General features: G+C 42.5%; 6 protein-coding genes across 15 annotated transcripts; 3 read left to right on the forward strand and 3 right to left on the reverse strand.

Moving 5' to 3' along the window:
• Positions 1–2,975: 2,975 nt before the first annotated feature.
• On the forward strand, positions 2,976–27,677 carry LOC132901717 (phosducin-like). The gene is made up of 5 exons (XM_060944285.1): positions 2,976–3,177; positions 11,910–12,177; positions 16,091–16,163; positions 24,025–24,173; positions 26,461–27,677. Exons 3-5 carry the CDS (start codon positions 16,118–16,120, stop codon positions 26,980–26,982), a joined length of 717 nt encoding a protein of 238 aa, XP_060800268.1. The 5' UTR covers positions 2,976–3,177; positions 11,910–12,177; positions 16,091–16,117; the 3' UTR covers positions 26,983–27,677.
• An 11,367-nt stretch (positions 27,678–39,044) lies between these two features.
• On the forward strand, positions 39,045–39,581 carry LOC132901162 (phosducin-like). Its single transcript, XM_060943511.1, has one exon. The coding sequence runs from the start codon at positions 39,045–39,047 to the stop codon at positions 39,579–39,581; it is 537 nt and encodes a 178-aa protein (XP_060799494.1).
• A 12,038-nt stretch (positions 39,582–51,619) lies between these two features.
• On the reverse strand, positions 51,620–80,840 carry odr4 (odr-4 GPCR localization factor homolog). Of its 5 annotated transcripts, none has more exons than XM_060944287.1 (14): positions 80,755–80,840; positions 78,642–78,741; positions 77,013–77,150; positions 76,682–76,777; positions 76,435–76,541; positions 75,606–75,642; positions 75,388–75,516; positions 71,537–71,632; positions 69,493–69,552; positions 69,295–69,426; positions 64,347–64,425; positions 62,996–63,178; positions 62,082–62,198; positions 51,620–51,737 (listed from the first exon to the last, which is right to left on the reverse strand). In XM_060944287.1, exons 2-14 carry the CDS (start codon positions 78,738–78,740, stop codon positions 51,667–51,669), a joined length of 1,344 nt encoding a protein of 447 aa, XP_060800270.1. In that variant the 5' UTR covers position 78,741; positions 80,755–80,840; the 3' UTR covers positions 51,620–51,666. The 5 variants fall into 5 exon arrangements, with proteins under 5 accessions (XP_060800270.1, XP_060800273.1, XP_060800272.1 ...); XM_060944290.1 differs by having other exon boundaries at positions 69,295–69,423; positions 80,743–80,830; XM_060944289.1 differs by having other exon boundaries at positions 51,620–51,734; positions 80,743–80,830.
• Positions 80,841–81,117: 277 nt separating this feature from the next.
• tpra (translocated promoter region a, nuclear basket protein) lies at positions 81,118–191,975 on the forward strand. 4 transcript variants are annotated; one of them, XM_060944291.1, is made up of 51 exons: positions 81,118–81,353; positions 86,257–86,361; positions 89,033–89,088; positions 90,483–90,579; positions 90,687–90,790; positions 94,958–95,122; positions 98,049–98,141; positions 100,889–100,969; positions 105,358–105,445; positions 105,551–105,691; positions 107,079–107,173; positions 108,458–108,655; positions 114,037–114,144; positions 114,248–114,468; positions 119,945–120,105; positions 121,822–121,949; positions 122,843–122,991; positions 125,406–125,568; positions 127,413–127,547; positions 129,015–129,155; positions 134,226–134,391; positions 136,250–136,422; positions 138,741–138,893; positions 139,085–139,201; positions 141,085–141,288; positions 142,139–142,329; positions 147,353–147,500; positions 147,603–147,740; positions 151,490–151,621; positions 153,816–153,946; positions 162,042–162,252; positions 163,103–163,261; positions 165,423–165,621; positions 166,086–166,282; positions 166,600–166,673; positions 177,580–177,776; positions 178,037–178,279; positions 181,881–182,029; positions 182,302–182,382; positions 184,170–184,334; positions 184,556–184,666; positions 187,341–187,431; positions 187,641–187,855; positions 188,226–188,297; positions 188,408–188,502; positions 189,689–189,798; positions 189,942–190,040; positions 190,161–190,320; positions 190,487–190,599; positions 190,999–191,088; positions 191,704–191,975. In XM_060944291.1, exons 1-51 carry the CDS (start codon positions 81,203–81,205, stop codon positions 191,760–191,762), a joined length of 7,023 nt encoding a protein of 2,340 aa, XP_060800274.1. In that variant the 5' UTR covers positions 81,118–81,202; the 3' UTR covers positions 191,763–191,975. The 4 variants fall into 4 exon arrangements, with proteins under 4 accessions (XP_060800274.1, XP_060800276.1, XP_060800275.1 ...); XM_060944293.1 differs by having other exon boundaries at positions 187,653–187,855; XM_060944292.1 differs by having other exon boundaries at positions 184,559–184,666.
• Positions 191,500–201,359, reverse strand: prg4a (proteoglycan 4a). 2 transcript variants are annotated; one of them, XM_060944295.1, is made up of 14 exons: positions 201,301–201,359; positions 199,667–199,807; positions 198,735–198,851; positions 198,378–198,491; positions 198,146–198,193; positions 197,173–197,253; positions 196,645–196,758; positions 194,948–195,139; positions 194,608–194,694; positions 193,700–193,839; positions 193,045–193,201; positions 192,807–192,902; positions 192,331–192,456; positions 191,500–192,134 (listed from the first exon to the last, which is right to left on the reverse strand). In XM_060944295.1, the coding sequence occupies exons 2-14, from the start codon at positions 199,740–199,742 to the stop codon at positions 192,028–192,030; spliced, it is 1,455 nt and encodes a 484-aa protein (XP_060800278.1). In that variant the 5' UTR covers positions 199,743–199,807; positions 201,301–201,359; the 3' UTR covers positions 191,500–192,027. The 2 variants fall into 2 exon arrangements, with proteins under 2 accessions (XP_060800278.1, XP_060800279.1); XM_060944296.1 differs by lacking the exon at positions 197,173–197,253.
• A 9,253-nt stretch (positions 201,360–210,612) lies between these two features.
• On the reverse strand, positions 210,613–242,198 carry rxrga (retinoid x receptor, gamma a). Of its 2 annotated transcripts, XM_060898161.1 has the most exons (10): positions 242,091–242,198; positions 228,537–228,733; positions 223,065–223,188; positions 222,670–222,849; positions 221,226–221,386; positions 218,702–218,831; positions 214,941–215,073; positions 214,119–214,210; positions 213,647–213,752; positions 210,613–210,947 (listed from the first exon to the last, which is right to left on the reverse strand). In XM_060898161.1, exons 1-10 carry the CDS (start codon positions 242,116–242,118, stop codon positions 210,800–210,802), a joined length of 1,299 nt encoding a protein of 432 aa, XP_060754144.1. In that variant the 5' UTR covers positions 242,119–242,198; the 3' UTR covers positions 210,613–210,799. The 2 variants fall into 2 exon arrangements, with proteins under 2 accessions (XP_060754144.1, XP_060754145.1); XM_060898162.1 differs by lacking the exon at positions 222,670–222,849.
• Positions 242,199–255,852: the final 13,654 nt, after the last annotated feature.

Raw genomic sequence — 255,852 nt, forward strand, 5'->3', positions numbered from 1 at the left:
ACCATTCTTCATTTTTTTTCTTTCAGAGGATTAATGCAGAAAATGTTTCTTTATGCTGTGCATAGTTGTTCACAAATTTGTTACTGTAGTTTTTTGTTTCCAGTAATAAACCATGAGATCCCAGTCTTGTGAAGAGATCCTGGCCAACAATGACCTCACAAGAAAGAAAAGCGTCATTTCCTTACTGTTTTAGGACCAACCTCATACATACTCACGCCGGCATGTCTCATGCACACACACACGCACTACTACACTCAGAGGGTTTCATCAAGCGCTTCCAGATGAGTAAACTAAACCTTCACTTCCTCAAATATTCTTGTCTTTCACAATCAAGATGACCTGCATTCCTGAGCTGTGGCGTGCTAGGCACCGAACAAAACTCAATCCACCATTAAAAGACCTCACAATAACAGACCAAGTGTGATTCAAACCATGATTCCACAACACTTTCAGGGAATTACACAGACTTTTTACATTAACAGATCATAAAACATTAGCCTAAAGGGTCCTGACTGTATCATAGATATTTTCATCTTGTACTAATTTTCTATATTTCAGGTATAATTGATAAGTATAGCTAAATATGTCATTGTTTTGCTTAATGTACACTGCAGTCAGTGCAGGCTCATTTTACTCTCACTACATCCTCAGTGCTCAGTTTTGCTTTTTCATGATGCTTAACAGATAAAAGAGAAATACCAATCCAATTAGATGGGAATTAAATTGAAATGAAACTGATTTATTATTAGACAGTAAATTCACACTTTTACAAAGTCTGAGAAAGAGAAAGGGTGGTCAGCATGCAGAATTTTCCTTGAATATTTGTTATGAACGACATGCATTACAGAACATCTCATCTCATCTTATCTCATTATCTCTAGCTGCTTTATCCTGTTCTACAGGGTCGCAGGCAAGCTGGAGCCTATCCCAGCTGACTACGGGCGAAAGGCGGGGTACACCCTGGACAAGTCGCCAGGTCATCACAGGGCTGATACATAGACAACCATTCACACTCACATTCACACCTACGGTCAATTTAGAGTCACCAGTTAACCTAACCTGCATGTCTTTGGACTGTGGGGGAAACCGGAGCACCCGGAGGAAACCCACACGGACACGGGGAGAACATGCAAACTCTGCACAGAAAGGCCCTCGCCGGCCACGGGGCTCGAACCCGGACCTTCTTGCTGTGAGGCGACAGCGCTAACCACTACACCACCGTGCCACCCATTACAGAACATAATATTAAAAATTTTTACAGAATAAATTTCTGTATATCACAGTGTTTTTGAATTCTCCAATCTTAATCACTTCTTCCAGCTTGTCCCACTTATGTGTGTGGGGTCACTGCCACGTGGACCCTATTGATCCATATTAATCAGAGCAAAGTTCTATGCTGGATGCACTTCCTGCTACAACCCTCCCATTTCGAGGCTTGGGAAGCAACCATTCACATCTATGGACAATTTAGAGTAGCCAGTTAACTTAACTGTATGTCTTTGGACTGTGGGGGAAACCGGAGCACCCTGAGGAAACCCATGCAGAAAGGCTCCTGCCGGCCGCTGGGCTCAAACCCAGAACCTTCTTGCTGTGAGGCAACAGTGCTAACCACTGCACCAATCCACTGAAATCTCCAGTCTGATTGGCCAAAAGACGTTATAATAATAATAATAATAATAATTTCAACGGCGGCACGGTGGTGTAGTGGTTAGCGCTGTCGCCTCACAGCAAGAAGGTCCGGGTTCGAACCCTGTGGCCGGCAAGGGCCTTTCTGTGTGGAGTGTGCATGTTCTCCCCGTGTCCATGTGGGTTTGCTCCGGTTTCCCCCACAGTCCAAAGACATGCAGGTTAGGTTAACTGGTGGCTCTAAATTGACCGTAGGTGTGAGTGTGAGTGTGAATGGTTGTCTGTGTCTATGTGTCAGCCCTGTGATGACCTGGTAACTTGTCCAGGGTGTACCCCGCCTTTCGCCCGTAGTCAGCTGGGATAGGTTCCAGCTTGACTGCGACCCTGTAGAACAGGATAAAGCGGCTAGAGATAATGAGATGAGATAATTTCAACTTATATTGCACTTTTCTCACACCCAAGGTCGCTTTACAATTACAAAAAAAAAACTCCACCAAAAGAGGGTCATGATGTAATTCCAATGGTGTAGCTACCCACAGTCCCATCAAAAGGTGCACAAAGGTATGTCCTAAACCACCTGCACAGCCGCCACAATGCCACCGGGCAACACCACCCTGAACACCGTGCCATGGATCCACAAAGTGAGCACTTAAGCACTGCTGCACAGAGCGCTGGTATATCCTAAACTGCCTGCACAGCCAGTGTAATGCCACCGGACAACATCGCTCGGAACACCGCACCAAGCATAGAAGCACCGCTGCACAGAGTGCTGGACAACCCCGATGTTAAAAAGAGCAACAAGCTCACTGTAGTCCATAGCGAGGAGCACAGGCATTGCCCATGGTGGACCAAGGCCTGAAGGGAACTGACGCCCAAAACCGGGTCTGGAGCTATGCCACAATTGGTGGACAAAACATTCAAACAAAGAACATTCAAACAAAGAACAAGTATCAAACTATACAAACACAAAAAGAAAACAAAGAGGGGAAAAAAGAAAAAGAAAAACCTCCGGTGAGAAGCGGCAGCCAAAATGCACACAGCGTACTCTCAACTGGAAACGGAAAATGGTTGATAACAGTGTTGATAACTGTTATAATGTAACTCACTAAATTTCACAGACCTACCACAATGAATGTAACTATAAATGGATAAAAATTGTGATATATCTTTAACAGTATAAAGAGTAGCCTATGTTTAAACTGATTAAACTGACATGATGCTTATTGAAACCATGTATGTAAATCCAAATGAAAATATTGAGATCCATGAATCCATTGCAGATGTAGTCCATTTATCAAAACCAGATAGATGCATGACATAATCCAGAAACCTAAAACAAATTTAGACAAATGCAGGCACTCTCACGCAGTGGTTTCTGAGGAGAAACCACTGGAGGGTATTTGTGGTTGAGCAAGCCTGTAAGTGTCATAACATCTCATTAGGAGCGATAAAACTACATGGAGTAGTCATTCTCCAGGTTTCTGCAGAATGGTGTAACAAAACATCATTCACTTCTGAGTCAAACAAGTGAAGGCAAGTCCATCAATTCAGGTATTTTCGAGAGATATTGATTGTTTTTATAAAAAAGCATGTCAATTTGAAACTAACCTGTAACACGCCAGATATTTTGCAACCTCTCTAGGAAGCTCTACTGCTTTGAATATGTTTTGTTTTGTAAATTTAATGTTAATTTAATGTTAATTTCCCCCATGTCCACGTGGGTTTCCTCCGGGTGCTCCGGTTTCCCCCACAGTCCAAAGACATGCAGGTTAGGTTAACTGGTGACTCTAAATTGACCGTAGGTGTGAATGTGAGTGTGAATGGTTGTCTGTGTCTATGTGTCAGCCCTGTGATGACCTGGCGACTTGTCCAGGGTGTACCCCGCCTTTCGCCCGTAGTCAGCTGGGATAGGCTCCAGCTTGCCTGCAACCCTGTAGAACAGGATAAAGCAGCTAGAGATAATGAGATGAGATGAGATGTTAATTTAATGTTAATTTCCCCCGTGTCCGCGTGGGTTTCCTCCGGGTGCTCCGGTTTCCCCCACAGTCCAAAGACGAGGTTAGGTTAACTGGTGACTCTAAATTGACCGTAGGTGTGAATGTGAGTGTGAATGGTTGTCTGTGTCTATGTGTCAGCCCTGTGATGACCTGCCGACTTGTCCAGGGTGTACCCCGCCTTTTGCCCGTAGTCAGCTGGGATAGGCTCCAGCTTGCCTGCGACCCTGTAGAACAGGTTAAAGCAGCTAGAGATAATGAGATGAGATGAGACGAGATGAGATGAGACGAGATGAGATGTTAATTTCAGGACCCAAACTGGGGGTGGGCTGAAAACATATTTTGGATTTGTGCCTGTGTACTCATTTGTACTCATTCCCAATCCAATATCTTTTGACTGATCTTGGCTTAAAGCCTAATGCCGCCATGGTACCAATCCAAGGTCTGCTGGTTGGAAAGTACTGCTCCCTGACTTTCTGTTTCAGAAAGAAATATTCAAACTAATGGAATAAAAGAAAAACTCTCAATCCATTGCATTGCATTGGCAATTTATTCAACATGCACAGTAGTTGGACAATATCAAAATACTATTCCTTTCAGGAGAAGGACAAGTATATAGACAGCATTTCTGTGCAGAAGTTGTGCCAGAGATAGTCACAGTTGACAGATGTGTAATTTCTTTTCACCTTAATAACCTATTAGTTAAGGAGTCCACAAGTATCTTAAGAGAATTCATGTCTATTTTAACTTCCCCTGTTTGGTTGGATGATTCAGATAAAGCTCATGTATGGTGCACATTTCAGCATTTCACCTGCTGTTTGATATAATCGTACAAGTTTATTTCATTGTTCATAGACTTGTTGAACTGTCTGTTGTAGTTTCAGATGTAAGATAAATGGTTTATATTAACGCACGAGACTATTACTTTATGATCTCTATAGTAACTTCTCATAACTTCTCATTATGTGAATTGTCTACTTATATGGCAGACAATCCACATAATTCAAGGCAATACACAGATTTCTAAAAATGTGTTGTTTTACAAAGAAAATGCATAATTGTTGATACAGTGACATTTTCTTGGAGGAGATGTTCATGTTACATTTATGGAAAAAGTCTCAGTGGTCAGTGTCCATGGCTTGTAATAGTCAGTAAGGTCCCTGACATGGGAGAAGATTCAAAATAGAGGAATCTGCACTTCCTGGTTTTCCAGTCACACTCATTTTACAATATGTGTGTGTGTGTGTGTGTGTGTGTGTGTGTGAGTGTTTTAAACTTCAAGAGAGATAATACAAGAGATGCTGCTGAAGGAATGACTATTTATAAGTTTTGGGACCAAAAGATCATTGGTTCGATTCCCTGGACGAGCAGGAATGGGGGACAGAAAAACAACCCAAAGCAGCAGTTCAAATGTAGCTTAAAAATATTAAATGTGGCAACCCTATCCAATTCACTTAAAAGAGTCATTCAAAAATAACAAACGGTTTTTACTAGTCAGTTTATTTGTATAGTGCTTTTAACAATAGACATTGTCCCAAAGCCACTTTACAGAAAAATGAGGATTTTAAACATATAAACTAATAAAGTTCTCCCACATAAATTTATCCCTAATGAGCAAGCTTGAGGCAACAACGGCAAGGAAAAACTCCCTGAGATGGCATGAAGAAGAATCCTTGAGAGGAACCAGACTCAAAAGGGAACCCATCCTCATTTGGGTAATAACAGATCACCCAAACTGTGCAACTGTGTAACCGGGTAATTCATTATAGTTTTAACATGAAGTCTATTTTGTTGAAGTTGTTCACTGCTGTTGACTGTTGAACTGAATTTGTTCATCAGCTGTTCATTGATGGTGACTTGAGTGCAAAACTGTTCATGACCACTGCAGTCCTAAAGTTATCATGGCAACTGTAGTCCTAAGCCACTGTAGCAAAACTATAAGTGTCCAGAGCCATCTTCTCAGTGTATACTGCTTGCCTGTCACTATATGGGGAAGCCATGGCCAAAAGGTTAGAGAAGCAGCTTTGGGACCAAAAGGTTGCTGGTTCGACTTCCTGGACCAGCAGGAATGGCTGAAGTGCCCTTGACCAAGGCACCTAACCCCCAACTGCTCTCCAGGCTACACTGGGTATGTTGTATGTCGCTCTGGATAAGAGCATCTGCTAAATGCCTGTAATGCAATGTATAACTCTGATAATGTGAGTGATAACAGGAACTAACTTGTCTTGTGGATATTTCATAACATTAAATGTGTGCTATGTGGAGTATTTCCTCTTCCTGGGCACTATTGTCACTGGCAAATCTCTGTGATATAAACTTATAGTCATGCCACATGTTGCGCCATCCCGGAGTGAATTTTTTTTGCACAACAGCTTGATTCTTCTTGTGTTATTCCTTACCTTTACTACTCTGACATCCTTCTTCCAACCCATTTTGATGACACTGTCTCTGTCTGTGCTGATCATTATGTGTTCTTACATAATTAAAATAAATTAACTTAATTAAATAAACTGGGGCGGCACGGTGGTGTAGTGGTTAGCGCTGTCGCCTCACAGCAAGAAGGTCCGGGTTCGAGCCCCGTGGCCGGCGAGGGCCTTTCTGTGTGGAGTTTGCATGTTCTCCCCATGTCCGCGTGGGTTTCCTCCGGGTGCTCCGGTTTCCCCCACAGTCCAAAGACATGCAGGTTAGGTTAACTGGTGACTCTAAATTGACCGTAGGTGTGAATGTGAGTGTGAATGGTTGTCTGTGTCTATGTGTCAGCCCTGTGATGACCTGGCGACTTGTCCAGGGTGTACCCCGCCTTTCGCCCGTAGTCAGCTGGGATAGGCGCCAGCTTGCCTGCGACCCTGTAGAAGGATAAAGTGGCTAGAGATAAATTAATGTCAATATATGTTAAATATGTCACTATACTTGTGAATAACAATCAAACAGTTATTCTTGTTAGGCAATTGCAAGACTGTCCGGTCGAAGAAATGTGAATCAAAAGTGTGTCATTTCCTTGTAAAATAAATAAATTAAATTAAAAAAACATTATAGCCTAAAATACAATACAATGGCATGTTCATACCAGAATGGAAAAGTTCACTGGCAGTCAAAAAGCTTTACATGTGAAGTAAACTGAAGTGGAAAAAACCAGAATTCCCACTGCAAGAGATCCTCTGTGATATAATTTCCGCCTCCTTGAAATGAAAGCATGCTGTATTGTGCAATTTTTTGTGTGGGTGTAGCACGCAACACAAACCTGTTTCATTAATGAATTTTCACTTGGAAAGCCAGACTCAGAGGTTTCTGGAAGGTCAGTGTGATTCATGCTGGACGTATTTTTATCAGAAGGAACCCTCTGACGGCCACATAAACATGTCTGAGAATAAAGAGGACATGAAAGAGGGATGCTTCTCTGTCCCCTTCTCCTCTTCCCCTTATTAGACCTCAAGAAGATCCTACCCATCCTGGAATAAAAAACACAATTTTACCTCCATCTAGCGATCACTGTGAGGAAGTTTATTTTCAGATAAAAACATCAAGGACCAGAACTCATATAGAATATATAAATTGAAAAATAACAGCCAAAAAGGCACTTTGAAGCTGCTCTTACGTTTAATAAAGGTGTGTGTAAGAAGTGTGTTAGAAGTGATTAATTTTTCTCAGAAAGAACAAAACAATATATAACTCAAGTATATACCTGCTATACCTCAAGCGCCCTTGACTGTTTGGTTATTTGAACCAATTTGTGTGTGTGTATATATATATGAGTGTTTAGTCTACGTCTAGTTCATATCTAGAGTGTTTATACTGTTTATATTGTCTGTTTGAGTGTTTAGTCTGTGTGTAGTTCTTATCTAGTGTTTACACTGTTTATATTGTTTGAATGTTTAGTTTGTCTTGTTCTTATCTAGTGTTTATACTGTTTATTTATACTGTTTATATTGTCTGAGTGTTTAGTCTATGTCTAGTTCCTATTCTAGAGTGTTTATACTGTTTATATTGTTTGGTGGGCGGCACAGTGGTGTAGTGGTTAGCGCTGTCACCTCACAGCAAGAAGATCCTGGGTTCGAGCCCCGTGGCCGGCGAGGGCCTTTCTGTGCGGAGTTTGCATGTTCTCCCCGTGTCCACGTGGGTTTCCTCCGGGTGCTCCGGTTTCCCCCACAGTCCAAAGACATGCAGGTTAGGTTAACTGGTGACTCTAAATTGACCGTAGGTGTGAATGAGAGTGTGAATGGTTGTCTGTGTCTATGTGTCAGCCCTGTGATGACCTGGCGACTTGTCCAGGGTGTACCCCGCCTTTCGCCCGTAGTCAGCTGGGATAGGCTCCAGCTTGCCTGCGACCCTGTAGAAGGATAAAGCGGCTAGGGATAATGAGATGAGATGAGATATTGTTTGTTTTTTTTCAATTATTCTATTTTTATTTATTGCATTGCCTGTTTGCACCGTGGGTCAGAGAGGACTGATATTTCATCTGTGCTGTATGTCGAGCATGTTTAGCATATTTGACAATAAAGTTGACTTGACTTGACAATGTTTTTCGAACTTTATTGGCCTTTCAGTAGAACAGAAAATGTGAGATATGAATGCATTTTAATTGCGATTAGATTGGAATAAAAGATATGACCTGAATACATTTTGCATTTTTTTGTCTTATTTTTAGCAAATCCTAATTTTCTCTAACTCTTAGAGGTATGAAACATCTCATCTCATCTCATTATCTCTAGCCGCTTTATCCTTCTGCAGGGTCGCAGGCAAGCTGGAGGCTATCCCAGCTGACTACGGGCGAAAGGCGGGGTACACCCTGGACAAGTCGCCAGGTCATCACAGGGCTGACACATAGACACAGACAACCATTCACACTCACATTCACACCTACGGCCAATTTAGAGTCACCAGTTAACCTAACCTGCATGTCTTTGGACTGTGGGGGAAACCGGAGCACCCGGAGGAAACCCACGTGGACACGGGGAGAACATGCAAACTCCACACAGAAAGGCCCTCGCCGGCCACGGGGCTTGAACCCAGGACCTTCTTGCTGTGAGGCGACAGCGCTAACCACTACACCACCGTGCTGCACGGTATGAAACATCAGAAGAGAAAATTGTAAGATGTCAAGTGTAGGCAATAACTCATTTTTTAAGAAAAGAAAAATGATTAAGTGTACATTTTTGCTTGCGGACTTTTTAAAATCATGCGGCAAAAATGGCTTTACAATAAAAACCCTTTCTTTTTTTTCTTTGCAAATGTAGAAAAAATTGAAGTAGAAAGATGAAATACTGAGTTACAAGAAAATGAAGGGTTTTTTTTCCCCACAGAATATTTAATATCATTGCCTGCTTTTGAACAGTTAATAATAATAATAATAATAATAATAACAATAATAATAATAATTTAAATTTATATAGCGCCTTTCTCAAAACCCAAGGTCAATGTAAGCATCAAATGAAAGCTGTCGTAAGTTGATAACTGAAAGAAGTATTAGACATCTTCATTTCCTTATAGAAGAGCAGTGAGTCAAAGTGCAACATTTTCAAAGTTTTTCTTTCTCATTCAAACCAGACAAAGTTTGGAGACAGGAATGTCCTCTACAGTAAAAAAATAAAATTAAATTAAATTTAAAAAAAAAAGAAGCTCACACTAAAAATCATAGTTTTATGTTTTCATGTTTTCCATGTTTAATGAAACATGTCTGTGCATTTCCACAAGAAAATAAAGAGAAAAAGGAGAGTGGTGTCAGGAAAAGACAAGACGTAACATGTCCATGCTGCTTTAGAACATACTCACGCAGTGTTATAATCTTCTTTAATCTTCTTTATTTTAGCCTTGAGCAGAAAGAAACTGTCATTAACTGCATAACGTCATCAGATTTCAAGCAGGCCAAGTAAACAGCAGCTACCTCTGTCACCCTAAATGAATGTGTGAATGTCCAATCTTTCCATATTCCAGTGAATCTGATCACATCATGTACTCACACTCTGGTATCACACAGCGCTAAGCATAAGAACATCTCATCTCATCTCATTATCTCTAGCCGCTTTATCCTGTTCTACAGGGTCGCAGGCAAGCTGGAGCCTATCCCAGCTGACTACGGGCGAAAGGCGGGGTACACCCTGGACAAGTCGCCAGGTCATCACAGGGCTGACACATAGACACAGACAACCATTCACACTCACATTCACACCTACGGTCAATTTAGAGTCGCCAGTTAACCTAACCTGCATGTCTTTGGACTGTGGGGGAAACCGGAGCACCCGGAGGAAACCCACGCGGACACGGGGAGAATATGCAAACTCCGCACAGAAAGGCCCTCGCCGGCCACGGGGCTCGAACCCGGACCTTCTTGCTGTGAGGCGACAGCGCTAACCACTACACCACCGTGCCGCCCGCATAAGAACATGAAGAGTATATTTATTTCCTAACAGGAATTTTATGAAATTACCTCGACTAGTGGTGGCAAGGAACTGCAATGGGTTAAATGAACAGCTGAAAAGCCACATTTGGTAACATCAAATGTTAGTGAACATGTGCTCAATGAGTTGCCTCATACAGTCTTTGTTAAGCTGCTGAATAAATGGATTCCTAATGAGTACATCAGTCTTGCACATGGTACAGTGCATGGGAGAAACCACGGCCTCAAGGTTAGAGAAGCAGCTTTGGGACTGAAAGGTTGCTGGTTTGATTCCCTGGACCAGCAGGAATGGCTGAAGTACTCTTGAGCAAGGCACCTAACCCCCAACTGCTCCCCAGGCTGCTCTGGGTATGTTGTATGTCGCTCTGGATAAGAGCGTCTACTAAATGCCTGTAATTACAAAAATGTAATTGATTTGCTAATGTAGCTGATGTTTTCTTCTTCTTTCGGCTGTTCCCATTGGGGGTTGCCACAGCGGACAATGTCCCTCCATCTCCTCCTGTCCTCTGTATCTTTTTCTATTACACCAACCGTCCTCATGTCTTCCTTCACCACATACACTACCGTTCAAAAGTTTGGGGTCACCCAGACAATTTTGTGTTTTCTATGAAAAGTCACACTTTTATTTACCACCATAAGTTGTAAAATGAATAGAAAATATAGTCAAGACATTTTTTCTGGCCATTTTGAGCATTTAATCGACCCCACAAATGTGACGCTCCAGAAACTCAATCTGCTCAAAGGAAGGTCAGTTTTATAGCTTCTCTAAAGAGCTCAACTGTTTTCAGCTGTGCTAACATGATTGTACAAGGGTTTTCTAATCATCCATTAGCCTTCTGAGGCAATGAGCAAACACATTGTACCATTAGAACACTGGAGTGAGAGTTGCTGGAAATGGGCCTCTATACACCTATGGAGATATTGCACCAAAAACCAGACATTTGCAGCTAGAATAGTCATTTACCACATTAGCAATGTATAGAGTGGATTTCTGATTAGTTTAAAGTGATCTTCATTGAAAAGAACAGTGCTTTTCTTTCAAAAATAAGGACATTTCAAAGTGTCCCCAAACTTTTGAATGGTAGTGTGTGTAATATATATATATATATATATATATATATATATATATATATATATATATATACACACACACACACACACACACACACACACACACACACACAATATATATATATATATATATATATATATATATATATATATATATATATATATATATATATACAAAATGGAATCATTTGCTGACAGCTCAGTCCCCCCCAGTTCAAAAATCCTATCTGCGCCCCTGCATAAATCTCATTTTTGGTCTTCCTCATTTCCTTCTATCTGGCAACTCCATCTCCAGCACTCTTTTCCTGACTGTGTAGTTGATGGAGTGTCTGATGTAATGTATGGTAATGGATTCACCCAGTCATACATCATTTTATTGCAACAGCACACACAGTTTTTTAAGAAAAGAAAAATAATTCAGTGTACATTTTTGCTTGTGGACTTTTAAAAATCATGCGTCAAAAATGGCTTTACAATAAAAACCCTTTAATTTTTTTTTTTACAAATGTGGAAAAAATTGAAGTAGAAAGATGAAGTACTGAGTTACAAGAAAGTTCGTTTTTCCCCCCCACAGAATAGTAGACTTAAGCAGGTCCCAGAAGCTCAAGAAACAGATTGCCTTGTCATTTTTACTCAAATTCATTATTAATCTTACACTTTTCAGTTTGAACCTTATTAATGACTTATTATTAAATCCTCTGTTTGCATATTTAAACCATGTAACAAATAGACAACTTCTTCTCTTCTTCACCCACTTTTTTTCCAAATAATCACTTCACCATTGTAATCAATCTATAATCTAATAACTATTTAAATGTTTACAGCAATCTATATCATCATCTCACTGTCTTTCATCTGCCTTCATGGAGAGATTGGATAATGAAGGAAGTTTAATTCTCCTGCTGTAATCTGATTACACGCCACCAATTTAGGTCTGCGATGTCATCATGACACCCATGTCTAATTCTAATAAGTACCTTAGACCACAACCACCATCTCCAATGTAGAGGGATCACAGGGGTCTGAGAACTTCAAAAGAAAATCCATAAATCCATAGGAAAAGCATCTGTTCCAGACGTACTATACTATCAGGTAAGCCCGACAGTTCTCTGTCCAAACCTTTTTGTCTCTTTATAATTAGATAGCATTTTGTTTACCCGAGATATGAGAGAAATCCTGTTCGTTGCTTACCATTAACAAGCATCTACAATCAGATCATTTAACTAATAATGATTCGCCAAATAAGATCTGCACAGAGAGTGCTTCTTTGCAATGATGAGTGTTATTAGCTTCCAAAAAAGCTTTCACTTTGAACGGTTTCTGATAATGATGCTACACAGAGTTCAATTCAGTATTGTTTACAATAGGCATTGTCACAAATCAAATTTACAGAAATCTGGACGTAGAACCCAGACTTAAATAGTCTAATAAGGACGTAAACATTGTACTTCCTCTGCAATGTGTACAAAATCTAATATACAAAATCTCTTTAGGGCTCTTTGGTTTGTCTATAGGGGGAATTAGTCAATCCTCTGTACAAATGGACTGATTTGATCATCGATATATGAGAATTTACTGAAAATAAAATGTTTGAATATATTACAGAGACTTTCATGTAAGAAATAAATTACATTACAAAATTAAAATAAAAAAAAATTAAACAAGTACTGCAAAAGCAATCTGTGAATTAACAGATTTCATATAACTACAAAAAAAACTATAACACCGACTGATTTTAAACAAATAAAAAAAAAAACATTTATTACAGATTGTGCAATATTTGGAAAGACACACAAACAAAATCCAACCAAAAGAGCAACGACACAGTAAAAATAGCTAGAGACAGCACAAGTAATCTATATGTTATGCCCTTCAGAAGTATGCAAATTCTCAAGGCACCCCCATATAAAATATACGCAGTCACGCTGACCATACGCTGACCCCGGCAGTGACGTTGTGACATGGGAAAGGGGGCCGTGAGACAAATTTTGATGATGCATGAGGCGGCGATGATCTGCATTCGTGTAACTATTGTTTTTTTGGAATTTTAATTCATTTTATTTATTTCAATGTTAGAATATATAATTTTGACGACACCCCTAACAAAGCCAGACGGCACCCTGGTTGAGAGAGGCTGGCCTATACTGTAGCTACATGTAGTGCAATATACAGAGCCTCTACCTGAGGATACTGTATATAAATATATAAATAATCCTGAATAATAAGCAACAACTAAACTTATTAGATATTACTGTGTGCAAATGTAGCTCAAGGCCTGATTTGTCCATGTATATGTAACAGTTTACAGTCTGAAATTGAAAAGAGCTGTAAGATAAGAAGAACAGTCTAGAAGAACACACTCTCAGGCCTCATGTGATAACTTACAGCAGGCGTTCTCAAACTATCTCAGCCACAAAGCCCTTTTAGTGCAAAAAACCCCACAAAACAGCAGAGCAGATTAATTTTATGACTGCAGTTGTAGCTGTTCACAAATTAAGCACATGCTAATATCTACCATCATGTAATCTGAACTATTATAGCTTTATATTCCTGAATGACAAACCAGTTACAATGTGTTTAGATTTTTGTTTGCAGAGGAAGAAGCCTTTATTTGTCACATATACATTACAGCACATGGAAATTATTTTCTTCGCACTTCCCAGCTTGTTAGGAAGTTGGGGACAGAGTGCAGGGTCAACAACAACAACAGGTTTAATTTATATAGCACCTTTCACCAACCCATAGGATGCTTTACAAAGTAATGGCACTACAGAAAGAGAAGCAAATCATCCAAAAGAAAACAAAGCAGATAGGAGACAAAGAAAACAAAAACGACAGTTTATATGAGCATAAAGATAGCAGGCTAGCTCAAAGCATCGACAAAGATAGAACAGTCAACGATCAGGTGAGGCAGTATCAGCAGGAGGGATAGCAGAGAGAAAAGAGATAAGATTTGAGCCATGATACTGCACCCATGGAGCAAAGCAGGTTAAGGGCCTTGTTCAAGGGCCCAACAGTGGCAGCTTAGCAGCGCTGGGGCTTGAACCCCTGACCTTCATGTTGTGTTAGCAGCTTTAGTCAAATTTAGCTTTAATAAAATATGCCATTAGATTTACAGTGATTATTTGACATTTATTTTTAATTTATTTTTATTTTATTTTTTAGTTATAAAGCATCAGATAATGACCTGCTTCTTAATCAAAACAATAGCGAGCCACATTATTGAAACACACAATAATATCAACCCATAATTGAAAATGTGACCAGTCATTTAGGCTTATAATAATAATAATAAACTCAGCCGGCGGCACGGTGGTGTAGTGGTTAGCGCTGTCGCCTCACAGCAAGAAGGTCCTGGGTTCGAGCCCCGTGGCCGGCGAGGGCCTTTCTGTGTGGAGTTTGCATGTTCTCCCCGTGTCCGCGTGGGTTTCCTCCGGGTGCTCCGGTTTCCCCCAAAGACATGCAGGTTAGGTTAACTGGTGACTCTAAATTGAGCGTAGGTGTGAATGTGAGTGTGAATGGTTGTCTGTGTCTATGTGTCAGCCCTGTGATGACCTGGCGACTTGTCCAGGGTGTACCCCACCTTTTGCCCGTAGTCAGCTGGGATAGGCTCCAGCTTGCCTGCGACCCTGTAGAAGGATAAAGCGGCTAGAGATAATGAGATGAGATGAGATAAACTCAGCCAACCACACTTTAAAAACAACCTGTTACTCTAAAAAAAAATCTTATATACTATTGTAAATATGTAAAAGTATTGCTATTTACTATTGTTCAATGAACTATACTTAGACATAGAAGTAGCCTACATACCTATCTTCATCAAACTGATTAAAAATATTACTGATATATACAGTGAGCTTGATTTTATTATATAACATCTGTTTGTTAGCTTTGAGTCTAGTTGCATCATTTATTACTGAAATAACATACTCGAAAAACATGAACTGAAAGTTTCTCGTAGTTTATATGAAAATGTACTAATTAAATGTTGTGAAGACACTTGTTTGTCTGCGCATAGCAGCATGCATATGGACTTTGCTTTTCAACATTTTTTCAAATCTTGATCAATGATGTTCTTGAGATCCGAGCGTCATTTCGCCACAAGGGTCATAGATCATTAAAAATCATCCTACCTGGTTTACCGTCCAAAGATTTCCAAAGAATATCCAGCTGAGATAATTGATACATACACCTAAAAGTACCTACACGCAATACAGGTGTCTGCAGAAATGTCTCATCTCATCTCATTATCTCTAGCCGCTTTATCCTGTTCTACAGGGTCGCAGGCAAGCTGGAGCCTATCCCAACTGACTACGGGCGAAAGGCGGGGTACACCCTGGACAAGTCGCCAGGTCATCACAGGGCTGACACATAGACACAGACAACCATTCACACTCACATTCACACCTACGGTCAATTTAGAGTCACCAGTTAACCTAACCTGCATGTCTTTGGACTGTGGGGGAAACCGGAGCACCCGGAGGAAACCCACGTGGACACGGGGAGAACATGCAAACTCCACACAGAAAGGCCCTCGCCGGCCACGGGGCTCGAACCCGGAACCTTCTTGCTGTGAGGCGACAGCACTAACCACTACACCACCGTGCCGCCCCCTGCAGAAATGTAAAACCAGTATATAATTATGTGTATTAATCTTATAATCCAACTTCAACCTTGATCAGTGTAGGTGACACTGACACCTATAATCCATTTTCCTGTAGTTACATCATCATAATCAGGGTGGTTTAATCCACCACACCTGCTGACATCCTTCTCTTTCTAACGATCAGTTTATTCATGCTCTTGATCATTTATTCATTCATCCTTCTGTGTAGTTACATGCTGAACTGTGGCTTAAAAAAATTATTTCTCATTATTCCAAGGAAGTTCTCTCTATTTCTCCACTGTTGATTACACAAGAGGAAGTTGCACAAAGCAGGACAATTTGGTAATTACTTTTTCCCATTTTTCCAAATCCTGGAAGTTCTGTTTTATCTGTTCTCAGAAGTCTTGCTGTAGAGTCATTGTAAAGATGTCAGACGTGGCCCAGGAAGAGGAACTACCAGCAGCACACACTGGTAACACAATGACACTGATAACTGCATAAATCATTGGTCTACTATTCTATATCATTCTTATATCATAGACCTTTACATCTAGTTATTCAAGCATCATCATCCATCCATCCATCCATTATCTGTAGCCGCTTATCCTGTTCTACAGGGTCGCAGGCAAGCTGGAGCCTATCCCAGCTGACTATGGGCGAGAGATGGGATACACCCTGGACAAGTCACCAGGTCATCACAGGGCCGACATCAAGCATCATCAAACATTACATAATAATTCCACGTTTGTCATGTGTAACCATCACTGATGCTTTCATTCAGTTCATTTCATTTATAGAACAATATAGACATTACTGCAAAACAGTTTTACAGAAATCTGGATGAAGATTTAGATCGCTACACAGCAAATTCCCCAGTCTTGAATTAACACCCATAGTGTTTATATTGGTCCAATTGGTCCAATTGGACCAATATAAACACTCTGGGTGTTAATTCAACACTGAGGAATTTGCTGTGTAATAAGCAAATCAGATACCACAGTAACAAGGAAAAACTCCCTGAGATGACATGAAGATGAAACCCTGAAAGGAATCAGACTCAAAACAGAACGCATCCACTTCTGGGTGACATCGGATAGTCAATATACTGTTTATAAAGACAAACAGTACTGTGTGGAAAGGATTGTCAATCTGCACAGTTCCCAGATGAGCACAGGACAGTTTTTAATACAGCAGGTATTCCATCCATCCATCCATCCATCCATCATCTGTAGCTGCTTATCCTGTCCTACAGGGTCACAGGCAAGCTGGAGTCTATCCCAGCTGACTATGGGCGAGAGGCGGGTTACACCCTGGACAAGTCACCAGGTCATCACAGGGCTGACACAGAGACAAACAACCATTCACACTCACACCTACGGTCAATTTAGAGCCACCGATTAGCCTAACCTGCATGTCTTTGGACTGTGGGGGAAACCGGAGCACCCGGAGGAAACCCACGCAGACACGGGGAGAACATGCAAACTCCACACAGAAAGGCCCTCGCCAGCCGCTGGACTCGAACCCAGGACCTTCTTGCTGTGAGGCGACAGTGCTAACCACTACACCACCCAGCAGGTATTCTTATATACAAATTTACATCATCCAGGTTAGATTATCCACTGAAGCAAGGGTGTGTCCTGGGGCATAAACCATTTTTTGGGACACATGCACACACTCATTCATACACTTCTTCACACCTAGGCAAAATTTACAGTAGCCAATCCACCTACCAGAATGTTTTCTGGATGTAATTAAAAAATATTAAAAAGAATGTCATAATTAACCTAAAAATATTATAATGCTATTATAAAACTTTTATAATAAAAGTATTATAAATGTATAAAAATTTGAATAATTAATTGTTATATTACATTAATGGTATTTAGCAGGCACTCTTATCTAGAGCAATGTACAACATACCCAGAGCAGCTAGGGGTCTTGCTCAAGGGCACTTCTTACTGGTCTAGCGACTCAAACCAGCAGCCTTTTGGTCTCAAAGCTACTTCTTTAACCATTAGGCCATGGCTTCTGTCCTGCATAGCCTATGAGTAAATTGAATTGATCCACTAATTATCAGGCCTTTGGTTACCATAGGTGTGTTGAATGGAGTGAAAACATCCATCCAAAATTGTGGGTCTACAGGCGAGAACTTGAGAACCCTACCATGTAACAATAAAACATGTTTTTATTAAGCCCTATCTATAGTGCGGGTCATCAATTCAGAATCCAAGTTTATTAATTTCCCTGCTATCCTTGACTTCCAAGTGATGTCAAAGCAAACTAGAAACCCGGATGTTGGCCATGTTGGTGGATATACAAATGCGGGGTCAAGCGACTTTATATACAAAACAGTCATGTGTGTGCAACTCTTTGTTTTTCCAGTGCTTTAAGTGTTCTTTTAGCTATGCCATATATTTGTGCTGTATATGGTTGTGGTCACAACAGTACTCGTGACTGCGGCACATTCTGATTTTTTAGAATTCCATCCGTGATTCAGAAAGAGGGCGAGGAAACTCTGAGGTTTAGTACGGAGAGGAGACGAGGGGATCAGGACACTTTCGTCCAATGACCATTTCGTCCAGTAGTTAAGACATTTCGTCCAAAGCCTTTTTCATACACACTATCAATTATTTTATATTTCAGGTATTAAGGTATTTGCGAACGAAAGCCCCACAAGAGTGCTGCTCTGCACCTAAAGATTTAACATGATCCAGCCGGCTTTAAAAATTAATAACTCGGCCAACGGAGCTCGCAGTGAAGCCAAATTTTACAGGCACCTCCCTCTAAGCCTCCCCCTTCGAAAGAGCATGATCTCATGTCAGTAGGACCGTGCCTCGGCCCGGGATTCGTGAACAAAGCCGCTGCAAGAGCACTGCTTCGCACCTGAAGATTTAATATGATCCAGCCGGCAACATAGACATGCAAGCGAGCAGCCTGCAATGACAAGGGACTCATCCCAGGGTCAGCAAATGGCATGGGCCTACGTGGTTACCCCACTTAGTACGTTCTTTAGTGTCGAAGCTGCTTCAGTCAAATTCCATTGAGAATTCCTCCTTTTTTCGAACAAACAAATACCTGAAATATAAAATAATTGATAGTGTGTATGAAAAAGGCTTTGGACGAAATGTCTTAACGATTGAACAAAAAGGATTTGGACGAAATGTCTTAACTATTGGACAAAAAGGCATTGGACAAAATGACCTGTATTCGTACTCGATGGTCGGTAGAAGCATCTTATCTTCAGAAAAGTCTGACTTTTTGAAATAGGTCAAAACCACACGTATCTATCTTCTCTTTGTATCGAATCTTCGCTTGACTGTTCAAATTGTGGTAATAGTGAGAAAATTCAGCATTGTTTACAGACACGCTTTCAGCGGCTGCCATCCTAGTTGCTTTGTATATCCACCATCATGGCGGACGCTCATGACGTAGCACATTTTGATCACGTGATTGCAAGTCATCCAGGGATGATTTACTTCACCTCAAGTAAATCACCAAACTCTTAGGGACTATTGGCCTCTAGTACTGGGTAGGGTTGGGAATTGATAAGAATTTAGCAATCCTGATTCCATTATCGATATCACTTATCAATTCGATTCCTTATCAATTCTCTTATCAATTCTCATTGGGTTAGGAAATAAAATGTAGGATAAATGGGTTTATTTTCATTAAGTCTATCCACAGTGGCTGCCACAACCTTCTCTTTTACTCCAAACTCCTCCAGGACCCCTTCGATCTCCTCTGCCACAGCTGTCCCTGTCTGTGATTCATACACTGCTTTGGTTTTGAGGACTTTTTCCTTATTTTGACCTTCCCTGATATAGTGCAATGTTACAGTGAGGTAATGGTCTTGAGTAAAACTTGTCCAACCATCAGCTGTGATGGCTGCCTTTGTGACTTGTTTCAGGTCTGAGACCAGCCTCTGAGCCAGTCAGACTCTGGCAGTCCTCGTCAACTAAATGTTGATAGGAGATAGAGGTAACACAATCTACAGGACCAGGAGAGTTTAACGTTACCCGCAACATTTAAGATGGAGGACGCTGTGTTGAAAGCTCCGCTTTGAGAATCACCACTAAGAAGTGTATCAAACACATTGCAAGATTCATGCAAATTAATTGCATGCTGCGTATTCAAATGTTTGAGCATGTTGGAGGTATTTCCCCCTTTTATTGTAATTGAAGCTTTGCACGTGTTGCAAGTGGCCCGACTATCATCTTTCCTAGTGAAATATAACCATGCTTTAGAGTGCTTCTGCCTTGATGCCATGTTGGATACTTCTGAACCAAATACTGTGGTGCTTGAAAGTTTGTGAACCCTTTAAAATGTTCTATATTTCTGCATAAATATGAGCTAAAACATCGTCAGAATTTCACACAAGTCCTAAAAGTAGATAAAGAGAATCTAGCTAAACAAATGAGACAAAAATATTACACTTGGTCATTTATTTATTGAGGAAAATGATCCAATATTACATATCTGTGAGTGGCAAAAGTATGTGAGCCTTTGCTTTCAGTATCTGGTGTGACCCCCTTGTGCAGCAATAACTGCAACTAAACGTTTCCGGTAACTGTTGATCAGTCCTGCACACCGGCTTGGAGGAATTTTAGCCCATTCCTCCGTACAGAACAGCTTCAACTCTGGGATGTTGGTGGGTTTCCTCACATGAACTGCTCACTTCAGGTCCTTCCACAACATTTCGATTGGATTAAGGTCAGGACTTTGACTTGGCCATTCCAAAACATTAACTTTATTTTTCTTTAACCATTCTTTGGTAGAATGACTTGCGTGCTTAGGGTTGTTGTCTTGCTGCATGACCCACCTTCTCTTGAGATTCAGTTCATGGACAGATATCCTGACATTTTCCTTTAGAATTCGCTGGTATAATTCAGAAATCATTGTTCCATCAATGATGGCAAGCTGTCCTGGCCCAGATGCAGCAAAACGGGCCCAAGCCATGATACTACCACCACCATGTTTCACAGATGGGATAAGGTTCTTATGCTGGAATGCAGTGTTTTCCTTTCTCCAAACATAATGCTTCTCGTTTAAACCAAAAAGTTCTATTTTGGTCTCATCCATCTAGAAAACATTTTTCCAATAGCCTTCTGGCTTGTCCATGTGATCTTTAGCAAACTGCAGATGAGCAGCAGTGTTCTTTTTGGAGAGCAGTGGCTTTTTCCATGCAGCCCTGCCATGCACACCATTGTTGTTCAGTGTTCTCCTGATGGTGGACTCATGAACATTAGCATTAGCCAATGTAAGAGAGGCCTTCAGTTGCTTAGAAGTTACCCTGGGGTCCTTTGTGACCTCTCTGACTATTACACGCCTTGCTCTTGGAGTGATCTTTGTTGGTTGACCACTCCTGGGGAGGGTAACAATGGTCTTGAATTTCCTCCATTTGTACACAATCTGTCTGACTGTGGCTTGGTGGAGTCCAAACTCTTTAGAGATGGTTTTGTAACCTTTTCCAGCCTGATGAGCATCAACAACGCTTTTTCTGAGGTCCTGAGAAATCTCCTTTGTTCGTGCCATGATACATTTCCACAAACATGTGTTGTGAAGATCAGACTTTGATAGATCCCTGTTCTTTAAATAAAACAGGGTGCCCACTCACACCTGATAGTCATTCCATTAATTGAAAACACCTGACTCTAATTTCACTTTCAAATTAACTGCTAATCCTAGAGGTTCACATACTTTTGCCACTCACAGATATGTAATATTGGATCATTTTCCTCAATAAATAAATGACCAAGTATAATATTTTGTCTTATTTGTTTAACTGGGTTCTCTTTATCTACTTTTAGGACTTGTGTGAAAATCTGATGATGCTTTAGGTCATATTTATGCAGAAAGATAGAAAATTCTAAAGGGTTCACAAACTTTCAAGCACCATTGTACGGCGTGTGTGTATGACATCATCATAATGCGTCCTCACGTCAATGGAACCGATAAGGGAATCGTTAGGCAAGCAGACTAACAATTCCAAGGAATTGAACTGCTGTTCTGAACTACTCTACAAGAACCAGTTCTCGATTCCCATCCCTAGTACTGGGGTTGTTGACTTCATGACCTACAGGCAGAGCACTGATGCAATGCATCTCATCTCATTATCTCTAGCCGTTTTATCCTGTTCTACATAGTCACAGGCAAGCTGGAGCCTATCCCAGCTGACTACGGGCGAAAGGCAGGGTACACCCTGGACAAGTCGCCAGCTCATCACAGGGCTGACACATAGACACAGACATCTTAATATACAGCATCATGTGTCACCCAAAACAAACGTCGTGCTCAAACTTGAAGTTGATGTCATACTACATTGTATTTTGGTGCAATATTGTTATCTGTACAGTCACACTGTGACAATAACACTGTTGTACCCTTTATGCTGGAACAAAAACATACATTAGTAATGACAACAGTGTATGACAAGAACAGTGATTTCAACACAAATTAAGTGCAATTTACAATGGACAAGGAAAGTTTTAGCACTTCAGTACCCATGTTCATGGAGATTTGACATAGTGACCTCTTAAGGCATGATTCCTGAAACTTAGGAGGGTCTGGACCCCTGGTTTCTACCAGATCTAGAGGAGAGGTGGAGCAACACCCTCAGGGGGAAAGGGAGAGAGGGATAACATCCTGAGTAGAGCAGGGTAGTGGAGCAACATCCCCAACTGAACACAGAAGTACAGTGATATCCTCAGCTGAGAAAGCAAGTGAAGCAACATCCCTAGTGGAGCAAGGAGATGAAAGTGAAATCCCCCATGGAGCAGCAATGCTCAGTGTCATTCCTCGCAGAGCAGAGAGGCAGACACAGGACAAATGGGCTGAATTCAGCTGGCAGAGCAACAACAATGCTCTCATAGGATTCAGCAGTCAGATCAGCAATGACACCCGCAAAATAGTCAGGAGGTGGAGAGAAGATGACGTCAATGAAGTCAAGAGGTGGTGTGACAGCATCTTTCGCAAAGTCAGGATGAGGAGTGATGATGTAAACCCTAAAGTCAAGAGACAGAGCCATGATGTCACCCCCAAAGTCAGGAGGAGGAGAGAGAATGTCATGTCTCAACTCAGGAGTAGGAATGTTGGGGTCATTGGATTCAAAGATTCTTTATTGTCAGTTTCACTATATATCCAGGACATATAGGAGAATCAAAATGCCATTTCTTTCTCACCTTACTTGTAAAAAACAGTGGAGTCAGAGTGATTATATTCTTGGTGGAGTCAGGAGATGAAGTGATAGTGTCTTTGGCAGAATAGAGAGACGAGCGATGTCTTAAGTGGGGCAGGAGGAGGGTGGGTGACGTCCTCAGTGGGACAGATAGACCAACCAAAGTTCATAGGAGGTGGAAGGAACCAGAGAACCTGGAGAAAACTCATAGATATCCAGAAAGAACTCCAGGCAGACATTAATTCAAGTTCAGGATCGACTGATGACCCTGGATCTGTGAGCCAGCAGCACTACCATGTTGCCACTCATCACATATTTTACAAATGGCAAATCCACACATCTGTGTTAACAGCAGTAAGAGTCAAACAGTTGGTCAATCAACCAGCTAGCCATGTTGGCATGGTTTGTTTTGTTTTGTTTTGTTTTTGCCATAGAAAGAACTGATGGATTTGGCAAGTGGAGAAGTCATGACTACAGTATTTGTGGTTGGTGGTTAAAAGACAATATCCAATATTTCTTATTTAAATGTACTGAAAGTTCAAAATGATATGACTCCTCACTTACAGTACTTACTTACTAAATACCTGGTTTTCATGGCTGTGTGCGGTATGATGCCTTATCAGAATACAAAATGGTGTGACAATTTTGTAATCTTTATAAATAACAAAAAGAATAGTTTCACTGTGTCTTTAGCTTATGCTTTATCTTTTCACAGTTATGCATCCTATTTTCCACTATGATATGTTTCTGATTCTTATCTTAGCAGGTTTCATTTGAACAATGCAGTAGGTCACATGTGAGAGTGGAAACAAACATTTCATTCATTCTCATCAGTGGTTGAAGTTTTGGTGAATTGACATAATACTAACAAACAGCAGCACCTAAATGGGAACCTACACCCTGATCCATGACTAAACCTGATTGTGTTCTAATCAAATTAGAAACAACAACAAAATTCTAGCTAGTATAATGCTAATAACAAATTGAACCTAATGCTGAACAGTTCATCATAAATCTATCAAAAATCCACATTAAACACTATTTCATTTATCTTTCGCAGTACTGACATTTAGGGAAATGTATTCCTTCTCAATTCTGGCAAGGTGTGATTATAGATTATAGTAAGTGTTGTTAAGCTTGATGCCTGTGGTTTCTGCAGGTCCCAAAGGAGTGATCAACGACTGGAGGAAATTTAAGTTAGAAAGTGAGGACCATGAGAGCATGCCACAGAAGCGGAAAGAGCTCCTCAGACAGATGTCCAACCCCAAGGCTAACAACGATGATAACCATGAGAAAATTAACCGCAAGGTCATTAACCAATACCACAAAAGCATAAAAGGCTTTACCCTGAATACCATAATCATTTTTAACCTGCCATTGCCACCTTGCTTCATGACTCAATGGTCTATATTAGCTACATCACAGAACTGGATAATCAAGCTGAAGCAATTTGGTGCATCATATTTCCATTGAGCTACATAATGATGGACTAGACCTAAAATGGTTGCTACTGTCAGTAACTACCTTATTAGTCATATACCGTATTATATCAGTTATATCTGAGCAGCTGGGCAGCATGGTGGTGTAGTGGTTAGCGCTGTCGCCTCACAGCAAGAAGGTCCGGGTTCGAGCCCCGTGGCCGGCGAGGGCCTTTCTGTGTGGAGTTTGCATGTTCTCTCCGTGTCCGCGTGAGTTTCCTCCGGGTGCTCTGGTTTCCCCCACAGTCCAAAGACATGCAGGTTAGGTTAACTGGTGACTCTAAATTGACCGTAGGTGTGAATGTGAGTATGAATGGTTGTCTGTGTGTCAGCCCGGTGATGACCTGGCGACTTGTCCGGGGTGTACCCCGCCTTTCGCCCGTAGTCAGCTGGGATAGGCTCCAGCTTGCCTGCGACCCTGTAGAACAGGATAAAGCGGCTAGAGATAATGAGATGAGATATCTGAGCAGCTACATAACTAGCTAGCACACTGACTAGGGTTGCGTGAATTAAATAGCTTATTAGATAAGATCTCATCTCATCTCATTATCTCTGCTTTATCTGTTCTACAGGGTCGCAGGCAAGCTGGAGCCTATCCCAGCTGACTATGAGTGAAAGGCGGGGTACACCCTGGACAAGTCGCCAGGTCATCACAGGGCTGACACATAGACACAGACAACCACTCACATTCACACCTACGGTCAATTTAGAGTCACCAGTTAACCTAACCTGCATGTCTTTGGACTGCGGGGGAAACCGGAGCACCCGGAGGAAACCCACACGGACACGGGGAGAACATGCAAACTCCACACAGAAAGGCCCTCGCCAGCCACGGGGCTCGAACCCGGACCTTCTTGCTATAAGGCAACAGCGGTAACCACTACACCACAGTGCCGCCATAAATAGAAATAATAAAACATAAATATATAATAATAATAAAAATAATTTTAAAAAAGAATGTAATAAAAGCTTCCAGCCACACCAGCCCTTTGAGGATAAGATTGAAGACCCTTGCTGTAGATTAATATATATATATATATATATATATATATATATATATATATATATAAAATTTTTTGTGCAACAATAATTGGCTCAAAACATACATTTTATGGTGGCACGGTGGTGTAGTGGTTAGCACTGTCGCCTCACAGCAAGAAGGTCCTGGGTTCGAGCCCAGCAGCAAACGAGGGCCTTTCTGTGTGGAGTTTGCATGTTCTCCCCGTGTCTGCGTGGGTTTCCTCCGGGTGCTCCGGTTCCCCCACAGTCCAAAGATATACAGGTTAGGCTAATTGGTGGCTCTAAATTGACTGTAGGTGTGAGTGTGAATGGTTGTGTGTCTCTATGTGTCAGCCCTGAGATGACCTGGCAACTTGCCCAGGGTGTATCCCGCCTCTTGCTCATAGTCCAGCTTGCCTGCGACCCTGTAGAACAGGATAAGTGGCTACAGATAATGGATGGATGGATGAAAGTGTAGAACTTTAGGGTGAGAGTTTTGCAGTGTATTATGATGGCATCATACAAATTTTTTTTTGTAATTAAAGGATGATTCTGGCTCAGGTATTGCATAGCTTATAATATAATTGAACTCATCAGCTAATTATCATGCGTTTTGTTAGGTGTTTTGAATGGAATGAAACATCCATCCAGCACTATGGGTCTACAGGAGAGGACTTGAAAAGCCCTATCATGTAACTGTAAACCATGTTTTTTATTAACCCTATCTATAGCAGGGGTTATCAATTCAGAGACAAAGATTGGTGATTTCCCTGCTCTAAAGGCAGATAATGTACCTCAGGGAAATCGCCAAATTTTTCATTAGTCTGGGCCTCTTGAACTGGAGTTGTTGATTTTTTTTATCTACAAACAGAGCATTGGTCTGTATATTGGTAGAATATGTCACGTGAAACCAGACTGTCAGCTGTCATCATAACCAGAAACCAGACTGTCAGCTGTCATCATAACCAGAAACCAGACTGTCAGCTGTCATCATAACCAGAAACCAGACTGTCATCAGCATACTATGCCTAGTGACATGTATGACGATGCCTGTTGACATGTATACCTGATGACAAATATGCAGCATTTCTAACAGCATAATGTGTCACCCAAACCAGATGAGTGTTCAGGAGTATGAGATGATCCAGGAGGAAGATGAACGATGTCTGAGAAAATACCGCAGGCAGTACATGCAGGAAATGCATGATCGTTTGAGCTTTGGGCCCAAGTTCGACAGTGTCTTTGAGCTGGAAAGCAGTGAAGCCTTCCTCAAGACCATTGAGAAGGAGCACCGGCTCACGCTGATCATCGTGCACATCTATGATGATGCTATCAAAGGCTGTGAAGCTCTCAACAACTGCCTGAACAGCTTGGCGGTTGAGTACTCCAGTGTGAAGTTTTGTCGAATCCGGGCATCCGCCACGGGTGCAGGAGAACGGTTCTCCGATGATGTCCTACCCACTGTGCTGGTGTATAAGGCTGGAGAAATGCTGGGAAACTTCATTTGTGTTACCAAGCATCTCAGTGAGGAGTTCTTCGCTTCTGATGTGGAGAACTTTCTCAATGAGTACGGCTTGTTGCCAGAGAAGGAATTCACTGCTTGCCCTGATGATGATGATGAAGAGCTTGGGGTGGAATAATCTAGAAAGAGCATACTAGTGGAGAAGAACCAGAGTAGAAGATCCATGGCAAATGTTTGGGACCAAGCAAACTTTTGTCCGATAATTTTATGTATAGAAGCTCATTAACTCACATGCTGTATTAGGAACTTGCATGTTGGATAAAGTGATGCTAAAACACATTTATATGAACCAAAGCAAGATGTTTCTTATCAGTAACTGACTCTCCTAGCACATTTCCACAGAGTAAATAAATACAAATGAGTGAAACCTAAATTGTATCATAAAATGATGATTTTACCTTTTAAGTTGGCTAGATAAAGGATAGACAGTCTAAGTCGTGGGGATTTCTGAAATTTATGAAGGTCCTTCAATAATCAGTGACAGTTACCTTTGAATGTGTAACCATTAGTAAATAGTTTGGTGTAAATAAAACATAAATTTGAAGTGGTTATGTTTTGGTCCATAGTGGCACTTCATTTGCCACTTCACTTTTGATTAGTACCATGTACATGGTCTGGTGTCAATGTCAACGTTTCTTTCTTTTTTTGAACAAGCGATGTTGTCAGTTCATTAACCAGACCAGAAAAGGTAAATAAACTAAACTATGAAACTCTTGTGAAAATGCCCCTTTCTGACCTGTCTGTGAATGAGTGTGAGTGTAAATGAGTGTACATAGTGCCCTGTGATTGACTGGCATTCATTTTGGGATGGATTCCTGCCTCATGACCAGTGTTCCCACAATAGACTCTGGATCCACAGCAACCCCAACCGGCAGTAAATGAATATTCATGAATGAATGAATGTCAATGTCATGGTTCTCAGTAATAAATGTGCATAAACTCATATTGCAGAGACTTTTATTTTGCCTATTATTTACACCCCACATTGTAGCTGCAGGAAATCTGTAGAGAGGAGAAGAAGGAAAAGTTAGACAGCATGGTTATAAGCAGCATGGAAGTTTGTTGTTGTGCTCCCCCTTCTGTGTAGTTGTTGAAAGGCATTCTCTTTTCACAATTTTCCATATAAAGAGTCAACTTCACCCTCGGTGTCCCGGACTTATTGTGTGGAGTTGTTTAGCTTGCTGGATAGCTGAATTAGGACATTCTGTGAAGCCAGTACAGTGAAAAGAGAGACTTGTGAAGAGCTACTGATGACCAAACTGCAGTATTGTGCCGGCAGCCCGAACCAGTACGACAACTGCAACGTCACTAGGAAGGATTGAGGTAAAACACATCCATAGTAGCCATGGACAGAGCAAATGCATCAGTCAGATCATCAGATTCCCATATGAGTAGTGCTTCATGTAAAGTTGCATTGGCAGCAGCCACAGCATGTGCCAGAGCCCAAGCTGCGCATGCAAGAGCTGCTTATTCACGTAAAGAGATTGAATTAAAGATGGAAAAAGCCCGTCTTGATGCAACACTCATCGCCTTAGAAAGGGAGAGAGAGGCAGAAGCCGCCATGGCTGAAGCAGCAGTAATGGAGGCTGCAGCCGTAGACTTTGAAGTTGAGTGCCGCAGTCGTGGACCAGAGTTACCGCCCAGGCAAAGTGCAGAACAGCGTACTGAGGAATATGTAGAAAGACACAGCCATCTCAGTGGCAGCTCACATTCACTCGAAGATTTACACTCATGTGAGGAGCAAATACCCCTCAATCCCAGTGCTTATGTATCTGTATGTGGAGATAAGGAAGGTGAACTCCCAACTCCTGATCACCATCAGCAATGTGACCATTTCGCAGATGGTAACCCCCATGTGGGTGATGTTCGTGCGAATACACAAATGTGTACTGAGCCGATGAGTACCCAGCCGCATGCAGGCTTACCTGCTCACACACCCCGGCGTGCTGAACAAAGCGCGCTCAGGTCAGGCTTACCTGCTCACACATCCAGGTGCGCTGACCACAGTCCACTTAGGTCAGGCTTACCTGCTCACACCTCCAGGCGTGCTGACCACAGCACACTCAGGTCAGGCTTACCTGCTCACACATCCAGGAACGCTGACCACAGTCCACTCAGGTCAGGCTTACCTGCTCACACGTCTGGGCATGCTCACCACAGCCCACTCAGGTCGGGCTTACCTGCTCATACATGCAGACACGCTGACTACAGCCATTTCAGGCCAGGCATACCAGTTTACACACACAGGCACAACGACCACAGCCCCACCACATCCAGGGCTGCACACTGTCCCAGCGACACAGCCACATCTGACTTAGCGAGGTACCTACCACGAAGTCAGCTAGTGTCATCAGGACTAACCAGGTTTGATGATAAGCCAGGAAATTACTTATCCTGGAAGAGCTCATTCCTGAACACCATTGACAGCCTAGATCTTACAGCAGGAGAAGAGATGGATTTATTAATAAGATGGCTAGGCCCAGAATCTGCAGCACATGCAAGGCGTATTAGATCAGTGAATGTGAGAGATCAAGCAGCAGGCTTATGGCTTGTATGGGAGAGACTAGAGGAGATGTATGGCTCACCTGAAGCTATAGAGGGCGCTCTCTTCACTAAACTCGATCAATTCCCCAAAATATCAAACAAGGACGACCTCCTGTGGGCTCACCACCCACAGAGGTAGCAGTAGGGGTTTGGTGCAGTGTGGATTGGGTGGCAGTCGAAGGCAGGGGCCTCGACGACCTGATCCCCGGACACAGCGGCTGGCTGTTGGGACATGGAATGTCACTTCGCTGGGGGGGAAGGAGCCTGAGCTTGTGCGGGAGGTTGAGAGGTACCGGCTAGAGATAGTCGGGCTCACCTCCATGCACAGCTTGGGCTCTGGAACCCAGCTCCTCGAGAGGGGCTGGACTTTCCACTTCTCTGGAGTCACCCGTGGTGAGCGGCGGCGGGCTGGTGTGGGCTTCCTTATAGCTCCCCAGCTCAGCCGCCATGTGTTGGAGTTTACCCCAGTGAACGAGAGGGTCGCCTCTCTGCGCCTTCGGATTGGGGAGAGGGCTCTTGCTGTTGTTTGTGCCTACGGGCCAAATAGCAGTATAGAGTATCCGGCCTTCTTGGAGTCCCTGGGAGAGGTACTGAGGGGTGCTCAGACTGGGGACTCCATTGTGCTACTGGGGGACTTCAATACTCACGTGGGCGATGACAGTGACACCTGGAGGGGCGTGGTTGGGAGGAACGGCCTCCCCGATCTGAACCCGAGTGGTGTTTTGTTATTGGACTTCTGTGCTAGTCACAGTTTGTCCATAACGAACACCATGTTCGAGCATAGGGGTGTCCATAAGTGCACGTGGCACCAGGACACCTTAGGTCGGCGGTCGATGATCGACTTTGTAGTCGTGTTATCTGATCTTCGACCCTATGTCTTGGACACTCGGGTGAAGAGAGGGGCTGAGTTGTCAACTGATCACCACCTGGTGGTGAGTTGGATCCGCTGGCGGAGGAGGAAGCTGGACAGACCTGGCAGGCCCAAACGTATGGTGAGGGTCTGCTGGGAACGTCTGGCCGAGCACTCTGTTGGGGAGGTCTTTAACTCCCACCTCCGGGAGAGCTTTTCCCAGCTTCCGAGGGAGGCGGGGGACATTGAGTCTGAGTGGACCATGTTCTCTACCTCCATTGTGGACGCAGCTGTTCGGAGCTGTGGCCGCAAGGTCTCCGGTGCCTGTCGTGGCGGCAATCCCCGAACCCGGTGGTGGACACCGGAAGTAAGGGATGCCGTCAAGCTGAAGAAGGAGTCCTATCGGGCCATGTTGACCTCCGGGACTCCTGAGGCAGCCGACGGGTATCGGCAGGCCAGGCGTGCTGCAGCTCGGGCAGTTGCGGAGGCAAAAACTCGGAACTGGGAGGAGTTCGGGGAGGCCATGGAGAAGGACTATCGGTCGGCCTCGAAGAAATTCTGGCAAACCGTCCGGCGCCTCAGGAGGGGGAAGCAGTACTCTGCCAACACTGTTTACAGTGCGGGTGGGGAGCTGTTGACCTCGACTGGGGACATTGTCGGGCGGTGGAAGGAATACTTTGAGGATCTCCTCAATCCCACCGTCATGTCTTCCACTGAGGAGACTGAGGCTGATGACTCAGAGGTGGACTCGTCCATTACCCAAGCCGAAGTCACTGAGGTGGTTTGCAAGCTCCTCGGTGGCAAGGCACCGGGGGTGGATGAGATCCGCCCTGAGTATCTCAAGTCTCTGGATGTTGTGGGGCTGTCTTGGTTGACACGCCTCTGCAACATCGCGTGGCGGTCGGGGACAGTGCCTCTGGAGTGGCAGACTGGGGTGGTGGTCCCTCTTTTTAAGAAAGGGGACCGGAGAGTGTGCTCCAATTATAGGGGAATCACACTTCTCAGCCTCCCAGGGAAAGTTTACTCCAGGGTACTGGAGAGGAGAATTCGACCAATAGTCGAACCTCGGATCCAGGAGGAACAATGCGGTTTTCGTCCTGGTCGCGGAACACTGGACCAGCTCTATACCCTTCATAGGGTGCTCGAGGGTTCATGGGAGTTTGCCCAACCAGTCCACATGTGCTTTGTGGATCTGAAGAAGGCATTCGACCGTGTCCCCCGTGGTATTCTGTGGGGGGTGCTTCGGGAATATGGGGTTCGGGGCTCTTTGCTAAGGGCTGTCCGGTCCCTGTACAAATGGAGCAGGAGTCTGGTTCACATTGCCGGCAGTAAGTCAGACCTGTTCCCAGTGCATGTGGGACTCCGTCAGGGCTGCCCTTTGTCACCGGTTCTGTTCATAATTTTTATGGACAGAATTTCTAGGCGCAGCCAGGGGCCGGAAGGAATCCTGTTTGGGAACCACAGGATTTCATCTCTGCTTTTTGCGGATGATGTTGTCCTGTTGGCTTCTTCAAACCAGGACCTTCAGCATGCACTGGGGCAGTTTGCAGTCAAGTGTGAAGCGGCTGGGATGAGAATCAGCACCTCCAAGTCCGAGGCCATGGTTCTCGACCGGAAAAGGGTGGCTTGCCCTCTCCAGGTTGGTGGAGAAGTCCTGCCTCAAGTGGAGGAGTTTAAGTATCTCGGGATCTTGTTCACGAGTGAGGGAAGGATGGAGCGTGAGATCGACAGGCGGATCGGTGCAGCCTCCGCAGTGATGCGGTCGCTTTACCGGTCCGTCGTGGTGAAGAAGGAGCTGAGCCAAAAGGCGAAGCTCTCAATTTACCGGTCGATCTACGTTCCGACTCTCACCTATGGTCATGAGCTTTGGGTAATGACAGAAAGAACAATATCGCGGATACAAGCGGCTGAAATGAGTTTCCTTCGCAGGGTGGCTGGGCGCTCCCTTAGAGATAGGGTGAGAAGCACAGTCACTCGGGAGGAGCTCGGAGTAGAGCCGCTGCTCCTCCACATCGAGAGGAACCAGCTGAGGTGGCTCGGGCATCTTTTTCGGATGCCTCCTGGACGCCTCCCTGGGGAGGTGTTCCAGGCATGTCCCCCCGGGAGGAGGCCCCGGGGAAGACCCAGGACACGCTGGAGGGACTATGTCTCTCGGCTGGCCTGGGAACGCCTCGGTGTTCTTCCCAAGGAGCTGGCCGAGGTGTCTGAGGAAAGGGAAGTTTGGGCTTCCATGCTTAGACTGCTGCCTCCGCGACCCGGTCCTGGATAAGCAGAAGAAGACGAGACGAGACGAGACGATCAAACAAGGAGCATCATAAACTTAGGGAGCTGTCTGATTTGCTGTTAGAGATTCATTCTGCAAAACGTGAAGGATACTTACCTGGCCTATCCTATCTCGACACAGCAAGGGGCATAAACCCAATAGTGGAGAAACTGCCATACACGCTCCAGGACAAGTGGGTAATGGAAGGCTCCCGATACAAACAAGAATTCAGGGTCCCTTATCCTCCATTTGAATTCTTTTTATAGTTTGTACACAGGCAAGCAAAGGCACACAACGACCCAAGCTTTAGTCTTCCTCTCTTAAGTACAGCAGTCAGGAAAGATAAGTTCAGTGAAAGCAGCCGAAGGACAGTTTCTGTGCATAAAACTGACGTTGCACACTCCGACTCCGCATCCACTGCCGAAGACCCAGAGAAGCCATGCCCTGTGCATCAAAAACCACACTCCCTGCAAGTGTGCCGCGGCTTCAGGGAAAAGCTAATGGATGAACGAAAGAGAATACTAAAGGAGAATAACATATGTTTTAAATGCTGCGCGTCAAATAAGCATGTAGTCCAAGACTGTGAGGCAGCCATCAAATGTGCTGAGTGTGACAGCTATAGACACCCAACAGCGCTGCACCCAGGCCCAGCTCCATGGGTCTCCAAGACCTCTCCACCCCCATCAGAGAATGGCGGGGAGAGCGATGAAGCATCAGAAACTGCTGTGGTTTCCAAATGCACGGAGGTATGTGGGGAAGGCTTCAATGGCAAATCATGCTCCAAGATATCCCATACGAAAAAGAACAGTAAAGAACTTATAAGAATTTACCACTGTCTTAGTAGTAAATCCTTATAAATATAAGGATAAATCCTTATAAGGATTTATAAATAAATATATATGCCATGTATGATTTACTCCTGAAAGTGGCCCATTTTGCGTTTTCCTCATACAAATTTTTTATGAAAATCTAGTATGTATGAAGTGAACATTGTGCATGGTTTTTACAGATAATGTGTATGATGAATTACACCGTCTTCATGTAATGTTTGTAGTTTTAAATTATATTTTACAGTTTAAAATGTGGGCGGCACGGTGGTGTAGTGGTTAGCGCTGTCGCCTCACAGCAAGAAGGTCCTGGGTTCGAGCCCTGGGGCCGGCGAGGGCCTTTCTGTGTGGAGTTTGCATGTTCTCCCCGTGTCCGCGTGGGTTTCCTCCGGGTGCTCCGGTTTCCCCCACAGTCCAAAGACATGCAGGTTAGGTTAACTGGTGACTCTAAATTGACCGTAGGTGTGAATGTGAGTGTGAATGGTTGTCTGTGTCTATGTGTCAGCCCTGTGATGACCTGGCGACTTGTCCAGGGTGTACCCCGCCTTTCGCCCGTAGTCAGCTGGGATAGGCTCCAGCTTGCCTGCGACCCTGTAGAAGGATAAAGCGGCTAGAGATAATGAGATGAGATGAGTTTAAAATGTACATGCCTTTTATATGTAAATCCAACACAAACATATGTGGATTTACATATAAAAGGCATATACATTTTAAACTGTAAAATATAATTTAAAACTACAAACATTACATGAAGCATACAAAGACGGTGTAATTCATCATACACATTATCTGTAAAAACCATGCACAATGTTCACTTCATACATACTAGATTTTCATAAAAAATTTGTATGAGGAAAATGCAAAATGGGCCACTTTCAGGAGTAAATCATACATGGCATATATATTTATTTATAAATCCTTATAAGGATTTATCCTTATATTTATAAGGATTTACTACTAAGACAGTGGTAAACTCTTATAAGTTCTTTACTGTTCTTTTTCGTATGGGTATGTCTTGTGACAGTCTACCTGGCAGACCGCCGCAACCAGGGCAAAAGGATGTACGCCATGCTGGATGACCAAAGCAATAGGTCGCTGGCACGCTCAGAGTTTTTTGATATCTTCCATGTAGGCGGGCCCACATACTCTTACACTCTAAAAACCTGCTCTGGTGTTGGTGACACGTCCGGCCGCCGAGCTACAGGCTTCGTCATCGAACCTGCAGATGGTGACATCAGCCTAACGCTGCCCACACTCCTGGAGTGTAACATGATTCCCAACAACAGAGACGAAATCCCCACTCAAGCCGCCGCGCACAGCCACCCTCACCTCAGAGCTATAGCCAATGAAATACCAGAAGTGGACATGAATGCTGAGATCCTGCTGCTTCTGGGCAGGGACATGCTGAGAGCGCACAAGGTGCGTAAACAGATCAACGGACCACATGACGCACCCTACGCACAGAGGCTGGACTTAGGATGGGTCATAGTTGGCGATGTGTGCCTGGGCAGCACACATCGGCCTCCCGAAGTCACCAGCATGAAAACATACATCCTTGAAAATGGCAGGCCAAGCCACTTTCCCCCATGTGAGAACCACTTGAAGGTAAAGGAGAAAATCTGTTCCCCTAATCAGCCCCAGCCTGTCAGCCGTGTGACATACAGTGACAACCTGGGCCTATCGGTTTTCCAGCAAACCAAGGATGATCACAAGCTTGCGCCATCAATGGAAGATCTCCTATTCCTTGAAACAATGGAAAATGAATTCTTCCAGGATTCGGCTAACAGTTGGGTGGCCCTGCTACCATTCCGCCAGCCCAGGATGTGTCTGCCTAATAACCGCCGATATGCCATGGGTCGGCTGAAGTCTCTGCACCGAACACTCAACAAAAATCCAGAGATGAAATCTCATTTTATGGACTTTATGCAAAAAATGCTGGACAGCCACCACGCAGAGCTTGCTCCTCCAACGCAAGACGGGAAGGAGTATTGGTACCTGCCCTTTTTTGGTGTCTACCACCCACAAAAACCCTCACAGATCCGTGTGGTGTTTGATTCGAGTGCACAGTTTGAAGGCAAGTCACTCAACGTGCTGCTCTCTGGGCCGAACATGAACAATAGCCTGCTAGGGGTTCTTATAAGGTTCAGGAAGAACTCAGTTGCATTCACAGCTGACATACAAGAAATGTTTCATTGTTTTCTCGTCCGAGAAGACTGCAGGGATGTTCTACGCTTTCTCTGGCACAGAGATAATGACCTGAGTAAAGAGGTGGTGGACTACAGAATGAGGGTGCATGTCTTCGGAAACAGTCCCTCTCCTGCTGTGGCCATCTATGGATTACGAAGAGCTGCCCGCCAGGGAGAAGAACTGTATGGCAGTGATGTGCGGCACCTCACTGATCGAGATTTCTATGTGAATGATGTCCTCAAGTCCATCTCCACCGTGGAGCAAGCAGTCGATCTACTCAAAAGAACACAGAAGATGCTGGCAGCCTCCAACCTCCGGCTCCACAAGGTAGCCTCCAACAAAGCCGATGTGATGGATGCATTTCCAGTCGAAGATTGCGCCAAAGACATCCAGGATCTTGACCTGTTTGTAGATGACTTACCAGATCAGCGAAGCCTCGGGGTGAAATGGAGCCTCATGTCAGACCACCTTACCTTTCATGTTCCTCAGGACGAAAGCCCTTACACACGCAGGGGCGTACTTTAAATGGTGAACAGCCTCTTCAACCCACTGGGGTTCTTGGCACCAGTGACTATCCAGGGCTGGCTATTGTTAAGAGAGCTGTCAGCACAGGCCTCGGACTGGGACTCACCCCTCCCTGAGGAAATGCGTGAGAAATGGACAGAGTGGCGAAACTCACTGAGCCATCTCAGCAGCATTCATGTGCCCCGCACATACTTTTCCATTCCCCCCTCTGAGATACAAAGCATCAAACTACGCGTCTTTTCCGATGCATCTGTCAAAGCCATATCTGCCGTTGCTTACCTGAGAGTCACCAGCACCAAAGGGACAGTAGAACTGGGATTCGTCATGGGTAAAGCGTGGCTCGCCCCTCAGCCCGAACTTACAATCCCCAGGCTTGAACTGTGCGCAGCGGTCATGGCTGTTGAAATCGCAGAGGCAATAAGTGAAGAAATAGACCTCCCACTCAACTCCGTCATCTTTTACACAGACAGCAAGGTTGCCCTGGGCTACATATTCAACCAGTCAAGGCGCTTCTACGTCTACGTAAACAACAGAGTTCAGCGTATAAGACAATCTACCACGCCTGAACAATGGCATTATGTGCCAACGGATCAGAATCCTGCAGACCATGGCTCACGCTCTGTTCCAGCCTCAAGACTCAGCAACACCTCATGGCTCACAGGCCCCTCGTTTCTCCTCAACTCTAAGCTTCCACCTGAGCAGCACACAGAGTTTGACCTTATCGACCCCGATAAGGACGCAGAAATCCGCCCTGAAGTCAAAACCCTATCCACACACGTCACTGAGAGCTTCCTTGACTCCAAACGCTGGGAGCGCTTCTCCACATGGAGATCACTGATCCATGCTGTGGCCAAACTCAGACACATAGCCCTATGTTTCGCTCACTCACAGAACAATGGAGACTGTGCTGGGTGGCACATCTGTAAGAAGGCCATCTCCAGTGGTACTCTCGAAGAGGCAGAGAACCTTGTCATCTGGAGTGTGCAGCATGAAGTCTATGGAGAGGAGTTCCGTTGCATCACTGCGAAATGTGACCTCTCCAAGCAAAGCCCACTCATCAAGTTGAATCCCACCATCGACAGCAGCGGCCTACTGAGAGTAGGTGGTCGCATCAGTCAGTCAGGCCTTGAAGTAAAGGAAACAAACCCCATCATCTTACCTGGCAGTCATCACGTCACCACTCTTATTGTACGACACCATCACGAGAGAGTGCAGCACCAGGGCAGGCACTTTACAGAGGGCACTGTCAGAGAGAGCGGCCTGTGGATAATGGGAGCAAAGAGGTGTATTGGGAAGATATTAAACAAATGTGTGATTTGCAGATGACTCAGAGGCAAGATTGAGGTGCAGCAAATGAGTGAACTACCTGCAGATCGTCTTCAGCCAGGCCCCCCTTTCTCACACGTGGGCATGGACATGTTCGGGCCATGGGAAGTGTCCACAAGGAGAACACGCGGGGGTCAGGCTAATAGTAAGAGATGGGCAATCCTGTTCACCTGTTTATGCACAAGGGCTGTCCACATCGAAGTGGTTGAAGAGATGAGCGCTTCTAGTTTCATCAATGCTCTGAGGCGTTTCTTTGCGCTGCGCGGCCCAGCCAAACAGTTGCGCTCAGACTGTGGGACCAACTTTGTTGGTGCATGCCGAGAAATGGGCATCAGCATTGCAGAGCAGAGTGAAGTCCAGAATTATCTGCAAGAAGAAAAATGTTCTTGGATCTTTAACCCACCCCATTCATCCCACATGGGTGGAGTGTGGGAACGCATGATTGACGTTGCACGACGCATACTGGACAGTGTGCTGCTGCGTGCTGGACAAGCACATCTTACGCATGAATCACTCACCACCTTCCTTGCCGAGGTCACAGCCATAATTAACGCTCGTCCTTTGATACCAGTCTCATCTGACCCTGAGCATCCCCACATTCTGTCACCCTCCATCCTGTTGACCCAGAAATCAGGTGCATCAGTTCCACCTTTGGGAAGCTGCAGTCCAAGGGAGATCTTAAAGAATCAGTGGAAACGTGTACAGCTGCTGGCTGACGAGTTCTGGAATAGGTGGCGCAAGGAGTATCTTGGCACTCTGCAGTCGCGGCACAAGTGGCAACACAAGAGACCAGATCTCAAGCCAGGAGACGTTGTTCTTCTCAAGGAGAAACAGGCCAGGAGGAATGAGTGGCCTATGGGGGTTGTCGTTAAGACAGTCCCAAGCCAGGATGGACTAATAAGGAAGGCTGAAGTCAAGATTGTTCAGCAAGGAACAACAAAGAACTATTACAGACCTATTTCAGAACTAGTGTTCCTTCTATCCTCAGAGTAAGGTATCATTCTAATGTGTTATGGTATCTCTAAGATACCAGACGGGGAGTGTTCTGGCCCTACCAGCAGTTCTTATGTTAAAGAATGCAGAGACTTTTATTTTGCCTATTGTTTACACCCAACATTGTAGCTGCAGGAAATCTGTAGAGAGGAGAAGGAAAAGTTAGACAGCATGGTTATAAGCAGCATGGAAGTTTGTTGTTGTGCTCCCCCTTCTGTGTAGTTGTTGAAAGGCATTCTCTTTTCACAATTTTCCATATAAAGAGTCAACTTCACCCTCGGTGTCCTGGACTTATTGTGTGGAGTTGTTTAGCTTGCTGGATAGCTGAATTAGGACATTCTGTGAAGCCAGTACAGCAGGGGTTATCAATTCAGAGACAAAAATTGGTGATTTCCCTGCTCTAAAGGCAGATAATGTACCTCAGGGAAATCGCCAAATTTTTCATTAGTCTGGGCCTCTTGAACTGGAGTTGTTGATTTTTTTTTTATCTACAAACAGAGCATTGGTCTGTATATTGGTAGAATATGTCACATGAAACCAGACTGTCAGCTGTCATCATAACCAGAAACCAGACTGTCATCAACATACTATGCCTAGTGACATGTATGATGATGCCTATTGACATGTATACCTGATGACAAATATGCAGCATTTCTAACAGCATAATGTGTCACCCAAACCAGATGAGTGTTCAGGAGTATGAGATGATCCAGGAGGAAGATGAACGATGTCTGAGAAAATACCGCAGGCAGTACATGCAGGAAATGCATGATCGTTTGAGCTTTGGGCCCAAGTTCGACAGTGTCTTTGAGCTGGAAAGCAGTGAAGCCTTCCTCAAGACCATTGAGAAGGAGCACCGGCTCACGCTGATCATCGTGCACATCTATGATGATGCTATCAAAGGCTGTGAAGCTCTCAACAACTGCCTGAACAGCTTGGCGGTTGAGTACTCCAGTGTGAAGTTTTGTCGAATCCGGGCATCTGCCACGGGTGCAGGAGAACGGTTCTCCGATGATGTCCTACCCACTGTGCTGGTGTATAAGGCTGGAGAAATGCTGGGAAACTTCATTTGTGTTACCAAGCATCTCAGTGAGGAGTTCTTCGCTTCTGATGTGGAGAACTTTCTCAATGAGTACGGCTTGTTGCCAGAGAAGGAATTCACTGCTTGCCCTGATGATGATGAAGAGCTTGGGGTGGAATAATCTAGAAAGAGCATACTAGTGGAGAAGAACCAGAGTAGAAGATCCATGGCAAATGTTTGGGACCAAGCAAGCTTTTGTCCGATAATTTTATGTATAGAAGCTCATTAACTCACATGCTCTATTAGGAACTTGCATGTTGGATAAAGTGATGCTAAAACACATTTATATGAACCAAAGCAAGATGTTTCTTATCAGTAACTGACTCTCCTAGCACATTTCCACAGAGTAAATAAATACAAATGAGTGAAACCTAAATTGCATCATAAAATGATGATTTTACCTTTTAAGTTGGCTAGATAAAGGATAGACAGTCTAAGTCATGGGGATTTCTGAAATTTATGAAGGTCCTTCAATAATCAGTGACAGTTACCTTTGAATGTGTAACCATTAGTAAATAGTTTGGTGTAAATAAAACATAAATTTGAAGTGGTTATGTTTTGGTCCATAGTGGCACTTCATTTGCCACTTCACTTTTGATTAGTACCATGTACATGGTCTGGTGTCAATGTCAACGTTTCTTTCTTTTTTTGAACAAGCGATGTTGTCAGTTCATTAACCAGACCAGAAAAGGTAAATAAACTAAACTATGAAACTCTTGTGAAAATGCCCCTTTCTGACCTGTCTGTGAATGAGTGTGAGTGTAAATGAGTGTACATAGTGCCCTGTGATTGACTGGCATTCATTTTGGGGTGGATTCCTGCCTCATGACCAGTGTTCCCACAATAGACTTTGGATCCACAGCAACCCCAACCGGCAGTAAATGAATATTCATGAATGAATGAATGTCAATGTCATGGTTCTCAGTAATAAATGTGCATAAATTCATATTAAAAAAAGAAGATGCTAAACATCATATAATGCTGCAACAGGGTGAGGGTTCAATCAATTAACCATATAAACTGCTAGAATATGTACACTACCGTTCAAAAGTTTGGGGTCACCCAGACAATTTTGTGTTTTCCATGAAAAGTCACACTTTTATTTACCACCATAAGTTGTAAAATGAATAAGTCAAGACATTTTTCTGGCCATTTTGAGCATTTAATCAACCCCACAAATGTGATGCTCCAGAAACTCAATCTGCTCAAAGGAAGGTCAGTTTTATAGCTTCTCTAAAGAGCTCAACTGTTTTCAGCTGTGCTAACATGATTGTACAAGGGTTTTCTAATCATCCATTAGCCTTCTGAGGCAATGAGCAAACACATTGTACCATTAGAACACTGGAGTGAGAGTTGCTGGAAATGGGCCTCTATACACCTATGGAGATATCGCACCAAAAACCAGACATTTAGTAGAATTTAGCTAGAATAGTCCTTTACCACATTAGCAATGTATAGAGTGTATTTCTGATTAGTTTAAAGTGATCTTCATTGAAAAGAACAGTGCTTTTCTTTCAAAAATAAGGAAATTTCAAAGTGACCCCAAACTTTTGAACGGTATTGTATTTTTTAAAGGAATACTCCGGAGTGAAATGCTTTCTAGGTCTATTTTTGCATTATTGGGAGTGCATACGTTGAGTTGCTACCACAATCACGTCAATCGGATGTGTTTTGAGAAAATTCGTTTTTTGCGATTTCAACCGGAAAGCGCTAACACGGCAGTGCACGGGGCATGTCTTTTTGCCGATACAAAACGCTAGTTTTAAAACCATTGCAAAGCTCAAAACAACATGACAGTTCTGTGGAAGTGAGTAGAGGGTTCCTACAAACAAAACGAAGTGTCCCTAGCTCTGCAAGTGCACGGACAGAGTACGTAGAAGAGTAAATACAAGGCCAGTGACCTTACCTGAAGTTGTTCTTCTCCAGACGCCATCTTCAGGGGACAGTCCGTAAAAGTTGAGTGCCGAGTGCAGAGCACAACGATGTGCATTTCCAGCGGGATGGGCTCTGCACTCGGTGTGCATTTCCACTCTGTCCGTGCACTTGCAGAGGCAGGGACACTTCGTTTTGTTTGTAGGAACCCTCTACTCACTTCCACAGAACTGTCATGTTGTTTTGAGCTTTGCAATGGTTTTAAAACTAACGTTTTGTATCGGCAAAAAGACATGCCCCGCACACTGCCGTGTTAGCGCTTTCCGGTTGAAATCGCAAAAAACAAATTTTCTCAAAACACGTCCGATTGACGTGATTGTGGTAGCAACTCGACGTATGCACTCCCAATAATGTGAAAATAGACCTAGAAAGCATTTCACTCCGGAGTATTCCTTTAAGTTAAAATGTTAAGGGGCTCACTCATAGTGTTCAGGAGTTTATTAAATTGCATTAATGGTATTTAGCAGATGCTCTATCCAGAGCAGCGTACAATATACCCAGAGCCTGGGGAACAGTTGGGGGTTAGGTGCTTTGCTCAAGGGCACTTCAGCCATTCTTGCTGGTCCAGGGAATTGGACTGGCAACCTTTTGGTCTCAAAGCTGCTTCTCTAACCATTAGGCCATGGCGTCCCATAATAGCTTCCCATAATAACAATTGCTGATTTTTCAATAATTATCTGTTTCAGACAAAAATTCTAAAGAGATTTCTATTGAAATCATTCTATGTCAAACGCTTGCATGTATATATCAGACAGAAGACAGATACAAAAGTGTGATCAAACCAACAGGACACTAAACACTGTGTTTTGACTGACATACTGACTACCAGTGACCATTTCTAGGACCTAGAATATTGTCTAAAGTTGATTTTCCACAAACCATTCCCTGAACCTCAAACCATTCTGTTCAGCATTAGAGATTTTGAAAAACAAAGTCATAGACAAGAAGATTTCTTCTGTGCATATTACAGTAAATAGAAAATAAACATGCACAACTGGTTTATCAGGGATGTCATGCAGATTACAGATAAAGTATCACTCTCTAAATGTTCGGTGGAAATTAGTTGAAAGTTTGAGAAATAAATATCTGATCTCATCTCATTATCTCTAGCCGCTTTATCCTGTTCTACAGGGTTGCAGGCAAGCTGGAGCCTATCCCAGCTGACTACGGGCGAAAGGCGGGGTACACCCTGGACAAGTCGCCAGGTCATCACAGGGCTGACACATAGAGACACACAACCATTCACACTCACATTCACACCTACGGTCAATTTAGAGTCACCAGTTAACCTAACCTGCATGTCTTTGGACGAAACCGGAGCACCCGGAGGAAACCCACACGGACATGGGGAGAACATGCAAACTCCACACAGAAAGGCCCTCGCCGGCCACGGAGCTCGAACCCGGACCTTCTTGCTGTGAGGCGACAGCACTAACCACTAGAGCCCTGCACTCTCGTGGGAGTCCCGCAGGACTCGGGGGACCCGCCGCAAAGCAGTGCGGCGCGGGACAAATTTTGAAAGCTCATTGCGGGCGGGACCGGAAGTGCACATATGCGCGCGCGGGCGGGAGCGGGAGTGCACATATGCGGCGCGGGTGGGAGCGGTGATAAGCTGCAGTCCCGCTAACTGAAAACGTGCTTGAAATAAAATTTATAAAATTATTAATTTATGTCTATCGTATATAATTTGTGCTGGATATTTTATTTGGCATTAATAAAAACATTTTAAGACGCCTAAATTTGCAGAGAGAGCCAGATTGAGTGAGAAATTGTATCTTAAACTTGCCACTGGTCACCCTAAGGGGAAATTCTTTGATCACTTTTATGACTCGCAGTTCACACCCAGCTAGCAAGAAAACCATGAGTGAATTGATTTACTTGTTGCGTTAGTCTACAACTTTAATCAGAGAGACACGTTACACAGTGACGGTAGGCTTGACTCAATGTTATCCTAGAAATTCTTCCTGTAATATGCAAATTTGGCTGTCCAATCAGAGGCGGCCAAATTTGCATATTACAGGAAGGATTTCTGGGATAGCATTGAGTCAAGCCTACCGTCACTGTGTAACGTGTCTCTCTGATTAAAGTTGTAGACTAATGCAAGCAGTAAATCAATTCACTTCTTTTACTAGCTTTGCTTTACAATAAAAAAAAAAAAAAAGATACAAAGCAAGCCCATTAACGTTTTTATGCTAATCAGAGAATTACAATGGTTTTTCATGTGATAAAAATTTGCGATTAAATATTTTAATTGTTTGATGCCTTATTACTATTAGAGATATTACATGCTGAATTCAGAAACAAGGTAAACAATAAGAAACGTGAGCTGTAGATATTTATGCTCAAATCCACTCAAAGTAGGGGGTGGGGCACCATCACGCTGTGTCAAAACAAGAACTTTCCTGAGAAATAAGGCGAACGTCTGCATCATGCAGGATTTTCGGGCGGGAGCGGGACAAAATATGGCAGGCAAGGGCGGGAGCGGGACTGAAAATCATAATTCTTTGCGGGCGGGAGTGGGACTGCACAATGCGGGCGCGGGCAGGAGCGGGACTGAAAAATCCGATCCGCGCAGACCTCTACTAACCACTACACCACCGTGCCGCAGAAATAAATATAAATAATAGATTTCACTTCTGGGGGCGGCACGGTGGTGTAGTGGTTAGCGCTGTCGCCTCACAGCAAGAAGGTCCGGGTTCGAGCCCCGTGGCCGGCGAGGGCCTTTCTGTGCGGAGTTTGCATGTTCTCCCCGTGTCCGCGTGGGTTTCCTCCGGGTGCTCCGGTTTCCCCCACAGTCCAAAGACATGCAGGTTAGGTTAACTGGTGATTCTAAATTGACCGTAGGTGTGAATGTGAGTGTGAATGGTTGTCTGTGTCTATGTGTCAGCCCTGTGATGACCTGGCGACTTGTCCAGGGTGTACCCCGCCTTTCGCCCGTAGTCAGCTGGGATAGGCTCCAGCTTGCCCGTGACCCTGTAGAAGGATAAAGCGGCTAGAGATAATGAAATGAGATGAGATTTCACTTCTAGATTGATTCGTAACCTTAACTGTGACAAACCCAAGGGGTACACCCTGGACAAGTCGCCAGGTCATTCCAGGGCTTACACATAGAGACAAACAACCATTCACACTCACATTCACACCTACGGTCAATTTAGAGCCACCAATTAACCTAACCTGCATGTCTTTAGACTGCGGAGGAAACCCATGCAGACATGGGGAGAACATACAAACTCCACACAGAAAGGCCCTCACCAGCCGCTGGGCTCGAACCCAGGACCTTCTTGCTGTGCGGCGACAGTGCTAACCACTACACCACTGTGCCACCCCAATGGGGAAATCATGACTCAGAATTTTGCTTCTTCATGAAATGATTTTGCAAAACACTGGGACGAAATTATTGTAATAAATAGTCTCAGTTGAGGGGCGGCACGGTGGTGTAGTGGTTAGCGCTGTCGCCTCACTGCAAGAAGGTCCTGGGTTCGAGCCCCGGGGCCGGCGAGGGCCTTTCTGTGTGGAGTTTGCATGTTCTCCCCGTGTCCGCATGGGTTTCCTCCGGGTGCTCCGGTTTCCCCCACAGTCCAAAGACATGCAGGTTAGGTTAACTGGTGACTCTAAATTGACCGTAGGTGTGAATGTGAGTGTAAATGGTTGTCTGTGTCTATGTGTCAGCCCTGTGATGACCTGGCGACTTGTCCAGGGTGTACCCCGCCTTTTGCCTGTAGTCAGCTGGGATAGGCTCCAGCTTGCCTGCGACCCTGTAGAAGGATAAAGCGGCTAGAGATAATGAGATGAGATGAGATGAGTCTCAGTTGATTAAAACTAATAATATTCATGCTCACAAACATTTAAGAGGGATATTTAATGACTGATGAAGCCATTTTAAGAGCATACAGTATGTAGTAATATTATGACTTGAAGACGTCAAAAATGGTCTTTTTTTTCAGGACTGCCCACATTCAAAATGTAATCTGTGCAATTTTGATATAACTCAATAATAAAATAACACAAACTAAAAACACACACTCTCCCTAAAATCTCAGGGTGTGTGAAATTTAAAATCACTTATTTGTTTGTCTGTGAAGATTCTCAGTCATCCAGGTCATGGTGAACTGTGGGTGGTAAAAGAGAGCAACTGGACTTGCTTGAAGATTCTTGAAGACGTTTCACCTCTCATCTGAAAGGCTTCTTCAGTTCTGTCTGACTGGTAGGGAGCATCAGGTGTTTATCCTCTCATGGATGAAAAGCTCATCTAAGGTGTCATTCAGTGCGTTTACATGCACATAGAGAAAATCGAATTTCTGCCGTAGCTCGACTGAAATCGAAGTTCTAAATGCCATGGAAACACCTTAGCTCGGCTGAAATTGAACCGAACTGGATTTCTCGTAATCGAGCTACGCGACCTAGATTATGCGATTGTAGCCGAGCTACTTAGTGCATGTAAACCCTATCGAGCTATGTAGTCGAGCTACTTACTTCAGCACTGCCCCTTCCGGAAGTGACGAGTGACGAGACCACAAGCGGGAAACACAACAGCCTCGGTCGGCATGACAACAGTAGTAGAAACGTGCACTTCTGGAGCAATGAAGAGATAGAGTTCATGCTCATTCAGCTTAAGGAGTTGAATATATATATATATATATATATCGATGTTGCTGTCCTCGTCATCGTTCTTCTTGTGAACACAGAACTGATAACTTTGTTTATACTCTTGAATAGCTCTTCTTCATGACGACAACCGGAAGTGTACCAACACGATGGGGCGTGTAGCGCCACCTGTGGCTCGGGTGCACAATGTACCTCACACAATAGCTCGATTTCCTTGTGTGCATGTAGGATTGAATTTCTCTGGCACCCCTGCTGGGACCCTTAGTTCGATTACCGACAGTAGCTCGATTTGGATGTGCATGTAAACACACTGATTGAGTCGTCCTGTTGCTGGGAGCTGGTTGTGAACGGCCTCGAGAGTCATTAGGACAGACCTGGGCATTTTCCAGCCCACGGGCCGCATCCGGCCCTTTGGTTCATTCTGACCGGCCCGCGTAAGGTTAATTAGAAATTACAAAATAAACATATTTTCTAATTTTACCTCATGCATGGACTGAATGTGCATTGCTTTTATTTTGAAGTTGTGTTCAACAAAAACGCAATGCGCGCGACATGAAAATGACATGAAATCCCACAAAACCTAATCCCGCGATAACTACTTCCGTAATTTGTCCAGACCAACCACAAACTTGCACGTCATCCTTCAAACGGTCCAGCCAATCACATAGTGTGACGTCACCAGCAGGCGCCGGAGCCCGAGCCGATCTGTAGATCTGATACCTACACCGAATGGACTGATGATCATGTGTCAGCTGTGCTTCGCATCTCCACCTCAGACATTCAACCTGACTTTGATGCACTCGTTAAAGACCAACAGAGACTAGATTTCTCTCACTGAACAAATAAAAAACACCAAATGAGGTGATTAGACTACAAATGTGGGCATCGTTATTATAATATGATGTATCTTGTTTGATATTTGGAGTAGAAAGACAATATTGTGATGTCTTTATTGTGTTTTGGGGTGAATGTGACTGAAAAAAAAATGGTACAAACGTTCACATTTTGTTAACCATTGTTTTGTGAAATTTGATTGAATAAATGACATTTTTTGTAAGGCAACCTCGTTTTTTCCATACTCTTACCAGTCTTAGCAGCTTGTAAAAACAATGATATTTATTGCTTTATATAAAAAAATACAATTAATATTATGCAGAATTTAGTTCAGCCTTATGGTCCGGCCCTCCACAAAATTTTCTGTTTCTCATGTGGCCCTATGGAAAAAATAATTGCCCACCCCTGCATTAGGATGATCAATGGATTGCCCGTTAGGGTGAGCAATGGAATGCTGATTCTCTCTGTCCTCCTGTGAGTCACTACTGAAAACAGCTGGGTTTTGGTGTGCATTCAGTTGTCTGGGAAGTGTGCCAAGGACTGCATTGTAGGTGGCTCATAAATGATGTCTTAGGCTACATCCACACGACAACGGCAATGAGATTTTTTTTTAGCGGGTAAAAAAAATATCACGTCCACATGGGCAATGGATCAGTAAAATATCAGGTACATATGGCAACGCAACGCTTGCTGAAAACGATGCAATACACATGCCACACCTCTACGTGCACTGTAAGACGGTCCCATCGGAGACACCAGAACAATAGAAGAAGTAGGACGCATGCACATAAACCCCTTCTTCCACCCAGCGTGATGACTTGTTCTAGTCATGTGGTTGTGACGTCATCGTAAACAAATCCGTTCTACTCATCCAGACGACTTCGCAACGGCGCCGTTGCCAGATTTTTCCACTCTGGAACCCGTTCTCAAAAGATTTCATTTTGGGGCACCCAAAACGCCAGTACCATGTGGACGCCAGGCCGAAACAATAAACAATTTTATCAGACTCACCTGAATCCGTTGCCGTGTGGACAGGGCCTTTAACTCCTCGCTCATACCAACGATCCTCTCTGGCAAAGGACACTCATTTCAGGATTGCAATGTACGCATTTTAGCCAGAGAGGATCATTAGTATGAGCGACGAGTTAAAGAAGCCATTTTTGTCAACCTGGAACGGCCATCACTGAACAGAGGTGGGGGTCTAAGACATCATTTATCAGCCATCTACAATGCAGTCCTTGGCACACTTCCCAGACAACTGAATGCACACCAAAACCCAGCTGTTTTCAGTGACTCACAGGAGGACAGAGAGAATCAGCATTCCATTGATCACCCTAACGGGCAATCCATTGATCATCCTAATGACTCTCGAGGCTGTTCACAACCAGCCCCCAGTGACCCACACCAACAGGATGACTCAATGACACCTCAGATGAGCTTTTCATCCATGAGAGGATAAACACCTGATGCTCCCTACCAGTCAGACAGAACTGAAGAAGCCTTTCGGATGAGAGGTGAAACGTCTTCAAGAATCTTCAAGCAAGTCCAGTTGCTCTCTTTTACCACCCACAGTTCACTTATTTGTTCACGAGGCAGAAATACATGTGTAGACCAGAGTTTTATACAGGATACATGCTAGGTACAGGTTACTTGTGTTCATTTGCATGCCCATTTTTAAGCCTGTTTTACAGTATGATTTCAGCTGTCGTTTAAGAGTATTAATTGCCACACTGTGTGAGATGATCCCAATTAAATCTTGGCTGAATTCTACAACAGACTGTGTGGGAAGCCTAATGGTTAGAGAAGCAGCTTTGGGAACACAATGTTGCCGGTTCGATTCCATGGACCAGAAGGAATGACTGAAGTGCCCTTGAGCAAGGCACCCCAACTGTTCCTCAGGCTGCATTGGGTACGTTGTACGTCACTCTAGATAAGAGCATCTGCTAAACGCCATTAATGTAATGTGTGTTTCATGTGGACCCTCTAACAGTAGATCTGTGATTAAAGAAAATTACCAATCAGCATGATCCTGGGCTCATGCAGGGACATGAGGTCACATAACATAAGCCTAAAAAGTGAAATTCAAGTAATAAGGATATTTTTACCGTACATGCTTTCTTTATGTTTCACCAATGAACAGTTGATAACTTCAACAAAATAGACTTCATGTCAAAACTATAATGAATTTCTTGGTTACACAGTTATTTGACAACTGTGTAACCTATTTGACTATAGGACACACTTATAGAAGCGAGTTATTTATAATCACACCATCTGTTGTGACTCAAATGAGGATGGGTTCCCTTTTGAGTCTGGTTCCTCACAAGGTTTCTTCCTTATATCATCTCAGGGAGTTTTTCCTTGCCACCATCGCCTCAGGATTGCTCATGAGGGACAAATTCTTATGTTTAAAATATATATTTTCTGTAAAGCTACTTCGTGATGTTAAAAGCACTCTACAAATAAAATTGACTTGACTTGCCACTACTTACTGTCCTGGGAGTTTTGCATACTCCTATGCTGTCCTCCTGACCGACTAGTGGCCTAGTGGTAGCGTGTCCGCCTCTCGATCGGGAGATCGGGAGTTCTATTCACGGTCAGGTCATACCAAAGACCATCATAAAAATGGTACCTACCGCCATCTGGCAAGGCACGCTGCAATACAGATGTGCATGGGGAGTTAAACTCTCGTGGTTACCAGAGGACTAGCCCCCCACTGTAACCCTAGCTATGTAATAGGCGAGAGGCTGAGGGCTATGGAAACGGAGATCGGCGCCGCCCGATGCGCCACATACAGGTTGGGCCTGGTTAGTACTTGAGTGGGAGACTGCCTAGGAATACCAGGTACTGTAAGGCGTGGGAAGGAAGGAGGATGCTGTCCTCCTATTAAGAGATTTTAGGTGAGTGTCATAGGAATGATCAGACTCAGATTTTAATAAAATATTTTTCACACTGCCCAGAACTTTGCCATCAGCCGTCTTTGGTTGCAATGGGACTAAATCTCCAGCCGGTGTGCACGTCACATTATTCATCCTAAGTCCACTGATGTCATCTCAAAAAGAATTGATGTGTGAATTGAATAAATATAACTTCAAATAACGAATAAATGTCTGCAGGACTATGTGACATGTATCTGATGTTCTGTGTGAGTGTGTGCACATCTACTATGTGAAACACTAAGGAAAAAACAAGAAGTTACAATTCATAGTTTATGAGTGAATGAAATGTTGAGTGATAAAGCCCATGATGTGAGGATAATGACACGGTTCACTCCTTGGAAATCGATCCAGTTTTACCACATGTATTATTCTAGAGTAACCAGTGTGTTTACTGTGCAATTATGATCAGTCATCACTGCCTTATTTCTTTTATGAGTCAATGCCACATCTTTAATAGGGCAGGAAAAAAAAGTCAAATTGATTTAAATGCCTTTTCATATCATTAATCTTCTCATTAATGGAACATTGGTTCCGTCCTTGGTTAAATAAATGCAATATACTGATAATGGTTTCTGTTAGGATTTAAAGCCATGATTTAAGTTAGTTTTGTAGTTTTAGAATGCAGAATGTGATTTGGGATTGTTAAGACTTTATGAATTTAACATTTTAGCCTCTTAGATCCTCATCTCATCTCATTATCTCTAGCCGCTTTATCCTTCTACAGGGTCGCAGGCAAGCTGGAGCCTATCCCAGCTGACTATGGGCGAAAGGCGGGGTACACCCTGGACAAGTCGCCAGGTCATCACAGGGCTGACACATAGACACAGACAACCATTCACACTCACATTCACACCTACGGTCAATTTGGAGTCACCAGTTAACCTAACCTGCATGTCTTTGGACTGTGGGGGAAACCGGAGCACCCGGAGGGGACCCACGTGGACACGGGGAGAACATGCAAACTCCGCACAGAAAGGCCCTCGCCGGCCCCGGGGCTCGAACCCGGACCTTCTTGCTGTGAGGCGACAGCGCTAACCACTGCACCACCGTGCCGCCCCCCTCTTAGATCCTATTCCTGTATAATTTCCTGTAAAGTTACTGTGTGACCTTCCTCCGGTGGAGAAGACACACACTTCTTTGCTAGACTAGACATAAACATGTCTTTGTTTAAAACTGTCGTAAAAACATCTCACGCGCTTTGACGTGCGTAAATGCTGAAATTCCTGAAACATCCGTTGATATGAAATATTATTTTGCTTATGATTGAAGGTTTCATTTACACACACACACACACACACACACATTAATGGAATTAAGGAACTCCATTGGAATTAAGATGTGATTTGCTGACTTAGCACAAGATATCCACACATTCACATACGCACACACATAACGCACACACATCCTACACCCACCCCTCTACACGCACGTACATAGCCAAGGTCACACACACACACACATTTACACATCGCACACACACATATTCGACAGACACAACACACAAAAACAGCTTTTGGGATGTTATAAAAGGATGTGTGGAATATTTTAACTTTGGCGAGAAAACTGTGAATAAACAGCAGTGAAACCGATCTCTGGTTCTCTGGGTTTTTTTCGCGGTGTTTTCGCTCCAGAATTCTGTAGGTGGCACGAAGGCATTAGTCTCGAGAAGAAGCCATTCCAGCTGGGGGAACCTTTACAGTTTCATATTTGTTTAATAACAGTTTTATTTTTGCCTTTTTTAGGTTTATCTTGTGGACAGGTTTTGACAGTTATAACTTAACCTCCCCCCCAAATATCTCTATACAATTGTAATTCAGAAAATATACCATTTGAAGAGACAGAAAAATTATTTTCTATAGTTTATTAATTTTTTTGACAAATGCCATATCACTGTTATTCAGTAAGATAGAGTAGAGACGTCGCTGTGGCCAAGAGGGTGACCGCAGCTGCCACTGCCATGCCTGCTGGGAAGAGAGACAGAGAGACAAAACGAGAATGATGAATGAAGGAATTTTGAATTTGAACACTTTCTTGTCAGTGGAAAAACGCTGGCATTAACAAGGTCCACTGAAAGTAACTTTTATGATTGGGGTCATTTACATACAATTAGAGGAACAGCTGAGTAAAAAGTAAAATTGACAGTTTTCTCTCTTACAGGACTGCTTTAAACAGACAGTTTGGGACTTATTTGAACACCAGGAGCTGGAGACATTCACAGGAACGGTGCTGGACTATATCAAGTTCTACATCGGGAATGTGACGGTGGAAAAAAACATCCGGGTCTTCCCAAACCAGAAACCCTGGATGACCAGCCAGGTCCGCTCACTCCTCAGGGCTCGCAATGCTGCCTTCAGGTCAGGTGATAGAGCTCTGTACAGAGCTGCTCGAGCTGATCTGAAAAGAGGAATAAATAAAGCCAAGGCGGACCACAGGCTGCGCATAGAATCCCACCTGTCCAGCAACAACACACGGGAGGTGTGGCAGGGCATTCAGGACATCACAAACTTCAGAGACTGTGATGCGCCAACAGGAGACTGGAGTGCGCCGCTAGCAGAGGAGCTAAATCGCTTCTTTGCTCGCTTTGAAACATCTCAGCAGCACTCATCTGCTCCTGCCCTGCCCCCACCACCACACAGTTCCTACACCACTCCTTTCACTGTACAGGAGCACGATGTCAGACGGGTGCTCCTGGCAGTGAACCCCAAGAAAGCTGCCGGCCCAGATGGTGTACCTGGTAAGGTGCTCAGAGCGTGCGCCCACCAGCTCGCCCCTACCTTCACCAGGATCTTTAACCTCTCCCTGGCTCAGGCAGTCATCCCGCCCTGCCTAAAATCTGCAACAATAATCCCAGTGCCGAAGAAGTCTCCCGTCACCAGCCTGAATGATTACTGTCCTGTGGCCCTCACCCCGGTAATCATGAAGTGCTTCGAGAGACTAGTTCTTCAGCACATCAAAGACCACCTCCCCCCAGACTTCGACCCCTACCAGTTCACATATCGCACAAACAGATCCACAGAGGACACCATCGCCGTAGCTCTCCACTCTGCGCTAAATCACCTGGAGCAGCAGCAGAGCTACGTCCGCATACTCTTTGTGGATTACAGTTCAGCTTTTAATACAATAATCCCGGACATCCTTATTAGAAAACTGGACACTCTCGGCCTCCCCCCTCTCACATGTGCCTGGTTAAAGGACTTTCTTACTAACCGGCCCCAGACTGTGAGACTTGGCCCCCACTTCTCCTCCACCCGCACGTTGAGCACCGGCTCTCCACAGGGCTGTGTGCTGAGCCCCCTCCTGTACTGCCTCTACACCCATGACTGTAGTTCGACCCACAACAACAACCTCATCGTCAAGTTTGCTGACGACACCACAGTGGTTGGACTCATCTCAAAGGGAGACGAGGCAGCCTACAGAGAGGAGGTCCTGAAGTTGGCAGCCTGGTGTTCAGAAAATAACCTCACTCTAAACATCAAGAAAACCAAAGAGCTCATTGTTGACTTCAGGAACCACAGCACCAACCTAGCCCCCCTCTACATCAACAACGTGTATGTGGAGAGGGTCCACACCTTCCGGTTTCTCAGCGTCCTCATCTCTGCCGACATTTCCTGGTCAGTAAACATCACAGCAATCATTAAGAAGGAAGGCTCAGCAGCGGCTACACTTCCTGAGAGTCCTCAGGAAGTACAACCTAAACTCCAACCTGCTGCTGACCTTCTACCGCTCATCCATCGAGAGCCTGCTGACGTACTGTATTACAGTATGGTACGGCAGCTGCACTGCTGTAGACAGGGAGAGGCTCCAGAGGGTAGTTAAGGCAGCACAGAAGATCATTGGCTGCCCTCTCCCCTCCCTGACGGACATTTACACCTCCCGCTGCCTTAGCAGAGCTAAAAACATTATCAAGGACGGCTCCCACCCTGGCTTTGATCTGTTCGACCTGTTGCCCTCAGGGAGGCGCTACAGGTCCATCAGGACAAAGACACACCGATTCAAAAACAGCTTCTTTCCAAAAGCCATAACCGCCCTGAACTCGGATATGCTCTGACTTTATAGTCTATTTATTTTACTATGTGACTCTCCTCGTGCAATAATTTATAATGTGCAGTACTTTATAAGGGACTCTCTCTGTGCAATACTTTTATAATGTACAATACCTCACTCCATAATGTGAAACACAACACATTCACCTCACCTCACCTCAGGACTGTGCACCTTACACACAACACATACACCTCAGGACTGTGCACCTTACACACAGCACACACACCTCAAGTCTGTGCACCTACCTTACCTTGCAGTACTTCATAAATGTGTAATATTTTATTTTATAATGTGAATCTCTCGTGCAATAATTTATAATGTGACTCTCTCTGTGCAATAATTTATATGTGCAATGAGCAATACCTCACTCCATAATGTGTAACACAACACATACACCTCAGGACTGTGCACCTTATCCCCCTTACACACTCCCCCCCCCTTTTTTTCCCCCTTCCTCTCTCTCTCTCTCTCTCTCACTCTACATGCTGTTTTGCACTGTTATTGGAGATGCTTTAATCTCATTGTACATGTGTATAGTGACAATAAAGGCATTCTCTTCTATTACTCAAAATGTAGTCAGTCATCGGAGACGTGTTTGCTGTCTCTTTAGGTTTGCACTGGAGTTATAAGACTAATGTACTGGGTTTGTACAAGACAGTGCATACTTAGTGTCGGTCCCAAGCCCAGATAGATTTGAAGGCCCAGTGTGAGATTCGCGTAAACTAAACTGGTTTAATAACCTTCTGAAAATAAAGTCTATTATTTTTTTCGCGGCCCGGTTGCCATCAAATCCTGCACTCTGATTGGCTGGCGAGCGGGTCTGTATCCTACGATACGGATCCCAGTTACAGACCCTGGTTATGGACCTCTGGCGACTCGCTCGTTCACAACAACAACAAACATAGTAGCATTTTTTTTCAACATTTATTTTTTTAATAAGATTTATTTATAAGATTATCAAAAATCTTATAAATTTTTGCCAGCATTTCTCAGGAGAATAGCATTAATTTTACAGCATGGATAGCGATAACGACAGTGTTCACAGCAAAAGCGAGTTTTACTACCCTGAGGAAGAAGAAATAAAAGAAACCATTTCAGGAGAAAGCTAAAAACCTCTAACTGTTGCTAACGCCGAGCAAAAACATGGCTGAATCCTGAATGACTCAATTTTGTATAAATAGGGGACTACATAGGCAGCAAAATGTAGTTTTTTTCCTGCCATGGAAGTGCACTTGTATACCGAGGAGGAAGCCATTTGCATTACAGCCGTGAATGAGGATTCAAAATGGCGGCTTGGCTTGCCTCGGCTCGGTTTTCCCTTTCGGGCGCGCTCGTTTTCTGTTAGAATTTGGTAAAGAAAATAATAAATATATTATTTACCAGCTTAAGGTCGGTCTGTATGGTGAAATACCGTGACCTCGGCCGAGAGGGCCTCGGTCAGTACTTTCAAGACCTCGGTCACGGTATTTCACGATACGGACCTCCCAGCTGGTAAATAACATATATTTATTATTAATGTAAATGGCATGGTGGTCTAGTGGCCAGGATTCGGCGCTCTCACCGCCGCGGCCCAAGTCCGATTCCCGGTCAGGGAAAAGTCAAGTCTATTGGGAGGCACGGTGGTGTAAGTGGTTAGTACGGTCGGCTCACAGCAAGAAGGTTCTGGGTTTGAGCCCAGCGGCCAGTGGGGGCCTTTCTGTGTGGAGTTTGCATGTTCTCTCCGTGTCTGCGTGGGTTTCCTCCAGGTGCCCCGGTTTCCCCCAAAGACATGAGGTTAGGTTAATATGGGACAGCCTTGGGCTGAGGTGCCCTTGAGCGAGGCACCTAACTCCCAACTGCTCCCCGGGTGCTGTTAGCATGGCTGCCCCCTGCTCTGGGTATGTGTGTGTACATGTGTGTTCACTGCTTCAGATGGGTTAAATGCAGAGAGGAATTTCACAAGTGTACGTGTGATGAATAAAGTTGTGCTTTCTTTCTTTCTTTGATGGTGCCAAATCAGCTGGATTGAGTATTTTAGAAACTGCTGATCCCCTGTGATTTTCATACACAACAGCTTATAGAGTTTTCACAGATTGGTGCAAAAAACAAAAAACATTCAGTACGTAGCAACTCTGCCAGAAGAGACGCTTTGTTGTAGAGGAGAAGAGACTGGCCAGGGGTGGGTTTCCCAAAAGCCTTTTAACACTAAGAGCATCTTAACTAGGAAAGAGAGTGTTCATTGTGCTGCTCGCTCTACAATTTAACGATGATCTTTGTGTTACGATGCTTTTGGGAAACTCAGCACAGACTGGTTTGAGCTGACAGTCATGTCAACCAAGAATAGGAATCTGAGGCTACAGTGGGTAAAGTCTCAATAGAACTAGACAGTTGAAGACTTGAAAAAGACCAGGTGATGGAACCCCATGAGGTCTTCTGCTGTTGTAGCTCATCCACCTCAAAGTTCAATGTATTGTGCATTCTGAGATGCTTTTCTGCTCACCATGGTTGTAAAGAGTGGTTATTTGAGTTACCATAGCCTTCCTGTCAGCTTGAACAAGTCTGGCCATTCTCCTCTGACCTGCCTCACCAACACACTATTTCCACCCACAAACTGCTGCTTACTGATTATTTTTTTTGTGGCTACTGCCTCATAGAGGCTGTAGCTACTATGTCATCATGTTGTAAGCATGTAAGAATGGGTGTAACAATAGCACACTGCGCATCTGCACACAGGTGTTCCTATTAAAATGACCGGGGAGTATATACAATTCGGTTCACCGTTCGAAATAAATGGAATAGACTAAAGAAATCGCTTTCAGACATGTTTATGCTTATTACTGAGGGAAAGTGTGTTCCTATTTTAAAATATACTCCAGGTTGCCCCCGGCGGCACGGTGGTGTAGTGGTTAGCGCTGTCGCCTCACAGCAAGAAGGTCCTGGGTTCGAGCCCCGGGGCCGGCGAGGGCCTTTCTGTGTGGAGTTTGCATGTTCTCCCCGTGTCCGCGTGGGTTTCCTCCGGGTGTTCCGGTTTCCCCCACAGTCCAAAGACATGCAGGTTAGGTTAACTGGTGACTCTAAATTGAGCGTAGGTGTGAATGTGAGTGTGAATGGTTGTCTGTGTCTATGTGTCAGCCCTGTGATGACCTGGCGACTTGTCCAGGGTGTACCCCGCCTTTCGCCCGTAGTCAGCTGGGATAGGCTCCAGCTTGCTTGCGACCCTGTAGAAGGATAAAGCGGCTAGAGATAATGAGATGAGATGAGATGAGGTTGCCCCCCTTTCCTCGCCTTCTTCAGCCAGTGGTTCCATGTGTGATGTAGACGTGACGCACTTCCAAGTTGTTACGGGAAGTTGTTGAAAAGCGTATTAAGACCACTGAGCTCTAGCACCGGGCCTTTTCCGGGAAATAAAAGTTTAGGTCATGGCGACAGCGTGTGTATGTCAGCCTCGGTTTGGAGGTTTCAGTTTCGAAAATTGTAAGAGGTAAGAGTAGAATGATATAATTGTTGTCTGTGTCTATGCGTCAGCCCTGTGATGACCTGGCGACTTGTCCAGGGTGTACCCCGCCTCCTGTAGGACAGGATAAGCAGCTACAGATGATGGATGGATGGATTCATTTTTGTGGCTACTGCTTCATAGAGTAAATATATATTATATTTACTGTATGGACATGGTATCAGAAAATTGTATTTATAAGCAGCAGCCACATAGGGCACTTTTTTTTTTGCTCCATTCTGTGTAAACTCTACAAACTGTCATAAGTGAAACTCCCAGGACAGCAGACGTTTCTGAAACACTCAAATCAGCTCATCTGGCACCAACAACCACGCCACGCTTAAACTCACTTAGATCACATTTTCCCCATTTAATGTGGACATCAGTGAAGTTCTTATACCTGTATCTACATGATTTTATGCATTCCACTGTATTGTGGCACACAACAGTCTGATGGGATAATTGCATGCATGTCTGAGTGTGCAGGAATTTCTAATAAATTGTTTGGGCATGTGGAATGTCTAAGCAAGTTTGTTGAGTGCTAAACAACTCAATATGACTTGACTGTGTAATGATTTTGCACAAAGACAAACTGGTGGTTGTATGCTTTCCTTATACAGACACCAAATATGCTTTGACTACTTCTGGACAGTAGGCGGCATGGTGGTGTAGTGGTTAGCACTGTCACCTCACAGCAAGAAGGTTCTGGGTTCGAGCCCAACGGCCGATGGGGGCCTTTCTGTGTAGAGTTTGCATGTTCTCCCCGTGTCTGTGTGGGTTTCCTCCACAGTTCAAAGACATGCGGTTAAGTTAACATGGGGTGGCCTTAAGGCCAATTTATGCTGACAACGCAGTCCTCGCAGATGGCGTCACAGATGGCATCTGCGTAGCCCCCCCACCTTCGCAGACGCTCTGCGCGCACCTCCCAAAAATTGTGACCACCGCAGAAGCCTCGCAGACAGCGTCACAGACAAGCGGGCTCTGACTGGTCCACTCTACATCCGCTGTACACGCACTTCCGCTTCCCTACTTTCCCGGTTTGGTTTGTTTTCACAACCGCCATTTTTAAAAACACGAGCAAAGATGGAGCAGCACGAAGAGCGGTTGATCGAGGAAGTGAGGAAGTACGTACATCTATACGACTCCAGTTCTAGTCATTATAAGTAACCGGAGGATAAACACTCCACTAACCACACCCACCAACTACTCCTAGCGATTTCGCAACTTCGCGCCCCCTTGTGTTGTGGCGGTGAATAACATCACGCACGCCTATTACTCCCCGCTCAACGATAAATTACAACTGTCTGCGAAAAGCTATCTGCGAAAGCCTTGTCGCAAGAGCATGCAGAGGCCCTTAGGCTGAGGTGCTCTTGAGCGAGGCACCTAACCCCCAACTGCTGCCCGGGCGCTGTAGCATAGCTGTCCACTGCTCTGGGTATGTGTGTGTGTGTGTGTGTGCTCCTTGCTCACTTGTATGTGTGCATATGTGTGTTCACTGCTTCAGATGGGTTAAATGCAGAGAGGAATTTCACAAGTGTACGTGTGATGTATAAAGTTCTTCTTCTTCTTCTGAAAGCTCATTTATTGTGAAACATGGACTAAACACGTCTATGAAGGTTCTCAGGCATCCAGGTCATCGTAAACCAGAGATGCTAAAGAAGGCAACTGGACTTGCTTGAAAATCCTTGAAGACGTTTCACCTCTCATCCGAAAGGCTTCTTCAGTTCTGTCTGACTAGTGGGGAGTTTCAGGTATTTATCCTCTTGTGGACCAAAAGCAACCCTAAGGAGAGTCGTTGAGGTCACATTGGTTGTTAACCCTCTCAGTCTTTCTCAGGCCAAGTTTACATTAGACCGTATCTGTCTCTTTTTCTTCGCGGATGCACTGTCCGTTTACATTAAAACGCCTGGAAACGCCGGGAAACGGGAATCCGCCAGGGTCCACGTATTCAATCCAAATCGTGTCTGGTCCGGTGCTGTGTAAACATTGAGAATACGCGGATACGCTGTGCTGAGCTCTAGCTGGCGTCGTCATTGGACAACGTCACTGTGACATCCACCTTCCTGATTCGCTGGTGCTGGTCATGTGACGCGACTGCTGAAAAACGGCGCGGACTTCCGCCTTGTATCACCTTTCATTAAAGAGTATAAAAGTATGAAAATACTGCAAATACTGATGCAAATACTGCCCATTGTGTAGTTATGATTGTCTTTAGGCTTGCCATCCTTCCACTTGCAACTGGTAAGTGACGCGCATGCCCGACATGCACTGAGATCACACACACAGCGGCTCAGTCCCAAATCACTGCTCGTGCGCTATACTCGCGCGCTCTGTGAGCTGCACAGGGCCGGAGTGCGCACCCTCCAGAGGGCACTCGCTGTTCAGGGCGGAGTGATTTGGAGCGCAGGATGCCTGCGGAGCCGAGCGTATCCGTGTATTGGCGTTGCTGTGTGCACGCGAATCGTGTATTGGCGTTGCTGTGTGCACACTAATCGTTTTAAAAACGTTAATCTGATGATCCGCTGATACGGTCTAATGTAAACCCCACCTGAGGCTACATCCACACGACAACGGCAACGAGATTTAAAAAAAAAAAAAATCGCGTCCACATGGGCAACGGATCAGTAAAATATCAGGTACATATGGCAACGCAACGCTTGCTGAAAACGATGCAATACACATGCCACACCTCTAGGTGCGCTGTAAGACGGTCCCATCGGAGACACCAGAACAATAGAAGAAGTAAGGACGCATGCGCATAAACTATTATGCGCGAGACTTCATATTAGCCACAAAGTCAGAAAAATCTGTTCGTAAAATTACGTTATAATGACCAAATACAATGAAAAGTATTTTTCCAGTCTCACCTGTGAAAGGTAATCCCATGTGATCTCGTTTGGACGGCAAACCTGTTGGTACAGTTAAACGCAGCACATGAATGAGGCATCTTTATTCTCCGCTTTGACCCATCCAATATGGCGGCGAGGATGACGTATGATTCTACGTGGAAGGCGGCGTCTTTAATGTTCCGGAATAAATTGAATGCTACATGTTGATGGATTAATTTGTTCTTCTACGCCCTTTTTGAGGAATGTATTGTAGGACTTAAACCAACATCTGAAGAGGTGAGATCGCTCCTTTTTTTCCCTATTTTTGCTGGCGGGATTGACTCTGCCGTAAGGGCTATTCTCTCTCTCTCTCTCTCTCTCTCACTGTGAATAAATATTCACAGTGAAAATATTTTGTAAGCACGTTTCATGAACCAAGTTATAGGATTTGTTGACAACTCGCATCGAGTTCGTTACACTTCTACCCGGCGTGAAGCACATGTGGTTGTGACGTCATCGTAAACAAATCCGTTCTACTCATCCAGACGACTTCGCAACGGCGCCGTTGCCAGATTTTTCCACTCTGGAACCCGTTCTCAAAAGATTTCATTTTGGGACACCCAAAACGCCGGTGCCGTGTGGACGCCAGGCCGAAACGATAAACAATTTTATCAGATTCACCTGAATCCGTTGCCGTGTGGACAGGGCCTGAGAGGGTCAATGACCCATGTGACCTCAACGACTCTCCTTAGGGTTGCTTTTGGTCCACTAGAGGATAAATACCTGGAACTCCCCACTAGTCAAGACAGAAGGGTTGTTTTACAATCAGGTTGCGCAAGCTAAAAATCACATTTAACACTTATTATCTTCAATATCAAAAGGCTTGACTAAATAAACTTGGTTGTTTATTGTAGCCCTGTGATAGCTCTATTTACCATGCAAAAAAAAATTTGGTGATAACGTTATTTTTGGTGAATGTATGGCAATATATGTCATATTTAGCAAAATTACTCGTGTCATTTAGAAAAAGTACTTTTTTGACCACAGGTAGCTCCAAAAGGGATGCACTTCAATCATTCTTTATACCATAAAACACATATTTGGTTCCATATCATTGGAAACATAGTTAAGTTTTAATGTTGAATGCCAGTAAGTTTTCAGACTATTTTGATCAAATTAGTATGTAATTGTGTCAAAAAAAAAAGTCCTCTCCGAGACAGCTAATTTTTCAATATAAAATAACATAGCTAAAATGATTATTTTCATCCTAAAATGTGGTCAAGATATTGGGACATAAATATTAGAGACAACTAACACAAAGCTTACAGCCTTATATTTAAAAGCACTATGGAAGTAGTGGATTCTGAATTGTCAAAAAAAAAAGTCCTCTCCGAGAACCACTTCATTTGTTTCTCCCATCTTATAGCAGATTACACAAAACTACCACACACACATGTCAAAAAATAGGGGGCGTCGTGGCTCGGGTGGTTGGGGCGCCGTGCCGTGGATGCGGGCGGCCCAGGTTCGGTTCCGGCCCGGGGTCGTTTCCCGGTCCCTTCCCGTCTCTCTCTCCCGCTCGTTTCCTGTCTCTACACTGTCCTATCCAATAAAGGTGCAAAAAGCCCAAAAAAATATCTTTAAAAAAAAAAAATAATTACCTGAAATCTGTTCTTTAACTTGTCCTTCACTTAAAAACTGGTACAAGAACCAGTTTGAATCAATTTGAATTTTGGACCCCTGTGACACAAACTTTGTACCCTGATTGTAAAACAACCCAGAACTGAAGAAGCCTTTCGGATGAGAGGTGAAACATCTTTAAGGATTTTCAAGCAAGTCCAGTTGCCTTCTTTAGCACCTATGGACTAAATATGTACAGCAGTCAATACTACTACTTCTAAATGTACTTACGCACGTATACAGAACTTACTTTGAAATTGTTTAGAACCTTTTTTTCTGTAACACACCTGCATATTGTATTGTTGCATTCTTTTTTGGCACTGTTTCAGCGTTGGATTGTACAGGCTCATTGTGAGCGGCTTCTTCGTCACATCCATCTGCCACTCCCAAAACAGAGCAACGTACTGAAACACACACACACACCCACATTAACAAAGAAATCCCCAAATGGCCACCCTTTCCACAGTGTAGTGACTTGTTTAATCATAGCCTGGGGCCTTTGAATCAGTATCATTTTGACATTTTCACTCAGTTATTCATAGGAAATCAAATGCTTGCTCAAACTGGTCTATGCAAGAGGAAGCAATGTTCACAGAGCTTTTATAATGCTTTCAAAGAACCTGACACATGCTCAATTAGCAAAACCTTCAAGCATCTCCATTTTTTTAAACATTTAACCTTTTTTTTAACCATTTAACATTTTTTTTTCTTTTTCTCCTTTTTTCTTTTTGGCATTTTATTATTTTAGTTCTACTGCTGTTTAATTCTTATTATTTTCTTTTAATTAATTGTTTTAGATTAAAAATAAAATTATTTTATGTAATTTTATTTCTCTATTGTTTACTGTTTTTGTTTTTGCTTCTGTAAAGCACATTGAACTGCCATTGTGTATGAAATGTGCTATATAAATAAACTTGCCTTGCCTTAACCTGAAGATACAGATTAACTAGTAATGGGGAAAGATAAACTTTTTATCAGTTCGAAACACTGGAATTCTGTTTCTACACCATTGTTCTGTGGAGTTATTGTAAACATATTTCCAAATTTACCCCACTGGTGGAACTAGAGGGCTTGAGTATTGTAGACCAAAATTTCTGTGAAGGTAGCAGAGGCTGTGCCAAATTTCATAAAAAGGGCTTTTTTTTTAATCATCACTGCTTGGCCCCTAATAAGCAAAACACTTCATGTAATATGACGTTACTCTGAGCCTCCATGCTGGCATCCACGTCCCCCTCTGCTAAGTCACAACCGAGCATTTCTTTAAACCTCTCAGCCACATCCGCAGTATTCTCATCTGGGAAAATGTAGTCACACACACTCAGGCCAGAGCTGGATAGGGGGGCAAACACACGCCGTGGGAGATCCTGCTGCCCAGAGGCCAGATCTGCTGAGACAGACATGACATTTGGATTGGGCTTAACTTTGTAAATTCAACACTATATTTGTTTAAATACACGTGCAAGAAGTAAAAAATCTGTTTCTCTAACTTCTAAACACTCTATTCTTATTTTTTCCCTTGAATGACCCTTGTGGAAAGCCACAATTACGAAAGTCGTTGTTTTTCTGCTTTAACCCTTAAACACAAAACATGCAACACAACTGACGAGAGCAAGAATAAGAATTTTACAACACTGCACATATCTATATTTTGTTTTTCAGGGTTCATACAGATTTTATAAAGTGAAATTTAAGTACATTCCACCATTTTCAAGCTAGACAATCAGACCTCAGGGTAATCAGGATTAGTAGTTACAATACTAGGTTTAACACCGACTGAGTTCTAGCTTTCTACACTCTCAGAAAACAAAGTACAGTATTGTACCTTTAGGGGTACAATGGCTCGTCACTGGGGCAGTACCCTCTAAGGTACTTATTTGTACCATTTATACACTGCTTAGGAACATATATGTACCTTTTTGACCCTAAAAAGGTACACATAGTTACCTTGAAGTCCAATAATGAGCCTTAGGGGTTACATTAGTGTAGACTGTACCTTGAGGTACAGAAATGGATTCCTACTGACAGTGTATGGACATCAAACATGACACTATACTTATACTTTATACCCACCTTGTCCAAATATTGAGAGATTTTGTACAGCTCATTTCAGTTGAAGCCATCATTTACAACTTCCAGTCCACTTCCAATGTGTTGTGCCCTAATATATTTTAAACCCATCTCTTTTTATTTCCAAGAAATCTCAGTCAAACTGACAGCCAGGAACAATGGTGTAATCAGAACAATATCAGATACTCATAGGCATCACCTGCTGATATGCTTTAGATTTAGTGCTCAGATTCCAACTGTTAACATTACAGTATTCCACTGAGAGAATTTCTTGGCACTCTACGAGTTAAAACACACAATACCAGACACATGAGAATGATGAAGTCATTCTTACAAATTTTTACAAATTATTATATTGCACCATCTAGTGTCCACTTTCCCATACTTCTAGATCGTTAAACACATTATTGGCTCCATTTATTCTGGAGCTTTAAAAGACTAACTTTCTTTGGCACTTTGATTAGTATCATGCATTATTTTTTCACCCTTTTCGCTCATGAGCAGATCCTCCAGAAGCATCTCCACGCGGCTGAAAACCGTATTCACTACGTCCCTCTTGAGTGCCTGTGAAAGTTGGTGCAAAAAACAAAACCTGTAATAATAAACTTATTAAGGAACTTAAACTAAAAAAAACCGAGGGCATTCATTTATTGGAAAAATCACAGATTGATGATGCATACATACAAAAGTCAATTACAGTGGTGCTTGAAAGTTTGTGAACCCTTTAGAATTTTCTATATTTCTGCATAAATATGACCTAAAACATCACCAGATTTTCACACAAATCCTAAAAGTAGATAAAGAGAACCCAGTTAAACTAATGAGACAAAAATATTATACTTGGTCATTTATTTATTGAGGAAAATGATCCAATATTACATATCTGTGAGTGGCAAAAGTATGTGAACCTTTGCTTTCAGTATCTGGTGTGACCTCCTTGTGCAGCAATAACTGCAACTAAACGTTTCCGGTAACTGTTGATCAGTCCTGCACACCGGCTTGGAGGAATTTTAGCTCATTCCTCTGTACAGAACAGCTTCAACTCTGGGATGTTGGTGGGTTTCCTCACATGAACGGCTCGCTTCAGGTCTTTCCACAACATTTCGGCTGGATTAAGGTCAGGACTTTGACTTGGCCATTCCAAAACATTCACTTTATTCTTCTTTAACCATTCTTTGGTAGAACGACTTGTGTGCTTAGGGTCGTTGGCTTGCTGCATGACCCACCTTCTCTTGAGATTCAGTTCATGGACAGATGTCCTGACATTTTCCTTTAGAATTCGCTGGTATAATTCAGAATTCATTGTTCCATCAATGATGGCAAGCCGTCCTGGCCCAGATGCAGCAAAACAGGCCCAAACCATGATACTACCACCACCATGTTTCACAGATGGGATAAGGTTCTTATGCTGGAATGCAGTGTTTTCCTTTCTCCAAACATAACGCTTCTCGTTTAAACCAGAAAGTTCTAGTTTGGTCTCATCCATCCACAAAACATTTTTCCAAGAGCCTTCTGGCTTATCCACATTTTCTTTAGCAAAGTGCAGACGAGCAGCAATGTTCTTTTTGGAGAGCAGTGGCTTTCTCCTTGCAACCCTGCCATGCACACCATTGTTGTTCAGTGTTCTCCTGATGGTGGACTCATGAACATTAACATTAGCCAATGTGAGAGAGGCCTTCAGTTGCTTAGAAGTTACCCTGGGGTCCTTTGTGACCTCGCCGACTATTACACGCCTTGCTCTTGGAGTGATCTTTGTTGGTCGACCACTCCTGGGGAGGGTAACAATGGTCTTGAATTTCCTCCATTTGTACACAATCTGTCTGACTGTGGATTGGTGGAGTCCAAACTCTTTAGAGATGGTTCTGTAACCTTTTCCAGCCTGATGAGCATCAACAACGCTTTTTCTGAGGTCCTCAGAAATCTCCTTTGTTCGTGCCATGATACACTTCCACAAACATGTGTTGTGAAGATCAGACTTTGATAGATCCCTGTTCTTTAAATAAAACAGGGTGCCCACTCACACCTGATTGTCATCCCATTGATTGAAAACACCTGACTCTAATTTCACCTTCAAATTAACTGCTAATCCTAGAGGTTCACATACTTTAGCCACTCACAGACATGTAATATTGGATCATTTTCCTCAATAAATAAATGACCAAGTATAATATTTTTGTCTCATTTGTTTAAAGGTCCCATGGCATGAAATTTTCACTTTCTAAGTTTTTTTGTTAAAATGAGTTCCTCTGACCTTCTTAAGTCACCCCAGTGGCTAGAAATTTCATAATGTGTAAACCAAACTATGCCCAATATTTGAGAATGGCGTGTCAAAACGGCGCGTTGAGAAGCTCTTCCCTTGCCAAAGTCAGCAAGGGAGATGATCCCCACGCCCCCCCTCTGGATTCCCACCCACTGTATGGATTGCCCGCCCAGTTGTAGTGAGGAGACCATAGAGGACACAACAACATGGCATCACCTAAGTGAGCGAAACATGGAAATTGCACTGTACATGGATGTGACAACACAGAAAGGAGTCTGTTTTTACTGCCGACGGGAGAGCCCCTGAAGACGCAGTGGCTTAATTTTATTTACTTCAATAATACGCCGTCGAGTCTACCTAAGACGGTGTATGTTTGTCGGAAGCATTTTGCTGAGGAATGTTTCCACAACTTGGGACAGTACAGGGCAGGTTTTGCACATCAACTGTCACTGAAGCCTGGGTCCGTACCAAGCATCCCTGCCGCATCAGCCACAAACACCGAACAAGTAAGTGTATAACTGTTAAGTCGTTTTGCCGTGTTTTAAAATCGGTGCCACGTTAGCCTTGCAATGGCTACATTAGCTGTGCAGCTAACCGCTTCCTGCAGTTAGCCAGGTACTCTGCGCTACAAAACCAAAAAGCATGCAGCATGCTCTGTTATAATAGCCAATCAAAACAGTTTTTACAAAGACACCCGCATTCTTTTTTTTAAGTCACTCGTTCATTTTATTTGTTTGTTTGTTCAGTAAAAACCCAAACATTTGTTGAATTTATTTTATTTCCTCGCGTCGCACCTTAATGACGTCAGCGCGCGGTATTTTTCCCTTCGCGGTTTGTTCCTTCTCTCTCGCCATAGTAAGACACCCACATCCGCTTGTTCTGACCCACTGGAGGTAGCGTCACAGTGCTGTTAGCCAATCAGAGGTAACACGTTTACATGTCATGAATATTAATGATAAGACCCGCCCCCACCCTCTACCCTTCCCCGCCTCCTGCTTCTCATTAGCAAAACGACGCACTCGGAAAAGCGCTGAAATGGGGCTTTCTCCCAGGAGGCTATATCTATGTGCCGAGGGTTCATTTCGAGAAAGGCTGTGGATATAACATCCGGAAACCTCCACGAGCCCATTTAAAGCATCAACAAACCACCATGCCATGGGACCTTTAACTGGGTTCTCTTTTGCCGCTTTTCCACTACAAACGCGGCTGAGCCGTGCCGTGCTGAGTCGAGCTGAGTCGAGCTGAGCGGGGCTGTTGGAGTTGCATTTCGACTACAACTGCGCTGAACCGTGCTGGCTGGAAGTGGGTGGACACATTGGGTGGAGTTAGCGAAAGTGGGTGGACGTCACGTGATGTCGTTAAGCAGCGCAAACAGTGACATCAGTGACAGTGGCGGAACAAGTCAGAGCCGGGCCGGGGGCGGGGCAAATGACCGGGCCCTTTATTAAAGCTTATCATAACATCATTTTAGGCTACAAAATGTCCGCAACTGCGGTGTTTACCAATTTCAACACTACCGGGTGCAACTATGTTATTTAGTACATCAAATCCTTCAAACGAACATGTAACTCAGAAACAAAAAACATTAGGATACTGTACATGGCTCATAATAAAACATCAATAGCCTATACTGCGCACATTATTTGAAGGGCATACGAATGAGCGCTCAGAGGTTGCAACGGTGACAGGAAGAGTCAGAAATAAAAGGAGGGCGGTGCAAACCTCACTGAATGCACTGTGTTTACCAATTTCAACACTACGGGGTGCAACTATGTTATTTTGTACATTAAGTCCTTCAAACGAACATGTAACTCAGAAACAAAAAAACAGGTGACATACTGTACATGGCTCATAATAAAACATCAATAGCCTACTGCGCGCATTATTTGAAGGGCATACGGCGAGCCTTGTGCTCCGCGAACTCGTCCACGATGCTCTGTAAGTCACTGATTCAGTGATCTTTTAAGCGGTAGTCTCACGACCCGAATAGTAAACAATAAACATGGAGGACATGGAGTCGTTAGTGTTGCTGGTCTTGGTGCTGTGGCTTGTTGTCACCGACAACGCCAACAGATACTGGCAAGAGCGTATAGATGAGGCGAGGCGCATAAGGCTTCAGAAATTCTCGTAATTCGTAATTATTATTCTTCCGGGTTTGCGGTGTTTACAGATCCCAGCGTGCTCGCGGGGCGTGTGTGGGCATGTGAGGACACTCCTCCTCACCAATCAGTGCACAGGGGAGTGTCTGCTCACGCCCCCAACCTCACTCGGCACGGCTTGGCTCGCTTCAGCCCCACTCCAAAACGGTGCGAGTTTTAGGGGCTAAGCAGGGCTGAAACGAGCTGAGTCGTGCTGGTTTTTGGTAGTCGAAACGCGAGCCATGTCGGGCTGAAGTGAGCTGAAGCGAGCTGAAGTGAGCTGAAAAAGGGTAGTGGAAAAGGGCCATTTATCTACTTTTAGGACTTGTGTGAAAATCTGATGATGTTTTCGGTCATCTTTATGCAGAAATATAGAAAATTCTAAAGGGTTCACAAACTTTCCAGCACCACTATATACTGTATTTAACCGTATTTAATGTTTAACAAATAGAATATAATTTAAATGGTTGAAATAGAATGATAAGCAAAAATATTTTTTGGATATACTGTGATATAAAATTATTTGGTTAGAGAATGCACTACTATATTTTATATACAGTATTAATTGTGCCTCCTCTCTTTCTTACCTTATAAAATTATGCCAGCTGAAATTATAAATTAAATCAGTATTAGTGGCTACACAACTGCACAGCTACTCTATGTTCAGTTCTTCTCAGCCATGCCATATCATCCATTCAGTATTGTTCTAGTTAGCATGCACTGTCCTGTAGATTTTATTGTCCAACGTATTTATTGTATTTTTTGGATATATTGTCCTGTCGATTTATTGTATCATTTGCACTCGTCTCAGACTGTTGTGGATTTGCATGTTATGCATTTCTGTTTATTGCTCTACTATACTGTAGGTCACACCATAGTCCTGAAGCACTACAGCACTTTGTTCCAATGTATACAAGGTATATGGAGAAATGACAAAACCCACATGACTTTTTGGTCAGGGACTAAGCTTAACGTGGCTGAATAACTTAAAAAACAAAACCAAACACTGAATGAAACACACATGGTTGTGCTCACCTGTGCGGCGTGTTTGGTTTTAGGTTTGTTGGTGTGAATGTAAGCTCTGCAGTGAACTGCTCCTCTCACACACACCGAGCCGCTGCACTCCTGCACCACAGCGCTGGACATCTGGTCTGCATCCGTGTCCTCCTGATTCACACATTTTATTAAACTGAGCAGCATCTCACACGGTTCATTTATTAAAGTTATACTCACTGCTGAGACGAGGATCTGTGCTCGAATTGCCTGCTGTTGGCTCGCCTTCGTGCTCTTTTTCTGCATCAGACAATGAACAGAGATGATATTTTAAGAACTAGCAGCAAAAATCAAAATGACAGATTTCTACTTTTACCCCATATGTAGTCGATTGGCCAGAACACATTTAGTGTCAGAGGTCTGCACGAGAGATTTGCTACATAACAAATAGGAAGTTTAATCTGAATCAGTGTCTTCCTGAACACATAGTGTAGTGTCACTCCATGTAAGCATCAGACTCCGGTAGAACTAACAGCAGTAATGTGCAAGTAATTTAGAATGTGTGAAAATGGGCAGGCCTGCAATACACACTAACTTTAGCATTTTATGAAATAATTAACATAATTGTTGGCTATAAATGTTACTTACATGTGAACTAACTGGTAGATATAGGCTTCTGTTACATAGTGTTAAACTGGTAGCTAAAAAGATTGCGCTCTAAACATGCCTTGACTAATTTTTGGCTAAACTGCCACTTTGATGGGGGAAAAAGCCTGGTATCATCAAAAGTAGCCTTAAGGAACTAAAAAACAAAAAACAAGAGTGCTCTGAGAGCACAATATCCCCCGCTGGCAACTCTGCCATAACTCTGGTAAAATGCGACTGAATTGAACGAAATTGCATTAGCGTATTACCGACATATAACAAAGAATCCTGCCAAGTTTCGTGAAATTCCTCCAAAAATTGTGAGAGGAGTTGATTTCAGAAGGTGAGTACCCTTCCCGGGATGGACGGACGGATGGACATCGCCATGACATAATCCCCCTTCGGGCCTTTCAGCCAGTGGGGGATAAAAATTGTGAGGGAAGTTGATTTCAGAAAGCAAGCAAGCCTTGATGAAATTGCCAAAGTACAAGTTTGTTAATAATCAAGGGCATAACTCTGGGAAAATTTGCCCAAATTAAACAAAATTTCGATATGCTTATAACTGTCATATAACAAAGCCTTTTGCCAAGTTTGGTGAAATTCCTCCACAAATTGTGAGAGGAGTTGATTTCAGAAGAACATACACCCTCATGGCGGCACGGTGGTGTAGTGGTTAGCGCTGTTGCCTCACAGCAAGAAGGTCCGGGTTCGAGCCCTGTGGCCGGCGAGGGCCTTTCTGTGCGGAGTTTGCATGTTCTCCCCGTGTCCGCGTGGGTTTCCTCCGGGTGCTCCGGTTTCCCCCACAGTCCAAAGACATGCAGGTTAGGTTAACTGGTGACTCTAAATTGACCGTAGGTGTGAATGTGAGTGTGAATGGTTGTCTGTGTCTATGTGTCAGCCCTGTGATGACCTGGAGACTTGTCCAGGGTGTACCCCGCCTTTCGCCCGTAGTCAGCTGGGATAGGCTCCAGCTTGCCTGCGACCCTGTAGAACAGGATAAAGCGGCTAGAGATAATGAGATGAGATGAGATGAGATGAGATGAGATGAGATGAGATGAGATACACCCTCATGAAATTGTCAAAGTAAAAGTTATTTAATCAAGGGTCAAAACTCTGGGAAATTTTTTACAAACGAACTCAAATTGCAAGATGTGTATTACTGTCATATAACAAGGAAGCACTACTTCATGAAATTGTGAAAGTACAAGGTTGTAATCAAGGGCCACAACTCTGGTAAAATGGGACCGAATTGAACAAAATTACAATCTGCGTACTACTGACATATAACAAAGCCTCTTGCCAAGTTTGGTGAAATTCCTCCAAAAATTGTGAGAGGAGTTGATTTCAGAAGGAAAACACACTCTTATGAAACTGTCAAAGTATAATTTTGTTAATCAAGGACTGTAACTCTGCTAAAACGTAACCCAATTTAACGAAATTACAATATGCGTACTACCGACGCATAAAGAATTCTGCCAAGTTTCATGAAATTCCTCCAAAAACTGTGAGAGGAGTTGATTTCAGAAGGTGAGTACCCTTCCTAGGACGGACGGACGGACATCGTCACAACATAATCCTCCTTCGGGCCTTTCAGCCAGCGGGGGATAAAAAAACAACAACAACAACAAAAACACCTCACCAGCCCTGAAAGGAGCTCAGAGTCATCTGTTACAGCTTTGCCATTTATGAGACAAAGAGCAGCATCAATCTGTTTAGCCCACATCCTCAGTCCATCCTGTAACACACCACACAAGAATTAATCTCATTTAGTAATTTAGCCATCAACCAGCTGCAGGTTAACATATAACTAAAAGATAAATAACACACAACCAATCGTTTGTTTCTTAAAGTCTCAGAGAACATAAATCTGCGATCACATTCTGATTAATTACATTCACCTTGGGAGCCACACTGTTAGAAATAGGGATACAATAGGAGTCCATTTCTGTCCCCCAAGGTACAGTCTACACTAATATACCCCCTAGGGCTCATTATTAGACCTCAAGGTAACTATGTGTACCTTTTTAGGGCCAAAAAGGTACATATATGGTCCCAATCAGTATATAAAGGGTACAAATAAGTACCTTCGAGGGTACTGCCCCAGTGACAAGTCGTTGTACCCTTAAAGGTACAATAATGTACTTTATTTTCTAAGAGTGCATAATATACAATACAGTGGCTATGTGCTACAGGAAAAAGTGGCTCAGGTCTTTTTCACCATATCATACATGGATACAGTTAGGTCCATAAATATTTGGACAGAGGCAACATTTTTCTAATTTTGGTTCTGTACATTACCACAATGAATTTTGAACAAAACAATTCAGATGCAGCTGAAGTTCAGACTTTCAGCTTTAATTCAGTGGGTTGAACAAAATGATTGCATAAAAATGTGAGGAACTAAAGCATTTTTTAAACACAATTCCTTCATTTCAGGGGCTCAAAAGTAATTGGACAAATTAAATAATTGTAAATAAAATGTTCATTTCTAATACTTGGTTGAAAACCCTTTGTTGGCAATGACTGCCTGAAGTCTTGAACTCATGGACATCACCAGACGCTGTGTTTCCTCCTTTTTAATGCTTTGCCAGGCCTTTACTGCAGCGGTTTTCAGTTGCTGTTTGTTTGTGGGCCTTTCTGTCTGAAGTTTAGTCTTTAACAAGTGAAATGCATGCTCAATTGGGTTGAGATCAGGTGACTGACTTGGCCATTCAAGAATATCCCACTTCTTTGCTTTAATAAACTCCTGGGTTGCTTTGGCTTTATGTTTTGGGTCATTGTCCATCTGTATTATGAAACGCCGACCAATCAGTTTGGCTGGATTTGAGCACACAGTTTGTCTCTGAATACCTCAGAATTCATCCGGCTGCTTCTGTCCTATGTCACATCATCAATAAACACTAGTGACCCAGTGCCACTGGCAGCCATGCATGCCCAAGCCATCACACTGCCTCCGCCGTGTTTTACAGATGATGTGGTATGCTTTGCATCATGAGCTGTACCACGCCTTCGCCATACTTTTTTCTTTCCATCATTCTGGTAGAGGTTGATCTTGGTTTCATCTGTCCAAAGAATGTTCTTCCAGAACTGTGCTGGCTTTTTTAGATGTTTTTTTAGAAAAGTCCAATCTAGCCTTTTTATTCTTGAGGCTTATGAGTGGCTTGCACCGTGCAGTGAACCCTCTGTATTTACTTTCATGCAGTCTTCTCTTTATGGTAGATTTGGATATTGATATGCCTACCTCCTGGAGAGTGTTGTTCACTTGGTTGGCTGTTGTGAAGGGGTTTCTCTTCACCATGGAAATTATTCTGCGATTATCCACTACTGTTGTCTTCTGTGAGTGTCCAGGTCTTTTTGCATTGATGAGTTCACCAGTGCTTTCTTTCTTTCTTTCTTTCTTTCTTTCTTTCTTTCTTTCTTTCTTTCTTTCTTTCTTTCTCAGGATGTACCAAACTGTAGATTTTGCCACTCCTAATATTGTAGCAATTTCTTGGATGCTTTTTTTCTGTTTTCGCAGCTTAAGGATGGCTTGTTTCACCTGCATGGAGAGCTCCTTTGACCGCATGTTTTCTTCACAGCAAAATCTTCCAAATGCAAGCACCACACCTCAAATCAACTCCAGGCCTTTTATCTGCTTAATTGAGAATGACATAACAAAGGAATTTCCCACACCTGCCCATGAAATAGCCTTTGAGTCAATTGTCCAATTACTTTTGGTCCCTTTAAAAACAGGGTGGCACATGTTAAGGAGCTGAAACTCTTAAACCCTTCATCCAATTTTAATGTGGATACCCTCAAATGAAAGCTGAAAGTCTGGACTTTATGTCCATGCCCATTATATAACTATAACTTGAATGTGTTTCAGTAAACAGGTAAAAAAACAAAATTTGTGTCAGTGTCCAAATATATATGGACCTAACTGTATTTGTTCAGGATGGTATGAATTCAGGAGTGGACAAATGATTAAACTATGAGCTAGTCCACTGGACAAGTGAAAACTCCAGTGTGCTGCCCAGTTCCATCTTTTGCTTGCGTAGATATCCAATTGCCCTGGGTACAAAAAGTAGTAGCTAACATTATATAACTTTAAAACTATAATATAGCTTGATGAAATAGTTATTGTAAACGAGATTTTTGCTCCCAATGGAACTTCCTGGTCAAATAAATAACTTTTAAAAAAACTTTGCTCGGTGCAGTCAGTGTTTCCACATACCTGTGTGCTCCTGATGTGGAAAAGAGCATCTGCTGTGTGTGTATGCTAATTAATCTGCCTAGTATAAATTGTTCTACCAACAGCCAGTGTGTTCGCTGGTGTGTATTCAGAAGGAGCAGCAAGCACTATAGCTGCAGCATCGAACTGCACTGCACTATCATGCAGCACCAAACATTCAAACCAAATGAAACTTCTTACTTTTCTATCATGAAACTACACTCACCTGCCACTTTAATAGGAACCTGTTCTTGGTTCTAAGGTCCCTGTTCTTGGCTGCAGGAGTGGAACGCAATGTGTTCTTCTGCTGTTGCATGCTGAGATGCTTTTCTGCTCACTTTTCTGGTTGTAAAGAGTGATGAGTTGCTATATCCTTCCTGGCAGCTCGAACCAATCTGGTCATTTTCCTCTGATCTCTCTTATCAACGAGATGTTTCCACCCACAGAACTGTCGCTCACTCAATGTTTTTTGTTTTTCGCACCATTCTGTGTAAACTCTAGAGACTGTTGTGTGTGAAAACCCCAGGAGATCAGCAGTTTCTGAAATACTCAAACCAACACCCATGCCACAGTGAAAGTCACACTTTGAGATCACAATTTTTCCCATTCTGATGTTTGAAGTGAACATTACGGTAACTGAAGCTCTTAATTTGTATCTGTACGATTTTATTCATTGTGCTGCTGTCAAGGGACTGGCTGATTAGAGAACTGCATAAAACAGCAGGCGTGTGGATGTTCCTAATAAATAAAGTGGCTGCTGAGTGTATTAAAAAAAAAAAAACACCTGATAGCCCAGACACAAATTTGCTTGCCGTGGGTGCCCAGGCCACTGATTTTGTCCCCTACTGACATTGAATCTAACAATTTCCGTTGTGATTTGACTGACTTCCAGATGTGGTACTGACATGCAGTTCAAAGACATGCGGTTAGGTTAACATGGGGCGGCCTTGGGCTGAAGTGCCCTCGAGCAAGGCACCTAACCCCCAATTGCTCCCTGGACGCTGTAGCATAGCTGCTCACTGCTCTGGGTATGTGTGTGTGCTCATTGCTCACGTGTGTATTCACCGCTTTAGATAGGTTCAATGCAGAGGAGGAATTTCACTGTGCTCAAGTGTATGTGTGATTAATAAAGTTGTTCTGAAACCTGATATCTTGCCGTGTGACCTTCACCTGAACGTTCAGACTGGAATTTAAGCAACTTTTAATTCAATTCAATTTCATGATTTTATTACAGCTGAAGTTATTCGTTTGAGCTGGAGTGTTTTTGAACCGCACTTCACCTTTATGGACTTGTCAACATTTTCTGATGTGACAGGGATCTGCAAGTCGAGCCGTACATTACAGGTGATCAGAGGCCACAAGGATGAGATGCCACTCTGATACCTCCAATCTGCAGGCTTCGCTGAACACTGAAGAAAAGTCAGATGTACTGCACATGAATGACAGTGTAGTAAAAATCACAGCAATATGTCTTTATAAGCAGACTAGAGTGGCATACCTTTGGATCTTTAACATCAAATGTTTTGCAGACGGCTCTATTGGCAGAAAATTAAGGAAGATTTACAACATTATGTTCATAGAGCACACTGAGGCTACGTTTACATTAGACCGTATCTGTCTCGTTTTCTTCGCGGATGCACTGTCCGTTTACATTAAAACGCCTGGAAACGCCGGGAAACGGGAATCCGCCAGCGTCCACGTATTCAATCCAGATTGTGTCAGCTCCGGTGCTGTGTAAACATTCAGAATACGCGGATACGCTGTGCTGAGCTCTAGCTGGCGTCTCATTGGACAACGTCACTGTGACATCCACCTTCCTGATTCGCTGGCGTTGGTCATGTGACGCGACTGCTGAAAAACGGCGCGGACTTCCGCCTTGTATCACCTTTCATTAAAGAGTATAAAAGTATGAAAATACTGCAAATACTGATGCTAATACTGCCCATTGTGTAGTTATGATTGTCTTTAGGCTTGCCATCCTTCCACTTGCAAGTGGTAAGTGATATGCGCTGGGATCACACACACAGCGGCTCAGTCCCGAATCACTGCTTGTTCACTTCACTCGCGTGCTCTGTGAGCTGCGCAAGGCCGGAGTGCGCACCCTCCAGAGGGCACTCGCTGTTCAGGACGGAGTGATTTGGAGCGCAGGATGCCTGCGGAGCCGAGCGTATCCGTGTATTGGTATTGCTGTGTGCACACTAATCATTTTAAAAACGTTAATCTGATGATCCGCTGATACGGTCTAATGTAAACATGGGCTGAGTCACGCTGTGTTCTAAAACCATCTCAGACTCACAGTGTTTGTTCTCCCACATGAGAAAGGATACTTCCTTGTTTTGGAACAGATGTGCAGGGTGATGCGGTCAGTCACATCATCCTCTGATGGCTCCCACAGCCTGCTTTTGGATATGGATTTATCCACAGCAAAGACAAGCTAAAGAAACACATGTACTCTTGAAGAGCGCTACAGTAGTAATGCAGCACAAGAAACTTTGCATGATCATATCTGCATTTTGATGAATTTTGGTGTAATGTTATTGGAAGTAGTTCCTCTTCTTTTCAGTGAACAATCACCTTTTTCAGTGTGTTCTGGGCTTCTTTTGACACCTCTGGTGGGGCGACGAGAAACAAACCGAGAACGCTCATACCTCCAGGGAGCATCCGGGAAACCTAAAAGTTGTAGAGTACACAGCTATAAACATTGACGATGTATATTAAGTCATCCAAGTCATTTTGAAATCTTATACATATGGTGTACTGTGTATGTGAATCCATTTTGAATCATTGTGTATTTTCCTGAGAAAGATTTTCAGATCAGACCACAAACCCATTCTCTTTGACTTACTGTTACTATGTGTACACATACACACAATGGCAGTAGTTTTAGCCTGCACATGTTCCCCACCTGTCTGGCATGCTCGGCAACCCACTCCACATCAATGCTGTCCAGTGAGCTTGGCGCTGTCTGGCTCTCTGTGGCTCCCTCAGTGTTTCTGTGAGGCGTCAGCACAGCCAGAACCACAAAGTCCCTCTGTGCTGAACACTAAATGGAAATGGAGAGTAATACTAAGAGTAGAAGTTATGGCACACGTATACGTTACTGGGAACCCTGGAGCTACTACTGTATATGGCCAAAAGCTTGTGAACACCTGACCATAACACCCATATTTAAGCCGTCCCCAAACTGTTGCCACAAAGTTGGAAGCATCTCAATTGTATCATCATCATCATTCGGCCTCAAGAGGTCGGGACACCCGCAACCACCTTGTACCACACTTTTCGGTTGTTCATTGCACTCCCCAAGTCCGACCTTTGTATCCCTGAGTCCCTCGCGATGACGTCGAGGAAGGTCATTCTCCTTGAGTGGACGCAGCCGCTCGGTTTCCAGAGCAGAATTGACTGGCAAATTGGAGGCGTCGCTTTGTGAGTGTCTGGGAAACAGGTGAAATGTTTCCGTAGATGCGCTCACGTGTGAAGTGCTCTGACCAGTGAATGTTTTGGACACGTTGAAGCAAGTTGGTATATGCTCTGTTTAGCCGTTGTTGTTGACACATGGTTAGCGTCCATGTCTCAGATCCGCAGAGGAGGACTGGCTCGATCAACGTGTGAAACAAGCTGAGTTTCTGGTCGTTAGCCAGGCTGGAGTTCTATACGTGGTTAAGCTTATTACAAGCTACCCACGCTAGTGCCTTACAGGTCTTCATGTCCCTTTCCAAGTCCACGATATAAGACCCAGGGTATCTGAAGTCTTCGACTTGCTTGATGGTTGCGCCTGCCAGCAATTGTAGGTGACAGTTCATGGTTGTAGAGATGTACTCAGTTTTACTCTCGTTACAGTGTAGCCCCACTAGTTTTGCCGCCTTTTCAAGGGACTGTAGAAGGGATTCTGCATTCTCAACAAGATCTGACAACAAGGTGAGATCATCTGCAAAGTCAAGATCCATGAGATACTATGCAGGGTGCCTCCGACTACGCCTAGGATGGATTTGTAGGCCCTTGTCGTTGATAGTATCTACTGAGGGGCGAAGAATATAGTCCAGCACAATGATGAAAAGAAATGGCACCAGGGTATCACCCTAAAGGATTCCTGCATCAATATCAATTGTATAGGATGTCTTTGTGTGCTGTAGCATTAAGATTTCCTTTCACTGGAACTAAGAGGCTCCAACCTATTATAGTATGACAATCCTCCTGGGCAAAAAGCAAGGTCTACGTACATAGCCATAGTTTGCCAAGATTGGTGTAAAAGTAGGGGAAACCAGAGCACCAAGAGGAAACCCACACAGACGTGGGGAGAACATACAAACTCAACACAGAAAGGCTCCCGTCAGCCGTGGGGTTCGTACCCAGAACCTTCTTGCTTTGAAACGACAGTGCTAACCACTACACGACCGTGCTACCCAATGTGACAATGTCAGTACTGGATCAAAATTATGTATCAGTCCATAAATAGACTCCTGATATTGAATCAGAAATGAAAAGAAGGAATTGGTGCATTATCATATAGCTGTAAATGTGACTTTAATATCCTCACCTGGCCAATGAAAAGTCCAATCTCACATGACCCAGCAGCTACTGACAGGTTGGTCAGGTACTTCTCCACACACTCCTCAACAATGTAGCCTCTGCCCATCCTACAGACCATCATAACAAATCAGTATACACTAATATGGACATGATAGGCTACCTAATGTGAGACAATCTCACCAAGTGTGCTGTATTTTACATGTACAACCTACAGTGGTGCTTGAAAGTTTGTGAACCCTTTAGAATGTTCTATATGTCTACATAAATATGACCTAAAACAACATCAGATTTTCACACAAGTCCTAAAAGTAGATAAAGAGAACCCAGTTAAACAATGAAACAAAAATATTATACAGTACTTGGTCATTTATTTATTGAGGAAAATGATCCAATATTACATATCTGTGAGTGGCAAAAGTATGTGAACCTCTAGGATTAGCAGTTAATTTGAAGGTGAAATTACAGTCAGGTGTTTTCAATCAATGGGATGACAATCAGGTGTGAGTGGGCACCCTGTTTTATTTAAAGAACAGGGATCTATCAAAGTCTGATCTTCACAACACATGTTTGTGGAAGTGTATCATGGCATGAACAAAGGAGATTTCTGAGGACCTCAGAAAAAGCGTTGTTGATGCTCATCAGGCTGGAAAAGGTTACAAAGCCATCTCTAAAGAGTTTGGACTCCACCAATCCACGGTCAGACAGACTGTGTACAAATGGAGAAAATTCAAGACCATTGTTACCCTCCCCAGGAGTGGTCGACCAACAAAGATCACTCCAAGAGCAAGGCGTGTAATAGTCGGTGAGGTCACAAAGAACCCCAGGGTAACTTCTAAGCAACTGAAGGCCTCTCTCACATTGGCTAATGTTAATGTTCATGAGTCCACCATCAGGAGAATACTGAACAACAATGGTGTGCATGGCAGGGTTGCAAGGAGAAAGCCACTGCTCTCCAAAAAGAACATTGCTGCTTGTCTGCACTTTGCTAAAGATCATGTGGACAAGCCAGAAGGCTATAGGAAAAAAGTTTTGTGGATGGATGAGACCAAAATAGAACTTTTTGGTTTAAATGAGAAGCGTTATGTTTAGAGAAAGGAAAACACTGTATTCCAGCATAAGAACCTTATCCCACTGTGAAACATGGTGGTGGTAGTATCATGGTTTGGGCCTGTTTTGCTGCATCTGGGCCAGCACAGCTTGCCATCATTGATGGAACAATGAATTCTGAATTATACCAGCGAATTCTAAAGGAAAATGTCAGGACATCTGTCCATGAACTGAATCTCAAGAGAAGGTGGGTCATGCAGCAAGACAACGACCCTAAGCACACAAGTCGTTCTACCAAAGAATGGTTAAAGAAGAATAAAGTTAATGTTTTGGAATGGCCAAGTCAAAGTCCTGACCTTAATCCAATCGAAATGTTGTGGAAGGACCTGAAGCGAGCAGTTCATGTGAGGAAACCCACCAACATCCCAGAGTTGAAGCTGTTCTGTATGGAGGAATGGGCTAAAATTCCTCCAAGCCGGTGTGCAGGACTGATCAACAGTTACCGGAAACGTTTAGTTGCAGTTATTGCTGCACAAGGGGGTCACACCAGATACTGAAAGCAAAGGTTCACATACTTTTGCCACTCACAGATATGTAATATTGGATCATTTTCCTCAATAAATAAATGACCAAGTATAATATTTTTGTCTCATTTGTTTAACTAGGTTCTCTTTATTTACTTTTAGGACCTGTGTGAAAATCTGATGATGTTTTAGGTCATTTATGCAGAAATATAGAAAATTCTAAAGGGTTCACAAACTTTCAAGCACCACTAAAACATAATCAGATTTTTTTAATCTGATGATCATCAGAAATTGCTCATGCATATTAACACATAATTACCAGCGTCTAAGCAACAACCAACATCATGATCATGTTCCTGTACTGAAATCATTTACACACATGAATGATTCCATCTTGCACCTTTTTATAACATTATGTAGCGACTTATCAGGCTACAAACTCTTTAACAGTGGAGAACATGCTTCTAACCCGTGAATTAAAGTAATAACTTCACTCGCATTGGAATATTTAATCCGTAGGAAAAGAAATAAACAAACCTTTAAACTGACCTGATTATAATTCATATGTTTCTTTATTTTCTTGGCAACATTAACCAAGAATTCGAGTGAAACCCGTAAGACTACGTGGTTCAATCCCAAATACGACTATTTTTAAAAAAATGTGCACTACCTAGGGTGTAAAATGACACTATTTTACACCATACATCAAGGGAGTAAGGACGCATTTGGAATACGACATATACCTGACGTGTCGCAGCATAAAATACACGTCATTGGGGGGTGGGTGTTGTGTGTTGAGATCAGAGGTTTGACGTTTATAATTGGTCCGAAAGTCTTCACGCGAGAGTTCGTCTGGGGAGACGGACCAATCAGGGATGCCAAACGAGGCGCACGTGACCTTTCTGGTTCTAAGCTGCGTTGTTTGACGTCGCGGAGGAGCCGCTAGGCTTCGGTTAAGTTTGGCTAAGCAGTTCGTTAGCATTTCTTCTGGGCAGACATGGCGACGGCTTTGCAGCAAGTGCTGGAGAGGAATGAGATAAACAGACTGACCAAAGCCGCTCAGAACAAACTCGAGAGGTTTCTGGCGGGGAAGCAGACGGAACTGGAGGCGCTCAGGGCAAGCCATGAGAGCTATAAAGCGGACTGCGGTGAGCAGCGGGCTAAGCTAAGCTAGGCTAAGCTAAGCTAGGCTAACTGCCTGAAAGTCGGTGTTAGTTGAGGTTGTTCAGAGTGGAGCAGTGAGAGGCTTCACAGCTCAGTTTAACGTGAAAGTGAAAGTGTAGCGAGTGCAGAAGTCACAGCAAAACTTGTAAATAATTGAAGAAGGGGAGCTTGTTTTCATTATATCAATATATGGGAGCTGCCTGGCGCCTCATTGGACACACAGGCTGTTTTGACAGCAGTGAACTCAGACTTAAACCACAAGAACCATTTTTGATGGATGGATAGAGAGAGAGAATGAATCAGAACCAGAACTGGACTACTTTATTGTCCATTAAACTTACATAAAATGGAAAATTGTCTTTGGTACTAGCATGGAAGACAAAAATATATCAAATACATCATACAGACACCAAGAACAATACAATAACGTAAAATAAACAAATGGCTTGGTCAGTTCTAGTTTAGTCCAAAGAAAGATTTAAAAAGACTTATGGCGTGTTCACACCTACGTTGTTTGGTCCGGACCAAACGAACCAAATTTCCCTTGGTCCGGACCTTTTGGGTTGGTCTGAATACAAACCACCGAACTCTGGTCCGGACCAAACAAGCGGACCGAGACCGAGCTGCAAGGTCGGACTCGGTCCGGACCAAAGGAACCCTGGTGCGGATCTTTTGGAGGTGTGAAAGCAGACCGGACCTAATCCGACACTAGGGCTGTGCGATATGGGAAAAAATGGATATCCCGATACATTTTCTCCATTTCACGATATACATTTCGATATATTGAAATCTCCTCTAAAGGACCCAATGAAATCTAACTTGTACTCTTTACTGTTTTCACTACAATCCCTGCAGATTAAATAACATTCTTGGTTAACTTTACAGGTGGTTTTCAACAACACATTTTAAATCGTCATGTTGGTGATTAATCACAATTGAGTTGAAATAAGACTATATTTTTATTCAACAAAGATGTGGCACAAACTGCAAAAACAACCTTGAAAATTGCAACAAAGGGGCAACATAATACAGAGCTGCTCAGAGCTCAAATCAATAAAGTGCAGCTCAACACGGAGAAAGACATTTAGCCTAAATAAGAAAAGTGCTCATTCATTAAATTATTAAAAAAATAGATCTCCAAGCTATTAACCTGACTACTGAGAACCACTGGAACATTCACAATAGAGAGAGAGATTGAGGGAGAGAAGAGAGAGATCTGCAAAACATAATTTTTCTCTTTGCACACTTTTGAACTGAATGTTTTCTGGCTCTGCCTCTCAGATGTGTATAATTCCGGTATTGTCTTCTCTGTAAAATGTCTGCGACCAGGCAACTCATGTTTGGGATCGTGTGTGTTTTAGTAATTTTTGGAAGCCTGGTTTTTCCACTATACTAATTGGGATCATGTCTTCGGCAATGACGTTAGTGATTGCATCCGTTATAGCTCTCCATCTCTGATTCGTTTTCTCATATGGGGGGCTTTGGAGAGCGAGGCCGCTATGGTCATTTGTTTAGCTTGTGGGAGGGGTTTAGCTCGTGGGCAAGTAGTTCGGAGTTTAAGAGACTCTTCATACTGTACCGGGTGAGTTTCAGGTGATGGAACATATTTGTAGTGCTGTTGCCTTTCATGATGACAGGGTTTTTTTTTTTGCACACTTTACACTTTACAAACTGGTATTTGCTGTTCCACGTCCTCCTCGCAATATCCAAAAAATGCCAGTTGACTGACCCCTTACTAGTTCTTTTAGGAAGTAATTTGTGGCTGAAATTGCCAGAGCTTACACGGTAGCCTATGCAACACCAGCGATTGCACGAACTGAGTCAGCGCTGTAAACCGGAACCAGGAAATCTTCCGGCCGGCAGTGTTGCCAGATACTCCTAAATTTTTCCAGCTCAAAATATGTTCAAAACCCGCCAAAATGCACTTAAAACCGCCCAATCTGGCAACACAACCAAAACTAGAAAATCTTCCTGGAAGTTCCTTTCAGCACCGAGATGTTGCCTGGGATTGGTTGGCGAGTGCGTGACGTTATTGTTTTCTTTACCCTTAGGCAGCCTCTCACATTACTGCCTGAGGGACAGGGAGAAAACCACCGGGAAAGGTTTTAAACACAAGTCAGAAGATGACCATAAAATACTTGATAGTTACGATATAATAATTTTATGTATCGCACACAGAATTTTCGCGATATATCGAGTATATTCGATATATCGCACAGCCCTATCCGACAGTTTTGCTTTTTTGTACCTCTGGAGTTTCCGTTGTTTGTCGAGCATTATGGGAAACAGAGTCTTGACACCACCGCAAAGTGCAAACACTGTTTCGGTTGTCAAGGGAACCTTACAACAGTCGTTCAGTCATTCAGACCAGTGGTAGGCTAGACTACAGAGTACAAAAAATGAGTAGGGGGCAAACGTGGGCCGAGGAAGAAACGCGTACCCTTGTGGATATATGGGCAGATGTCCACATATCTGAGCTTTTGGAGAGAAAACACAAAAATGCCGACGTGTTTGCTGTATTCAGTGAGAAAATGAAGGAGAAGGGGTTCACGCGCTCCCCAGAACAATGTCGGCTAAAAGTGAAGAAACTCCGTCAGACCTACATTAAAATCAGGGACATTCTTTCAAAAAGTGGCGGTACTAGCGACGCAAAAAAGAAATTCATCTATTGCGTGAAGAGCCAGAACTGTCACAACATGATGTGCGCTCATCAGCGCTATCCTCCGTAGCCGCCTTGCCTTTTGTCGTCGTCGTTGATAAATTATTTATACAACAGCATAGTAATCGCACAATTGTGAAAACAGTAAAAACTGGAAAAAACATATAGCTTTGATGACATTAAAAAGAATAACAGCACGGAAAGCCTCCATGACTACTTTTGAACTTAACGCTTTGTGCGCGTGTCGTCTCTGACCAATAGCTGAACGACCTCAGGGCGCGTGGCTTTGTTGACAGATTTTGGTCCGCTTACTAAAATGTACAGTGTGAAAGCGAACCGCACCAAAATGAAAAAATAAAAAAAACATTTGGTTCGGACCAAAGCAAGTGAACTATCGAACTATCCTGGTCTGAATACACCCTTAGACAACCTTTATTGTCATTCAGTATGCAACAAGCGTACACCGAATGGTCTCATCTCATTATCTCTAGCTGCTTTATCCTTCTACAGGGTCGCAGGCAAGCTGGAGCCTATCCCAGCTGACTACGGGCGAAAGGCGGGGTACACCCTGGACAAGTCGCCAGGTCATCACAGGGCTGACACATAGACACAGACAACCATTCACACTCACATTCACACCTACGCTCAATTTAGAGTCACCAGTTAACCTAACCTGCATGTCTTTGGACTGTGGGGGAAACCGGAGCACCCGGAGGAAACCCACGCGGACACGGGGAGAACATGCAAACTCCACACAGAAAGGCCCTCGCCGGCCACGGGGCTCGAACCCGGACCTTCTTTCTGTGAGGCGACAGCGCTAACCACTACACCACCGTGCCGGCCAACGTGAAGTGTATTAAATTAAATTATGCAGCAGCAAAAATGTTATAAAGTGACCTGTGGAATTAGGAAATGTTCAAGTTATAAATAGAAGTTTGGGTTTGGAGTTCAGCAGTCTGGTGACCTGGGGGAAAAAGCTGTTACAGAACCTGGTGGTCCTGCACCGAATGCTGCAGAACCTCTTTCCAGAGGGGAGAAAAGGCCATAGTGAGGGTCACTGATGATGTTTCTGGCTCGAGACCTGCAGCGCCTTGGTGCAATGTCCTGAATGGAAGGAAGAGAAGAAAAATCCTGATGTTTTTTCTCGGCTGTCCTCACCACTCTCCTCACAATCTTCCAGTCAGAGGCACTGCAGCCTCCACACCATACAGAGATGCCGCTGGTTAGAACGCTTTCTATGGTGTATGGAAGACAAAAATACATCAAATACATCATACAAAACAGGTGGCACGGTGGTGTAGTGGTTAGTGCTGTCGCCTCACAGCAAGAAGGTCCGGGTTCGAGCCCAGTGGCCGGCGAGGGCCTTTCTGTGTGGAGTTTGCATGTTCTCCCCGTGTCCGCGTGGGTTTCCTCCGGGTGCTCCGGTTTCCCCCACAGTCCAAAGACATGCAGGTTAGGTTAACTGGTGACTCTAAATTGACCGTAGGTGTGAATGTGAGTGTGAATGGTTGTCTGTGTCTCTGTGTCAGCCCTGTGATGACCTGGCGACTTGTCCAGGGTGTACCCCGCCTTTCGCCCGTAGTCAGCTGGGATAGGCTCCAGCTTGCCTGCGACCCTGTAGAACAGGATAAAGCGGCTAGAGATAATGAGATGAGATGTCCAAGAAGAGCATTTAAAAATGTAGAACAAAGTTCATGGGTTGGGATGAACAGCTGGGATCAATGATTGCTCAATCGGAGCATCGGCTATACAAATTCAGGCTTTACACGCTGAGGGAGAGTCGGGTTAACCTGCTGTCCAAACTCGTGTGACGAGCAACAGCGATGTGAGCTGGAGGGTCATATAGAGTACAGGACAATCTCTTAACGTCTGTCCAGAAAGTCACTAGATTTGTCGCTCGGCTCTCTTTTTTTTTTTAATTATGGTAAAGGAGTCTATAAAGTGACAGTCTCTTAAGTAGGCTGCACTGCACTCGGTCAGTTTCCGTAACTTATCCTGGTAGTGGATGCTGGATTAATTCCCATACTGATCTGTGCATTTAATCATAAGGATGTGTGATACGGCTTTACTATTCTATCTACATCCCTAAAGCTGTAAGGTTGGACTGCACATCCTGATGATTTATTATACAGCATAGAAATATAAATTGTTGCATGAATTCATCACACATTACATTATCAGTGCTTGCTGGTTGTCCTGATCGTAACATACTGTCTGTGTTTGCGCAGAGCAACAGTCGGCCAGCAGTGAAAAGAAAACGATGGAGCTGCAGGAACAGCTCGTGTCCAATAGTAAAGAATGTGAGACCCTTAAGCAGGAGAACGGCCGACTTGGTGAGCGAGTGCAGCTTCACAGCAGTTTACGTTTCATCGTTTCCATGTTTGCTGCGTCAGAACTAAAGAAGAGCCACCTCATGTTGTGGGCTTGGGAGTTTAGTGATGAACAGCCTAAAAATAATAACAACCCTGAGGTGTTTTTTGTTGTCTGTGAGCATATTTTACTGCCCAAAGTCAAATCCTTAACGCAGATACGCAGAACCTTTATTTTTAAATATATTTCTGAGTGGATAGTGTCTCCCATCCTTGACTCTTGTATGCTGCATAAATGGGAATAAAAAAAATATATTTTTGAGAGTTAAAATTGACCACAAAGTTGGCATTGGAGCTGCCCCGCTGAGCCAGCCAGCCCTGAGTGCGTGACGTCACAGTGGTAACCGGTTTTAAGGCCGAGGCCTTTTACAGCTATAGACCAAAGTCAGATAAATAAAAATTTATGGTGAAAGTAAGAAATACCGTTACCGACTTGCTCAACTAAAACTGATTTGACTTCACTGATTGTGGGCTGACTCTCATTAAAACAGGATGGGTGCTATAACTTATGCAACATACATGTACATGCGTGCATTTTCACTGATAAAATGTAAAAGGCGAATTAAATAATCAGATGAACTGAGACAATCACATTCTGAAGCAAATTAAATAATCTTATACCGGTAACTTAAACACACAATACAAGTTACATGTGTTAATCTAAATGCAGGTAAACAACGTGTTTGTTATTTTATATCCAAATGAGAGTCGGAGCTTACCCGTCTGTGTTCTCGCTTCTTGAAGGCCGACCTTGTGGCCGATTGTTCTGAAACAGTCTGACTTTCAGTTGTTCATTCAGTTCTCCGTTCATTCACTTCTTCCACGTAAGGGCGAGATGGCAGCAATATCCAGTTTAGAAATCAGACAGCTGCACCACTCATTCTCCATTTTGTCCATACGGAGTACTCCGCCATTACTGCTCGGCTCAGGCAATTACTAAAACCCAGGATGGAAGGGGACGTCACCGGTTTTAGCAACAACCGCAGGGAGGTCACTGCCCGAGCGATATGTCCCGTTCCGTCCCGGGTTTTAGCAACAACCCTCTGCTCACACTCTGGGAAGACTGGTGCAATTGAACTTTCCTTTTTTTTTAAAAATAAATAAAATAAATACTTTTCTTGTAGTTTTCTTTTTCTTTAATTGTTGGTACTGCACCCTCTTTCAGTACGGGCTTATAGCCAACGCTCCTCAACAGATCAGAGGTCTCGTACGAGTCTTCAGTAAAATGAGCAGAGGAGAGACCACTTCGTAGGCGCCCAATGTGCCCGTGAACTTCTCGCAAAACGCGTCCAAATCTTTGCAGTTTGAACATTCTTGGGCCACGAATGCAACGTAAATCCACCTTCTGTCGTGTTGCTGGTGGGTGCAGCAACACATCTACGTGGCACGGCGATAAATTAGCTCAAAATGGAGGATCGGAGTTGCAGTCAGCTCTGTGTTTTAGTATAGCGGAAATGGCAATGAGACCGATAGACTTCCTGCTGTGACGTTACGGCCGTCAAGGTCATTCACTCAGGCTGCTACCTATATAAGTCACTTTAATAATAAAAATCACTATATTAGATTTATTGTTAAAGGAACAGTCCACCGTACTTCCATAATGAAATATGTTCTTATCTGAATTGAGACGAGCTGCTCCGTACCTCTCCGAGCTTTGCGCGACCTCCCAGTCAGTCAGACGCGCTGTCACTCCTGTTAGCAATGTAGCTAGGCTCAGCATGGCCAATGGTATTTTTTGGGGCTGTAGTTAGATGCGACCAAACTCTTCCACGTTTTTCCTGTTTACATAGGTTTATATGACCAGTGATATGAAACAAGTTCAGTTACACAAATTGAAACGTGGAGATTTTCTATGCTATGGAAAGTCCGCACTATAATGACAGGCGTACGAACACCTGCGCGCTTCGGCAGCGCATTGATACCTTCACTCGAAGGTATACTCGGACAACCAGTAAGCATTGATAACTCAATGCGCTGTCGAAGCGCACAGAAGGTGTTAGTACGCTTGTCATTATAGTGCGGACTTTCCATAGCACAGAAAATCGCTACGTTTCAATTTGTGTAACTGAACTTGTTTCATATCACTGGTCATATAAACCTATGTAAACAGGAAAAACGTGGAAGAGTTTGGTCGCATCTAACTACAGCCCCAAAAAATACCATTGGCCATACTGAGCCTAGCTACATTGCTAACAGGAGTGACAGCGCGTCTGACTGACTGGGAGGTCGCGCAAAGCTCGGAGAGGTACGGAGCAGCTCGTCTCAATTCAGAGAAGAACATATTTCATTATGGAAGTACGGTGGACTGTTCCTTTAACGCTTAAAACTATTCCTGTGCCATTCTTGAGGTCTCAAGGCATTTATAAACGAAAGTGAGGCCATGGTTCTGCGTATCTCCTTTAAGCTATACAGTGTTGTAATAAATCACCCAGCAAGACAAAATATTATGAGCTGTCATATGACCTCATTAGGTTTTTGAACATCTGTTATCTACAGTCACTCTGTTAACCTGATTAAACCTTTTTGCGTAACTGGAGAGATGAAGTCAGTATTCTAGCACACGTGCAGTCAATTTTTGATGTAATGCTACTAGATAATTGCGTTAATTCAGTAATGATACCATCATTCTGTTTAGCCGACGAACTCAAGAAACTTAAATCAGCTGATGACAATGAAGAAACATTACAGAAGGTAAGACTTGATTTTTGTTGATGGACAGGTATTTGCTTACCAAAGAGTATATTTAGTTAAGGGTTTCAACTGAGGGGGGGGGGATTTTGATCCATGTGGCAGTTATTCGCAGTCTTAAAGGATGCCTTCACATATGCAGCGTGTAGTTTGTTTGACTCGAGCCCTGATGTGTGGTTCACGACCAACTAAATCAACCCAACTACAAGATGTGAATGATAATATACCATATATTTTAGGTTGCAGTATAACACTACGTTCACACTGCAAGGCTTAATGCTCAATTCCGATTTTTTTGTGAAATCCGATTTTTTTTTTGTGAGGTCGTTCACATTAACAAATATATGCGACTTGTATGTGATCCTCAGTATGAACGAAAAGCGACCTAAAAGTGTTCCGCATGCGCATTGCAGGATACGACGACGTCACACGCAGTGAGCATGGCCAGTGTTTACGGAAGTAACCTAAAGTTTCCTGTGTATGACAGTAGCCAGCATGGAGTACCTGGCGGTGATGCAGTTGTTGTTGCGACGGAGCCAGAACATGCACAATAGCCTGATATTAAGGAGGAGGTTGAGAAGGAAGAGGGCAAGGGTTTTGTTGTTGTAACTTTTTTTGAGAGACCCGCCGCCTACTTCAGCGCAGAATAGTGACGTTTGTGGCTTGTTGATGACGTGTAAGTCGGATGAATGCGACCTGGTGGTTCAGACTGAAGTCGCATATGAAAAGATCGGATAGGAATCGGAATTAGGACCACATATCCAAACGGCCTGGGTCGGATTTGAAAAAATCGGATCCGTGTCGTTCATATTGTCAATAAAAGATCGGATACAGGTCACATACGGGCGAAAAAATCGGATTTGAGTCACTTCAGCCTGCAGTGTGAACGTAGTGTAAGTTTTGTCGATGTAAGCTGCTGAATTAAACCTCAAGCTACAGCGCAGTAAAAATGCAGTGTGTTATGGAGATTTGGATTAATGAACACCAGGAGGAAATAAATGGTTTATGCATACACAAAATAGATATTTATATAATTTATCTAGAAATTCATTTAGCTCTGAGTCATGTTTCTCCACAAGCACTTTATTTTTGTGATTTCTGCATGCACTTGAAGGTTTATTACCATACTTCTGACTAATGACATTTTAAGCCCTACGTTTTTTTGCTTTTCAGTTTATGTGCTATGTGAAAATGAAAAAAAGAAATTGAACCAGAAGCATCAATTTCACTCTGATTGCTTATAACGTAATGCTGTTTCTGTTGAGTGTATGAGAGAAACAAATGTAGATATAGGAAGTAACGAGATATTATAGTTGTGTAAAATTAGACTTTCAGAGTCATTCCTATTGAAGATACAAATATCTGCAAAACTCTTAATGAAAATCTGCCCGTTTCAGGGTAAACCTCCAAAAGCCAAATATGAGATCGAGGCAGAAAACCGAGAGCTGTCCCGCTTGCTCGAGAAGAAATCACAAGAGATGGAAAATCTCACTGGTAGTCTAGCTGTTTACTCTGCTACGTGTGATCATTTTCTACTGATATAGTCAGGATTATTTTGACATGAATTAATTCTGTGAGCATATAAATTGGTTTATCTGCAGAGGACCTTAAGCATCTCCGTGAGAAACTGGAGGAAACCAGCACAGTGAAGATGGAGCTTCAGCTGAAACTGGATGAGCTCCAGTCATCTGAACACTCGATTCAGGTAAACACGATCACTCTGCTCATGTACAATATACTGTTCATTAAAGGGATGATTCACCATGCCTGTAACTCATGCTTTTACCCAGCATTCTGTGTAGTTGAGCAGGTTGAAAAATGATGTCTACCAGGCAAAAGTTTGTACACCCCTACTCGTTCAGAGGGTTTTCTGCATTGTAGAACAATACAGACGACATCAAAACTATGAAATAACATCTGGAACATATGTACGTGTTATTTACCAGCTGGGAGGTCCGTATCGTGAAATACCGTGACCGAGGTCTTGAAAGTACTGAACGAGGCCCTCTGGGCTGAGGTCAGTATTCAAGGCCGAGGTCACGGTATTTCACCATACGGACCGACCTTAAGTTGGTAAATAATTATATTTATTTTTTTCTTTACCAAATTCTAACAGAAAACGAGAGCGCCTGAAAGGGAAAACCGAGCCGAGCCACCATTTTGAATCCTCATTCACGGCTGTAATGCAAATGGCTTCCTCCTCGGTATACAAGTGCACTTCCATGGCAGGATAAAAACTATGTTTTGCCGCCTATGTAGTCCCCTATTTATACAAAATTGAGTCATTCAGGATTCAGCCATGTTTTTGCTCGACCAAAGTTATACAGTATTATGACCTTTTATATTGCATAAATGAAGCCATTTGGTGAAACTTTGAAGAAGAGATTGTACTGGTTTAAAGTTTTTACCTAACATAATAATATGTATTAGGATAACGTGGTCCAAAATGGGCCTCATTAACTAATGAGATCAAACTGTTAGCAAGTTAGAGTTTTTTAGCTTTCTCCTGAAATGTTTTCTTTTATTTCTTCTTTCTCAGGGTAGTAAAACTCGCTTTCGCTGTGAGCACTGTGGTTATCACTATCCATGATGTAAAATTAATGCTATTTTGAGTCCTCATTCACGGCTGTAATGCAAATGGCTTCCTCCTCGGTATACAAGTGCACTTCCATGGCAGGAAAAAAAACTACATTTTGCTGCCTATGTAGTCCCCTATTTATACAAAACTGAGTCATTCAGGATTCAGCCATGTTTTTGCTCGACGTTAGCAAGTTAGAGGTTTTTAGCTTTCTCCTGAAATGTTTTCTTTTATTTCTTCTTCATCAGGGTAGTAAAACTCGCTTTCGCTGTGAACTGTTATCACTATCCATGCTGAAAAATTAATGCTATTCTCCTGAGAAATGCTGGCAAAAATTTATAAGATTTTTGATAATCTTATAAATAAATCTTATAAAAAAAAAAAGACAAATGTTGACGAAAAATGCTACTATGTTTGTTGTTGTGAACGAGCGAGTCGCCAGAGGTCTGTAACTGGGGTCCGTACCGTAGGATACAGACCCACTCGCCAGCCAATCAGAGCACAGGATTTGGACCGCGAAAAAAATAAATGGAATTATGTTGTAAACAAGAAAGCGTTTGTTTCACACTTTGGATTCTTCAAAGTAGCCAGTGTTTACCTTGATGACTCTTTGCACATTATTGACATTATCTTAACCAGCTTCATGGGTAGGGTTGCAAAATTCCTGGGAATTTTCAGAGTTGAAAATTTCCATGGAAATTTTGGGGAACTTTCGGGAATTTTCAAAACCAACTTTACTTAAAAATTGATACAAAAAAATAAGGTCCTTTTTTATTCAGATTAGGATATTTCTCTGGGTCTCTGTTCTGTTCAGAAGAACATGCAAGCAAAAACAAGCATGTAACTAATTGAACAACTGAAAATTAATAACCACCAAATGTTTTACAGAAACAATACGGGTTTTCCCTGGTACATGTATAATGAATTAAACAGTAACCTTAGACTTTGTGAGAACTTCTCTTCAAAAGCAACTTTAACTCTGCTAATGATTTTGAAGACTGCTTCCTGTAACTTTTTTGTTTACTAATTATACTTCAACAATTTGAATTCCTTTTTCATTTTGCAACTGGTTTGTAAACCGTATCCTGTCAAGTAATTTGCTTGCAAATTATCAGGTTAGAAGTAATGATTAGGGTATACAATGACATTAAACAGCCTTGCTCCAGATTCAAAGAAAAAAAAGTGGCACTAATATATTTTACAAGCAGCAAAACTTTATTTCAAGACTACTAGTAATTAGAAATTTTAAATTTTACATTTTTTAAATATTCCTTGTTATTTTATGATGTGGCGGCACGGTGGTGTAGTGGTTAGCGCTGTCGCCTCACAGCAAGAAGGTCCGGGTTCGAGCCCCGTGGCTGGCGAGGGCCTTTCTGTGCGGAGTTTGCATGTTCTCCCCGTGTCCGCGTGGGTTTCCTCCGGGTGCTCCGGTTTCCCCCACAGTCCAAAGACATGCAGGTTAGGTTAACTAGTGACTCTAAATTGAGCGTAGGTGTGAATGTGAGTGTGAATGGTTGTCTGTGTCTATGTGTCAGCCCTGTGATGACCTGGCGACTTGTCCAGGGTGTACCCCGCCTTTCGCCCATAGTCAGCTGGGATAGGCTCCAGCTTGCCTGCGACCCTGTAGAACAGGATAAAGTGGCTAGAGATGATGAGAAAACTGAATATAATACTAATATTGAAAAACTAAAAGCCTTTTATTAATTGGCCTTTAGCAATATGTCCTATTCTTAATTAGCACAAAACAGTACATAATTGAAAGAAAGGCTTAACATGGGTTTTAATTTGTTTTTCTGGGTGATAATGTTTTAAAATGTTTAAAACTTAATAAATGCCAAAATTGAAAATTCCCGGGCCCTTCAAAATTCCCGGAAACTTTCCAGCCGTTTGCAACCCTATTCATGAGGTAGTCCCCTGGAATGCTTTTGAATTAACAGGTGCCTCGTCAAAAGTTAAATAGTGCTGTTTTTTGCCGCCTTAATGCGTTTTGAGATCAAATAATAAATAATTAAAATGCAGTAAATAGCCCTATTCCACAACTGTAGTAATTCATATTATGAGGAAATCATGCACTAAAGTTTAGAGAAGCAGCTTTGGGACCAAAAGGTCGCTGGTTGGATTCCCAGAACCAGCAGGAATGGCTGAAGTGCCCTTGAGCAAGGCACCTAACCCCCAACTGTTCTTCAGTATCTGGGTATGTTGTACATTGCTCTGGATAAGTGTCTGCTAAATACCGTTCATGTAATGTCAAGAACTGCTCGACTAAGTAAAGAGAAGCGACAGTCCATTACTTTAAGACCTGGTGTCTCTTAATTAATAAAAATAAACATTGTGTTCAAACTTTTGACTGTACTATAAATAGAATATTTATGGCTGAAAGTTGGCATACATGAATAAAATACTTTTAATCAATATCTTCAAACATGATGTGTCCACTTCAGATGTTTTGCTTTTCCATTTTTCTGTGTTGTATATACAGTTTGTAAAGTCAGGTTGTGTTGGTTGTCTTTAAACACAACAGCCTGGTTTTGGTTTGAGCTTAAAGGAACAGTCCACCGTACTTCCATAATGAAATATGCTCTTATCTGAATTGAGACGAGCTGCTCCGTACCTCTCCGAGCTTTGCGTGACCTCCCAGTCAGTCAGACGCGCTGTCACTCCTGTTAGCAATGTAGCTAGGCTCAGCATGGCCAATGGTATTTTTTGGGGCTGTAGTTAGATGCGACCAAACTCTTCCGCGTTTTTCCTGTTTACATAGGTTTATATGACCAGTGATATGAAACAAGTTCAGTTACACAAATTGAAACGTAGCGATTTTCTATGCTATGGAAAGTCCGCACTATAATGACAGGCGTACTAACACCTTCTGCGCGCTTCGGCAGCGCATTGATATCTGAGCTCCGTATCAATGCGCTGTCGAAGCGCGCAGAAGGTGTTAGTACGCCTGTCATTATAGTGCGGACTTTCCATAGCATAGAAAATCTCCACGTTTCAATTTGTGTAACTGAACTTGTTTCATATCACTGGTCATATAAACCTGTGTAAACAGGAAAAACGCGGAAGAGTTTGGTCGCATCTAACTACAGCCCCAAAAAATACCATTGGCCATGCTGAGCCTAGCTACATTGCTAACAGGAGTGACAGCGCGTCTGACGGACTGGGAGGTCGCGCAAAGCTCGGAGAGGTACGGAGCAGCTCGTCTCAATTCAGACGAGCATTTTTCGTTACGGAAGTACGGTGGACTGTTCCTTTTAAGGTTTGAGCTGAATGAGCTCTGTGTTTGTCACGTTGCAGCATCGGGAGAAGCGGATGGAGCAAGAGAAAGAGCTTCTTCAGAACCAGAACACATGGTTGACCTCTGAGGTGAAATGCAAAACGGATGAGCTTGTCACAGTGACTAAAAAGAAGGGCATAGAGATCTTACAGCTTAAGTGCTCTTTGGAGAGCAAAAACGATGAGGTACGTTACCTTTGCCGTACCTTTTCCACATCACATTTTAGCTTGCCAGAGACCATCTGGGCTTAAAGTGCATATCACGAGTAAATTCAGGAGCTAGATCAGTGTAATTCTCCTATTTTATATTAAACTTTGGTCAAATATCTGTCACATTTTGTGCAATTTTTTTTTACCTTGTGCAATACCAAAAAAATTCAGTTGAAATCAAGCCATTTGAGGCGAATTGGTCCGCCTCGGAAAAAACTTGGCATTTGGATTTCCCGGCAAACATTGATTTTCGTGACGTCATGTGCAGGACGCCTCCCTCTGAATCCTACGTCAGCGCTGGTTTGTTTATGAGAAAACGACCATATTATTTCAGGGCTCGAAATTAACTTTTTTTCTTTGTGGTCCCGAATTCTGTGTTGTATTGTCCCGAATGGAAGCAATAGTGTCCCCATTTTTTTCCTCTCTGAAATAACCAGTGGTTAATATTATCATATGAAGTTACTATTATATTTGTAACTATGCGATTTTGAACCCTTTATATCATTTTTACAATAAGTCACAAGACATAAGCGACACATGTCCTATACATCATCTACTTCAAAATTACAGTTATTGCATTTTCAGTTTATTAAACTTTGGCGATCTCACTGTATGAATAGATATCCGTTTATTTAAAGGGGCCAACTAGCTCATTCAGAAAATGTTTCAACTCCCTACATCTGCAGTACACTTTAGTTGAAAATAAGACCCCTTTTATGTTCATTTCATCTACTTATACCTTGAATATCTGTTGGCACTTATAAGGCCAACTTATAATTTTCACCATTACCGTTATCCATTTTTATGAACTTTCCGTTATCCATTTTATGAACTTTCCGTTATCCATTTTATAAACTTTCCGTTATCCATTTTTATGAACTTTCCGCTATCCATTTTATAAACTTTCCGTTATCCATTTTATAAACTTTCCGTTATCCATTTTTATGAACTTTCCGTTATCCATTTTTATGAACTTTCCGTTATCCATTTTTATGAACTTTCCGTTATCCATTTTTATGAACTTTCCGTTATCCATTTTTATAAACTTTCCGTTATCCATTTTTATGAACTTTCCGTTATCCATTTTTATGAACTTTCCGTTATCCATTTTTATGAACTTTCCGTTATCCATTTTATAAACTTTCCGTTATCCATTTTTATGAACTTTCCGTTATCCATTTTTATAAACTTTCCGTTATCCATTTTATAAACTTTCCGTTATCCATTTTTATAAACTTTCCGTTATCCATTTTTATGAACTTTCCGTTATCCATTTTTATGAACTTTCCGTTATCCATTTTTATAAACTTTCCGTTATCCATTTTATAAACTTTCCGTTATCCATTTTTATGAACTTTCCGTTATCCATTTTTATAAACTTTCCGTTATCCATTTTTATAAACTTTCCGTTATCCATTTTTATAAACTTTCCGTTATCCATTTTTATAAACTTTCCGTTATCCATTTTTATAAACTTTCCGTTATCCATTTTATGAACTTTCCGTTATCCATTTTTATAAACTTTCCGTTATCCATTTTATGAACTTTCCGTTATCCATTTTTATGAACTTTCCGTTATCCATTTTTATGAACTTTCCGTTATCCATTTTATAAACTTTCCGTTATCCATTTTATGAACTTTCCGTTATCCATTTTTATGAACTTTCCGTTATCCATTTTAATGAACTTTCCGTTATCCATTTTATAAACTTTCCGTTATCCATTTTATAAACTTTCCGTTATCCATTTTATAAACTTTCCGTTATCCATTTTTATGAACTTTCGCTGCCGGGTGCGAATGTTAGCAACATCAGCATAGTGCCAGCAGGTCCGAGCCTAGTTGTGCTGCTGACTGACTAAACTTTCTGAACTAGAAAGACACCAAGAAAACTCACTTATTCTGTTGAACGGTATCTTCCGTCAGTATCATCCACATCATTCCTGTTGTATTTTATAACGTGTCTAACAGTGTTCATTAAGTTCATTCAGTTGCTAGCGTTGCCTGCAGACCAGGCGATGACACTTTGGATCCTGAAGGTCCCGGAGACGTTATGTCTGGGCTTTCAGTTTCTTCCCCGCGGTCGGTCCGCTTCAACCACTTCAGCATTTTTGTTCTGGCAAGAGTCGGCGCAGCGTGTGCGCTAGCAATTCCATTCCATAATGCGGACTCCGGCCGAAGATTCTAAAACAGAATGCGCTGCTCTGTAGCCTACGGATGCAGGTGCATCGAAAGTGTAGCTACTATGTATTTTTCGCTGTTAACGTTTTAAAATTAAAATTGACAAATTAGGTGAATGTCTACGCATGTGTTACGGCTTTATAAATAATATTAATGTAGAACTTTTTTTCTAGATCTATTTTTTCCATTGTCCCGGGATTGTCCCAGATATGATAATTTTGTGTCCCGATGACATTTTTTATGGTCCCCGGGACATCGGGACACCGTTAGTTTCGAGCGCTGTTATTTACATCCCCGGTGTTGTCTCCGTTGTCTTCACTACTTGAATCATCATCAGATTCAAACAGATGAAGCCCCAATTCTGACATCTCATTATATTCTTCATCCAAAGGTGAAGTAACATTGCGCTCAGGTGACAATTCCATATTTCAATGCAAAATCGCTAGCTGCTAAACTTGGTCTACACAGGCTGTGCACTGAAACTGTGCAAGCTCACGCAGCCTGCTGGCGCTTCCGCAGGTGACGTCACGAATCTGGCTCCAGACTCCCTTGGGATTTTTCCAGATGCGTTTTGTTTTATTTTTTTCTGCTGTAGACAGATGGCCTTGTGCAAAATTACCCTTCTGGATGAGTGTGTAAAGGGACATTCTTTCATATTAAAAAAAAAAAAACGAAATTGGTCCAGGATACACACTTTAACTCCTGCAACTGCGTTTCTTCTAGGTGGCCAGGCTTCAGGAGGAAGTCAACTCGCTCAATAGAACAAATGTGAACCTGCAGAAGACGACAGAGGACTTGATGACCAAACTGAAGGAGGTCGGTCACCGTAGCTGTAAATAGTTTGAGTCACATCGGGTTTTATTCATCAAAGTGTACAATAAGATTTAATTGTACCACAAGTATATCTCAGATCTGATCAGACGGTTTTCTATAACAGCAGCTCTGACAGTGCTGACAGCTGCAAGACAAAACACAGGTTTATATTAATGTACTCATTTTGTTACACTATCATTTCTGTTTTGTTAAACCTTGCGCAGGAATTGCAAAGATCATATGGACATTCCACATAAATGGAATAAAAAATGTGTGTAATTCTTCATATGGTGCAGTTTTCTGGGAGGAATTATTAAGTTCTGGGTTGTTTTACAATCAGGGTACAAAGTTTGTGTCACAGGGGTTCAAAATTCAAATTGATTCAAACTGGTTCTTGTACCAGTTTTTAAGTGAAGGACAAGTTAAAGAACAGATTTCAGGTAATTTTTTTTGACGTGTGTATGGTAGTTTTGTGTAATCTGCTATAAGATAAAGAAGATTAAATGTAGCTTTAAGCAGGGCTGGGAGAAACAAATGAAGTGATTCTCGGAGAGGACATTTTTTTGACAATTCAGAATCCACTACTGGGCGGCATGGTGGTGTAGTGGTTAGCGCTGTCGCCTCACAGCAAGAAGGTCCGGGTTCAAGCCCTGTGGCTGGCGAGGGCCTTTCTGTGTGGAGTTTGCATGTTCTCCCCGTGTCCGCGTGGGTTTCCTCCGGGTGATCCGGTTTCCCCCACAGTCCAAAGACATGCAGGTTAGGTTAACTGGTGACTCTAAATTGAGCGTAGGTGTGAATGTGAGTGTGAATGGTTGTCTGTGTGTCAGCCCTGTGATGACCTGGCGACTTGTCCAGGGTGTACCCCACCTTTCGCCCGTAGTCAGCTGGGATAGGCTCCAGCTTGCCTGCAACCCTGTAGAACAGGATAAAGCGGCTAGAGATAATGAGATGAGAATCCACTACTTCCGTAGTGCTTTTAAATATAAGGCTGTAAGCTTTGTGTTAAGGCCAATTTATGCTGACAACCCAGTCCTCGCAGATAGCGTCGCAGACAGTGTCTGCGTAGCCCCCCCACCTTCGCAGACGCTCTGTGCGCACCTCCCAAAAATTGTGACCACCGCAGAAGCCTTGCAGACAAGAGGGCTCTGATTGGTCCACTCTACATCCGCTGTACACGCACTTCCGCTTCCCTACTTTCCCGGTTTGGTTTGTTTTCACGACCGCCATTTTTAAAAACACGAGCGAAGATGGAGCAGCACGAAGAGCGGTTGATCGAGGAAGTGAGGAAGTACGGACATCTATACGACTCCAGTTCTAGTCATTATAAGTAACCGGAGGATAAACACTCCACTAACCACACCCACCAACTACTCCTAGCGATTTCGCGACTTCGCGCCCCCTTGCGTTGTGGCGGTGAATAACATCGCGCACGCCTATTACTCCCCGCTCAACGATAAATTACAACTGTCTGCGAAAAGCTATCTGCGAAAGCCTTGTCGCAAGAGCATGCAGAGGCCTTTAGTTGTCTCTAATATTTATGTCCCAATGTCTTGACCACATTTTAGGATGAAAATAATCATTTTAGATATGTTATTTTATATTGAAAAATTAGCTGTCTCGGAGAGGACTTTTTTTGACACAATTACATACTCATTTGATCAAAATAGTCTGAAAACTTACTGGCATTCAACATTAAAACTTAACTATGTTTCCAATGATATGGAACCAAATATGTGTTTTATGGTATAAAGAATGATTTAAGTGCATCCCTTTTGGAGCTACCTGTGGTCAAAAAAGCACTTTTTCTAAATGACACGAGTAATTTTGCTAAATATGACACATATTGCCATACATTCACCAAAAATAACGTTATCACCAAATTTTTTTTGCATGGTAAATAGAGCTATCACAGGGCTACAATAAACAACCAAGTTTATTTAGTCAAGCCTTTTGATATTCAAGATAATAAGTGTTAAATGTGATTTTTAGCTTGCGTACTCTGATTGTAAAACAACCCTTATTGGTTATGCAGGAATCTCAGCTGCTTTAATAATCTGCGTTAAAACTGCAACTTGAAGTTTTTTGACATGGGAAAGTCTTCAGGAATTTGCTTTTTTCTTTCTCTGTAATGACGAGATGCGTTTCTTATTAACTGGGGGGAGAATAAAGGCCGGTGAGGGAGCGACTGTTTATAGCTGCTATAACAAGTGCTAGCAGGATCTGACTTGTTTTGCATACATTCCACAACACAAAATGGAACTATAAATGGATAAAAAGTATGATTTCGTATTTCTTTAATAAATGTAACATTGGAATCGGTGGCAAGTTGGCGTGTTATAAGAAGAATAAAACGCGTCATGGCGTGCTGTTATCAGAAACTAAGTATTGTTTTATTCCTTATTTGGATAGTATGCATAAGCAGATTTCTCAGTAGGTGTTAATATAATGTTAATGGTCTTAGTATTTATTAGCATCTGTATGATCCGATCTCACTTCTGGTTATACAATGTAAATTTGAACATGTCGTGCTATTTTAACAACCTTATTCTGTAAGCAAATTTGCATGCAGACCATCTAGTAATAAGCTAATTGTTATTGCTGCTATTCTTCTCCGCTCTAAACCAGGTCTGCTTCCCTCTGCATGTCTTGACGTTTCAGTACTGTGTTACTGCCATTTCCCTGTGAAGTCAGGGTGCTTGGAGAGAAAAAAAGTTAACTTGATCATCTCCCTCTTCTTCCTCTCACCTTAGGAGAAAGATCAGCGCATTGCCATGGAGGAAAAATATCGCAATGAACTGAACGCCAACATGAGACTCTGCACTTTATATAAGGTCAGATCATCTGAAAATAGCCATGTGTTGATAGAAATGTTTTCTATCAAACGGAAAATGCTTTCTGTGTTATTACATGCAAATGAACATTAAATTTAATCACAAACTTGCACCATTTAACCAGTCCATAGTTCAGGTCATAGTCTGATTCAACGTGTACTGAATTTCTAACCTATAATTCGCTGAAGGCAAAGTGAATATCGGTGAATTATAACCAAAACAGCCTCAACTTCGTCATTCACTGAGCCTGAGGCATATCATTTTTAGTATAAATACTAGTGCTGTCAAAAATGTCGCGTTATTAACGCGTTAACTTGACTCAATTTTAACGGCGTTAATTTTTTTTATCGCGAGATTAACGCTCTGTGACATGATGTAGGTTTTCATAAGCTTTTGAAACTGCCAGGAACTTGGAACAGAGACTTTGCTTAGAAAAACGATAGCAGCGAGACTGTAATGCCACGCCCCGCACAGCCAGAGTCCTCTGCCCCCCCCCCAAGAACCAGCGCGGGCAGGGCGCGCTAGTAGAGATGGGATTTATGGCTCTTTGATGGGATCCACATCTTTGTGATCCGTTCTTTGAAAAGAGCCGTTCAAAAGACTGGCTCATTTGGCTCTTTTTAAATATTTATTCAGTTTTAAGAAGACAGCGTCTAAAGAAGCCAGATCCCTCTGAACTGTAAACTCAATGCTATCCCAGAAATCCTTCCTGTAATATGCAAATTTGGCTGCCTCTGATTGGATAGCGCGACGCATCAACAGGCAGATAGTGTAAAAGTACAAAATGTGTTAAGTGAGCTGAAACAGTAAAGATCAGATTCAATGCAATATTTATCAACGAACAACTTAAAGTTAATATAATAGTGTACTTTATATTATAATCAAGCATGTCAAGCCTACCGTCACTGTGTAACCTGTCTCTCTGATTAGAGTTGTAGACTAACTCAAGCAGTAGATCTCTTAACTCATGGTTCTTTTGCTAGCCCCGGTGCTCGGCTTAGGTTTCACTTTGCAGTGGCTGTGTCAAGATGTGTTATGCTTTGCAATAAAAAAAACACTGGTACAAAGCAAGCCCATTCACATTTTTATGCTGATAAGAGAATTACAATGGTTTCTCATGTGACAAAAATGTGCGATTAATCGCGAGTTAACTATGACAGTCGCGACATTAATCGCGATTAAATATTTTAATCGCTTGACAGCACTAATAAATACACGGGTGATTTTATTAAAAAAAAAACTTCAGAAGCAGCATGAAAATGTAATAAAGGCGCAGCACAGACTTGTCACTTATGCTGACTCTCATAAAATAATTTATTTTTGAAATGGATAAATCAGTCCACCTTACCTTTGAATAGTTTTAGACCAAACTTCGTAGCACCTTTAGTGCTTTTAGGAACTTTTTTTTTTTTTTATTAATTTCTAATTCTTCCTCACTTACGGTGATGAAGCGGTCGGAAGCCATTTTGCCAAGTTGCTCGAGGTGATTATCAAGAAATAGACCGAGTCTCTCGACCAATCAGCACGCTGGAGTTTCTTTAATCACCTGCGTATTTATACTAATAGTGTTTAGTCCTTTATTATAGCATTTCATCATAACCATACTGTTATCAAGCCGACCTCGTAATCTGCGTCTTTAAGGTATTTTTATCTTTAAAGAAAAAGGCTTAATGCTTTCTTTTTAATTATATGTTAAAATAAATCTGCGTAATAGAGATCATGTGAAAGCCTCTGAGCTTGAATTGCTTTTGCTGTTTGATGTTAGGGATAACGAGTGAATCAAGATAAGGAACAAAATATTACAACTTCAGATTTGATAATCTGTTCACTTCCATATCCGTAGAAATAAATGCAACTGAGCAAATTTTAACATGAGTGCTTACCATTAGGCCAAACAACAAAAAAAAAGTTTCCTATTACATGCCTTGAAAAATTAGGGTAGGTCGGTAGGGATTTTTATTTATTTTATTTTGGAAGAAATGTTTCCATGGCTATCACCACTCTTTTTCCCTCTATATTCACAATAAAATATCCACCCACCCAGCACTCTGTTTGAATGCATGTTTGCAGGTATTCTGTTTTCAGAAATAAACACTAAAGAACACTTCAAAGATTTATTTCGAACCATACACAAACTTTTCTCACACTGAACATGCGCGTCGAACTGTAAAGATCAGCCGTTCAATGTCTGCTTCCCATACGGCCTGTAGCAAATGTCTTATGCCTTTTTGAAGGCACTCGTCACATACTTCAATAACTGTGTGGCAGCGGGGGCGTGGCCAAGCAGCAGTCTGTGAATGGAGGGCGGGGTTGGGGAAGGTAAGTGGCTAAGTCATTCCACCTGCTGTCGGACTGTAACAGTTCCTGATGTGGGTGGAGCACAGAAGCACGGCAGGCGAGAGTTGATGTTTACACAAATGCTTTATTGAGCTTTTCGGCTTTCTTTCTTTCACTCACTCACACATGCGTTGTGGTCGGGGAGAGAGCTCCTTTTCTCTGCTCTCTCTCTCTCCTTTTATGCTCCATCCCTGTAACAAACACACACACATTAATTGACAGCAGGCGGAATGACTTAGCCACTTACCTTCACCGACCCCGCCCTCCATTCACAGACTGCTGCTTGGCCACGCCCCCGCTGCCACACACACTTTTAAATCTTTTTCTCAGATTTGGTTTAACACAGAGTCTTTAAGACAATATGGACAAATGTCTGTTCTTCCAAATCCAGTGCTATAGTAGTAGTAGTAGTAGTAGTAATAATAATAATAAGTTAAATTTATATAGCGCCTTTCAAGAAACCCAAGGACGCTTTACAATAGTAGACAAAGGAAGAAAAAAAAATATATAAAAAAAAAGTAAAAAGTCCACCAAGTAGGGGTCAGGATGTAATTCCCGTGGTGTAGCAGCCACAGTCCCACCAAAAGGCACACGAAAACAAGTCCCACATCTCCAGCACCGCCGCCGCGACGCCGTCAGCAACATCGCTCGAACACCACGCCATGGATCCACAAAGCGAGCAGAGAAGCTCCGCCACGCAAAGCGCTGGTGTGTCCCAAACCGCCTGCACAGCCGCCGCGACACCACCGAGCAACATCGCTCGGAACATCACGCCAAGCGTTAAAGCGCAGAGCGCTGGACAACCACGATGTAAAATGAGCAACGAGCATTGGCGCCCTGCAAGAGTACTCGAACTCTGACAGCAACACAGTGAGTGCTGTTTGTTGTCGGTGTGTCAACTGATGCTTCGCGTAGGTTATTTCTGTATTTACTCTAGAACTACTGGTACAAGCTAACAAATCTTCAATGTCTTTAAATGTCTCTTTTTCTAGCGACATAATTTGTCTAAGACTGGGCTTGCGATGTGCAAGACGCGCATCTTTCAGCACACAGACCACCGCCATTTTCGTTGCTTCCTGTTAGAGGTGGTCACTCGCATGCGTACAATCGACCGTTTATGATGCGAGAGACACTCGCGCTATGCATAACGTACAGACGTTGGTCTACGACCAGGGACAACCACGCCGTGTGCATCGCATGAACGTTTTGTAGACTGAGAGGGGGTCAGAGTCACAGGGGGGTGTCGGAAACAAAGTATTATTTTTGTTTGGCCTTAATTCCAGCTGGCCACCAGTCTGTAGCTGGAGGAAACTTGTTCAGTTTGTGTTCGCTGTTAAGACTGATGGGATCTCTACATATTAGTGCTCTGAAACCCCTTTTTTTTCCTTTTTTTTCTTATTTAAAAAAAGAACTCCTACTTCTGAGTTCACCGGCTAGTAGCCTAGTGGTAGCATGTCCACCTCTCGATCGTGAGATCGTGAGTTCTATTCACGGTCGGGTCATACCGAAGACCATCATAAAAATGGTACCTACTACCATCTGGCAAGGCACGCTGCAATACAGATGTGAGTGGGGAGTCAAACTCTCGTGGTTACCAGAGGACTAGCCCCCCACTGTAACCCTAGCTATGTAATAGGCGAGAGGCCGAGGGCTACGGAAACAGAGATCGGCGCCGCCCAATGCGCCATATCAGTGTTGAGCCTGGTTAGTACTTGAGTGGGAGACTGCCTAGGAATACCAGGTACTGGGCGTGGGAAGGACTTTGATTTGATTTTGACTTCTGAGTTCATTGTGGCTGGTAGCTAGTTTTCTGAGAACACTGAGATAAAAGTGCTGATTTAAAAAAAAAAAAAATTTTTAGGCAGTCTTTTCACAAAAAGAGTACTGGCTAGTGATATCACGAACACTTCAGAAAAGTAACATTGTCCATCTTGAAGGTTGTTTTAATATCTGGTTGACGTGTGTTCGTTCCTTAATTATTTCATCCTGCCGGCTATTGTGTGTTGGAGTGCACAGTGTCTCTCTTGTTCTGAGATTCTTGTCTTCTACAGACTGCAGCGGCTGACTCCGATGCCAAGAACGCAGAACTCAATAGAGGTGTGGAGGAGCTGAACAAACTGCTAAAGAAAACAGTGGAAAGTATGCAAATTTTTTTTTCTACGCTAGCAAACAGGAATGCTTTTCATGTTTTATAACATGGTTGCAAGCAGTATGTGTATATGGAAATGTTTCTTTTGCCAACAGCTAACAAAAGTTCTGAGAAGAAACTCGCTGAGCTGGAAGGCTCCCAGGGTAAAATAGAAGCCGAGCTGCAGGAGAAGCTTAGAAATTTGGAGAAAGAGGTGGAGAATGCCAACACACAGCTTGCAGATTTCAAGCGGAGAGGTGCAGTGTTTCATTATTCTCATGCAGGCCTAAAACTAAGACAGGCGAACAAGATTTACAGTGGATACTGTTTAAAACAGGGGTGGGCAATTATTTTTTCCATAGGGCCACATGAGAAACAGAAAATTTTGTGGAGGGCCGGACCATAAGGCTGAACTAAATTCTGCATAATGTTAATTGTATTTCTTTATATAAAGCAATAAATATCATTTGTTTTTACAAGCTGCTAAGACTGGTAAGAGTATGGAAAAAACGAGGTTGCCTTACAAAAAATGCCATTTATTCAATCAAATTTCCCAAAACAATGGTTAACAAAATGTCAACGTTTGTACTTTTTTTTTTTTTCAGTCACATTCACCCCAAAACACAATAAAGACATCACAATATTGTCTTTCTACTCCAAATATCAAGCAAGATACATCATATTATAATAACGATGCCCACATTTGTAGTCTAATCACCTCATTTGGTGTTTTTTATTTGTTCAGTGAGAGAAATCTAGTCTCTGTTGGTCTTTAACGAGTGCATCAGAGTCAGGTTGAATGTCTGAGGTGGAGATGCGAAGCACAGCTGACACATGATCATCAGTCCATTCGGTGTAGGTATCAGATCTACAGATCGGCTCGGGCTCCGGCGCCTGCTGGTGACGTCACACGATGTGATTGGCTGGACCGTTTGAAGGATGACGTACAAGTTTGTGGTTGGTCTGGACAAATTACGGAAGTAGTTATCTCGGGATTAGGTTTCGTGGGATTTCATGTCATGTTCATGTTGCGCATTTTTGTTGAACACAACTTCAAAATAAAAGCAATGCACATTCAGTCCATGCATGACGTAAAATTAGAAAATACGTTTATTTTGTAATTTCTAATTAACCTTATGCGGGCCGGTCAGAGTGAACCAAAGGGCCGGATGCGGCCCACGGGCCGGAAAATGCCCAGGTCTGGTTTAAAGCTTGGCAGTGCTTGTTAAAAGAAATGGTTCAAGACATGTTTGGTGTCAATTTTTTTTTTTTTTTTAAGATTTGCTCTGGGGCTAGGTCTAAATAGCACCATTTGTATTACATATTGCAGAATAGGTCTGTATAAAACGATGAACGTGGAAATCGTATTGAAATCAAAATATGAACTGTGTCCCATCTCCTAAACGAGTCTGTTGATTGCACCAGTATACAAGCTGAGGAAAGAAAAAGGACTCCTGCTAAAAAGATGGCTGCTATTTCTGTTTTTACTTGTATGTGTGCGTGTCCTACAGTGTCGGAAACTTTTAAGCATGCACTGATATTAAATAAAAACGTGGCTTTAGGGAATCCTGCAAAACAGTTCATGAAGTGAGTGTGTTTTTGTATTGCACAGAAAGCAGTGAAGTATGTTGTGTTTCTGGATAGGCGTTCCTGCTCTCACTGAAGAGGACCTGACCAAGTTGTCTCCGACTGCAGCTATAGTGGCCAAGATCGTGAAACCTGGCATGAAGCTTATGGAGGTATGAGACAAACCTTTTTCAGGACCTGCTCTTAAAATTCTCAACAATGTTGCCATTGAAACAATCAAAAACTAACACACTTTCAGTACTAATTAAATTTTACAGTTTATAATTTCCTAGAAATGATTCGTGTGCACCTGGCGACTTGTCCAGGGTGTACCCCGCCTCTCGCCCGTAGTCAGCTGGGATAGGCTCCAGCTTGCCTGCGACCCTGTAGAACAGGATAAAGCGGCTAGAGATGATGAGATGATATGATTCGTGTGCTTGGGTGTATACTACCTTTACATGATGATCAATAGCTTTGTGACCTGTTCTGCGGGCCGCAATGTTTTTCTGCTATTTTGAAAATAGTTTTGCGACTTCTTTTGATATGTCCCACCCTGACTTCTGAAATAAAAGCGAACCTAAATAAAATTTAACCAAACACGATCACAGTGGGACCGTGTTCCCATTCTGTTGGCACTTTAAAATGACCACTGTTCTGGTCAGAGAACTAACACCATCAGGGCTAAAAGTTAGCTTCAGTACTTGGTTGCCACTCGGGCCAGTATTCCTGAATTCTTAGTGGCCCAGGCCAAAATAAAGTGGCCCTTAAATTTCCTCTAGTTGAACACGTGCGTGCACAAAAAGAAAAAAATAATTTTTACTTGAATTATAATACATGGGGGCAGATTCTACCATAACAGAGGCCAGTTAAGTCCCATCTCCTTAAATTGCTGAATTGATTATTTTGATCATTCTATTAAGTTTTTCTAGTAGCATTTGGGGTCTTGGACATTCACAGTAAATTTTAGGACAGTAGTCCTGGTAACTAATTAATAAAAGCCTGACATGACAGACATGATAAACGACAATAGAAACACATCAGTTGTTTTTATTAATGCCAAATAAAATATCCAGCACAAATTATATATGATAGACATAAATTAATAATTAATACATTTTATTTTAAACACGTTTTTAGTTAGCAGGACTGCAGCTTATCACCGCTCCTGCCCGCGCCCGCATTGTGCACTCCCGCTCCCGCCTGCGCCCGCAATGAGCTTTCAAAATTTGTCCCGCGCCGCACTGCTTTGCGGCGGGTCCCGCGGGACTCCCGCGGGAATGCAGGGCTCTAAGTTACCCCTTTAATTTCCACTGCCTCAGTGGATCTCTTGTTTCTTCTAAAGTCAATCAGCAGTAATGAATCATGGGAAAGGTCTGAGTTTGGGAAAGTTGTGTGCTGTGTCTGAAATCATTCACTACTCACTGATGATTGACTGACTGGTGTCTGCTGCTTTCTAGCTGTATAACGCGTTTGTGGAGGCTCAGGACCACCTACAGCTGGAGAAGCTGGAGAACCGGCGCATTAACAAGGTGCTGAATGAGGTCAGGTCAGATGTGGAGCGCAAGACGTCTATAATGAAGAGGCAGAGGGAGGAGTATGAGAACACGCAGAAGTCCATGAACAGCCTCAGCGTAAAACTAGAGCAAGCCATGAAGGTATGTCAGTGGGTGTGTGTGGAAGTAGCTCCAAAAGGTCTCGAGTCTACCACCAGAGCTGTTCTTATTAAATTGTGTATGAAAAGAAAATACTCCTTTTTTTTTTCCCTTCCACCAATCATGAGTCCGTCATCCTTCATTAAGGAAAACAAACATGGAGTAAAAGTAAGTAGTGACAGTAATGCAGAATGCATCAGGGAGTGTACTGACGGAGTTAATATTAATAGTTGAGTCAGTAGTTGACCCAGACTTTGACAGGTGCGAAAGGAGGGATCTAAATCTACTGTTTTTCTTCACGTTGGACCGTATATAACGAGCAGGGTTTCCGCGGAGTCTTAAAAAGTCTAAAATTTGATAATCCTAATTCAAAGTCTCTAAAATACGAGCATATTTTGCACTGTAGGTCTTAAATGTAATTTTGTGAAGTCTTAAATCCTTACATCCATTTACAGGGTCTCCGCGGATCCTTAAAAAGTCTTAAATCTTATTTTTAATATGTGTTTTTTAAGGTCTTAAAAAGCATTATATTTCACTATTTTTTGAGCTATGATATTAAATTTCACATGGGAGGTATTAAATTTCATCCGGGTAGCCTACGGTAAATGAAAAAAAAAAAACGTGTCTGGATTTTTTTTCCGCGCTAACGTTATTTATTCAACCAGCGTCGTTTGTTATCAAGATGCTGAACAAGTAGCACAAGAGCCGTTGTGTGTCTAGCACTAGTTCTAATAGCGCAGGAACCACGCCACAGGGGGCAGTGTGTTCTTTTATCCATGTAGTAGAACCATTGAGAGTAGAGCAGACGAGGAAGAAGTGGTTGAACTTGAACATGAGCGGAGATGGGGAAGTGTAAGTTTAGTAACAAGTGGCTTGAGGAGCCAAAATACAAAAGTTGGCTAACAACAGCAACTTCAGAATATGAAGCGAGATGTAAGGTATGTCGGAAAGACATCAAGTTAACAACAATGGGCTGTAAAGCCCTTGACGCTCACTCGAAAGGGGAAAAGCATATGCGCTATGCTGCTAGTCGGGCAACAACAGTCCCCATGCCAATGTTCGCCTCTACGGTCACAAAAAGTGCAACGCCAGCTTTAGCGTCTCCGGCAGCGCTCGAAACTAACGGTGTCCCGACGTCCCGGGGACCATAAAAAATGTCATCGGGACACAAAATTATTATATCTGGGACAATCCCGGGACAATGGAAAAAAATAGATCTAGAAAAAAAGTTCTACATTAATATTATTTACAAAGCCGTAACACATACGTAGACATTCACCTAATTTGTCAATTTTAATTTTAAAACGTTAACAGCGAAAAATACATAGTAGCTACACTTTCGATGCACCTGCATCCGTAGGCTACAGAGCAGCGCATTCTGTTCTAGAATCTTCGGCCGGAGTCCGCATTATATGGACTTGGAATGGAATTGCTACCGCACACGCTGCGCCCACTCTTGCCAGAACAAAAATGCTGAAGTGGTTGAAGCGGACCGACCGCGGGGAAGAAACTGAAAGCCCAGACATAACGTCTCCGGGACCTTCAGGATCCAAAGTGTCATCGCCTGGTCTGCAGGCAACGCTAGCAACTGAATGAACTTAATGAACACTGTTAGACACGTTATAAAATACAACAGGAATGATGTGGCTGGATAATGGAAAAAATGGATAAAATGAATAACGGAAAAAATGGATAACGGAAAGTTCATAAAATGGATAACGGAAAGTTCATAAAATGGATAACGGTAATGGTGAAAATGATAAGTTGGCCTTATATATGCCAACAGATATTCAAGGTATAAGTAGATGAAATGAACATAAAAGGGGTCTTATTTTCAACTAAAGTGTACTGCAGATGTAGGGAGTTGAAACATTTTCTGAATGAGCTAGTTGGCCCCTTTAAATAAACGGGTATCTATTCATACAGTGAGATCGCCAAAGTTTAATAAACTGAAAATGCAATAACTGTAATCTTGAAGTAGATGATGTATAGGACATGTGTCGCTTGTGTCTTGTGACTTATTGTAAAAATGATATAAAGGGTTCAAAATCGCATAGTTACAAATATAATAGTAACTTCATATGATAATATTAACCACTGGTTATTTCAGAGAGGAAAAAAATGGGGACACTATTGCTTCCATTCGGGACAATACAACACAGAATTCGGGACCACTGGGGGACACAAAGAAAAAAAGTTAATTTCGAGCCCTGGTCTCCGGGTCCCAGCACAAGTGCTTTCGCGGCATTCGCCCCAACCGCTACACTGAAGGCAGAAATACTGTGGGTTCTGCAGAAGATGCACTTATTTATTTTAAAAAAATGCTTTGAACTTAACCTAGAGTGTGCTTTTTTTTTTTTTACTGTACGTATTTGTTCCGCGGTAGTGGTCTTATTTTTTATACTCAGTGGTCTTAAAATGGTCTTAAAAAGTATTATTTTTGCTGGTCAGAAATGTGCAGAGACCCTGATTTACCCCATTCGCTTTTTTTTGTTAAATGCGTTGGTGATATTCATAATTAGTCATATAGGCTAGGCCTACTTAGTATCAGTAGGCTACGCTGCAAACTACAAATGAGACACAGTGGAATCCGGCGTCTAGCCCGGTTGGCATGGTGATGCACAGGGCATGGCACGCGCGCATTTGGACAGTAGAGCCTAAAAGAAGCGAGGGAGATTATCATGGTTTGTAGCAAAATGGGCAAATGCAAGTTTAACGACTGCTGGCTTGAACGCAATGATTTCGTAGACTGGTTAAAACGTGTACCAAACGATCCGTTTGAGGCGTACTGCACATTGTGCAAAAGAACACTCAAACTCAGCACCCTGGGTGTAAAGGCACTGGAATCGCACGTGAAAGCGGAGAAGCACCAGGCTGCCCATAAAAGTCTGCAACAATCGCATGCCATCACTCAATTTTGTTCACCATTGTCAGGTCCAAGTACATCTCGAGACGGTGTATCAGCTAACTCCGTGTGAACTGTAACATTACAACACACAAACCGTACGGAATCGAATGCCTCATCCTCAAGTGATTTGTGGGATGTTTTTGGCTCCACTGCAACTTAGTTCCTCATTAATGCAAGAGCGCACCCTAGGGATGTAATGAGTTCATTGGTGAATGATAATAAATTTTGTTATTTTGAAAGTAATTCAGGCTCTCCCAATTTTCTTTTTTTGTGCGGCATAAGTCTTAAATTTAACCTGTTATGGTCTTAAAAAGGTGTTAAAAAGTCTTAAATTAAACTTGTTCAAGCCTGCAGACACCCTGAGCGAGGTGCTGAAATTTAGCTTTTTGAAATGTTTAGACTGGAATCTCTGTAAAATCTATGTTAACAAGTGCTTAAAAGATCTTCAGTTGAAATGAGAGGAAAAAAAGTACATAGCTGCCAACTACTACAAATAAATCATATTTATTACGATTTGTCGTTTTGATTATGAAAATACGAATTTACTACAATAAAATATGATTTTGCCAATTTTCATGGGTCATTTTCAAAGTCCATCACCGGTGGGATTCGTATTTGATAAAGCACCGCTTCGTTCCAAGCGGCAGATACTACGCCAAATTTCACTGGCTATTGCTTGTTCTCTCAGCCAATCAATGATGCTATTAGATCATCCACGGCACGCTATCGTCTGGCCTTTGTTCTCGAAGTTTCTGAACAAAGCATGGCGTTTCAAGCTTTTGTTATGAAGATGTAGCGTAGTACTAATCTCTAAAGAAAGCATGGCTAAGGGGAAGGGCCAGCGCTTCAAGGACTCGTACCGAGAGGAGTTTCCCTTCATTTCTAAGGCTACATCCACACGACAACGGCAACGAGATGTTATTTAAAAATATATCGCGTCCAAATGGGCAACGATCAGTAAAATATCAGGTCCATATGGCAACGCAACGCTTGCTGAAAACGATGCAATACACATGCCACACCTCTAGGGGCGCTGTAAGACGGTCCCTTCGGAGACACCAGAACAATAGAAGAAGTAAGGACGCATGCGCATAAACTATTATGCGCGAGACTTCATATTAGCCACAAAGTCAGGAAAATCTGTTCGTAAAATTACGTTATAATGACCAAATACAATGAAAAGTATTTTTCCAGTCTCACCTGTGAAAGGTAATCCCATGTGATCTCGTTTGGACGGCAAACCTGTTGGTACAGTTAAACGCAGCTAATCTTTATTCTCCGCTTTGACCTCTCCAATATGGCGGCGAGGATGACGTATGATTCTACGCGGAAGGCGGCGTCTTTAATGGTCCGGAATAAATTGAATGCTACACGTTGATGGATTAATTTGTTGTTCTACGCCCTTTTTGAGGAATGTATTGTAGGACTTAAACCAACATCTGAAGAGGTGAGATCGCTCCTTTTTTTTCCCTATTTTTGCTGGCGGGATTGACTCTGCGCAGAGTCTCTCTCTCACTTTGCACCATTGCACAATAAATATTCACAGTGAAAATATTTTGTAAGCGCGTTTCATGAACCAAGTTATAGGATTTGTTGACAACTCGCATCAAGTTCGTTACACTTCTACCCGGCGTGAAGCACTCACAGTCATGTGGTTGTGACGTCATCGTAAACAAATCCGTTCTACTCATCCAGATGACTTCACAACAGCAACGTTGCCAGATCTTTCCACTCTGGAACCCGTTCTCAAAAAGATTGCGTTTTGGGCACCCAAAACGCCGGTGCCGTGTGGACGCCAGGCCTAAACGATAAGCAATTGTATCGGAGTCACCTGAATCCGTTGCCATGTGGACAGGGCCTAAGTCAAGTAAGGGCGATCACTACGTGTTTTGTGCTCCATGTCGGTGAGACATTTATGTGGTGCAATAACATCAACTGTTGACTGAGTAAGCTGTAGTCTATTTCTCTAATGTGTACTTTGTCAAAAGTTATATGTACCAATTGCATTGTTGGAAATTTTTGCCCGATTCACTGACTATTTTCATACATTGTTGAAAAGAACTTTGCAAATTAATGTAAGATGATAGTTTAGTTTGTAGAATAAATTTTGTCAAACTATTTTGTTTGTGTGATTTTTCAGGGTAGTTTTGCTAGAAAGCTTTGGCGGCGGGGGGGCGCCCCCCGACCCCCCACCAAGACTCAGTACCCAACCTTGTATTACTATTTACAATTTCGGAATGTTGGCAGCTATGAAAGTATGACAGGATGTTTAAATGTATTAATCTGTTATTAAAGGTTTATATGATTTTGGAACAATATGCCATCATTTGCTGTAAAGACATCACTGAAACCTCTTTTTATTTTCTAATTATGGATGAAAAAGGTGTATAAGACCTTAGTAAAAGTATTAAATTATTGATGATTCACACTTTTATATAAAACTGAGTGAAAGTTCATTTGCTGACATTTTTGACAGGAGATGAGTAAACTACAGGAAGAATCTAATGAAGTGAATAAGCGAGCTTCGTTACTGGAGAAGGAGAATCAGAGAGCAAGGAAACAGATAGCAGACTTGTCTCAGCAGGTACGCTTGTTTTCATTACTGCTTTTCTTCATTCTTGCCACCCATAGAAAATCGACATAGAAAACGTTTTTCTTATGCACAAACATATGGTAACCTGGTACAGGTGCGTGTATTACTGGTGGAGCTGGAGGAGGCGCGAGGGACAAAAGTTGTGCGGGATGAGGTGAGCTCTGCTGTAAGTAGCAGCTCTGAGGTTCAAGGTCCACGCCAGGTAGCCTTCCGCAGTGTGGAGGAGCTCCAGCAGCAAAACCAGAACCTCCTGATCCAGATACGAGAGCTGGAGGAACAGCATGAGAAGAATACAGCTGAGGCAAAGATGGCTAGGTACTCTTCATAACTGAACTACCAAGACTGTATATGTTGCTATACACGTGAGCTTAAAACCACATTTTTATACCACTCTGATCACCAAACTCCGGTCTCTCTGTTTGAACAGATTTTTTTTTTTTTTTTTTTTTTTTTTAACATTTCTCTCAGACTTTGCAGGATGTTTAATGACACTCCAGTTTAAGATCCAAACCCATATTTAAAAAACAAACAAAGTTTTTTATATATATATATATATATATATATATATATATATATACACTGCTCACAAAAATTAAAGGAACACTTTTTTTATTGGGCCTGGCATGAAATCAGTTAAACCTGTCTGATAATTTTCTGGTTGGTTAAGCAGCTGAGGGCATCGTTAATCACTTTCAGCTGTATTGGTGTTCATGGAATTAACAACAGGTGCACCACAGTGGCAACAATCAGAAAACCCTCAAAACAGGACTGGTTTTACATGTGGAGGTCATTTCAAGTTTCTCCCTCTTGATCTTTTTTGGCTGATTTTTCACTCGTGCTGGTTTTGGCTTGAGTAATTATCTCTACTGGCAGTATGAGGCGATTCCTTAACCCTACAGAAGTTGCACAGGTTGTCCAACTTCTCCAGGATGGCACATCCACACGTGCTGCAGCAAGAAGGTTTAATGTGTCTCCCAGCACAATCTCCAGAACATGGAGGAGATTTCAGGAGACTGGTGGTTATTCTCGGAGAGCTGGACAGGGCCGTAGAAGGTCCTCAAGCCATCAGCAAGACCGATACCTGCTCCTTTGTGCAAGGCGGAACAGGCTGAGCACTGCTCGTGCCCTACAGAATGACCTCCAGAGGGCCACTGGTGTGAATGTCTCTACCCAAACAATCAGGAACAGACTTCATGAAGGTGGCCTGAGGGCCCAACGTCCTGTAGTGGGCCCTGTGCTCACTGCCCAGCACCGTGGAGCTCGACTGGCATTTGCTGAAGAACACCAGAATTGGCAAGTCCGCCACTGGCGCCCTGTACTTTTCACAGACGAGAGCAGGTTCACCCTGGGCACCTGTGATAGACGTGAAAGAGTCTGGAGAAGACAAGGAGAACGTTATGCTGCCTGCAACGTCGTTCAACATGACAGGTTTGGTGGTGGGTCAGTGATAGTCTGGGGGGGCATATCCATGGAGGGACGCACAGACCTCTACTGCCTAGGAAATGGTTCTCTGACTGCCATAAGGTATCTAGATGAAATCCTTCAACCCATTGTCAGACCCTACGCTGGTGCAGTAGGTCCTGGTTTCCTCCTAATGCACAACAATGCACGGCCTCATGTGGCAAGAGTATGCAGGCAGTACCTGGAGGATGAAGGAATTGAAACAATTGAATGGCCTTCACGATCCCCTGACTTAAACCCAATAGAACATGTGTGGGACATTATGTTTCGGTCCATTAGGCGCCGCCAAGTTGCTCCTCAGACTGTAGAACAGCTCAGGGATGCCCTCACACAGATCTGGGAGGAAATGCCACAAGACACCATCCGTCGTCTCATTAGGAGCATGCCGCGACGTTGTCAAGCATGCATACAAGCTCGTGGGGGCCACACAAGATACTGAAAAGCATTTTGAGTTGCAGAAATTAAGTTTTTGAAAAAATGGACTAGCCTGCCACATCTTCATTTCACTCTGATTTTAGGGTGTCTACACAATTGAGCCCTCTGTAGGCTGAAAACTTTTATTTCCATTAAAAGACTTTGCATCCTTTTGTTCCTAAGACATTGCCCTGTCGATATTTGTATAGATATCCAACTTCATATTGAGATCTGATGTATCTAATGTGTTTCTTTAAAGTGCTCCTTTAATTTTTGTGAGCAGTGTATATATACATACACACACACACACACACACACACACAGTGTGTGTGTGTATATATATATATATATATAAAAATAAAATTAAATGAATGAATAAATATATAAAGCACACACATACACACGTGTGTGTATATATGTGTGTGTGTAGATGGATAGATATATACACGTGTGTGTGTGTGTATCTATCTATCTATCTATCTATCTATCTATCTATCTATCTATCTATCTATCTATCTATCTATCTATCTATCTATCTATCTATCTATCTATCTATCTATCTATCTATCTATCTATCTATCTATCTATCTATCTATCTATCTATAAAAAATATACACACACACAGTCTCGTATTACCAAAAAAAAGAGTAACTTTCAGGGAGGCCAGGTAATGCACTAGAACAGGGGTTTTCAAAGTGTGGGAGAGTCAGCCCCCCCCTCAGAGAGCAAATAAACAGCGCCCCCCCCCTTACAATTTTTGTTGTTGCTGTACTTAATGTTCCATTCGTATTTTAAAAAAATGGGTGTTGTACACACTATTTTTTTTTTCTTTTACACATTTTAAACATCTGTGCTTTTTTAAAACATCTTGTTTTACACATTTTAAACATCTCATGGCATCGTTAGCTAGCACCTCTTGGCAGACAACACACTGTGGCAGTGGCGCATCTTCAGATCCAGTCCATGAAAATCCAAACTTTAAATAATCGTGGTCATACTTCCTTCTTTTTTTGCTTGGCCCAGACTCTGTCTCCTCACTCACTGGAGCTTTAGGTACTAAATATCGATCCATTTTGTCTCTGGCAAAGGCTAGCTGAAGTTCGCTAAATGTCCGCAATCGTATTTATTCTGGTTTATTTTTCCTCACGTTGCCCCCCCCCCCGAAAAACTCTGGTGCCCCCTAGGGGAGGCACGCCCCACACTTTGAAAAGCCCTGCACTAGAATGCATCTCCGAGCATGTAGAACCTGTGAGCTTTCAACCGTTATGACTGGTGCCACTACGCTGATATTTTGGTCTGATTACAACCCTGGATGGGTGGGTGGGTGTGTGTGGGTGGGGGTGTGTGTAAAACATTACATAGCTGCACAAAGATGTGAAGTTTATCTTTGAGTGGGGAATATATTCACAAGCGAAATATATTTTCAACACGGGAAGTTAAACTTCATATTTTTGTGCCACTGTGTAACATTTATATTATACGGACACATCTCTTAAAAAAAAAAAAATATATATATATATATATATATATATATATATATATATATATATGAGAGAGAGAGACACACACACACACACACACACACACACAATGTATGCATATATATATATACATACACACACAATGTATGTATTTTATATATATATACATGCATACATTGTGTGTGTACATGCATACATACAGTGGGGCAAAAAAGTATTTAGTCAGCCACCAATTGTGCAAGTTCTCCCACTTAAAAAGATGAGAGGCCTGTAATTTTCATCACAGGTACACTTCAACTATGAGAGACAGAATGGGGGGAAAGAATCCAGAAAATCACATTTGTAGGATTTTTAATGAATTAATTGGTAAATTCCTCGGTAAAATAAGTATTTAGTCACCTACAAACAAGCAAGATTTCTGGCTCTCACAGACCTGTAACTTCTTCTTTAAGAGGCTCCTCTGTCCTCCACTCGTTACCTGTATTAATGGCACCTGTTTGAACTCGTTATCAGTATAAAAGACACCTGTCCACAACCTCAAACAGTCACACTCCAAACTCCACTATGGCCAAGACCAAAGAGCTGTCAAAGGACACCAGAAACAAAATTGTAGACCTGCACCAGGCTGGGAAGACTGAATCTGCAATAGGTAAGCAGCTTGGTGTGAAGAAATCAACTGTGGGAGCAATTATTAGAAAATGGAAGACATACAAGACCACTGATAATCTCCCTCGATCTGGGGCTCCATGCAAGATCTCACCCCGTGGGGTCAAAATGATCACAAGAACAATGAACAAAAATCCCAGAACCACACGGAGGGACCTAGTGAATGACCTGCAGAGAGCTGGGACCAAAGAAACAAAGGCTACCATCAGTAACGCACTACGCCGCCAGGGACTCAAATCCTGCAGTGCCAGACGTGTCCCCCTGCTTAAGCCAGTACATGTCCAGGCCCGTCTGAAGTTTGCTAGAGAGCATTTGGATGATCCAGAAGAGGATTGGGAGAATGTCATATGGTCAGATGAAACCAAAATAGAACTTTTTGGTAAAAACTCAACTTGTCGTGTTTGGAGGAGAAAGAATGCTGAGTTGCATCCAAAGAACACCATACCTACTGTGAAGCATGGGGGTGGAAACATCATGCTTTGGGACCAGGACGACTGATCCGTGTAAAGGAAAGAATGAATGGGGCCATGTATCGTGAGATTTTGAGTGAAACCTCCTTCCATCAGCAAGGGCATTGAAAATGAAACGTGGCTGGGTCTTTCAGCATGACAACGATCCCAAGCACACCGCCCGGGCAACGAAGGAGTGGCTTCGTAAGAAGCATTTCAAGGTCCTGGAGTGGCCTAGCCAGTCTCCAGATCTCAACCCCATAGAAAATCTTTGGAGGGAGTTGAAAGTCCGTGTTGCCCAGTGACAGCCCCAAAACATCACTGCTCTAGAGGAGATCTGCATGGAGGAATGGGCCAAAATACCAGCAACAGTGTGTGAAAACCTTGTGAAGACTTACAGAAAACATTTGACCTCTGTCATTGCCAACAAAGGGTATATAACAAAGTATTGAGATGAACTTTCGTTATTGACCAAATACTTATTTTCCACCATAATTTGCAAATAAATTCTTTAAAAATCAGACAGTGTGATTTTTCTGGATTTTTTTTCCCCTCATTCTGTCTCTCATAGTTGAAGTGTACCTATGATGAAAATTACAGGCCTCTCATCTTTTTAAGTGGGAGAACATGCACAATTGGTGACTGACTGACTAAATACTTTTTTTTGCCCCACTGTATAAAATATGCAAATTAATCAATTTTAATTTTGAACCAGTTCATCATTTTGACAATGTGCATCTGGTCAGTGGGAAAACACTGGGAGTGACGTCATCAGAGTGAAATGTCACTCAGATCTGCAATGTGTTTTCTATGAAAAACATGAGGTTTTTCTACACAAGATGATAAACTTCATATCTTTCCATCAACGTGTGATTTATTTTTTATTATTTAGACACTTTTCACAAACAAAAAGGATCAAAACAGTGCATCAGTTTTCTCACAAGTGACATGTAGAGATTTATGTCACCGGTTTTGATTCTCCATGTCCCGGATATAGCTCATATGAAGTACGAGTGATGCATTTCCCAATAAAACACTTGTCCATAAAATATAAAATAAATAAACACGCACATTTTTTGTAGGACTTTTATGATGTTTTTTAGATAGAGGCTCTATTTGCATGTTCTAATGAATATTGATAATTCCATGTAGCAATTTTTAATTGGTTCTTTAAATTGTTTTAATTTCTGAATGGCACTACCACAATCAGGCTTCATTTGAAAAAAAAAAATAACCATAACCTCTTTTTGTATTATATTCCTCTGTTCAATTATCACAATAGCTGAAGTTTAATTATACCTCATTCTAACACACTTGCAGGCAGGCAGAGTTCGAGCAGAGACTGGAGAAGGCACAGAAAGAGTTGGAGCTCTTGAAGGAGCAGAGGAACCAGCAGAAACAGGTGGCGGACTCAACCATGAGGCAGAGAGACATGTACCGCATCCTGTTGCAGACGGCCGGGGTGGACCTTCCTCCACAGGGTGAGCTGTCTGGAGTGTGGGATGAGTTACAAAGCTACAATGTCCTGTTTATTGATTAGCGAGCAAACTGGTTGAGTTTAGCTTGGTCCTGGAAAACTACAATGTCTTTTACCGGACCTAGAAATGTTAGAACTGGTATTATCACCATGTTTTTAAGTAGCTTTGCTGTTTAACGTGATGATAATGTGCAGGAGTTTGACAGATTTGTAATGTAAAACTACCTCTGCTCTCAATTATCCAAATGTTTTGCATTTACATTATTGTGCCATGTTTATTCACGAAATGAACTTGTGGCGCAAAAATGTGGTCATAGACCTTTTAAGTGTGGAAATTATGTAAAAGTTGCGTTTTTTCTGGTCAGAATCTGTGGGAATCCTTTCATCTTTGGTTTGTATTAGTTCTTCTGCCACAGCCTCGTATGTTGTCGAAGCAGAAAACAAAATGTTTGGAAAGTATCATAATTAGTCTCTGAGCCATCGAGTCTACTTTTGTAGCCCTTCACCTTACTGATTAACCTTGTTGAGTGTTACAGCACATTCAGCAGTGTTTTGTGTTGAAATGTTTGTTATATGTAAAGTAAATGGTGGGTTTTCATCTCATCTCATTCTCTGTAGCCGCTTTATCCTGTTCTACAGGGTCGCAGGCAAGCTGGAGCCTATCCCAGCTGACTACGGGCGAAAGGCGGGGTACACCCTGGACAAGTCGCCAGGTCATCACAGGGCTGACACATAGGCTACGTTTACATTAGACCGTATCTGTCTCGTTTTCTTCGCGGATGCACTGTCCGTTTACATTAAACCGCCTGGAAACGCCGGGAAACGGGAATCCGCCAGCGTCCACGTATTCAATCCAGATCGTGTCAGCTCCGGTGCTGTGTAAACATTCAGAATACGCGGATACGCTGTGCTGAGCTCTAGCTGACGTCGTCATTGGACAACGTCACTGTGACATCCACCTTCCTGATTCGCTGGCGTTGGTCATGTGACGCGACTGCTGAAAAACGGCGCGGACTTCCGCCTTGTATCACCTTTCATTAAAGAGTATAAAAGTATGAAAATACTGCAAATACTGATGCAAATACTGCCCATTGTGTAGTTATGATTGTCTTTAGGCTTGCCATCCTTCCACTTGCAAGTGGTAAGTGATATGCGCTGGGATCTCACACACAGCGGCTCAGTCCCGAATCACTGCTCGTGCACTTCACTCGCGTGCTCTGTGAGCTGCGCAGGGCCGGAGTGCGCACCCTCCAGAGGGCACTCGCTGTTCAGGGCGGAGTGATTTGGAGCGCAGGATGCCTGCGGAGCCGAGCGTATCCGTGTATTGGCGTTGCTGTGTGCACGCAAATCGTGTATTGCTGTTGCTGTGTGCACACTAATCGTTTTAAAAATGTTAATCTGATGATCCACTGATACGGTCTAATGTAAACATGGGCATAGACACAGACAACCATTCACACTCTCATTCACACCTACGGTCAATTTAGAGTCACCAGTTAACCTAACCTGCATGTCTTTGGACTGTGGGGGAAACCGGAGCACCCGGAGGAAACCCACGCGGACACGGGGAGAACATGCAAACTCCACACAGAAAGGCCCTCGCTGGCCAAGGGGCTCGAACCCGGACCTTCTTGCTGTGAGGCGACAGCGCTAACCACTACACCACCATGCCGCCTATGGTGGGTTTTATTTTTTTTGTGTGTGTGTGTTTTTGTTTCAGGCTCAGAGGGTGGGTCTGAGTCCTCTGCTCCCAGTAAACCTGTGGTCACGGCCACTCGATCGACTTCAAACCAGTCTGTAGCTTCAGAGGTGGCTCAGGCCATACAGACTAAAGTGGCTTTCAAACAGGTCAGTCCCATAGTTCGACACACAGGCTTTGCACAGCCTTTGTTTAAAATTTTCAATGCATAATCTTGCTCATAATGACTCATCCACACTGGCTATATTGATTAGATCAGTGTTAATTGGAGTACTATGTATATTTTAAGTATTAATGTACAGAAATAACAAACTTGTACCCTGTCCGCACTAGGGATTTTGTACCGATACGATACTACTTTCGTACCGCAACACCTGTCCACACTAGCAACTATACCGGTACTGTAGCGGTATAACTGTATCGGTACGAAACCCACAAATGTATGGGTTTCGTACCGGTACCGTATCGGTACTGTAGCGCTTCACTGTAGTGTGGACAGATGAAGTGGTTCTGTATCAATACAAATATAATGCGCATGCGCAAAGTCACACACCTCAATTGATGTCTTTGCTGAATAAAATAGTGAAGAACGGAGATTCGTTTTCTTTGTTTCTTTCTCAACTGCCTCACGCGTTTTATATGATTCGACTGAATAAATGACCACCAGAAATAGACTGTACACTGACAACAAAAAGCACACACACGTTGTTTCATCCGCCATATTCTCGGAAGGAAGTTACTCGGTAACCACGGAAACATTTCGCGCACGAGCATTTCAACTACCATGAAAGAAAACCGCAAACATTTCTCGCTAGTGTGGACAGATGCACTATACTCTACCGGTATACTTTGTATCGATACAGTTATACCACTTTCGTACCGGTATATATGTGAACACAGCATTGGTGTCATGAGGTGAAAAGAATTTAAATTGACTTGGAGCCAGATGTTCACATTGTGAAGTTCAGTGGTTTTTTGTTTTTTTTAAATCTTAGTTTTGATCACCTTCATATAACTAAACTCTACGCCTCCTTTCCCGTAGCTCAATGAAGCGTTTGCGACCTATAAGAAGGAGAAGGCGGAGAATGACAAGCTTCTCAATGAACAGAATGAACGCCTGCAGGGTCAGGTGTCTGAGCTGATCTCTCAGAAAGCCAAACTGTCCTCTCAGCTCGAATTTGCCTCCAAGAGGTGAGTGGTGGTGCTGCTCTTCCTGTGACCAGGAAGCCACAGAATGTCTGGGTTTTTCTTTCATGTCTCGGGCCTCGTCCACCCTAACACAGTCAAATTTGAAAATAAATCTTTTTCTTAACTGTTTTTAGCCTGGGAAATCCCATGCTGCTTTGCACAATCGTTCCGATCTGAAAAGACAGCATGGAAACTATGGTCTAAAGGCTCGCCTGAGTTAGGGAGCCAATCAGAGAGTGGGGAGGGGTGGAAAGACGGTGACGTGTACTACTCGACAAACGGAAGCTTGTAGTTTATTTGGGACTGTTTACGGATCACATTTAACATGGCGGCGAGCGATACGAACCAAACTTTCGATCAAGCTTTAGACACTGTTCTGAATAGTTTAGAGCGAAAGTTTGTTTTAAAAAAAGAACAGCGTTTGGCGTTAGTCTTTCTTCGTCACTCTAACTACGTCACCGGGTACAACTGCCATGATTGGCCATGGGCTACGTATACGCCAAATGATAGACATTCGCAATGTCCAATAAACGGCCATTGACAATCGTAAACCACACCTCCCCTACGAGAAATTCAGTAGGCGGATTCCAGACCATATTTCACTTGTGATATGGTCTGGTGTTAACCAGACTACACTGTTTTGTCTTAAAACAGCAATTTTGACAGCCAGCATGAAAATGCTGTTTTGTGTTGTCCTGTACTCGAGGAAAAGTAACTGTTTCCAAAAGCATGATTATTGTGAATTCTGAAATGGAGGAACGTATTGTGATGTATTATTATCTCATCTCATCTCATTATCTCTAGCCGCTTTATCCTGTTCTACAGGGTCGCAGGCAAGCTGGAGCCTATCCCAGCTGACTACGGGCGAAAGGCGGGGTACACCCTGGACAAGTCGCCAGGTCATCACAGGGCTGATACATAGACACAGACAACCATTCACACTCACATTCACACCTACGGTCAATTTAGAGTCACCAGTTAACCTAACCTGCATGTCTTTGGACTGTGGGGGAAACCGGAGCACCCGGAGGAAACCCACGCAGACACGGGGAGAACATGCAAACTCCGCACAGAAAGGCCCTCGCCGGCCACGGGGCTCGAACCCAGGACCTTCTTGCTGTGAGGTGACAGCGCTAGCCACTACACCACCATGCTGCCCATGTATTATTATGTGTTGGGTATTTTAGTTTCATGTTTGACTGCTTTACATTATATAGAAATGTCACTGAGGCATGCGAGAAAGCATTTTTGTCAAAAGAAATTAAAATGGTGGAAATGACACAAAGTTAATGGGTCAGGTACCAGGTGTGTATGCCAGACATGCTATTAATTTTATTGCTGTCCTTTAGGAAATGGTCTGAAAATGCTACTGCAGTCAAAACATAACAAAAAAAGGAGCGTTTTTAAAATGACTTGCGTTGGGGTGGACTAGGTCTTGGTGAACCCTTCAGTAACAACTTCACTTAACTGTAGCTTGCTAATAAGGTCCGGGCAGCTGTAATAATCTTTCGGGAATTCACACTACACTTCATGATACAGTTACCCGTGTGTCATACAAGTGATATCCCAAAGGTTTCATGTATTTTTTATTATTTTTTTTTTTTTCAACTTAAGAACCATTATATTACAATACATATAGCTTTAAAGTGCATATCACGGGTAAATTCAGGAGCAAGATCAATGTAATTCTCCTATTTTATATTAAACTTTGGTCAAATATCTGTCACATTTTGTGCAATTTTTTTTACTTTGCGCAATACCAGAAAAATTCAGTTGAAATCAAGCCATTTGAGGCGAATTGGTCCGCCTCTGAAAAAACTTGGCATTTGGATTTCCCGGAAAACTTTGATTTTTGTGACGTCGCGTATGGGACGCCTCCCTCTGAATCCTACGCCAGCGCTGGTTTGTTTATGAGAAAATGACCTGGTGGTTTTCTGCAAATTTCTTCAACGTTATCGCGTAATTATTAAAATGGTTAACACGTGTATCGTAGGAGGGTGTAGCATCACCAATCTTGATGGGATTAGTACTCATCGTTTTCCAAAAGACCGGACAATGAGAGAGAAATGGGGGCGCTTGGTCTACACAGGCTGTGCACTGAAACCGTGCAAAGCTCGCGCAGCCTGCTGGCGCTTCCGCAGGTGACGTCACGAATCTGGCTCCAGACTCCCTTGGGATTTTTCCAGACGCGTTTTATTTTATTTTTTTCTGCTGTAGACAGATGGCCTTGTGCAAAATTACCCTTCTGGATGAGTGTGTAAAGGGACATATTAAAAAAAACTAAATTGGTCTAGAATATGCGCTTTAAGTGGCTCTATTTTTTTTTTTTTTTCCTCCCGCTCCTATTTTCAGTTTTTTTCAGGGTTAATATGACACATTAGCTGCCATTACTAATTGTTCAGTGTGCTGACCGGCAGGTATGACATGCTTCAGGAAAACCTTAACAGCTACAGGAGAGAGATCAGCTCCCAGCGGGAAAAGATTCAGAAGCTCTCCGCCACTTCTCAGAAATATGAGCAGATCATCCACACCATGACGCAGGATCTGAGGGAAGCCACTGAGAAACTCGCAGTAGCTGAGGTGTGTTGGAGAGCCATGTTCAGTTTAATGTTTTCATGTTTGGTGCTGCTATTTTACTTGCAGTTAAAGAAGCCGGTCAGCTAGCAAGTAAGGAAGCTTGTGCATGTACAAATACTTTGCAAAAAAGACATGGTTTCTCTCTGTAATTTAATTTGTACATTAACAGCTTCATAAATGCCTCAGTGTGGCATCCCACCTTTACCTCATGCGTTTCCATTTCCGGTTGAGAGTACGTCATGTGCATTCTGGCTGCCACTTCTCACTGGAGCTGCTTATTTTATTTTTTCTCCTTTTTTTTTTTTTAATATGAGTGATTCCACGCTTATGGGTACTGAAATGGGGACATGAATTTATTCACCTAAAACCATTTTCTTTTTTTACCATCAGGTCACAAAACATGTAATCTTTAATGAATGATATGTTAAAAGATAACTTTAATTTTCTGAGATGTAATAAAAACATATTTATATGCCAAAGTCAAGCCTACGAGTTCCAAAATGATGTCTGTTACATTACTTCTGTTACGATTGTCCATCTCGCGTCTGTTACAAATTAATTACAATCTAGCTATATACCATGTTAATCTTATTGAAAGAATGTGTATGTTTATTCTACTACACATGTTTATTAATTATATTTGCTAAACCATCACCTTCCTATGTTTCAAAAAGTAATTCTACATTGTTAAAATTGAGAATATATATGTCCACAACACTTCTGTTACGTTCTGACTTTGGCATATAAATGTTTTTATTACATCTCAGAAAATTAAAGTTATCTTTTAACATATCATTCATTAAAGATTACATGTTTTGTGACCTGATGGTAAAAAAAGAAATGGTTTTAGGTGAATTTTTAAAAATAAGTTCATGTCCCCATTTCAGTACTCATAAGCGTGGAATCACTCATATTTTTTTTGTGTTTGTGTAGTTTAATGATTTGAGTGTTTTGGTCTGCCGGTTGTGGTGTAGCTCCGGACCCAGTTTTGGGCGTCGGTTCCCTCCAGGCCTTGGTTTGTCGTGGGTGATGTCTGTGCTCCTAGCTATGGACTGCAGTGAGCTCGTTGCTCATTTTAACATCGTGGCTGTCCAGTGCTCTGTGCTTGGCGTGATGTTCCGAGCGATGTTGCTCGGTGGCGGCTGTGCAGGCGGTTTGGGACATACCAGCGCAGCAGTGCGTCTGTGCTCGCTTTGTGGATCCATGGCGTGGTGTTCCGAGCGATGTTGCCCGGCGGCGGACGTGCTGGCGGTGCGGTACTTGTTTTTGTACGCCTTTTGGTGGGACTGTGGCTGCTACACCTTTGGAATGACATCCTGACCTCTATTTGGTGGACTTCTTTTTATTTTATTTTTTTTCTCCCTATAGTTATAAAGTGACCTTGGGATTTGAGAGAGGTGCTATATAAATTGAACTGATTTATTATAAAGTAGAAATATGTTTGTAATTTAAAAGCAACTACTGCTGGTTTTAACTTTGGTGATGTACTTGTCAGTTTTTATATCTACCAGCTTGTTTAAATAGTAACAAACCACACAAACAAATTTGAGAGATTGAGCAAGTCTCCTACTTTTGAGGTTTCTGTCTGACTTGGATTTGCATGATGCAGAACTAGCAGCTACGAGTTTTTCTTGTTATTGAAATTGGCAGCGTACCTCCAGTGTAAACCTAAAGCGTTTGGACACCAAACATGTCTTGGCTGATGAAATACATTTTGAAGAAGGTGTAGTTTTTTAAGACACTGTTGTTCCCATACAGAATTAAGAGAGAATCTTAAATCATCTAGCAAAGTCAGAAAAAAGTTCTCTTGCTTTGTAGATAAACATTGGCTTTCTTTCGCTCTTTAGGCGCGATGTGAGAACCTGCGTAAGGAGCGTGACATTTTGAAGCAGGTGGAGAGTCGACTTAACAAGGAGAAGGAGTCCATCTTGGCTGAGCAGCGTGGACAGAACCTGTTGCTCACCAACCTAAAGTCCATCCAGGTACGACTCTAATCACAAGTATGCATTCTAGGGTGCATCAATTGCCCTCACTTTCGTAAAATCTGATGCATTTTTGTTTGGGTGTTCCTTTTCACCAATAAAGACATCCTGTAAAATTTTTTGACCATATTCAAAAGTCTAATGGTGGCACCATGAGGGTCATTTTTTTTTTTGCCAAAAACGCTTATTTTATGTTTTCGCGTAAGGTCTGAATTAGGGGTGGGCGGTATGGCCAAAAATATATATCACGGTATAATTTGAGCCACTGACGGTATACGGTATACATCACGGTATTGTAGTTTTGTATATAAATTACAACAGAACAGTTTCTTGGTGGTTACCATAGCAAAAAGTAAAAGCTTTCAATCAGGATGTTTTCAGCAATATTGAAATTTATTGTGCAAAACAGAAAACACAGGACATATAAAAAAGAATGATATTTATATTTTAAAAAACTAAGAATAGGTAAAGTTCCTCAAATAAACTCCTCGAATTCCTCATAGACACAAAATTGTAAAGTACTTTTCTAAGTGCAAAAATAATCAACGGAGATGTAGAACCAAGCTTTTAAACAGCTTTAGTGCCAATTAGTAGCACACTTCAAGGCAAGTATAAAGTGAACCATAGTGGTTAGTCTTGAGGTGGTTGAATAGATTACTTGTGTTACCGTGTCTTGCGATCACTGTCGCCCGGCATATCTTGCAGATAACATTTTCTTGTTTAATATCCGTCACTTTAAATCCAAACCATGTCCAGATTACTGATGTTGCGCCGACTTTTTTCACGAGCTCTTCCTCTGCTGCCGTCTCTTCACTACTCGCTGCCGTTGTTGTTGTTGTTGTTCTTCGAAGCAGCCAGGCGGGCGTTCAAACTATGCATTACTGCCAACTAGAGGAGGCAATGAGCTATCGCGGTACACGCTATGACACAAACTCTCTACCGTTGGTCAAAAAATACCGCATACGGTATCATACCATGCAAACCGCCCACCCCTAGTCTGAATCACAATGTTGGACTCCATTTATTGATTTCTTGTGGCCCAGAGATCATGTTAAGAACCTTTGCAAGGGATTGAGAAGCATTAATGTGATTCATAATACATCTGTATTGTTTAAAAGTAGTTGAACAATGATTCAGATATTTGGTATACTCTATAAGGTGCCATAATGTTTCATGAAAAGTGATCGAAATTTTGTCATAAAAGTCATAAACTAGCAGCTTTTTCCATAACTTTGAGCTCCTGGTGCCACCATTAAACTTTTGAATTTTGTCAAAATATTTCACCCAGTGTGTTTTTTCTTACCAAAAGGAACATAAAAACAAAAATGCATCATGATCGGAGGAGCTTTTCATTTTTATGGGGCAACTGATGCACCCTAATGCACTCGGTATTAGGGTTTTTTTTTTTTGGTAAAGCCCTGATCTGTTACCCCGAAAGTGCTTACTCGATGCTCTCTGATGTTCTAGCTAACGATGGAGCGCTCAGAGGCAGATACCAGGCAGCGCTATGCTAACCAGATTATGAAGTTGGAGAAGGAGATCGCACAGCTAAAGAAGAGGATTGAACAGGAGGTAGAACGGAGGCACACTGTGGAACGGAACCAAGATGTAAGCTCCATTCTGATTTTATTTGAAAATAAATCTTCTTTTAAAACATTTGACTGAGTTCGATTATATAGAGCAGTATCTGGGTCGAATGTGTTACCAGAGCAGTAAAATCAGGTTTGTCCCACTAAAAATGGAGGAGTCTTTTGACTCAGATTTTTTTTTTTTTTGTTTAAAAAAGTGAAGGGCCATATGATTGCTTTGGATTGATTACTGGAGGATGACAGTTTAGTATCTGGAGGTTTTTTTTAAAGACGCAGAGCCTGTGTGCTAGCTAACAAATGTAGATATTCTTAGTGTAGAACAAAATTATGATTATGGCATATTTATAAATAAACTGCTGAACGTGACTGTGAACTAATAGTACTATCCATGTGCAAAATTACCAGTAGTAAGGATGCTTTCTAGTTTGCATGTTCATGCATGTTGTTTAATCTTTATTATGCCTCTGCCACTGTAAGGTGCAGGAGGCATTGTTTTCGGGTTGTCCGTGCATGCGTGCGTGCTTCCCGAAACCTTGTGAACACGATATCTCAAAGGCTAATGAAAGGAATTTCACCAAACTTTCACCATTTGTGCACTTTGGGACAAACATGAACTGATTAGATTTTGAGATCAAAAGGTCTAAGGTCAAGGTCACTGTGAGGTCAAATGTCTGTCCAAAAACCTTGTGAACACTATCTCCAAGGCGAATGAAAGGAATTTCACCAAACTTTCACCATTTGTGCATTTGGCGACAAAGATAAACTGATTTTAGATTTTGAGATCAAAAGGTCTCAGGTCAAGGTCACTGTGAGGTCAAGTGTCTGTCTGAAAACCTTGTGAACACAATATCTCCAAGGCTGATGCAAGTAATTTCACCAGGTCACGATTACTGTGAGGTCAAATGTCCATCCCCAAATCACAACTTAAGGCGTGTAGTCTACCGGGCGGACGCATCCCCATCGACACCGTTGGCGTTGAGTTCTATCTAGTTTTCTGTATGAATGTGTGTGGGGAGAGGTTTTAGTCCATTATCATTATGCTCCTAAGAATCATTGTAATGTCTGGACCTTGAATCCTGGTGTCTTTTTTCTTTTTAAATGTAATTCAAACAGCTGTGGTGAACACCTTTCTTTAGTTTTAGTTTCTTTGCTTTAAATCAGGGGTCGGCAACCCTAGGCACGCATGCCACAACTGGCACGCCGAGGAATTTCCAGTGGCACACTGACGATGATACACAAACCTAATTATTCAACACATTAAAAATGTTCAAACGTCATCTTGAATGGTCATTGGCTGTTGCATGGCGAGCCTGCTCTTTTAGTATGACTACACAACAATATAGCGCCCCCCTCCCAGTGTTGCCAGAGACTGCTAACGTTTTCCAGCTCAAAATATGTTCAAAACCCGCCAAAATGCACTTAAAACCGCCCAATCTGGCAACACTGCCCCCTCCCCATATTTCTCATGAGACGGGCCCACTTGATGCAGCAGTTGCGCTAAGATGGCAAAGAAGCCGACAGTTCGGGCTTTCCTCTCCTCGTGGACCAAAGAATATGGGTTCGTTTCTCAGAGGGACCGTGCTGTGTGCACATTGTGTTTTGAAAGTGTTGTGTCTCGAACATCCAGTGTTGAACGTCATTTCGAGGCAAAGCACGAAAAGACTTTCAAAGATCAGGCAGATAGGGACGAATCAATCTCACGCGCAGTGTGCGGATATGGGAAGCAAGCCCACACTTTAAATGTCTTTGCCTCAGCTAAAAACAATGCCACTGAAGCTAGCTATATAATTTCTCACTGCATAGCTAAACATGGAAAGCCATTCACAGATAGTGAATACATTAAAGGTGGCCTTCCACCAAAAACGTTTAATACTGGCTCTTTGAAATACCATAGTTCACTCCGAGTTGCGTATGCATGCTGCATGTGAGAATGTAATTCTACCCCCATTCCCTGTATTAGCTTATGAAAGAAAATAGTCGGAAAAACGAGCAAATCTGAAAAAGCCCTACGAACTTGCGTCACTTCAAAAATTAGTATTCATGGCCTCGCCCACCTCGGCTTGCAACCGCCCACGGGAAGAAAGTTCGGATTTCAGTGTGAGGAGAAATAGCAGAGCCCATCTTGTCAGTAGCTAACGAAGAGGACCTAACAGCAAGTTGAAAACATGGCTGAACAAGTTCGTGCCGGTGTTATTTGTGGCAATAACACATCAACGTTGCATGTTTGGGGAGGCTGGGACCTCCCCTGCGCGAGTTACGAGCGTTCAAAGTCGGGCTGGAGCCGCCGACAGAAACGAAACCTGAGCGGAGCGGCTCACCTCGGGGCGAATCACGTCCCGAGGCGCGGGGCTAGCCCACCCTGGCAGCACTGGTTTGTTGGGGAGAGGGCAGAGGTCGCTGGCTGCCAAGTTTGGGGAGGCTGGGACCTCCCCTGCGCGAGTTACGAGCATTCAAAGTCGGGCTGGAGTCGCCGACAGAAACGAAACCTAAGCGGAGCAACGTTGCAAGATAGAAGAGCTGAAGAATAAATGGTTGGAATTTATCTTTGGAACACCACCAGCGAAGTATAATGCAGTGTTAGTACTGTGTTCTGATCATTTCAACCACAGTGACTTTTCAAACTTCGGTGCCTTCAGTAGTGGTTTTGCATCGAGGTTGCATTTAATCCCTGGATCTGTGCCGTCAAGACGATCGACCACCAGCTCACAAGCTGTCAGTAAAACATGAACTTTTCGTTCGAAGGTTTTTGTTACAAAATAGCATGTTCATATTCTCCACGTTAGCATGCATGACATGGTCACAAGCTAGGCAGGGATGAGAGTTTTCCGCTTTTCGGCGGATTTCTGCTTTTTCTGAGTAAAAAACCGACCTTTTTATATTATGCCAAATCCGTTGAGAAATTTTTTTAATTAATTTGGGGGGGGTTGGGGTATGTTCCTTCATGCTGTTCAAACTTTATTAACTCCAACGATGTTTACACATTATTTGTAAGTCGCCATCTTTAGTCTCGTTTAAATCTCGTTGAATGTGATGTAAAATTCGTGTTATCTACATTGTTTTTGGTCAAAACATCGACGTCGAGACCATAATAGCCAGTCAAAACAGTTTTTACCAAGACACCCACATCCGCTTGTTCTGACCCACTGGAGGGAGCGTCACAGTGCTGTTAGCCAATCAGAGGTAATACGTTTACATGTCATGAATATTAATGAGTAAGAGCTGAAATCCTGTCGTTCTCCCGCCACCCGCTCCTCCAGCAAACTAGAACAGCCTGAAACAGGAGAACCACAGCATTTTTTTCACCAAAACCGGCTCACAGGGCATTCATTCATACTAGCGACCACCGCACAATTAATGAAAAAACGATGCAAGGAGACCTTTAAGGAGGCCTCTCTCTCCAGCTCGTTTAGTCTTTTTGAGGGGCTGCCAAATAAAGAGACAGTAAAATCAAGAATAAAAGACATGCCCGTATCAGCCAGAACTGTTGAGCGACGAATTGGTGAAATGGCAGAAAACGTAAGGGTGCAGCAAACAACTGGCATAAAGTGGGTTAAAGTGTGTGAGGTTAATGGCATAAAACAAGTGCAATGGTGTTTTACATGTGCTCAATGCATTAAAGGAACAGTCCACCGTACTTCCATAATGAAATATGTTCTTATCTGAATTGAGACGAGCTGCTCCGTACCTCTCCGAGCTTTGCGCGACCTCCCAGTCAGTCAGACGCGCTGTCACTCCTGTTAGCAATGTAGCTAGGCTCAGCATGGCCAATGGTATTTTTTGGGGCCGTAGTTAGATGCGACCAAACTCTTCCGCGTTTTTCCTGTTTACATAGGTTTATATGAGCAGTGATATGAAACAAAGTTCAGTTACACAAATTGAAACGTAGCGATTTTCTATGCTATGGAAAGTGCACACTATAATGACAGGCGTACTAACACCTTCTGCGCGCTTCGACAGCGCATTGATGCGGAGCTCAGATATCAATGCGCTGTCGAAGCGCGCAGAAGGTGTTAGTACGCCTGTCATTATAGTGCGGACTTTCCATAGCATAGAAAATCGCTACGTTTCAATTTGTGTAACTGAACTTGTTTCATGTCACTGGTCATATAAACCTATGTAAACAGGAAAAACGCGGAAGAGTTTGGTCGCATCTAACTACAGCCCCAAAATATACCATTGGCCATGCTGAGCCTAGCTACATTGCTAACAGGAGTGACAGAGCGTCTGACGGACTGGGAGGTCGCGCAAAGCTCGGAGAGGTACGGAGCAGCTCGTCTCAATTCAGATAAGAGCATATTTCATTATGGAAGTACGGTGGACTGTTCCTTTAAATATCCATATCCATCTAAAATGTGTGGTGTCTAATTACCGTATTTTCCGGACTATACGTCACTCCGGAGTTTAAGTCGCATCAGCCAAAAAATGCATTATGAAGACGAAAAAAACATATATACGACGCACCGGACTACAAGTCGCACTTTTTTGAAGGGTTATTCTATCCATAGAATCTGTGATTCTATCTGATAAGCAGCGTGTGGTTACTGCGCAACTGCATTGTTTATTTAATAAACGAACAGCTGAGCAGTGATAACGCGCCCTTTGCCCTGTAAGTAGCCTAGTCTGATTATTTTAAATATCTACTACTATCTTTAATACTATCACTATCGTTATTACTAATAGCCGATGATATTATTATTATTATTATTATTATTATTATAACTAATATTAGTAGCCTATTACTGATGCATTAATCAGTTTGCTTTTAGAATATTTTTACCGGTAGGGCTTATTATCGCCCCATGGCTCTTTCATCTTTGTTATTAAAGCTGTAGTCATCATCGAGGAGTGTCATTCTTCATTTTTGTCGAATTTTATTTCATCAAATCAGAAAAAAGTGCGACTTATAGTCTGAAAAATACGGTACACACAGTTGTGACACAGTGAATGGCACACTAACAAGAAAATTTCTAATTGGCACTACATGGCAAAAAGGTTGCCGACCCCTGCTTTAAATTCTACTTGTTTACATCTCGAAGTACGTATTTCCAGTGTGCTTCTTTTAATTAATTTCTGGACTTGTTGTGGTTAGGTTCAGCTGGTCGAGGCTAAGAAGCAGCTGGCAGCTCAGAACGCTCTGCACCAGAAGACCAAGGAACTGCTGAAGAGCACTGAACAGCAGGTTTCCACTCTGAGACAGCAGCTGAACAGCTCCGAGGATCAGAATGGCAAACAGCCTGTTAAAACCTCATCCAGTGGTGGGTGCTGTTGCTGTTTTGCCATTTATTTGCCATGTTAACAGTATTGAGGATTTTCAGTATTATCGTTTAGACATGAAGAGCGAAATATGAGCAGCACAGTTTATGGTAATAAGAGAACGTGCATCTGTCCTCTTGCATTTCATTCTGGTGAGAATGTTTCTGTATGATGTATAGATGAGTTTGTCTTTGGGTAGTGCATGTTGTCCAAGCCAGAAGTACAGCTTGTTCAGAGCTGTGATTTATTTTTAAGCTATTCATAGCAAACGGACATTGAAACCTGTTGCTTTGAGTATTTAACGGAGATGCGTAGAGCCTTTATTTTTAAATAAATTTCTGAGTGGATAGTATCTCCATCCTTGACTCTTGTATGCTGCATAAATGGGAATAAAAATATATATTTTTTTGAGAGTTAAAATCGACCGCAAAGTTGGCATTGGAGCTGCCCCGCTGAGCCAGCCAGCCCTGAGTGCGTGACGTCACAGCGGTAACCGGTTTTAAGGCCGAGGCCTTTTACAGCTGTAGACCAAAGTCAGATAAATAAAAATTTATGGTGAAAGTAAGAAATGCCGTTACTGACTTGCTCAACTAAGACTGATTTGACTTCACTGATTGTGGGTTGACTCTCATTAAAACAGGATAGGTGCTATAACTTATGCAACATACATGTACATGCATGCATTTTCACTGATAAAACATAAAAGGCTAATTAAATAATCAGATGAACTGAGACAATCACATTCTGAAGCAAATTAAATAATCTTATACCGGTAACTTAAACACACAATACAAGTTACATGTATTAATCTAAATGCAGGTAAACAACGAGTTTTTGTTGTTTTATATCCAAATGAGAGTCGGAGCTTACCCGTCTGTGTTCTCGCTTCTTGAAGGCTGACCTTGTGGCCGATTGTTTTTGAAACAGTCTGACTTTCAGTTGTTCATTCAGTTCTCCGTTCATTCACTTCTTCCACGTAAGGGCGAGATGGCAGCAATATCCAGTTTAGAAATCAGATGGCTGCTCCACTCATTCACTTTTCTTCATACTGTGTGTTCCGCCATTACTGCTCGGCTCAGGCAATTACTAAAACCTGGGACGGAACGGGAGGTCACTGGTTTTAGCAACAACCGTGGGGAGGTCACTGCCCAAGCGATAGGTCCCGTTCCATCCCGGGTTTTAGCAACAACCCTCGGCTCAGTCCGGGAGAACTAGTGCAACTGAACTTTCCTTTTTAAAATAAATAAATGAATAAATACTTTCCTTTTCTTGTAGTTTTCTTTTCCTTTAATTGTTGGTACTGCACCCTCTTTCAATATGGGCTTATAGCCAACGCTCCTCAACAGATCAGAGGTCTCATACGAGTCTTCAGTAAACTGTGCAGAGTAGAGGAGAGACCACTTCATAGGCACCCAGTGTGCCCGTGAACTTCTCGCAAAACGCGTCCAAATCTTTGCAGTTTGAACATTCTTGGGCCACGAATGCAACGTAAATCCACCTTCTGTCGTGTTGCTGCACCAGCCAGCAACACGTCTACGTGGCACGGCGATAAATTAGCTCAAAATGGAGGATCGGAGTTGCAGTCAGCTCTGTGTTTTAGTATAGCGGAAATGGCGATGAGACCGATAGACTTCCTGCTGTGACGTTACGGACGTCAAGGTCATTCACTCAGACCACTACTTATATGAATCACTTTAATCGTAAAAATTATATTATATTTATTGTTAACGCTTAAAACTATTCCTGTGCCATTCTTGAGGTCTCAAGGCATTTATAAACGAAAGTGAGGCCATGGCTCTGCGTATATGCTTTAACAATGACTGTATTGCTTAGAAAAACATGTTTCGGTTCTTTCTCCAGCTGAAGCTCCTGGTGTTCCTGAGCAGGAGGTGGAGGAGTTGCGTGCACGTCTGCAGCAAACAGAGGACCAGAACTCGGATCTGCAGGAGCGTCTGAAGAGCGCACAGAACAACCTAGAAGAATACAGGACCATGGTGCTCAGCCTGGAAGACTACATCAGCAAGGACAAGCAGGTGGGACTGGTTGCATTTTAGGCATCTCATCAAAGGCTGCGTTCACACTGCAGGCTGAAGTGACTCAAATCCGATTTTTTCGCCCGTATGTGACCTGTATCCGATCTTTTATTGACAATATGAACGACACAGATCCGATTTTTTCAAATCCGACCCAGGCCATTTGGATATGTGGTGCTAATTCCGATTCCTATCCGCTCTTTTCATATGCGACTTCAGTCTGAACCGCCAGGTCGCATTCATCCGACTTACACGTCATCACCAAGCCACAAACGTCACTATTCTGCGCTGAAGTAGGCGGCGGGTCTCTCAAAAAAGTTACAACAACATGGCGCATAATCACGGGCGCAGATAGAGGGTGGGACGAGTCATATTTAAATTCACCTCGTTCGGTCCCCCCCACTTATAGGGAGGAAAAAACGTCTATGCTGTCTTTCTTTGCATAAGGCAAACCTCACGGAAAAATCAAAAGACTAATTACCATTCGGTTTATTGAGGTGCACAGCAGTGTATACATATAGTTGCAACAACTCACATAAAACAAAACAAAGACTGATTCGGTTGGTTGAGCTGCGCAGACTGCACAGGTTGCGAGCTCGAGCTTGGTTGCTATGGTTACTAACAACAAGTTTGACAGGCATATCGGGGTTGGGGTTGGTTTGCTGGCAGCTTTGTCCCCCCCCCCCCAGTTTTTTGTCCCCCCCAGTTCAAAAAACGTATCTGCGCCCCTGCGCATGACATCAATGCGAGGAACGCTTCGGGCTGTGAAGGTTCTGAATCTTCTCAATGGAAGGACGCAGAGGTTAGGGAGCTGATTTCCATTTGGGGGGATGCAGCTATTCAAGCTAGATTGGATGAGTCATACCGCAACCGGGCGGTTTTACTTCCGTAAACACTGGCCATGCTCACTGCGTGTGACGTCGTCATATCCTGCAATGCGCATGCGGAACACTTTTAGGTCGCTTTTCGTTCATACTGAGGATCACATACAAGTCGCATATATTTGTTAATGTGAACGACCTCACAAAAAAATCGGATTTCACAAAAAAATCGGAATTGAGCATTAAGCCTTGCAGTGTGAACGTAGCGTAACACTGGCATCTTTTGCAGGCCAGGTCTGTAAATCTGAGTATCTGCGAAGGGTTTTTTCTAGTGTTGTCAAGCAATTAAAATATTTAATCGCGATTAATGTCGCGACTGTCATAGTTAACTCGCGATTAATCCCAATTTAATCGCACATTTTTGTCACATGAAAAACCATTGTAATTCTCTTATCAGCATAAAGTGAATGGGCTTGCTTTGTACCAATTTTTTTTTTTTTTAAATTGCAGAGCATAACACGTCTTGTCGCAGCCACTGACATCCATAACTTCCATATTAGATGAGAAAACCAAGGGATGAAAAATAGTGCATATCACTGTGAAAATAAAAAAATGTTTTATTTTACTCTTCATTAGTTTCTTTTGAAGAGAAGTATTTGCCATAAAAGAAGATAAAAACAGATAACAAAAATAAAAAACATTCATCATACGTTCAAAAACGTTCATCATAGTGTGGCACTGTATTCTCTAATTCTCACCGCTTATAACTCTACACCCCCCCGGTGGAGCTGAGCTGGGAAACTGAAGACTGAAGGAACAGTATTGAAAAGTATTTTTCCAGTCTCACCTGTGAAAGGTAATCCCATGTGATCTCGTTTGGACGGTAAACCTGTTGGTACAGTTAAACGCAGCACATGAATGAGGCATCTTTATTCTCGGCTACTGTCTAGACGCTATACCAGAGACGGTTGAAGAATCTCCACTTTGCCACATCTAATATGGCGGCGAGGATGTTTATATGTCTATGCCTTTCTCCATCACTCACACGTACTCTTATTGAAGCAGCACGCGACAAGCCTCAACAGGAACTACGGGTGACTCGCAGGGCCAAATTAGAATTTGCGTTAAAGGCACTATTTTTTTTTTTAAATCGCGTTAAATTGAGATCGCGTTAATGCGTTATCACGTTAATTTTGACAGCACTATTTTTTTTTCTTTTTTCTCTGTCTCTGTCTGTGTGGCAATTCAGTCACAAGGGATAACAAGAGCTGAAGTGCTGCAGCTAGTAAAAGAGGCATACATTTTAGAAAGTATATTTGTAATATGGGGTGTAAATGACATGACTTTGGAAAAAAATTTGAAAATTAAGCTAAACTAACCACTATTAAACCATTAAATCTAACTTTATTGAGACAAACCCAAAGTAGTTGTTGTTTTTAAATGTGTACTGTTAAAACACTGTTAGTTCATTCCACCTGTGCCTTATGTCCCGTGCAGGCACTTGAGGAGGCTCGCTTATCCATAGAGAACCAGCTAAAGGAGGCCCAGGAGCTTAACAAGCAGCTGGAAGCCCGTATGGCTGAGACAGAAAGAGAGAAGCAGGAGCTGCACGAGGAGAAGCTCAAGGCTGTGGAGAATGTGGAGAAACACGTAAGAAAGCAGATTCTCACCTACCATGGTTGTAACTTTTCAACATCCGGGCCGTTTTCAGAGTTTGAGTTTCACGTTGTACAGGCAGCTCATGAGTCTCGGAGTAAGAGGAGCAGTGCAAAATATTGACACTATATATATATTATAACTTGTCTGTATAATACAAACAGTTGTCTCCTGCTGTGTTGTAGGTAAAAGAGCTGAAACATAGTCTGACAGAAATGCAGACAGAGCTGCAAGATGCATTACAGAGAGCAACATCTGCTGCAGCCAAGCAGCAACAAGCCATACAGGACAGCCAGCAGCAGGTGGGTCGACCAATACTCTCACGATTTAATTTTATTTACTAATATTGTATTTGGAAAACCAATAAAAGTTTATCAATTTTTTTTTTTTTTATCGCAAATTTTTATTTTTATTTTTTAACCTCCATGGATGCAAACGGCATGCCTTTTGGCGGATGCCGCCTTTTTCACGGCTGTCTGGGGGATTTGTGTGAATCGTGCAGATCCGATGAGGTTTTTTTTGGGGGGGGTGGGGCGTTGGAGTGTCTGATTATGATTTCATCAAAGTAAATTCTGTATTAAAATTACTAAATAAGCAAATGCCGTTACAGTCCATGAAACATAGGAAGTATAAGTATGAGAAGAAAACAGTAAAATCAGAAAGCTGCGCACGTAAAGCCAATTGGCTGTGCGCCATTATCTGCTGCTGGCTGCACTTCACTGCACGCGCAAGGATTTCCATCAGTCCTACGCAAGTTACGTAATTGGCTTTACGTGCGCAGCTTTCTGATTTACTGTTTTCTTCTCATACTTATACTTCCTGTGTTTCATGGACTGTAACGGCATTTGCTTATTTAGTAATTTTAATACAGAATTTACTTTGATGAAATCATAATCAGACACTCCAACGCCCCCCCCCCCCCCCCCCCCAAAAAAAAAAAAAACCTCATCGGATCTGCACAATTCACACAAGTCCCTCAGACAGCCGTGAAAAAGGCGGCATCCGCCAAAAGGCGCACCGTTTGCATCCATGAACCTCAGATGACCAATTGGATGTAATTTCAATGAGATCTAAAAATCATAATGGTTAATTTTACTGTAATATTCACATCTGTCACTGACCAAAATATCATCGAGAGAGGGCTGAGGTTGATGGTATGATGTGTGTTTTGTAATAAATTGGGTCATTATCCAGTTTTTGAGAAACTGAATCCAGGTGCCATTGACTTTTTCTAGAATATCGAACTGCAGCATCACAGTAACACTTATGCCGCTTTTCCACTACCAACGCGGCTGAGTCGGGCTGAGCCGTGCCGTGCTGAGTTGGGCTGAGTCGAGCTGAGCGGGGCTGTTGGAGTTGCATTTCGACTACAACTGCGCTGAACCATGCTGGCTGGAAGTGGGTGGACACATTGGGTGGAGTTAGCGAAAGTGGGTGGACGTCACGTGATGTCGTTAGGCGGCGCAAACAGTGACATCAGTGACCTTTTAAGCGGTAGTCTCACGACCCGGATAGTAAACAATAAACATGGAGGACATGGAGTCGTTAGTGTTGCTGGTCTTGGTGCTGTGGCTTGTTGTCACCGGCAACAGATACTGGCAAGAGCGTATAGATGAGGCGAGGCGCATAAGGCTTCAGAAATTCTCGTAATTCTTCTTCTTCCGGGTTTACGGTGTTTACAGATCCCAGCGTGCTCGCATGTGGGCGTGTGAGGGCACTCCTCCTCACCAATCAGTGCACAGGGGAGTGTCTGCTCACGCCCCTAGCCCCACTCGGCTCGGTTTGGCTCGCTTCAGCCCCACTCCAAAACCGTGCGAGTTTTGGGTGCTGAGTAGGGCTGAAGCGAGCTGAGTCGTGCTGCTCCGAGGTAGTCGAAACGCGAGCCGTGTCGGGCTGAAGTGAGCTGAAAAAGGGTAGTGGAAAAGGGCCATTAGTCGTTAAATTTTACCAGTAATTTCATTTTTCCTTCTTGTCTATATTTGGTAGTTTTTATTTTTGTGAACATTGGCTTTTATAGATCTTTGATCTGATTGTTGGCATGTAGGGGGGAAAAAACCTTCCGCCATCCTTTTTGGTATGGTACAATTATCAACAGACTGCAAAAATGCAATGAAGAAACTTCAGCTTGTGATTGTACAACAGTTAGCACTAGTATTTCTAACCTTCTTGTCATCTTTTCCCCCAGGCTAAGCTGGGCATGGAGGCACAGAATAAGTATGAACGGGAGCTCATGCTACATGCTGCTGATGTGGAGGCTTTACGGACTGCTAAGAAACAGGCCCAAGAGGCAGCGAAGAGCCGTAAGGAGATGGAGGAGAAGGTCCAAAAGGCCACTGCAGAGCTTCAGCAGGGTTGTGCGGGCTGGGCGCAGCAAGAGAAAAGCCTAAAGGTAATGAATGGAGATGTTAAAAGTAAAGAAAGTTGTTAAACTTCATTAGTGTGTTTACGTTTCTTTAAAGTGCATATCACGGGTAAATTCAGGAGCAAGATCAATGTAATTCTCCTATTTTATATTAAACTTTGGTCAAATATCTGTCACATTTTGCATTTTGTGCAATTTTTTTTTACCTTGCGCAATCCCAGAAAAATTCAGTTGAAATCAAGCCATTTGAGGCGAATTGGTCCGCCTCTGAAAAAACTTGGCATTTGGATTTCCCGGGAAACATTGATTTTTCGTGACGTCGCGTACGGGACGCCTCCTTCTGAATCCTACGTCAGCGCTGGTTTGTTTATGAGAAAACGACCTGGTGGTTTTCTGCAAATTTCTACGTTATCACGTAATTATTAAAATGGTTAACAGATGTATCGTATTGTAGGAGGGTGTAGCAACACCAATCTTGATGGGATTAGTACTCATCGTTTTCCAAAAGACCGGACAATGAGAGAGAAATGGGAGCGCTTGGTCTACACAGGCTGTGCACTGAAACCGTGCAAAGCTCTCGCAGCCTGCTGGCGCTTCCGCAGGTGATGTCACAATTCTGGCTCCAGACTCCCTTGGGATTTTTCCAGACGCGTTTTGTTATTTTATTTTATTTTTTTCTGCTGTAGACAGATGGCCTTGTGCAAAATTACCCTTCTGGATGAGTGTGTAAAGGGACATACTTTCATATAAAAAAAAAAACGAATTTGCTCCAGGATATGCACTTTAAGTGGTTTTATTGACTCCTAGCCTTATTTGTGTGATGTCATCCTAATCTCAGTCCCCTATTTCACACACTGACTGTTAATGTTGTGTTTAGGAGGAGCTGGTGAAACAGGAGCAGCGCGTTGAAGACTTTCAGAAACAGAACAAGATGCTCCATGAACAGATGGAACAGCTGAGCGCTAAAATGGCTTCCACTGTTCAGGAACAGGCAGCCAGAGAGGGCATTCTAAACATTTCTTTTAATGAGGAGGGCAAAACTCAGGAGCAGATCCTTGAGATCCTCAGGTAAATGTCTTAACTTGTCCTACAGGGCCTCATGACTTGTTCTGATTCTGTGTGGAGTATACTGTGGGTACGGGAAGTATTCAGACCCCTTTACATTTTTCACTCTTTGTTTCATTGCAGCCATTTGCTAAAATCAAAAAAGTTCATTTTATTTCTCATTAAGGTACACTCAGCACCCCATCTTGACAGAAAAAAACCCAGAAATGTAGAAATCTTTGCAAATTTATTAAAAAAGAAAGACTGAAATATCACATGGTCATAAGTATTCAGACCCTTTGCTCAGTATTGAGTAGAAGCACCCTTTTGAGCTAGTACAGCCAGGGGTTAAATTGGGCCGGGGCTGAGCCCCGGCACATAAGCTCGGAGCGGATGGCATATGATCACGCACACATCAAAAGCAACAAACCCTTTTCACGATTTTCAGTTCTGAATAATTAAATATCGTTTTATTAATCAATAAACCCATGACTTTTATGAGATAGATCATAGTTTTCCTGATAAGACGACCTGTCAAAGCTATTTAGAACAGAACTTGCGATCAGAGATTCTGGTTTCTGGAACACTGCGTGGGTTGCCAATTCCGCTTTTTATAAGCGACTTTGGGGTTTCTTTTTTTGTGAGCTCGCTTTAAAAAAAAATCAGAAGTCGTGGTTTGCGGGTTTTTGGGCTTGTGTTTCAGCGTTGTGACTTGTTTATAATTTTCTCTGTACACCGTCTCCTCTTTTACCTGCATATCAGAATTTTTTCTGGAAGTGATAGTGTGCTACAAAATAGTCACATACTTCTACTGCTGTTACAACTACTACTACTAATATTAACAATACAGTGAACATAATCATTATCATATTTTTTATTATTAAAAACAAAATATCAAATAATACTGAAGAGGGGAAAAAATAATACTGATCTAAATATGGTGTGTTTTTATTTTTAGACAGTATGTGTTCATACTGTCTAAAAATAAAAAAAACAACATATTTAGATCAGTATTATTTTTCCCCTCTTCAGTATTATTTGATATTTTGTTTTTAATAATAAAAAATATGATGATTATGTTCACTGTATTGTTAATATTATTAGTGTATTATTAGTGTAATTATTATGTATTCAATTATTTATTTGGCATGTGGTGCTTTTTGTATTGTCTAGAACATACATAAGATGAGCATATTATAGCAGCAAAATAGAAGCACAATCATTTGAATGCAGCAAAACTTTTGCTGCATTCAAATGATTGTGCTTCTATTTTGCTGCTATAATATGCTCATCTTATGTATGTTCTAGACAATACAAAAAGCACCACATGCCAAATAAATAATTGAATACATAATAATAACAATAATAATAAATGCTTCCAATGTTAGTGTTGTTTGTATTTGGTTGCATTCACTGCATGAATATATTTGATTGACAATTTGGCTGACAGTGTTTTGGCATATTTAACATTTATCCTCCAAAATAAATCAACTGTTTTGGTTTAAGATTGTGCAAGCCTTCAAATTTTCTCACTGAACATTTCTCCTTCACATTTTTCACCTGTAGGCATGTGACAAGATTTAACATGATATTGCTCAACCTACCTCTGTAAAGTCAGCTAACAACTTATTAAAATGCACCAGAATTCAGCAAATAACATGTATGATAATAAAAAACTTCTGGGGGAGGACCCCCAGACCCCCCACTAATCATTTCCTTCAAACCAATGTACAACAACCTGTACAATCTGTTACATTGGCCAACCAATCTACATTCAAACTGCCATAATGTGTAGGGGGGCACTACAAGACACACATAGGCCTACAACACACAGATAAGGTGTATATCTCTGTGCAATATGATATGGTTATCAAATTAGAGGGTTATTTTCCAAAAAGTATATTGGGGCAGGGCGGCGGGGGCAGGGGCGGGTACGAGGCAGAGCCCCTCCACATAACCAATCCCAATTTAACCCCTGAGTACAGCCATGAGTCTTCTTGGGAATGATGCAACAAGTTTTTCACACCTGGATTTGGGGATCCTCTGCCATTCTTCCTTGCAGATCCTTTCCAGTTCCGTCAGGTTGGATGGTGAACATTGGTGGACAGCCATTTTCAGGTCTCTCCAGAGATGCTCAATTGGGTTTAGGTCAGGGCTCTGGCTGGGCCAGTCAAGAATGGCCACAGAGTTGTTCCGAAGCCACTCCTTTGTTATTTTAGCTGTGTGCTTAGGGTCATTGTCTTGTTGGAAGGTGAACCTTCGGCCCAGTCTGAGGTCATAAGCACTCTGGAAGAGGTTTTCTTCCAGGATATCTCTGTACTTGGCCGCATTCAATTGCAACCAGTCGTCCTGTCCCTGCAGCTGAAAAACACCCCCATAGCATGATGCTGCCACCACCATGTTTCACTGTTGGGATTGTATTGGGCAGGTGATGAGCAGTGCCTGGTTTTCTCCACACATACCGCTTAGAATTAACGCCAAAAAGTTCAATCTTCGTCTCATCAGACCAGAGAATCTTATTTCTCGTAGTCTGGGAGTCCTTCGTGTGTTTTTTGGCAAACTCTATGCGGGCTTTCATGTGTCTTGCGCTGAGGAGAGGCTTCCGTCGGGCCACTCTGCCATAAAGCCCTGACTGGTGGAGGGCTGCAGTGATAGTTGACTTTCTGGAACTTTCTCCCATCTCCCTACTGCATCTCTGGAGCTCAGCCACAGTGATCTTTGGGTTCTTCTTTACCTCTCTCACCAAGGCTCTTCTCCCACGATTGCTCAGTTTGGCTGGACGGCCAGGTCTAGGAAGAGTTCTGGTCGTCCCAAACTTCTTCCATTTAAGGATTATGGAGGCCACTGTGCTCTTAGGAACCTTGAGTGCTGCAGAAATTCTTTTGTAACCTTGGCCAGATCTGTGCCTTGCCACAATTCTGTCTCTGAGCTCCTTGGGCAGTTCCTTCGACCTCATGATTCTCATTTGCTCTGACGTGCACTGTGAGCTGTAAGGTCTTATATAGGCAGGTGTGTGCCTTTCCTAATCAAGTCCAATCAGTTTAATTAAACACAGCTGGACTCCAATGAAGGAGTAGAACCATCTCAAGGAGGATCAGAAGAAATGGACAGCATGTGAGTTAAATGAGTGTCACAGCAAAGGGTCTGAATACTTATGACCATGTGATATTTCAGTTTTTCTTTTTTAATACATTTGCAAAAATTTCTACATTTCTGGGGGTTTTTTTCTGTCAAGATGGGGTGCTGAGTGTACATTAATGAGAAATAAAATGAACTTTTTTGATTTTAGCAAATGGCTGCAATGAAGGGGCGGCACGGTGGTGTAGTGGTTAGCGCTGTCGCCTCACAGCAAAAAGGTCCGGGTTCGAGCCCCATGGCCGGTGAGGGCCTTTCTGTGCGGAGTTTGCATGTTCTCCCCGTGTCTGCGTGGGTTTCCTCCGGGTGCTCCGGTTTCCCCCACAGTCCAAAGCATACCTGCCAACCTGTACGTATCTTGCGTAGCCACTACGAATTTTTACCTCATTGTACGACTGTACGTTTTCACATTAAAAAGTACGCATGTCGTCCGAACTCGCATTTCAGTCAAGTTCTCGCTGAAGTTGATACCGCTGATCTGTGAGAAAACTCAAAGCCAGAATGGAACGCTTTGCCCAATCCCCCCGCCCCTCTTCCAGAGCGTGTGGCTCCGCCCTCTTCACCCCCTCCCCTTCCTCCTTCGCGTCTCTGACTTGAGTGCAGCGGTGCAGCCAGGTGGCTAGAGCGAGTCGGGGATTGAAACGTCGGTTAGAGACGTTTTTTATTTGTAACAGAAACGGTTGTGTTTCACGTGTACTCGAGCTTCCTAGCCGTTATTTTGTGCATTTACAACACCAACAGTACAGGCTAGTTCTTCATTTAACTTCGAAGCCGTCACTCGAGGTTGCATATTCGATGCAGTAACCAACGAAACCTGATTACAATTCCGCTCGCACTCTCATTGAATCACTATGATAAGTACCACTTTACTGATGTGCTCAACAAAACGTAGCATGTTGTATATCTTAAGGGCAGTCGGTAACTTCTGTCAATGGTAGCCGAGAGTGTTTGCAGATGATGTGTAGTCGAAAATTGGTCATCCCTCTTATGAAAAAACCTGCGTGGTACTGCAGTATCAAATGCTTTTTTTATACAGTATTACTGCAGTAAATGCAATATTTCGAATGCAAATGCAATAGTTTGCACATGAAAAAGGCATACTACAAAATACTGCAGTGTACTGTATAATGCAGTATTTTTACTGTATAATGCAATATACTTCCAACATGTTAAAAAATGCAAAAGTCTAAACCTATTGCATGGGAAATTTGTGCATACCATGTTTTGTGTTGAAAGTGCCTTTTTTACGTACTGTATTAATTTAATGTGTTATTTATTTTGAAAGAGTGGCTCTGGTTTAATTTCATTTCATTTGCGCATGTATTTAATGTTTGTTGCGCTTTTCAAAACGGAAGGAAATTCCCAAGAGCCATCAATAACAGTTTCCCAAAGTCGATCAATAGGAATGTTTTACAAAACTGGACTATGTTCCCAAGGTCAATCAATAAAACTGGATTGAAAGTGTGTTTTTGGTCTGCTGGTGGTGGTCTGTGGGGACGCATGCGCGCCGGGTTGGGGTGAGGTTGACGCGAGGGGGGGGTACTCATGAAATTGTAAAATTGTACTTATAAAATTTTTTCAAGGTTGGCAGGTATACCAAAGACATGCAGGTTAGGTTAACTGGTGACTCTAAATTGACCGTAGGTGTGAATGGTTGTCTATGTGTCAGCCCTGTGATGACCTGGCGACTTGTCCAGGGTGTACCCCGCCTTTCGCCCGTAGTCAGCTGGGATAGGCTCCAGCTCGCCTGCGACCCTGTAGAACAGGATAAAGCGGCTAGAGATAATGAGATGAGATGATGAGGCTGCAATGAAACAAAGAGTTCAAAATTTAAAGGGGTCTGAATACTTTCCGTACCCACTGTATCTTGACCTTAATTATTTATTCCACACGTGGTTCACATCATGTGTAGGTTTGTGCGTCGGGAGAAAGAGATAGCCGAGGCTCGGTTTGAGGTTGCTCAGGTAGAAACGCAGCGCTACCAGCAGCGCATGGAGCACTTGGAGAAAGAGCTGAAGGAGGTCCAGGACAGTCTGACAGCTGAGCGAGACAAACTGCAGGTTAGGGGCCACAAAATATATAGATCATACAGTAATACCTGGTGAACAAATCATTGTTTCATGGTACAAGTTGCATTATACTGCTTATTTTGATCTTTACAGATGACTGCAAAAGCCATGGCTCAGCAGGAGGATAAACTAAAAAGGCTGGAGAGCTTGAACGCTTTGACTGAGACCAACAAGATACTGAAGGAGGAGAAGACCCAGTTGGAGCAGGAGCTGCAGCAGAACCGGGCCAAGGCAAGGACGCGCATCACATAAACTTTTGTATCTGGTGAACATTTATTCCAGAACATTGTTGTGCTCCTGTAAGCCTCTATGTTGCCTACACTACAGTCTAAAAGTTCAGAAGAAATGCTTTAAAAAAAAAAAAAGCATTAAATAATTGTGCTGGTGATGTTTATTAACATGGACCAAAAGGCTGATTCATGGCTGCCCACGATGTCGTCTGTCTGAGGTCGTTTTGTTCATTTTGAATCTGCATTGTATTATAAGATTTTAATGCGTCTCCAGTTAGCCAGATGCAGTGTCTTATATTGACGCACATTTTAGAACAATCTACACAATCAGACAATTATGCTGAAAATTACTAGGGGAGTGCAGGGAGGCTTGGGACAAGTTTTCAGCTTTTGTAGATTGTGTGAAATTCTTTGCAGGTAGCATCACATTCATACTGCATTAGAAATTATTTACTACCGTATTTTCTGGACTATAAGCCGCTACTTTTTTCCTAGGTTTTGAACCATGCGGCTTATACAAAGGTGCGGCTATTCTGTGGATTTTTCTTCCACCGCTAGGGGCGCTCTAACCAGAAGTAGAATCAAAAATAAGATAGACGAAAAATCAATGCAAAGAAGAATTAGCAGATCTTTAGCAGATAGAACACGCACGACAAATTACTAACTGGTAATTATTTTCAAATCCAGCGAAGATGATTAAAGTGACTTGTGGTTTCAAACACAGGAGAAATGAAGGTAAATAAATACCGGTTATTTTCTCTTGGTTCTGTTCCGTTTTAATCAGCAAAGTTGCTGCCGTGTTAAAAGGCACTGTTCGGAAAGAATCTGTTCAGGTACATACATGTACATTTACAGTACAAAATCGTTCTGTACATGCAGTAAATATCTAATTTTTCAACATGGATATCTGCGGCTTATAGCCCGGTGCGGCTTGTATATCTTTTTTTTTTTTTTTAAATAGAGCGGATGCGGCTTATATACAGGTACGCTCTGTAGTCCAGAAAATACAGTATACCCTCTTACCACAACATTAGCTTCTCAGCTTGTCACTTATACTGGCCTTCAGGCTTCACTTTTTCCGTCATTAATTTTCGCAGGGCTATACGAGACGTTATGTTAGGAGACATGGAACAAAAATAAAATACCGAGGCCTATGTGGTTTTAATTTTCATCTCATCTCATTATCTCTAGCCGCTTTATCCTGTTCTACAGGGTCGCAGGCAAGCTGGAGCCTATCCCAGCTGACTACAGGCGAAAGGCGGGGTACACCCTGGACAAGTCGCCGGGTCATCACAGGGCTGACACATAGACACAGACATCCATTCACACTCACATTCACACCTACGGCCAATTTAGAGTCACCAGTTAACCTAACCTGCAAGTCTTTGGACTGTGGGGGAAACCGGAGCACCCGGAGGAAACCCACGCGGACACGGGGAGAACATGCAAACTCCGCACAGAAAGGCCCTCGCCGGCCACGGGGCTCAAACCCGGACCTTCTTGCTGTGAGGCGACAGCGCTAACCACTACACCACCGTGCCATCCGGTTTTAATTTTTATTTATCAAAACTTGTACCATATGAACTGTATGAGAACAGTGCTGGTACAGTGATTAGAAAAATGTCACTTTACCCAAAACCTGACGAGACAAAAGAATTCCATTCTCAAGAAGGAATGAAATAAGATTAATCCTCATGCAGGGACACGCCCACATTCTGAACAAAACATTTTTTAAGCAATTTTGTTTGTAAACCACAAGAAAAAAAACCTGTAACATGATGAACTGTCCCAACTACACATCTGGCCATTTTGAAAAAAAAATTCTTTAAAGGTCCCATGGCATGAAATTTTCACTTTCTGAGGTTTTTTAATGTTAAAATGAGTTCCTCTGACCTCCTTAAGTCACCCCAGTGCCTAGAAATTTCATAATGTGTAAACCAAACTATGCCCAACATTTGAGAATGGTGCGTCAAAACGGCGCGTTGATAAGCTCTTCCTTTTACTACGTCAGCAAGGGAGATGATCCCCACGCCCCCCCCCCCCCCCCCCCCGGATTCCCACCCACTGTATGGATTGCCCGCCCAGCTCAAAAGTTGCCACCAAACATGAAAGTTGCACTGTACATGGATGTGACAACACAGAAAGGAGTCTGTTTTTACTGCCGACGGGAGAGCCCCTGAAGACGCAGTGGCTTAATTTTATTTACTCCAATAATACGCCGTCGAGTCTACCTAAGACGGTGTATGTTTGTCGGAAGCATTTTCCTGATGAATGTTTCCACAACTTGGGACAGTACAGGGCAGGTTTTGCACATCAACTGTCACTGAAGCCTGGGTCCGTACCAAGCATCCCTGCTGCATCAGCCACAAACACCGAACAAGTAAGTGTATAACTGTTAAGTCGTTTTGCCGTGTTTTAAAATCGGTGCCACGTTAGCCTTGCAATGGCTACATTAGCTGTGCAGCTAACCGCTTCCTGCAGTTAGCCAGGTACTCTGCGCTACAAAACCAAAAAGCATGCAGCATGCTCTGTTATAATAGCCAATCAAAACAGTTTTTACAAAGACGCCCACATTCTTTAAGTCTCTCGTTCATTTTATTTGTTTGTTTGTTCAGTAAAAACCCAAACATTTGTTGAATTTATTTTATTTCCTCGCGTCGCACCTTAATGACGTCAGCACGCGGTATTTTTCCCTTCGCGGTTTGTTCCTTCTCTCTCGCCATAGTAAGACACCCACATCCGCTTGTTCTGACCCACTGGAGGTAGCGTCACAGTGCTGTTAGCCAATCAGAGGTAACACGTTTACATGTCATGAATATTAATGATAAGACCCGCCCCCACCCTCTACCCTTCCCCGCCTCCTGCTTCTCATTAGCAAAACGACGCACTGGGAAAAGCGCTGAAATGGGGCTTTCTCCCAGGAGGCTATATCTACGTGCCGAGGGTTCATTTCGAGAAAGACTGCGGATATAACATCCGGAAACCTCCACGAGCCCGTTTAAAGCATCAACAAACCACCATGCCATGGGACCTTTAAATTTTTTTTCACCAGAATTTAAGTTTAATAAATACTACATATGGTAACTCTCGGCTACAGACTTTAATTCCTAACAAATCCTGAATTCACCAGCGTACATTGCACCATAGAATGGAGGTGGAGACGAAATAGAAAATACAAGTTTTGGTTGACAATCTTTAACTGCCCAAACCTTACTGCATTGTCCAGCTTCATGGCTCCAAAGGAAGCAGGTTACGGATTTCCCATGAACTGATTAATTTATGGGAATTTAAACTGTCCCAAGTCTCCCCACTCTCCCCTACAGTTTCTGAAAGGCTTATTTAGTGAACCCAGGAACTGTAAATATTTTGTACATGGTAAAATTGGACTAAAATAAAAACTATAATACAGCTCCTAATGTTTTCAGGAAAACTTTCATGTTCTCACCTGTCTTCCTGGTGTTGGAGTCAGAAGATGTATGCGGCGTCACCAAATCTTTTCAGCATGTTCAGTTCTCATGAAAGTCTACACCTGAATTACGGTTTAAATAGTTTTTAATTACAGGTTAAAAAGTGAAGAGGGTTTGAGGATGGCACATTTTTACTATCGGTTGAAATAACTGGTAGAAATTGTCCATCTTTGTGTTCAGAAAATAATAATAATAATAATTTCACTTTAATATCATTTGCTAATTATTTCATAAAAACTACTCAATATTGAGTCTTAAACCATGCTTTAAATTTCTCTTTCAGATGCATAAGCTGGAGGCAGACATGAAGCCTATGCAGGAGAAAAATGCAACGCTGTGTGAGCAGAATGGCATGCTGCAAGTCGAGAAGCGACTCCTCGAGGAAGATGTTAAACGGTGGAAGAATCGCACTCAGGTTTGCTGCTCTTTGGTTTTAGGGGTGTTCACACGGCAACTTTTACTGCGGTGTAGCACCGGGGCTGCCCCGGTAGAGCGTTCACACGGTACAAAGTTATACCAGTGTAGCCCCTGAAAGCTGCTTAAACCGGTGCAAATCTAACCCTGCTCGGGAGGCGGTTTAAGAAATTTACTCCAGAGTAAATGCTAGTTTGCAGGGCAGCACCGATATAAAATGGGACATCTGAACGCTACAGGGGTAGCATTGATTAAAGTTTTCCGTCGTGTGACGGATTTCCATCAGCTGAACTCTCCCAAGGCCAAATGTGAGGTCGGTGCTGATCCGAGGAGAATTAAAATGACAGGTGGTTGGGTAGAGATTGGGTTGCAACATCAACTATCAGCAGGGTTTATTTAACTTTTTTGTTTTTGAGCCGTGCTTTGTGTCGTTCATTTCCTATGTTTGATCATGTTTAAACGTTCGCTGTCTACGGTGCGGCATTAAAAAACATGCGCTGTCAAAATTGGCAAAATACATTCCCATGTGCTTGGCGTGCTTGTGTTTGACCATTTCTGTTTTGTATTAAATTAAATCTTGCCAAAATGACTTGGTTCAAACTTGGACATATAGAAATAGAGCATGTTAAAAATAAACCCCGGAAAGCCCGCTCCTCTGCTTCAGCCAGACTTGAAGACCCGACGGTGCAATGCTTGCAGACTGTCAGAAGTAATTAGACCTAAATTTATAGCTAACAAATCAGCAGACGCCCCAACAATTATTATTTTCGTTAGGCCAGTGTGTAAGGTATGTTAGAACCGTGCCTTATAGCCTACGTTATATCACAATTTAAAGGACGTTGGAGGCTGCAAGCGCAATGATGTTCCGACATGCGCTAAACTTTATTCCCTGAAAATCATACACCAGCGTTCAATGCCCCAAACAGTCAAAATGTCTAGAAGACTACGGTTAAATAATAATCATAGCCTACGAAGTTAAATTACGTCAAAACATCTGTTTCTGGCCTATGAAATGATGGAGGAAAATGAGAACGAACGCAAAGTAGATAGCAGCCAACTTCACGCGATCTTTTAGGGAACTTAACACTCGTGTTGGCCACAATATTTCTCTTAATAAAATCTTGATTTGGTTTTGAAGTCATATTCAACACAAAGTAAGGTCAAACCCCAATTTTAATTTAAGCGAAGATCCAAACTTTTTTTCTATATTGACGTCGAGCACAGAGGAGCATGTCATTCTGCTTTCGGTTTCGGCAGCATGGATGCGCTTTACATGAAAGAAGGCACTGATGTTTCTGCCATCGATAAAGGTGTAAAACAAGTGGAGGTGGGCTTGGCTGTACGAAATAGGTGAAAACGGAAAGCCATTTAGTTCATGGTGCAAAAAACTAAACATTCCAGGCGCTTGCATTTGTGTGGTTTGCCACAAAAAAATAATATACGGAAGCGATGGAAAGAAAGTGCAATAAATTGAATATATTAATCCATTAATTAATTGATAATAAAGTTATCAGTTCTAAGTTAACCATTCTCAGAATTTCATCGAAATCCACCCATAACCCCCCCCGGTAAATTTTTATTCAAATAATTTTTTTTTGCTTTAATCCATGGGGTAGACTCGCTACGCGTGAGGAGAGTTGATTACATACGGGCATTGCGTAATTTGCATCCTGGTATTTTGCGCTTCCAAAATGGTGAAGATCAACAACAACAGAACTGCGTGTCTTCCAGTGTTGCCAGATTGGGCGGTTTTAAGTGCATTTTGGTGGATTTGAACATATTTTGGGCTGGAAAACATCAGCAGTATCTGGCAACACTGGTGCCTTCATCCACGTTGTTTTCCTGGCGCTTGGTGATGCCATGACAACCGGGAAAAGGAAGTAAATTTTCACGCATGCACACATTTCATTTCCGCATTATTACTATCGTATAGCACGGTCGCAAAAACTGCCGTGTGACCGCAAGTGGGGCTGCACCGTTGCTAACACGCTTCTCTCTAGTAAGCAGGTTTGTGACGTGTGAACGCTCCACAAAATTTACACCGGTGTAAGATATATCGCAACAAAATACATCGGTGCAGCATCGATGCAAATATGTGCCGTGTGAACACCCCTTTTGATTGTACTTTTTAAGAGAATATCAGAAACCATTGTCATGGTAATTCAAGCGCAAGTGATGTGTGTATGTGTGTGCAGCAACTGGTGAGCCAGCAGAAAGATAGCAATCAGGAGGAAAGTAAGAAGCTCCAAACAGAGAAGGAGGCCCAAGTCAAACGCATCCAGCAGCTCACTGAGGAGATTGCCAAACTGAAGAGTGAGCTGGCCAGGTCAGTAATGACCCCACTGCTAGACAATGTCTGGGTTGCTTATTTATTATAATAATAAAATACATCAGCCAAAACCATGAATGAGATCCAGTCTGACAGATTTAGCAGTATTTACCCCCCCAAAAAAAGAAGCTAATTAGCATTTAGTTGCTTTGCTTAGCATTCGTCGCTTTCAGACCAAACAGTCCTAGGGACTCATTGAGAGGGGCCCTGCCCACTGGGGAGCTCCCTGAAAAATTACCTACCACAGGCTTTTTTTTTTTTTTCTGTTTGCATTTGCACCACAGTCAGAATACAAAAGTGATGTAAGCCAGCCAAAGTTTGGTATACAGTAGTGACGTCAGTAGTTTGTTATACGTTTTCATATGAATGTGGGTTTTGTCCATCGGTGTCCTTGTGTTGCTGTGAAAACATTAGGATTTAAACTTGTCCACTTTCAAGCGTTGTGTTTCGGTCACACTTTTCTGTAGAAACGGAACATTCTACTGCACCATAGAATAGGGGAGACCAGGAAGTGTTATGTCCTGACAGTAACTACATTATTTTAGCTGAATAAAGCTCCATACTTAAAAGAATACGGTAATGCATCGACCGGATTTTTGATGGCTTTTGTGTCCGTACATCTGAACGACGTACGTTTACCACCACAAGGAAACCCGATTGTAAGTGTACGGCAACATTTCTCGACCACTGGGCAATGAAATTTGTATCTTCATTTACATAAGAGCCGGGGCGGCACGGTGGTGTAGTGGTTAGCGCTGTCGCCTCACAGCAAGAAGGTCCGGGTTCGAGCCCCGTGGCCGGCGAGGGCCTTTCTGTGTGGAGTTTGCATGTTCTCCCTGTGTCCGCGTGGGTTTCGTCCAGGTGCTCCGGTTTCCCCCACAGTCCAAAGACATGCAGGTTAGGTTAACTGGTGACTCTAAATTGACCGTAGGTGTGAGTGTGAATGGTTGTCTGTGTCTATTGCCGCTTTTCCACTACCAACGCGGCTGAGTTGGGCCGAGCCGTGCCGTGCTGAGTTGGGCTGAGTCGAGCTGAGTGGGGCTGTTGGAGTTGCATTTCGATTACAACCGCGCTGAACCGTGCTGGCTGGAAGTGGGTGGACACATTGGGTGGAGTTAGCGAAAGTGGGTGGACGTCACGTGATGTCGTTAGGCGGCGCAAACAGTGACATCGGTGACCTTTTAAGCGGTAGTCAACATAAACATGGAGGACATGGAGTCGTTAGTGTTGCTGGTCTTGGTGCTGTGGCTTGTTGTCACCGACAACGCCAACAGATACTGGCAAGAGCGTATAGATGAGGCGAGGCGCATAAGGCTTCAGAAATTCTCGTAATTCGTAATTATTCTTCTTCCGGGTTTACGGTGTTTACAGATCCCAGCGTGCTCGCGGGGCGTGTGTGGGCATGTGAGGACACTCCTCCTCACCAATCAGTGCACAGGGGAGTGTCTCCTCATGCCCCTAGCCCCACTCGGCTCGGTTTGGCTCGCTTCAGCCCCACTCCAAAACCGTGCGAGTTTTGGGTGCTGAGTAGGGCTGAAGCGAGCTGAGTCGTGCTGCTCCGAGGTAGTTGAAACGCGAGCCGTGTCGGGCTGAAGTGAGCTGAAAAAGGGTAGTGGAAAAGGGCCATATGTGTCAGCCCTGTGATGACCTGGCGACTTGTCCAGGGTGTACCCCGCCTTTCGCCCGTAGTCAGCTGGGATAGGTTCCAGCTTGCCTGCGACCCTGTAGAACAGGATAAAGCGGCTAGAGATAATGAGATGAGATTTACATAAGATAGATGGGGTTTTATCCAGCCCTTTTTTTTTTTTTTTAATAACATGGGATTATTTACTAACACATTTTACAGTCATTAGGAGCTCTGCTTTTACACAGTGTCTAAATATATATTGCATAATAAAGAACAAATTTGTATTGGAAAATAATTGGTGATTGCTTAAAATATGCTTGCTTAACATGTTCGTGTGTGTTGTGCTATAATAGGTTTTCTTACATGATGGGTTAAAAAAACACCCATGGACGAGCATATAGACAAAAACATTTAGTTTAATTAAAGCTAAATGGTCTGTTGATTTCATAAAATCGGTAAAATTTAGTTCCCTCTGAAATTTGGTCATTATGATGCATGCTTATTTCTGTAATGTCTTTAAAAAAAAAAAAAAAGGTGGGGCCATTCTGCGGCTGGGAAGTTATTTAATTTGAGGGGATTCAAGCAGGATGCGCAGTCAAGCAGACTGAGGAAGTCCGTGTGCGCATGCGCAGGTTTACCTTTTGGATTTTACGGCAGCCGGAATCCACAGTGTTGCATTACTGCCATCTACAGGTTTACCTTGACCGTGCACTGACAGTTGCATCATTCTTGGCCCTTTTCCACTACCCTTTTTCAGCTCACTTCAGCCTGACACGGCTCGCGTTTCGACTACCTTAGAGCAGCACGACTCAGCTCGCTTCAGCCCTACTCAGCACCCAAAACTCGCACGGTTTTGGAGTGGGGCTGAAGCGAGCCAAACCGAGCCGAGTGGGGCTAGGGGCGTGAGCAGACACTCCCCTGCGCACTGATTGGTGAGGAGGAGTGTCCTCACATGCCCACACACGCCCTGCGAGCATGCTGGGATCTGTAAACACCGTAAACCCGGAAGAAGAATAATTATGAATTACGAGAATTTCTGAAGCCTTATGCGCCTCGCCTCATCTATACGCTCTTGCCAGTATCTGTTGGCGTTGTCGGTGACAACCAGCCACAGCACCAAGACCAGCAACACTAACGACTCCATGTCCTCCATGTTTATGTTGACTACCGCTTAAAAGGTCACCGATGTCACTGTTTGCGCCGCCTAACGACATCACGTGACGTCCACCCACTTTCGCTAACTCCACCCAATGTGTCCACCCACTTCCAGCCAACAGGGTTCAGCGCGGTTGTAGTCGAAATGCAACCCCAACAGCCCCACTCAGCTCGACTCAGCCCAACTCAGCACGGCACAGCTCAGCCCAACTCAGCCGCGTTGGTAGTGGAAAAGCGGCATCTGTCGCTAAACGAACAGCTGATGACACCGAGGTGCTCACTGACCATTGATATTAGTTTGGTCCTGCGTTTCCTTTCCTTCGCAACATATCTTTTCTTCTCGCTTTCCATTACTGTAGTCGGTCTTTCATGTTTCATTCGCACACTCGCGTCCTCCATTGTTCTCTCGTTTCAAATTTGTATCCCACAATGCCTTGTACGAACGGGGAAAGCCCACCACGTCATGCATGATGTAGTATCTTGAATTGGGTCATGGTGAAGCAAGAAAAAGTAGGAGAGAGTTTAGGGCCACATGACCCTAAATTCATTAATCGTTCTATTACCAAAAAAAAAAAAAACTAATAAAATTGGAAGTCTGTGATTCGAATTCAGCAGCTTTCGGTCCACTAAACAAAAATAATTGGGTGTCGGGGAAAATTCTTTTTACATCTCTGACATTTCCGGTCGCTGCTCTTGTGGCAGACCTCGCTGCTACCTCTGTGTTTATTATGCTCACAATTTGCTATTTTTAGACGCTACAATGGACATCGATAAGTGCTTATTGTTGCTGCTCTGCATATACATACTGCAGTCTTTGGATAAACGCTAGTGCTCGGCTTCCAGAGTTTGTTACTCAACTGCGGAGCTAAGAGAGATTGGAGCTTCCCTGGAGCAACAACAAAAGAGTGCGGCGACGGGCGATTTGGCAAAGTTCAGAAAGATCCCGAAAGGGACAAGAAGGCGCAGAAGAGGTAAATGTGGGGGGATTTTAAAGAGACTCAAATCGCGAAAATGTCGGCCATATATTCCATCCCTGATCATGGGCAATGTGCAGTCGATCGGGAATAAAATGGATGAATTGAGAGCAAATGTCTTGTTTTTACATGAATTCAGATCCATAAGTTTGATGGCATTTAGAGACGTGGCTTACAAGACGTCACACTGATGGACTAGTTGAGATCGATGGATTTAAAGTTTTCCGGGGGGACGGAACAGTGGATTCGGGGAAGCAAGGAGGGGGTGGACTTATGGTTTACGTTAATGAGGATTACTGTCATCCAAACAACATGTCTATCAAGTCACATACATGCACCCCAAACGTGGAAATACTGATTGTCAGCATACATCCATATTACATCCCTCGTGAATTCTCACATGTGATCCTGGTGGCAGTGTATGTGCCGCACAAGAATATGTCGCTAAGGAAGCGGCCGAGGAGATACAGGAGGCTGCGGCCGAGGAGATACAGGAGGCTGTGCACAGGATCGAATCAGCGTCGCCGGATGCGTTTGTTATGATAACTGGGGACTCCAACCATTGTGTAGTAAAGCCCAGTGGGTCACACTATTAACACGTCAAATGCAACACTGGGGGGGGGTATGATCATTGACCACTGTTACACCAAAGTCAAGGAGGCGTATGTGTCCCGAAAGTTGCCAAATCTAGGGAAAGCCGACCATAACTTGGTGTTGCTTTGCCCCAAATACATCCCGCTGGTACAGAGACAGAAAACGAGAAAGGTTATAGTGAGAAAGATGGCTAGTGACGTGATTGAGAGACTGCAGGATGTATTTGAAGAAATGGACTGGGCGGTTTTTGAGAACACTGCAAAGGACATTAATGAATTTACTGAGTCTATTTGTGGATACATTTAATTTCTGTACTGATGTGGTTGTCCCGGAGAAACGGGTCAAGGTGTACGCAAATTGCAAGCCCTGGATGAATGATGAGATTAGAAGGTTAATAAGGGAAAAGAAAAAAGCCTTTGCCAAGGGGGATAAAGAGTTACTGAAAATGGTCTATAAAGAACTTAGAAAGGAAATTAATAAGGAAAAATATAGGTATAAATGTGAAGTGGAAAACCATTTGAAAGAGAATGACATGAAGGTGTGGGAAGGTATGAAGCTAATGAGTGGGTATGTAGGCAAGGGGAAGCCTGAAAGGCACCAACTAAATGGCACCATGGAATATGCAGATAATTTAAATAACTTTTATCATAGATTTGATAAAACTGACTTTTCTAATGAAAGAACTAGTCTTGGAGAGCAGTTAGCACCATAGAAGGGGATTATACCCTACAAACCAGTGGCGGCTGGTAGTCTTTCAAACGGGAGGCTGGTCGGTTACGATATTTCCAGATTTTAAAAGAAAAAAGAATAAACACATCAATTTTGCCCATACTCTTGCCTCTGATCTGGCTGATTGTTGGCAGGGTCACAAACTGTGAAATAACAGGTTCTTTTGGCCCATTAGCCTACTGTCCAATATACATGATGGTGGTGTTGGGGGGGAGGGGTATATTTTAACATTTTATATTTTAAAATTGTGGCATGTTGTTTAAAAATTGATCATTATTGAAAGCAGCTCTTTGTCAGGAACCTCAGCAGTAACAGCAGAGTGTTCTGGAATAGGCACAAGCACTGACCTTGGGGAGCCAAACATAGAGCTGGGTGCCACACATGTCATTCAATGACACTTTCCCTATATTTTACTTATTTTGACTGAGAAATGTTTTATTGACAATTTTGATAACCCTTCACTTTTAATCCAGGTCTGTAGTGTGAAATGTTCTCGGCTGTGTTTTTGTTTAAAAATGTTTTCCAAATTGTAGCTGTGTTTAATTCATATCCAGAAAAATATATATTCCAATATAATATACTCAGCATAAACATTTTAAATAGATTCTATATTTTTGGTCCATCCATGACGTATTACTAAAGTAGCCTACCGTATTTACTGTTGTTGATGTGGGTCACTTGCTGTTAGCCAATTCACTTTCTCGTACCAGGAGAGCTGAAAGGAGCGAGTATTATTCCCTACCTTTTTCACCAAGTCAATTTGAGGCGTTGGTCTACCCTGCTCTTTAATTTTAATTTTTTCCTCGAAAGGAAGACTGGCAAATGGCTTCGCCAAAATTAAATCAGCAATGCTTGGCATCCGTGCGCAGCTTTCTTGCTAGCTGACTAGCCCCCTCAAGTTCAGTCCCTCAAATAAACGAAATTTCTGGAACTAAGATAGCAAACTTGACAACACCATATTTACACTTTATTTACAATGAAAATATGTACAAACTATAAAAGCTGGTAGAAACCGTATGTAATGAATGAAATCGAAATGTAAGCCGATCTCTTACAATACACCACAGCACTTGCGAATCCGCATGGGACTGAACTGAAATTCGCTGCTGCTTGTCTAGATTTGAAACGATGTCAGTCAGGTGGCCCTAATTTAAGGATGAAGCCAGCACATGTTGTACATCCATTTCTCTCTGAAAACATGAGAAACATGGGTCGTTCCAGACATTGTTCAGAAGAACAGCGTGCTTTGATTAAAACGTTGATTGGAGAGGTAAAACGTATACTGTAAAGAAGTGCAGAAAATGATGGGCTGCTCAGCTAAAATGATCTCCAGTGCTTTAAAATGGACAGCAAAGCCAGAGAGACGTGGAAGAAAACAGAAGACTACCATTCGAATGGATCGAAGAATAGCCAGAATGGCAAAGACTCAGCCAATGATCAGCTCCAGGGTGATCAAAGACGGTCTGAAGTTACCTGTGAGTACTGTGACAATTAGAAGATGCCTGTGTGAAGCTAATCTATCGGCAAGAAGCCCCCGCAAAGTTCCACTGTTAAAAAAAGACGTGCTGAAGAGGATACAATTTGCCAAAGAACACATCGACTGGCCTAAAGAGAAATGGAAAAACATTTTGTGGACTGATGAAAGTAAAATTGTTCTTTTTGGGTCCAAGAGCCGCAGACAGTTTTTCAGACGACCCCCAAACACTGAATTCAAGCCACAGTACACTCTGAAGACAGTGAAGCATGGTGGTGCAAGCATCATGATATGGGGATGTTTCTCTTACTATGGTGTTGGGCCCATTTATCGCATACCAGGGATCATGGATCAGTTTGCATATATCAAAATACTTGAAGAGGTCATGTTGCCTTATGCTGAAGAGGACATGCCCTTGAAATGGGTGTTTCAACAAGACAACGACCCCAAACACACCAGTAAGCGAGCAGCATCAGGGTTCAAGACCAACAAAATGAAAGTTATGGAGTGGCCAGCCCAATCCCCGGACCTTAATCCGATAGAAAACTTGTGGGGTGACATCAAAAATGCTGTTTCTGAGGCAAAACCAAGAAATGCAGAGGAATTGTGGAATGTTGTCAAATCATCCTGGGCTGGAATACCTGTTCACAGGTGCCAGAAGTTCTCAGAAACCGTGGTTATACAACTAAATATTAGTTTAGTGATTCACAGGAATACTAAATCCTAAAGATTTTTTCAGTTTATACAGTAAATATTTGGAGTTTGTAATGAAAAATACAGACACTGCTATTTTTTTGAACAGCCCAATGTTCATTTTTCTTTATTTTCTGTAAAGTAATTAAAATATTCATACATTTTTCTTCATGTTTTGATGTAGAATATAATGTGCAGTGTTCCCAATGCATGGAAATAAAAACTATTATAAGGATTTTGAGCTTTACTCACGTTTTTAAAGGAACAGTCCACCGTATTTCCATAATGAAATATGCTCTTATCTGAATTGAGACGAGCTGCTCCGTACCTATCCAAGCTTTGCGCGACCTCCCAGTCAGTCAGACGCAGTCCGACGCGCTATCACTCCATATCACTACATATCTGAGCTCCGTATCAATGCGCTGCCGAAGCGCGCAGAAGGTGTTAGTACGCCTGTCATTATAGTGCGGACTTTCCATAGCATAGAAAATCGCTACGTTTCAATTTGTGTAACTGAACTTGTTTCATATTACTGGTCATATAAACCTATGTAAACAGGAAAAACGCGGAAGAGTTTGGTCACATCTAACTACAGCCCCAAAAAATACCGTTGGCCATGCTGAGCCTAGCTACATTGCTAACAGGAGTGACAGCGCGTCTGACTGCGTCTGACTAACTGGGAGGTTGCGCAAAGCTCGGATAGGTACGGAGCAGCTCGTCTCAATTCAGGTAAGAGCATATTTCATTATGGAAATACGGTGGACTGTTCCTTTAAACACACTGCTATTATTTTGAACACAACTGTATGCTGTACAGCCCTAATGATAAATCGCTGTGTGTGAACAGGGCGAACGCATCCGTGTCCACATCGCAGAGTCAGGGTCAGAACCTGCGAGAGAATGTGGGGAAACTCACCACAGAGAGAGACAGTCTGAAGAAGGAGCTAGAGGCTAAGAATCAGGACATCCAGGAGAAGCTCAAAACCATCACACAGGTCAAGAAGATCGGCCGCCGCTACAAAAGCCAGTATGAGGAGCTTAAGGCCCAGCATGACAAGGTACATGGTCTTGTAAAAAAAAAAAAAATTTTTTTTTTGAGCTGACCAGTTCAATTATTTAACAGAAGAAATTAGTGAGTAATATTCAGACTATACTTCTAACACTCAGAAAAGAAGTGAGAGGACTCTGTTTTGCTTGTTGTAAGTTTACATGTAATAGTCAGCTGTACTACAGTAAGTCAAACTAGAAATGAAAACTTTGTACAGCGTAATTTTTTTTAAATTAATACTTTAGTCCATAGTTGTGGGTTTTTTTTTTTTTTAAATAAACTACAATGCCATTGATGGTGGTGTAGTGGTTAGCGCTGTGGCCTCACAGCAAGAAGGTCCGGGTTCGAGCCCCGTGGCCGGCGAGGGCCTTTCTGTGTGGAGTTTGCATGTTCTCCCCGTGTCCGCGTGGGTTTCCTCCGGGTGCTCCGGTTTCCCCCACAGTCCAAAGACATGCAGGTTAGGTTAACTGGTGACTCTAAATTGACCGTAGGTGTGAATGTGAGTGTGAATGGTTGTCTGTGTCTGTGTCAGCCCTGTGATGACCTGGCGACTTGTCCAGGGTGTACCCCGCCTTTCACCCGTAGTCAGCTGGGATAGGCTCCAGCTTGCCTGCGACCCTGTAGAACAGGATAAAGCGGCTAGAGATAATGAGATGAGATGAGACAATGCCATTGATTTGCCACAGTCTTTTAGGACACGGAGACCTGAATCTCACTGGAAAGCAGAACTGGTTGTAGTTGCTAAGACTGTGTGTCTTTTATAGTTGTATAGTTGTAAATGATGTACATAGGTGTGTATTATCTTAAATTTATTTTACTTGTTACTTCTCTTATCGCTTTGTGCTGCTTTTCTCTCTCAGATGGTTGCAGAATCGGCTGGTAAACCTGCACAAGTGGAGGAAGTGCAGACGGAAGCGCAGCAGGCTTCAGCACAGGAGATCCAGAACCTGAGAACATCCCTCAACCAGGCCCAGACTAGAACCACGGAGCTGGAGGCACAGGTGGACAGCATACAAAAGGTACCGTATTTTATCATAGTACCTTCAGCTTTACCAAAAAAAAAAATTTAACTAATTGGAGTGTTCCAGAAATCCTGTGTTCATTAGCTAGTTCATGAATGAATTCTAAACTGTGTGTCCCCAGTCCTGTGTTTCGGTTGCATGGAAATTTCATGTATTTCAAAGCCTCATTGTTTCTGAAGGTGGAACTGTAGAAAGCAGTAAATGTAAATGCCCTATTATTTTGCATAATCCCTTATTTAAAATTAAATTCCAATATGATGTTTTTTGGACTTGTATATACAGTGGTATGCAAAAGTTTGGGCACCCCTGGTCAAAATTGCTGTTACTGTGAACAGTTAAGCAAGTTGAAGATGACATGATCTCCAAAAGGCGTCAAGAATTAAAGATGACTCACTCCCTTTTATATTTTAAGCAAAAACAATTTTTTTTTATTTTCGTCTTTTACATTTTCAAAATGACAAAAAAGGAAAAGGGCCCGAAGCAAAAGTTTGGGCACCCTGCATGGTTAGTACCTAGTAACACCCCCTTTGGCAAGTATCACAGCTTGTAAACACTTCTTGTAGCCAGCTAATAATCTTTCAGTTCTTACCTGGGGGATTTTCACACATTCGTCCTTGCAAAAGGCTTCCAGTTCTACAAGTTTCTTGGGCTGTCTTGCATGCACTGCTTTTTTGAGATCTATCCACAGATTTTCAATGATGTTTAGGTCAGCGGACTATGAGGGCCAGGGCAAAACCTTCAGCTTGTGCCTCTTGAGGTATTCCATTGTAGATTTTGAGGTGCGTTTTTGGATCATCGTCTTATTGTAGGACCCATCCTCTTTTTAACTTCAGCTTTTTTACAGATGGTGTGATGTTTGCTTCCAGAGTTTGCTGGTATTTATTCGAATCCATGCTTCCCTCGACCAATGAAATGCGTCCTGTGCCACTGGCTGCAACACAACCCCAAAGCATGATCGATCCACACCCGTGCTTCAGAGTTGGAGAGGTGTTCTTTTCCTGGAATTTGGCACCCTTTTTTTTCTCCAAACATACCTTTGCACATTGTGGCCAAAGAGTTCTATTTTGATTTCATCAGTCCACAGGACTTGTTTCCAGAATGCATCAGGCTTATTTAGATGTTCATTTGCAAACTTCAGACACTGAATTTTGTGTCTAGGACGCAGGAACGGTTTTCTTCTGATGACTCTTCCATGAAGGTCATATTTGTTCAGGTGTCGCTGCATAGTAGAACAGTGCACCACCACTCCAGGGTCTGCTAAATCTTTCTGAAGGTCTTTTGCAGTCAAACAGTGGTTTTTATTTGCCTTTGTAGCAATCCAACGAGCAGTTCTTTCAGAAAGTTTTCTTCATCTTCCAGACCTCACCTTGATCTCCACTGTTTCTGTTAACTGCCATTTCTTAATAACATTACAATCTGAGGAAACGGCTACCTGAAAACACTTTGCTACGTTCTTGTAACCTTCTCCTGCTTTGTGAGCATCAATTATTTTATTATTCAGAATGCGAGGGAGTTGCTTAGAGGAGCCCACGGCTGTTGATTTTAGGGACAAGTTTGAGGAGTCAGAGAATTTATACAGCTTTGAAATCTGCATCATCTGACCTTTCCTAATGAAGAATTTGAACAAGCCACAGCTCAATAAGCTAATTAAGGACTGGAACCTTGGTAAAAGTTACCTGAGAACTCCAATGTATTGGGGTGCCCAAACTTTCGCATGGTGTTCCTTTTCTTTTTTTCACTGTACAAAACAAAAATACACAAATCTTTATGCCTTTTGGTGATCAGTTCATCTTCTGCTCACTTAACTATTCATGGTAACAGACATTTTCAGTAAGGGTGCCCAAACTTTTGCATGCCACTGTAGATAATGGGTGAGAGAGACTTGCATTACTTGGTAGGTTCTTTAGACTTTTAGCTCCAGGGCAAAACAAAAGAAACGCACAAATTTGTCTCGCTTGATCGGCTACGTTGGGACTTAAACTAGAGTGAAGCTGTGTAGGTTTTATTTTTTAAGTTAAAGAAGTTTGACACAGCTACAAGAAAATTTTCTTCCCAGAAGGTAGAGTATATGAGGGTACTTTTGAGATTATGTGGATGCGTGATTGTTGTATAAACGGAGAGATAGGCGGTATCATGTGACTGTGTTATTGACATGCAGACAGCAGGAGAGCGGGAGGCTGAGGTGAAGAGTCTGCAGGAGCAGCTCGCTCAGATTCAACCAGAGCTGACGCGTCTCCGTACAGAGCTTCAGGAGAAGACCAGTCAGGAAGACCAACTAAGACAACAGAACACTGAGAAAGAAGAGAAGACCAAGAAAGCCATTCTGGTAGCAAAGCAGAGGATCAGCCTACTCAACAGTGAGTGCAGCACAAGTCATGAAAATGACACAAGCTCTTCATTTGAGTTGAAATCTAGCTGTTTTTATATTCTTGCAAACTTTGACCAGTAAATATCAACTGTAATTTTTCAAACCGATGCATTTGCTACTTTTGAAAGCCTCCTCCCCAATTCACTGCAACCCAGAGATAACGAGTTGAATTTAACCTCCTAGGGCTTAGCGGTCACACGCGTGGACAGCACTTTTTAGAAATTCGGAACAAGAATCCACATATGTGGACATACTTTTTCTCTAAAAGTACATCTTATCAAAAGATGATGCTTAGTTTTTATTCTAATCAGGTTCTAATAAGCCCAAATCGCAAAGAGAAATAAAAAATGCATGTAAAAAAACCAGCTTGGGCCTCAGGAGGTTAAGTGTGTAGGTTTAAATCAGTAGTGCAAGGTGATAATTTTGACTGTTTAGCATGTTTGTGTGACCCAGATGCAAAAGAGAAGCTGACTAGGGAGAACGAGGAGTTGAAGCAGCAGCGAGAAGAGTTGGAGGTGAGGATGAGTGCACTGAAGTCTCAGTATGAAGGGCGGCTTAGCCGTCAGGAACGAGAGCTGAGGGAGCTGCGAGAGCAGCAGGAAAGACACGGAGAACAACGTGATGAGCCTCTGGAGCAGGGACCAAGCAAGGTATGACTTAACTGGAGACCAGGAGAACAGCACTCTGCTGTTTAGCAGTAGTGCCACTGATGCACCTTTGCTTTCATTCTTTAAAATGCAACATTACTGTTTTGCTTGTACATTGTGCCTTTTTATTTTAAGTATGTTTTATCTCAGGTGTTAGCTGTTCCGTCTGGATTTAGTACGACTCTGGGTTACATTCCTGTGGTGTACAAGAATGCTTACTTAAATTGCACTGAAAAGTTGATATGGCTGTGTTTTTTTTTTTTTTTTCTCCTTTAAAATAAAACAAGTTAATCTAAAACGAACCCACTACTTCCTGGCAGGCTCAAGAGCAGCAGAGGCCATCTGAAAGCAGGCAAATCACCCTGAAGCCCACACCTGCTGCTGAGAGAGGAAGGTAATGACTCAGGAATTAATTAGCTACAGCAGGGGTTTTCAAAGTGTGGGAGAGTCAGCCCCCCCCTCAGAGAGCAAATAAACAGCACCCCCCCCCCCCCCCCCCCCCACAATTTTTGTTGTTGCTATACTTAATGTTCCATTTGTATTTTTAAAAAATGGTTGTACACATTTTTTTTTCTTTTACACATTTTAAACATCTGTGCTTTTTAAAACATTTTTTTTTACACATTTTAAACATCTCATAGCATCGTTAGCTAGCACCTCTTGGCAGACAACACACTGTGGCAGTGGCGCATCTTCAGATCCAGTCCTTGAAAATCCAAACTTTAAATAATCATGGTCATACTTCCTTCTTTTTTCAGTCCCCTCAGGATTCCGCGGGCCTTTTTTGTGATTGTTGCGGGGGGGTTTTCCAAAAAATTGCGATGAAAGTTGTGGTGTTTTTTAGGTTTTTGTTGCGATTACATTGCGGGAGGAAGTGAACGTTGCGAGAAATTGTTGCGATTCTCTCTTTTTGTGATTAAAATTGAGTGATATGTTAAATATTAAAGTTATTACTGAAAAACTGTTGATTAAAAAACAAAGACACTGAGAAATGGTCCTATAAACAACTTTACCAATATAAAAGATTACCAGGACTACAAAAATGCAGAAAAATAGGCTTTACTTATCCAAATGCACCTGTTGGTTCAAAAGTTAAAGTGCATAGAACCTCACAGCACAACATGAAGTTACCTTAAAATATAATATAAATGCCTCAGCTTTCATGTAAGAAAAAAAACTATTAATACTAGTACTGTGTGCAGGCAGTCTCTCCTGAAGACTAAATTAAACAATAATTATAAACTAATAAAATAAAGGGCTCAGGCTTCATAGAAGGAAAAAAAAACAATTTGAACAGAATCTCACAGTATGATGCTGAAGCCGCCTAAACAATGGAAAATAAAATACCATTTTGGCAAAAATGTTGGCATCCATTAATTTCTTGTATTAAGTAAAAAAATAATGTAAAGTGCACACAGTCCTTCACTGTAAACCAGGGCCAGATTAACACTTTCTGAGGCCCGGGGCTAATTACCAGGATGAGGCCCTTCATATCGTGTCCTAACGCATGACCTCACACAAACCCACGACAGGTGCACTGACACATCAGCGCACACAGTACCAATCTATGACACACTACCGTTTAAAGCGAACTGGCAATATGAATTCAATTCAATTCAAGGGTAGCTTTATTGCCATGACTCATTGCAGTAGTGTTGACAGAGCTGACAGAATAATGATGGAAAACAAAACATATCTGAATAGACCTATACTTAAAAATGTAGGAAGAAAGAAACTAAGAAATTAAACTTATGGTGACTTGTATTAGGCTAATCATCCCAGAAAAGGTAATAAAATGTATTTGTGGTAGATAGAAGAAAACTTAAGGTATGATTTAGATTTAAAAAAAAAAAGGGAAGTTTTGCAATACTTGTAGCTTAGTCAGATAGAATGAAAGGAAACATTATCGTGTATAGTAGTAATAATAATATTTTTAAATGAATAAATGCATAAATCAATATGTATAGCCTGTAGGTACTGTAGACCAGTGTTTCACAAACTTTTTTTCATGGTGACCCACATTTTAAAAGCCACAAACCTTTTTCGCGAAACAAGTCAATAGAGATTATATGTAATTCACAAAGTTGTAATTGACCAGTATTTAAAAAACATTTTTAAAAAGCTCAATGAATACATGTTCAAAATACACACATGTTCAGGTTACTCACAAACCCAAGCAAGAAGGCAGACAGGCAAATTTATGGTGCAACATATTCGGGGTAGGCTATTTGAAATGTGCACACACACACGCTAAAAACTATTTTACAATTAATGGAGCATATTGAGTAGGCAGCAGCGGCCCGTCAGAAATAAAACATGACTCACCAAGTGATTTCAAAAGGCCCATTTTCTGCTCTTCCTCAATGCAAAATCATCAATGAGCTCCTCAAAGTCCAGTTGTCCCAGTATGTCATGCTCTATTGACATTAAAGTCAGATTGTTCAGTCTCTCCTCCAACATTGATGTTCTCAGTCTATGCTTGATAATGCCCAGTTTGGAAAATGACCTCTCCCCGCTGGCATTGCTGACAGGCAATGTAAGGTAAATCCTGAGTGCTATGTCGACATTTGGGAAAACATTTTGTAGATGCCTCTCTCGAATGAATACCAGTAAGTTCCTCGGCTTTCTGTTTTCAGTGGAAACTTTTGCGAAATGCACAAACTGCCCCAGTTCGTCAGGGAAATCATCCGCCAGGTCTTCATGGTATTTTGCCTGCAGGTTGACACTTTTCTCACGTATTTCACTGAGGGACAATTTGTCTAGTTGCGTTAGAAATCCGAAGTATGTGCAGGTTTCTTTGTACACTGCGTGTCTCTGCTGTAATGCACTAATCAGTTTGTCTATTATGACAAAGAATATCTCCCGAAATCGGTCTTCTCCCGCATTGTGCACATGGTCAGGTTCGTCGGTGTCATCGGCTCGGGTGGTGCGCTTCACTGGTCGAGTCACTGTGTACTGCTGTGACAATGACAGTGATTTGGCCTGGAATTCCAAGTGTTTGAACTGGGAGCGTAAATTGGACACACAGTCTATGAGGGACTGGAGTAATTCCACAGCAGTAACTAGGTCCAAATCCACTGTCTGCAGGGCCGTGCTTGTGATTTCAAATCTTTGCAGCACGGTATCCCATATGATGGTGAGGAATGCTGTCTCGAATCTATTCATTTTTTTTTGCCAGGGATTTCGCCTCCTCACGTGCGGCTGATTTCTGATTGTCATCTTCCGCTATCTCCTTTAAAGTGTCGTGGACATTTCTGAAATTTAAACGGAGAGATTTTGTAGCCCGTGCATGTGCCGCCCATCGCGTAAATGAAAGTCCCTTCACCGTCTCCATGCGTTTGTTCTCGTTAGACTCAAGTCCATCCATTAATATTTTCCAGCGGCTAGGCGAAGCTGCGAAAAAAGTGAAAATGGATTGAATCAGCCTAAAAAAAGAACTGGCGTCACGGCAACAATCCACACTACAGACCCCAACAAGGTTCAGGGAGTGGGCCGCACATGGAATCCAATCAGCAAGGGGGTTTCTTTCCTGAATTCGAGCACGCAATCCCTTGTACGCACCTGACATGTTGGACGCATTGTCAAAGCACTGTCCCCTGCAATTTCTGATGTCGATGTGCATGTCCTGCAGCACACTTGTGACAGAGTCAAAAAGGGACTCGCCTGTATGGCTAAATATGGGCAGAAATTTCAAAAATCTCTCAAAGATTTTTTGCCCTCCTCAGACACACAACGCACCACAAACGTTAACTGGTCAATGTGACTCAAATCTGGTGTAGAATCCACTATCAGAGAAAAATACTTCACGTTTTGCAGCTGCATAATGATCTCTGCTTGAACTCGCTGACCCATGAGACCAATAAACTCCTCGCATATAGTAGATGACAAATATGAGGGTGTCCCTCGCCCCTTATTTCCGTATTTTTTCAAGTGTTCATCCAGAAAGGGGTCAAACTTGCCCAGCAACTCCAAAATTCCCAAATAGTTGCCGTTGTGCACTGAGCCCAGTGTTTCGTTGTCTCCGCGGAATGCGAGCCCACGCTCTGACAAAAATTTAATTACTGCCACAATTCTCCGCAGTACCTCTCTCCAGTAATTAGCCTCATCTTTGAGTTGATCCTGCAGCTCCGCATCTGTCCCACGTACCTGCGTGCGCGCAAGCCAAGTGAGCACTGCATTTCGGTGAGGGTGGCCCGCTTCATGCATCTCCACCCGGTCAACGGAATGCTTCCAATCTGAAAATCCATGTGTGAAAGCGGATGATTCGTGACCGAATAGTTTGCAAAAAAAGCAAAACACGTTTCCAGTGGATGGGGAGTAAGAAAGCCATTCTCTTGCTACCTTTTCTCCGTTTCTGAGCGAGTGGCTGAACAGTTTTGCTCAGACATCGTTTCTGACTTTTATAAGTCCTTTCAGAAGTCGAAAAATTGTCATCTTTATGTTGACAAAGTGTGGGTGCCGTAATTCCCTTTCCGACCCAGTAGGTACGCATCTCCTCATTAACTTCTCCCCAACATGCAACATCGGTCGATATATCTGTTTTTGCCCCTGCCTCAGAATCAACAGGCTCCTCCGCTACATTACCCGCCGCTGGTTCTTCTCCGTCACTTGTTTCTTCAGAGGAGATTGTATTGCTAGCAGACTGGCTAGTTGTGTTGGTTAGTTGGCTAGTGGCCGTTGGTTGCTGTCCTTTGCTGACAGTTGCATCTTCGCTGGTAGCCGCTACAGCAGGCTGACTAGTACTCCACATATTGGTTAGTTTGGGTGTTTTCTTAAGTAATTCTGTCACTCTTTCGTGTTTTATTGCTTGTAATTTTCTTTTTTTGGCCCCGCTCTCGTGTTTCCTTTGACCCGACATTTTCGCTCGTTTTTTACTCTACTTCTACTAACTTTAGTTACTTGACATCAGCAACCGGAGGCCCCCCTTGGTGGTGAGGCCCGGGGCTGCAGCCCTTTGAGCCCATTCTTTTAATCCGGCCGTGCTGTAAACACAACACACTTTCAGTAACAGAATTTAAGCCTACATAAACACTGACTCGCACACAGTGTTGCCAGATACTGCTGACGTTTTCCAGTCCAAAATATGTTCAAAACCTGCCAAAATGCACTTGAAACCGCCCAATCTGGCAATACTGCGCACATGCTGCTTCTCTTGAACGTATACACGGAAGTAAGGCGGAAGGTAGTTTGTCGACGTCACCTCAAGACGATGCCAACGATTGGTCAAATTTGCGGGAAGGTTGCGGTGATTGGATATAATTGCAACACCGCCCTGAATTCGCGGGGATTGGTTGAATTTGCAAATCGCAACATCGTGAAATCCTGGAGGGTCTGTTTTTTTTGCTTGGCCCAGACTCTGTCTCCTCACTCACTGTAGCTTTAGGTACTAAAAATCGGTCCATTTTGTCTCTGGCAAAGGCGAGCTGCGCCCCCCCCTGAAGAACTCTGGCGCCCCCTGGGGGGGCATGCCCCACACTTTGAAAAGCCCTGAGCTACAGAATTGTTTATTTTTGTAGGGCTTATTTGTGCAGTCATCTTTGGGCTGAGATGGCCAGGTCAAATCAGTTTACGTCTTGGTAGTTTCTACACAAGCAAAAAAACAAAAGTTACCTTATGTAATGTCATTTTTAGGGCTGTCAGTCGATTAAAAAAAAATTAACTAATTAATCACACATTTTGCAATGAATTAATCGTGTTAAAAGCTTGTTTCATCTTCAGACTAAAGCTTATAATGTATATTTAAATGTAAAATTGCCAAATCGATGTCAAATAATCACAAAAGATGTACATTTCAGACACCATTGTTTAATAGCATCTTTAAACACAGAACTACAGTGCCTTGAAAAAGTATTCATACCCCTTGAACTTTTTCACATTTTTCCACCTTACAACCACGAACTTGAGTTTTTTTTTTTATTGAGATTTTATGTGATAGACCAACACAGAGTAGCACATAATTGTGAAGTGAAAGGAAAATGATAAATGGTCTTCAAAATTTTAAACAAATAAAAATCTGAAAAATGTGGTGTGCATTAGTATTCAGCCCCCTGTCCTCTGATACCTCTAAATACAATCCAGTGCAATCAGTTGCCTTCAGAAGTCATCTAATTAGTTAATAGAGTCCTACTGTGCATAATTTACTCTCAGCATAAATACACTTGTTCTGTGAAGGCCTCAGTGGTTTGTTAGAGAACACTGAAGAACAAACAGCATCATGAAGACCAAAGAACTCACCAGACAGGTCAGGGATAAAGTTCTGGAGAAGTTTAAAGCAGGGTTAGGTTATAAAAAAATCCCAAGCTCTGAACATCTCAAGAAGCACTGTTCAATCCATCATTCAAAAATGGAAAAAGTATGGCACAACTGCAAACCTACCAAGACATGGCCGTCCACCTAAACCGACAGAGCGAGCAAGGAGAGCACTGGTCAGAGAAGCAGCCAAGAGGCCCATGATCACTCTGGAGGAGCTGCAGAAATCCACAGCTCAGGTGGGAGAATCTGTGCACAGGACAACTATCAGTCGTACACTCCACAAATCTGGCCTTTTTGGAAGAGTGGCAAGAAGAAAGCCATTGCTGAAAGACAGGCATAAGAAGCCATGTAGGGGACACAGCAAACATGTGGAAGAAGGTGCTTTGGTCAGATGAGACCAAAGTTGAACTTTTTGGCCTAAATGCAAAGCGCTATGTGTGGTGGAAAACTAACACTGCTCATAACCCTGCACACACCATCCCCACTGTGAAACATGGTGGTGGCAGCATCATGCTATGGGGATGCTTTTTTTTCAGCAGGGACAGGGAAGCTGGTCAGAGTTGATGGGAAGATGGATGGAGCTAAATACAGGGCAATCCTGGAAGAAAACCTGTTGGAGGCTGCAAAAGACTTGAGACTGGGAAGGAGATTCACCTTCCAGCAAGACAATGACCCTGAACATACAGCCAGAGCTACAATGGAATGGTTTAGATCAAAGAATATTCATGTGTTAGAATGGCCCAGTCAAAGTCCAGACCTAAATCCCATTGAGCATCTGTGGCAAGACTTGAAAATTGCTGTTCACAGACGCTCTCCATCCAATCTGCCTGAGGTTGCAGGGCTCGACATTAACGGTTGTCTGCTTGTCCGGGACAAGTGATACTTAATGTCGGACAAGTTCATCGTCTCAGTTACTTGTCCGATTGGACAAGTGCCAAAATACGCCGATATTCGGGTTACATATCAAATTTATCAGTTTATTCACATGATTTCCGAAGCATCTCACTCGACATGTTTTGATGAATCGCCGGATGTTTCTATTAGGAAAGAGCGATGTGTGCATGCGCAATATTCCACTTGCGAAACCGGCCAATACCACTTCGTGTATTTGAGCTGAAAAGTAAACGGTCGTTTATGATTGGTTTTAATCGTGTCATACACGTGGATTTGACGACATTTCTGTTGGCGGGATCATTATTCAACTGTATATTTACGTTGAGTGTGTGGTAATTTCCAAATCTTTGAATTGTTGTTGATGGTGTTCGTTATATAGCCGAGCGTGCGCTGGCGGGGAATGTGCGCCTGCATGCGTGTGGATTGACAGGGAGTGAGGTGGGAGTGGGGAAAGTTATCTAGGAAATACCAAGCTGTCAAATGGCTGCTAATTAGGTTACCGGCTGTATTAATTAACTAATTAGTAATGGGAGTTTAGGGATTTGAAACATAGGGCTCTATAATTTAGATATAATTATGGATTATTTGAAATTATCTTTTTTTTGACCATTAAATACCATACAGGAGCCACACTGAATAATTGGACAACAATTAATCAGTGGAGGATATATATTCAAAATTAATAATTTAAAAATGAAAATATATATATATAATATACAATTTTAATTTTCTGGTTTTCAATTTCTCATAAATTAATGATTGATGGAGTCCAATTGATGGAGCAGAACTCAAGGGTTGATGGATGAAGATGAATAGAAACTTTATTTGTATCCATTCATCTGCGAGTCAATAGAGGTGTGGAGGTTTTCATAACAAGATATAGATAGTTTTCACTGACGTCACGGCATTCCGGGGAACGCCCCCCAGCCGCCATCTTGCGGGGCAAACAAAACAGACCATCGCCACTGCCGGCTACGTTATCTCGGACGAATTTATTAAGTTATATAGTCAGTTTTCTAAAATAAAGATCAATGTCGGCAAAATCAAGCAAACGGAAGTATATGGATACATTGGACGACATCTCACGACAATGGTATGCAGCCAAACTGGCCTTGATTGGGGGAATTGACCCCTACGAAGTGGACAAAGATGCATTTTCAAGTGACCATGCAGGGCTGCCATCCATATCGTACCCTGATATTGTGAACTATTTCGTGAATACTAAAAGCGCCTACACACTTGACGACCTCAAAGCATACAAGTCGCTGGAGTCATACAATTATTTTGTCTGTGGCTGGGTCCGCGAAGTCCACCATATAAAAACAAGTGAGAGCCGTGTCCTAATTACAGCCAAGGTATGTAAACATTGGAATTTTAGAGCTCTCAACACTGCATATAAATGTGTGTGTATAATATTGAGTTGATTTAAGACAAATTTTACATCCATTAGTGGTATTACAGTACCATGTCAGTATAAACTTTGTAATATAATTAACTGGTATGTAGGCTTGTTACATTTTGTGTTTATGATAAATATGACAATTTATAGGCCAGTAATAATCACGTTTGCAGCCTTGTACCAAATGTATGCTGAGTTTCTTTGTTTGCTCGCCTTTGTGCTCCCGTACAGTGGGAATTACATAAAAGCTCCGCTTGACTACTTCATTTGACCTATTACGACAGCCGTGAATACAACAGGTGTGCACCATTGCTAGCTTTAAATAGTAATAATGTAACTGTAAATGTAAATAATATATAAATAAATGTAACTCGCGCGTTACAATGTGTGCTCAGTGACCCGTACGGTAAGCTTGCCCCGCAAGATGGCCGCCACCAGGGAATCCCCGACTCTGTGACGTCATGTGAAAACTATCTATATTATCTTGTCATTTGATACACTGAAATCTAGTTATAATAATCAGTCATTTACAGTATTAATCAGTCAATTTTGTTATCAGTTGTTTTTATTTGTTTCTCTTGTCCAAACTAGTGACGAGTGTTGTTTCTCTTGTCCAAACTTTTGATTCATAGATATTATGCATATGTTGTGAATTCAGAAACAAATGCAATTAAGATATTTGTAACCCAACAAGGTGTTTTTTTTTTTTTTTTCTCCCCTCAAATATTTCTTCGGACAAGTCAACTTCACATTCGGACAAGTAAATTTCCGTTCAACTTGACCAACAGGACAAGTGGTTTCAAAAGTTAATGTAGAGCCATGGGTTGAGCTATTTTGCAAAAAAGAATGGGCAAAAACTTCAGTGTCTAGATGTGCAAAGCTGGTAGAGACTAGGGATGTTAACCGATGACCGATGGTTGACCGAATCAGCGTCAACCGGTTAATTTTTTTTTTGGTTGTCGGTTAAAAAAAAAAATCAATCGTTTTGAAGCTGCCGATTTTGGAGCAGAGAACCTGGAATTCTGTGTTGTTAACGCTTGGGGCATGCCATGCGGTGTAAGGACGACAGCTGACAAATCAGAAACACCCATTCAGTCATATCCCGCCCCAGTTGAAGACAGCTGCCACTCGGCGAAAGAAAAGTGTAGACACAGGCTTTTTAGCTTACAAATTACTATTCTGTTTTTTTTTTTTAATTATTATTAGAAGGCACATGGAGTTTAGTCCTGCCTTGGCCAGTGCATTCTGAAAGTATGTTTCGGTCTGTAGCCAACAATGCATGTTATTGCAGATCATATATCTCCACACAAATTAAAGGCGCAGATGCCGACTTTTTCACGGCTGAATCGTGCAGATCCTTTTATTTATTTATTTTTTTTTGGGGGGGGGGCGCGTTGGAGTGTCTGAATAATTTCATCAGAGTAAATTCTGTAGTAAAATTACTAAATAAGCAAATGCCGTTACAGTCCATGAAACATAGGAAGTATGAGAAGAAAACAGTAAATCAGAAAGCTGCGCACATCTGCGCAGCTTCCGCGAAAACGTGCGCAGCTTTCTGATTTACTGTTTGCTTCTCATACTTCCTATGTTTCATGGACTGTAACGGCATTTGCTTATTTAGTAATTTTAATACAGAATTTACTCTGATGAAATTATTCAGACACTCCAACGCCCCCCCTAAAAAAAAAAAACGGATCTGCACGATTCAGCCGTGAAAAAGGCGGCATCCGCCAAAAGGTGCGCCGTTTGCATCCCTGTAATTAAACTCGTAGGTTAACCGATTTTAACCGGCTAATGAGGCTCGATGGTCGGTCAAGATTTTTAGTTTTCGCCATCCCTAGTAGAGACATACCACAAAAGACTTGCAGCTGTAATTGCAGCAAAAGGTGTCTACAAAGTATTGACGCAGGGGGGCTGAATACTAATGCACATCACATTTTTCAGATTTTTATTTGTTTAAAATTTTGAAGACCATTTATCATTTTCGTTTCACTTCACAATTATGTGCTACTCTGTGTTGGTCTATCACATAAAATCTCAATAAAAAACTTTTAAGTTCGTGGTTGTAAGGTGGAAAAATGTGAAAAAGTTCAAGGGGTATGAATACTTTTTCAAGGCACTGTATGCAGTTGCCGAAAGAAAGCTGAAGCCTATAAAGTGCCGGTTGATTTTAAAATCAAGGGGGGTGTGAGAGAGAGAAAGTAAGTAAGTACACATACAAGAAAACACAATGCTCATCGGTTGGAAGTTTTTAGCTATCGAAATAGCCGAAGCTTTGGTAATCTTTTCACTGACCGGTGTAGTTATTCACTCATGAGTAGCACAGTCCCGTAATGTAGACTGGTGAACAGTACAGATGGTTTCCACGAGGTGTTGTGCGTGAAGGTGATATTTTAAAGTTGAGGTGCTTCTGTGATTATTGAATTTGGCTTTGTAAGCTGTGCCAATTGCTTTTGTTTTGTTTTCTCAATGGTTCCGTCAGGCAGCTTTTTATATTGAAACTTTCTGCCCAAAACTCCTTCACCGTTGATCTCCATCTTTAGTTAGGGATTGCCTCTGGCTAGAATGAGGTTTCGAGGCATCCGTGTCCTCGCAGCCCCCACACAGGAAGTAAACAGAACGCAGCTGGGTTAATTGCGTTAATTTATTTTAACATGTTAACTATTTTAAATTAATCGCAACGATTAACACGTTAATTTTGATAGCCCTAGTTATTTGATTAAAATATTAACTTGATGGCATCTTAACTTCGCAGTGCTAGCACCAGTGAGCCACCTACAGCTAACATCAAGCCTACTCCTGTAGCTGGAGCAACCAGCAAACCTTCGTCCATTCCAGGCAGCAAAGCCACGCCAAGAGCAAGCATCAGACCTATGATCACGCCCGCTCCTGTTACCACACCAACTCCGACCGCCACAGTCATGCCCACAGCACAGACAGAGACGCAGGAGGGTGAGAAACCGAAGCGTTGTTTTCATTACGGTTAATGTGACTTGAAGTGCTCCTGAACATGCACGTTTAGAAAATGTGACCAATTAATTTTTTTTTTTTTTTTTTGAGTGCACGGGTAAATTTTATTTATTTTAGCTGTGCGTAGCTAAATCTTAGCTAACTCTTTTTGTAATTTGTCCGCATTTTATACACGGCCTAGCTTAATTAACTCGCACACTTTCTATCAGTTGTTATAGATGTATTTATCATAATCACTACAGCTCTGCAGCCGACTGAGGCGCCGGTGGAACATGTGACCGTGTTTGGTAGCGGTTCTGTGCGTTCCACCAGTCCAAACGTTCAGAGCACTCAGTCGATCATCACAATGCAGCAGAGCCAAGCTACAGCCTTTGTCCAGCCCACCCAACAGCAGACCAGTCAAGAGTCTGCAGCACCCATGATGGAGGCAGTGCACAGCTCTCAAATGGAGAGACCGTCCACCTCCACTGCTGTGTTTGGCACAGGTGAGTAAAAAATACAATGAGCTCTATTCATGGTTCATAAATCAGCCAGCCACTGGTAGTAGACCCCGAAGCCATTTGTTTTCAGGATAATGGCTGGCTGATGAAATTATTGGCTGGCTAGCTGACTCAGCCAAAACCTTAATGGCTGCTGCAGCCACCAAAATGTTTATGGCTACAAATGGCTGATACTGGACGTCACTGTGTGGCATATATCCGGGCGAACGGATCAAACAAATGGGGGGAATAAATAGCAAATTACCACAGGTCCCCTGGTCTCTTACTTCATTGTAAATATAAATCTAGCAAGATTGTAGTTCAGTGCTAATAATAAGCTAATCTGGATTGTTCGAGGAAGGCATCTAGCTATCTACTCTCACTAGCAATGACCAGTGAAGGACTGGCAGCTATCTTACTATGATGAAAGTAGAGTGGTGGAGTACTTTTTTTTTTTTTTTTTTTTTTTTTTTTATCAATCTCGAAGTATGTGAAACAAACAAAAAAAAATACCTTTACACTTTCCCTCAGCAGCAGCAAAGAATGCAGCCATCTTGTCGATATCGGAGTCTATTGATGCTCTGGGTGGGTTCCCGGGTTCCCCAGTGTATCGTGGTAACGGTGTGAGGGGCGGGAAGCCAGACAGGTAGTCACAACGGCAAGCTTGTGGTGGCTCTCTGTGCTGTGATATCAGTTCTAAATCTCTACAGTGTATGCCTATACGTCTCTATTGTGTTACTACTAGTGTGTACAGTTGATCATGTTTGTGTCACTTTTCTTGTAGCTCATGATGTGGATAAACCCATTATTTGATGTACACAATTCTTAGTGGCTCAGCCAAATTTTATTAGATAGCGGCTCAAATTGGCTTACAAAATTATTGGCTGGCGGCGGCTCAAATTCTAAATGGCGGTTTTAGTGGCGCCTGGCGGCGGCTTCGGGGTCTAACTGGTAGGATCAAACGCTGCACCACCTAAAGCACCAGCTTTGATGATTATTAATTTAAAAAAAAACTTGCTAATTGACCCTCAGTATGCAAGAATGCTTTGAAGTGTCTCATTATCTGTGCAAGAGACAGTTTGCATCTGGTCATGTGATATTTCAGCACAGATGTTAAACATTATCCTTCCGCTTGTGCCTGGGGGGGGGGGCGTCGCGGGGAGATGTAGACGTTTCTCTGCAGCCAGGCGAGTAGCCTCCTGGAGAGTCAGGCCATGTGCACAGAGGGTCTCTGCTACTCCCTCTATCCATCTGCGGCGTGGTCTCCCTCTGGCCTTGACACCTGAGTGTCTGGCGGTGTAGGCTGTTAAGGCTGATGATCAGCATTGGGAAGACAGAATCCATGTCAGTTGGCCGCTGCCCAGAGAGACTGGAGATCACAGTTAATGGACAACTCTTCAAACAAACCACGGAGTTTAAATACCTGGGGAGCATCTTTACAGAGGATGGGAAATTAGAGAGATAGAGACAAGAATAAAGAAAGCAAACTCTGTCAACTACCAGCTAGCACCTCTACTAAGGCACCCAAGTATTCCTATGGAGACCAAGGCCAGACTGATCAATACCATCTTCGTTCCGACACTCGCATACCAGTGCCAAACCTGGACCCTGAACAGAGCACAGGAGAGAAAACTCACAAGCTGTGAGATGAGGGTCCTGAGAAGAGCAGCTGGAAAGACAAGGAGAGACAGGTTGAGGAACGAAGTGGTTAGAGAGATGGTTGGAACCAAACCTGTCCTACAGTTCATCGCCAAGCAGAGAGTACAGTGGTTTGGTCACCTGACGAGAATGCCAACCACACAGGATGTTAAACTGGGGGGGGGGGACGGTGTCGCGGGGAGATGTAGACGTTTCTCTGCAGCCAGGTGTAGGCCTTAACAGCCTACACCGCCAGACACTCAGGTGTCAGGGCCAGAGGGAGACCACGCCGCAGATGGATAGAGGGAGTAGCAGAGACCCTCCGTGCACATGGCCTGACTCTCCAGGAGGCTACTCGCCTGGCTGCAGAGAAACGTCTACATCTCCCCGCGACGCCCCCCCAGGCACAAGCGGAAGGATAAAGTTTAACATCCTGTGTGGTTGGTATTCTCGTCAGGTGACCAAACCACTGTACTCTCTGCTTGGCGATGAACTGTCGGACAGGTTTGGTTCCAACCATCTCTCTAACCACTTCGTTCCTCAACCTGTCTCTCCTTGTCTTTCCAGCTGCTCTTCTCAGGACCCTCATCTCGCAGCTTGTGAGTTTTCTCTCCTGTGCTCTGTTCAGGGTCCAGGTTTGGCACTGGTATGCGAGTGTCGGAACGAAGATGGTATTGATCAGTCTGGCCTTGGTCTCCATAGGAATACTTGGGTGCCTTAGTAGAGGTGCTAGCTGGTAGTTGACAGAGTTTGCTTTCTTTATTCTTGTCTCTGTCTAATTTCCCATCCTCTGTAAAGATGCTCCCCAGGTATTTAAACTCCGTGGTTTGTTTGAAGAGTTGTCCATTAACTGTGATCTCCAGTCTCTCTGGGCAGCGGCCAACTGACATGGATTCTGTCTTCCCAATGCTGATCTTCATCTCGTGACGATCGCATGCACTGTTTAGCTCATCTGTGTGGTGCTGGAGTTCCTCCTTGCTCTCGTTCAGGATACCTTGATCGTCAGCAAAAAGCAATTCGTTCAAGGACTCTGGATCTGGGTTAGCTTCCTTTGTGATTTTATCCATGTACACTATGAACAGTAGAGGTGAGAGTACACATCCTTGTCTCACTCCGGACCTTATCTGGAACCAGCTGGAGAGACCATTTGGTGTTTGTACTGCACTCTGACTGTTATGGTAAAGTGCTCTTATGTTCTCTAGAAGTTGGCCCTTTACACCGTACCGTTCTGAAATCTGCCAAAGTTTGTTCCTGTTTACCCGATCGAAAGCTTTTTCCTGATCGACAAAGACAAGGCGGAGATGCTTTTGATACTCGCAAGCCTTCTCACAGAGTTGTCCGAGTGCAAAAATTGTGTCCGTGCAGCCCCTCCCTTTCCGAAAGCCGAACTGGGCTTCACTGAGCATCGGGTCTGCAATTGCTCTTGTGCGTTGTTCAAGAATTTTTGCAAATGTTTTACCCGTGTGACTGATGATGGAGATGCCTCGGTATGTGCTGCGTTCTTTCTTGTTCCCTTTCTTCTTCCATATCGGTATGACAATCGATTTCCTCCAGTCCTCCGGCACACACTGTTCCACCCATACTTTCTGGAAGATACCAGTGAGCCATCTGATGCCAGTCTCGCCACACGCTGTGATGGCTTCTACAGGGATCCCGTCAACCCCTGCAGCCTTGTTACAGATGTTAAATACTACAGAAAACGATATCAAAAAAACTTAAACGACTGCACAGGTTTCGAAAACGTTTTGTCTTTATAAATTAAAAAGAAGACATTATGAATAATATTTGAAATCAAAAACGGATATCAGCCAATTTGCTAAGCTTGCATGACACTATTTTGATCGGCTCAATCATGTGTAATCAATTAAGAAAGCCAAAAATAACACTCAAGAATAAAATAGGAATACATGTAATGTGCCTGTCCAATTTGTGTGGGGTTTTTATTTATTTATTTTTTTATTTTTTAAAGTGTCTGCAAGCGCAGGTTCATCTCTGCAGAAGCGTATACGAGAGGATGAGCTGGAAAGCACCACTGAGGTGACTGAGAGCACACAGGATGACCTTAACGAACCCCCTACAGCTAAGAAGATCTGTCTCATCCACAGAGTCGGCATGGAGGTGTGCTTCATAGGCAAAAATGTTTTGTTTTGTGTCTGGGTGTACAGGGTGGCTATGAACAGCTGTGTAAAATAGATGGATAATAGCAAGTATACATAAATGTCTGCTTACAAGTTGCAGAACTTGCTACAGGGTAAAAACGCACCTTGTTTAATTTAATTCTTAAATTAGCTGTTACACCAGAGGTTTAACAGATTTGTTTGCAAGGTTTGTAGTGTAGCTTGTAGTTTTTAGGTGAAGCTCTGTCTAAGGAGGTTATTTTGTCTGAGCAGGAGGATATCGGTACTGAGGAGAGTAATGATGCAGAAGCTGAAGCTCCTGAAGGTACACTGGAAGCCCCAGATGCTAGTGAGGTAAATCTTGCTATAATTTTGTGCGAATAAAAGCCTGAATACTGGGAGTGAGGCAAAAATTAGCATGATGCACATAATCTGTGAGGTGGTGTTATATTGAATTACAGAACAGCTTCTGTTAACCTGAAAACAAAGTGATGTCCAAATTTCTGTAAAAAAAAAAAAATAAAACAATCCATATTGTTTTATTTAAAAGTGCTGTTCAAATAACATTGAGTTGAATAAGGAGCCTCGGTGCTTTCAGAAAAAAATGTTATTGTAAAAACACAGAAATGCTGCCTAAAGGCCAATTTATGCTGACAACGCAGTCCTCGCAGATGGCGTGGCAGATGGCGTCTGCGTAGCCCCCCCACCTTCGCAGACGCTCTGCGCGCACCTCCCAAAAATTGTGACCACCGCAGAAGCCTCGCAGACAGCGTCGCAGACAAGAGGGCTCTGATTGGTCCACTCTACATCCGCTGTACACGCACTTCCGCTTCCCTACTTTCCCGGTTTGGTTTATTTTCACGACCGCCATTTTTAAAAACACGAGCGAAGATGGAGCAGCACGAAGAGCGGTTGATCGAGGAAGTGAGGAAGTACGGACATCTATACGACTCCAGTTCTAGTCATTATATAGCCTAGTAAACTAGACCCACCCGCCTAGCGGCCAAAAATATTTTTGCCTAGCGAGTGGGTCTAGCCTCGCACCATATAAACAAAAACACCCCAGGCATCAAATCGTGCCCGCCAATCACAACGCAAGGTTTTTGTTTGGATTCTTTGGGCGGGCTTTTGCAGGAGTGACGACAAATCTGCGCGACGCTGGAGAAAGCACAGCAGGAAAGATGGCTACAGCTAGTGAACAGCGCGCGTTTGACTCTGCTTTGGAATCAGTTTTAGAAGAATTAGACTTGGAGTTTTCGTTGAAACATGAGCAGGAAGAGGCTCTCCGCTCATTCCTTTTCAAGAAGGACGTTTTCGCCGTTTTGCCGACCGGCTATGGCAAAAGTCTGATCTACCAGCTGGCTCCGCTCGTAGCCAAAAGGATGGGGCTAGTTTGTGCAGTACGAAGAATTAATAAACAGCTTTGAAACATTACTTTTTGATTGTTTCTTATTTTCCCGTTATTTTAAATTTAAGGGAAATTATTTCACCAAACACCACTAAATAAAAACTCTCAAAAACAGTTTAAGCAAACCCTTGAAAAACACTTGGGGAAAAAAAAGTGTATGTGGTACAGACTCCAAACTTGTGGTCATTATCTCCAAACTTCTTAATATCTAGAACCTGTTTATTAATTAATACGCATTTTGAAAAATTATTTATTTCAAGGTCTCCCCCACTGCTTTCTGTTGCTCTGACTACGTCACAGTCACTGTTGCTCTGATTGGTCAGAGCGTTGGCCTATACGCACAGAGACAGTTTGAAAGACAGCGGTTTGTTCCTCCTACCCCCGTCGGAAATGTCTACGGATCGAGGCCAGACTAAATATTCACATTTAGTCTGGCTTGCCAGGCTAGTCATTATAAGTAACCGGAGGATAAACACTCCACTAATCACACCCACCAACTACTCCTAGCGATTTCGCGACTTCGCGCCCCCTTGCGTTGTGGCGGTGAATAACATCGCGCACGCCTATTACTCCCCGCTCAACGATAAATTACAACTGTCTGCGAAAAGCTATCTGTGACAGCCTTGTCGCAAGAGCATGCAGAGGCCCTAACTAGGCAGTTTTTTTTTTTGTTTTTTTTAAATTGTATGGATATTTAAAGACGGTCTTTCTGTGTGTGCTTTGTATCTTACAGGACGGCTATAATGCGTTAGGTGTAGAAGAGACCCTGTCTCAGTCTGTTCCCTTGGATCAAGTGAGTGAATCTCAAGAACCAACCTACGAACACAGGCACGATGTCATCGTCATTGAGACAGACAGCAACAGTGAGGAAGACGGGGGTGGAGCGGAGGCTGGACAGGTCAGACAGTTGGCAGGAAAATTTATAGAAGTACCTTTAATGTTTGTATTTAATATCAACATTCCTCATGCCTTACTAAAAATTTTTTTTTTTGTTTAAATATATTCATGAACAGTTGGTAGTAATTAACAGTTGATGAACTGGAGACGTGTGTTCTGATAAGATTTTGGATGTTTCTGACACTTTTTTTTTTTTTTTGGCTTATCCTGTCCCTCCTTCAGCAGTATGGAGAGGAGGAGGATGAAGATGAGGATGGAGCAATGGTAGAGGGAGAAGAGAGTAACGAAGGCAGTGGAGATGTCAATGAGCCGTTTGAGGGCGAGGACACGGAGGTACAATCCGTTACATGTTCGTTTTTTTTTTTTTTTTAAACATTTTTATTTCAATTCAGTTTGGACATTACATCATGAACATATCTGAATGAGTTTTAACATTAAATGTTAAAATTACAATTAAAATTACTGACAATTACAAAAACCCCAACAAGATAATAATGACAACAAAATTTAAAATAATAACAATAATAATAATACAAAAAAAAAAAAAGACCAAGGACAATTTAAAGATCAGATACAGGGCAAAAACAATTACAACAAAGACAATACAAAAAAAAAAAAAAGGAAAACACATTACAGAGAGGCCACATCAAAATATGTTATGACTAATCACAATCTTTGCTATAGAGTATACTTATGCTCTAGCCTATTCTATGGTGAGTGTGGTGTGTGTCTTGATATAGTCCAGAAAATGTCCCCATATTTTCTTGTAAGTGTTTTTTGCTGAACCCTTTGCTGAAGCCTTCAGAGAATATCTTATTTTTTCCAGCTTGAGGAAATACAGAACATCCTTGACCCAATGTGTTACTGTTGGGGGTTTGCAGGCTTTCCATTTCATCAAAATCAACCGTCTGGCCAGAAGTGTTAGGAATGCAATACTATGGGATTGTGCTCTAGTTAGACCTAAGTGATCAGGTACCACCCCAAATATCCCAACCACAGGACATGGCAAGACTGGTTGTCCCAGGAAGCCTGATATTATGTCAAAGATGGATGACCAATACTGCGCTAGTTTTGTACAGGACCAGAACATGTGGGTATGTGATGCTGGAGTACACTTACAACCAGGGCTTTGAACCGGTTCAAGGAACGAAAACGAAAACCGGGAACTTTTTCTATTTCACATAGAACAGAAACGAAACCAGAAACTTTATTATTTTTTACGTTCCGGAACAGAAACGCTTATTAAAAATAATGGTAACCGGTTAATACCGGTTTTTATTTCATTCCTCAAAGTTTCTGTAGCCTACAAATAAAAGTCATTCTTCTCCTGCGCAAGTTTCTATGACCTGCTGGGGTTCACTTCCTGTGTGACGTTCGCTGACTGAATGGAGAGAGCGGGAAGGTGGACTACTATCACGTCTCCATTACTGAGTGTCTGAGCAAAGAAGAGCCTGAACGTTGCAACCTCCCTATTGGCTGTTTGTAAAAATGTATCAGTTGTTGCCCTTCCCACGGGAATCATCGCGGGCTCGAGAGACGAGACCTGACGAGTTAGTTCGTTGGTAGCAGAACAAAATGTCTGGACATAAATCGGGTTTTCAGAAAAGGAAAGAAAATAAACGGAGGGTCAAAAATACAAAAAAGGAGGCAGAAAATGCAAAACGAGTTTTAAGGTAGGACAAATGGTTACTTTTTAAGGCAGCCCGCTGTGGCTGCAGGCCTTCAGTTGTGTCATTGAATGGTTACTTTTCTGAGGCAGCCCGCCGTGGCTGCCTGCAGGATTATTTATTATAGCCCATTTAGTTAAAATAGTTGATCTAAAATGTTTATAGTTATGTGATGGTAGTCCTGATTTAGACTGTTTTTTTTTTTTTTTTTTTTTTTTTTTTTTTTGGGAGGGGGGGGTTGCGCGATGTTGCACCCGGGTCCAGATTAGGGCAGAACCGGCCCTGGCTACATTTCAGGTGTAGTTTGTTTTATGTATGTACCGTATGTACTTGCATAGATGTGTACTTGGTCTTCCAATATGGCGCCTAACAAAATCTCGCGGTGCGGTGACGTCATGCGGTAGCCCTCTATAGGGCCTGACTAGCCTTTGGTAACACACTAAACGAATTATCTTTCATTTTTGGCACTTTTTCTGTTTGTGTAGATGGGAAGACATACTGAGAATCCAAATCGCCAACATTTGAAATAATAATTGTTTTGAATTATTTCTTGTCTTATTTAATGAAGGTTGTAATAGAATTAGCCTACATTTGGCTTAAGCTGGATGAGACAGAGACATAATTTTATAGCCATTTGTTAAACAGCTGACAGGGAACGTAATTAACCGTTCCGGGAACGAAATTTTTTTGTTCTAACCGGTTCGGGAACGTCTATTTAATGGTGGAACCCAAAACCGGAAACGTTAAAATTCCATTTCTGTTCGGAACGAACCAATAGGAAAAAAATTCTGGTTCAAAGCCCTACTTACAACGATCACATAAAGGGTCAACATTAGGAAACCGTTTAGACAGTCTCAGTTTAGTCCAGTGGGAACGGTGTAAAACTTTGAATTGTAGGAACCCATGTCTGGCACAGCGTTACATGTTCTTTTAAAAAAAAAAAAAGTTTAGCACAGATTTTAATTTGTATTATAAGAGAAGACACTTTGGTTTGGTTTCAAATGTTTTAGTTCTGCTTTTGCGCCACAAAGATAATGCTTCTAACAGCGGAAGTGTATAATTATTGATTTAGCTTAATGCATGCTGCATGCCTAAATCATGATACTTTTCCTCCAAAACAATTTTTATTACATTAAAAATGTGTGGGTTTTTTGAATAACCATTTTGCTCTTTCACTTATATTGACAGTGATTCCGTTTAATTCAAGTTGAGTCCAATTCATGTTTTTACCTTTCAGTATTTGAACTTCTATTATTTATTATTTTTTAGATATTTGATTTTAGTCTTTTAAATAATCCAAATAATGGTGCATCTGGTTTATTTGTCGTGCTGTATTACAGACAGCTGAGGCCACCGAGCCAGGCACTGAGAACGAGGAGAGTCAGGGAGCATCGGACTCCACCCAGAAACACGCTGACTCTCAGAGCAGTGGTACTGTTGCACATACGTACACGTACATAATTCCACTATAGGTGCAAATATGCATAATACTTGTTCGTTGTTATGTAAATGATCTTGTTAAAGTTTCAGAATAATGATCACTGCTTTAACCAAGCCTGATTCTAACCAAACTCAATTAGTTTTTGTTATTCGTAAGCGGTGAATAACATTTTATTAAGCAAATTTATTTTATTTTGAAGGTGTGTGTGCAGGTGAAGCAAGTGTCAGCACCATGGAGCCGACTCCTGCGGTTGAGCCTGTGAGGGAGGTGCAGCCTTCCCCCAGCACGACCTCCAGCAGCTCCTTGTCCTCTCAGACCCCCCGACTGCCCCAGTCACCCCGCAGACCGCATCAGACACCCCCACCTCGCCTCAACATTCACCCAGTCCCTGAACTCGGACCCCCACTCATACAGGTACAGTATTCCTCCTTCCGCTATGTAAGGAACGTGCAAGTCATTTTGTTTTTCATGTTTTTATAAACTCTCTGTGGTTTCCTGTCATCTAATTAAAAAAAAAATATATATATATATATATATCAAAGCATCTAGATCAGAAGCATGTTGAATTTTAATGCCTGTGTTGCTTTTTTAGATTTTATAGCAACAGTATAATAGTAAATATTTGCAATAGATATAGATACTGTACACAAAGCAGTTCCCATGCGAATGGATCATACTGGCATATTAAACTGATCCTAATAAAGTGTGATTTGATTAATTCTCTGGAAGGACTTTTGAAAGTAAAATTTGTGGTTTTCATTTTCTTTTTCTTTTATTTTTACAGAGGCAGTCAGGTCAGACGAGACGCCCATCGACGAGCCGCGTACCCCAACTCACGCCTGGGATGGGAAGCATGGTACGACTCTCTCCCTTCTTCTGTCTGTGTATTATGCTTCATGATATTTTCTTTTAAATTCGCCCATGGTGAAACTCCCATTTAATGTTTTCCCTCTGTTATTTCTCCAGCAACAGCACTTCTTTGATGATGATGATCGTATGGTTCCCAGCACTCCAACTCTAGTGGTTCCTCACCGTAATGATGGTTTTGCCGAGGCTATTCAGTAAGTAAAAATATCTTTCTGGCTAAGGTTAGCTGTAGTCTGGTCTTTAGCTAGATCTTTCTTTTTTTTTTTTATTAGCTAAGCATCTATTTCTTGTGGCAGAAACCATGAGAGTGATGGAAAACCAGCAAAGTGGCTCAAAGGTGTACTAAAATAAAGGGTTATGGAAGAAATTTTGCAAATTTATTTGGCAGCATAAAATCCTTTGTGACCCAGTTTTTGTGAATGGATGCATTATGGTAAAAATGTATTACAATAGCATTATGAGTACCTTAATTGACTTGTATGATGATGCATCAAGCTTGGGACTGTTAATTAGCCTGATAAGGCTGTGCTGTTTTGATGTAGCGAATGCTAGCCATCACAGTTTGGATGTTGTGTTAAGCCTAGGTCACAACCGGACGTACGATTTTTTTGGCCGTGCGATTTTTGGCATTTCCCAAATCGCTGCGTTTTTTTTTTTTTTCGTGGAGAAAGACGCACGTTGGCCGTAAGTTTTGTCTTGGAACCTGAAAAAAACGTAAGCGCCCGTAGAGTTTGTTTGACATGACAAAGAACCTCTGCGGCCAGTCTACGGCTCGAAAATCAGCACGTCACACGCGCACCCTCCATGCGTTTCTTGCGTTTTTTGCACTTAGACCGGCCGTAGGAGCACGTACGGCCGGTTGTGACCGAGGCATTAGCGTTATTTCCTTGGAGTCTAACGTTAGCTTGTGCACTTGTTATAAGTGGAATGTAGAAAACTGTTGCTGCTCTGGTACTACCGGTACTTTGTTTAATGTTACTAACCTTACCATTTTACTGACGGATGCAACATACGTTGAGCTCCTCAGCCGGAGTGCCAACTTTATGTTAACATTAGCCTCTAATGGTTCCATTTTCTTTATACTAAAGATAATATTCCCCTTGGAAGCACCTTCTTCCACCCCTGATTAGTTTGCACTCCTGAAATTGTCTACTTTTGATACAAATCTGTAGCGTTAGTGCTGCTGTTCGTTCTGTTTTTGTCAGTCAGGGAGGCAAAAAAAACAAACAACAAAAAAAGATAATTTCCAGACAGTCATTCTAATGCAAATTTTTTTTTTTTTGTAGCATTCAAATGGTGACATCTCATTATATGTATAAAGCTGACGGATGTTTGTTCCCCTTGAACCATGTGTTTGTCAGTTCCTGTACTCTGTCTCAGTTCTCCTCAGGTTGCTGGAGTCCCTCGGTTCCGTTTCGGTCCTCCAGAGGACATGATTCCTCAGACGAGCTCATCTCACTCTGATCTGGGTCAGCTGGCATCCCAGGGTGGTGAGTTTCTCAAAGCATCCTATTGTTTCTGTCATTCTTTCTTTAATCAGTTTTCACCACCTGTTTAAATGTTTCTGTGCATACGTTGTGTGTAGTGGTAAATGCACTAAATGACATGAATATAATCCTAAAAATTGCGTTAGGTTTGGGCATGTATGAGAGCCCGCTCTTTCTGGCTGCTCATGATGATGAGTCTGGAGGCAGGAGTGTTCCTACCACCCCTCTACAGGTCGCAGCTCCAGGTAGCCAGTCCGATCACTTGTCAGTTGATCACAAGATTGCCTTCAGCTGTTTTTTTCTTATTTTTTTTTTAAATCATTTTTAATGAAACTTTTTTTTTTTTTTGGTGGGGGGGCGTGAAGTGAGTGTCTTTGCTGAGAGTCAGCCCTCGGATGTGGCCGAGCCAGCCTCACAGTCTGTCCCCATGGTCAGCACGTCTACGGCAGCCATGGGCGGACCTGGAGAAGCTGTTCCTGGGGATGATGCTGATGATGTGTTTATGGCAGAAGCGGAAAGTGAAGGGTGAGGGGTCATGATCATTGTTTGGATATCTACCTTTTTTTTTTTTTGTGGAATGGTGCATTGTTGGCTTATGTTTGATGGAGCAGCTTGTGTTCTTAGGAAGTAAATTAAAGTCAAGCCCTCATTTTAGATTATTAATTTTAATGAGATTTTTATGGATGTGCAGAACGAGCGGTGAGGCATCGTTAGAGAGCCAGTCTGAACTGGAGCCTGCTCAGCCTTCTGATGATGCAAGCCTGCCTTCTACTAGCCAAGAACCAACCTCCAGCTCTGCTCCAGGCATGCACACACCACACACAACTTTCAATATTTCCGGTCAGGTTGAAGGCCTTAAGAACTATTATATTAACTTTGATTTTTAGCAACACTTTGTTTAGCAATAATTAATCTGCTGTCTTGTATTTGATATCTCACACACACACACTAGAATCACTGAGCTTAAACTGAGGCTAGCAATAGCTACCTGTTGCTAAGCTAGCACGCACACATCGATGAGTTGTGCATGTGGTACACATCAGTGAGTATGCAAATGATTCTGAAGTGCACAGGAAATTATATTCAGCACACTTGATTGCAAATTAGGTCTGAACCATTGAGAGAGTCTTCATACTTAAAGTATTAAATTGAAGTTTTGGATACGTGCAGAACATGAACATGTTCATAACCATGTTTCTGCAGACACCAGCAGCAGTCAGCAGCCCAGACCTGCAGAGAGAGCTCGCAGAGAGGGTGCACAGCCCCTACGCAGAGCCCAGCTCATCAGGAGAGGTATTTAAGCACGTCATTACTGTCCACAATCTTTCAACTAGACTACTGCCCCTTATAGTGCAAAATGCAAAGACGCACATCATCTACCTCATGAGACGAAAATCAGTCCGGCCACTGTAGACATATAAGCACCATGAATTTTATATAAGCATGGCACTTTGCAGCGATGACGCTGTGTGTCCTAAACTAATCGTTTAAAGGCAATTCTTGGTCTGCTTAGGATGGAAATGGTCACCACAGAATGGTCCATCCAATATTTAAAAAAAAAAAAAAAAAAAAGGTTGATGCGTTATGCTTGTTTTCACTCATTTTATTTCATTCATCAGATGCTTTGTGAAAGGATATGTTTTATATAGATTGAATTGTCAGTATTGGGAAAGTTATGTGAAGAACACCAGTGCAAAAAACACGCAAGATCAACAAGGCCATTTTAATATTCAGTGAAGCAAAGTATAAATGCAGAAAATGCAACTTTGATGTCGTGTTCCATTCATTTTAGGGGCATTAGGTCAGAACCCAAATGGAAGATTATTGAGTCCATTTTCAGGGGTTTTTTTTGGTTTTTTTTTTTTTTTTGGGTCATCTAATTTCTTTTTCCTTCTCTCTTCCCTTCAGGTATAAGCTACCCACGTGGTGGCCGTGGCCGAGGATTCAATAGAGGCACGCCGTTCTGATCACATCTCAGTACTAGTTGTGAAGTCACCCACTTTCCATCCAGCCATGTTTCAGATTCAGTGCACCATAGTTTTCTTTTGTACATATAAATTTTTATGTTCTGTAGTTAGCCTCAGTTTGCTCAATTATGATTTCAAATTGCTATTTTGTACTTGATGAATGTTCAGTTGCAAATAATGAATAAAGCTGTTCAATGTTTTTTGCTAATGAAAGGTGGCTTGCTGATGAATGCCAAGCTCAGGTTTGTCTTTGCTTTGGGTTTCTCTATTGAGGACAGCTGAGCCAGTTTCTGACGTCGTTTTCAGCAGGCGGCTTTGCGGGAGACGCCAGAACAGGAATCTCACCGCTGATCTTAATGCTGAAGACTTTAGCTGTAAAGAAGAAGAAGAAAAAAAAAGACATTTTCTTAGTTACAGAAGAGATCTTCTCTTTCCTATTTAAATGGAGGGGATTGGGGAGGGGCAGACTAAAGCAAACATTGGACACCATTGTGTGGGGTTTTTTTTCCGGTAGCATTTGGCTGAAAAAGCCAGCTTTTGCTTGGTGGGTGGCTAAAAGTAGACTTACGCCAGGAGAAGACGTAGTATTCAAATCCATCAGGCTTCCTTGAGTTGGGCATGGAGAGAGCAGAGGTCACGGGGGTGGGGAATCCCTTCCACTTCAGGGAAATGTTGATCTCTCCAGAGAGACGGACTTTTGAATAAATTATGTAGATGTTAAGGACGGTGTTTTCATACAATCCATAAATTTTACTGCTCATGTGTCTACTAGCCAGTTACCAATAATGGATTTGTTGGTTAGAATGTTGATGCTTTTTGAAGTTAAAAATCTCAAGGATTGAAATACTGTGTGTCTGCCTACCTGGAGATGTAATAGACATATGACCAGCAACTGGAATTATTACTATATGGCCTGGATCAATTTTGTCATAGCAAGGAATTTGGATATTTTCCAAATAATATTTAATTTGAGTTTGTATGTCATGCTACAAGGTTAAAAAAAAAAAAAGTGTTGGTTAGTTTTCTCTTATAGTGCAGACTCGCCTGGTTGACGATTCTTAGCAGACGTCAGGTTCTTTCCTTTTTTCCTGCAAGTCGGCCCACTTCCAGCAGGGTAGGTGAGTTTCTGCACTGTATCTCCTACAGAAAAGGCAATACGATTTGATAATGTGTTTATTAATTGTAGAATATGAGAGATGAGTGATTAGCCTAATCTAGGATGGGGCCGAGGCAAAGTGCGGAGTTGATGTATATTGTTCTGAATCATGATCTGACCCGTCACCTTTCTTGAAGAAGTAAACAATCTCAGGCCGATTCCTATTGGCAGGGACGGGAAGAGCAGCAACAATTCTTCCAGAGAGCCCTCCAAAGTCCTTAGACACGGATCTGGGGTACCCAGGCTCCATCACACCATTCTGAAATCTCCAGTAGTTATCACCCTGTGCAGAGGAAGAAAAACCGTTTAGGTGTCGAGTCCATCTAAATCTGATGAGTAATGAATGCAAAGTGAGACCAATTTTAACATATTACAATATAGTACTTTCATATCCTAATTGTCTAATTTTATAGCACAGTTTATGAATGCATTTATTATAACAAACATTTACACAAGTTAGAATGTTATCGCTATATACTGTATATAAAATTTCCTCCTGTGAAGGGTGCCAATAATTCAGAACCTGACTTCAGAGTTTCTGCTGTTAGAAAAAAAAAAAAATTCAGGGTTGTTAAACTCTGATTGATTATGGAAAGCTGTAGTCTGGCACAGTTTAGTGATTATCCTGTTCAACAAATCTACTTAACCTGGTGATTTATCTAATGAGCTGAATCGAGTGCTTTTAATTAGGGAAATCATGAAACTGTTTGCTTCTGGAGGTTCAGAGTCAAGGTTTGACGCCCATGATTTAAAGTCAAGGCTCTGAAATAAAACTGAAGACCTTGATAATGTAGGTCTTGCTCTCGCAATTGCAGCGAGTGAAGGCCGTGTCGATAGGAGAAGGAATGCCCAGGTCTGCTGTAATACGGCGAGCAGGACCTGCTGCTCTGGTCTTGGGGTTCAGGATCCAGAAGAAATGACCTGAGGATGAAGGAGAGTTAAAACACAGCACTATTCTTTATTAACAAGATTAACGTACTGTTCTGTTTGGATCAAATGTTTTACTCTACACACTATTTTGCAAATGAAAATTTTTATTAATTACATTTCTATGAGAGGGCGGCACAGTGGTGTAGTGGTTAGCGCTGTCGCCTCACAGCAAGAAGGTCCGGGTTCAAGCCCCGTGGCCGGCGAGGGCCTTTCTGTGTGGAGTTTGCATGTTCTCCCCATGTCCGCGTGGGTTTCCTCCGGGTGCTCCGGTTTCCCCCACAGTCCAAAGACATGCAGGTTAGGTTAACTGGTGACTCTAAATTGACCGTAGGTGCGAATGAGAGTGTGAATGGTTGTCTGTGTCTATGTGTCAGCCCTGCGATGACTTGGCGACTTATCCAGGGTGTACCCCGCTTTTCGCCCATAGTCAGCTGGGATAGGCTCCAGCTTGCCTGCGACCCTGTAGAACAGGATAAAGCGGCTAGAGATAATGAGATGAGACATTTCTGAGAGTAAAATAAAAGTATTAAATGGCATTCATTGTAAAGGTAGTATTTTAGTCATTTGAAAGGTGAAGTTTTGTCGTCATTCTGGAACGGTCATATCTCTTTATTTACACGCACCTTCCAACAGGAATATACCCTGCCAGGGGAAGGGTTAAATGTTAGTTGTGTTGGTATAAAAATAAAGTGCTGGTCTTGATCAGTAGGGGAAAAATTAACAGAAATGTTGAGTTGAATTGAAATTACGGTCGGTTACCTTGGAAAACAATGATGGAGCCATTGAATGGTGAGGTCACGCCGTTGATGGGGAGGCCGTTGCAGAGGTCAGGGCTAGAGCTCGGATCTTTTAATGGAGAAATGTAAAGGATGATTATAGTTTTTAATAAGTGATGAATGAACCAGCTACTGGTCGTGTACTTGGACATAGGATACCTGCAGAATCAAACCTACTTTCATTATACTCAAGCTGTTTGAAACTTTTTGCTTTGTTTTTAAAGAAGCTTGAATGATGACCAGCCTATTACATATTTCTTAAAAAAAAAAAAAGCAGCGCTGTGATACCTTACATCATCTCTCTGACTGACTGTATTCCTTACGTGGCTGTTGTGCTGCGTTGGCGGCCTCCAGAGCCTGAGCTATGTCCGTTAGTGTGCTCGGCCTTCCAGCTGAAGACTCCGAGACGACAGATGGTTGATTAGGGTCTGCACTTGCTTGACCGCTGATGGAAACAGAAACCTGGATGTGTCCACTTCCATCTGCAACAGCTTCTCCTGGAGCCGAAGGTGGGCCTGAAGTTAATACAGAGAAGAACCACTACAGTTCAGATCAGATCATTTGACTTTCTTTGTGTTGTGCAGGCTGACACTTCAGCTCTAACTGGAAGGCGTCTGTGATACTGATATGGCAGATAAAGATGTGCTCTACGTAGCCACCAGATGAAATCTGAGCTAACGTCCAAGACCAGAACACTCATGACCCCGAGTGAGACCGTTTTAAATAGTATTAAAGCTAATATTAATATAATGGTCTTCAAATCAAGGTTTATAAGATGCAGTGGCATATGTGGTAGTTAAAGTGCATGTCTAGTCTACGATACACTACCGTTCAAAAGTTTGGGGTCACTTTTTTGAAATGTCCTTATTTTTGAAAGAAAAGCACTGTTCTTTTCAATGAAGATCACTTTAAACTAATCAGAAATCCACTCTATACATTGCTAATGTGGTAAATGACTATTCTAGCTGCAAATGTCTGGTTTTTGGTGCAATATCTCCATAGGTGTATAGAGGCCCATTTCCAGCAACTCTCACTCCAGTGTTCTAATGGTACAGTGTGTTTGCTCATTGCCTCAGAAGGCTAATGGATGATTAGAAAACCCTTGTACAATCATGTTAGCACAGCTGAAAACAGTTGAGCTCTTTAGAGAAGCTATAAAACTGACCTTCCTTTGAGCAGATTGAGTTTCTGGAGCATCACATTTGTGGGGTCGATTAAATGCTCAAAATGGCCAGAAAAATGTCTTGACTATATTTTCTATTCATTTTACAACTTATGGTGGTAAATAAACGTGTGACTTTTCATGGAAAACACAAAATTGTCTGGGTGACCCCAAACTTTTGAACGGTAGTGTAAGTAATGCACTTTCATGAATTGCTTCATTTGCTGTGCCTTATATAAGCAGTTTTTTTCTTTTTGCATTTACATATGCAGTCAGGGGGCGGCACGGTGGTGTAGCGGTTAGCGCTGTCGCCTCACAGCAAGAAGGTCCAGGTTTGAGCCCCGTGGCCTCTCTGTGCGGAGTTTGCATGTTCTCCCTGTGTCCGCGTGGATTTCCTCCGGGTGCTCCGGTTTCCCCCACAGTCCAAAGACATGCAGGTTAGGTTAACTGGTGACTCTAAATTGACCGTAGGTGTGAATGTGAGTGTGAATGGTTGTCTGTGTCTGTGTCAGCCCTGTGATGACCTGGCGACTTGTCCAGGGTGTACCCCGGCTTTCGCCCGTAGTCAGCTGGGATAGGCTCCAGCTTGCCTGCGACCCTGTAGAACAGGATAAAGCGGCTACAGATAATGAGATGAGATGAGAGATATGCAGTCATCAAAAATTAATAGACAATCCATAAACAATTTTTCAGCGTTTGGTTGGAAAGCATCAACGCTTCATGAAGCATGATCTCATCTCCGTCAGTGCTAATTTATCATTCATATCAATCAGAGGTTCTCAACACAACTTCCTAAAGTGGGATTTTTAAATGAAGACGCCTGTTTAGACATGGTCCTGGGCTGATCTTGAATCTTACTTGGTGTGTTTTCCACAGGCTTTGCAGGAACAACAGGGAGGTAAAGATTAGCATCAGCTGGAGGAGGTGCTGCTAGATCTTCAGTCAGTGGCACTAGCTCCACAGCACTTCCTCCTGTGGGGAGGGGAATAAATAAACATGAGCACCGTCTGTCTGATAAGCAGCTGGGATCTGATTCTTCTCACAGCTCCCCCAGGATACCCAGACTAGTGAGGTTTCAAGGCCAAGTTTAGGCACACAAGGCGCAATTATAGCAATGGCGAGTGACCCAGTTGTACTTTTTAAAGGCATAACAAAATACAACCAAGTTTGAGCCAGTGTATGCTCTACTACATTATCATGGCCGTCACATCAAGGACGAGTTCTGCATCATCTCACGGTGGTACAGTATGTTACACAGGTGAAGAGATCACTATGCATTTTGAGCATGCTTAGAAAAATTACAAGTGAACAAAAGTATAACTCGTACTCATTTATCACATTTATACGGTGCTCTGGTTTCTAATTATCCATGCGGGTAGAACTCACCGTCTACATTAGCACCTGGAGTGTGTTGTCCAGGAGGGAGTGCTGATCTGAAGTCGCCGTTAGCACAACCTAAATATACACCTGCGACATCAAAATCCTTAATTGTACCTTCTGTTAAAGAGATACAAACTTATGAGGAAAAATAACTGCTGAATTAAATGGAGAGAACGACACGACCTGACTTGACTGTATATCACCTCGATTGTAACGTGTGCAATACAGAGAAGGAGGTTTTACAGAAACTGTTATCTACTTTAACTGATTCTGTGATGGTGAGCAGTTGAGTTGAGTCTCCTTTTTAATTCTCCCTCATTCATTTTGAACTTTATAATGTACTGAGGTGCCAGTTTATTAGTCACTGTATAAGTGTATCTCAAACTTCAGGCTCAGTGTAAATGTCTTTCACTATTGATCTCTGTGTGTACAAATGCAAACCTTTTTAATATTTAAGATTCAGTTTTCGGGGCGGCACGGTGGTGTAGTGGTTAGCGCTGTCGCCTCACAGCAAGAAGGTCCTGGGTTCGAGCCCCGGGGCTGGCGAGGGCCTTTCTGTGTGGAGTTTGCATGTTCTCCCCGTGTCCGCGTGGGTTTCCTCCGGGTGCTCCGGTTTCCCCCACAGTCCAAAGACATGCAGGTTAGGTTAACTGGTGACTCTAAATTGACCGTAGGTGTGAATGTGAGTGTGAATGGTTGTCTGTGTCTATGTGTTAGCCCTGTGATGACCTGGCGACTTGTCCAGGGTGTACCCCGCCTTTCGCCCATAGTCAGCTGGGATAGGCTCCAGCTTGCCTGCGACCCTGTAGAAGGATAAAGCGGCTAGAGATAATGAGATGAGATGAGATTCAGTTTTCTGTTGCAAAACATGCTGCATTTAAAAAAAAAAATCACAATGACAACTGATGCACATGTTGCCAGGTAGTAAGTGGAATTCATTAAAACTGATTAAGAATACAATATTAGAATTATACTGCACCTCCTGACTTTGCGCCGACTGGAACTTCTGGTTTACTGTCATTCATATCTGAAATGAGAGAGTTAATAAAAGATGCTTAATAATAGGACCCTCAAGCACAGGGAGGCCTTTTTGGGTTTATCACCACCTGTATTGTTTATTCCGAGTATCACTGAGATGAAGATGAAATGGTTCAAATAGTAGATGGCTATAAAATCTAAAGAATTGATCCGTGGAGAGCAACATGCCATACCGCAGTGTGCGCTGTAGTCGGGACAGCAGGAGTTGTAGAAGGTGCAGTCAGGGTCGCACTCGCACTCCCTCCCTCTCCTAAAAGCTTCCCGGCATCGACCCCTGCATGAACCATCTGGGAAACAACAGCACGCCAGTTTGTCTTTAACTTCATCACAACTCTCAGGACTGTCAGAGAGGGCCCCTACAGGGCCCCTGACCAGCAATTTTAACCCTCAAGAGCTCAGTGACTCTGTGCTGCTCCTGAACTGGATCCTAGCTCACATAATTGCCTTGGATGCCTAATAAAGAGTTGATTCATGTAAAGAGTCATGAAGGACACAGTGTTTGAGACTAAATAAGACTAAATCTGCCTTACGGGAGGTACAGACGTCCTCGTAGTCCTTGCAGCATTCACTGTGAGTGAGACAGTCATCATCGCAGGTACACATCTGCCCCCGCGAGAACGCCTCTCCGCATCGCCCCCTGCAGCTTACTACATAAAAACACAAAACGCACCCTGAAACCAAACATCTCACAGTGATGACCAACAGGTCATGAGAGCACAACCAAAGAATGCTTTTGTTTCAGCAGTGATCAAAATTACTGTCAAATTATATGTAAAAACCACACATCCTTCACTAATATCTGTATTAAAAAAAAAGTTTCAGGGTGGCACGGTGGTGTAGTGGTTAGCGCTGTCGCCTCACAGCAAGAAGGTCTGGGTTCGAGCCCCGTGGCCGGCAGGGCCTTTCTGTGTGGAGTTTGCATGTTCTTCCCGTGTCCGCGTGGGTTTCCTCCGGGTGCTCCGGTTTCCCCCACAGTCCAAAGACATGCAGGTTAGGTTAACTGGTGACTAAATTGACCGTGAGTGTGAATGGTTGTGTCTATGTGTCAGCCCTGTGATGACCTGGCGACTTGTCCAGGGTGTACCCCGCCTTTCACCCGTAGTCAGCTGGGATAGGCTCCAGCTTGCCTGCGACCCTGTAGAACAGGATAAAGCGGCTACAGATAATGAGATGAGATGAAAAAAAGTTTCCGAATGCGATTTCCTAAAGTTATGCATAGAGAGAGGAGCAGAAAGGGTTCTAGATTTTTTTTCCTAAGAGTGTAACATTTGAATGAAGTTTTGTCAATAGCATCACAACAGTTTGAATAACTTTGAAATTACAGTTTCATATGTGTATTTAAAAATCGTCTCAGCATAATAAGAAAGAAAGAATCCAAAGTGGAATAAGCAACTGAAGGTGTAAAGGTTGAAAAGGTAAATAAGGTGAGCAAGTGTGCTACTCTGTGAAGAATGTGACTGACTTTGAGCAACACAAAGCTGCAGCAGGACACTGGAGATCAGCAGCACAGAGGAAATCAGAGTCCATCCAGCCATCATAATTCTCCTAACACTCGCTTTCAACCTGTTCACTTTCAGCACTGAATGATCCAAAACGGCAAAATCTGAGAAAGGAGATAAATAGTAAAAAAAAATTACATAATCAGTTTATATCAATATTCAATACAGAGGATTAATAATTCCATAGAAACACTTCAACTTTCTAGTATAACACATTTCTAAAGGAATTTGCATGTATAGCTGATAAGGGATGGCACGGTGGTGCAGTGGTTAGCGCTGTTGCCTCACAGCAAGAAGGTCCTGGGTTCGAGCCCCGGGGCCGGCGAGGGCCTTTCTGTGCAGAGTTTGCATGTTCTCCCCGTGTCCGCGTGGGTTTCCTCCGGGTGCTCCGGTTTCCCCCACAGTCCAAAGACATGCAGGTTAGGTTAACTGGTGACTCTAAATTGACCGTAGGTGTGAATGTGAGTGTGAATGGTTGTCTGTGTCTGTGTCAGCCCTGTGATGACCTGGCGACTTGTCCAGGGTGTACCCCACCTTTCGCCCGTAGTCAGCTGGGATAGGCTCCAGCTTGCCTGCGACCCTGTAGAAGGATAAAGCGGCTAGAGATAATGAGGTGAGATGAGAAAATAATTTGTCTCTTCTGAAGCAGAATACTCTGTCGTTGTTGCACAGTAAAAAAAAACAAAAAAAAAAAACAGGACCTGAAACAGATGTGAGACACATTTGCAGCAGAGCTTCACATGTGGTTGAAATGTGAGTCCATAAAAGCGTCCTCTCCGGAAAACCACAAGGATCGTCACCACTTCAATTGCTATTACAATTACCATCGTGTACAAACATCGCTGCACAGGACTTGAAAATCTCATCTCATCATCTCTAGCCGCTTTATCCTGTTCTACAGGGTCGCAGGGAAGCTGGAGCCTATCCCAGCTGACTAAGGGCGAAAGGCAGGGTACACCCTGGACAAGTCGCCAGGTCATCACAGGGCTGACACATAGACACAGACAACCATTCACACTCACATTCACACCTACGGTCAATTTAGAGTCACCAGTTAACCTAACCTGCATGTCTTTGGACTGTGGGGGAAACCGGAGCACCCGGAGGAAACCCACGCGGACACGGGGAGAACATGCAAACTCCACACAGAAAGGCCCTTGCCGGCCACGGGGCTCGAACCCGGACCTTCTTGCTGTGAGGCGACAACGCTAACCACTACACCACCGTGTCGCCAGGTAAGAATATGAGAACATCAAATAAATAAAGCACTCATAAGAAATTCAACTTGCCAATAAAAACTGCTCTATTCCTTCTTACTTTAGTTTATTCAGTAATTTATAACTTAAAGGCTATGAATTTAATGTTTAAAACTAATATATAAAGTGTTACCTTCTAGTCGAAAGCTAACTGTTATATATATATATATATATATATATATATTTTTTTTTTAATTGTTATATTCTAGATATTTCTTTTTTCTATTTTGTTTTAGAAATCAATTCATACACAGGCATCAACTTTATATCAAAATTGCTTCAATGTTCAATGTAAAATCAGATCTGTATACATTTTAATGTAGATAGGGCGTAGATCTTACCTACAGCTGATCTTGTCCAACTCAGAATGTTCCTTTCTACTGCACGTTTGTCTCTTATATAGCACTGAGCAGCTGGATTTCTCGACTGGACCAGGACATTGTATAATTAACCACCACAGTCTGATTAAACCACAGTGATGCAAAGACTGGCCTCCTACACACACACACACGTTTCTCTTACTTTGTTCTCTGAAGACCTTCTATTGAGATAATTATCATAGCTAATTAACACTATGCTCTACCTAAATCTAACCCTAACCTTAACCTCAGCAACCAAAATGAAACATTTTGGCTCATTAATTAATTAATTGTATTGTGATGAATGTCCGATTCTCCCGACAAGGTCAAAACTCTTAGATATTCCATATGCACTCCCATATTGTATTGCTACCATGAAGGGGCTTTGCACAATTTTCCAGATTTGCAGTTATTATTTCTCACCCAACTCTATTTTATTGAAGCGTTTCGATTTTGGATGTAATTTGATGTCGTGAAAATAATCAAAATGTCACGCTGTCTGAAAGCTTTCACATTTTCCTGTCATTAGTATCACGAGGACAGTAAAGCTGAATTTACACGAGAATTACAAGCCTGCATGCGCAATACTGGTCAGCTTAATAAGTGTGTCCAATTCAAACGAGTCAGCACTCTTTAGAATCCTTCAAATGACCTTCAAAGACCAAACTAAATTCTCACATTATGTGGTCACATTATTTTTCATCGCCACCCTGACCTTGTATTTTACAATCTTATTCCGCTGACCTTCTTCTTTGCTTCAGTCCTGTTCACATTGTTGAGGTAAGACTGAATGCTTTGGGTGTGAATGAAGCCTTTGTCACCCACTCAGACAGACGCACTCATTCTACCAACCCCAAAGGATTATTTTAAATCCTCATTTAAATTATTTTATTGGTTTTTATTTGGCATTGGATTTAAAGTCAGACAAGGGTCTTTGTTTTAACCTTCCACTTTTATGGAAAAAAAAATCCCCAAACACCTACATTCATTTTTAGTGCACACAGTTAAACTAATTGGTCTGTCATTAAGGTCCAAAAGCCTTCTGATCCCTGTTTAACGATTTACCAGATCACATGACCAAGATTTTTGTCTGAATGTGATTTGATAGACATTAGATTAGGGCGGCACGGTGGTGTAGTGGTTAGCGCTGTCGCCTCACAGCAAGAAGGTCCTGGGTTTGAGCCCCGGGGCCGGCGAGGGCCTTTCTGTGTGGAGTTTGCATGTTCTCCCCGTGTCCGCGTGGGTTTCCTCCGGGTGCTCCGGTTTCCCCCACAGTCCAAAGACATGCAGGTTAGGTTAACTGGTGACTCTAAATTGACCGTAGGTGTGAATGTGAGTGTGAATGGTTGTCTGTGTCTATGCGTCAGCCCTGTGATGACCTGGCGACTTGTCCAGGGTGTACCCCGCCTTTCGCCCATAGTCAGCTGGGATAGGCTCCAGCTTGCCTGCGACCCTGTAGAAGGATAAAGCGGCTAGAGATAATGAGATGAGACATTAGATTAATGTCAGTCCATCCATCCATTATCTACTTATCTGTCAGGGTCATGGAGGAAGCTGGACTCAATCTGAGCTGACTTCGGCCCTGTCCACATGGCAGCGGATTCAGGTGAATCTGATAAAATTGTTTATCGTTTCGGCCTGGCGTCCACACGGCACCAGCGTTTTGGGTGCCCCAAAACGAAATATTTTGAGAACAGGTTCCAGAGTGGAAAGATCTGGCAACGGCGCCGTTGCGAAGTCGTCTGGATGAGTAGAACGGATTTGTTTATGATGATGTCACAACCACATGACTGTCAGTGCTTCACGCCGGGTAGAAGTGTAACGAACTCGATGCAAGTTGTCAACAAATCCTATAACTTGGTTCATGAAACGCGCTTACAAAATATTTTCACTATGAATATTTATTGTGTAATGGTGCAAAGTGAGAGAGAGAGAGAGAGAGAGAATAGCCCTTAGGGTAGAGTCAATCCCGCCAGCAAAAATAGGGAAAAAAAGGAGCGATCTCACCTCTTCAGATGTTGGTTTAAGTCCTACAATACATTCCTCAAAAAGGGCGTAGAAGAACAAATTAATCCATCAACGTGTAGCGTTCAATTTATTCCGGACCATTAAAGACACCGCCTTCCGCGTAGAATCATACGCCATCCTCGCCGCCATATTGGATGGGGCAAAGCAGAAAATAAAGATGCCTCATTCATGTTCTGCGTTTAACTGTACCAACAGGTTTACCGTCCAAACAAGATCACATGGGATTACCTTTCACAGGTGAGACTGGAAAAATACTTTTCATTGTGTTTGGTCATTATAACGTAACTTTACGAACAGATTTTCCTGACTTTGTGGCTAATATGAAGTCTCGCGCATAATAGTTTATGCGCATGCGTCCTTACTTCTTCTATTGTCCTGGTGTCTTCGATGGGACCGTCTTACAGTACAGCACACCTAGAGGTGTGGCATGTGTATTGCATCGTTTTCAGCAAGCATTGCGTTGCCATATGTACCTGATATTTTACTGATCCGTTGCCCATGTGGACGCGATATTTTTTTAATAACATCTCGTTGCCGTTGTCGTGTGGATGTCGCCGAAGTGAGAGGTGGGTTCACCCTGGGCAGGTCGCCAATCTATCACAGGGCTAACACAAAAACAAACGACCACTCACATTCGCACTGATGGGTAATTTAGAGTAACTAATTGACCTAATCTGAATTTCTTTGGATTGTTGGAGGAAACCAGAGCACCTGATAGAAACCCACACAGGCACAAGAAGAACCTGCAAACTCCACATGTTCAAGCCCAGAACCTTTTGCTGTGAGGTGACGGTGCTAACCACTGCACCACCGTGCCACCATTAATCAAAGTGATATCAAAGCACTTCCAGTTCACATTTTCCACTGTCTGAAATGTCATTAAGAAATGGCAGTTAAGAAGAACTGTGGAAGTCAAGGCAAGATCTAGAAGACCAAGTAGTCTTTCAGATAGAAATGCCTGTTGGCTAGAAAGGCAAAGAAAACCCCTTATATGACACCTGCAAGAAGGCTTAGCTGACATAGAAGTCATGGTGTGCAGCTGTACTCTGAAGCATTGCTTGCACAAATATGATCTGCATGGAAGAGTAATCAGAAGGAAACCTTACCTGTGACTTTATCACAAATGTCCCCATTGACATACAAAACAATTTCCAGTTATGCCAGAGGCATTCTGGACACAAATGGGGACAGGCATTCTTGACTTCAGAAGTAAAAGTTGAAGTCTTTGGCCACAATCACAAAAAAATATTGAAGAGAAAAAAGAAGCAACATTTGATGAAAAGTACATCTTGCCAACTGTTCAGCATTGGGGTTGATCTAACAGCTAGACTCTGGGGTTGTGTAACAGCTAGAGGCACAGGAAATATTGCACAGGTAGATGGAGGAATAGAATACAGTAAATAGAAGCAAATTCTAGAAGGAAAATGTGACACAGTCAGTCAGGAAACTGAAGCTGAAAAGAGATTCGCTTCTACGACACAACGATCCAAAACATATCTCAAAATCCACAATGCCTCAAGAAAGGCCTGACTTTAACACCATTGAAAATATTTAAGTAGATATTAGGATGCTGTACAAACAAGACTGTACAAGAATATCTCAGAATTAGAAGTGTTTTGCTCGGAACAGTGGGCAAAAATTCAGTAAAAAATGGAATGGGTTGACTCCTAGCTGGGTACAAAAGTGTTAGCAAGCTGTGATATCTGCCTAGGGGTGTATTACTAAGTACTGACTTAGTAGGGTGTCCAAACTTTTGCACATGCCATAATAACCAATTTACTGGTTTGTTTTTATTTCTTCTTCATCCAGCCATCCATTATCCGTAACTGCTTATCCTGTGCAGGGTCGTGGGCAAGCTGGAGCCTATCCCAGCTGACTATGGACGAGAGGCGGGGTACACTCTGGACAAGTCGCCAGGTCATCACAGGGCTGACACATGGAGACAAACAACCGTTCACACTCACATTCACACTTACAGTCAATTTAGAGCCACCAATTAGCCTAACCTGCATGTCTTTGGACTGTGGGGGAAACCAGAGCACCCGGAGGAAACCCACGCAGACACGGGGAGAACATGCAAACTCCACACAGAAAGGCCCCCATCGGCCACTGGGCTTGAACCCAGAACCTTCTTGCTGTGAGGCAACAGTACTAACCACTACACCACCATATATACTCATCTCATCTCATTATCTGTAGCCGCTTATCCTGTTCTACAGGGTCGCAGGCAAGCTGGAGCCTATCCCAGCTGACTATGGGCGAAAGGCAGGGTACACCCTGGACAAGTCGCCAGGTCATCGCAGGGCAATAATAATAATAATAATATCCATCGGGATTGCGGGAAAAGTGGGAGTCAATCCCAACTGACTTTGGGTGAGAGGTGAGCTATATCCTGGGCAGGTCTCCAATCTATCGCAAGGCTGACACAGAGACAAACAACAATTCACACTCACATTTGCACCTCGGGTCAGTTTAGAGTTTCTAGTTCTCTTATCTGCATGTCTTTGGACTGTGAGAGGAAACCAGAGAACCCGGAGGAAACCTGAGTACATGTAAACTGCACACAGAAAGGCCCCAGTTGGTCATAAGGTTTGAACACAGAATCTTCTTATGGCATTAATATTCGCAGAAAAAAAAGTGTATGAAGTGTTTGCCTTGTGGTCAAGAGATTCCAACTGTTGCCTTTGTCTCCAAAAAAAAATCTCAGAAAAATATCATATCTTATTTTTGTCTCATTCTATTAGGAACAACATTTGAGACAAAGCTCATATTTAAAAATTTTATTTTTTGCAAATTCGATAAATAAAAACTTTATACAAAATGTCCGACAAAATAATTTCCACTTAGAATGTAAACAAACCGACGAAATGACAGTAGTGAAAAATGCTATAATAATAATTATAATAATTTGTGAAAAATGCTCTCATAATAATTCTTGAAAAATAAAACAAGATATGTTCTTACCATCAAATACTTTTATTCCATATTTTGTTACTTTTTTTTGGGGGGGGGTTGCTTTCGAGTAGAGTTTTTATTTCATCCTCGGTTGGTTCAGCAACATGCTCCGCCATTTTGTTTTTCTCTCCTCGCAGTATATGAGCTGATAGCCTAGTAGTAGAGTAGCCAGTCAGAGTGTGCGATTGCTCATATCCAGTGAATGTGGATAGAATAATAACAGTTATGTTGATAGCAGTATTGGTGTCATTCACCAATATGTACAAAACAGTTCTCATCTCTCATCTCTAGCCGCTTTATCCTGTTCTACAGGGTCGCAGGCAAGCTGGAGCCTATCCCAGCTGACTACGGGCGAAAGGTGGGGTACACCCTGGACAAGTCGCCAGGTCATCACAGGGCTGACACATAGACACAGACAACCATTCACACTCACATTCACACCTACGCTCAATTTAGAGTCACCAGTTAACCTAACCTGCATGTCTTTGGACTGTGGGGGAAACCGGAGCACCCGGAGGAAACCCACGCGGACACCATGCAAACTCCGCACAGAAAGGCCCTCGCCGGCCACGGGGCTCGAACCCGGACCTTCTTGCTGTGAGGTAACAGCGCTAACCACTACACCACCGTGCCACCCCTACAAAACAGTTGTCGAAATGAAATATTGTTTTCTGTGTTTCTCAAATGACACTACTTTATAATGATGTAATAGGATTTTTTATTGGTGCAATAAAAAAGTGCATGTGAAGAATAAAAGTACATGTGAAGGAAGATATCCGCTTTGTGGGATATTGCCTTTGCTGAGGTAATGTCTTTCTAATGAAAATGTGGTGTGCCACACCAAGGAGCACATTGTTCTGATTATTAAAACCTTCTGTGTTATAGTTATGAGCTTTAACACAGCCAAATCCTTCAGTCCAGACATGTGGCTACTGTCTACTGTTTCCCTTTATTTTTTTTATTTTTATTTTTTTACTTAAACACATGTTTAAGTGCTCAGTCAGTCTATCAGTCTGATAAACAACCAAGACAGGTTTCCAATCTTATCCACAAAGGGATTTTTGTTTAAAGGACATTTAAAGAAGTCATATTAAACAAGAAAAGGCAATTTATCTATTAAAAACATTTTAAATAATGTCTTGTATATCATATGCACTGTACACTCACCGGCCACATTATTAGGAACACTCATCCACCTACTGTTTTATGCAGTTCTCTAATCAGCCGATCCCTTGACAGCAGCACAATGCATAAACTCATACAGATACAAATCAAGAGCTTCAGTTAATGTTCACTTCAAACATCAGAATGGGAAAAATTGTGATCTCAAAATGTGACTTTCACTGTGGCATGGGTGTTGGTTTGAGTATTTCAGAAACTGCTGATCTCCTGGGGTTTTCACACACAGCAGTCTCTAGAGTCTACACAGAATGGTGTGAAAAACAAAAAACATTGAGTGAGCGACAGTTCTGTGGTGGAAATGTCTTGTTGATAAGAGAGGTCAGAGGAAAGGAGCTGCCAGGAAGGATATAGCAACTCATAGCAACTCTCTACAACCATGGTGAGCAGAAAAGCATCTCAGCATGCAACAACAGAAGAACACAGTGGGTTCCAGTCCTGCAGCCAAGAACAGGAATCTTAGACTCAAGAACAAGTTCCTATTAAAGTGGCCAGTGGTGAGTATATATCCACACACGTTATCTAACATCATGTTAACCATCCAGAATTGTTCATAAGTACACTTTTATGCCATCTGATAACACCATGACATACCAAAATATTTTGTGGCTCAGAAATGTGAAGATGAAAATGAAATTACATTGCGTTGTAGGCACACACCATGCAAACGTACATTCACACACTCATTCACACCGAGGGACAATTTTGAGAAGTCTGCCCACCTAGTGGAATTTGTTGGGAGGTGGGAGAAAACCAGAGAACCCAGAGGAAACCCATGAAAACATGAAACTCCATACTTGCAGTAACCTGAGCATAACAAATAATAAGTAGTTAATTTCAGGCAGCCATTTTATTTCATATGTTGGGGGGAAAATGTACTCTTTGTTCTAATTGACAAAAAGGTTTGAAAATGTGCTTTTTAAAGCAGCGTTTCTCTAAAATTTAATTTGAACCACTAATAAAAAAAACCCTCATCTTAAAGCGAGACGGCGTTTCGATTTCATAAAATCAGTGAAATTTAGTTCCCTCTGAAATTTGGTCATTGTGATGTATGTTTATTTCTGTAATATCACAAAAAAAAAACAAAACAGACCATTCTGTGGCTGGGAAGTTATTTAATTTGAGGGATTCCCGAGCAAATAATGTGTATGAAATCACTCACTTCGCGCAGTCAAGCAGACAGAGGAAGTCCATGTGCGCATGCGCAGGTTTACCTTCTTCTTCTTCTTTTGGGTTTTACAGCAGCTGGCATTCACAGTGTTGTATTACTGCCATCTACAGGTTTACCTTGACCGTGCACTGATAGTTCCATCATTCTGTCGCTAAATGAACAGTTGATCACACCGAGGTGCTCGCTGACCGCCGATATTTATTAGTTTGGTCCTGCGTTTCCTTTTCTTTGCAACATAACATCTTTTCTTCTCGCTTTCCGTCACTGTAGTCGGTCTTTCACATTTCTTTCGAGTCCTCCATTTTTCGCTCCTGTTTCAAATTTGTATCCCACAATGCATTGCGCGAACAGGGAAAGCCCACCACGTCATGCATGACGTAGTATCTTGAATTGCGTCATGGTGAAGCAAGAAAAAAAATAATGGAGAATTTAGGGCCACGTGGCCCTCAATTCATTAATTGTTCTATTAAAAAAAATAAAATTGGAAGTCTGTGATTCGAATTCAGTAGCTTTCAGTCCACTAAACAAAAATAATTAGGTGTCAGGGAAAATTCTTTTTATGACCTAAACTTAAAATCTGAAAGCCAGTCTAGCTTTAAAGTGCTTATCACGGCTAAATTCAGGAGCAAGATCAATGTAATTATCCTATTTTATATTAAACTTTGGTCAAATATCTGTAACATTCTGCATTCTCTGCAATTTTTTTTTTACCTTGCGCAATACCAGAAAAATTCAGTTGAAATCAAGCCATTTGAGGCGAATTGGTCCGCCTCTGAAAAAACTTGGCATTTGGATTTCCCGGCAAACATTGATTTTCATGACATCGCGTGCGGGACGCCTCCCTCTGAATCCTACGTCAGCGCTGGCTTGTTTATGAGAAAATGACCTGGTGGTTTTCTGCAAATTTCTTCAACGTTATCACATAATTATTAAAATGGTTAACAGCTGTATTGTAGGAGGGTGTAGCAACAACAATCTTGATGGGATTAGTACTCATCATTTTCCAAAAGACCAGACAATGAGAGAAATGGGAGCGCTTCGTGCGAGGCACCTAGAAAAATTGGCTACATGCTACAGATTATAGCATTATTTGCGGTGCTCACTTCACAAGGCCTGACGACTTTGGGAACTATTTGCAGTGGGAAATGTGCTTCGCGAGGCAACTTGATCTGAAAAAAGACGCAGTTCCATCTGTCAGAATGCCCAAAGCAACACCGTCTCCATCTGTGTCAGCGTCACCAAAGGAGCCAGCCGTGTTTGTCTCCCCTGACAGAAGGCGAAGTGCTGCTGAGGCCCTCGAAGCCGAGGACCAAGCAGAGCCGAGAAAAAGACCAAGAAAATCGGCGATTCACAAATTGACTGTTGCCAGAGTAAGAAATAAGAGAGACTATACTCTAAATTAGGTGTTCCTGTGTTTGTGTGGTACACGGATAATGTTATTTATTGACACACACAAAAGTAAACAACACGAAAGCGCTGGGCGATAAAACACTTACTTCAGGTGACAATTCCATATTTCAGTGCAAAATCGCTAGGTGCTAAACTTGGTCTACACAGGCTGTGCACTGAAACCGTGCAAAGCTCGCGCAGCCTGCTCGCGCTTCCGCAGGTGACGTCACGAATCTGGCTCCAGACTCCCTTGGGATTTTTCCAGATGCGTTTTGTTGTTTTATTTTTTTCTGCTGTAGACAGATGGCCTTGTGCAAAATTACCCTTCTGGATGAGTGTGTAAAGGGACATACTTTCATATAAAAAAAAAAAAAACTAAATTGGTCCAGGATACACACTTTAAGCTCTACAGCTTTTCCTTTCAATGTGAAAACATGGCTGTTAAAACATGGCAAGAAAAAAAATGCAAAAGCAAAGAAATCAGTCCTCAATATTTATGCTGAAAATGCAGAACAATACTATTTCAAACAAATTTTTATTCTTTTTACATAACTTTTCCATATACATGTTGGCAGTTTAAACAATTTCACATTGAATAGAATCACTTTGTACATCACTGGTGAAATCTATGTACATATTTAAAATTAATACTCTGGTTTTTTGTTTAATAACAATTAAAATGTCCTTTGTTTAAAATGTAGTATAAAAGAAAATCAGGATAAGAGGTGGATATTTACAAGGTAAAGGGCATAATTAGCATCACGTGATTTGGTGTGGAGCTTCCAGCATCTCCATGAGGAACGTGTCTATCGGTGTATCGCCGATGAGCTTAAAGAAGAAAAGATGCTCGAGACATTTGAGGCCGATGGAGCGAAGAGCAGGAAGACGCAGCAGGAGCTTCGCAAACCTGCAGCAACGAGTACACACACAGCAAGGCATATAAAAAGTGTCAAGTAACAAAACCATAATTTTGTCAAGGTGTAACACAAATTTTTCATTATTTTTTACTAATATAAATGTAAACGTCTATTCCTATTTAATAGAAGCAGTACGAATGGTACAAGTGATCAATACAAGAGACCGAATCAAGTTTATTCATTTACTTGATTTAACTTATTTACTTACTTATTTATTTAATCACTTCTTAATTATTTAGTTATTACTTACCTATTTAATCAGTTACTGTATATTGTTTGGGTTTTTTTCTGGAGATGATTGTTTGATATGTTTGATATGACTTAACTCAGCATATATATTATCTATTTTAATATACATGTGCATATTTATCTCATTTCATCTCATTATCTCTAGCGGCTTTATCCTGTTCTACAGGGTCGCAGGCAAGCTGGAGCCTATCCCAGCTGACTACGGGTGAAAGGCGGGGTACACCCTGGACAAGTCGCCAGGTCATCACAGGGCTGACACATAGACACAGACAACCATTCACACTCACATTCACACCTACGGTCAATTTAGAGTCACCAGTTAACCTAACCTGCATGTCTTTGGACTGTGGGGGAAACCGGAGCACCCGGAGGAAACCCACACGGACACGGGGAGAACATGCAAACTCCACACAGAAAGGCCCTCGCCGGCCACGGGGCTCGAACCCGGACCTTCTTGCTGTGAGGAGACAGCGCTAACCACTACACCACCGTGCCGCCCTGTGCATATTTATATACAGTACTGTGCAAAAGTGTTAGGCACCTTATTTTTTTCTCCTACAAACTTTGTTATAGATTTCTATTTTATGATTTCTACATTATCGAGTCGGTACAAAAACATTTTAGAGTCCAAACGTTTGTTTTCCAGCACAAAATTAAATGTTACAGAAATTTTTTTTGTATCTGAGCAGCATATTACATAAGCGAGCACTTTTCAGATTGAAAAAGAAAACATAATGAAGGCTGCTGGGTTTTGGTGCAAAATGAAGAAGCGAGTGTGACAGTCAAAGTGTCCAGAAGAACTGCGGCTGGTTCTGTAAGATGCTCAGTAAAACCTACAGCTCATTTCTGCATAAAACTGCACTTTTTTTTTTAATACAAAGGGTCGTCTCACACCAAATACTGTCTTTGTTTCATGTATAATGGCTTACTGCTGTTTATAGTATTTTTTAATGTTGAAACATTTCATTTCATTATTTTTTAAGTCATTTTTGGTCGACAGCATTTCTTTACCTGTACCTAAGATTTTTGCACAGGACTGGAGCTGAAGAAATGACAATGTGTGTATATATATATATATATATATATATATATATATAATATGGCGGCATGATGGTGTAGTGGTTAGCGCTGTCGCCTCACAGCAAGAAGGTCCTGGGTTCGAGCCCCGTGGTCGGCGAGGGCCTTTCTGTGTGGAGTTTGCATGTTCTCCCCGTGTCCGCGTGGGTTTCCTCCGGGTGCTCCGGTTTCCCCCACAGTCCAAAGACATGCAGGTTAGGTTAACTGGTGACTCTAAATTGACCGTAGGTGTGAATGTGAGTGTGAATGGTTGTCTGTGTCTATGTGTCAGCCCTGTGTTGACCTGGCGACTTGTCCAGGGTGTACCCCGCCTTTCGCCCGTAGCCAGCTGGGATAGGCTCCAGCTTGCCTGCAACCCTGTAGAAGGATAAAGCGGCTAGAGATAATGAGATGAGATGAGATTTTCAGTCAGTGATGAAATAAAAATCATGCACTTGATCTTGAACATGGTTGATCGTCAACCAATATCAAACCGTATACATAATACTGCTGTTGCTTTAACCTCTTATTCAGGGTATTTAGGACTCCATCGAAGCCCTTCATGCTCGTCACTCGACTCCTACTCATTTTAATGTACTAATTACGCTGAGTGTAAGGGGTCAAATACAACAGGGAAAGAGATCAAACACACTGCTATTCTGTGTCTGTGAACAGCAGTTTAACACGCTGTCTGCAGTTCAAATAAATCTTCCAGAGCATAAACATTTCATAGACGTGTTGTCATCTACTTTGAAGTTTACAATAATGCACTCATTTTTTGAGGGGTAAAAGCTCATTTTTCTCTCTCTTACACACACACACACACACACACACACACTCCCACATACACACTCCCAGTTGAGCTATTTCACAATCAAATGCAAAATACCCTTTTATCAAGGCTAGCACTATTAAAAAAAAAAATCATGTTCTTTTTAAGCTTAGAAATGTCCGACATTATTATTATTATTATTATTATTATTAGAGGGCGGCGTAGTGGTTAGCACTGTCGCCTCACAGCAAGAAGGTCCTGGGTTTGAGCCCAGTGGCCGGCGAGGGCCTTTCTGTGTAGAGTTTGCATGTTCTCCCCGTGTCTGTGTGGGTTTCCTCCGGGTGCTCCGGTTTCCCCCACAGTCCAAAGACATGCAGGTTAGGTTAACTGGTGACTCTAAATTGACTGTAGGTGTGAATGTGAGTGTGAATGGTTGTCTGTGTCTATGTGTCAGCCCTGTGATGACCTGGCGACTTGTCCAGGGTGTACCCCGCCTTTCGCCCGTAGTCAGCTGGGATAGGCTCCAGCTTGCCTGCGACCCTGTAGAACAGGATAAAGTGGCTACAGATAATGGATGGATGGATGGATGGATGGATGGATGGATATCCTCACCTGCCCAGCTGGTCTGGATATTTGTGCTTGGTGTATGACTCCAGTGAGGCATAAACTTTTTCCCTCAGTGCCTCGACCTCAGATGGATTGGACAAACCTTTGGCATCTACGGTCAGATTCAGTAATTCAGCAAGGTCAAAAATGAAGCAAAAATGTAACCTCCTACTCTCTTATTAATGCAAACATGTTCCATATATTCTTCACACTGTTATATTAAAATCTTGTCATATTCATAACATTACTTTTGCAGTTTTACAGGCACCATGGTGATCCGCATGTGTTGTGGCATAAACAGAGGCAGAATGTGCGCAAATATTCCAATTATAAAAGCAGTCAGACTTAAATGTGCACTGTGGATTTATTCTGATTTAGACACGAAAGTTTTTTTATTCTGTCTTGCACTTGTAATCTGATTAGTAAAATATTAGTAGAATGTCAAAAGAGTTTCGAGTTGTTTAGGGTGACGTGTTACCTGGGTTGAAAAGAACAATGGCTCTGAGGCAGCCAAGCTCCGTTTTGTCCATCTGCATGTCCTTCATTTTAGACACCAGCTCAGAAAGAACCCTGCAGATACACAGCAATCAGATCAGACTCTGGAGAGATCACAGGTCTGCTACAAGAACTCAAACACATCAGGCATCAGACAGATTAGATACTCGAGCTGACACCAGATACACCAGAGTTCAAACACATCAGACACTATAGAGATTAGACACTGTAGACTAGAGAAATCAGACATTAGACATGAAATATTAGAGGAAATGGACACGAGTTCAGATAAAGAGCTCAGTCACGAGAGAACCTAGACATTACAATCAGACATCGGAGGTCAGATGCAAGAAATCAGCTGCAATAGATCAGACACTACAAAGATTAGACATTATAAATCAGATATCAAATATTAGAGAAATTGGACCAACAATAGAGATCAGTTACTAGAAATATCAACATTAAACTCAGACACAGTAGATTAGATACAAAAGAGAACAGATGTTATAGATTAGACACTAGAAAGTGTGTATAGAGATAATTTAATAGTGATCAGTGATGAGATAGAGAGATTAGACACAGATTAGATTAGTGACCAGAAAATCGAGAGCAATCAGACACTACAGATACCATAGATCAGACACAAGAGAAATCAGGCCCTAGAGACATCAGACACTAGTTACTGTAAAGTAGACAGATCAGACAGTAGAGAGATCAGATACTAGAGGTCAGACAATCAGAAAGTGAAGGCAGTTGATAAATAATCTGAATGGTGTGTGTGTGTGAGTGTGTTTGTAAATCAGACCTGTCAAAGATGGACCCCACCCCTGCAGTGTGAGCGCTGTTGCGGTGGACATGCAGCCCTGTGCCTAACACAATACCATCCTTTACTGACACAGAGCGATGAGAGAAGGACGCAATGAGCAGCTCGTTCCAGCCTGGACACACACACACACACACACTCAGCAGTGGAGGAGGACAGCTACATGCGTTGGTACACACTGGAGGTGAGCTAACACGTCCTACCAAGTTTCTCCTTACCCTTACAAAAAAGAAGTTTATTCAAGTGTACTTCTAGTATACTTCTTTTAAACTAAAAATAAGAGAGAGTATGCTTTCAGTTTATTTTTTATTTACTTATCAGGGATGGGCGGCACGGTGGTGTAGTGGTTAGCGCTGTCGCCTCACAGCAAGAAGGTCCTGGGTTCGAGCCCCGGGGCCGGCGAGGGCCTTTCTGTACGGAGTTTGCATGTTCTCCCCGTGTCCGCGTGGGTTTCCTCCGGGTGCTCCGGTTTCCCCCACAGTCCAAAGACATGCAGGTTAGGTTAACTGGTGACTCTAAATTGACCGTAGGTGTGAATGTGAGTGTGAATGGTTGTCTGTGTCTATGTGTCAGCCCTGTGATGACCTGGCAACTTGTCCAGGGTGTACCCCGCCTTTCGCCCGTAGTCAGCTGGGATAGGCTCCAGCTTGCCTGCGACCCTGTAGAACAGGATAAAGCGGCTAGAGATAATGAGATGAGATGAGACTTATCAGGGATATACTTAATAAAATTATATATAAGTATACTTGGCTTATACTGAAAAGTATATAGAAAAGTCTAAGTATATTAAGCTTATACTTAAACTTTTGATCAAGATATACTTCACAAAAGTGTAATAAAGTATTAAAATACTTGTGCCTTATATTTAAGTGGACTCGCCCTGTAGTTGTGCTTATCCTTTAGATAGTAGCCTATAAAATACTTCTTTTTCACACATATTGGCTTCTTTGTGATATACGGCAGCATGTTTTAAATCCCATCTTTTAAACCAACATGTACCATAAGTTTGTGGTCGACTCTGGGGTGGAACAGCTTAAGAGTAAACAGTGTTGTTACTCTTATGTACAGTGGGTGGGGCAAAAAAGTATTTAGTCAGCCACCAATTGTGCAAGTTCTCCCACTTAAAAAGATGAGAGAGGCCTGTAATTTTCATCATAGGTACACTTCAACTATGAGAGACAAAATGGGGGGGAAAGAATCCAGGAAATCACATTGTCTGATTTTTAAAGAATTTATTTGCAAATTATGGTGGAAAATAAGTATTTGGTCAATAATAAAAGTTCATCTCAATACTTTGTTATATACCCTTTGTTGGCAATGACAGAGGTCAAACGTTTTCTGTAAGTCTTCACAAGGTTTTCACACACTGTTGCTGGTATTTTGGCCCATTCCTCCATGCAGATCTCCTCTAGAGCAATGATGTTTTGGGGCTGTCGCTGGGCAACACGGACTTTCAACTCCCTCCAAAGATTTTCTATGGGGTTGAGATCTGGAGACTGGCTAGGCCACTCCAGGACCTTGAAATGTTTCTTACGAAGCCACTCCTTCGTTGCCCGGGCGGTGTGTTTGGGATCATTGTCATGCTGAAAGACCCAGCCACGTTTCATCTTCAATGCCCTTGCTGATGGAAGGAGGTTTTCACTCAAAATCTCACGATACATGGCCCCATTCATTCTTTCCTTTACACGGATCAGTCATCCTGGTCCCTTTGCAGAAAAACAGCCCCAAAGCATGATGTTTCCACCCCCATGCTTCACAGTAGGTATGGTGTTCTTTGGATGCAACTCAGCATTCTTTCTCCTCCAAACACGACAAGTTGAGTTTTTACCAAAAAGTTCTATTTTGGTTTCATCTGACCATAGGACATTCTCCCAATCCTCTTCTGGATCATCCAAATGCTCTCTAGCAACCTTCAGACGGACCTGGACATGTACTGGCTTAAGCAGGGGGACACGTCTGGCACTGCAGGATTTGAGTCCCTGGCGGTGTAGTGTGTTACTGATGGTAGCCTTTGTTACTTTGGTCCCAGCTCTCTGCAGGTCATTCACTAGGTCCCCCGTGTGGTTCTGGGATTTTTGCTCACCGTTCTTGTGATCATTTTGACCCTACGGGGTGAGATCTTGCATGGAGCCCCAGATCGAGGGAGATTATCAGTGGTCTTGTATGTCTTCCATTTTCTAATAATTGCTCCCACAGTTGATTTCTTCACACCAAGCTGCTTACCTATTGCAGATTCAGTCTTCCCAGCCTGGTGCAGGTCTACAATTTTGTTTCTGGTGTCCTTTGACAGCTCTTTGGTCTTGGCCATAGTGGAGTTTGGAGTGTGACTGATTGAGGTTGTGGACAGGTGTCTTTTAAACTGATAACGAGTTCAAACAGGTGCCATTAATACAGGTAACGAGTGGAGGACAGAGGAGCCTCTTAAAGAAGAAGTTACAGGTCTGTGAGAGCCAGAAATCTTGCTTGTTTGTAGGTGACCAAATACTTATTTTACAGAGGAATTTACCAATTAATTCATTAAAAAATCCTACAATGTGATTTCCTGGATTCTTTCCCCCAATTCTGTCTCTCATAGTTGAAGTGTACCTATGATGAAATTTACAGGCCTCTCTCATCTTTTTAAGCGGGAGAACTTGCACAATTGGTGGCTGACTAAATACTTTTTTGCCCCACTGTATATAGTGTTATTAACCCACAAAGAGACAGATACACATTTCTCTTATTTTATTTGCTAGCAAAGTTGAAAACAAAGGTGAGAACATTGTGACAGACTTGAACCATACTGGCTGTCATTATACTCCGTCACCAAAATACATCTGAATTTTTAAAATTTCATCAAAAGGCAAGTCAAATTTCATCAGAGTTTTTAAAAAAAATTTCTCCTGAGTGGGATCATTAATTAATTAATTTATTTATTTTTCTTTAGAGCTTGGATGTCAATTTCAGTTGTCATTGCCATGTTTTTATACTTGGGCATTTAATACAATGTTGCTTTAAATTTTGATTTTTAAAGAAAATTAATATGTTCTTAATCCTGAGTATCTGTTGTTATTTTGTGAATTCTTACCTTCATAACTTCATTGTAACTTAAGGTACAAAACACTTAAGTTGTCTACTGGTAGTGTGCATGAGGTAAGGGTTTGGGCTAGAAAACTAATAGTATACCTAGAAGGGTAACTGCAGTATACTTCAAAACTAAAAAGTGGACTAGATGTATATAACCAGTAACTAATAGTATATTTCCAATATGGTATAAAGTATACTTTTATAAACTAAAAAGTGGACTAGAAGTGTGTAACAAGTAAACCAATAGTATATTTCCAGTATACTACAAAGTGTACTTTAGTAAACTAAAGAGTGGACTACAAGTATAGAACTAGTAAACGATTAGTATATAAGTTTACTTGTGGTACACTTGCAGTACAAAATAAAAAATTCTAGTTGTATACTCAAAGTTTACTTCTCTTAGACTTAAAGTAAATACTTTTTATAAACTAAAAGCGGGCCAATTTAGTCCCAAGAAGTATTAGATTAGTTTACTTACAAGTATACTGTAAGTACAATGATATCAGTATACTTGGTACACAAAAGTATACTTAAGGAAATATACTTTAACTTTACTTAAGTATACTTAATAAACTGAACTTGAAGTATACTTCTTTTTGATGAGGGTAACCATGTAACCTAAAGCTCGCCTAACAATGTCGACCCAGTGTTACTGTGGACAGAAGGAGTTTACTGACCTGCTCGTAGGAGAATGACCTGATCATCCAGAGGTAGCTGAGAGAAGTGCGGGATGCGTTTTGCCCACTCCACCAGGGTGAAGAGCTGTTTATCAGCTGCCTGGCAGATGTTGGTGACAGGGTCGTTTGTCTGTCAGAAATCAGAGAAAGTTCTTATCCAAAACATGTCATAAAGAACCAAGTATGGTACCAAACCCTCGATCAACATTCTCTACAATTAAAATCCTAACTGTTGAGGTCTGAGGCACTGAAGGGCCCTTGGTGTAGAAATGAGACCGTCGCCGGTTAGTAAACTTCTGTGTGACTGTGAGGTGAAGTGGTCATTTTAATGTAAATATATTTTATGTGAATGTAAGAGAATTTTGTGGTCTGCAAAAATGACAGTACTGTAGAGCAAAGATGCCTTCAAAATAATGAAATTAAATATGTCTACATTAAAAAATTCTATAAACAGCAGTAAGCCATAATAAACAAAACAAAGCCAGTATTTGGCGTGAGACGACCCTTTGCTTAAAAAAAAAAAGGAAAAAGGAGTCAGGTATAATGAGTGCAGTTTTATGCGGAAATGAGCTGTAGGTTTTACTGAGCATTTTGCAGAACCAGCCGCAGTTCTTCTGGACACTGACTGTCACACTCGCTTCTTCATTTTGCACCAAAACCCAGCAGCCTTCATTATGTTTTTTGTCTGAAACGTATCTATTATGGAATATGGTGATTTTTTTTAAGTGACAAACATTTTTCTGTTACATTTAATTTTGTGCTGGAAAACTAATGTTTGAAATCTAAAATGTTTTTGTACTGACTGGATGAGGTAGAAGTCATAAATAGAAATCTATAACAAAGTTTGTACTAAAAATAAATCAGGTGCTTAAAACTTTTGCACAGTACTGTATATCCTAGCACATAAAATATCTTGAAGACTTGAAGCAAATTCAACTAACATTTCTCTTTATGGGGCATCGTGGCTCAGGTGGATAAGGCGCCATACCATAAATCCGGGGACCCGGGTTTGATTCTGGCCCGAGGTCATTTCCTGATCCCTCCCTGTCTGTCTCTCTCCCACTCATTTCCTGTCTCTACACTGTCCTATCCAATAAAGGTGAAAAAAGCCCCCCCAAAAATTTCTCTTTATTAGATTGCTTCTAAACAAATACAAGATTATTGAACCTATTTCTAGATAGTTTTCCTCCTTTCAAGATTGAACCTGTCTAATTTTAAACTTGAAATTAGTAAATATGTCTAGAAATAGGTGTAATGCTCTTATAATTGTTATATAATTCACAGTTATTCCATGAAATCAAGTTGTACATGAGCTGATAGCCAATGAGGCGCGTAGCGCTGAGTGGAAATTGAGTGGAATAATTGTTTTATTCTATCTACATTCACTGGATTTTGAGAAACGGAGCATTTTTATTTTTTGCAAATTTGATAAATAAAAACTTTATGTAAAACATCCGACAAAATCATTTCCGCTTAGAATGTAAACAAACCAGCAAAATGACAGTAGCAATTTGTGAAAAATGCGATAATTTTTGAAAAAAAAAATTCTTACCATCAAATACTTTTATTCCATATTTTGTTGCTTTCTTTTTGTATTTTTGGGGGGTTTGTTTTCGAGTAGAGTTTTTATTTCATCCTCGGTTGGTTCAGCAATATGTGCCGCCATTTTGTTTTTCTCTACTCATGGTATATAAGCTGATAGCCTAGTAGTAGAATAGCCAATCAGAGTGTGTGATTGCTCATATCCAGTGAATGTGGATAGAATAAATATATATTATTTACCAGCTAGGAGGTCCGTATCGTGAAATACCGTGACCGAGGTCTTGAAAATACTGACCGAGGCCTCTGGGCTGAGGTCAGTATTTTCAAGACCTCGGTCATGGGATTTCAAGATACAGACCGACCTTAAGCTGGTAAATAATATATATATATTTTTATTTACCAAATTCTAACAGAAAATGAAAGTGCCCAAAAGGGAAACCATATTTAGAACAAACCTGCTACAAGCTCGTCAAAAACCTGTTTGACAAGCTACATCAGCTCGGAATTTTCCGAAAAGAAAACTTGATCTAGATCACTTCCCTGATCTAGGCGACAAAAATGTTGACAAAAAAATTGCTACTAGGTATGTTTGTTGTTGTGAACGAGCGAGTTGCCAAAGGTCCATAACCGGGGTTGGGATCATAGGATTCCAGACCGTTCGCCAATCAGAGCGCACGATTTGATGGAAACCGGACCACGAAAAAAAAAATAATAACAAATACTATAAAAGTAAAACGAGAAATATTAGATAACTTTTTTCTCAAGATTTGACTTGCTAAAATATCTTTTTTTTTGCAGTGTGTGACCAAACATTTTGGATGAGAGCATTTATATTTATATTTATATGAGAGCATTTTCAGCATGAAAGCATAATTACTGAATGAGAGTGAATTTTATGTTCAGCAGGCGTGATATAAAAGTGTGCCTGTGTGTAAAGGCCCTGTATACAGTGTGAAATATTTGAGTTGAGTTGTTTTCTTACTGAGTTGTCTGCATTAGTCTGGATGTAGGTGTCTGTTTTTGGCTCCACAGATAATTCAGCATCTAAAATCTTCTCCACTGGCATTTCTTCATTTAAACTGCTGCTGGAATCCACCTCATTATCATTTTTATCTCGACCCCGTTGCCTTTCTTCCTGCACAGCTACACACACACACACACACACACAAATACACGTTTGTCTTAACGTATATGTAAGGACTTTCCACTGACATAATTATTAATGTTCATCTCATCTCTCATCTCATCTCATTTTCTTCCGCTTATCTGGGGCCGGGTCGCGGAGGCAGCAGTCTGGGCATGGAAGCCCAAACTTCCCTCTCCCCAGACACCTCGGCCAGCTCCTCGGGAAGAACACCAAGGCGTTCCCAGGCCAGCCGGGAGACATAGTCCCTCCAGCGTGTCCTGGGTCTTCCCTGGGGCCTCCTCCCGGGGAGACATGCCTGGAACACCTCCCCAGGGAGGCGTCCAGGAGGCATCCGAAAGAGATGCCCGAGCCACCTCAGCTGATTCTTCTCAATGTGGAGGAGCAGCGGCTCTACTCCGAGCTCCTCCCGAGTGACTGTGCTTCTCACCCTACCTCTAAGGGAGCGCCCAGCCACCCTGCGAAGGAAACTCATTTCAGCCGCTTGTATCCGCGATCTTGTTCTTTCGGTCATTACCCAAAGCTCATAACCCCCCCCAGAACTGCCACCTTATTGTGGTGGAGGGGTTTGTGTGCTTGAATGATCCTAGGAGCTATGTTGTCAGGGGTATTATGCTCCTGTTAGGGTTTCCCAAGGCAGACAGGTCCTAGGTGACAGGTCAAACCAAGAGCAGTTCACCAAAACCCCTTATGGAAATAAAAAAATCAAGGACCGTGACGTCGCCCGGTATGGCGCAGCTGGGGCCCCACCCTGGAGCCAGGCCCGGGGTTGGGGCTCGTATGCAAGCGCCTGGTGGCCGGGCCTTTGCCCACGGGGCCCGGCCGAGCTCAGCCCGAAGCGGTGACATGGACCCGACCTCCTGTGGGTTCACCACCCACAGAGGTAGCCATAGGGGGCCGGTGCAGTGTGGATTGGGCGGCAGTCGAAGGCAGGGGCCTCGACGACCTGATCCCCGAACACAGCGGCTAGCTGTTGGGACATTATTAATGTTGCTAATTAATATTAACATCACATCTGTTATATAAATATGTTAACTTTAACAAAAAATAAATAAATCCGCAAGTGGATTGCTGGAGTGAGAAATTGGTTCACTCAGCTAAAACATGTCAAAACATTTCACTGGATCATGTTGACCTGGACTGCATTTAAATAATTTTTGAAAATCACAAACAAGCCACTAAAATATTACTTTATCAACTGCTGTCACATTGATGTAAAAATTAAGCCAGATTTAAAGGAAGATTTTAAATAAAAGTCTTCAGGTGTCTGTGAAGGCCTCACCTTCTCTCTTCATTCCCATTGCCAGGCATTTCTGATAGCGGCAGTACTGACAGCGGTTCCTCTGGCGCTTATCTATTAAACAGTCCTTACTGTCCCGGCATGTGTATGTCAGATCTTTCCGCACAGTTCTCTTAAAGAAGCCCTTGCAGCCTTCACAGCTGTATACTCCATAGTGTTTACCTGGAAGGAGTAACATCTAATGAGAAGAAAGGACTACAGTGTCACTAAAACTCACTCTGAAACTCATTCCCACATGGGTATCCCACACCGCAAGCCCATTGCTAGTCACTCGGATCATTCAGATCAACGTCGCCAAACAAAATTCACATTTCATTTAGTTTCCACTACCATCATGAGGGTGGATATAATGATGTAATATGAATTGCAGAAGTTACCAGAAGAGCGATCTCCGCAGATGGAGCACAGGTGTTTGGACAGAAAGCCTGGACTGATGCACTGGTAGCTGCTGCTGATGTTAGCAGGAGGTTTAACATCTCTAGAGGCATCCAGGGTGTTCATCTGGGAGGGAAATGGTGAAATGAGAAAGTAGAGTACCAGGACCAGGGTTCATGATTACTAACTATCCATCCATCCATCCATCCATCCATCCATCATCTATAGGTGCTTATCCTGTTCTACAGGGTCGCAGGCAAGCTGGAGCCTATCCCAGCTGACTATGGGCGAAAGGCGGGGTACACCCTGGACAAGTTGCCAGGCCATCACAGGGCTGACACATAGACACAGACAACCATTCACACTCACATTCACACCTACGGTCAATTTAGAGTCACCAGTTAACTTAACCTGCATGTCTTTGGACTGTGGGGGAAACCAGAGTACCCAGAGGAAACCCACACGGACACGGGGAGAACATGCAAACTCCGCACAGAAAGGCCCTCGCTGGCCACGGGGCTCGAACCCAGGACCTTCTTGCTGTGAGGCGACAGCGCTAACCACTACACCACCGTGCCACCCATAATAATAATCTCATCTCATTATCTCTAGCCGCTTTATCCTTCTACAGGGTCGCAGGCAAGCTGGAGCCTATCCCAGCTGACTATGGGCGAAAGGCGGGGTACACCCTGGACAAGTCGCCAGGTCATCACAGGGCTGACACATAGACACAGACAACCATTCACACTCACAGTCACACCTACGGTCAATTTAGAGTCACCAGTTAACCTAACCTGCATGTCTTTGGACTGTGGGGGAAACCGGAGCACCCAGAGGAAACCCACGCGGACACGGGGAGAACATGCAAACTCCGCACAGAAAGGCCCTCGCCGGCCCCGGGGCTCGAACCCAGGACCTTCTTGCTGTGAAGCGACAGCGCTAACCACTACACCACCGTGCCGCACCATAATAATAATAATTATTATTACCTCCACCAAGGAGGTTATGTTTCTGGTAGCGTTGGTTTGTTTGTTTGTTGGTTTGTCTGTTAGCAACATTACGGAAAAAGTAATGAACGGATTGCTCTGAACTGAAATTTTTTCCAGAGGTGTGACTGGGCACAAGTAACAATCCATTAAATTTTGGCGGTGATCCGGATCACCTTCTGGATCCCGGATTTTTTTAAAGGATTCTTGGCGGAGGTCTGCGCTCTCCGAGTGCTTTTCTAGTTATTATTATTATGGTAATGAATTGCAATCTGTTCACCCATTTTGGAGGTAATTTACAGTACCAGTCAAAAGTTTTTACACACCCTCTAATTTATTGGGCATACCTAACAACCTGTGTACCCCCCAATCTGTCCCTCTGAGTCACATGTCGGTCCTGAGATCGAGGTGCTGACCTCTTCTGCTCCTCATACCTGCCTGATCCATCCTGGTGCCCTGTGTCTGGTTGGAGTCTCATCGCATCGCTCCTGTGGAGGACGGCTCCATGTGGACAGTTGAAAGTCACACCTGAAGGACGCTCGGGACTCTTACAGTAATGCTTTTATGGCTGAGGACTACAGTTGACTTACTAACTTTAGGACTGCAGTTGTCATGAACAGTTTTGCACTCAAGTTTCCATCAGTGAAGAGTTTATAACATCAACGAAACTGACTTCATGTTAAATCTGTTAATGTTATAGTCATGTCTGTTGTTGCCCAAATGAGGATGGGTTCCCTTTTGAGTCTGGTTCCTCTCGAGGTTTCTTCCTCATGTCGTCTGAGGGAGTTTTTCCTTGCCACCATCGCCACAGGCTTGCTCATTGGGGATAGATTAAGGATAAAATTAGCTCATGTTTTAAGTCATTCAAATTCTGTAAAGCTGCTTTGCGACAATGTTTATTGTTAAAAGCGCTATACAAATAAACTTGACTTGACCTTCTGATTTAATGTTTTTTCCTTATTTGTATTAATTAAAAGACACTTCATGTCTTAAAGTAATGATGGATGTCATTTTCTTTAATTAGTTCAGCGGTTCTTGATATAGTATGGATTACTACAGTTGTGGAATAGGGCTATTTAGTGTATTTTTATTATTTACTATTTACTGTTTGATCTCAAAAACATTAAGAAGGCAAGAAATTGCACTAATTAACTTTTGACAAGGCACAGCTGTTAATTGAAAAGCATTCCAGGTGACAACCTCATGAAGCTGGTTAAGATAATGCCAATAGTGTGTAAAGTGTCGTCAAGGTAAACGGTGGCTACTTTGAAAAATCTAAAATATCAAACATATTTAGTTTAATACTTTTTGTTTACCACGTAATTCCGTATATGTTCCATATGTTATTTCATAGTTTTGATGTCTTCAGTATTGTTCTACAATGTAGAAAACAGTCACAATACAGAAAAACCTATGAATGAGTAAAGGTGTTCAAACATTTGACTGGTACTGTATCAGTTTGTGGATTGAGAATGTACCTTTCAGATAAGTAAGGGATAATATACAGAGAGCCAGTCATTATTGTGAAATAAACCCTGACAGGGTGATGCAGGACCCCGGTGGGAAGTGAAAGGGTCTTGAATTAACCTGAAGAGGTTTATTTCACAATAATGACCAGATAATTGGACATTATCCAGCTTATTACACAGCTACTTGCAAAATAAATCAATAATTTGACACAAAATGTTCATTTACCGTAAAAATGATTTTATTGGGAGTGGCATGGTGGTGTAGTGGTTAGCGTTGTTGACTCAGAGCAAGAAGGTCCTGGGTTTGAGCCCAGTGGCCAACAAGGGCCTTTCTGTGCGGAGTTTGCATGTTCTCCCCGTGTCCGCGTGGGTTTCCTCCGGGTGCTCCGGTTTCCCCCACAGTCCAAAGACATGCAGGTTAGGTTAACTGGTGACTCTAAATTGACCGTAGGTGTGAATGTGAGTGTGAATGGTTGTCTGTGTCTATGAGTCAGCCCTGTGATGACCTGGCGACTTGTCCAGGGTGTACCCCGCCTTTCACCCGTAGTCAGCTGGGATAGGCTCCAGCTTGCCTGTGACCCTGTACAGGATAAGCAGTTATGGATGATGGATTTTTCCTTCTTGCATTTGCATGTGTGTGTCATATAAGCTACTGGATGCCTTAATTTCCTTCGGGATGAATAAAGTATCTATCTATCTATCTATCTATCTATCTATCTATCTATCTATCTATCTATCTACAGTGGTGCTTGAAAGTTTGTGAACCCTTTAGAATTTTCTATATTTCTACATAAATATGACCTAAAACATCATCAGATTTTCACCCAAGTCCTAAAAGTAGATAAAGAGAAACCAGTTAAACAAATGAGACAAAAATATTATCGTTGGTCATTTATTTATTGAGGGAAATGATCCAATATTACATATCTGTGAGTGGCAAAAGTATGTGAACCTTTGCTTTGAGTATCTAGTGTGATCCCCTTGTACAGCAATAACTGCAACTAAACGTTTCCGGTAACTGTTGATCAGTCCTGCACACCGGCTTGGAGGAATTTTAGCCCATTCCTCCATACAGAACAGCTTCAACTCTGGGATGTTGGTGGGTTTCCTCACATGAACTGCTTGCTTCAGGTCCTTCCACAACATTTTGATTGGATTAAGGTCAGGACTTTGACTTGGCCACTCGAAAACATTAACTTTATTCTTCTTTAACCATTCTTTGGTAGAATGACTTGTGTGCTTAGGATTGTTGTCGTGCTGCATGACCCACCTTCTCTTGAGATTCAGTTCATGGACAGATGTCCTGACATTTTCCTTTAGAATTCACTGGTATAATTCAGAATTCATTGTTTCATCAATGATGGCAAGCTGTCCTGGTCCAGATGCAGCAAAACAGGCCCAAATGATGATACTACCACCACCATGTTTCACAGATGGGATACGGTTCTTATGCTGGAATGCAATGCTTTCCTTTCTCCAAACATAACGCTTCTCATTTGAACCAAAAAGTTCTATTTTGGTCTCATCCATCCACAAAACATTTTTCCAATAGCCTTCTGGCTTGTCCATGTGAGCTTTAGCAAACTGCAGATGAGCAGCAATGTTCTTTCTGGAGAACAGTGGCTTTCTCCTTGCAACCCTGCCATGCACACCATTGTTGTTCAGTGTTCTCCTGATGATGGACTCATGAACATTAACATTAGCCAATGTGAGAGAGGCCTTCAGTTACTTAGAAATTAACCTGGGGGTCCTTTGTGACCTTGCCGACTATTACACGCCTTGCTCTTGGAGTGATCTTTGTTGGTTGACCACTCCTGGGGAGGGTAACAATGGTCTTGAATTTCCTCCATTTGTACACAATCTGTCTGACTGTGGATTGGTGGAGTCCAAACTCTTTAGAGATGGTTTTGTAACCTTTTCCAGCCTGATGAGCATCAACAATGCTTTTTCTGAGGTCCTCAGAAATCTCCTTTGTTCGTGCCATGATCCACTTCCACAAACATGTGTTGTGAAGATCAGACTTTGATAGATCCCTGTTCTTTAAATAAAACAGGGCGCCCACTCACACCTGATTGTCATCTCACTGATTGAAAACACCTGACTCTAATTTCACCTTCAAATTAACTGCTAATCCTAGAGGTTCACATACTTTTGCCACTCACAGATATGTAATATTGGATCATTTTCCTCAATAAATAAACGACCAAGTATTATATTTTTGTCTCATTTGTTTAACTGGGTTCTCTTTATCTACTTTTAGGACTTGTGTGAAAATGTGATGATGTTTTAGGTCATATTTATGCAGAAATATAGAAAATTCTAAAGGGTTCACAAACTTTCAAGCACCACTGTATCTATCTATCTAAATTTTAAAATTAATATTAGAAAAATCTTGCATGGTGTTTTCTGATGGGTTAATGTCGCCCCCCCCCATATGGTGTCACAAATGAGTTGACACTGTTAATGTGTTTATTAAAGCAACAAAATTTACTGGACTTCTTTCTGTGGATTGATATGATTAGACATGGTCCTCCAGAGTCTATGATCAGAACTGTATCCATCGCAATGGTCTGTTATTCTTAGCAGCATTCTACTATTCAGAAATAAAAGACTGTAGAATGCTGTAACTGACCAATCAGAATCAATTTTTGGGTCCAGCTCATTGATGCCCTGATTTAGTTTCCTATACATACCATTGATCGCCCCTGGAATTCCCAATGCCCTGAAAATGTGAGCATTTTCCTGCTCTAACACACCCATGTCAAAGAAGACATTAAAATGAGCTGATTAATTATATCAGATGTGTTAGATTAGAGAAAACAAAAACATTCAGAGCAGATAAGTGATTGTGTAACTCTGTTCTGAACCAGTAGAGGGTAGCAAAAGAGCTAGTCTCGAAGTTTAGACTACTACACATTTCAAAATGGCTCAAACCCCTTCATATAGATGTAAGAACATGTGAAATTAGTTTTTTTTTTTAAAGAAAATGGTCTGTAGGTGCTGTGGGATTTGTAGGTACCTGGGGATTGAAGCCCATGTTAGGTGTGCTGGGCTGGGATGAGGTGGTGGAGCTCAGTGATGAGGAGGTGGAGGTGATGACGGAGTAGGGTGATGCAATACCACTTATGACAGACGGATGGAGGTGTGTTACCATGGAGCCCACAGGTGCTTGGGAGGGTGGCCTTAGGTGACTGTGGTCAACCTGTACTGAAGAACCTGTAATCAGAAAAGAGAGAGAGAGATATGTCAGTGGGATACCCGATAAGAATACTTTACTAAGGATTGGGTTCTCTTTAGGGGCAGCACAGTGGTGTAGTGGTTCGCACTGTCACCTCACAGCAAGAAGGTCCTGGGTTCGAGCCCAGTGGCCGATGGGGACCTTTCTGTGTGGAGTTTGCATGTTCTCCCCGTGTCCGCGTGGGTTTCCTCCGGGTGCTCCGGTTTCCCCTACAGTCCAAAGACATGCAGGTTAGGCTAACTGGTGGCTCTAAATTGACTGTAGGTGTGAGTGTGAATGGTTGATTGTCTCCATGTGTCAGCCCTGTGATGATCTGGCGACGTGTCCAGGGTGTACCCCGCCTCTCACCCATAGTCAGCTGGGATAGGCTCCAGCTTGCCCGCGACCCTGCACAGGATAAGCGGCTACAGATAATGGATGGATGGATTTTCTTTAGTTCTTTGCTGATTCATTAATTGGTGAGTGATTTATGGTGTCTTCTGAAGGAAAAGGGATGATCCCAGTACATCAGACAATGTCCAATCAGAACAATGATCAATTGTTTTGCACAGAGATTACTCTTATAATTACATTCATATTTATATTTACTCTTATGGCAATTAGCAAATGCTCTTATCCCAAGAACTTACTAAGTGTGCTTTCTTTACCACTTGGAAAATGACTCTTTGGGGCGGCACGGTGGTGTAGTGGTTAGCACTGTCACCTCACAGCAAGAAGGTTCTGGGTTTGAGCCCAGTGGCTGATGAGGGCCTTTCTGTGTGGAGTTTGCATGTTCTCCCTGTGTCTATGTGGGTTTCCTCTGGGTGCTCCGGTTTCCCCCACAGTCCAAAGACATGCAGTTAGATTAACATGGGGCGGCCTTGGGCTGAAGTGCCCTTGAGCAAGCCACCTAACTCCTAACTGCTCCCTGGGTACTGTAGCATAGCTGCCCACTGCTCTGGGTATGTGTGTGTGCTCATTGCTCACTTGTGTGTGTGTGTGTTCTCTGCTTCAGATGGGTTCAATGCAGAGGATGAATTTGAGTGTGCTTGTGACAAATTTTCTCTTCTTCTTCTTCTTCTTCTCCTCCTCTTTGGCTATGACAAGCTGCATTGATGCATCACCAAGAAACATAAGATACTGCTCTAACATAACGAATAGGCATCTAAGTGCTGATTAAAGAGACTGGTTTTTAGTCTGCATTTGAAGATTCATCTCACATCTTACACATGGATATGTTCTCAAAAGTGATGGCAAGTGACAGGAATATACAGCAGCTAGGTCTTTATATCCAGTATAATCACATTTTGGTGAAGGATGTATCCATGAAGCCTGCCAGTCTCGGACTGTGAGAAGGCAAGCATGAGTTGATGTTGCTACACCAAGAGTACAGGTGTAGAGGTGAAAGTGAAGAGGAGCAAGCCTGAGACACTAGTAGACAATCTATCTAGAGTAGATGTCCTTATTAACAGATGTGATGTGTGTATCATTAGGTAATTAAATAATATTGGCTGGCTTTTTTTCGTGGTCTATCAGATATATTCCATTCAGCTAGCATGATATTGAACTCGTCTTCGACTCGTTCAGTATCATGTTAGCTAAATGGAATATGTCTGATAGACCACGAAAAGAAGCCAGCCAATATTATTATTATACATACACATTCCTTTCAGGTGTTCAACGCATCTTTCTCTTTCAAAATTCTCTCAAGATCATTCATATTTAATGAAGCAAACCTGGCGGCCATGTTTGTTTACAAATTGTCACAGTCGCTCGCTAACGCAGAAGTTTTACGTCTCCGACGTGTGACATCATGTTGTCTTGACAACCATGCAATATCGTAAACCATATTCAACGGTCATTCTCTACTGGGTTGAGGGATGTAATACATGTAGGATAAGCAATATGATAACAATATTGCATGCGATCAAACCAAATGAATGAAACCAAATGAATGAAAGGGAATGTTTTTATTCCAAATTTAAAAAATAAATCAGTTTTGTAAATCGACAACTTTTCCAGCATTAGTAGTGTTACAACCTGGAACTGAAATAGACTTAATTTGGATTTTATGTCACGAAGCCACATAAAATAGCCATAATATTGAAGTTAGGGGGAAAAAAATCAGTATAGTTTGCAAAAATATTTACAAATAAAAGACATCAAATTTGTGATTGAATAATTTTGAAATAATTTTAGTTAAGTTCTAACTAATTTCCTTTGTTAAGAAACATAGTTACAACTTCAAATTTTAGCTTGGTAATAAACAATTATCAGATTAGAGATGGCTAGATAGGTAAGGTTTTGAGCTCATGCTCAAAAGATTGTTCATTCAAATTCTATGACTAACAGAGAACCAGTGCTAAATACCTTGGGCCAGACCTTTATGCCTTTACTGCTCAGATGTGTATTTTCCTTAAATTCATCTTAAATCCAAGTTATAGTTACCCAAAATATGTTTTTAATTTCTTTATGTGGTTTAATGCTTTAGCAGTGCTTTAAAGGGGTACCAAATATAATATATACAGTTGCTGATGTGACAAAGTAATGTATTCTTAAGTATTCTATCAAATTTATATACTAGAAAACAACGAAATATCTTGGTAATTGTAAATATAATAGTCGGTACGCTAAACGGCACAAGAGTCGCCATTTTTAAAAGACCGTGACGTCAGCCCTACCCACTGCACTAGGAGAGAAGCGTGTAATCATGGCGTCGGGCGCATCAAGTGAAAGCGACAGCTCTGTCGAATCATACGAAGAGATCCCGCAAGACACACTGCAAGCAGGCTATGGCTTAGAAGGGTACCAGTTTGAACCTAGGAGAGGTACTCTCGACTCCGGTGATGACGAAAGAAGAGAAGAAAGCTCGAACTCGCTTGGTGTTTTTCAGCGGAAACGAGTGAAAAGACACGTCTGGAGGATCGTTATGCTTTCCATCGGTCCTGTTATTACACCCGAAAGCAACACACTGTGGCATTGTGTAGCCGATCACTTACAATTCATCCTACTTTCCGATTCACACGTGCTATTCCCAACCTCAATGAGCCAACACAACTGGGCACATACATACGTCATGAGTGTTACGCAGAGAAAATGAATGTGCATTCTCATCTCATCTCATTATCTCTAGCCGCTTTATCCTTCTACAGGGTCGCAGGCAAGCTGGAGCCTATCCCAGCTGACTACGGGCGAAAGGCGGGGTACACCCTGGACAAGTCGCCAGGTCATCACAGGGCTGACACATAGACACAGACAACCATTCACACTCACATTCACACCTACAGTCAATTTAGAGTCACCAGTTAACCTAACCTGCATGTCTTTGAACTGTGGGGGAAACCAGAGCACCCGGAGGAAACCCACGCGGACACGGGGAGAACATGCAAACTCCACACAGAAAGGCCCTCGCCGGCCACGGGGCTCGAACCCAGGACCTTTTTGCTGTGAGGCGACAGCGCTAACCACTGTGCCGCCGAACGTGCATTCTGATTGGATAAAATTAATATCATGGTAGGCTGTTCAAACTGCGGAAATAGTTTGCTCGAGCTACTTTCAAAACACTATAACTTTCCAACCTTAGAACAAAAAACTTTTGTAAGTCTTGAATAAGGTTCGTTAATGTGTGTTTTATTGTTATATTTACTCTATATATTGCCCTCTGTTCCCCTTTAAAATACAAAATACATAAAGTACTCAATATATGTTTGTGAATGAAATGTGTGAGGTCTGGGATTTTTTTTTCTGAGGCCTTTTGCCCTCCTGAGTGCAGCCAATAATGGTACGTAAAGCAACACTGCTCTCAGACGAGTACAATTATCATTCATTGGGTCCAGTAAGAACGCAGAGAGACATGTCTACAAGCTATTACTGAACAGATGCAGGGTTACTAGTGTCACACTTCACACAGTGCACCCAATCCGAATACCCAGAGAGACAAGACAGTAGGGTTCCTGCATCCAATCAGAAGACACAGAGAGGTCAGTGAGTGTCAGCAGTCAAATGTCACATCCACAGAGTAACAAATTAGAAAGAAAATAGAAAAATAATGTCTGTCAATTATGTCTGGAACCTTTGCGAATCTCCACTAACCTCATGTGACCTAACGTGACCTCTGAGAGCTTTTTTATTGCACATTTCTCCAGATGGACATTTTCTTGAGAAATCTTTGAATGTATTCACATAAATATATGTGTGTGCGCGTGTGTGTGCGCGTGGGGGGCATCATCATCATCTTTTCTGCTAGTGAATCTTTGCTAAAGTGACCTGCATGCTTAACCCTTGTATGGTGTTCGGGTCTGTGGGACCCGTTTTCATTTTTTTATCAAAGGAACAATGATACGATTAATTATTTTTTCAAACTCAGACTCATTGGCCTTGGCTCATTTTCTGTGAAGAACATATATCAGAACACATTTTCGATGACCACACACTGTACACCCCCCCTACACATTTATATTACAGTGGGGCAAAAAAGTATTTAATCAGTCACCAATTGTGCAAGTTCTCCCACTTAAAAGATGAGAGAGGCCTGTCATTTTCATCACAGGTACACTTCAACAATGAGAGACAGAATGAGAAAAAAAAATCCAGAAAATCACATTGTCTGATTTTTAAATAATTTATTTGCAAATCATGGTGGAAAATAAGTATTTGGTCAATAACAAAAGTTCATCTCAATACTTTGTTATATACCCTTTGTTGGCAATGACAGAGGTCAAACGTTTTCTGTAAGTCTTCACAAGGTTTTCACACACTGTTGCTGGTATTTTGGCCCATTCCTCCATGCAGATCCCCTCTAGAGCAGTGATGTTTTGGGGCTGTCGCTGGGCAACACGGACTTTCAACTCCCTCCAAAGATTTTCTATGGGGTTGAGAGCTGGAGACTGGCTAGGCCACTCCAGGACCTTGAAATGCTTCTTACGAAGCCACTCCTTCATTACCCGGGCGGTGTGTTTGGGATCATTGTCATGCTGAAAGACCCAGCCACGTTTCATCTTCAATGCCCTTGCTGATGGAAGGAGGTTTTCACTCAAAATCTCACGATACATGGCCCCATTCATTCTTTCCTTTACACGGATCAGTCGTCCTGGTCCCTTTGCAGAAAAACAGCCCCAAAGCATGATGTTTCCACCCCCATGCTTCACAGTAGGTATGGCGGCGTCCCTGTGAGTCCCTGGCGGCGTAGTGTGTTACTGATGGTAGCCTTTGTTACTTTGGTCCCAGCTCTCTGCAGGTCATTCACTAGGTCGCCCCGTGTGGTTCTGGGATTTTTGCTCACCGTTCTTGTGATCATTTTGACCCCATGGGGTGAGATCTTGCGTGGAGCCCCAGATCGAGGGAGATTATCAGTGGTCTTGTATGTCTTCCATTTTCTAATAATTGCTCCCACAGTTGATTTCTTCACACCAAGCTGCTTACCTATTGCAGATTCAGTCTTCCCAGCCTGGTGCAGGTCTACAATTTTGTTTCTGGTGTCCTTTGACAGCTCTTTGGTCTTGGCCATAGTGGAGTTTGGAGTGTGACTGTTTGAGGTTGTGGACAGGTGTCTTTTATACTGATAATGAGTTCAAACAGGTGCCATTAATACAGGTAACGAGTGGAAGACAGAGGAGCCTCTTAAAGAAGTTGTTACAGGTCTGTGAGAGCCAGAAATCTTGCTTGTTTGTAGGTGACCAAATACTTATTTTACTGAGGAATTTACCAATTAATTCATTAAAAATCCCACAATGTAATTTCCTGGATTCTTTCCCCCCATTCTGTCTCTCATAGTTGAAGTGTACCTATGATGAAAATTACAGGCCTCTCTCATCTTTTTAAGTGGGAGAACTCGCACAATTGGTGGCTGACTAAATACTTTTTTGCCCCACTGTACATACAGGATGTTCGGGTCCACTGGACCCGGGGCTAATAAAAGTGTGTACCTTCACTCTGTCCTCCTCCTGTCTGGGCCTGCTGTTAGTGTGTGTGTGAGTTTTGTGTTTCTGCCTCTGCCGTTCAAGCACCGACACCTGTCTGCTCTCACATTCCTACACATTTTACTCTCTGTCTTGCGGGAACCAAGACAGAAGTTCCCATAAATTGGGGGCGGGACACAATAAATATAGCTTTTCCAATGTGGCTCCTTATCACAACTGATCAAGATGGCCAAAAGATTCTCTGCTCAGATGGACTTGCAAATGATTTTGGAAGAGAGAGAAGCTTTTGATGATGATGTAGAGGAAGACGTTTCAGAACGTCAAGATCACATTTCTGAAAATTCAGAGTCTGACAGTGACGTTGAAGAAGAGGATGAGATGGAGCATCAGCCAGTCCCGAAACGAAGACGAGCATGGGGATGATGTGTTGTATAGACTGACAATGGTTACGGTATGTGTTCAGCTTGTGTCGTGTAAACTGAACTGAATGGGTTACATTTCGAACGAAATTCAAAGAAATAAAAATCAGTTGTTATGAAAAACCTTGCTTCATTTGTAAATTTGAAGATAAACATCTTTTTTTCCACTCATATCTTGACTGTAATTGATTTTCTTTTTGTTAAATTACATTTTATTAAAAAACAAACAAACGAGTAGCACTTTTTTTTAAATAAATGTAATCTAACAAAGGTAAAGGGTAAAGCAACATAAACAGCATATATATTAACCATATATGCTGTTTATGTTGCTTGTAATTGGGGTGAAGTGAACATCTGTTAAGTATTTAATGTAAAATTGTTTGCTTGTGTTGAATTTAAAGAACCAAAATGCAGCGGGTCCACCGGACCCACCAACACTGGCTGGGTAACAAAAATACGAACACCACACAAGGTTAAATCATCCACTTCCATAAAACGCCTTGAACTCTTCGTCTTCAGTATCTCAGATCGACGTGATTCTTGAACCTGGAATCACTGTCTTCAGAGTGATAGTTTGGAGGTGTGATCATTTTAGTGCTGAAGAGCGTCAGGGATACCCTCACTGTGCTTCACTAAAGCTGTTGTATGTACATTGCAAAAATGATATCAATAAAAAAAAAATCATGGATATATTCCAACGTGTTGAATATTCCTTATTGTGAAGCAAATATCAAATTATTAAGATTATTTCAGGACTTGAAATGATCTTGTTGTGTTGTCAGATTTTTCATTTTGCTTTTTTCTAAAAATAAATGTTTGAAATCAGCAAACTAATCTGTGACACAGAACAAGAATAATGTCAGACTTGAAACAAGTAACGATGTCTAGAAAAAGACTTAATAATCTTGTATTTCTTTGAGCATAACCTCATGTTGAGAAATGTTAGATCAATCTGTATATGAGTGATTCCACGCTTATGGGTACTGAAATGGGGACATGAACTTATTTTTAAAAATTCACCTAAAACCATTTCTTTTTTTTACCATCAGGTCACAAAACATGTAATCTTTAATGAATGATATGTTAAAAGATAACTTTAATTTTCTGAGATGTAATAAAAACATATTTATATGCCAAAGTCAGAACGTAACAGAAGTGTTGTGGACATATATATTCTCAATTTTAACAATGTAGAATTACTTTTTGAAACATAGGAAGGTGATGTTTTAGCAAATATAATTAATAAACATGTGTAGTAGAATAAACATAACATTCTTTCAAAAAGATTAACATGGTATATAGCTAGATTGTAATTAATTTGTAACAGACGCGAGATGGACAATCGTAACAGAAGTAATGTAACAGACATCATTTTGGAACTCATAGGCTTGACTTTGGCATATAAATATGTTTTTATTACATCTCAGAAAATTAAAGTTATCTTTTTACATAGCATTCATTAAAGATTACATGTTTTGTGACCTGATGGTAAAAAAAGAAATGGTTTTAGGTGAATAAGTTCATGTCCCCATTTCAGTACCCATAAGCGTGGAATCACTCATATATGTAAGATATTTTTAGTTTCTAAGAAATGTTTTTTTTTTTTGTCATGTTAGTCACCTGTGGCCTGATTAAGTTCTTGTCTGCATAGGGAACTCTTGCGTTATAGATAATTTCCTTATGTGTATGATTTCCTTCTGCATTATAGAGAAAATACCCACAAAGAGCAACACTAGGCTGCTACAGAGAAAGACATTTGCTGATTACCTCGAGAGTGAATAGGCGGTGATGGAATCTAATTTGAAGGCCGCAGTCAGAGAGATCAACTTTATGTCCACCACAGCTGACATCTGGACAGCTAACGACAAAAGCTTTCTGGGTATAACAGTTCACTGTAATGTAATGAATAATGTAACGAGTAATGAAACTAATTACTTTTGATACCAAGTAATCAGTAAAGTAATTTGATTACTTTTTAAAGGCAGTAATTTGTAAAAGTAACTAATTACTCTTCCTGAGTAACTTGCCCAACACTGTCTGTGACATAGAACAAGAATAATGTCAAACTTGAAATGAGTAACAATGTCTAGAAATAGGCTTAATAATCTTGTATTTCTTTGAGCATAACCTCATGTTGAGAAATGTTAGATAAATCTGTATATATGTAAGATATTTTTAGTTTCTAAGGAATGTTTTTATTTTTATTTATTTATTTTTGTAGTGTTAGTCACCTGTGGCCTGATTAAAGCATATACGCAGAACCATGGCCTCACTTTTTGTTTATAAATGCCTTGAGACCTCAAGAATGGCACAGAAATATTTTTAAGCGTTAACAATAAATCACATCACATCACATTATCTCTAGCCGCTTTATCCTTCTACAGGGTCGCAGGCAAGCTGGAGCCTATCCCAGCTGACTACGGGCGAAAGGCGGGGTACACCCTGGACAAGTCGCCAGGTCATCACAGGGCTGACACATAGACACAGACAACCATTCACACTCACATTCACACCTACGGTCAATTTAGAGTCACCAGTTAACCTAACCTGCATGTCTTTGGACTGTGGGGGAAACCGGAGCACCCGGAGGAAACCCACGCGGACACGGGGAGAACATGCAAACTCCGCACAGAAAGGCCCTCGCCGGCCCCGGGGCTCGAACCCAGGACCTTCTTGCTGTGAGGCGACAGTGCTAACCACTACACCACCGTGCCGCCCACAATAAATCCAATATAGTAATTTTTATGATTAAAGTGATTTACGTAGGTAGCGGTCTGAGTGAATGACCTTGACGTCCATGACGTCACCGCAGGAAGTCTATCGGTCTCATCGCCATTTCCGCTATACTAAAACCAGGGTTTTGAACCAGAATTTTTTTCCTATTGGTTCGTTCCGAACAGAAACGGAATTTTAACGTTTCCGGTTTTGGGTTCCACCATTAAATAGACGTTCCCGAACCGGTTAGAACAAAAAAATTTCGTTCCCGGAACGGTTAATTACGTTCCCTGTCAGCGGTTTAACAAATGGCTATAAAGTTATGTCTCTGTCTCATCCAGCTTAAGCCAAATGTAGGCTAATTCTATTACAACCTTCATTAAATAAGACAAGAAATAATTCAAAACAATTATTTCAAATGTTGGCGATTTGGATTCTCAGTATGTCTTCCCATCTACACAAACAGAAAAAGTGCCAAAAATGAAAGATAATTCGTTTAGTGTGTTACCAAAGGCTAGTCAGGCCCTATAGAGGGCTACCGCATGACGTCACCGCGCCGCAAGATTTTGTTAGACGCCATATTGGAAGACCAAGTACACGTCTATGCAAGTACATACGGTACATACATAAAACAAACTACACCTGAAATGTAGCCAGGGCCGGTTCTGCCCTAATCTGGACCCGGGTGCAACATCGCGCAAACCCCCCCCCCCCCCCCCCAAAAAAAAAAACACCAGTCTAAATCAGGACAACCATCACATAACTATAAACACTTTATATCAACTATTTTAACTAAATGGGCTATAATAAATAAGCCTGCAGGCAGCCACGGCGGGCTGCCTCAGAAAAGTAACCATTCAATGACACAACTGAAAGCCTGCAGCCACGGCGGGCTGCCTCAGAAAACTAACCATTTGTCCTACCTTAAAACTCGTTTTGCATTTTCTGCCTCCTTTTTTGTATTTTCAACCCTCCGTTTATTTTCTTTCCTTTTCTGAAAACCCGATTTGTGTCCAGACATTTTGTTCTGCTACCAACGAACTAACTCGTCAGGTCTCGTCTCTCGAGCCCGCGATGATTCCCGTGGGAAGGGCAACAACTGATACATTTTTACAAACAGCCAATAGGGAGGTTGCATCGTTCAGGCTCTTCTTTGCTCAGACACTCAGTAATGGAGACGTGATAGTAGTCCACCTTCCCGCTCTCTCCATTCAGTCAGCGAACGTCACACAGGAAGTGAACCCCAGCGGGTCATAGAAACTTGCGCAGGAGAAGAATGGCTTTTTTATTTGTAGGCTACGGAAACTTTGAGGAACGAAATAAAAACCGGTATTAACCGGTTACCATTATTTTTAATAAGCGTTTCTGTTCCGGAACATAAAAAATAATAAAGTTTCTGGTTTCGTTTCTGTTCCATGTGAAATAGAAAAAGTTCCCGGTTTTCGTTTTCGTTCCTTGAACCGGTTCAAAGCCCTGACTAAAACACAGAGCTGACTGCAACTCCGATCCTCCATTTTGAGCTAATTTATCGCCGTGCCACATAGATGTGTTGCTGGATGGTGCAGCAACATGACAGAAGGTGGATTTACATTGCATTCATGACCCAAGAATGTTCAAACTGCAAAGATTTGGACGTGTTTTGCGAGAAGTTCACGGGCATGTTGGGCGCCTACGAAGTGGTCTCTCCTCTGCTCTGCACATTTTACTAAAGACTCGTAAGAGACCTCTGATCTGTTGAGGAGCGTTGGCTATAAGCCCGTATTGAAAGAGGGTGCAGTACCAACAATTAAAGAAAACTACAAGAAAAGGAAAAGTATTTATTTATTTATTTATTTATTTAAAGGAAAATGAGTTCAGTTGCACCAGTTTTCCCGGAGTGAGCCGAGGGTTGTTGGTAAAACCCGGGATGGAACAGGACGTGACATATCGCTCGGGCAGTGACCTACCCGCGGTTGTTGCTAAAACCGGTGACGTCCCCTTCCATCCCGGGTTTTAGTAATTGCCTGAGCCAAGCAGTAATGGCGGAGTACTCAGTATGGACAAAACAGAGAATGAGTGGCGCAGCCGTCTGATTTCTAAACTGGATATTGCTGCCATCTCGCCCTTACGTGGAAGAAGCGAATGAACGGAAAACTGAATGAACAACTGAAAGTCAGATTGTTTCAGAACAATCAGCCACAAGATCGGCCTTCAAGAAGCGAGAACACAGACGGGTAAGCTCCGACTCTCATTTGGATATAAAACAACAAAAACACGTTGTTTACCTGCATTTAGATTAACACATGTAACTTGTATTGTGTGTTTAAGTTACCGGTATAAGATTATTTAATTTGCTTCAGAATGTGATTGTCTCAGTTCATCTGATTATTTAATTAGCCTTTTACGTTTTATCAGTGAAAATGCATGCATGTACATGTATGCTGCATAAGTTATAACACCTATCCTGTTTTAATGAGAGTCAACCCACAATCAATAAAGTCAAATCAGTCTTAGTTGAGCAAGTCGGTAATGGTATTTCTTACTTTCACCATAAATTTTTATTTATATGACTTTGGTCTATAACTGTAAAAGGCCTCGGCCTTAAAACCGGTTACCGCTGTGACGTCACGCACTCAGGGCTGGCTGGCTTTGCGGTCGATTGTAACTCTCAAAAATATATATTTTTATTCCCGTTTATGCAGCATACAAGAGTCAAGGATGGAGATACTATCCACTCAGAAATTTATTTAAAAATAAAGGTTCTGCATACATCCTTTAAGCTCATGTCTGCGTAAAGAAATCCTGAATCAATCAGATTCCCAAACTCACAACCAGAGGGCACTGTGTCCTAAAAATTAAACACTACTCTTGAAAGTCATTTATTTGACTCATCTGTTTGTAATTATCACAGGCCATATTTGTTTTAGTTGTGAAGTTTTGTAGCATTGCAAGCTTTTTAGCCTTTGTCTTTTTCTTAGATATTTTGTCAAGGATTTTGTTTTGGTTTCTGAATCTGAATTTTGATCTGGTTTTTGTGTAGAAAAAGATACCAGTGTTCATGTGCTGTCCTGTAAGTCGAACAACAGCCTTACAGAGTTTGGTGTTTCTCCTGCTCTAACACACTCTAAGTCACATTAAATCAAACCTTCTTGTTGTTGTTGTTGTTTAAATTCAGTTTGAGAGAATATAATCAGCACTGTAGCACTTGGAATGCTCAGTGTGGGGTATGTTATTAAATTTTACTGAATTTAATTTAACGTCTTAGCATTGTAGCACCACCAAACATGCCTTCACTTAACGACTACATTCTGACTGCAAGGTTATGATTTGTTTGACCAAAATATTCCTTTTAAATTGCATTCCAAATCAGCAAGTATTTATGTCTGGCTTATATCAACATTTCCAATAATATCAGAGTAAAGGATCTTGTAATGACTGTAACTGAAATGACTCTTACAGTGTGACTCAACACGTCCTCAGTTCAGTAGTTCAGAGCTTTATTAAAGATTATACCCCTGTATTAAAACTCTGGACATTTACTTGATGTATAAAAATATTATAAAGCATCATTAAAACTAACACTTTTATCATTTATAACCAGGACCCCAGTTATAGAACCAGAGCTCAGCTGTGGATCTTTATGTCTCTGATACTATCTACAGGACGAGGCTTTTTGGACATGGCTGTTTAATAAAACACATGAATTATATGAAACTGTAAAATAATTATTCAACACTAAGTGCAAAATCTGTATTGTTTTGCCAAACTTAAATTTGCATATACAGTATTAACCTCACCGTTTGCTGTAGTAATCTCAGTGCAGAGCAGAAGTAAACGAGTTGGGTTATTTTTTAGCAGAATTATGTAAGAAACACCCAACACACAGCTAATTATCATATAACTGTGTAGATTACAGTACACCGTGACCCAATCAAGCCCTGATCCCTGATACTGCTCAATGATATTTTAACAAATCTCCTCCAAACATTTAAATGCCCCACATATACCAATCTGCTGTGAAATCCATCCATGAAGACCCCTTAGACAAACAATTTAAGGCCATAAATTTGTGAAGTGCAATAAAAGTGCCAACCCTTGACCCTGACTGAGAGGCAGAATCACCTGCACACTTCAGCATGGCCACTACACGTGACACAAGTACACAAATGAGCCAAGTGTGCTGGATTTATGGCTGTCTGGTCCAAAGTGCGCTCCAACTATCTAGACAGCAAATAAACTAACACACACAACATAAGACACAAACAAAAGACAAATGAATAGAGTCAGTGAGTTCATGAACAAACAGAAGCACATTAAACACTTACTCAGATGAAGGTATTCAGTTTGATCCATTTGGTAGCCAGTGTGGAATTGGAGTCCAGTTTAAGTCTTGAGTGGTTGTGTGTCTCCCTCCTGCTGAGAACTCACTGCTCTCTCTCTCTCTCTCTCTCTCTCTCACACACACACACACACACACACACACAGAGTGAAGGGGAGGGGGGGGGGGGGGACTCTAGGGAGGTCCTTGACAGACGCATACACACACACACACACACACACACACAGTGGATTACTGATTAACAAAACAACTACTGTTCAACTAATATTCAGTCACACATATTTACATATAAATGCATACATGGTGAATGATCATGAGCACAAACAAACAAACAAACAAACAAACAAACAAACAAACAAACATGCAGATAAGTTAATGACACATGGATAAATGAATTGATACATAACTACATAAAATCTTGTCAAAAAATATAGAATGAAATCATTGATTTATTGCATTGATGAATGAATGAAAATAGAAAGAAAGAAAGAAAGAAAGAAAGAAAGAAAGAAAGAAAGAAAATTAATATGAATTAACACCTAAGTGAATAAAAATAGATACACTGACCAATGAATACATTAAAATGGATGAAGAAAGAAAGAAAGAAAGAAAGAAAGAAAGAAAATTAATATGAATTAACACCTAAGTGAATAAAAATAGATACACTGACCAATGAATACATTAAAATGGATGAAGAAAGAAAGAAAGAAAGAAAGAAAGAAAGAAAGAAAGAAAGAAAGAAAGAAAATTAATATGAATTAACACCTAAGTGAATAAAAATAGATATACTGACCAATGAATACATTAAAATGGATGAAGAAAGAAAGAAAGAAAGAAAGAAAGAAAGAAAGGAAAAATGGAAACAGACAAATGGATAAATAAACTGCCAAGTTAAATTAAATTAATATGAATAAATCACTAAATGAATAAGAAATACTTGACTTTGACTAAAGAATACATTGCAATTCAAAAAGAAAGAAAGGAAGAAATGAAATTAAAAAAAATGTAAAATTAATTAAATAAATTCAGAATTAATATGAGACTAAAGTACATCAGTATGTGCTACATATCAACAAACAAACAAACAAATAAAGGTACAGACAAAAGAATAAACATGAAATTAAAAATACATAATGACAAGATGTGATGATATTAATTCGATAATGTTATTGAAATGAAAATACATAGTGTTTCAGTAAATAAAGCCTCTAGTTATAAACTGTTTGCTCCTGAGGGAGTTGAACATCTGTTACACATCTGGTCACATCACAATGCAATGTCACGAACTACTGAAATGTCAGTTTGTTGAAATGCTGTGTGTCCAGACTTTTACTCTACACACAGGTTTCTTGTTTGAGGGTTTTTTTCCCCTGTTTTTGTCTAATAAAATATCCACACAGTGTTGTCAAAGTAAAGCAATCTGAGAAGAAAGAAATTCCCAGAATTCCAGCCGTTCCGTCCCTGTGAGGCTGATGAAAGTTGTGAAGATCCCCCTGAGATCCCCCTCCAGCATGTGGGGTCATATAAGGGTGAGCTCCTGTTCCTGGGCAAGGTTATTCAGGAGTCAGCAGCCCTCGCAGTCTTCCACTCCTGTTTAAGTGTGAGTGTGTTGGATCGGGACGCCGCAGCACCAGAGGATGGGAACAACAGTCAGCTTTGAAAAAAGGCCACAAAAGAGCAAGAACGGACACTAACTAAGACGAATGGTTCCTTTTTTCAAGCCATTGCAGCCTAATCAGGCTCTTTTCATTCGCTTCTTGTTAGATAATGTACATTTGTGGAGTGAAAGGGACTGAAGGACAATTTATCATGCAGCCTTTTATCTCTGTAATGGAGCCACATGGCCCTGAGCTTTAGCTCTGTCCTGGGCAACACACTATGTCACTAAATGAAGACCATGACGATTAAGCGAGCAAATTTTTCTGTAAATGTACAAGAATGCAAATGGCCTTATTCCTTCTTATTGAGCTGCTGTAAACATGCTCACCTTACAAGGTGTAGCAATAATTTCAGGATGTACTAATCTCATGTTTATTTTTGATGTTATATTTTCATTTACAGCATTTGTGAGATGCTCTTAACCAGGGAGACTTCTAGGATCTTCATTCTAGTACAAATACAGTGCCTTGAAAAAGTATTCATACCCCTTTAACTTTTCCACATTTTTCCACCTTACAACCACGAACTTAAAAGTTTTTTTACTGAGATTTTATGTGATAGACCAACACAGAGTAGCACATAATTGTGAAGTGAAAGGAAAATGATAAATGGTCTTCAAAATTTTAAACAAATAAAAACCTGAAAAATGTGGTGTGCATTAGTATTCAGCCCCCTGTACTCTGATACCTCTAAATACAATCCAGTGCAATCAACTGCCTTCAGAAGTCATCTAATTAGTTAATAGAGTCCTACTGTGTGTAATTTACTCTCAGCATAAATACAGTTGTTCTGTGAAGGCCTCAGTGGTTTGTTAGAGAACACTGAAGAACAAACAGCATCATGAAGACCAAAGAACTCACCAGACAGGTCAGGGATAAAGTTCTGGAGAAGTTTAAAGCAGGGTTAGGTTATAAAAAAATATCCCAAGCTCTGAACATCTCAAGAAGCACTGTTCAATCCATCATTCAAAAATGGAAAAAGTATGGCACAACTGCAAACCTACCAAGACATGGCCGTCCACCTAAACTGACAGAGCGAGCAAGGAGAGCACTGGTCAGAGAAGCAGCCAAGAGGCCCGTGATCACTCTGGAGGAGCTGCAGAAATCCACAGCTCAGGTGGGAGAATCTGTGCACAGGACAACTATAAGTCGTACACTCCACAAATCTGGCCTTTTTGGAAGAGTGGCAAGAAGAAAGCCATTGTTTGAAGACAGGCATAAGAAGCCATGTAGAGGACACAGCAAACATGTGGAAGAAGGTGCTTTGGTCAGATGAGACCAAAGTTGAACTTTTTGGCCTAAATGCAAAGCGCTATGTGTGGCGGAAAACTAACACTGCTCATCACCCTGCACACACCATCCCCACTGTGAAACATGGTGGTGGCAGCATCATGCTATGGTGATGATTTTCTTCAGCAGGGACAGGGAAGCTGGTCAGAGTTGATGGGAAGAGGGATGGAGCTAAATACAGGGCAATCCTGGAAGAAAACCTGTTGGAGGCTGCAAAAGACTTGAGACTGGGAAGGAGAGTCACCTTCCAGCAAGACAATGACCCTAAACATACAGCCAAAGCTACAATGGAATGGTTTAGATCAAAGAATATTCATGTGTTAGAATGGCCCAGTTAAAGTCCAGACCTAAATCCCATTGAGCATCTGTGGCAAGACTTGAAAATTGCTGTTCACAGACGCTCTCCATCCAATCTGGCTGAGGTTGAGCTATTTTGCAAAGAAGAATGGGCAAAAATTTCAGTGTCTAGATGTGCAAAGCTGGTAGAGACATACCACAAAAGACTTGCAGCTGTAATTGCAGCAAAAGGTGGCTCTACAAAGTATTGACACAGGGGGGCTGAATACTAATGCACATCACATTTTTCAGATTTTTATTTGTTTAAAATTTTGAAGACCATTTATCATTTTCACTTCACTTCATAATTATGTGCTACTCTGTGTTGGTCTATCACAAAAAATCTCAATAAAAAACTTTTAAGTTCATGGTTGTAAGGTGGAAAAATGTGAAAAGTTCAAGGGGTATGAATACTTTTTCAAGGCACTGTATCATAAGGTCAAAGTATACTATTGTGCAAATAATATAATAGTATAGTAACAAAAAAATGGCATATTTTTTATTATTCTATCCACATTCACTGAATATGAGCAATTGCATGCTCTGATTGGCTACTCTACTACTAGGCTATCAGCTCATATACTGTGAGTAGAGAAAAACAAAATGGCAAAGCACATCAAGTCAGATAAATCACTTTGTTATCAAGTATTTAAAAGAAACAGAAATAGCTAAAAGAATATTTCTGCTCCACACTTCAGCCAAGTCGGTGGCGGTAATGCACCTTTAAGTTGGTTTGCCAACCACCAAAAAAAACCCTAAGGGCCCTGTCACACTATAGCGTTTTGTTCGACGTTTGGTTGCGTTTTTAAAAATTTGCGAAACGCCGGGGAACGTCGACGTTCTTCAAATTAAGTTTCTAGGTCAACGATGTTGTAACGTTCTTGTAACGCTTGGGTAACGCTCAGCCAACGTTCCCTCAGTGTCAGGCGACGTTTGTGGTCCAAAATAGCAGCAAAACCTAGCGTTCTCATAGCGTCCACAGCGCTTTGATAGCGTTATCATAGCGTTTGGGTAGCGTCTGCCTTGCGTCCAGGTAACGTTCTCGACGTTTGTCCAGCATCTAGCTGACGTTCTCGACGTTTCCACAGCGTCTGCCTAGCGTTCCTGTAGCGTTCGAGTAACGCGTGGAGCGTTTGTGTGACGTTCCTGTGACGTTTCGCCAACCTGCGGCTGGACGCGCAGTATAAAAGGGGGGGCTTTTGGCCAGAGTGCATCACTTCCATTTCAACCACCGCGCAGTCAACATCGCAAAACGAAGAAGAACGAACGAAAGAAAAAGAAAAGAAGTATGCCTCCCAAGAGCAAGAGGGCCAGCAGCAGAGGTCGGGGCAGCAGCAGGGGCCGACGAGCAGCATCCTCTCCCAGCCAGGAGGTTGTTTCCATCACTGCAGAGGTCCATCCCCCTCCTGTTGAAAGCGAGGCTGACAGCCAGCCAGCAGGCAGCCAGCAGCAGAAGCAGCCGAAGAACAAGAGGGCAACAGTCACCCCCTCCAGGTCCCAGTCGCCATCTCCAGCCTCTCCAGGGTCTCCAGGGTCTAGCTGCTCCTCCTCCTCCTCCAGAAGCTTGTCAGCAGCCTCCTCACAGGACAGAGGCAAGAGGAAGAAGAGTGACAGGATAAATTACAGCCTCTCTGAATCTGATGAGGCCATCATGGTCGAGTGGTTACAAGAGAACCGGACATTGTGGGACTCTAAGCTCCAGGCTTACCACAAGATCACCAACAAGGAGAAGTTGTGGGAGGCCCAGGCAGAGAAGATGCAGAAGACGGTGAAGCACTTGAAGGGCTGGTTCCGGTCACTGCGGGATAAGAACACCAGACTCCTGAAACACAAGAGCGGTGACGGTGCCCCAAGAAGAACAGAGAGGGACGAGTGGGTGCTCAACAACTTCAGGTTCCTGCAGGAGGTAGTGCGACACAGACCGGAGCCAGCCAAGCCCATCCTACCCAGCAGAGCCTCAGCTGCAGCAACTGTCCAGGAGGATTTACCGGTATCTGGACCTTCTATCACGGAGTGTGCTGCCATACCTTCCAGATCTTCCACACCTGCCACAGCAGCCTCCAGCAGCAGCAGTTCCAAGAGGCCCGGACGATCTGGACAGGATGAGGATACCACCACTGAGGATGACGTGTTGGCTACCCTGCAGGAGAAGGTCAAGGAGTCAGAGGCTATACTCAGGGGTTTGTTCCAGCCTCCAGCAGTGACCCCTGAGTCAACCTTTGCGAACTACGTGAGGGACAGCCTTCTCACAATGTCGAGCCGGAAGTTCAAGAAGGCCAGGGCCAGTATCAACATGATCCTCACGCGGCTGATGGATGAAGACAGTGAAGAGGAAGAGGAGGACCTGCCGACCTTCTCAGCTACATGTCGGTCGGCCCCCCCTCCTGGCATCACAACCACCAGGCAAGCCCAGAGCGACATGTTTCAGCCGGACCCTAGCCAGTGGCATGACAACCCGCCCACTGGCACTCCTTGGCAGTCACAGACCAGGGAGTGGATGGCCAGATACCACCAGCAGCAGCCTCACTCGTCCTTCCAGCAGCCTCACTCGTCCTTCCAGCAGCCTCACTCGTCCTTCCAGCAGCCTCACTCGTCCTTCCAGCAGCCTCACTCGTCCTTCCAGCAGCCTCACTCGTCCTTCCAGCAGCCTCACTCCTACTACCAGCCACAGAGGTTCTTCCAGCCACAGAGTAGGAACTCTCCCGTCTTCCACACGCTGACAGCACCAGCCACCACCCATGCCTCCGTCTCTACGGCCATCAGCTCTGCCAGACACACCATGGACCAGAGCAACCAAGGCAGCAGCTCTCCAGCCCTGGTTGTCACTTGTGCCGCCACGGACGTTACCGTGTTCCCCACCGGAGTGTCTACAGCAGCCAGTGTCAGCGACTTATTCAGCACCCTGGACAGTCCAGGTCCAGTTGCCACCCCGTCCACGGCTACCTCTCTGACTGACACGCTCAACACTCCACAGCCACCAGTGGACCCAGAGACTGACTCGTAGAACTTTTTGTTTAGGAATCTGTAAATAAATGTTGTACATAGTTTGAACTTTGCCTGGTTCTTGCGTGAAACTTTCAATTTCTTGTTTTTAATATTTTCCCCCCCAAAAAAATAATGGAAAAAAAAATAAAAAATAAAATAAGTAAAAAAAAAGTATAAAATAAAATAAAAGATAAAATAAAAAATAAAATAAAAAGTAAAATATATTTTTTATTTTATATTTTTCGTTTATTTTATCTGTTTTATTTTATATTTTTCGTTTATTGTATATGTTTTATTTTATATTTTTCATTTATTGTATGTTTTATTTTATATTTTTCGTTTATTTTATGTTTTATTTTATTTTATGTTATTTTTTATTTTATTTTTGAGTTTACTTTTTATTTTAAAATAAAAAAAAAAGGAAAATCTAAAATAAAATAAAAAATATAATAAAAAAATACAAAATACCCCCAAAAAAAATAAAGTTAAAAAAATGAAAAAGAATAAAACAATACAAAATAAAACTATGACATTTATTAATACTGTTTTATACGTTTGGTTACGTGAAAAGGGGTCGACCGGGAACTCAGTAAAATAAATAATTGAAAAAGAGATCATGCCTAGAACAGATTGGCTAAAAAAGTAGGGCGATCAGTAAAAATAATTACTTCGAAATGACACACACAATTACTTTTATTATTACTGTTATCGACAAATAAGTCATTGTAATTAAGTTACACATACAATATTTCAGTTTCTACCAAAAAGTATAGTCTATATTAAGTCCATTCTGCATTGCAACACTAGGGTCCAGGTCTACACCATCCTGTCCTGCCAGTCCAGTGCCCCAGCTGAGGAGTTGACCCAGTGCTTGATGAGGTTCCTCTGCTTCTTGGCTTCTTTGGTCGCAGTGTTGGGGCCTGCAACAACCTGTGTGTCTTCCATATTGAAGCCATCTCTCCAGGCACCAGGCACAAAGTCTTCTTCTGGACCTTCTGGCTGGTCCAGCTGTTGGTTCTGCAGTGTTGGATATCTGACCCTCATCAAGTTGTGAAGGACCAAGCAGGTCTTCACTATCAGCTTCACAGTCTCTGGCTTGTGCTGCATAGTGCCAAGAATCACCTGGAACCTGTTGGCAAGGATCCCAAAGGCGTTCTCCACGACCCTCCTGGCTCTCGACAGTCTGTAGTTGAAAATGCGCTCCTCCTGTGATAGACCACGGAGACTGTAGGGCTTCATCATGTAGGCTCTCAGGGCAAAGGCGTCATCTCCAATGAAGAAGTATGGAACATCTGTAGTGTCTTGTGGGAGAGGTATAGGCTGTGGAAACCCAAGCAGGTCTTCTTCAGCTCCATGTTTCAGCTCACTGGAGTTGTAGATCTGGGCATCAGATGCTGATCCCAGGCCTCCAAGATCTGCCCACAGGAACTTGTAGTCAGAATCCACAAGGGCCAGCAACACGATGGAATAGAACCCCTTGTAGTTGTAATACAAGGAGCCACTCTCTGCAGGACACCTAATGGCCACATGCTTGCCATCTAGTGCTCCCAGGACATGGGGGAAGTTCCACCTCTGATAGAATCTGTCAGCAACTTCCTTCCACTCTTCTGGCGTACTGGGGCAGGTCAGCATCTCATCCAGGTACTCGTCCAGTATGGCATGGCAAACCTCTCTGACCACCAGTGACTGTGTGTTGTGAGGTACTCTCCAGGCAAACTTCTGTGAAGCATAGCTGTCACCAGAGGCAAGGTGTCGCAAAGTCAGGGCCAGCTTCATACCAGGGTCGAGGGCCGGTCTAAAGCGAGTGTCCTTCTTGGTGATCCTGGGACCAACTCTCTGTCTCAGCTCATCAAACATCACTGCTGGCATGCGCAGGAAGTTGTGGAAGGAGGCTTGGTCTTCAGCTCGGAGTTCAGCCATCAGCTTGTCATAAACACCAAACTGTGGTCGCCTTCCTATCCAGGGTCTCACCCAGCTCTTTCTCCCTCTCCTCTTCCTTTTCTTCTTTGCCTCTGCCTTGGACATCTTAACCTGGTGCAATGCCAACTGCAGGAGGTTGTTGTGATGCATGAGAGCAGCAACAGCATACTGGTGTTTCTCTTGGTCTGTCATTGTTTGGAAGTCTTCACTCTGTGAAAGTTCCAACAGGACTGTCGGTGGCCTCTGCAAGCCCCTTTTAAATATATTTCTGGCAAGTGCCTGCCAAATGCTCCTGAACGCTACCAGTAGGTTACAGGCGCGTTACAAGGATGCTACATGGACGTTACACAGACGCTGGAAAAATTCAGAACGCTGACAGACGTTAGAAAGATGTTGAAAGAGCGTTACATGAGCGTTAAGAACGCTCGGCGAACGCTGACGAACGCTGAAAAACGTTGGCGACACGCTGGACAGACGTTCGATGGACGTTACACAGGCGTTAGGCAAGCGTTACCCAAGCGCTAGGCACGCGCTGGACACTCGACCCTGATGGGCCGGCGTCCGCCTAGCGTCCAGGGAACGTCCTGACTTTCGAGTAACGTTCGAGTAACGCCCGCAAACTTTCGTGTAACGTTCCTCTAACGTGTAAGTAGCGTTTTGATAGAACGTCCTGAATTTTTGTGCACACCCAAAACTATTTTTCACCCTCAGCGTTCGCCGACGTCCCTCGACATTCCCCAACGTTTGCCGACGCTCGTCTAACTTTCTTGTAACTTTTTTCTAACGTTCTCGACGTTCCTCTGCGTTTCGCAACACGTTACTCGAACGCTGGTGAGAACGTCGTAGTGTGACAGGGCACTAAAGAAGAAGAAGAAACTGGTGGAGCGTGTTGCTGAACCAACCAAGAACAAAATAAAAACTCTACTTGAGAACAAAACCCCAAAAAAGACACACACAAAAAAGCAACAAAATCTGGAATAAAAGTATTTGATGGTAAGAACATCCATCCATCCATCCATCCATTATCTCACCCATAGTCAGCTGGAATAGGCTCCAGCTTGCCTGCGACCCTATATAGCATAAGTATCCTATATAGGGTCGCAGGCAAGCTGGAGCTTATCCCAGCTGACTATGGGTGCGAGGCGGGGTAGACCCTGGACAAGTCGCCAGGTTATTGCAGGGCTGACACATAGAGACAAACAACCATTCACACTCACATTCACACCTATGGTCAATTTAGAGCCACCAGTTAACCTAACCTGCATGTCTTTGGACTGTGGGGGAAACCGGAGCACCCGGAGGAAACCCATGCGGACACGGGGAGAACATGCAAACTCCACACAGAAAGGCCCCCATCGGTCACTGGGCTCAAACCCAGAATCTTCTTGCTGTGAGACAACAGTGCTAAGCACTACACCACCATGCCACCCCATGGTAAGAACATATCTTTTTTATCTCATCTCATCTCATCTCATTATCTCTAGCTGCTTTATCCTGTTCTACAGGGTCGCAGGCAAGCTGGAGCCTATCCCAGCTGACTACGGGCGAGAGGCGGGGTACACCCTGGTCAAGTCGCCAGGTCATCACAGGGCTGACACATAGACACAGACAACCATTCACACTCACACCTACGGTCAATTTAGAGTCACCAGTTAACCTAACCTGCATGTCCTTGGACTGTGGGGGAAACCGGGGCACCCGGAGGAAACCCACGCGGACACGGGGAGAACATGCAAACTCCACACAGAAAGGACCTCGCCGGCCATGGAGCTCGAACCCAGACCTTCTTGCTGTGAGGCAACAGTGCTAACCACTACACCACCATGCCAAGAACATATCTTTTTTATTTGTCAAGAATTATTATTATTATTATTATTATTATTATTATTATTATTATACATACACATTCCTTTCAGGTGTTCAATGCATCTTTCTCTTTCAAAATTCTCTCAAAACCTTCTGCATTTAATGAAGCAAACCTAGCGGCCATGTTTGTTTACAAATTATCACAGTTGCTCGCTAGCACGAAAGTTTTACATCTCCGACATGTGACATCATGTTGTCTTGACAACCATACAATATCGTAAACCATATTCAACACTCATTCTCCATTGGGTAGAGTGATATAATACACATAGGATAAGTGATATGCTAACAATACTGCATGCTATCAAACCAAATGAATGAAACCCACTAGAAGGGAATAGAACATGTTTTTATTCCATCAAAAAAGTGTCCTGTATGGATAATAATAAAGCGTTAAGAGATTTTCAACTACATTTCTCAGAATGCACTGCAGTCAGGAAGCATGTGATTGTTGCGCTTCATTAATGCAACAGGAAATGAATGTATAAACCACACAGATTTATTAGCTGTTTATAAATGTATAATTTTTGTGTGAGACCAGTTTCCTGTTACTCAGTGCATGGATTCTTTTCACCTTCCCAAATCTCTTTCACTTTGAAACGGCTGAGATGGGAATTACAAGGAATGCAGTCTTTGTAGTCAATGTGTTTCCTATACAAAAAACACTATTTTCACAGTTTTGTTTATAATAAGTTTGTGACTTTTTCTCATAAATTTGTGACTTTATCATCACAGAGAATATCTGTTTTTTTCTCTCGCAAATTTGACTAATCTCAGAAATTATGGGTTTTTTTCTCAATCCCCATAATTTATTTCCTTACAATGGCCTTAATATCCCATCTTGCCATGCTGATCCAATTCTGATTTTTTTCTCCTTTAGTATTTATGAAGGCTGTTTGACAATTAGTGTGGAGTAGTATTCTCTTTCAGCTAATCATGTGCTTAAAGGAATGTGCAACAAAATATAAATAAAGCGTAAAATATTATACCACTATTACCTCATCAAAGATTTGTTTGCTGATCATGTTTGCATTTTTAATTTCTCACTGCAGCTTTGAGTTTAATAAGTGTAAATGTATTTAAAGTGGGTATCAAGTAACAAAAGTTTGTTGCAGCCCAAATCTTTTATGGAAATAGCTGAGCACACGACAGAATCTCATTTGATCCATCTTCTCGTCTCGTCTTCATCCGCTTATCCGGGGCCGGGTCGCGGAGGCAGCAGTCTGAGTATGGAAGCCCAAACTTCCCTTTCCCCAGACACCTCGGCCAGCTCCTCGGGAAGAACACCGAGGCGTTCCCAGGCCAGCCGAGAGACATAGTCCCTCCAGCGTGTCCTGGGTCTTCCCTGCGGCCTCCTCCCGGGGGGACATGCCTGGAACACCTCCCCAGGGAGGCATCCAGGAGGCATCCGAAAGAGATGCCCGAGCCACCTCAGCTGATTCCTCTCTATGTGGAGGAGCAGCGGCTCTACTCCAAGCTCCTCCCGAGTGACTGTGCTTCTCACCCTATCTCTAAGGGAGCGCCCAGCCACCCTGTGAAGGAAACTCATTTTGGCTGCTTGTATCCATAATCTTGTTCTTTCGGTCATTACCCAAAGCTCATGACCATAGGTGAGAGTCGGAACATAGATCGACCGATAAATCGAGAGCTTCGCCTTTTGGCTCAGCTCCTTCTTCACCACGATGGACCGGTAAAGCGACCGCATCACTGTGGAGGCTGCACCAATCTGCCTGTCAATCTCACGCTCTATCCTTCCCTCACTCGTGAACAAGATCCTGAGATACTTAAACTCCTCCACTTGAGGCAGGACGTCTCCACCAACCTGGAGAGGGCAAGCCACCCTTTTCCAGTCGAGAACCATGGCCTCGGACTTGGAGGTGCTGATTCTCATCCCAGCCGCTTCACACTTGACTGCAAACCACCCCAGTGCATGCCGAAGGTCCTGGTTTGAAGAAGCCAACAGGACAACATCATTTGCAAAAAGCAGAGATGAAATCCTGTGGTTCCCAAACAGGATTCCTTCTGGCCCCTGGCTGTGCCTAGAAATTCTGTCCATAAAAATTATGAACAGAACTGGTGACAAAGGGCAGCCCTGCTGGAGTCCAACATGCACTGGGAACAGGTCTGATTTACTGCCGGCAATGTGAACCAGACTCCTGCTCCGTTCGTACAGGGACCGGACAGCCCTTAGCAAAGAACCCTGAACCCCATACTCCCAAAGCACCCCCCACAGAATACCACAAGGGACATAGTTGAATGCCTTCTCCAGATCCACAAACCACATGTGGACTGGTTGGGCAAACACCTCATGAACCCTCGAGCACCCTATGAAGGGTATAGAGCTGGTCCAGTGTTCCATGACCAGGACGAAAACCGCATTGTTCCTCCTGGATCCGAGGTTCGACTATTGGCTGAATTCTCCTCTCCAGTACCCTGAAGTAAACCTTCCCAGGGATGCTGAGAAGTGTGAGTCCCCTATAATTGGAGCACACTCTCCAGTCCCCTTTCTTAAAAAGAGGGACCACCACCCCAGTCTGCCACTCCAGAGGCACTGTCCCTGACTGCCATGCGATGTTGCAGAGGCGTGTCAGCCAAGACAGCCCCACAACATCCAGAGACTTGAGATACTCAGGGCGGATCTCATCCACCCCCGGTGCCTTGCCACCGAGGAGCTTGAAAACCACCTCAGTGACTTCGGCTTGGCTAATGGACGAGTCCACCTCTGAGTCATCAGCCTCTGCTTCCTCAGTGGAAGACATGATGGTGGGATTGAGGAGATCCTCGAAGTATTCCTTCCACCGCCTGACAATGTCCCCAGTCGAGGTCCACAGCTCCCCACCCACACTGTAAACAGTGTTGGCAGAGTACTGCTTCCCCCTCCTGAGGTGCCAGACAGTTTGCCAGAATTTCTTCGAGGCCGACCGATAGTCCTCCTCCATGGCCTCACCGAACTCCTCCCAGTTCCGAGTTTTTGCCTCCGCAACTGCCCAAGCTGTGGCACGCCTGGCCTGCCAATACCTGTCAGCTCCCTCAGGAGTCCCGGAGGCCAACATGGCCCGGTAGGACTCCTTCTTCAGCTCGACGGCATCCCTTACTTCCGGTGTCCACCACCGGGTTCGGGGATTGCCGCCACAACAGGCACCAGAGACCTTGCAGCCACAGCTCTGAACAGCCGCATCTACAATGGAGGTAGAGAACATGGTCCACTCAGACTCAATGTCCCCCGCTTCCCTTGGAAGCTGGGAGAAGCTCTCCCAGAGGTGGGAGTTAAAGACCTCCCTGACAGAGTGCTCAGCCAGACATTCCCAGCAGACCCTCACCATACGTTTGGGCCTGCCAGGTCTGTCTGGCTTCCTCCTCCACCAGCGGATCCAACTCACCACCAGGTGGTGATCAGTTGACAGCTCTGCCCCTCTCTTCACCTGAGTGTCCAAGACATAGGGCCGGAGATCAGATGAAACAACAATAAAGTCGATCATCGATCTCCGACCTAAGGTGTCCTGGTGCCATGTGCGCTTATGGACACCCCTATGCTCGAACATGGTGTTCGTTATGGACAAACTGTGACTAGCACAGAAGTCCAATAACAAAACACCACTCTGGTTCAGATTGGGGAGGCCGTTCCTTCCAATCATGCCCCTCCAGGTGTCACTGTCATTGCCCACATGAGCGTTGAAGTCCACCAGTAGAACA

The sequence above is a fragment of the Neoarius graeffei genome, chromosome 17, assembly GCF_027579695.1.
Source record: "Neoarius graeffei isolate fNeoGra1 chromosome 17, fNeoGra1.pri, whole genome shotgun sequence".
NCBI classification, from domain to species: domain Eukaryota; kingdom Metazoa; phylum Chordata; class Actinopteri; order Siluriformes; family Ariidae; genus Neoarius; species Neoarius graeffei.

What these genes read in the sequence shown, in the direction of transcription:
- prg4a (XM_060944295.1), bottom strand. Translation starts at nt 199,742, where the DNA reads ATGATGGCTGGATGGACTCTGATTTCCTCTGTGCTGCTGATCTCCAGT. An exon ending in CGACTACAGCGCACACTGCG is followed by an intron (nt 198,194 to 198,377) that starts GTATGGCATGTT and finishes CTCTCATTTCAG; the next exon opens with ATATGAATGACAGTAAACCA. An exon ending in TCCAGGTGCTAATGTAGACG is followed by an intron (nt 196,759 to 197,172) that starts GTGAGTTCTACC and finishes CCCTCCCCACAG; the next exon opens with GAGGAAGTGCTGTGGAGCTA.
- rxrga (XM_060898161.1), bottom strand. Translation starts at nt 242,118, where the DNA reads ATGGATCAAACTGAATACCTTCATCTGA. An exon ending in GGTCATTCTCCTACGAGCAG is followed by an intron (nt 215,074 to 218,701) that starts GTCAGTAAACTC and finishes GTGTGTGTCCAG; the next exon opens with GCTGGAACGAGCTGCTCATT. An exon ending in TATCCAGACCAGCTGGGCAG is followed by an intron (nt 210,948 to 213,646) that starts GTGAGGATATCC and finishes TCGTTGCTGCAG; the next exon opens with GTTTGCGAAGCTCCTGCTGC.
- LOC132901717 (XM_060944285.1), top strand. Translation starts at nt 16,118, where the DNA reads ATGTCAGACGTGGCCCAGGAAGAGGAACTACCAGCAGCACACACTG. An exon ending in ACTACCAGCAGCACACACTG is followed by an intron (nt 16,164 to 24,024) that starts GTAACACAATGA and finishes TGGTTTCTGCAG; the next exon opens with GTCCCAAAGGAGTGATCAAC. An exon ending in ATGAGAAAATTAACCGCAAG is followed by an intron (nt 24,174 to 26,460) that starts GTCATTAACCAA and finishes CACCCAAACCAG; the next exon opens with ATGAGTGTTCAGGAGTATGA.
- odr4 (XM_060944287.1), bottom strand. Translation starts at nt 78,740, where the DNA reads ATGGGCAGAGGCTACATTGTTGAGGAGTGTGTGGAGAAGTACCTGACC. An exon ending in TTGGACTTTTCATTGGCCAG is followed by an intron (nt 77,151 to 78,641) that starts GTGAGGATATTA and finishes ATTTCCATTTAG; the next exon opens with TGTTCAGCACAGAGGGACTT. An exon ending in TTGATGTTAAAGATCCAAAG is followed by an intron (nt 75,517 to 75,605) that starts GTATGCCACTCT and finishes ACTTTTCTTCAG; the next exon opens with TGTTCAGCGAAGCCTGCAGA.
- LOC132901162 (XM_060943511.1), top strand. Translation starts at nt 39,045, where the DNA reads ATGTGTCACCCAAACCAGATGAGTGTTCAGGAGTATGAGATGATCCAG.
- tpra (XM_060944291.1), top strand. Translation starts at nt 81,203, where the DNA reads ATGGCGACGGCTTTGCAGCAAGTGCTGGAGAGGAATGAGATAAACAGA. An exon ending in TGTTAAAACCTCATCCAGTG is followed by an intron (nt 134,392 to 136,249) that starts GTGGGTGCTGTT and finishes TTCTTTCTCCAG; the next exon opens with CTGAAGCTCCTGGTGTTCCT. An exon ending in TGGAGAATGTGGAGAAACAC is followed by an intron (nt 138,894 to 139,084) that starts GTAAGAAAGCAG and finishes GCTGTGTTGTAG; the next exon opens with GTAAAAGAGCTGAAACATAG.